This window comes from Podarcis erhardii, assembly GCF_964252035.2.
Source record: "Podarcis erhardii genome assembly, chromosome: 2".
NCBI lineage: Eukaryota > Metazoa > Chordata > Lepidosauria > Squamata > Lacertidae > Podarcis > Podarcis erhardii.
In genome coordinates this window covers 125,615,812-125,895,710 of record NC_138498.1, presented here as the reverse complement: position 1 = coordinate 125,895,710, position 279,899 = coordinate 125,615,812, and the positions used below count along the sequence as shown (strand labels likewise).

General features: G+C 48.6%; 10 protein-coding genes and 2 long non-coding RNA genes across 26 annotated transcripts in view; 5 read left to right on the top strand and 7 right to left on the bottom strand.

The window, feature by feature from the left end:
- Window positions 1-4,920, bottom strand: part of HSD17B8 (hydroxysteroid 17-beta dehydrogenase 8) — a 5,940-nt gene extending 1,020 nt beyond the window's left edge. The window contains exons 1-8 of the mRNA XM_081850163.1: window positions 4,852-4,920; window positions 4,143-4,333; window positions 3,685-3,801; window positions 3,444-3,539; window positions 2,183-2,268; window positions 1,826-1,910; window positions 1,698-1,740; window positions 496-570 (exon numbers count right to left, since the gene is read on the bottom strand). Of these exons, the coding sequence (XP_081706289.1) occupies window positions 496-570; window positions 1,698-1,740; window positions 1,826-1,910; window positions 2,183-2,268; window positions 3,444-3,539; window positions 3,685-3,801; window positions 4,143-4,333; window positions 4,852-4,897 (739 nt within the window). The 5' untranslated portion in view covers window positions 4,898-4,920. The remainder of the gene's footprint in view (window positions 1-495; window positions 571-1,697; window positions 1,741-1,825; window positions 1,911-2,182; window positions 2,269-3,443; window positions 3,540-3,684; window positions 3,802-4,142; window positions 4,334-4,851) is intronic.
- A 1,665-nt stretch (window positions 4,921-6,585) lies between these two features.
- Window positions 6,586-15,162, bottom strand: SLC39A7 (solute carrier family 39 member 7). Of its 2 annotated transcripts, XM_081849244.1 has the most exons (8): window positions 15,047-15,162; window positions 13,253-13,823; window positions 12,125-12,293; window positions 11,882-11,956; window positions 9,999-10,124; window positions 9,093-9,200; window positions 8,758-8,954; window positions 6,586-7,729 (listed from the first exon to the last, which is right to left on the bottom strand). In XM_081849244.1, the coding sequence occupies exons 2-8, from the start codon at window positions 13,811-13,813 to the stop codon at window positions 7,478-7,480; spliced, it is 1,488 nt and encodes a 495-aa protein (XP_081705370.1). In that variant the 5' UTR covers window positions 13,814-13,823; window positions 15,047-15,162; the 3' UTR covers window positions 6,586-7,477. The 2 variants fall into 2 exon arrangements, with proteins under 2 accessions (XP_081705370.1, XP_081705369.1); XM_081849243.1 differs by lacking the exon at window positions 15,047-15,162 and having other exon boundaries at window positions 13,253-13,987.
- An 873-nt stretch (window positions 15,163-16,035) lies between these two features.
- RXRB (retinoid X receptor beta) lies at window positions 16,036-30,513 on the top strand. 2 transcript variants are annotated; one of them, XM_081849306.1, is made up of 10 exons: window positions 16,036-16,198; window positions 19,848-20,080; window positions 21,422-21,575; window positions 22,785-22,964; window positions 24,874-25,043; window positions 25,673-25,802; window positions 28,024-28,156; window positions 28,267-28,358; window positions 28,463-28,568; window positions 30,227-30,513. In XM_081849306.1, exons 1-10 carry the CDS (start codon window positions 16,171-16,173, stop codon window positions 30,372-30,374), a joined length of 1,374 nt encoding a protein of 457 aa, XP_081705432.1. In that variant the 5' UTR covers window positions 16,036-16,170; the 3' UTR covers window positions 30,375-30,513. The 2 variants fall into 2 exon arrangements, with proteins under 2 accessions (XP_081705432.1, XP_081705431.1); XM_081849305.1 differs by having other exon boundaries at window positions 24,874-25,106.
- An 11,757-nt stretch (window positions 30,514-42,270) lies between these two features.
- COL11A2 (collagen type XI alpha 2 chain) lies at window positions 42,271-141,593 on the top strand. The gene is made up of 67 exons (XM_081849104.1): window positions 42,271-42,378; window positions 63,516-63,683; window positions 64,667-64,877; window positions 69,788-69,950; window positions 70,046-70,186; window positions 73,241-73,498; window positions 74,414-74,560; window positions 75,031-75,195; window positions 77,145-77,204; window positions 79,071-79,112; window positions 79,234-79,296; window positions 81,251-81,325; window positions 81,683-81,769; window positions 83,037-83,093; window positions 84,954-85,007; window positions 85,874-85,927; window positions 87,478-87,531; window positions 87,724-87,777; window positions 93,645-93,698; window positions 95,366-95,410; window positions 96,093-96,146; window positions 96,244-96,288; window positions 97,999-98,052; window positions 99,054-99,098; window positions 99,284-99,337; window positions 101,022-101,066; window positions 101,995-102,048; window positions 103,174-103,218; window positions 104,225-104,278; window positions 104,373-104,480; window positions 104,780-104,833; window positions 105,566-105,619; window positions 106,372-106,416; window positions 107,088-107,141; window positions 107,450-107,494; window positions 108,419-108,472; window positions 108,570-108,623; window positions 110,429-110,482; window positions 111,525-111,632; window positions 114,051-114,140; window positions 116,450-116,503; window positions 117,112-117,219; window positions 117,623-117,730; window positions 117,824-117,877; window positions 117,994-118,047; window positions 118,433-118,540; window positions 118,818-118,871; window positions 120,214-120,267; window positions 120,388-120,441; window positions 121,111-121,164; window positions 123,460-123,567; window positions 124,264-124,317; window positions 124,413-124,466; window positions 124,707-124,760; window positions 124,916-124,969; window positions 129,105-129,212; window positions 130,617-130,670; window positions 130,838-130,891; window positions 131,950-132,057; window positions 132,780-132,833; window positions 133,631-133,666; window positions 133,779-133,832; window positions 135,544-135,811; window positions 136,662-136,774; window positions 137,038-137,106; window positions 139,567-139,809; window positions 141,037-141,593. Exons 1-67 carry the CDS (start codon window positions 42,324-42,326, stop codon window positions 141,181-141,183), a joined length of 5,511 nt encoding a protein of 1,836 aa, XP_081705230.1. The 5' UTR covers window positions 42,271-42,323; the 3' UTR covers window positions 141,184-141,593.
- A 3,231-nt stretch (window positions 141,594-144,824) lies between these two features.
- On the bottom strand, window positions 144,825-166,149 carry VPS52 (VPS52 subunit of GARP complex). Its single transcript, XM_081849175.1, has 20 exons — window positions 165,969-166,149; window positions 163,391-163,472; window positions 161,520-161,572; window positions 161,356-161,431; window positions 161,050-161,117; window positions 160,551-160,726; window positions 160,123-160,273; window positions 158,655-158,755; window positions 157,416-157,548; window positions 155,967-156,024; window positions 155,191-155,324; window positions 154,270-154,425; window positions 151,884-152,002; window positions 151,225-151,348; window positions 149,871-149,966; window positions 149,382-149,489; window positions 147,420-147,485; window positions 147,014-147,125; window positions 145,713-145,831; window positions 144,825-145,040 (listed from the first exon to the last, which is right to left on the bottom strand). The coding sequence occupies exons 1-20, from the start codon at window positions 166,092-166,094 to the stop codon at window positions 144,894-144,896; spliced, it is 2,205 nt and encodes a 734-aa protein (XP_081705301.1). The 5' UTR covers window positions 166,095-166,149; the 3' UTR covers window positions 144,825-144,893.
- Window positions 166,150-166,577: 428 nt separating this feature from the next.
- RPS18 (ribosomal protein S18) lies at window positions 166,578-170,746 on the top strand. Its single transcript, XM_081849354.1, has 6 exons — window positions 166,578-166,742; window positions 168,262-168,360; window positions 168,858-168,944; window positions 169,498-169,599; window positions 170,252-170,343; window positions 170,632-170,746. The coding sequence occupies exons 1-6, from the start codon at window positions 166,593-166,595 to the stop codon at window positions 170,705-170,707; spliced, it is 606 nt and encodes a 201-aa protein (XP_081705480.1). The 5' UTR covers window positions 166,578-166,592; the 3' UTR covers window positions 170,708-170,746.
- Window positions 170,747-177,495: 6,749 nt separating this feature from the next.
- LOC309334664 (uncharacterized protein) lies at window positions 177,496-215,735 on the bottom strand. 4 transcript variants are annotated; one of them, XM_081849179.1, is made up of 6 exons: window positions 215,371-215,735; window positions 184,422-184,927; window positions 184,145-184,244; window positions 183,027-183,109; window positions 182,626-182,752; window positions 177,496-180,079 (listed from the first exon to the last, which is right to left on the bottom strand). In XM_081849179.1, exons 2-6 carry the CDS (start codon window positions 184,581-184,583, stop codon window positions 178,674-178,676), a joined length of 1,878 nt encoding a protein of 625 aa, XP_081705305.1. In that variant the 5' UTR covers window positions 184,584-184,927; window positions 215,371-215,735; the 3' UTR covers window positions 177,496-178,673. The 4 variants fall into 4 exon arrangements, with proteins under 4 accessions (XP_081705305.1, XP_081705304.1, XP_081705303.1 ...); XM_081849178.1 differs by lacking the exon at window positions 215,371-215,735 and adding an exon at window positions 195,864-196,006; XM_081849177.1 differs by lacking the exons at window positions 182,626-182,752; window positions 183,027-183,109; window positions 184,145-184,244; window positions 184,422-184,927; window positions 215,371-215,735 and adding exons at window positions 192,867-192,993; window positions 193,276-193,355; window positions 193,824-193,905; window positions 194,101-194,602; window positions 195,864-196,009 and having other exon boundaries at window positions 177,497-180,079.
- Window positions 202,901-216,619, bottom strand: LOC309334688 (uncharacterized protein). Its single transcript, XM_081849245.1, has 6 exons — window positions 216,407-216,619; window positions 214,426-214,931; window positions 213,705-213,786; window positions 213,346-213,428; window positions 205,566-205,692; window positions 202,901-204,706 (listed from the first exon to the last, which is right to left on the bottom strand). The coding sequence occupies exons 2-6, from the start codon at window positions 214,837-214,839 to the stop codon at window positions 203,799-203,801; spliced, it is 1,614 nt and encodes a 537-aa protein (XP_081705371.1). The 5' UTR covers window positions 214,840-214,931; window positions 216,407-216,619; the 3' UTR covers window positions 202,901-203,798.
- A 1,312-nt stretch (window positions 216,620-217,931) lies between these two features.
- LOC309334652 (uncharacterized protein) lies at window positions 217,932-250,474 on the bottom strand. 5 transcript variants are annotated; one of them, XM_081849144.1, is made up of 9 exons: window positions 233,461-233,710; window positions 232,935-233,043; window positions 232,106-232,227; window positions 231,188-231,689; window positions 230,906-230,987; window positions 230,565-230,644; window positions 230,155-230,281; window positions 219,133-221,752; window positions 217,932-219,050 (listed from the first exon to the last, which is right to left on the bottom strand). In XM_081849144.1, the coding sequence occupies exons 4-8, from the start codon at window positions 231,596-231,598 to the stop codon at window positions 219,837-219,839; spliced, it is 2,616 nt and encodes an 871-aa protein (XP_081705270.1). In that variant the 5' UTR covers window positions 231,599-231,689; window positions 232,106-232,227; window positions 232,935-233,043; window positions 233,461-233,710; the 3' UTR covers window positions 217,932-219,050; window positions 219,133-219,836. The 5 variants fall into 5 exon arrangements, with proteins under 5 accessions (XP_081705270.1, XP_081705268.1, XP_081705269.1 ...); XM_081849142.1 differs by lacking the exons at window positions 232,106-232,227; window positions 232,935-233,043 and adding an exon at window positions 250,440-250,474 and having other exon boundaries at window positions 233,461-233,532; XM_081849143.1 differs by lacking the exon at window positions 232,106-232,227 and having other exon boundaries at window positions 233,461-233,709.
- LOC309334766 lies at window positions 237,172-263,200 on the top strand. Its single transcript, XR_014153260.1, has 2 exons — window positions 237,172-237,468; window positions 263,126-263,200. It is a non-coding gene; the product is annotated as an uncharacterized lncRNA (long non-coding RNA).
- On the bottom strand, window positions 242,420-270,824 carry LOC309334649 (uncharacterized protein; the record flags this gene model as incomplete). Of its 6 annotated transcripts, XR_014153223.1 has the most annotated exons (7): window positions 270,684-270,824; window positions 267,556-268,061; window positions 267,276-267,357; window positions 266,916-266,998; window positions 266,475-266,601; window positions 255,486-258,047; window positions 254,793-255,338 (listed from the first exon to the last, which is right to left on the bottom strand). XR_014153223.1 is itself a non-coding variant. In XM_081849132.1 (6 exons), exons 2-6 carry the CDS (start codon window positions 267,967-267,969, stop codon window positions 242,420-242,422), a joined length of 2,367 nt encoding a protein of 788 aa, XP_081705258.1. In that variant the 5' UTR covers window positions 267,970-268,061; window positions 270,684-270,803. The 6 variants fall into 6 exon arrangements, 5 of the variants coding, with proteins under 5 accessions (XP_081705258.1, XP_081705259.1, XP_081705257.1 ...); XM_081849132.1 differs by lacking the exons at window positions 254,793-255,338; window positions 255,486-258,047; window positions 266,475-266,601; window positions 266,916-266,998 and adding exons at window positions 242,420-244,080; window positions 244,924-245,050; window positions 247,236-247,318 and having other exon boundaries at window positions 270,684-270,803; XM_081849133.1 differs by lacking the exons at window positions 254,793-255,338; window positions 255,486-258,047; window positions 266,475-266,601; window positions 266,916-266,998 and adding exons at window positions 242,420-244,080; window positions 244,924-245,050; window positions 245,334-245,413 and having other exon boundaries at window positions 270,684-270,802.
- Window positions 243,758-257,138, top strand: LOC309334758. Its single transcript, XR_014153252.1, has 3 exons — window positions 243,758-243,824; window positions 256,529-256,612; window positions 257,033-257,138. It is a non-coding gene; the product is annotated as an uncharacterized lncRNA (long non-coding RNA).
- Window positions 270,825-279,899: the final 9,075 nt, after the last annotated feature.

Sequence of the window (279,899 nt, the reverse complement as noted above, 5' to 3'; positions counted from 1 at the left end):
AAAATAAAATAACAATAATAATTCACTTAATTTTGTTCCATAACCTTTATACACATTCCCAGAGGGGGGGGGAGCAATCAAACTTTCTGCAAAAATGTTCAGATGATTAAAAACCCTGAGCTATAAAGGGAGATCCAAACATGTACCAGCTATTCTACGTGTCTGACGGGAGAATTTATCTGTTTCGTAAAATTTATACAGAGTGGGAAACAGCTATGCAAACTCTTTAAAGAACAAACGTTCTGCGTTTTTTCTGGGTAGGCTTGTCTAAAATGGAAACGTTTTCTGCGGGCGCTGGGAGGAGTGCAGCGAAGGCGCCTGGCCGGTTTCAAGTGGCAGGGAGTTCCGAAGGCCACGTGGAAAGATCCGAGTTGTCACAAACACGGGAGACCTTTTGGGGTCCCTTCTCACTGCTCCCCACCACCAGCGCTGACATCCAAGGGGAGCCCCCCACCCCAAAGGGTCCCCAAATCAGCCCCCCATCGCCCCACTTACCGGTCACCTCCAGGCTGGCGCCAGTGATGTAGCGGCTGTCGTCGGAGGCCAGGAAAGCACAAACCTCGGCAACATCTGGCGGGAGACGGAGGAGACCGTGAAGCCCCCTCCTCCCAACGCCTGAAGCCCCCTCCCAGGAAAAGAAACCTGCCCCTTTCTCTTCCGCAGCCTCAGAGAGATTTAGGCCAGCGAAGCCAGTCTTGTCGGCACAGGCCGGAAGCAACGGCAGGTCTTTCCCCAGCTGCCGGTGGGGACGGAGCCAGGGACCTTCTCCTAGCATTATTATTATTATTATTATTTCCTGTACAATCTATGCAGCATTGTAGAGCTGGAAGGGTCCCCCTGAGGTCATCCAGCCCAACCCCCTGCAAGGCAGGGTTCTTATTAGCCTGAGTAGCACCGAGTTAGAAACAAAAGGGGAATGCAAACGGGTAAAATTGATGGTCATTGCAGCCAGACAGGTTATAGCGAGTAATTGGGGAAAAGCAGAAGAGCGAGGGGTGAACCAATGGAGGAAAAAAACTGAATAATATTATAATTTTAGAATATCTGACTGTGAAGATACATAAAATGAAAGGGTTTAAGGTCAGTGAGGAGGAGGAGGATTGGTTTGAGAAGGTATTGAATTATTTGGGTAGGTCTGAACAATTTGGGGCAATTAAAATGTTAAAAGATAAATAAACCTTGTGGAGGGAGGAGTACTGATGTATATAGAAGTGTACATATGGTTGATTTGAATATGTTATTACTGATTATGTATACCCAATTTATCAGCCACCTGGGGGGTTTCACTGTTTGGGTTGTTGGTAATAATAATAATAATAATAATAATAATAATAATAATTATTATTATTATACTTCACATTAGGGGGCAGGGCCATAGCTCAGGAAAAAAAATATTATTATTTATTAAATTTGCATCCTGTACTGCCCTTCATCCACAGATCTAAGAGCGGTTGACAACATAAAAACACAGTAAGAAATCCCTGACAGGCAGCAGCTGAGAGGCATCGCTAAAAATCCCCAGATATTTTTCGCATTTTTCGGTTGGGGTCCCTTCCAACGCCACGATTCCTCCGTTCTATGATGCCTGGGCACTCCCCGCCCAGGAGGAGGAGGGAGGGCACTCTGCAGGAGCTCAGAGGCACCCTCCCCACCCTTCAAAGGAAGCGCAAACATATCGCTGGACTGCGTCAACTGACCTTCGGGCTCCCCGAGGCGTCCCAGCGGCACCATGGCGGCAAACTGGGGAGAAGAAGGGACAGGGGTCAGGGAGGGATGGGTGCCGGCCGGGGTGGGGGCCTGACCTCAGCCCCCCCCAAACACCCACCTTCTCCAGCACTTTCTGGGGGACCTTGTCCGTCATGGGGGAGCGGACGAACCCAGGCAGAACCGTGTTGCAGCGGATCCCGTACCTGCAGAGTGGCAAGGAGAGGAAGGGTCGCCTAGTGGTTAGACCCGGGACAGGGCAGGGTTCGAATCCTCAACGCTCACTGGCTGCGGACTATTTGGCGCAGACGACCTCGCAGGGTCGTCATGGGGGTAGAATGAGGAGGGGCCACTCAGCCCCAGACCCTGCAATGCAGGAATCCCCAGAGGACGGCTGCCCAGGGAAGGCGGGCAGGCAAATGGGGGCTCCTTCCCACCCCACCCCCGATCTCTCCCTCTGCCCCCCAGCCTGGCTTACCTGGCCAGTTCCTTGGCTGCCGTCTTGGAGAGGGCCTCTACCCCAGCCTTGGAGGCTGAATAGTTCACCTGCCCCAGATTCCCCACCTGGACAGGAAGAGAGAAAAGGGCGGAGGCACAGAGACTGAATTATCAATCAATCAATCAATCAATCAATCAATCTTTATTACAGTCCAGAGACCCAACAAATCGCTACAAAGCAATGCACAATTCAGACAGCCTACCTCCAGGTTAAACAAGCGTTTTGGATTTTAGAAGTAATAGGTGTTTTTATTTTTATTTTTTATTTTAGTATTGTAATGTGTTTTGTTTTGTGTCTTTTATGTTATATTTGTTATAAATGTGGAAAATTAATTTTAAAAACTGGGGGGGGGGGGACCAAGCATTTCGTTCAGACTTAAAGATAGGGATCATTGGTTCTTGCAACCATCGATAAAAACTTTGCTGCTGCTAATGTTCTAGCATTTGTCCAGTCTTCCAATAGGAACCTGACATAGTGAGTCTCTGATTTTCCCGGGAAAGGGACCAGCAAGGGTAGTATCAGTTCATCCCCGGCCTGCTCATATTTTGCACAATGCAACAAAATATGTTTTATGAAATCGATGTCTTGAGCACACGAGCAAAGTCTGTCCTGGCAGGGAACTCCTCTCAACCTGCCATCCAGCACTGCAGAAGGAAATACGTTTAGTCTGGCTTTGGTGAAAAGCCTTCGATAATTTGGCACTTTCAGGTTTTTAATGTAAGCTGTTAACTTAAAGACATGCCCATATTGTACTCCTACTGCCAGCGGACTACAGACTGCGTGTGATCGAGATCGCAAGTCACTGTGTGCATTATCCCATAATCTTTGCTTTGCCTTTAGGGCGCCTTCATAACCCAGGTAATACAGTTGGGGGGGTGTGACAGACCAATAGAGGTGGCTTTTCTAGCCATGGTTTTCTGCCATTTGTTGACAAATTCCTCATTGGTCAGGTGTTGGTACAAACCCTTCCCTAGACCAAAGACCGAAATCCTGAGCCAATGTTTTAGGGCAGTTGAAATTGGGCATTCGCCAGCTTCTAACAGAAGTATGGAGTTGGGGACACAGCTGGGCACCTGCAGCAGAGATCGTAGAAATTTGGCCTGAAAGTCACCTAGCTCAGCCAGGTCCCCATTAGGCCAGAGACTTGCAGCGTACAGGAGTTGGGCAACGGATTTTGCGTTGAATTATTGGCGGTGGGGGGCAGAGGGCAAGGAGGTCTTTAGGGGGGGTGTGACTGCACCTTGCCCACGATGCTCCCCAGGTTGATGATGGAGCCCCCCGTAGCCCCGCTTGCCACCAGCGCCTTCGCCACGGCCTGCGTCACCAGGAAGGTCCCCTGCGGAGAAGGAAGAGATGGAACAGGACGGGGTTGGGATGGATGACCACTGGGTTCCTTTATGAGCCTATGAGCAAGGCGATGGAGGGCCTGGAAACCAAGGGAGGGGGGTCTCCCGGGGACGCCTCCCTTGCCGGCCGAGTACCTTGAGGTTGACTCTGAGGACGGCGTCAAAGGCCTCCTCCGTCTGCTTCAGCAGGAACTCGTCCATGGTGATCCCGGCGCAGTTGACGCAAACGTTGGCAGGGCGGGAGAAGCGGGCCTGGAGGCCAGAGGGAGGGAATCAGCACCGAAAACTCCGCCGCGACCCCAGGAGGTAAAAAGGATTCGGGCCTCAACATCGCAACGCAGGGGGTTGGGATGGATGACCCCTCGGGGTCCCTCATAACCCAACAATTCTAGCATTCCATGATAAGGTCCTTAGGCTGGCCTACCTTGCAGAGCCCTTGTGAGGATGGAACGGGAGCGGAGGAGAAGGAAGGCGGGATACGAAGGCAGCCAATAAACGCACAGGGTGCCGAGGCCGAATGCTGACTCAGGGCAAGGCTTGGCAGAGCAGGGACCCCCAGAGCTCATCTAGTCCAACCCCCCGCGGATGCCCACCTGGATCTGGGCCACGAGGTCGGCCACGCTCTTGGCGCACCCCACGTCGACGCGCAGGGCCTGGTGGTCCCCCGCCTGGAGCCCCCGAAGCGTCTGGGCTGCACCGGCCTCATCGCAGTCCGCTATGGCCACTTGGGCCCCTTCGCGGGCAAAGCGTGCGCAGATGGCACGGCCGATGCCGCTGCCGCCCCCTGAGGGAGAAGGAAGAGGAGCCTGGGTCACCCTCCCCGGACGGGCTTCTTCCCCAGCAACCCCTCTGCCTTCAACTGCTCCACGTCAGGCGGAAATGGAACGGGTGCAGTTTCTCTAAATGAAAAAGTTACATTCAGGGCTTGTCACCGCCAAGCGGCTTGAGCCGACGGCTGAAAGGTCAGGGCTCCTGGGAGGACCCGAGAGGCGGAAACCCAACAGGTAGAGCCACCCCCTTTGCTCTCCGTCATCAACTGTGCTTGTGGGGCTGGGGCCTGCGTTCAAGTCCAGAGTTTGGCCTTTGGCAGGTCACTCCTGACAGGTTGTTGTGGTTAGATGGGGGGGGTGGAGAGAAAGGTGGGGAGCAGAAAGGCAGGCAAGGCGTGAGCTCGACCTGTTGAACTGATGCCTGAAATATGCTGCCTTTCCCCATTGGCAGACCCCACCCCCAAATACCCCCCTCCCGCTGCCCCTGTTGAACTCCTGCCTGCCTCCTCCCCCCCCCCCAAGGAGAAGGGACCTGTCACCAGGGCCAGGGTCCCTCGCAGCCGCAGGTGGGCGGCCATCGCTCTGTGGGGGGAAGGACCGGAAGTGAAGAAGCTCCGCCCCCGCGCCGGAAGTTCAGGCGCGGAGGCCCTTCTGGGCCGCTGTCTCTATGGCCGCAGTCCTCCAGGGTGGGGGAGGAGCCAGGACTCCTGGGTCCTTGGGGAGGGACAGCGGATGTGCGTGTTTCCCCTCCCCCGCTCCATCCTTTGCAGCAGCAGGAGAGGAAGGGATCCAACAGGTGCTGCTCGTGCAGGGCTGCACCTGTTGAATTTCCACCCAAGCGCTTATTTTTTTAAGAGACATATTTAATAATACGTTTTGTATGTATACCGTAAGAGGCCCACAGTGGCCGGGGAAAGCCAGTCTGATGGGCAGGATATAAATAGTAAAAATTATTATTATTATTAGTAGTAGTAGTTATTTACTGCATGTCTATCCCACTGGCTAATGTGGGGCGCATGCTTCTCCTTGAACCCCCACAACCGCCCTGTGAAGGAGAGAGGCAGAGACTTGCCCAATATGGGATTCGAACCCTGGTCTCCAAAGTCCTGGTCCGGCACTCTAACCACTGCACCCCACTGCCTCTCAAGTGCTCAAGTTGCAGGAGACTCAGCCAGCGTCTTTTGCAAGCTTTACCAGGAACATAGGTGTCCCTTCCTCCACCTTTTAACAGGCATTCAGCATTTGAACCTTCCCCTGTTGAATTTCTGCCTTCTGGGTGGGCATCTCAAGCCCACCCCAGCGCCAGAGGCTTCCTCTCTCATCAGACAGGGATGCAATCAGGCTGGGTTTTCAGATCTAAGCTTTTGGGCGGTTTGAGCGACAACAGAAACGCCTGCGATATGCACGCCTGAGACAGGCCGTTGCTCCACCCATTGCTGCAGCAGTGGCTCTGCACCGCAAGGACTAGCGGCCTGAGATCTCTGCCCAGCCCTGCCATTGGGGATTGAACCTGGGCCCTTCTGCACGCCAGGCGGCTGCTCCCCCAGCGCTGCGGCAATGAGAGACGCTTGCAAAGCTAAGCAGGGACTGGGATGGTTTCAAACTGGACGGGGGCAGAGGGAAAAGGGGGTCAGGCTAGATGACTCTCGGGACCCTGAGGTGTCGGACTTGCAGTTCCTACCTGGAAATGCCGGCAGAAATCGAGCCTGGGCCCTGGCAAAGCAGGTGATGGACTGCCAATTGATGACCGCTCCAGTCTCCTGTGTCTTTCCTGGGCATGCAAGACGCCCTACCTGCTTAATGGTCAGCCAGCCCCCAACTTTTGGGAAAAGGGTCATCTTGCTCAGTGGTTAGAGCCCAGTGGTTAGGTGCTTGGCATCATTCCTTGCTTCCCTCCCCCCAAAATATTCCTTTACCTCTGTGTTTACTCCGCTGCCAAGGTGGGATCCTGCTCCCCCCCCTAAAAAGGGCATTTCGATTTCTTAAAATAAAATCCCAGCTCGATGGCTCCCTGGTCGAGATGTTCAGGGGCTGGTGAGGAATGACAGGGTGGTAGGAATGGGAGGGACCCTGTGGGTCATCTAGCCCAACCCGCTGCAAAGCAGGAAAGCAATTGTGTTCTGTCGGCCTGAGCAAGATTAGCCCAGAGCAGGATGATGGGAGTTGTAGTTCACAGTGCCTGGGCTTCCCAGTGGCCTTGGGGAACCTCCACCTCCATCACCCCCTGATGACCAAGTCCAGGAACTATACACAACGCCTTTCCCCCTTTTTCCAGGGCAGAAGTCAGTTTTAATTGCAGGCGCCACTATTCCTGTCCTTTACACATTTCTCCCTGGCACAACCGTCGCCCCAAAGTAAGACCCCTCCACCCTACAAAAGAAATTGCAAAAAGAAAGAGACAAAAAGAAATATATATAAATGACGTGTACACGGAAAGTCCGTTCCTAAACCCCCACACCGTTTCCTTGGAGTATAAATCAGGATTTCTGCCCCGGCTTCGGCCGCGAGAACAGACTTCCAGGAGTCGTATTTTACAGTAGCAGAAACGCTTTTCTAAAGATCCCCTTGGAAAATTCTCCTATGGGGCGCAGTTTGGTTCCCTTTTGGGAGGCAGAGGGGGGGTCACACCCTCAGCTCCCCCCTTCAGAGCTGCGCCAAATTATTCCATTATTGGCTGCCAGCAACTGTGCTCCTCCAGCAAAAAAAGCATGATTTCTCCTGACCCACAACCTCCCCAAATCATGGCTCCCCCATATCCCACACACCCTGGTCCCCCAGGTTCCTGGTCCTTGCTTCCGAGCCCCCAACCCCAACAATTCGGGGCCAAGAGGACGGGCACGCAAACACACACACGAGAACCCTAAAATTCTCTTCCTACCCCCCACCCCATGCCCTATAAAAAAGGGCATTTTGCTATCTCCAAGCGGAGCAGAAGAGCTGGCCTCCCGGGAAGTCCCAGACTGGTCGTTTTTTCTCCACTTCCTCTTCCTGCAGCACCAACACAGCGCCCCCTGGAGGAAGGGACGTGTGCTGCATCAACTGAAATGTCTGGACCCCAGATGGAGCTGGAGAGGGAGTGGGGGGCCGGGCTGTCCGTTTCTCCTTGGTCCCGCCTCCGCTGCCCCAAACGGGCGCCTGGCCCCCTCCCCCTCCCCGCTCTACTCGTACTGGGCGATGAAGACCATCATGGCGACTCCGCCGACCAGTCCCAGCACCTCCAGGAGCGACTGCACCGGCCCCGAGTCCTGCAGCAGCTCGGGGATGACCGAGACGGTGGCCACGTAGATGAAGCCGCCGGCCGTGAAGGGCAGGATCCAGGCCGTGGCCGCCTCGCCCACGCCTTCCGCCAGCAGCGAGCAGACGGTGCCCGCCAGGGCGCCCAGCGCCGTCACCAGCTGAAGCTTCATCGCCTGGCGGAGGGGAAAAGAGGAGGACAGTCTCACCCAAGGCTCTTCTTGCCCAGGATCTCGTGCTCAGAGGTAGACTGCCCCTCTCTAAGGAGGCTCAACCTCTCTACCTCTCTTTCAAATCAGAACCGGTGAAGGTGGTGAAAGTCCTGTGTGAGTGTCTGGAGGCCGTTGGAGGATGGATGGCGGCTAACAGATTGAGGTTGAATCCTGACAAGACAGAAGGACTGTTTTTGGGGGGGACAGGGAGCGGGCGGGTGTGGGGAGCTCTCTGGTCCTGAATGGGGTAACTGTGCCCCTGAAGGACCAGGTGCGCGGCCTGGGAGTCATTTTGGATTCACAGCTGTCCATGGAGGCACAGGTCAATTATGTGTCCAGGGCAGCTGTTTACCGGCTCCATCTGGTACGCAGGATGAGACCCTATCTACGCACAGACTGTCTGGCCAGTGTGGTGCATACTCTAGTTATCTCCCGCTTGGACTACTGCAATATGCTCTACGTGGAGCTACCTTTGAAGTTGACCCGGAAACCACAACTAATCCAGAATGCAGCAGCTGGACTGGTGACTGGGAGTGATCATTTTGGACTCACAGCTGTCCATGGAGGTGCAGGTCAATTCTGTGTCCAAGGCAGATGTCTACCAGCTCCATAGGGTCTCGGCCTGCATACCAGCTCCATCTGGTATGCAGGCTGAGACCCTATCTGCCCAGCGCTGAGGGATTTCTGGCGGTTCCCTCCCTGCGAGAAGCCAAGTTACAGGGAACCAGGTAGAGGGCCTTCTCGGTGGTGGCTCCCGCCCTGTGGAACGCCTTCCCACCAGATGTCAAAGAGAACAACAACTACCAGACTTTTAGAAGACATCTGAAGGCAGCCCTGTTTAGGCAAGCTTTTAATGTTTGTATTTTAATATTTTGTTGGAAGCCACCCAGAGTGGCTGGGGAAGCCCAGCCAGGTGGGTGGGGTATAAATAATAAATTATTATTATTGTTATATAAGTATATCAACCCTTCCCCGCCAGGGAGATCCGTTACCTTCTTCTTGCTGCAGCCGGACTGGACAAGGATTGCGAAGTCGCCCACCTCGTGGGGCACCTCGTGGAGCAGGACCGTCAGGGTGGTGACGGCCCCGACCGTGCCCCCCGCCAGGAAGGACGCCCCCAGCGCCAGCCCGTCCGTAAAGTTGTGGGCGAAGTCGGCGGCCAGGTTCAGGTAGCCAGACACACGCATGGCTGGGGGGGGGGGGAGACAAGAAGAGGAGAGAGAAGAGAAAGTCAGTTGGGGGGCTGTGTCCCTGGACCCCACATTTTAGAAAAGCCCAATCGCTCCCCCCAAAAAAATCCATGGCTCGCCCAAATGCACCACCTCACCAGAGTCGGGGGGCTTCTGCTTCCCCTGGGAGGGGGCTGTGGTTTTCTCCGTCTTTCCCCGCAAAGGCTCTTTCTCTGCCTCGTCGTCGCTGCTCTTGGCTTTGGGAACTGGGGAGGAAGAAAGGAAAGTTTTAGGGGGGCCAGGAAGACACCCCCTGCCCACCAACAGATGAAGCCACGGCAACAAGTTTATCTCCCCCCACCTCAATTAATCTTTATTAATTTCATGCAATGAATCACAGCTGCAACTCTCCGTTGATAATGTAGATAAACAAAGTAGAACAGAAAAGCTGGAAATATGGTAAATTGTTCCCATATTGTAACTTCCCTCCTCCTCAACCTGTTTCTATACTGACTGCATATTAAACATAATCTATTTTACAATTATCCAACGCATCCAAGGATTAGGACATGTTGCAGGAATCATTCAAAGCCTGCCAATGATTTTACATGTTTACCGTGATCTTTTAGATATTTACAGTGATCTTTTAGATATAATTGTCCCATTCTCTGTTGAATTTTTGATCTACATGGTTCCATCTCGGCATATTCTAACAGTATTGCCTGCCCCTCCAATTTTGTCGGTATGTTCTCTCCTTTCCCACACAGGGCTAACAACATTCTCGCTGCCATACTTAAATAATCTCCTTAAATCTTTCGGTATTTCCACACCCATAATCCCCACGAGAAAGGCTGCCGGGTTTTGGGGAAAGGTTAATTAAAATGTTTTTTTTTTCGCTCGTTGTAGATCATTTCCCCAAATTCCTTCATCCTTTTGCAAGTTTATCTTGCCCGTCGCCCCGAGATCCTTGGACAAAGGGCGGTGTATACATCGAACAAGGAACCGAATAAACGAGGAACTTGCGCAGGGGGCAGATTTGGCCCTGGGGCTTTGGCCGCACCCACCGTGGCTGTGTCCGTGGTGTCCGTGGCCTCCTTTGACGTGCCGAACAAACTTCTCCACCACCAGGAAGGCCACGATGCCCCCCAGGACCCAGAGGCCCACCGACATCATGTGCTGGTGCTCAGAACCTGGAAGGAGGCCGGGGGGGGGGGGGGATGAGCAGAAGATGATGAGAAAAAAGAGACTGCAGAAGGATCAGGCCCTTGCCCCTGGTTTCTATTTTAATAATAATGACAATAATTGTATTACTTATATCCCACCCATCTGAATGGGCTGCCCCAGCTGCTCTGGGCAGCTTACAGCAAAATTTTATAAAAACACCATGAAACCTCAGAGCTTAAAAACCTCCATAAATAGCGCTGCCTTCAAACGTCTTTGAAAAGTATTTTTTTCATTCCTTTTTTACTTTTCTCTTGGTTTGTTTCTGATCTCTCTTCTCCAGTTTTTATTGTGTATTTTAGAAGACATCCATAGGCAGCCCTGGATAGGGAAGTTTTTAATGCTTATATGTAATAGAAGCCACTCAGAGTGGTTAGGGAAACCAGGTCAGATGGACGGGGTATAAATAATTATTTAATAATAATTAGAAAGTTGCTGTTGTTGTTACTGAAACATCGCAATAAAAATACAGTTGAAAAGGAAAGTTGATTTCATGGATATCTGGTGGGAGGGCGTTCCACAGGGCGGGCACCACCACCGAGAAGGCCCTCTGCCTGGTTCCCTGTAACTTGGCTTCTCGCAGGGAGGGAACCGCCAGAAGGCCCTCGGAGCTGGACATCTCAGTGTCCAGGCTGAATGATGGAGGTGGCCGTTTAGGGCTTTAAAGGTCAGCACCAACACTTTGAATTGTGCTCGGAAACGTACTGGGAGCCAATGCAGATCTCTCAGGACCGGTGTTATGTGGTCTCGGCAGCCGCTCCTATTCCGGATTCTTTGTAGTTTCTGGGTCACCTTCAAAGGTAGCCACATGTAGAGCACATTGCAGTAGTCCAAGCGGGAGATAACCAGAGCATGCACCACTCTGGCCAGACAGTCTGCGGGCAGGGAGGGTCTCATCCTGCGTACCAGGTGGAGCTGGTAGACAGCAGCCCTGGACACAGAATTGACCTGCGCCTCCATGGACAGCTGTGAGTCCAAAATGACTCCCAGACTGTGCACCTAGTCCTTCAGGGGCACGGTTGCCCCATTCAGGACCAGGGAGTCCTCCACCCCCACCCGCCCTGTCCCCCCAAAACAGTACATCTGTCTTGTCAGGATTCAACCTCAATCTATTGACCACCATCCATCCTTTAAACTGCAAGACTGTCTTGTTTCAATTGAGCTCAGGTGTGGCACGTATTCGCCCAAGAGTGGAGTGCAAATTGTCCAGGCAAACTACTAAACTACCTGCAGAGATAGCGCAGGATAGTGCACACCCCGGAAACTATCTCTTTCAGCTTCTGCCTTCTGGAAGAAGGTCCAGGGTTATAAAGACTGGGACTAGCCGCCTGAGAAACAGTTTCTACCTAAATGCAATTCTGGTTTTAAACGCAGTGTAAGTTAGTCTTTGTGGGAGAATATTGTATTTAATTATGGGGTATCAGAGTTTTTAGGGGGTCAACCAGGCTGGGATAGCAGGCTTGTCGGTTTTTGAATGTCCAATATAGATTTTTTCAGTTTCGTTGTTCTGTATGGGACAATGACAATGAAGATTATTGAATCATACTGTATCACAAATGAATAAATGTTTGCCCTCTCCTGCGATGACTCAGCCTTTCTCCACCTGAGCTCCCCAGATGTCACTGGGCTACAACACCCATCATCCATGGATGCTGCTTTGGGCTCCCTAGGGCTGCTGGGAATTGTAGTGCAAAAAGCTCCCCCCCCCCCAGCGCCGAGTTCTTACCCTGGTGAGAATGCCCGTGGGATTCCGGCTTCACGTGGCTGTGTCCTGCGCCTTCCGCGTGGTGGGAGTGCGGCTCTGGAGGGGAGAAGGAACAGGTGAGTAAAAGGGACCTCTGAGGGCCATGTAGTCCAACCCACCGGAATCGCAGCTCACTCGGATGAGAGGAGGGAAGGGAAGAGGCTATCCAGCCCAAACAAGAGGCAGGGTGGAGGGACAGGTCCAGGGGGCTGCCCTTCAACTCACCCAGCGCGTGAGGGATGAGGTGGAGGAAGGCGTCTCCCAGAAGCCCCCCCGAGGCGAAGCTGAGCAGCAGTTTGAGGAGGGCTTGGTGCTGGGAGGTGTTGGACTCCACCGGGATGAGGAAGAGGATGAAGTACGGGGCAGCGCTGATGAGGAGAGTGGCGCCAATGGCCTACGGGTGGGGGGAGAGAAAGAGAGGGTCACCCCCACAGCCAGCAGGGGCCCCTTGGCCCAGCCCCAGAGTTGTTGAGCCAGCCAGCCCAAGCCGCTGCAATACAGGACTCGCAAGGGCCCCCTGCCAAGGCTGGGGGTCTCTTTTGCAGACTGAAAAAAGAAAATAATAATATTATATTTTATTTATACCCCGCCCTCCCCAGCCAAGACTGGGCTCAGGAAGACTAAAACCCTATATATATTTTAAAAAATTGATTATAATACAACATCAAAACATTAAAATGCAGCCTCATTTCAGTGGAAACTCAAAAACTTTTTGGGGGATGAAAACATCAGGTCTTCACCAAGGCTAACTATCCAGACTGGTCCTACATGGGCCAGAAAAAAGCCAGGGAAGTCCCCAAATAGGAGTTCCATCATGGAAGGAGAAAGGAAAAAGGAAAGAGGGGAAGGGAATCAAATTGACTCCAAGCCAAAGGCCAGGTGGAACAGCTCTGTCTTACAGGCCCTGCGGAAAGAAATCAGATCCTGCAGGGCCCAGGTCTCATGAGGCAGAGCATTCCACCAGGCCGGGGCCAGTGCTGAAAAGGCCATGTCTCTGGTTGAGGCTAATCTGACTTCCTTAGGGCCCGGGACCTCTAGGGTGTTGCTATTTATGGACCTTGAGGTCCTCCGTGGGGCATACAGGGAGATAATGTTGGATAATAAAAAATGGGCAAAAGGGATGGCACAGAATTCACCATCCACACGATGGAGGCTCTCTGTACCTGCTAAAGGCACTTATGAGGAAAGAAACCCCACTGGATATGTGGAACTTGCTTCCAAGACAACGCAGAGGGGAAAGCGCTGCTGGTGTCTCCTGTCCCTAGAAAGAGCAAAAGACCCCCGTCCCACCCAGAGCCCGGGGAAAGGGATCCAGGAAGACCCTGGGTTGTCTTGATGCTCGAAGCCACTCACGTAAGTCCACAACTGCAGCGGCTCCAATTTCTCCCTCCTTGGCAGAGGCTTCTCGTTCCCAGGGAAGGACTGGGCCTTGCTGGGGCCGCCAGCAGGAGACTCGTGCGAGTTGCTGTGGTGGTGAGGACCGTCGTGGAGATGGCCATGACCATGGTGGTGGCCCTCATGCCCATGGCTGTGTCCGTGGTGAAAATCCTCGTGCGAGTGCCCATGGTGCAAGCCGTCATGCGAGTGGCCCCCGTGCGAGTGGCTGTGTCCGTGGTGGTCCTCGTGAGCGTGGCCGTGCCAGATACCCTCGTGAGTGTGCCCGTGGCCGTCATCGTGGCCGTGCCAGATATGCTCGTGCGTGTGGCCGTCGTCATGTGCGTGGCCATGCCAGATATCCTCGTGCGTGTGGCCATGGCCGTGAGCGTGGCTGTGGCCGTGGTGGAAGTCCTCGTGAGCGTGGCCGTGAAAGCCCTCGTGCTGCGCGGAGGCGCCCCACAGCAGCGCCAAGCAGAGCACCACGGCAGTGGCCACGTCTGTGGGCTGGGGGCTCGCGAACAACCTGCTAGCAGCCATGGCGCCGGATCTGTGGGGAGAAGGAAGGTCAAGGGTTGCATAACCACACCAGCCTTCGAAATTAGCCAGGTGCCAGGTGCATTTTGCCCCTGGCTTTCGGCCGCCGGCAACCATGTGAAGATGCCCGGGTGCCAGGATGCTACCTAACATATCCAGCATTTGGGGATTCTTGGATCTGGTCTGTTTTCATGCACTCAGACCTCATCCTGTAGAATTCTATCCATTATACTTTAACTGCACAATCAGAATGGATTTCTGGAACCAAATGGCTTTTTCTGTGCACCCCGAGTGGGAGGAGCGAAGGACGTCATAGCTAATTGTGGTCGCTCGTCTTCTCTTACCATCCTCCCCCCCCCCCGCTCATTGCTGGGAATAATATTCCTATGTTGTGAATGATTCGTGTAACCATTAAGAAAAAGAGGACAAAATTGACTGTTCCTGGATTGAGCGACTTTCCTCCTCTTAAGTTCTCAAAGATCTTCAGGTTGTCGTCTAAACCAGCCAGATACTTAACGGAGATTCAATCACAGTTCGTCATTTGAAAAACAAGAGTTTAGAGCCCCCTTGCCCCCAAAAGGGCAACTAGACTTTCTGTTTGGGCAGCTTGTTTTAAGGAACGACACTGACCCACACGGGGGGGGGGGGGCTCAAGCAGCCGGTCTACTCGCATCTCTCTGCCCCCCCCCATGTCAAAAACTCAGATCTTTTCAAGATGCTTTGCAGGATGAGACCCAGGCGCAGGAGAGCCTGCGAAGGATGCTTGTCCCGCAGCCATGCCCTGGCTTGGGACCCTCAGCCCAGCCCCTCTTTCCTGCCCCCCAGGGAGGGGGCGGCTGCGTTTTCCGCCCCAGGGCTGGCTTTTCAGGGAGGAAGGAGAGGGGGAAACACGTGACGGGGGGCAGGAGAGGGAGGGGGCAGCAAAGAAAAGGGACCCCCAAGCGCAGGGAGACTGGGGGAGGGGGGGTCCTCGTTCAGGGAGGGGAGGGAAAGACTGCGAGGGGGGAGGGACCCCAGGGGGCATCTAGTCCACCCCCTCGCGAGGAAGGGAGGGAGGGGGTCCATGGAGGGGGGGTCCCTCTGCAGACACGGAAGCTGGCCCTCCCGCCCCCCAAACGGGGGGGGGAGCTTCCCAAAGGGACCCCCACCCACCCCAGGCCCCCCACCCCCTATGGGCCACGAGGAAAACCCCCCCCCCGGTAATCCCTCCCGCCCCCCCGCGAGCAGGATTCTCACCCGGCTCTCTCCGGATCCGCTATCTCCTGCCTGAAGCCTGACGTGGCAGCAGAGCCCCGCCCACCAAGCCCCAAACATCGCGGGAACTCCACCCTCCCTCCATTCAAAAAAAGTGGTAATAATACCCCCCTTTGCCCATCCCTGTGATGGCGCCCACGGAGCGTTTCTGCCCGCGACAAAAATGGCGGCCGCGCACCTCCTTTCTTTCCTCCCTCCCGCGATAACTGGAGGGACGGGGGGGGGGAAATGGCGGCCGCCGGTGGCGACGGACCCTGCCCTCAACAAAGATGGCGACCGCTTGGGGTTTAACGGCCGTTTCGGCGGACCAGGGGCGCCATGATTGTTAAGGGCAGAGTGAGGCGTCGCCGTTCTGAGAAACCGGCTTCAAATAGGTTATTATATACGTATTATATTACACTTCTGCATGCACATATATTATATATCTATATATCTATATATCTATAGATATATCTATAGATATATGAGTGCGTTATATAATATGCATACATGTGCGTATAAAATAATATGATATAATTCAAATGTTTCTATAGGATATATGATGAGATTGTATTATAATGCGAGAGGCCCCGCCCCTTCTCCCCTCCCGCCCCGCCCCCTTTCTGGGGCCGCGGCGCCTGCCGGGAAACGCCTCGCATCCGGGAGGCCCCCGGTGCATTGTGGGAGGCTGGCCCGGCGCCTGTCGGGCGAGCGGAGCGCGGCCCCCCCCTCTCTCTTCCGCCTCTCGCGCGGTGCCTGCCGGGTAACCCCCTCTCCTGGCCTCGCGCGGTGCCTGCTGGGAGTCTGGCCCTGTCCCCGAGGCCCCTTCGCCCGGGAGGAGGAGGAGGAGGAGGAGGAAGAGGCGGCGGCGGCGGCGGCGGCCCCGCGGTGCATGGTGGGTGCGAGGGCGGCTGCGGGGCGGGCAGCGCCCGGCGGAGAGGCCCAGCGGAGGCCGAGGCAGGGGCGGCGGGGGCGCCTGGGCCTGCGCGCCAGGGGCATTGTGGGTAGGCCCAGGGAGGAGGGGGGGGGAGGCGGCGTCGGGACGAGGCCCGGAGCCCCTGGCGGCGGCGGCGGCGGCGGCGGGGTCGGGGTGGCGGCCTCCCTCGGGATCCGCCCGCGGAGCAGCCATGGCAGACCCGGGACGGGCCGGAGCAGGTAAAGGGGGGCCCCCGCCCCTCCCCTCCCCTCCCCCCACGGGCACGTGATTAGCCTCACAAAAACAGAAGGGGGGGGAGTCTTCTCAGGAGATTAGGGGGGGGCGGCATCTGCTGTGATTTGGGGCGCCGCGTTCGCGTGTGCAGAGAATAATAAGGCTTTGCTTTGATTCTGTTTTCCCCTTCTGTATTATTGTGCATTTTGCCTTTCCGTTGTTTGCCTGTGATCTCCGGGTGAAGCGCGAGATGTAATTAATAACGACAATAATAGTAATGATTTGGGAAGTCCTGCTGCTGCTGCTGCTGCTTCTGGCAATAATAATAATAATAATAATAATGATGATGATGATGATGATGATGATTTATTTATACCCCACCCATCTGGCTGGGTTTGCCCAGCCACTCTGGGCAGCTTCCAACAGAATATTAAAATGCAATAACCTATTAAACGTTAAAAGCTTCCCTAAACAGGGCTGCCTTCAGATATCTTCTAAGACTCCCGCCCTGTCTGCACAAGGGTTGCAACTAAGAGAAGCAGCAGCAGCAGCATTAGGCAGAGACCCAAGCGGTGCAGTTTTCCTCCTCCTCCTCCTCCTCACTTCCCTGGCTTAAAAACAAGAATCCTAGAATTGCAGCCTTGGAAGGGACCCAGAGGATCATCTAGCCCAACCCCCTTTCGAGTGGGATTAGGGAAGCTCTCTCCCTCGCCTTGCCCCTCCTTTTGGGCTGCAGAAGATGCTGGAGGAGCAGGATCTGGCCATGGTGGGCCTCTGCTCCCCACCCCTTGAGCTCTCCCAGGCAGTTTGATGTTGCACCAACATCCCAGGGTCCCTGAGGCAAGATTTAACTGCAGCCCACGGTCCTTTCTGCCACCAGAGAAGCAACAAAACCCAAACTGAGATTGTGTGGGGAGGTGTGCGTACGTAGAAGGTGGGGGGAGAGTTCAGTCACCCTAACACCAGTGTTAGAAGCTCAGGTGTATAAGCTGATCGCCAAAATGGCACCTTTAAACTTAGGTTTTGGTTGCCACACAAGCGATTGTCTAGGCGCTATTTTCCCCCTTCAATTCATTTCTATATCAGTTTATATTTCAAAGTATTCTTGGAAGACAGTGGGGTGTAGTTACTACATTTATATCCCACTCTCTTCTCCACGGAGTACATGGTACACCCTTATTCCCTACAACGACCCTGCGAGGTGGGGAAAGAGGTTGTGACTGGCCCAAGTTCACCCCACAAGCCAGGCCCTCACCTGACACTCACCGTTTCCCCCCACTGGCTTCCTAGAGTCCTTCTGCTGTGGGGCAGCTATGTAAATTAAGTAGATAAATAAATATGAAGAAAGCCAATTGTCACTTAGAGAAGGATCTGAAACATTTCCTTTGGAAGATTGAATTAGTTTTATCCTGGATGGTTTTTGTCTGATGTGTGAACGTGCTGCAAGCCACCTTTGAGATTTGTTCTTTTGAATGTAAATGCAGTGGTACCTCGGGTTACATACGCTTCAGGTTACAGACTCCGCTAACCCAGAAATAGTGCTTCAGGTTAAGAACTTTGATTCAGGATAAGAACAGAAATCGGGCTACGGCGGCAGCGGGAGACTCCCATTAGCTAAAGTGGTGCTTCAGGTTAAGAACAGTTTCAGGTTAAGAACGGACTTCCGGGACGAATTAAGTACTTAACCCGAGGTACCACTGTAAATGAAATGAATAATAAAAACAACAAACCTCGTTGGGGAAAAATAAAAGGTGCCTGGACATTCCATTGTGGCAACCTAGATTTAAGGTGCCATTTGGCAATTATCTGTGAGTTGTGAACATTGTGATCCAATACTGATTGCTGGAACCCTCAGGAGGGGAGAGGCGCTGGCTGGTTCCCCATTGGGGCGTCTGATCAGCCATTGTGAGAACAGGAGGCTGGGCAAGATAGATGGGCCGGCCTGGTCTAGCGGCCAGCCTCTGCTGATGTCCTTCTGGTCTGAGTGGCCTCCAGAGAAGCTCCCGATGGCTGCTCTGCCCGGCCAGACCCCAGTTCCCCGTCTCAGGACCTGGGCTGCCTCAAAGCAGCCCAACCCCATTTCCTTCCGCCCATGCTCCCCAAAGCAGGGAGGGCTTTCAAAAGAGGAACACACACCTTGCTCTGAACAACTTTGTGCCGATCCCTGTGAGGGGCAGGAGATCCTGGGCCCCCTGGAACTCACCACCACAGGACACTTGGAGACTGTCTGCTGCGCAGGTGGCTCCTGGCAGAAGGGCTGGGGTTCGTGTGCTCTCCTGCCAGGAACAAGAAGGGTTTTGCAGCTGTTTCGTCCTGGCAGTCCAAGTAATCAAAAGGCTGCTGTTCACCCCCGATGGGGCCCTTTAACTGGGGCTTGCAGGTAGCACACTCCCAAGATAGTTTTCCGGGCTTCTTCAGTGGTCTAATCTCAAAGTCTTGATACGTATATTGATATTCACTGATAATAATTCAAACCAAATCTTATTAGAAATAGCTTAATGCACTTCTAAATGATCAAATAAATCAAAAATACATATTCATTATACATAAAATCAAAATTTTGTAGTACAGAACAGCGGCCTGTCTCTATTTACAACTCTACTAGCATCTCTCGGTATTGTGGATATCACCAAATTTACCTTTTGTTGGTATCTTCATGAACTTATCTAAAAAACCGAGTTAAGCATTTGAAAAATCTATTGAAACCTGACATTACAAGTTCATTTTAGGCTGGGTAGTTCGCAAGTCTTTGTGGCTTTGTGTAATGTTATTTTTGTATTTTTCTCAGAAGGTTGATAAAGTATGTATAATTATTGTTCTGTGTATATTAATCGCCAACGTGTTGCGTGAGTCGCACTACTAGGAACAAGAAGAGGGCAGAGTCCGGGGCAGACGGGCCCTGCCGTGGGGAGGAAGCTGCGTGGGGGTGCGCAAGTTGTGTGGGAATGATCCTGAAGTGGCAGCTTGTTTTGAAGGAAGGAGGAAGTGGCCGTTGCTCAATCCACCAGCTCCCTCTCCCACCGAGCTTCTGCGGTTACTCAGAGCAGGCCATGTGAAGAAGCATAGAACAATAGAATGGTGGAGCGGGAAGGGACCCTGGGGTGTCATTTAGTCCAACCTGCTGCAATGCAGGAGTCTTGTGCCCAACGTGGGGGCTTTTATCCCCGCAGGATTTGCTCACCTCTCGCTTGATGGTTGGGAAGCTGTTTGTGAAGAGAGTAGAACATAAGAATGTAAGAGGAGTCTGCTGCAGGATCAGGCCAAGGGGGGCGTTGAGAAGCTAGGAATCAAGATAGGCTGCCTCTGGGACTGGAGGTTCCATAAAAAGAATCAATCTGTTCTAAACTTCCCAACGTTTGGGTTCCTTGGCTCTCTCTGAGCGCCAGCTTCTGACTGTGCACAGGAGGGAGGGAAGGCGCCTGGGTGCCGGTCTCCTGGGTTCCTTCCCCACCAGAGGCGGGCGGCCAGGAAGCCCTTGAGTCTCGTGGCGCCTCTTGCAGGGTTGCAAAATATCCGGAGTGAGCAGTTCTGGGGAAACGGCGGAAGGGGTGGAGGCTGCGGGGGCTCATTTCAGACTTGGGTCTCTCTCCGGTGTGTGTCTTCACGAGCACAGAGGGGTGAGAGTCACCTTTAACGCTCTCTCTCCCCTTCCAGGCTGCCGGAGTCCGGATAGCTCTTCTCTCAGTTCTTCCCCACCGCTGCGAGGCACCGGAGCGTCCCCTCTGCCAGAGCCCTCGGCTCCCCTGCACCCTTCCATGATTGGCTCCGCCATGACCACCTCCATCAGCGGTCTGGGCTCTCCCTTCCCTGTCATCAGCTCCTCCATGGGGTCCCCGGGACTCCCGGCGACACCCTCCATCGGCTACGGACCTGTTAGCAGCCCCCAGGTAAGACTGCTCACCGCCGCCCCCCTCTGGGAGCTGGGTGAAGGGGAGCAAACGGGCTGGGAGCCAAGATCTATGCCTTCTGCGCCATGATTGGCTCCCAGTACATTTCTGAGCACAATTCAAAGTGTTGGTGCTGACTTTTAGGACCCTAAAGAGCCTCGGTCCTGTATATCTGAAGGAGCCTCTCCACCCCTATCATTGTTTTTATTATTATTTGTGTGTGTTTTAAATTACAATTGTATGCTGTGGGCTTCCCTGAGAGCTACAGATGGAGCGCAGTATACAAATTCTAATGAAAAATAAATAAACAGAAGAACAAGTAAATAAACTTGGTGACCACTTAGTTCCTGGGCCCAAGTCAAAGTGCTGTTTTTGACCTACAAAGCATGGCTGTTGTTGTTATAATATTTATTTATACCCTGCCTTTTTCCCTGATGGGAATCAAGGCAGCTTACGGATGAAGTAGGAGCAGCTAACAGCCTAGGAAAAAGGAAAACTGTCATTAAAAACAACGTTAATAGAATTAAATGGAGGCAGATGGATAGGCAGGAGGGTGGTAGTGTGAGAACGGGGCCTTTTCAGTGGTGGCTTCCCATTGCAGAACACTCTTCCCAGGGAGGCTCACCTGGCAGTTTCGTTACACGTTTTCAGGCTCCCGAGGGGACAGACATTCCTCTCCAACCAGGCCTTTGACTTTTATTTTTCACTTTTATTTTACTATGGGGTTGTAAGTTGCTTTGGAGTGCCATGGCAGAAAATGCAAACAAGGAATTCAATATGTCAGTAATAAAACGAAAAATTATTTCATTTCCTCTCGTTCACATATCCTGCTTGATTGTAAAAAAACAAAAAACCCAATCAAGCCTCAAAGCGACTTACAAGAAAGAAGTAACAACAAAATTCTCGCCAAAGGAAATTGACAGCAATACTTTCAGACTGTCAATAAACTAGAATAACAAGTTACAGGGAACCAGGCAGAGGGCCTTCTCGGTGGTGGCACCCGCCCTGTGGAACGCTCTCCCAGCAGATGTCAAAGACAAGAACAACTACCAGACTTTCAGAAGACATCTGAAGGCAGCCCTCTTTAGGGAAGCCTTTAATGTTTAATATTTTAGTGTTCTGTTGGAAGCTGCCCAGAGTGGCTGGGTATAAATAATAAACTATTATTATTATTATAAATTATTATAGACTAAGAACTAAGGTGCATTGGGGGGAGTCGATTCGGCGGGTTGTGAGACCTAAGTTGTTCAGCACTTTACATCCCGATTGCTGCTCCTTGAGTGAACGGTCAGGCCAGTCTTCAGGCCGTGCGACTGAGCGCCCTCTCTGGCCCTTCCGCAGATCAACTCCACGGTCAACCTGTCGGGACTCCACTCGGTCAGCAGCTCAGACGACGTGAAGCCCCCGCTGGGCATGCGGGTGGTGGCCGGCCACCCCCACGGAGCCATCATGCCCGGGAAGAGGCTCTGCGCCATCTGCGGTGACCGGTCGTCAGGTGTGCGTGCGGACCTCACAGGAGCCCCAGTCGGCGGAGTTGGTGTCTCGGGGGGGGGGGCGCTTGGGGCAGGGCGGTCAGTTCTGGCTTGGGTGGGGTCAGGGCTCGAGGCAGCGGGGAGCGGGGGAGAAGTCTCTGGCTTGTTTGGACGGGGAAGATGGGGAGTTGAGAGAGAGGGCAGGAGCAGCCCCTGCATTTCCACTTGAGGGCTAGCAAAAGAATAATAATAATTATAATGCAAAGACTCCTTAGTGTTTGGGGTGGCAAGGAAGGGGCTGGTCTCTCTCTGTGTCCCCACAGTCATGGAGGGAGATATTTTGTCACTCTGGGCTCTGCACAGAGACTGGATCCAGGTGAGGTCCCGCCAGATGAAAACAAGGAGGGTTGGGTGTATTCTAACCCTGCTGCCTCCCAGTCTCCAAATTAGGCAAAGCTGGTTGGGGGATGCAATACAGTCTTAGGGACGCGGGTGGCGCTGTGGGTTAAACCACAGAGCCTAGGACTCGCCGATCAGAAGGTCAGCAGTTCGAATCCTGACGATGGGGTGAGCTCCCGTTGTTCGGTCCCTGCTCCTGCCAACCTAGCAGTTAAAAAGCATGTCAAAGTGCAAGTAGATAAATAGGTCCTTCTCCGGCGGGAAGGTAAATGGCGTTTCCATGCGCTGCTCTGGTTTGCCAGAAGAGGCTTAGTCCTGCTGGCCACATGACCCGGAAGCTGTACGCCGGCTCCCTTGGCTAATAAAGTGAGATGAGCACTGCAACCCCAGAGTCGGCTGCGACTGGACCTAACGGTCAGGGGGCCCTTTACCTTTACCTTTACCTTTACCTTTACCTTTACCTTTACCTTTAATACAGTCTTGGATTTGCGGCATATTTAAGGAAGAAGGAATGGTTGGCCAAGGGCTGCTTTTGGGTTGATGCTTTAGGGAACGGGGGGCGGGGAGAGATAAGGTGGGGGAGATTTTGAAACCAAGGAAATTCCTGCATTTTAGGGCGAGGACCTGGGTGCCTCCCCCCCGTATACAGTTCTGTGACCCTGCAATATGGGCTGAGCCTGGGTTCTGGCTTGGGTGGGGAGGCCAAGGGCGTTGGAGGTGTCCTGGGGGTGGGGAGGGTGGGTGTGTGGGTGAGGAGCTGGCCCTTCCTCCTCCTCCTCTTCCACCCCCTTGCTGCCCCCGCTCACCCCGTCCGTCCGGCGCCCTCCCTCCAGGGAAGCACTACGGGGTCTACAGCTGCGAGGGCTGCAAAGGTTTCTTCAAGCGGACCATCCGGAAGGACCTCAGCTACACCTGCCGCGACAACAAGGACTGCATCGTGGACAAGCGCCAGCGCAACCGCTGCCAGTACTGCCGCTACCAGAAATGCCTGGCCACCGGCATGAAGCGCGAAGGTAGCGGGAGGGAGGGAGGGGGCGGCAGGGGGGCTGCAGCAGGGGGAGGGGCCTCCCAGGGGCAGGCAGGCAGGCAGGGGGGCTGCAGGGCCGCAGGGAGGGAACCGGCTTCCTCGTCGATTCATGGAGCGGGAAAGGGATCCCAGGGGATCATCTAGACCAACCCGCCACCTTGCCGGAATCGCAGCTTGAAAGATGGCCACCCAGCCTCTCCTTAAGAACCTCCCATCTCCCGAGGGAGGCCGTCCCGCAGTACAACAGCTCCTTCTCTCAGAATATTCTTCCTGACGTTTAGTCAGAATCTCCTTGAAGCCACGGGTTCAAGTCCTCCCTTCCAGAGCAGGAGGAAACAAGCACGCTCCCTCCTTCATGTGACAGCCCTTAAGAAAATTGAAGAAGGCTCTCATGTCTTCTCTCAGTCTCCTCTTCTCCAGGCTGAACATACTCAGCTTCTTCAACCCTTCCTCATAAGGCTTAGTTTTTAGATCCTTGATCCTCTTGGTCTCCCTTCTTGAATTGTGGTGCCCAGAACTGGACACTGTATGCCAAGTGTGGTCTGAGTAAGGCAGAATAGAGTGATACTATCACTTGCCTTGATCTGGACACGAGACTTGATGCAGCCTAGAATCGCATTAGCTTTTTTTGCTGCTGCATCACCCTGTGGACTCAAGTTCAGCTTGTGGTCCACCAAGACCCCTAGATCCTCCTGACGTGTACTGCTAGTCAGCCAGGTGTCCCCCATCCTCTATTTGTGGGTCTGCTTCCCCCTTCCTAAGTGCACAGCCTGACGTTTGTCCCTGTTGAAATGCATTCTGTTAGCTTGGGCCCAATTCTCCAATCTGTTAAGGTCATTTTGAATCCCAATTCTGTCCTCTGCGGCTTTAGCTGCCCCCTCACTTCTTTAACTGGGATGCCCAGATCTGGACACGGGACTGACCAAAAGTGCTGTGCCCATTCCTGGGCGGCTCAGCGCCACCTTCTCATGAGTTGACTCTTCTGCCGTGTTGTTTTAGCTGCGATTCTGGCATTGCGGAGGGTTGGGCTCGATGGCCCCCGGGGTCCCTTCCTGTTCTACGATCGACGCCTGCCAGATCATAGCGCTTGCTGGTGCCTCTTAGCCAGAGGGTGGCTTCCTTGAGTGAGGGCTTGTGCAGTGAACCAGTTGCCCACCCTCCTTTCTCTCACTGCTCCTACTCCTGTCTTGCGCTAGCGGGCGGCTGCTTTGACTGCAGAAGGTCAAGGAGAAGGAGGGCAGATGTGGGAGCCCCCAGGCAGCTGCAGCCCACCATCTGAGGCAGCGCTGGGCTCCAGGGCATAGAGGAACAGCATAGGTCCCTGAGGTAGCTGGGGAGAGAGCCGTCCGTCCCTCAAATCACCATCATCCAGATTTGGTTGGATTCGAACTCTGGCCAGCGCAACCCAGAGGTTGACGGGAGCCGTGAAACCAAACCCCCGCAGGGTACCGGGTTGGGGGGGGAACGGGGGGGGGGGAGCGGTCCAGGCAGCCCAGGGGTAGCAGTTCCAACAGCCCAGTGGCGGCAGCGGTTGATCTCTGTGTTCGTCCTCTACCCCTTCCCCCTCGGCAGGGACCCCCGCCCGTGCTCCCTTTGGGTTCGGGGGGAGCAGTGGCGGGGGTCGCGTTGCCTCGCCCCACCGGGCCTCCTTGGTGTTGGCGCCTCCCGTCCCGCCTACCCAGAATCCCCTTCTCTCTCTCAGCCGACGGGTTTGACCCAGAGGCAGAGAGAGAGAGAGGGATGAAGTCTGTGCTTGGGGTGATTCCTCGACTTTCCCCTCTCCCTTCTCTTTCTGCTTTCCTGGGGGGGGGGATTGGGACCTGCCCTCGTCTCGTCCCTCACCCCCGCCTCTCTCTCTCTCTCTCTCCCCCCCGCTCTCCCGGGGTCCCCCACAGCGGTGCAGGAGGAGCGACAGCGCGGCAAGGACAAGGACGGGGAGGGGGACCTGGCCGGGGGCGGGGCCAACGAGGACATGCCGGTGGAGAAGATCCTGGAGGCGGAGCTGGCCGTGGAGCAGAAATCCGACCAGGGGGTCGAGGGAAGCGGCGCCACGGGGGGCAGCTCGGTGAGTTGGGGTGGTGGTGCTGCGGGATCAGAACGCTCGCCCCGGACGTTTGACGTCAACGAGGTAAATACCCGCTGGGGGGAGAGGGAAATGAGGCGCGGTGGGGGGCAGGGGGGGGCTTGCTGCCTCTGCTGTGTCGGTTGTGGGCGGGGGGGGGCAGCTGGTCCCCCGGGAATACTTTGGCAGTGCGTTGTTCAGCTGCGGAACTCATTGCTGCAGCGGGAGAGGGTTGCCTGCCGCCAGATTTGGGTTGACTTTGGAGGGGGCCCCAAAGGCCGTGCTCGGCCTCCACCGTCGGCGGCAGCAAACACGCCTGGAACCCATCTGCTGGAAGCCACAGGAGGACGCTGGTCTTGGGTTCAAGTGCTGCTTTCAGGCTGGCCTCTGAGCTCTTGTGGTGAAGGGCCGTGTTTAAACCTAATGAATAGGGTGCAGGACTGGGGGGCTGGAAGGGCATGGAGTGGTGTCCAGCTGGGTCGAGGAGTGGGTGTGAGGGGCCGAGCAAGGGTGGGTCGGGGGTCCCAGTCTCTTGCACAGCAGGGGTGTCTTTTTTTGGGGGGGTGGCGTTTATCCTGACAGAAACCTGCCCGCCCACCGTCCCGGCCTCCTCCCTCTCTCTGCCCCTGCAGCCCAACGACCCCGTCACCAACATCTGCCAGGCGGCCGACAAGCAGCTCTTCACCCTGGTGGAGTGGGCCAAGCGAATCCCCCACTTCTCGGAGCTGCCCCTCGACGACCAGGTCATCCTGCTGCGGGCGGGTGAGTGGGGAGTCGCCAGGAACCCTCTGTGGGCAACCATGCCAAATGCCACTGCATTTTATCCAAATAGAGTCTGCCTCCATAAGCTGCCATGCCCTGGGTGAAGGCGAATTGCACTCCTATTCTTCCCCTTCATCCTTTTCAGTCTCTCTTGCCACCGTTAGGGCAGTGTTTCTCAACCTTTTTCTGGCCTTGTTTCCTTCCTGTTGCCCCACCCCCATCCTACCATATAATAAAAACCTTCCGATTGGCAAGCCCTAGGCTCTGTGGTTAAGAGTTACATGGTGCCCCGCAAGACGAATGCCTCACAAGACGGAAAACCCGCTAGACGAAAGAGTTTTCCGTTTTGGAGGTGCTTCGCAAAACGAATTTCTTATGGGCTTGCTTCGCAAGACGAAAATGTCTTGCGAGTTCCTGTGGGGTTTTTTTCCTCCCCCCCCCCTTTTTCTAAGCCGATAAGCCGCTAAACCGCTAATAGCGCTAATCCGCTAAGCCGTCAATAGGCTTGCTTCTCAAGACGAAAAAACCGCTAGACAAAGAGACTCGCAGAATGGATTCTTTTCATCTTGCGAGGCACCACTGTATTATAATTTATTATTCATACCCCGCCCATCTGGCTGGGCTTCCCCAGCCACTCTGGGCAGCTTCCAACAAAGATTAAAAATACATTAAAATGTCACACGTCAAAAACTTCCCTGAACAGGGCTGCCTTCAGATGTAAAATGTCAAGTAATAATAATAATAAATTTTATTTATACCCCGCCCTCCCCAGCCAAGACCCGGCTCAGGGCGGCTGATAACCAATAATAAAAACATTTTGATTGAAATGCAACTTTAAAAACAAGATTAAAATACAGCATTAAAGCACAGGGGAAAGGAAAAAAGATAGTTGTTTGACACCTGGTGGGAGGGCGTTCCACAGGGCAAGCGCCACTACCCAGAAGGCCCTGTAGCTTGGCTTCTCGCAGGGAGGGAACCGCCAGAAGGCAGGAGCTATTCTCTTTGTAAACAGAACATGTTTTATTTTTAATTTTTATTATTGCATAATTTATATAATTTCACGTGTGGCCCCTTTGGAATATACTGGGAGGCCCTATGGTTGATAAATGCTGCATATTAGGGAACAGAGAATCCCTTTTTTCTGTCCCACGTTGTCAGTTTCCATACAGTGGAACCTCGGTTGTCGAACACTTTGGAAGTCAAACTTTTTGACTTTCAAACGCCAACATCCCCAAAGTGAATGCTTCCATTTTCCAAGCATGCCTCAGAAGTCGAACGGCTTCCAAGGCGCGTTTCTCCATTTTTTTTCAATGGATTTTGCTGACCAGCAATTGCGCCTCAGTTATCGGACATTTTGGTAGTCGAACGGTCTTCCAGTCAATCGAGGTTCCACTGTGTAGTTGGAAAGAATACTGAAAATCTTTTTCCGTCTTGTTGATATATTCCAGCACTTTCTCCCCAAACTTACTAAGTGTGTGGTACAGTAAAAGCATCTTATATCCCCAGGGATGATCCAAGAGACTGCGATCTACTCCCAGAAAAAGAAGGCAGTGATCTACCCATTATTTTGGGGGGAGTTCAGAGTTGTCAAGCTTCTTTTAGGGGAGCAGGTCAGAGTTGTTGACCTTGTCTTAGGGGGCGGCTTCCCAAAGTTATTGACTTTTTGGGGGGGGGGTCCCAAAGTTGTTGGGTTTTTTTAAAAAACAGTAAGTGTGAAGAATTGCAGTAAATTGCCACAAACAGGCGAACACAATGCTACAGAAGAGAAGAAAGGAACGCCCACTAAACGCGACTCTGGGAAAGAGTGAGGGGGCAGAGACATGATTCTAAACAATGTGAGCGATAAGGATCCCACGATCAACCACGGGGTCACCTGGGGATCGACCTGCTGGTCGCAGTCAACCGGTTGGACACCCCTGAATTAGGCGAATCCCCCGCCATTTCCTGGCTTTTTTTCTGGCCCACGTAGGACCACTCTGGATAGTTGGCCTTGGTGAAGACTTGACATTTCCATCCCCCAAAAAACGATTTTGGCTTGATTTTCCCTTGAAGCGAGGCTGCGTTTTAATGCATTTCAATGTTTTTAATGTTTTAATGCTGTATTTGAATCTTGTTTTTATGGGTTGTTAGCTGCCCTGAGGAGCAGGGTATAAATAAAAATTATGATTATTATCATTATTGTTAGTAGTATTATTAACGCCCCCTTCCTTTCTCTCTCCAGGCTGGAACGAGCTGCTCATTGCCTCCTTCTCCCACCGCTCAATTTCCGTGAAAGACGGCATCCTTCTGGCCACCGGCCTCCACGTGCATCGCAACAGCGCCCACAGCGCCGGCGTGGGGGCCATCTTTGACAGGTGCCCGCCCGGGCGGGAGGGGGGCGACGGCCGCCCTCAATTGGGGTGGGTAGGTGGGGCTTTTCTCTCCTGCTGCTGACCCCCCCCCCGCCCTCCCTCCGTCCCACCAGGGTGCTGACAGAGCTGGTGTCTAAGATGCGAGACATGCGCATGGACAAGACAGAGCTGGGCTGCCTGAGGGCCATCATCCTCTTCAATCCAGGTGAGCGGCAGAGGAGGGGCCTGGGGCAGCAGGGGAGGCCCGCACCCGGGGAGGGTCTTGATTCCCTCTCCTTTCCTGAGCGCCTCCCTCTCCCTCTCCGGCAGATGCGAAGGGTCTCTCCAACCCCGGAGAGGTGGAGCTGTTGCGGGAGAAGGTCTACGCCTCCCTCGAGTCCTACTGCAAACAGAAGTATCCTGAGCAACAGGGCAGGTACGGGCAGGCGGGGATTTGGGGTGGGGGGCTGCGCTGGGAAGGCCCCGCAGACAGCGACTGTGGCAAAGCCCCCTGGGGTATTTATTATTCGGTTTTCACATCAAATTTTACAATCACATACCCAATACATAGAGACATGGGTGGCACTGTGGGTTAAACCACAGAGCCTAGGACTTGCTGATCAGAAGGTCGGCGGTTCGAATCCCCACGACGGGGTGAGCTCTCATTGCTTGGTCCCTGCTTCTGCCAATCTAGCAGTTCAAAAGCACGTCAGAGTGCAAGTAGATAAATAGGTACTGCTCTGGCGGGAAGGTAAACGGCGTTTCCGTGTGCTGCTCTGGTTCGCCAGAAGCGGCTTAGTCCTGCTGGCCACATGACCCGGAAGCTGTACGCTGGCTCCCTCAGCCAATAAAGCGAGATGAGCGCCGCAGCCCCAGAGTCGGCCATGACTGGACCTAATGGTCAGGGGTCCCTTTACCTTAACCCAATACAAAAAAACAAAATTCCAGGGAATCTCCTGGACTTCCCTCCTCCCTTAGTGGGTCCTATTGTTAATAATTCCCTCTTGTATTTTTTATTATAATCCAAATATTCTGGCGTGCTCTAGTCCATGGGGTCATAAAGAGTCGGACACGACTAAACAACAAATATTTTACATCTCCATTATGTCCAAAGTTCACCATTATGCCGCAAGTGTTATTCCAGTCCTGCTAACAGTGTTGATTACAATGGTTTTTGAGATAAATTATAAATTTCCTCCCATTCCTTGTTTGAAATTTTGGCCTTCCTGATTTCTTATTCTTCCGGTCATTTTTTGCCAATTTGGCATAATCCATCAACTTTACCTGCCATTCTTCTCTGGTAGCAACTTTATCTTCTTCCCATCTCGGCCAGTAACATCCGTGCAGCTGTGGTCACATACATAAATAGTCTTTTATGCTCATTTGTCATTTCAGCACCTAGGATTCCTAAAAGAAAAGCTTCGGGGGGTTTTAGAAAAAGTTAAAATTCATTATATATCATTTCCCAAAATTATTTTACTACCTTACATGTCCACCACATGTGATAAAAGTTGCCTTCTTTTTCCTTACATTTCCAACATACATTTGACCCCGTTTTAAGCATTTTTGCTAATTTAAAGGCTAAGTAAAGGTACCCCTGACCGTTAAGTCCAGTTGCGGACGACTCTGGAGTTGCGGCGCTCATCTTGCTCCATAGGCCAAGGGAGCTGGTGTTGTCCACAGTTTTCTGGGTCATGTGGCCAGCATGACAAAGCCGCTTCTGGCGAACCAGAGCAGCGCACGGAAACGCCATTTACCTTCCTGCTGGAGTGGTACCTATTTATCTACTTGCACTTTGACGTGCTTTTGAACTGCTAGGTGGGCAGGTATTTACTGGGAGTTAAATACCAACGGTACATCATTTTCACATAGTTTTCTTTCAGCGTGTAACATGCTGGTAAATTTTAAATCCCAGTTCCATAACATCTCTCCCCCCCCCCCGGGATATTCTCGCTCCCCTCCCGTGGAAAGGTCCAGAAAGTGGCCTTTGCGGAGGGCAGGGTGGCTGCCGAGGGAGGCTCCCCTTGCGTCCTGTGGCAGGGAGTTCTGCCGTTGCCAGCCGGGGACTTTGACGCCTCTCCCCGCTTCTTCCAGGTTTGCCAAGCTGCTCCTGCGTCTTCCTGCGCTGCGATCCATCGGGCTGAAGTGCCTGGAGCACCTCTTCTTCTTCAAGCTGATTGGGGACACCCCCATCGACACCTTCCTCATGGAGATGCTGGAAGCCCCCCACCAGATGTCCTGACCGCCCTCTTCCTCCTCCTCCGCCCAAGTCACTCCTGCCGACAGAAAGAAAGGGGGCGCTTTTGTGGGGATCGCGGCAGGGGCTGGACTGGGTGCCCCTCACTCGCCTCTCTCTTCGCCACGACAACGGCCATCCCATCAGCTGCCTCTCTTCCCCCCCCTGACACGCCTGCCCCCCCACACCCCCACCGCCTCCAGAAGAGCCCCCCAAGTGAGGTGACGTTGGCTTCCTCCACGGATGGATTTTTAGTGGTTCAGGACATGGGAGGGGTCGCTTTCTGGCCAGATCTCCCAGACACACTCCAGGGCTGTTGGGGGGCAGTTTACCTTTGGGGGAGCACCTCCTTGCCCCTCCCTCGACGGGGGGAAGGGATGCGGTTTTTAAAGGCATGGTACTGTGTTTGGGGGGCAGCCCTCTCTGCTGTGGGTCTCCTGCGCAGCCCCCCCTGCCCACCTCTGAGCTTTGCAGGCTTTTGGGGAGAGGTCTTCCCTCAGGCCCACGGAGACAAACAGTGCTTGTGAGGGGCCAGGCGGGGGGCTTTTGGGGCGCAGCTCCCGACCCCAAAGAGGATTCCTGCAACAGACTTAATTTTAGAGAATGTGGGGAGGGGCACTGTAACCTCCCACCGACAGCCCCCTCACCCCCAAAGTAGGGGCGCTTTTTTAAAAAAAAAGAAAAAATGGTTTCTAAGGTATTTGGGGAATGCTAAGCTTGTAGGGGGAAGGGGCCGAGTTTTTACCTCAATATTGGTTATCAGAAAATACGGTTTCCTAGATTCTTGTCCCTCTCACCCCCCAGGTAGAGGCCTAAGCAAACCCCTTTCCCGCTCCTCTCTTTCTCCCCTCACCCCCCAAAAAATTTCTGGTTTAGCACTTTCGACGTGGCCCTGTTCCTCATCTATGCAAGGAGGTGTGGAGTTTGGGGAGAGAGGGTGGGACAATAGAGAGCCCCCCCCCCATGCATGTGTTTCTCTCTACACCAGGAAACCCCCCCCAAAAAAACCCAAGGCTGAGGATGTTCCCATTTTTTTGCCTCCTCGATTCCCTATGAATGTCATGGACAACCTAATCAGATGGACGGCATATAAATAATAAAATTATGATTATTTTGGGGGGGGCAGAGCTGGGTTGATGCAGTTCATATCCCCCCCCCCACCTAGGCGTCTGTGACCTTATCAAGGTCGGTGGGGAGGAATCCAGTGCTCCCCCCCCATATCCCTTTGGTTCTTTACTCCTCCATTCTCCTTGGGGTGTCCTGGTCAGGGGGGGCTGGCGGTGACCCACATGCATGGCTCTGCTCTCTATTTGGCCTCCCCCCTCCCTCCCTCAGCATGCCCATATTCATTCGCTGCTTCTCTCCCCCCCCCCCATTAATTTTATTTCTGTTATTAAACTCACACCCCAAATTGAATCTCTGCTTCTGGAACATGTTGATTTTAATAAAAGCTGCTCTTTCCAGAGGGGGGGTTCCCTCTCCCCCCTCTCCATGTGTGTGTGTGTGTGCTCTCCACTAATTTATCAGTCTCTTCCCCCCCCCCCGACTCTGGCGTAGGAGCAACAAAACTGCTCCCCAGACCCTTTCTATGGGATTGCATGCCAATGAGCAGCAGAGCCTCTGAGCGCGCACAGAGGGCCTGCGAACATGCATGAAAGAGGCAGGGGGCTTGGGAACGGGGGGGGGCTGTCCCCCTCTGTATCATGGGCTTGCCAGAAACATCCTGGGGGTGGGGCTGAGTGTGGCCCACAGGCCAGAGGGTTGAAGAAAGGAGGCAGAGTTTCTAGTTTAGCAAAAAGGCTAGAGCTGACCTGGATTGGCATCTGTCTCTCAACGGAGGGCGTCTTCGTGGGTGAAGTCAAATGATTGGCAGGCTGCATTCCCTGCTGCTGTCGCTGCTGTAGTAGACCAAGAAAAAAGCACACCAAGAACTCTGGCCAATATAAATTTCAGTAGTGGCAGTGGTCCCTACTCGCACATCTACCCACACTTATATTACCCCTTAAAAACTTACATGACCCCTTAAAAATTAGCTGATGAAGGTGAATACATTGAAACAGGGCCCTGTCCTGGTTTCTGATCCATAATTGACTTCTGACTTCTGCTCAATGATTGAAACTAAGACCTTCATGTCAAATCTGACTATGGACTAACATTAACTTATCTCTACTCATAAACTCTTATCTCTGATTCTGTAGCGAATTATTGTGTTATACATATCCTTATGAGTTTGAGTTTGTAATCTCTGTTTGAGTTTATAATCTCTATTTGAGTTTGTAATCCTTGTCAGAATACAGTGGTACCTCGGGTTTAGTGCTTAATTCGTCCCAGAGGTCCGTTCTTAACCTGAAACTGTTCTTAACCTGAAGCACCACTTTAGCTAATGGGGCCTCCTGCTGCTGCTGCTGCGCCGCCGGAGCACGATTTCTGTTCTCATCCTGAAGTAAAGTTCTTAACCTGAAGCACTATTTCTGGGTTAGCAGAGTCTGTAACCTGAAGCGTATGTGTAACCTGAAGCGTATGTAACCCGAGGTACATACTTTTGAATGGATTAGTTTTTGTTACAATTGACTATTGCTGTAGGGACCACTCCCACTACTGAAATTTATATTGGCCAGAGAGCTTGGTGTGCTTTTTTCTTTTTCAAGAGCTGCTGTAGTAGAGGCAGAGATGGGAGAGACATGTTTTGTTGCAGCTGGGGCAGACGAAGGCGTCTGGCCGCGCAGAAGCAACCAGGGCATTCCTTGTAATTTTAGGTTGTAAACCGCCCTCAGATCTATGGGCACATGGTGGTAAACAAATTCAATTAATATTCATCATCAACTCTGCTCCTCCCAGCGGCCATTCCTCCTCTGGTCACTCCTACGGACGCACAACCTGACCGGGGTGGTCTGCAAGGGATTGCCAACCTTCACATCCCTTTTGCAGACCTCTTTGTAAGGCGGAGTGGCAGTATAAGAGGGCAGCCCCTGTGCTGGAGATCATTAGGAAAGAGATTGCAGAGCACGGGACTCTTAATCCCAGGGTTGCGGGTTTGAATCCCATGTTGGTGAGGGGAATTGCAGGCGGCTGGACTAACTTGCCCTCGTGGTCCCGACTCTAATTCCAAATCTGCCAATATCCTAATGCTGTTCTATAAACCTGCAGTGCAGTTGCCATTGGAGTCCTGTGTCCTCTTCTGGTCTCCTTGCCTAAAAAGGATGTTGTAGAGCTGGGAAAAGTTCAGGAAAGGGCTGCCCTGGGGTGAAGGAGTGGCTCCTCTTGGAAGGAAGGCTGCAGGGCTGGGGGCTTTCAAGGAAGAAGAATGCTGGGAGATTCAGATGAAATAAAGCCCTTCATGCAGCACATGGAACTCCCTGCCACAGGAGACAAGGATTGCCACCAATAGGAACTGCTTTGATAGAGATTAGGGCAAATTCGGTTTCTGGAAGTCGCAGGAGGGGAGAAGCGTCTTGTGCCTGAATCCTCCTTGGGGGGGCTTCACCTGAAAGCATCTGCTCAGCCCCTCCCAGAGTCCCTTTGGCCTGAGCCCCTTCCCGTCTTAAGGCGAGTCCAGCACATCCTGGCTTTCTCAGTGCAGTTTCCGCCACTAGGGGGCAGCCGTGCCCCATGAGCCGAGCTGTATATGAGGGTTCTTGGGGTGGGGGGCGGCGTTGTCTGATCTCCCACCCGCCACCCTCATTTCCTCTCCCCACCCTGCAAAGGAGGGTATTCCAGGTGACGCCGCCTCCGTGTTACCAGATCGCCTCCCCCCGCAAGTGCCCTGCCCAATTCCTGGCTCCTAAACACCTGGAGTTTCTCTTGGGGGGGGGCGCTTGCTTCTCTCCCCTCCTGTCCTTTATTTGGCTCCCCCCGCCGCCGCCGGAAAAAAAAAGTGATGGGAAACTGGTTACTTTTTATTCATGCGTTGCAGGGGTTTGGGCTAGTTCCTCCTCCATCATCATCATCATCGCCCTCCTTCAGTCTATGGGGCACGCTCCCTGCCCCACTACTCTATAACTTTTTCCTGTGTGCCCCACAGCTCCCCACAACCTTTAACTGGGGCGCAACAGGTTCGAAAGAAAGTTTGGCTCGTCTGCGCGGAGCAGCACCCAGACTGCTTCCTCTGAGCGCACGCAGAGCGCCGCAGCATTTTGCTGCCCAATTCACCGTACCATTTCCAGGGACAGGCACCTCTTTCCCAACCCCAAAATTTCGTCTCCCAGTTGGAAGGGAAAGTTGCTTTTTCTTTTGCAGAACAACCTTTCTCCCTCCCTCGAAATTCCTGACATATTTCTAAACCTCCCAAGGATGGAGACGGCTCCTCCCGCCTCGCCAAAACAGACCTCGACAGGAAGCATCCCGCCTAAATCCGCAGGACCCCCACCTTTAAAAAAAATAAAATGCAAAATGCTCTTTTGGTGGCTTCCCTTGGCGCAATTCCTCTCCCTCCCCGCAGCTTGGAATCGTGGCCTGGACTGACCCCCAGCCCCCCCCCCTCGCTGCTGCCTCACCGCCCCCCCCCCGGGCTCCATCCTGGCTCATGAATGGCGCTCAGTCCCTCCCCGAGCTGCTGTTTTCACAGGCCGGCCTGCAAACCGCCGCCCGCCAGGAGGCGGCACAAAGCCGGGCTTGTTCCGCCCCATCAATGGGGACCTTGTCCTGCCCCCTCTCACCTGGCGGGCCCGGCAGGCCACGCAGACCCTGGCAGGAGGGGTGCGAGACGGGGAGAAGAGCGAGGGGGCGCCGGTGGGTGCAGAGTGACCCCCACCTTCCTTTGAAATCCCCCCACCCAGGAAAAAAATATAGGAATATATTTCTCTCCCAAGGGGAAAAGCCAAGGAAACACCGTTCAAAGCGCAACCACGCAGCATCAGCTGTTCAGTGGGGGGGCAAGAAAGGGAAGCCCCCCCCCATATCCTTATCTCCCCCCCCCCACTCACCATTCCCAAATGACGTTCGGGGGCGCAGCAAAAGCCTTGCGCCCCTTCTGAAATGGGAGCTTCCATCCAAAATATACACGCGCCCCTCTGAACGTGTGCAGAGCGTGTTCCTGCATTTGCTGGGCCGCTGGCTGGCTTTTGGGATGGAAATTAAAAGGCGCCTGCTTCGTGGGAGAAAAGCAATGACAAACCTAGACAGCATCTTAAAAAGCAGAGACATCACCTTGCCAACAAAGGTCCGTATAGTTCAAGCTCTGGTTTTCCCAGTAGTGATGTATGGAAGTGAGAGCTGGACCAGAAAGAAGGCTGATCGCCGAAGAATGGATGCTTTTGAATTCTGGTGCTGGAGGAGACTCTTGAGAGTCCCATGGACTGCAAGAAGATCAAACCTCTCCATTCTGAAGGAAATCAGCCCTGAGTGCTCACTGGAAGGACAGATCCTGAAGCTGAGGCTCCAAGACTTTGGCCGCCTCATGAGAAGAGAAGACTCCCTGGAAAAGACCCTGATGTTGGGAAAGATGGAGGGCCCAAGGAGAAGGGGACGACAGAGGACGAGATGGTGGGACAGTGTTCTCGAAGCTACCAGCATGAGTTTGACCAAAGTGCGGGAGGCAGTGGAAGACAGGAGGGCCTGGCGTGCTCTGGTCCAGGGGGTCACGAAGAGTCGGACACGACTAAACAACAACAACTAGGATGGATAATATATATACGCGCGCAAGCAACCGGGCTTAGCCTCTGCCCTCTGAGCATGTGCAGAGCGTGTCCACGCATTTAGGAGACCCGGGTCCCATTTAAGATCGAGTTTCCAGCCCTGATATATATATGCGCGCGCGCGCAATCTGCCTCTGAACATGTGCAGAGCGTGTTGACACAACCGGGGGGCGGGGGGGAGAACCGGCTGGCTTGGACAGAGTTTTGCTGTTTAAAAATGTAGATATCAGACCCTCATCCCGTCTGCGGGGGGGGGGGGAGTGTCGGCGGCTCTCCTGGACATCGCCTCCGTAAGCCAAAAAATTCTTTTTCAGGCGCTCCTCCGCTGAGTCCCACTTGGCTCCGGGCGGCTCTGCGGCCTCTCGCTCCCACCCCGCCCGCTGCCAGGAATAGCCCGGGCGCTTGGCCGCCTCCCGAGAGGACATTCCTGGCCTCGCCATCCTGGGGGACTCCACCCCAGAGACATAAAATGGGAGGGGGGCAGGGATACCGAAGTATCCTGGCTCTTGCAGATGCGCCGAAGGCTCCTCTTCCAGCCAGCCACCTTCGTTGCCCTCTCTGCCTCTTGTGGCGGGGAGTTCCGCAGTCTCTATGTGCCAAGGCTCAAGTTCCTTCCCACGGTCGTATTACGCGTTTGTATTACGCTTTCATGTCCCGCCGCCCTCGTTCAAGCCCCACAGCGACCCTGAGAAGTTGGGCAGTTCGCATGGTCACCCAGGGGGGTTCCTGGTCTCCAAGTGCAAACTGGAACCCCTGGCCTCTAACCAATGCACCACACTGCCTCTCGAGGTGGCAGAGGAGGAGGCAGAGGAGGAAGTTGCCTAGGATAGCTCTCCTGGACGCTCAGTGCTTCTGAATCTCGGCGGGGCTCTTGGGTTCGAATCCTCCTCGAGGGTTTCGCTTGGGGGGCATCTAGTTGGCCACTGTAAGAACAGGAGGCCAGCAACCTTCTTCAGCCGTGGGCCGGTCCACCATCCCTCAGGCCATGTGGGGGGCCGGATTATATTGTGTGGGGGGGGGATGAATGAATTCCTAGGCCCCACAAATGCATTTTAAATAAAAGGACACCTTCTACTCCTGGAAAAACACACTGATTCCCGGACCGTACGGGGGCCGGATTGAGAAGGCGATGGGGTTGCCTACCCCTGACATAGATCGTCAGGGTGGAGTGGGAATTCGAACCCTGCTCTCCCGAAGCACTCTAACCATTGTGCCACACTGCCTCTCAAATAATAATAATAATAATAATAATAATAATAATAATAATAATTTATTATTTATACCCTGCCCATCTGGCTGGGTTTCCCCAGCCACTCTGGGCAGCTTCCAACTGAATATTAAAACAATACAGCATCAGACATTAAAAACTTCCCTAAGTGCTGGAAATGTGGGCTTGGGAGAGCACAGCTGGCGAGGTCCTGCTGCTGATAATGCCAAGGTTATGGGTTCAATTCCTGCCTTTCAGGGGTTGGACTAGATGACCCTCGGGGTCCCTTCCAACTCTATTAATTTATTGAATTTATATACCGCCCTATACCCGCAGGTCTCGGGGCAGTTTACAGAATAAAATCAAAATATAAAAACCACAAAATCCATAATCAAAATAAAAAAAAACTCCACATTTTAATAAGGCACTGCAATTCTGTGTGAACAGAAGTCTCAAAGAATTGAAGCTGGAACTCCGGCTGACTTTAGCACTGGGCAGACGGGGCGCTGCTATTCTCTGGCCCGTTCCCTCCGTCTGGGCGGCTGTGGGGTGGGTGGGGTGCCTGCCCTCTGCCCCTCTCCACCACAGCCCCACCCCAAGCTGTCCGGCCCCACAACCAGGCCTTGGGCTGCTTTGAGCAGTGATCGGGTGCCCCTCCCCTTTGCATCTCCAGCTCAGAGAGCTACCCAGGGAGAGAAAATAGGTGGGCCCATAGAATAGATATAGATAGACGTCTTTTGGCCGGATCCAGGCACCTCTGGAGGCTACAATTAGGGCCAGGCCAGGGTGGAAATTGCAGGCTGGCTGGCCAGGAGGGAAGGAGCGAAGGGGCCGCGAAATGGCAAAGGCGAGTCACTGTCTGCAAGTGCGCAGAGATGCGCTTCGGAATTGAGGCTGAATCCTGACAAGACAGAAGTACTGTTTTTGGGGGACAGGAGGCGGGCTGGTGTGCAGGACTCCCTGGTCCTGAATGGGGTAACTGTGCCCCTGAAGGACCAGGTGCGCAGCCTGGGAGTCATTTTGGACTCACAGCTGTCCACGGAGGTGCAGGTCAATTCTGTGTCCAGTCATACAGTCATACTTCATGTTACGTTTGCTCCAGGTTGAGCGTTTTCAAGTTGCGTCCTGGGGCAACCCGGAAGTACCAGAAAGGGTTACTTCCAGGTTTCACCGCTCACTCATGCACAGACGCACAAAATGACACCATGCACATGTGCAGAAGTGGCGAATCGTGACCCGCGCACGTGCAGACACGAGTTGCGTTCTGCTCATGTTGCGAATGGGCCTCCGGAACGGATCCCATTCGCAACCAGAGGTACCACTGTATATTGGATATGTGATTGTGAAACATTGATTTGAAAACCAAATAAGCAAATCGTGTGTGTGTGTGTGTGTGTGTGTGTGTGCGCGCGCGTGTGTAAAGGGACCCCGACCATTAGGTCCAGTCATGGCTGGCTCTGGGGTTGTGGCGCTCATCTCGCTTTATTGGCTGAGGGAGCCGGCGTACAGCTTCCAGGTCATGTGGCCAGCAGGACTAAGCCGCTTCTGGCGAACCAGAGCAGCACACGGAAACGCTGTTTACCTTCCCGCCGGAGTGGTACCTATTTATCTACTTGCACTTTGACGTGCTTTTGAACTGCTAGGTTGGCAGGAGCAGGGACCGAGCAACGGGAGCTCACCCCGTCACGGGGATTCGAACCGCCGACCTTCTGATTGGCAAGTCCTAGGCTCTGTGGTTTAACCCACAGCGCCACCCACGTCCCTTGTATATATCTATACACACACATGCAAATATATATATACATAAAGGGTGTTATATAAATTCAGTCAGTGAAACAAAATACCCCTGGGCCTCTCTTGCACGCGGGTCAGAGATGGGCTCCGAGGCCCGATATGCAGAACCAGATTGACTTGCCACCATGCCAGTGGTGTAGCGTGGGGGGTGCAGGGGGGGCTGGCCGCACCAGGTGCAACATCTGGGGGTTAGGGGTAGGGGTAGGGTTAGGGGGCGCAAATTACTTGCCTTGCCCCGGGTGCTGACAACCCACGCTACGCCACTGCACCATGCAGAGTCCTCAGGGCCCAACCTCCCCCAAATGTGCCCCATTGGCACCTCCATTCCGTTCTTCTCATCCCACACGCTGCCCCCCTCCCAGCTGAGCTGCTCCTGGCGCTTCCCGCAGAGAGAGGAGGCCGAGAGGCTAATTACAGGGACCCTGATTATAGTGCCATTTTTAGGAGCTGGCCAGGGAAGCCACCAAGAGGGAGCCACGCCCAGCCTGCCCAGAGATGGCTTCCCTGGGCAAAAGCGGTGGTCAAGGGCAGGGCAGGGCTCCTGTGCCAGGCAGCACCGTGCAACCCGGGCGCTCCTGCCTAGCAGATGTGGCGGTGTGACTGAGTTGGGCAAGGAGAAGACCCTGGGAGACCACCCGCCCCACATTCCCTGAGACCCACAGGCTCACCTAGGGGAATACGGCCCCTGGCACTGCGTGGAGCGGTGGTTCCCAAACGGGCACCTCCTGCTCTGTGGCAGGCCCTTCGTGAAGAAGAATCATATGATGGTTGGAGTTGGGACCCCCCAAAGGTCATCTAGTCAAACCCCTTGCGACGCAGGAATCGCCACTAAAGTACCCACGACAGATTTAGGAAAGATTTGAAAACTTATCAATTAGAGTATTTGTGTGACGTTGCACGGGAAAAATACAGAATTACAGATACAACCTTGCTTAAAATGTATATAGGAAGTGCAGTGTAAGCGATGGAAGTCAATCAGTGAAGTTTTATTATTATTGTTGTATTGAGATATTTGTAGAATAAACTTGGAAGAAATTCTTCCAACTTTTCTTCTTCTTTTCTCTTTATTCCCCCCCCCTTTTCTTCTTCTTTTCTCTTTTGTCCCTTTTTTCATACATATGTGCTCATTTGAAATATGTGTGTATTTGCAATATTTTGCTTATATTTTGTAACAATTATGTTAAAAAAATAAAAAATAAAATAAAGTATCCATGACAGATGGCTGCCCAAAGTCTGCTTAAGAACCTCCAAGGATGGTAGAGCTCTTGCAGAGTGGAACAGCTCTTGCCACCAGAAAGTTCGTCCTGAAGTTCAGTCAGATATATCTATATCTCTATATCTCTATATCTCTATCATCTACATCTCTATCATCTATATATCTCTATCTCTATCTCTATCTCTATCTCTATCTCTAGATATCTCTATCTATATCTCTATATCTCTATATCTCTATATCTCTATATCTCTATATCTCTATCTCTATCTATCTATCTCTATCTCTCTATCTCTATCTCTATCTCTATCTCTATCTCTATCTCTATCTCTATCTCTATCTCTCTATCTCTATCTCTCTATCTCTCTATCTCTCTATCTCTCTATCTATATATCATCTATATATCTATATATCTATATTTATATCATCTATATCTATCTATATCTATCTCTATATATCTCCAGCTGAGAGGAGATAGAAAAGCCATCTTCCTATCTCTGGAGGGCTGCCCCAGGGAAGACGGAGGAAGCTGGTTTTCTCCTGCTCCAGAGGGTGGGACTCGAACCCATGGCTTCAAGGGCCAAGAAAGGAGATTGCGACTCAACATCAGGAAGGACTTTCTGCCAGGAAGAGCTTTTGGATGGTGGGACAGTCTCCCTCCTTCCTTGGAGACTTTTAAGTAGAGGTTGGGTGGATTTCTGTCAGAGATCTTTTGCTGAGATTCCTGCATCCCATGGGGTTGGACTAGATGACCCTGGGTCCCCTTCCGATTCTACGATTCCATTTTGTGTTTTTACACTGTCCTTTTGTCTTGTGAACCATCACCCTGGGATCTTGAGATTATTACAAATCTAATAAATAGCAAATAAAATAAAAGCCCATCCCAGACTCTCGAGGGAGCCTAAATGAGGCCGGAGGGAAAAAGCAGAGACTTGTCAAGTTGGGAGGGACCCCCAGGGCCATCTAGACCAACCCCCCTGCAATGCAGGAACCACTGCTAACAGCTCAGAGTCCGAGAGCCTGGAGGTTGCCCAACTCCAGCTCTTTTGGACTACAACTCCCATCAGGCTCTGCCATTCTGGGGGCTGATGGGAGTTGTAGTCCAAAAAACGCCTGGAAGGGGCTGTCCGGTCGACAGTCCTGCCTGGACACCCGGGCCGGCTTGGTGCATTCCCAGGCCAGCTGCAAGTGAGAGTCCAGAGGCTGCACCTCTGGAACCAGCTGTGCCCACAAGGGAGGAGGTCCTGTGTTCGAATCCTAGAAGCTCCAGGAAAAGGATCTCAGGAGGTTGGGGCTGGGAGGCGACCACTCTGCCCAGGGCCCCGAGGGAATGCTGCTGGTCTGTAGCGGGTGTGGGGCATGAGCAATAAGGAAAGGGCACCCCGGGGCATGTGCAGAGTGCTTTCTCCAAAGCAATGACACACACACACATAAGCAGGCATATGAAAATATCAAGTCTGTTCACAATAAAGGCAAAAGAATGACGTGCAAAGTTATTTTAAACCATGTTTAATGATAAACCCAGCCGACCAGAGAAGCTTTCCTAACAGAGGAGGCGTTTGAAGCTGGCAAGATAGACGGGGAGGGGAGGGGGCGTCACGACAGAGATTTATAAACTGATGCAGAGGACTTTGGAGGGGGGGCGACCCCTGGAAAACCAGGGGGTCCCAGAGGGGAGGGGACAGGACTGGTGGGGGTTCCTGCTGCTGGCCAACACTGCTTGCCTTTGATATCCGCAGGCCGGGGAGAAATCCAACCGGTGCAGCTTCATGGAACACCTGGCCGGCTCCGAGCGGTCTGTGGCGGGAGGGAGTGGCCGCGCCGTCCGGGGCTGGCGGCCGGGGCGTGTCGGGGGCCGTCCAGGCGGCCCGGAGGCAGGGCTGGAGGGGGAGCCAGGCTGCCTGGGGCTGCGGCGGGGTCGGGGCTGGAGCGAGAGAGCGGCCGCGCCTCCCTTTCCCTCAGCCAGACGGCGCAGAGGACCGACGGAGCGAGCCGCCCGCCGCCGGCCTTGCCTGCCTGCCTGCCTGCCTTCCTCCCGCGCCCGCCCCGTCCGCATGGGCCGCCGCTGACCGTCGCCCCTCGCCCGCCCGCCCGCCCGCCCGCCCGCCATGGAGGTGGCCCGGCTGCTCCTGCTGATGCTGCCCTGTCTGGCCGCCCGAGCAGGTAAGAGCGCGCCGGACGCACCGTCCGACTGGCACTGCGGAGTGGCGGGTGCGGCGCGCTTTCCAGCCCGCGCCGAAGGTCTCCTGCGCCGGCTGGGGGGGCCTGGCTTGTGCGCCCCGTCGAGGAAGAAGGAGTCAGTTTTCTTCTTCCAGAATTGGGGGCGCCCTCTTCTTTGGGCGGAGTGGTGGGGTCGGTGCTTAGAGTCCAGGGGGTTGCAATATGGATGGATGTGAATTGGGGAGACCGCGCCGTCTAGGACGGAGGTCCGGATTTTGGCACAGCAGGAGACCCCGGCTGGGGGGACTTGGCGCTGGCGGTTCTTCTGGAGGCCCCTCTTGGAATTAGGGTGTGTGTATTGGGGTCCCCCATGGGAAGAAGGGCGATGGCGCGCAGGTGAGAAGAGCAGTCAGGACGGAGGCCAGGGTGATGGGCGCACGGAGACCTCCTGTTGGAAACGGTGGCCGGCGACTTTGTGGCGGTGAAAAGGGGCGATATGTTGGGGTCCCCGCGCCAAGGAGGGCAGGTGAGGCGCCGCAGCAGGACCAAACTCCCCACTGCCGGATTCAAGGGAGTTTTTGCGCTCGGGGCTCCGGCGCCAAGGGCGTTTGCAGGTGTCGCTGCAGCCGCGCACAAGAGAGGCTCTTGCGGGGTTGGAAGTTTAACAGGCTGCCAGGACGTGGAAGGGGCAGTGGGGGGGGGCCTTTAACTGCAGAGGAGGTTGCCCAAGTTTTGGGGAGCTGCAAGATGTTCCTGGGGGGCTCAAGAGGTCTCTTTACCTGGCCTACAGCCAGCCTGCTCGAGGAAGCGCTGGTGTGACTTGGGGGGACACGCTCCGCGTCTGTCACTCATCCCATCTCTGCCCCCCCTAATCTACGCAGCTCGCCCCGCGCCCACCAGGTGGCAGTACCCCCCCCCAGCGCCACGTGGTGATCTGGCTCCGCTGCTCCGTCTATCTCCCCCCCCCCAAAAAAAGGTGGCCCTAGAGGTATGGGTTGTCGTCGGGTGTACATTTCACGAACCCCCATCTCGCCATAAACAATAACCTTTTGGGAACGGGGGTGACGGGGTGACCTGCGCCATTTTCATTCGCCCCCCCCCAAAAAAAAACCCCGTGGAGCCTATTTACTACGTTTATTTCTCCCCTTCCCAAAAAACCCTGCCGGGAAAGAGATTAGGGGAGGGTCGCCTCCGAAGTGCATATCCGAAATCTCAGCGCTGGAGAAGCCCCCAGGGATAGCCCTTAAGCCTTCGGGTTTTTTCTGGGGGGGCTGTCAGTTCCTTTCCCCCCCTAATGCAGCTCTCCCCTTTCCCCCCTTGTTTTTTTTTGGGGGGGGTCAGTCCCCTTTCCCTTTTGCAGGGGGCTCCCTTCAGTCTTGAGTTCTGGGAAGCAGTCACCTTTTGCTGTTGTGGGTGGGGGGGCGGGTGTCCTCCAGCGTTGGCTTGGGGGGAGCAGTCTCCTTTGGCTACTGCGCAGGATCTCCCTTCAGCCATGGGGATTTTATTTGGGGGGGGGTCTCCCAAGACCAGTTTGGAGAAGAGGCGAGGGGGTGTTTATGCAGCGGGAGGGGGGTCTTTACGGACGCCGCTGCCTCGCTGCTGCTGCTGCTCCTCCTCCGCTGCCCGGTCTACCTCGCCCCCCCCCCCCGTTCTGCCCAGACAGGGCGGCCTTTGTGCGCCCGAACAGTAAGCGAGTGTGCGCGGCCGCCCGCCCGGGCGGAGGTTGTTTGCCTTTGGGCGGCGGCCCCCGAAGCAGCTCCTTGGCCGCCGAGACCCCCCCCCCGCCGCTCCCCACACCCCCGCAGGGCGAGGAGGCACTTGCAGGGGCACCCCTGTCCCCCCTAAATCGATGGAGTTATCCCCCGCCTTCTGCACATTCTGCCGGGCCCTGGGAACAGGCAGGCAGGAGACCAACCGGTGCAGCCGTCCCGCAAAACGGACGGACAGGGGTTGCCGTACGGCATCGGGCGGGTTTCCGCCTGCTTCCTAGGCGTCAGAGCTGCCTTTGAAAGGCACCAGGAGAAGAAGGAGAAGGCAAGAGGGGAGGGTCTGGACGCTTGTCCCCCCCCAAAAAAACCCCATAAGTGAGTTCTCAACACTTTACGAGGAATTTCTCCCTCTTCTGCACGTTCGTCCCGCCCCGGTTGCAGGGAACAGACAGGCGGGAGATCAACCGGTGCAGTCCCAGGTGTGGGGATGCCCGCAGCACCTGCCGGACTTATGTCTGTTATGTCTAATGCAGAAGAGCTGCCTTTTAAAGCGACCCCCCCTGCACTAAAGCAGCGACTTTTCCTGCTTTCCCCCACTTAAATTGGGGGCGGGCTGCAGTGGGGCTGTGCGAGACACCCCCTTTCCTTCTCCTCCTACGGTTTGCCCCGGACCTCCTTCTGAGGGCGGGGGGCAAGGGGGTGTAGTTGCCATCAGGCTTGGTCCCTGGGAGCAAAGGAGAGCTGGGGTGCTGGGTCCCCCTTGCGGGAGGCGGCCCCAGAGAGAGGCTGGACAGCTCCTTCTTGGAGGAGGGTCTTGCCGGCCGCTTGACCTCAGAGGAGCCAAGGATGCACTGGAGGTCTCCTGCAGGGGGCGCACTAGCGCTGGCTTTCCTGCAACCGGAAGGGGGCGCGCGCGGGAGCAGCTGGCCGGCAAGGCCCTCCTTGCTCCTGGGATGCCACCAGCAACCTTTGGAACTCATTGGCGCATGGTTTCATTACTGTCACCCGTCATCACGTAGGAGCTGCTCAACGGTGGCTTTTCATTTTAAACGGGGGTTGGGCTGGATGACCCCTGGTGGTCTTGCGTCGTCTTGAACGTATGTGCTGCAACGGGGCTTTCAGGAAATAATAGATCATGATCTGTCCAGGTTAGGGGCTCTCAGAGCCACTCCCCCCGCCTACAGGAACCCAGAATGCTGAGTATAAGCATGATTATTGGGGGGGGGGGGTTTGAGGGCCACAGATCCCCTTTTTGTTGGGGAAGGGGGAAGGGGAAAGGTTTGGACAGCTGGCAAAGAGAACAGCCTAAGCTGGGTTGTTGATGCCAAAATGCAAATTTGCCCCCAACGCTTAGCAAAGGATGCATGGAAGAGACAGGCAGGAAAATATGCCCCCCCCCCTTAGTTGGACCCCCTCCAGGGTCCGACTCCAAAAAGAGCTCGGGATGAGCTGTGTCAAGAGTGGGTTGGGTTACCATGTTTTCTTCTGGGCAGAGCTCCTGTGCATTTAATAGCTGTCACGGCGGAACTTTTCCTCCTGGCCAAGGGGGTGGGTGGGTGGGAACTGTGCCTGTTGGTCTCCTGCCTGTCACAAGTGATACAATCAGAGTGTAAGGGAGACTTCACCTGTTGGGTTTATGCCTGGCAGGCAACTCCAGAAATAGGTGGCTCGTCTTTCTGCCAAGCCTGTTTGCAGGCAGAAGACCCACTGAAAACTCTGCCATACCCATTTGATGGAATGGCACCATTGAGGCCCTAGGTGTCCTGTGCTGAAATCTGGACTGAGATTCCCCACAAGAGGCCTGAAAATCCACCATTTTGGCCCTCTGATGGGGGGGGCAAAGCAGCTCTGAGCCCCCACTCCACCCAAACACCCTTGGGATCCCTTAACCTCTCCCTCATGCGATGGAGGAGGAGCTAAATGGGAGGCAAAACTCTGAAAGGCTTTCCTGGTTGAATGCCTGCCTGTAATGGGGAGACTGGCAGGGAAATCTCCATGCATGCCTGTGGTTGGACATTAGCATGTCCATACTCCCAGGAAGCTTGCAGCCCAGGCGTCACCAGAGAGTTTAAAAATAGCTAATTGAAAACTAGACAAATATACAAATAACACCAGGTCAACCATCTCTCAGTGGGGACATGCAGACTTTGGAGTTGACACAGAGCTCTTTGTCAGGAAAGATGGGGGAGGCCTTTCCCTTCAGACCCAGAGCCAAGCTGCTTGCAAGAGGAAATGCGCGCAGATGGAGACAATGACATCAGGGAGAAAAACACATTTCCACCTCACTGAGTTGCCTTCTGCTGGCTCTAGGTCCCAGCCATGTCCCTGACAAAGAGATCTGTGTGACTCCACAAACTTTTGCTTGTGAGTCTTAAAGGATGCAACGCCCAGCCAGAGCAATCCAGGCCCATTCAGATCATAGAACTGCAGATTGGGGATGGGTGCCAAGGGTCATCTAGTCTAACCCGCATCCAATCTGTGTCCGAGGCCAGCTGGACACAGCGGAAGGGTGTTTATAAGTAGGCATGCTTGCTTTGGCTGCATAACCTAATTTATGTCAGGTCTAGGTTGAGGCAAACGCTGAACTCCTCTTCCACACAAAGAAACCTTACTCTGATCCTTAACGTTTGCCAGAATTGAAAACTCACACAACAATACGTCACGGAGAACTGTAGGATAATAAATAGCCAGTGCTCTTGGTTTGAAAAGATCTATCCATATTCTGAAAATTAAACAACAACAATATGATATGATTCAGTTGAAATGTTGAAATGTTTCTTCGATTGCCTTTGCCACACTTGCCATCGTCTCTTGCCACACCCTAGCGCAGCGGTCAGCAAACTTTTTCAGCAGGGGGACAGTCCACTGTCCCTCGGACCTTGTGAGGGGGCTGGACTATATATATTTTTTTGGGGGGGGGGGAATGAACGAATTCCTGTGCCCCACAAATAACCCAGAGATGCATGTTAAATAAAAGGACACATTCTACTCATGTAAAAACACGCTGATTCCCGGACCATCCACAGGCCGGATTGAGAAGGTGATTGGGCCGGATCCGGCCCCTGGGGCCTTAGTTTGCCTACCCATGCACCTAGCAGAACCACCGGCCTCACCTGTTCAGAAAGCCAGGCCAAAGGTCTTTCCAAGGTTGCCTTAGCCCAGCAGGCTGGCCAGGAAGAGCGGTCCTGCAGGCCATTTCTATCCAAAGGTGTTGGCTGCATCCCTCCTGGCCGCCATTTCTGACCCTCCTTTTTGTGGTTCATAAAAGGAGGGCCTCGGATGGTGCCCTAGAAGTGCGCAGAGAGAAATTCACTCCCCTTTCCTCATATTGCAACTTGGAGGGGAGGGAAGGAGGAGGACATCAAATAATAATAATAATAATAATAATAATAATAATAATAATAATTTATTTATAGCCCGCCCTCTCCCTGGCCAGGGCCAGGCTCAGGACAGCTAACACCAAATATGAATTACAATAAAATGTAATAGAAAAACAACAACAAGTTAATTAAAATACTGCTTAAAATGCAGCCTCATTTAGTAGTAGCCCATAAATCAAGACCATAAAGGGAGGAAACATCAGATACTCACCCGAGGCAGCTATCCATGCTGGTCCTTCATGGGCCAGCAAAAAAGCCAAGGGGAAATTTATATACCAAATCCCATATAAGGGGCCAGTCTAAGCCAAAGGCCAGTCGTGCAGGGACAGGTTATTATTATTATTATTAATTGAGTTTATATACCACTCTGTACCCGGAGGTCTCCTTGTGGTTCACAGGAAAGATCACAACGTATATAATCAGAATAAAAACAACAGCCCAGTAACACGCCCCCCCCCCAAAAAAGAGCCACATTTTAAAAGGGTGTGGGGTGTTGCATCAGGTCAACCAAAGGCCTGGTTAAAAAGGAACGTTTTTTGCCTGGTGCCTAAAGGTGTGTAATGAAGGCGCCAGGCAAACTTTCCTGGGGAGAGTATTCCACAGATGGGGAGCCACTGCAGAGAAGGCCCCGTTCTTGGGTTGCCACCCTCTGGACCTCTAGAGGAGGAGGCACATGAAGAAGGACCTCGAATGATGATCTCAGGGTCCGGGTAGGTTCGTGTGGGAAGTGGCAGTCCTTGAGGTGTTGTGGTCCTGAGCCGTTTAAGGTTCAGAAGTGCAGCAGGGTCCCTTCTGGAGAGTCGCAGCCCGCCTCCCTCACAGCCTTTTAACCCTTTTAACATTATGCAACCTTCTAAGAGCACAACAAACACCTTACAATAATGTACTAATATTAATATTAGGCATTGCAACATTGTACATGGGCAAATGGTTTGCTCCAATCAAGGCCCGCTTGAAGAGTGACTTGAGCTGTGCTTTCCTTTAAGTTATTTGAAATTGCTGGTTCCAGCCAATGGCCCGTGGAGTCCAGCATCCTGTTCTCACAGAGGCCGCTCAGATGCCTATTATGGGAAACCTTCAAGTGGGATCCCAGCGCAAGAGCAACTCTCCATAGCCCCCCCTCCTCCATGAATCTGTCTGATCCTTTTTTAAAAACCGTCCAAGTTGGTGGCCCTTGTGGCAGGGAGTTCCACACTTTAAATCTGCACTGCATGAAGAAGTCCTTTCTTCTATCTGTCTTGAATCTTCCAACATTCAGCTTCCTTGAATGCCACCAGTTCCAGTATTATGAATTATTATTATTATTATTATTATTATTATTATTATTATTATTATTTATAGCCCGCCCTCCCCAGCCAAGGCTGGACTCAGGGCGGCTAACAACCAATAATAAAAACAAGTTGATTGAAATACAACTTAAAAAACAAAGTTAAATACAACATTAAAACATCAAAACATTAAAACATGTAGCCTCATCACAGGAGGAGAAAGGAAAAAAGAAAGAGGGGGAGGAAATCAAATTGACTCCAAGCCAAAGGCCAGGCAGAACAACTCTGTCTTACAGGCCCTGTGGAAAGAAATCAGATCCTGCAGGGCCCGGGTCTCATGAGACAGAGCTTTCCACCAGGCCAGAGCCAGTGTTGAAAAGGCCCTGGCTCTGGTTGAGACTAATCTGACTTCTAGGGTGTTGCTATTTGTGGACCTTGAGGCTCTCCGTGGGGCATACCGGGAGAGGCGGTCCCGTAGGTACAAGGGTCCTAGGCCGTGAAGGACTTTAAAGGTCAAAACCAGCACCTTAAATCTGACCCTGTATGTACTCCACCGGGAGCCAGTGCATCTTGAAAAGCACTGGGTGAATATGCTCCCATGGCAGGGACCCCGTGAGGAGCCTCGCTGCAGCATTCTGCACCCGTTGGAGTTTCTGGGTCAGCTTCAAGGGCAGCCCCGCGTAGAGCGAATTACAGTAGTCAAGCCTGGAGGTGACCATCGCATGGATCATTGTGGCCAGGTCGGGGCGGGAAAGGTAAGGGACCAACTGCTTGATGCGGCGAAGGTGGAAAAATGTCGCCTTGGCTGTTGCTGTAACCTGCGCCTCCATGGAAAGGGAGGCGTCAAGGATTACACCCAAACTCTTAACGGAAGGCAATGGCACTAATTGGGCCCCCGCAAGAGAAGGGAGTTGGTCCCTCATCCCCATGCCATCCCGACCCAGCCATGCCGACCTCTGTCTTCGAAGGATTTAGTTTCAATCGGCTCCCACGAAACCATCTAGCCACAGCTTCCAAGCATCTGCTCAGCGTGTCCGGGGCCTAGTTGGTGTGGAAGGGAGAAAAACTTCTCTCTCTCTCTCTCTCTCTCTCTCCAGGCCAGACATAGTTTTATTAATTTCTCTCAAATCCTCGCTTGCTCACCATTTTTCTAAACTAAAAAGTCCCTTTCTGCACAGGGGAGTCGCTCCACATAGTTTGGCTGCCTCTTTTCCGAACTTTCCCCAACTCTAAATCCCAAACCTCTCTACTCCTCACCTGGACGTGGGTTCCTCGGGGAAGGGGGGCCCCTGCCTCTTCCCCACCCCCAGGCTGGAAAGGGGCCGCGCGCCGCCAGGGCGCCCTATAAATAGTCTGGGATATATATATATATATAATAGGAAGGAATGCCGCCGAGGCGCGCGTCAAAGGCGGTGGCGCGCCTGGCCACCCACGCGCGTGTCCCCTGCCGGCACACACGCGCGCCACGGTTCACACGTCCCATCGCAGCGCACTGCGGGCGAGGCGGCGTCTCCCCTCCACGTTCATGCAGTTTGTGGGGCCGAAGCCGAGGCTGGTCTTTCTGCTAAACTCATCTCTGCCTGTTGCCTGGAGAAGGCGGCTCTGATGTGTGTGTGTATATATATATATATATATATATATATATATATATATATATATATATATATATATATATTTTTAATAATTTGGGTTTAGGACTCGAACTTGGATGGTCGCCTCTTTGGAATTCCAGCCCGGGCACGCGGAGCCTTGGCTGGCTGAGGATGCGTCTCCCACCCCAGCCTTGCCTGATTTTGCTCCCACTGCCCCACAATACAACAAAGCTTGAGATCAATTTTTTCCTGGGAAGGAATGTGCAAATATTCTCTGGACCGCAGAATTAATTCCCCCCAAATGACTCCACCAGGCCTCGGCACCCTGAAAAAGGGGGCGCCCCTCCCCGCCGGCCTTGTCTGCTTTTAGAATCATAGAACTGTTGGAAGGGACCCAAGGGTCATCTAGTCCGAACCCCCTGTAGTGCAAGACTCATAGCTTAAAAAATGAATTATGAAATGCACCCCTTCTTTGCTTCCCACATCAAAGCTGCACCCCCGATTTTTCCCCCCTGGGAATGAATCTTGAAGCAGATTCTAGACCCCAGATTCCCACCCCACACTCGCTCCTTGCAAATGACTCCGCCAGGCCTTGGAGTCCTAAGAAAGGGGGCGGCGCCTCCCCTCAAAACAACCCCCCCCCCTTCCTCAGCAGGTCGCGCCTGGAAAAAGTCGTTTTTTTCCGGCTGCAAATTCCAGCCGGCGAAATTGCGAACAGCTGGCCGTCCGACGCAGCTGGCGGGAGGGGGGGCGTGTTGTTGAGCAGGACACCTGGGTTCTGGCCGGTGGGAGGAGTATGCAAAATGAGCAGTGCATTTTAATTGATTCATAAAATTGTAGATTTGGAAGGGACCCACAAGGATCATCTAGCCCAACCCCAACCCCTGCAGCGCAGGAATCTCAGCTAAACATAAAAGGAAATTTTGTGGGCCAGGTTTCTTTTTTCGGGAAATTGCTATCCATAACAGAATCACGATCCTCGCTCAGGACTTAACAAAAATAAGAAAGAGAGTCTCTTGGCTTGATCCCAAATCCTTTTATTACCCAAAATTTCTGGCTGCTGCTTCTTGGAGACGGAGCAGGGAATTCTCCCCCCACTCAAATTCTTTTCTCTGAGAGCTCCTTCGAAGCTTAAAATCCAAGGCCTGCTAAGTTGGATCGGACCCCCCCCCCAAGAAGACCTTCTCTGCCCTTTCGCGGGGGGGTTGGACTAGATGACCCTTGGCTCCCAACTTGACGGGTCCATGAGTCTATGAATCGGGCAGTTGCCTCCACACCAGAAGAGGTTGGCTTCACACCGGCGCAGTCTCACATGGACTAGGGACCTTTAGTTCTGGCACTCCTGTGCGGGGAGGCGTTTGCTGTGGTCCCAGACAGGAGGCTGCGGCGGCGGCGGCGGAGGAGGAGGAGGAGGAGGAAGAGGAGGAGGAGGACAGGTGCCCCGCCGCTTGACACTTCCAAGTTTTTCCAGGCTTTGAGAAAGGAGCCAGCGGAATCCAGTGGGGGCGTCTTGCTGGAAAAACGCGCCTCCTTCGCCAGCCAAGCGCCTCCCCGGCTCGCTGTTGGGGTCGCCAGGCAGCCCTAGTAAGAAGACGTTCCCCAAATCCCCGACGTTCCCAAGAGAGCGTGGATCGGGCTTGGGGAGGCGGCTGGTTTCTCCGTGAGCGCGTTGCGCGCGTCTTTGCGCTCCATCACAGCTGTCAACTTCCCCCTTTTCTTGCGAGGAATCCTATTCGGAATAAGGGGGGAAAGGGAAACGTTGACAGCTATGCGCTCCCTGCGGGAATGTGGGTCATTTCTGGGAGTGGAATTTTGGCTGGCGGGAGAAAGTCGCGTCGCGTCGCGTCTCTCCGGCGTTCCTCTCCCCGCGCCTCTTTCCTAAGTTTTGCAAAATGGGAGCTGCGGTTCCTGATTCGCAAGGGCGGCGGGGGGGGCGGGGTCAGGCTACATGACCCCTGGGGGTCCCTTCCAACTCCTGCGTTTCTAGGATTCTCCCTGGAAAGATCCCAGTAGCTCTTTCTTTCTCTCCCCGCGCAGCCCAATGATATTTAATGGGACTTCCTCCGCTTCCCGTTTTGGCAGCCAAATTATTTTTTAAAAAATAAAATGGTAGTGTAGTCGGGGGAGAGAAGTTTGGGAAACTGCTTGTCGCCCTTCCCAGGGCCGGAAGGGGAGAGCTGCGCAGAGACACCGGGGGAGAATCACAGAAACGTAGGATTGTGGAGCTGGAAGGGACCCTGAGGGTCATCTAGCCCAACCCCGTGCAGTGCAGGAATCACATTGATGGGGAAATCGTGGAAAGTATGACCACCCTGCGTTTCCCCCCAATATATGGTTACCAGATTGAATCCGGGGTCACTTCTTCTTTTTTGGAAGCTGAGTAGCAACAGGGAGTCAGTAGTGGGGATGGAGAGGCAAAAGACCCTGGGCCCAAGCACACATGCATATCCCGAGCCTTCCCCGATGATCTGCCCCTCCCCCCTTTGTTTTGACAGATCGGGGGAAGCTCAGGAGTCACAGGTGGGCAGGCGTTGCCCAGGAGGGGCGCCGAGGCGCATGGTTTCTCTGCCAGGCAAGCTGCAAAGCCTTTCTTTCGCACCCTGTGAAACATAAATGCGCAGAGTTTTTTTAAAAACTGGGCAACGGAGGAAGGGGGCAGGAGATCTGTACCACCAGCCCCCCCGTTCCCCTTCGGCAGTGTTGGCCTGGTAGCGCAGTTGGCTCTGGCTGGATTCAGGAGCTGTTCGCTGTTGTGGTGCCCACCATTTTTCCGCGCCGGAAGTCCCCTTATGATGTGTTGTGCACAAGACACATCATATGGGGACTTCTGGCGAGGAAAAATGGCAGTCGCCACGGCAGCGGGCAGCTCCTGAAACCAGCCAGAGCCAACTGCGCTGCCGCTGTCAACGTTTCCCAGGGACAGATTAGCAAGTCTGGGGACGTTCCGGGGACAGAATTTGTCCGGGGACAGATTTGCAAATCCGGGGACTGTCCCCAGGAACCGGGGACGTCTGGTAACTCTACCCAAAGATGGCTAAGCATTTGCTGACTGGCTGCTCAGGAGGGGGCCAGGGACCTGGAAGGAAAACCAGGGGACCGGGTGTCATCAAATGCACCGCCTGAGGACTCTGTGCTGCAACATTATGCTGCAGAACACCCCTTTCAATATGTGTGCACGTTCACACACACGCACCGACTGAAGCTCCATAGCTCTTCCTTCGTGTGGCCACACTGAGGCCTGCAGGGGTCACTTTTTTACATCCTATGGTGGAGCACTGAGGTGATGAGGTCACCTCAAGCTCTATTCAAAGCTACTCCATGTTTGTGTTCCTGCATTGCAGGGCGTCGGACTAGATGACCCCTTATGTCCACCCCCAACAATTCATTGTTGTTGTTGTTTAGTCGTTTAGTCGTGTCCGCCTCTTCGTGACCCCCTGGACCAGAGTACGCCAGGCACTCCTGTCTTCCACTGCCTCCCGCAGTTTGGTCAAACTCATGCTGCAATAATTGATGCTTTTGAACTGTGGTGCTGGAGGAGACTCTTGAGAGTCCCATGGACTGCAAGAAGATCAAACCTCTCCATTCTGAAGGAAATCTGCCCTGAGTGCTCACTGGAAGGACAGGTCCTGAAGCTGAGGCTCCAAGACTTTGGCCACCTCATGAGAAGAGAAGACTCCCTGGAAAAGACCCTGATGTTGGGAAAGATGGAGGGCCCAAGGAGAAGGGGGCGACAGAGGATGAGATGGTGGGACAGTGTCCTCGAAGCTACCAGCATGAGTTTGACCAAACTGCGGGAGGCAGTGGAAGACAGAAGTGCCTGGCGTGCTCTGGTCCATGGGGTCATGAAGAGTCGGACACGACTAAAGGACTCAACAACAACAACAAATGATCTGCCTGTGGGTGTAGGGTGGTACAATTAATTAATTAAGGTAATCATCACCGTCATCACCATCATCATCTTATATTCCACTCAGACCTTCCATGTGTACTCAATTTCCAGGAACAGCCCTGGAGTTACAGACGCCATCCTGGTTTCTGATCTGATCCTGGAATGTCCCCCTTTGGACATCCCTAAAGAAGAAGTGTGCATGCACACGAAAGCTCATACCTAGAACTGACTTAGTTGGTCTTTAAGGTGCTACTGGAAGGATTTTTTTTATTTTGTTTAGGCAGTGCTTGGACACAGAGGAATGGCTGGGGGCACCAGCTGGGGAACCCCAAAGGGGAAGAAGACTCAGAGCCCAGAGATTGGTGGTGGGATGAGGAGGGATGAGGGAGAAGAGGGAGAAGACTGGGAAGAGAAGATGTTAGAAGTGGAAGAGGCGACAGGGCTTAGTGAGAGGGGAGAGTTGGTGGCAGAGAGAAGTCCAGTCTCAGAGGCAGAAGCTGAAGATGGAGAGGAGGGAGGGAGACCAAGAGGCAGAGAGGAGTCAGGCTGGGGAAGAGGCACGGGGGGGGGTCTCCCTCTCCCACTGCAACAAGCTCCCCTAACCCCAAGGGTGCCATCAAGGGGTTCCCCCCCCAAATATTTCAAGGAGGGGTTGGCCTGCCTCAATATTCTCCATTATCATTGTAGCTCTTGTTATTGTTTTTATTAAGGATTTTCTTGGGTCACAATAGTACAAGCATCGCCCCACCACATGCAGGTGCCGGACCTCCCCCCCCCCCAAAAAAAAAAGTTGGGCAGAACCTGGCGTCCCAGGAGAGGCGTGAAGAGAGCGGAGCTGTGGCAAGTTTTATGCAACCTAGTCAGATGGGCTGTGTACAAATAATAAATTTATTTATTTATTTATTTATTTATTTATTTATTTATTTATTATTAGTGGGTGGACTTCCTGTCCTTCTCAGCCTCTCGCCCGCCTCACAGGGATGTTGTGTTGATGAAATGGCTGGGGACAAACGTGCAGGCAACCCACAACTCCTGGGCAGGGAAATTGATCCTAGAAACAGAGAGGTTGGAAAGATGCCTCTTGAGGATTTCTTACCTGTGGTTCTGGGGGCTGGGCTAGATGACCACTGGTGTGTCCAATTCCAGGATTCTGTGTAGGGATAAGGATCATCCAGTCCGACTCCTGGATGCAAGGGGTTTGAATAAGAATGGAAGAATAACGAAAAACAGCAAAATAGCTCAGTTGGTGGACCGCGAGACTCTCAATTTTGGGTTCGAGACCCACCTTGAGCAAAAGATCCCTGCATTGCAGGGGGGTTGGACTAGATGACCCCTCGTGGTCCCTTCCAACTCTACCATTCTGTGATTCTAACTGCTACTGAGGGAGCTGTGTGCAGTGCGGGAGGGGAAGTTTGGCGAAAGTTTCCTGAGGCTGTAAAAAAATGGACGGTACATATAACCTGCAGGCCCCGCCCCCCGGACTGAGAGGTGTGGGGGCTCAAACAGGCGACGAGCAGAGAGGGATGGGAGGCGCCTCCTGTATGTCCTCCTCTCACCCCCCCCCCGTAGCAGCAGCAGCAGCAGCAGCAGCAGGACGACCCCCACCCCGGGACAGGGATGCCAACTTGAATAAAATATGGGGGACGGGACAGGGAAGCCCCGCTCCCTTCATCGATCACACGACGTGATGCCTGCACACCTTTTAAACGGCCCCCCTCCCGCCCCCTAAAATATTTTATTGGGAGTTGCCTCCTGCGCCAAGACGAGTTGGTGTGTGTCCCTCGCCACCCGAGCCCCCTCGCCCTCTGCTGCACCCCCCCGTCTCTCTCTGCGGTCAGCTTCGCGCCCAGCCGCTCCCCCCAGTCACCCCCGCCCTCCCGTCCAGTTGGCACCCAAAGGCGTCGGCTCGGATTTCCCTCGGAACAATAACAAGTCTGGGGAAGCCATCAGGAGCTGGTGGGGGGAGTCGAGGGGAGGCACACGCCGGGGGATGATGGCTTGGCCAGATGCGGGACGGGGAGCGCGCGCTGGGGGGGGGGGGCACAAAACCGACGGCGGGCCAGTGCAGAGCCAGAGGCCCCCGGATCGCGCGCTGCGTCTTTGCGCGCAGATTTGCCGGCTGGACTCTGCTGCGGACGCCGCCCCCCACCCCGCACCCGGCTGAAAGAACAGCCTCTGCCAAGCCGGCGCCCCCCAGAAAGCTGGGGCTGTCGGAGGCAGTGGTGTTAGTGGGGAAAGTTCAGGATAGGGGTCACAGAAGAGGCGAAATATATTTCCAGGAAAGAAAAATAACCGCGGGTGGGAATGGCAACAGTCGGCGGGGTCAAGTTCTGGGCGGGGAGGGGGCACGTATCCATTTTATGTAACGTTGGAAGGGACCCCAAGAGTCATCTATCTAACCCCTTTCAATGCAGGGATCCCAGAGAGGTTTATTAATTTATTGCGCTCACATCCCACCCTTTCGCAAGGAGCTTTAAGCAGCTTCCATGCTTTTCTCTCCCCCAGCGTTTATTCCCCACAACAACAGCCCAGGGAGGCAGCTGAGGCGGAGAGGCAGGGAGCTGCGTGGCCCCGTAGAGATTTGAACCCGGGTCTCCTGGGTCCTAGTCCAGCACTCTAACCACTAGGCCCGCAGCGGCTTTGCCCCCCCCCCACTTATCCTGTGTTGGGAATTGTAGTCCTCCGTCAGGTGGGCGGAGGCTGCCTTAGAGCAGGTTTATACGCTGCGATTACAGTCTAGTAATCGACTTTGCGATTACAAAATACGCTGCGATTACAGTCTAGTGTAGCAATAATAATTATTTATTATTTATTATTTATTATTTATTATTTATTATTTATTATTTATTATTTATTATTTATTATTTATTATTTATTATTTATTATTTATTATTTATTATTTATTATTTATTATTTATTATTTATTATAATGTTTACTGTTTATTTATTATAATAAATAATAAATAACACCTGTCACACAAGCAGGGCATAATCTAATGAAAGAATTTTATGCTCATTAGCTCACATCAGTTTAAGAACTGCTTACATGCCGGCCCCACTAGATCCCAGAACATCTGTGCTGGGATCCAGGCACACGGATCTGGGATCTTGGAGGAGATCCCATTTAGACCTGGATTCAGCACTGGGATGATTGCACCCACCCTGCATATTATTATTATTATTATTATCTCTCAGCGACTTTCCATGCCATCAGCCAAGGTGCCCTTCTGGAATCTGGAGCCTCTGTCTGGGTTAGGAGTGAGGGGGTGTGTCTCTTTTTGCAATCAGCCCCAGAAGGTGGCGTTTTAAGGATGTTTTGATATTAGGATCCTGTGGACTGGAGTTCCGCAGGATTGTACCTTCTCTACACAGCTCCCCCGCCCTTCTGTTGGGCATCTATGTGAAACCACTGGGCAGGGGTCTTCTGCAGTTTGCGGGTGCACTGTCATCCACACACAGATGGATGGACCCTGCCAGGGATGCTTCCGTTGCGACAGTTGAGGGCTGGACTAGATGACCCCTCTGGGTCCCTTCCAATGCTCCCATTCTGCGATTCTGCATTGCCCACACAAGCAGGGGAGACAGAGGATAAGCTGAACTGGTTCCTGACCTTGGCAAGGGACTGGATGAGGGCCAGGAAACGGGAGATCCATCCAAACCGGAGACAAGACAGAGGCGACGTTGGCGGGGGGTTCATCTCTGTTGCTCAGCCAGCTCCAAAGGGAGGAAGGAGCCGGCTAGTGATCTAGGAGTGAGCCTGGGGCTCTTGGGGGCTCAGCCCCTGTCTGGATGTACTGGAAGAAGCAACGGTCACTACCAACCTTTCTATATGCTTGTGAAACATGGACCATTTATAAACGCCATCTCCAACTCCTTGAAAGATTCCATCAACGGTGTCTCTGGAAAATCTTACACATCACTTACAAGACAGGCGAACTAAAATCAGTGTCCTGGATGAAGCAAAGATCACCAGTGTTGAAGCAATGATTCTTCAACATCAACTTCTTTGGACTGGTCATGTTGTGTGGATGCCTGACGATCGTCTTCCAAAGCAACTACAGTGGGACCTCGGGTTACAGATGCTTCAGGTTACAGACTCCGCTAACCCAGAAATAGTACCTTGCTTCAGGATAGAACAGAACTTTGCTTCAGGATGAGAACAGAAATCGTGTGGCTGCAGCAGGAGGCCCCCATTAGCTAAAGTGGTGCTTCAGGTTAAGAAGAGTTTCAGGTTAAGAACGGACCTCTAGAACAAATTAAGTTCTTAATCTGAGGTACCACTGTACTGTATTCCGAACTTAGAAATGGAAAGTGTAATGCGGTGGTGGTCAACAAAAGAGGTTTAAAGACTGTCTCAAGGCAACTCTTTAAAAGTGTAGTATAACACCGACAACTGGGAAACACTGGCCTGCGAGCGCTCCAGTTGGAGAACAGCCTTTCCCAAAGGTGTCCTGGGCTTTGAAGACACTTGAACTCAGGATGAAAGGGAGAAACAAGAGGAAGGCACGCCTGGCAAATCCACACCATGATCAACTCCCGCCCGGGAACCAATGTCCCCACTGTGGAAGGACGTGTGGATCCAGAATTGGCCTCCACAGTCACTCCTTGTTAAGGCTGCGTTTATGGAAGACAATCTCACTCGCCAGAGATAAAGAGAGGGACGTGGGTGACCTGCCTTCCACCTTCACGGTTAGACTGCTGCAATATTTGGAGATTCTTCCTGCTCCAGGGCATCCCTGGGTTCTGCTTTGGCTTCTCCATTGAGAAAAAGGAAGCTTTTTGTTTCCAGAGAGCAGCCAGGAGTTCAGAGGCTGCCTCCCAGTAAATAAATACGGGCCATGCCAGGGCTTTTGGCAGCTGGCAGATTTCTCCTCAGGCCAGGTACCTTCAAAGCACGTCCAGAGCTCATGAAACCTTGCCTGGCTCTCGTGATGCTGAAACTCACCCACACCCCGTGAAGCTGAAAGGCCTTGTTCACGCAGCACAGCGTTAGCCTCTGGAACCTGCTGCCACTAGAGAAGACTATGGATGGCTGCTAATCAAGGGGGCTGTGCTCTGGCTCCACAGTCCAGGGTAGCAATGCTTCTGAATCCCAGAAACCGCAGCAGGGGAGAGGGTGCATTGGGTTCGAATCCTGCTTGTGGGTTTCTCTCGCTCTCTGTTTTAAAAAATAATCTTTATTCATTTAAATTACACACATATACAAAGAATTTACAATCTCATACTACAAAAAGAAAATTAAAGAAAAAAGAATCAAGAAAAAAGAAAAGAAGAAAATACAGAAAAAAGAAAGAGGAAAAAGCAGATTTACATGCATAAAAAACCTTAATCTTTCTAACTAATAAACACGTAAATAAAAAAGACTTCTGACAAAAATATTAAAGAATATAGAACTGTGCGGGGGGAAACGACGACAGTATAAACAGTACAATGAGAATGATTGGAAGACTCGTTTTTGTGGGTTTCTCATTGGGGGGGGCATGTGGTCGGCCGCTGTGAGAACCAGATGGATGGGTCACGGGCTTAATCCGGCAGAAATTTCTTGTGTTCTTATGTTGTGCACTAAGTATCTTCCTTGACTGGGTGAAAGACAGAGAGAGAGAATGCAGAAAACGAACTTACTGTACAAAGGGCCACATGTACAGCTGTTGCTCCGCCCACTTTTGCCTCTGGCCCCGCCCACCACCACCACTGGCCCTTGAAAGGTTGCCTCGAAAGGACGGCGGACCTCAAGTGGAAAACAGCTTCTTACTGGACTCAGGCTACAAGGCCAACCCCACTTACCTGGGAGTAAGCCCCATTGCACTCCGAAGGACACCTGCAGGGCCAGAGATTCTCAAAGGACTGGAATAAATATTTGAACTATTTGAAAAGCAATTGTTACGCTAGTAGGACTGCAAGATGTTTTGTAAGGAGGTACTATGTGGAATATTGCAGAGAAGATTAGGAAGAGAATTGTTAGTTAAGGATAATTGAAAGTAATAAGGAAATTAAGGAATGTAGATTAAAGTGATAAAAGACTGGAAAATCTTCAGATGTGGTTGATGGACGTCCAGAATGTTGTATAAGAGAAGAAGAAATTATGTTATATGATTGTTGGGAATGATATGTAAAAAATAATATATATATATATATATATATATATAAACAACAACAAAAGGACCCGCTTCTAAGTAGGCATGGCTTGGATGGTGACCAAAGGCTTATACTGTTATCGATTCAGGTCCCAAATACCTGAGAGGCCTTCTCCTTCCTCCCTGAAGACATCCTTGGGTACCGAGATGGGCAGAGCTGGGGTGGTGGTCCAGGGGGGAGGGCCTTCTCAGTGGTGGCACCTGAGCGGTGTCTCTCCCTGCCCATGGAGGTCCCTAGAATCGTAGATTATAGAATTGTGGAGTTGGGAGGGATCCCCGAGGGTCATCTAGACCAACCCTCTGCCATCTCAGCCAAAGCCTCCATGACAGATGACCATCCAACCTCCGCTGAAACACCTCCTAGGAAGGAGAATCCATTCAATGGTCGGACAGCTCTTACTGTCAGAATGTTCTTCCTGATGTTTAGTCGGAATCTCCTTGAAGCCATGGGTTCGAGTCCTACCTTCCGGAGCAGGAGAAAACAGCACGCTCCCTCTTCCATGGGACAGCCTTTAAGATATTTGAAGATGGCTGAGAGCCAGTGTGGTGTAGTGGTTAAGAGCGGTAGTCTCGTAATCTGGGGAACCGGGTTCGCGTCTCCGGTCCTCCACATGCAGCTGCTGGGTGACCTTGGGCCAGTCACACTTCTCTGAAGTCTCTCAGCCCCACTCACCTCACAGAGTGTTTGTTGTGGGGGAGGAAGGGAAAGGAGAATGTTAGCCGCTTTGAGACTCCTTAAAGGGAGTGAAAAGGCGGGATATCAAATCCAAACTCCTCCTCTTCTTCTCTTCTTCTCCTCTCAGTCTCCTCTTTCCCAAGCTAAACATCCATAGCTCCTTCAACCGTTCCTCATAAGGCTTAGTTTTCAGACCCTTGACCATCTTGGTCGTACTCCTCTGCACACCTTCCAGCTTGTCAACGTCCTTCTTAAATTGTGGTGCCCAGAACTGGACACTGTACGCCAAGTGTGGTCTGAGTAAGGCAGAATAGAGTGGGACTATCACTAGACTTGATTCAGCCTAGAATCACATTAGCTTTTTTTGCTGCTGCATCACCCTGTGGACTCATGTTCAGCTTGTGGTCCACCAAGACCCCTAGATCCTCCTCACGTGTACTGCTAGGCAGCCAGGTGTCCCTGCATTTGTGCATCTGGCTATTCCTGCCTAAGTGCAGAATCTCACATTTGTTCCTGTTGAAATTCATTTCCTTAGCCTGGGCCCGGTACTCCAATCTGTTACGGTCATTTTGGATTACAGAGGTGCATCCTGGCACCTTAATTGTATAGCTTCCAGAAGATACGATGAAGACTGTGCCTCTTTGGCCTGGCTGCTTTTGATTTCTGCAGTGTGTGTTTTGAAAACTCACCTTGTTTTTACAATGGTGAATTGTTTCAAACTGTTTTAATTGTTGTGACCTGCCCTGGCACCAAAGGGTGAAGGGCAGGGAATGAATGAATGAATGAATGAATGAGTGAATGAATGAGTATTTGTCTATTCTGGGGTTTGACTAGATGATCCTTTGGGTCCCCGGAAGCTCTAGAATTCTATGATTCCGTTTCATAAAATTTATACTCACTGCTTGATTATAAATGAGAAAACAAACAACCCTAAAAGCGGTTTATGGAAGAGAGAAAAGCAGTAAGCTTATCCGCTTGGGAAAATTAACAGCAACCATCCCTTAATTATTAAAATGGCAATTTTAAAACACGTTTTTCGTGGCCCTTTCCCTAAAACTACGTGGCCACAACGGAGAAGGAGGTTTGTGTCCAGTGGCTGGTTCTGTAAGCTCACTTACAGCAGGAAGGATAAAATGGCAAGATAATAATAATAATCCTAATAATCGTAGAAAGCTTGAAAAGAATCATAGAGTTGGAGGGGACCACAGTGGTCATTTAGTCCAACCCCCTGCAGTGGAGGAATCTTGCACCCCAAGTAGGACTCGAACCCACCACCCTGAGATTGAGAGAGCTGTGCTCTACCGGCTGAGCTATACTGATTTGTGAAAGGTATTCCACAGTGGTATTCACGCCAGCTCTCTAAATCACCCATTCAGCCTTGTCCAAGAAAAATAATATTTTAAGCGGGTGCCAAAAAGAGCTCAGGTAGGCGCCTGCCTGCCGGCTGTCAAGTGGCAAGGAGTTCCAAAGTGCGTTTGTGCTGCCACAGTGAAATAAAGACCCGGTTCTCACAAATACGGAACGGGTCTTGCCTTGAAGGCCCCGCTCCGCCTTCATGTAGGTGGATTTCGCGCAGGCAGCGCTTTTGCGGGGGCGGCGTGTGGACCTCTGCCCCCAAATTCTGGGATGGCAGTGCCTCTACCTGGCAGCTCTGTCTGGGGAGGGCAGGCGTGACTCTTCCTGGAGGTTTTTAAGCAGAGGTTGGACGCTTTAGCTGAGATTACAAGGCGCACACCCTGCGGCGTCTCGCGCGGCGCGTGCAGCTGCCTGTCCGCTGCGCTTCCTCCTCCCTCCTCCTCCCTCTTTCCTCGCTGGCGGGGCGCACAGGCGTGTGCCCGGCGTCCGCCTGGCCGGGATCCACCTCCCAGCGCCAAACAAAGACCCCTTTTTCACGGCCCGGAGAGAGGAGATCGGAATGCGGATTGCTTTGGGCACACCTGAGATGCCAGCCCCCTTCCGTTCCCATGCAGCCTCGTGGAGGGCCCCACATTTAGAGGAGGGGGAGAGGGTGTTGTTCCATGGGGACCCCCTTTGTGGCACGCAGAGGGGGCAGCGAGACTGGGAGGGTCGATGACCGGACCGTGCGGGTTTGAGAGGTAGCGTGGTTCAGTGGTTAGAGCGCGTCAGGTCAGGCACAACCGTGTGGATGAGGAGGAGGCGGCTGCGCGGAGCCTGTGAAAACTTTGTCCTTGGATGTTAAATCAGATTCGCTTCCCCTTTCCCCCGACCCTCCCCGATTGACGGAGCCGCACAAGGTTGCCACCTTTCCCGACCGGCTCTGCTCCTGTGCCAGTTTGGCCAAAAGCAGGAAGATGAACGGGAGCAGGATATTTGGGCCGGGCCAGCAGGCTCTCCTGAAAGCAGAGGAGCAGGGCCAGGGGGGAAAGTTGGCAACGTTAGAGCAGCGGGAAGGGTCTGCGTGGGGTGAGGTGGGGGCGGCAGGCAGGCCAGATTTGTAACCCCCCACATTTCCCGTCTCTTCCCTCCTGCAGCCGAACCGGTGGACGTCTTGAAAGTGTTGCAGCTGCAGAACCAGCCGGAGGGCGTCCGCAAGACCACGGGCTTCTGCCCCAAGAGGCGCTCAGGATCGGGGCCCGATGTGGCCTACCGGATATCAAGGCAGGCGCAAATCAGCGCCCCCACCCGGCAGCTTTTCCCAGGTACGCAAGCGAAGTGTGTGTGTGTTGTGGGGGGCGAGTTCCCATCACTCCCCCTCAGTTTAGCCCAGGAGGCAACACTTACTTTTGGTTCGCAGTGTTTGGATTCCAAGTTGTTTGAGTATCAAGGCGTTTGAGAACCAAGGGACCGCTGTACTTTAAATGTGCCAATGCTTCTCATAGCTTAGAACCAGCCAGGTGGGCAGAGTATAAATAATAAAAGTTATTATTATTATTGTAATAAACAAAATCTGCCCTTATTCCCTTATGGGGGACACAAGAGCCCTTATAGAGTCCTTTGTAGGTTCTCCATCGGTCGGAGAAAATAACAGAAGCCAACCAGAGAATATTGAGAAGCAAAGCAGCTCGTAAGCCTGATCTTTATTGATCTGTTGCAACAGGGTGCTCCCCTCACATGCAGGAAAGGAGGAGGACCCCAGGAGACATTTTGAAATTCCCTGCCCTGGAGCTCCAGACCACCCCTCCATACATCATACCTACATCACAGAAGGGGTGTAACCCAAGACCACCCCCCACAAACATAATACCTACATCACAGAAAAGGCGGTCTACAACAGAAATCTGAGTGTGTTGTTGATCTCCTTTCTGGCAGGTTATCTGATAATGCCTTATCTGATTGCCTTTCCTTTGAAATGGTGATTACTCAGTTCTTGTAACAAGGAATGGTTTTTTTTCACCCCCTCCTTGCAAGGAAAACATTTGGTCAGTTTGGGAGTCAAAAAATGGTTTCAGGGCGGTCTTCCTGGGCTGCTCCAGACATGTGGTCCACACATCTATGTACGTGCTTGATTGGTACATTTATAAAAATTTAGTATATATAAGACCTTGACTTTTTTATTTCATTATTATTATTATTATTCATTCTTATTATGTGGGGAGACTCCAAAACCATCCCCTTTGTGGCGTTTGGTGGGTGCTGTGGAGCCCTCCTTAAACCCTCCCCTCTCTCCTCTCCCCCCCCCCAGGTAAATTCCCAGAGGATTTCTCCATCATGGCCCTGGTGAAGCCCAAATCCGGACTCCAGGCGTTCCTGCTCTCCATCTACAACCAGCATGGCACCCAGCAGCTGGGCGTGGAGCTGGGCCGCTCCCCTGTCTTCCTCTATGAGGACCAGAGCGGACGCCCAGCCCCAGAGGACTACCCCATCTTTCGAGGGGTCAACCTGGCCGACGGCAAGTGAGTGCCCTCCCCTCCCGGCTTCCTTCTCTGCCCCCTCCATCGCCCCACTGCAGGGGGAAGGCCTGTGCTTTGTCACGATCCCCGGTGCGATTCCCGCATGGCCTGGGGTTGGGCTGGATGACCCTTAGGGGCCCCTCTCCAACTCTTCCATTCCGCGATCCTTTGATATTATGATTAACACATACAATGCACGATAATTACAGAATATAAAAATCAAAAATGAAACAAACACTCAGAGGATCGTGTCTAAATACACCAACAGAATTCGCCAAAGTGTGTATGAGAAAAGCACCACAATTTTAACAAACACCAAATATAATGCGTAGTAACATCCATTGCCTAGGTTGTTGGCCATAATATATATATATGTTGTTGTCTAGTCGTTTAGTCGTGTCTGACTCTTTGTGACCCCCTGGACCAGAGCACGCCAGGCACTCCTGTCTTCCACTGCCTCCCGCAGTTTGGTCAAACTCATGCTGGTAGCTTCGAGAACACTGTCCCACCATCTTGTCCTCTGTCGTCCCCTTCTCCTTGGGCCCTCCATCTTTCCCAACATCAGGGTCTTTTCCAGGGAGTCTTCTCTTCTCATGAGGTGGCCAAAGTATTGGAGCCTCAGCTTCAGGATCTGTCCTTCCAGTGAGCACTCAGGGCTGATTTCCTTCAGAATGGAGAGGTTTGGTCTTCTTGCAGTCCATGGGACTCTCAAGAGTCTCCTCCAGCACCATAATTCAAAAGCATCAATTCTTCGGCGATCAGCCTTCTTTATGGTCCAACTCTCACTTCCATACATCACTACTGGGAAAACCATAGCTTTTACTATACGAACCTTTGTTAGCAAGGTGATGTCTCTACTTTTTAAGATGCTGTCAAGGTTTGTCATTGCTTTCCTCCCAAGAAGCAGGTGTCTCTTAATTTCGTGGCTGCTGTCACCATCTGCAGTGATCATGGAGCCCAAGAAAGTAAAATCTCTCACTGCCTCCATTTCTTCCCCTTCTATTTGCCAGGAGGTGATGGGACCAGTGGCCATGATCTTCGTTTTTTTGATGTTGAGCTTCAGACCATATTTTGTGCTCTCCTCTTTCACCCTCAATAAAAGGTTCTTTAATTCCTCCTCACTTTCTGCCATCAAGGTTGTGTCATCTGCATATCTGAGGTTGTTGATATTTCTTCCAGCAATCTTAATTCCGGCTAGGGATTCATTCAGCCCAGCCTTTCGCATGATGAATTCTGCATATAAGTTAAATAAGCAGGGAGACAAAATACAGCCTTGTTGTACTCCTTTCCCAATTTTGAACCAATCAGTTGTTCCATATCCAGTTCTAACTGTAGCTTCTTGTCCCACATAGAGATTTCTCAGGAGACAGATGAGGTGATCAGGCACTCCCATTTCTTTAAGAACTTGCCATAGTTTGCTGTGGTCGACACAGTCAGAAGTAGATGTCTTTCTGGAACTCTCTAGCTTTCTCCATAATCCAGCGCATGTTTGCAATTTGGCCTCTGGTTCCTCTGCCTCTTCTAAATCCAGCTTGCACTTCTGGGAGTTCTCGGTCCACATACTGCTTGAGCCTTCCTTGTAGAATTTTAAGCATAACCTTGCTAGCGTGTGAAATGAGTGCAATTGTGCGGTAGTTGGAGCATTCTTTGGCACTGCCCTTCTTTGGGATTGGGATATAGACTGATCTTCTCCAATCCTCTGGCCACTGCTGAATTTCCCAAATCTGCTGGCATATTGAGTGTAGCACCTTAACAGCATCATCTTTTAAAATTTTAAACAGTTCAGCTGGAATACCATCACTTCCACTGGCCTTGTTATTTGCAGTGCTTTCTAAGGCCCATTTGACTTCACTCTCCAGGATGTCTGGCTCAAGGTCAGCAACCACACTACCTGGGGTGTACGAGACATCCATATCTTTCTGGTATAATTCCTCTGTGTATTCTTGCCTCCTCTTCTTGATGTCTTCTGCTTCCGTTAGGTCCTTTCCACTTTTGTCCTTTATTATGGTATATATATATATCTATCTATATCTATATCTATATCTATATCTATATCTATATCTATATCTATATCTATATCTATATATATACACACACACACTGTATCAGCATCAACTATGGTCTACAGGAGTTTATACAAAAGCAAGAGGAGGGGGTAAGAAAAATAATAATTAAAATATGTTCTTTATACAAACCTTTGGCCTCTTGCTCAACCTGTAATTTCTGTGTCAGTTTTCCCAACCATCTTTTCTGCCAGATTGCCCTATGCCTCTGGTCTGGAGTCAGTCATTGGAATGATTTCATTGTCCTGGCAATGGTCGTTCTTGCCCCCCGTGGTTATCGGGTGTGTTACGAGTTCTTTATTTCTAATTCACAAAATATCCTGACGCCTTTGCAAGAAACCGATCTTTGGAGACCTACATGTTGCGACTCTCTGCCCGTCGACATTGAGCAGGTGCCTTCGCTGGACTCTTTTCGGCCCCTGCTGAAAACGGTTTTGTTTGTGGGGAATCGTAGTGTAGGAAAGAACCTCAAGGGTCATTTAGTCTAACCCTCCCTGAAAGAGCTGCTGCCAGTCTGTGTAAACAATACTGATCCAGAGGAGCTCACAGTCTGACTCCACGGGAAGCGTCTTCCTGTGTTTCTACGTAGACCAATGTTGGCAGGTGTTCTAATCTGGTTTTTAGTTTATCAGTAGACTCAAATTATTTTTTGAAGGTTCAGTATAGTTGTTCATTCTTAGCTGTGTTTTCCTGATAGCTCCATCGCTTTGTTCTTCATGTAAACAGTTTTTTTATCTTCTCTTTACCACCAAGCGGTATATACCGTATTTTTCGCTCCATAAGATGCACCTGACCATAAGACGCACCTAGTTTTTAGAGCAGGAAAACAAGAAAAAATATATTCTGAATGAAACTGGATGTATGATTTGTGTGGTTCATGCTGTGGCCACAGACATGATGGTGAGTTTGGGGTAGCCCAATGCAAAAATCCTGAGGAGCCATGTGGATCTGTGCTTTGTAACCACATTTTTGCACCATTGCGGCCCCACGCAACAGTGGGTGTGTGATTTTTTTGGTGCAGGCTGTAGCCATGAACATGCTATGTGATCTGATGGTGAATTTGGGGTGACCCAATGTAAAAATCCTGAGGATCCATGGGCTTTTACCTCCCCCCTCCCAGGCAGCCTCCTTTATCGCTAGCCTCCCTTATCTCCCTCCCAATCCCTTACCGATCAGCTGTTTCCTTTCAACACCCCCTTCCCTCTTGTTTGCCTTAGTGTCTTTTCCTCAGCTGGAGCAGTTTTTTGCTCCTCCTTTTCTTCTAATTTCTCTCCTTATTGCTTTAGTCTTCCTGTTTCCCCCCCTTTGCAAGTTTGCTGTCTTTACCTCCCCCCTCCCAGGCAGCCTCCCAGGCAGCCTCTAGCGTCCCTTATCTCTCTCCCGGATCCGCAAATGATCAGTGGCTTTGTTTCAACACCCCCATCCCTCTTTCAAAAAAGAAGCAGCATGATCTGCTTTTTGCCCCTGGGCAATTCGGCTCCAGGGACCACTCATTCGCTCCATAAGATGCACAGACATTTCCCCTTACTTTTTAGGAAGAAAAAAGTGCGTCTTATGCAGCGAAAAATACAGTAAATTCTGAGAAATACAAGGTAAAATAAATTTGCAGGCTCCACTTGGAACCTTCGAACAGTGGCCCAGGCAGGAGATTCACCCTGGGAGTTGTAGTATGGAGGCTCACGTCTAATTCTCTGTCGGTTAGACTTTATTCCATGATGCGTGGTTGGCATCTGTCTCGAGAGGCAATGGCGTGCGCCTCCATACGCCAGGCTACGGGACACTCCACACTGGAATTGTGTAGTGTTTGCTCCCGAGCCTTGTTTTCTCCCGAAAATATCCCGCAAGGCAGCGGAGATTTAGGACCAGAGTTTTCCTTCTCCTAGATGGACTCCTTTCCTCTACAACCTGTGCAGAAACCGCCGTTGGACCTGCTCATGGCCTCGCCATAATTTAATAATAATTTTATTATTTGTACCCCGTCCCATTGGACTGGGTTTCTCCAGCCACTTTGGGCAGATTCCAGCACACACAAAAACATAATAAAACACCTAATGTTTCTTATTGCCATGAGTATCACCGAGTTAAAAAACAAAAGAGGAATGAATGCAAATGGGTAAAATTGATGGTAATTGCAGCCAGACGGGTTATAGCGAGTAATTGGAAAAATGCAGAGCTAGGGAAAAAACTGAAAAATATTATAATTTTAGAATACCTAACTGTGAAGATACATAGAATGAAAGGGTTTAAGGTCAGTGAGAAAGAGGAGGATTGGTTTGAGAAGATATTGAACTATTTGAGTAGGTTTGAAGAATTATGGGCAATTAAAATGTTAAAAGTTAAATAAACCTTGTGAAAGGCGGAGTGTTAAGGTATATAGAAGTGTACATATAATTAATCTGAATATGTTATTATTGAATATGTATATTATTGAATATTGTATACTCAATATATCAGCCGCCTGGGGGGTTTCACTGTTTGTGTTTGGGTGGTTGGTAAAAAATAAAATATTTTTTAAAAACCATAATAAAACACCAGACATTAAAATCTCCCCTGTACAGGGCTGCCTAAGTTCAGGTGTCTCCTAAAGGTGTGTACTGTAGTTACTTATCTCGTTGACATCTGACGGAGGGTTTCCAATAAATAATATTAATATTAATAATAGTAATACTTTTTAAAAAATTTTCACCCTCCCATTCTGCCAGCGGTGCATTTCAATAAAGTCGAGGGAGTTCCAAACTGTAGGTGCCCCCACGCTGAATATCGGGCCTTCTTATCCACGTAGAACTGGCATTATTACTCCGACTTTATGCAGTTCCGTGACTCTGCCATTCCCCCCCCCCCTTTATCCAGGTGGCACCGGGTGGCTCTGAGCATCAGCAAGAAGCAGGTGACCATGATCTTGGACTGCAAGAAGAAAGTGACCCGCCCTTTGCCCCGGGGCAACCAGCCGGCCATCGACACGCGCGGCATCACCGTCTTTGGAACCCGCATACTGGACGAGGAGGTCTTCGAGGTGGGCGGCCTTCTCCGCTCTCTCCCGCTGCTACTTCGGCCTGCGGGTGCCGGGCCTGGCTCTTCCAACCTCTTCCTCTGGCTTCCTCCCCGCAGGGAGACATCCAGCAGCTGCTCATCTCCTCCAGCCCCCAGGCAGCCTACGACTTCTGCGAACACTTCAGCCCCGACTGCGATGTGAAGGCCGCCCAGAAGCCCCAAGCCCAGGAGGCCCAGAGGAACCCCAGCAGACCTGAGGTGAGGTGAGGGGCAAGGAGGAGCTGGGTTTCAGGAAAGGGGTCCACGTCCCCCCACCCTTCCACCTCCTCAGCATCCTTGCTGGGCAGCGGGAGTCGGGGAAAGCTTGTTTCCTTCTGGGAGGAGGAACCCAGGAGGCGGTTCTGTGTTCGAAACACAGCATGAACCCTCGCCTGCCCTCCTGGGTTGGGGGTTGTTGTTGAGGGCAGACAGGTGGGGAAGTGGCGACGTGCTTCTAACCAATCCCAAAGGCATAGCTGTCAACTTTTTCCCTTTTCTTGTGAGGAATCCTATTCAGAATGAGGGAATTTCCCTTAAAAAAAGGGAAACGTTGACAGCTATGCCCAAAGGCTCCTGGTTCAAGGTTGGGCCTTCGGAGAGACCCCCGCCTGACCTCTGGGAGAGACGGATCTTTGCGGACGAGGGTCCAACTCTGTACAGAACAGCTTCCTAGGACACTAAATCTGCCTGGACTGTGCCAGGAGAGGGAAAGGAAAGTATTTTGCAGGCTGTGATGACACAAAGGAAAGACCTTTTCCACGTGCCAGATTCTTAAGGTCAACCAGAGCGAAAATCCGCCTCACATCTTCCTTCTACGGGGAATTTTCCACCTTCGTTCTGACTCAGGCCGTTTCGTTGGTTCCTTGTGTTTCGGAGCAAGGCCAGTCTCCCCTTTCGGCCAGCCCAAAGATGGAATTGCGGAGTCGGAAGGGACCCTCTGCGGTCATCTAGCCCAACCCCCTGCCATGCAGGAAGCACAGCTGAAGGCTCTGGGGTGTTTAACTGTCCTCGCTGACACTGCGATTTCGCCTCCTGGCAGCTCCTAACGCCCCCTTTTGCCGGTGGATCTGGAGTGCAGGATTGTGTCCATATTGCACCTGAAGGGGAAGCAGGTTGCTAACTTGGGGCGATTATTGAGAACGTTTTTACATACAGTATTGGTAAAATATGGACTAGCAATGAGCCCCCCTCCTCGTAATGGTGAAAGGGCAAAAACTCTCTCTCACACCAATTTGAGCACATTGTTGTCCGTTGACAACTTGAGCTGTGATCCCTTCATTGCAGGGGGCCGGACTCTTAGGGTCCCCTTCCAACACTGCAATTCTATGAACTTTTTGGAACATTTCAGGTGGTGCGGCTGCCAGTTGATCAAAGAAACCTTATTCCATTAGCCACCTGCTGCATTTTAACCGATTGATTAAATCTGCATTCGTTTTCATATGCAGAGTGAAAAATAATCCCTCGCCCCCCCTTGGTGAAAGAGGCTCCAGTTTCTACCACCTGCATTTTTAAGCAGCTTGGCTAATCCAGCCAAAGGTTTTTAAGTTGATCAATTTAACCAACTAATTGACAGATCAGCTTTGCAGTCCTGGTGAATTATCAGCCGGTAAGCGGGCAAAAACTGGATTCCCTCTCAAATCGTTTTTTTTTTTCTTTTCCTTTTTGCGGTTTCTTAGAATTAACTTTCCCTCCCTTGTTTGCTTTTCGGGGGTGGGGATGATCAGTGCCACTGAATCTGCAGGAAAAAGCGCCCCCCCCTTGCTGGTGTTTCAAAAGGCTGGGGCGCAGGAACCCCCTTGCCACTTCCCCAATCCAGTATTTTTTGGAGTTAAAAAAGAGAGGAGAGTGTCTTCAGGGGGTTCAAAGCCCCCCAATATTGCACCCCTCATTTTTAGGAGCACCCTGCACCTATCTGCGGAAATGGTTCTCAACCGCTGGGGGGTTGGCCTTCTGCCCCCCCCCCCCGGGACTGGCGAATCTCTGCAGCCGTTTATGGTTTTTTGTTCTGTTTTTGAAGAAACCACTTCTCTTGCTCTCCCTCAGTACTTTGGTGAGGACCTGCAGGACTATGACACCTACCCCTACTATTACGGGCCTAGCGAGGGCGGATTGGGCCCTCTCTCCTCCGCGCCTCTGGGGGGAGCCAGTGAGCAGGTAAAGGGAGCGGCGCTGCGGTGCTCCTCCCCAGAAACGTCCCTCCGTCCGTCCGTCTGTCCTCGTACCTGAGTCTTGTCCTTGTCATGTGGTTGTGGAAGAGTCCACCTGTCTGTCTTGTCCACCTGTCCATCAGTCCATCCATCCATCCATTTATCAATGTCTATGCATTACCTTGCCTTTAATTTAGCAGCTTGGGGGGCAAACCTCTCCTCCTGCTAGTTTTGTCCAGAGATGAACAGCCATGGAGAGAGTAGAGTCTGGGGAGTCATCCAGGCAGATTGGGGGAGTGTGGGTTGGGAAATAGCCATTGCTGGAGAGGCAGGATCATGACCATCCTTGGGTAGATAATAGCCGAGTTGCAGGCAAACATTATTATTATTATTATTTTAAATGCCGCAATGAATGGTGGAGTTCACTCGCGGTTGCGCTGCATCATATCCCACGTGGTCCATTGGAAATGGCGGAGCCCATGGTGCAGCGCGGCCGTGGCTGAAACCCAAACATGCAGGAGTATCTGGGGCAATGCAGAAACGGTGGACTAGTTGCAATGAGGAAAACCACAATCTTACAGGCGGGTTTTCTGCAGAAATCTGTGGAGCTCTAGGCTGTGGACTGAATTCATTCCGAACCAAAAAAATTAAATAAACCATCATAATAAGAAATATCCTTCTGTGGTTCCTTTACTAGTGGAAGGCTGTGAGTATTTACTTGGAAGTGGGTTTTAGTGGGCTGGTTCAGGAGAAACGCTAAGCCATAGTTTAGTGTTTGGAGAGCATGCTCTGCCCCAATTTGGCCACCAGAAGCAGCTCAGAAGTTTTTTCTCCTGTGTTTGGTTAAGCCATGCTGCTGTGTTTTCCAAACCCGGGGGGGGGGGGGGAATCCCGCTTCTGCCACCTTGGAGGCAACTATGTTTAGTGCAGAGAAGGCAGCTTCAAACCACAGTTTACAAAGCTCTTCCGCTGATGGTGGTTGGGATTAACCACAGTTTAGGGTTTGGCCACCATGTTTCTCATTTGCTTTTGCTTCCTGATCCTCCCCTCTTCCTCCTCCATCGCCATCTTCATCACCCCGCCCTCTGTTGTCGTTTGTCCTCGCCGTCCTCCTCGCCGCTGCCAGAAACCGGCCAAGGGGAAGCCCCCCGCCAAGCCCAAACCGAAGCCGAAGCAGCCCCAGAAACGCCAGCTCGCCAGCACGGCGCCCGCCTACGCCGCCAAGACCGGCCCCAAAAATGGCTCCAAGTACCCCGGCAACGGGAAGTCCGGCGGGAAGGCCGGCAGCACCAAGGCGACTACGAAAAAACCCCCGGGCAAATTGGGGGGCCAGGCCCACGCTGGCGCCGTCGGAGCCCGGAAGCCGGGGAACGGCTACCAGCAGGTAGAGGCACAGGGGAGGGGGTGCAGGGTGCGGCCTGGCCCCCCACCCCTGGGATCCGGGCAAAGCTGGCTGCTCTGGCCCCCCTAAAACCACCCCACTGCCCTCTCGTCTGCCTGTGTGTCTGTCTGCGTCTCCCCACCTCCACGTGTCTCTGTGTTAACTGTACCACGTCCTGCATGCTGGGCTGTTGGGGGGGCTGCAAGAGAAAGGGCCCCCGAAACTTTGGAAGGGCTCCCCACCCGCTCTTGGGAAGGGTGGCTGGATTGAGATTTGACTTTCCCTCAACCTCCTGGGAAACGAGAACCCACATCCGTGCCAGGGGGCCCTATCCTAAGCTCGAACTTCTCTTGCACTTTTCCTTTCCCCCAAATGGACACCTGCCCCCCCCCAAATTGCTGGCATCCTTGTCCGGCTTGCAGGTGTGGGGGGGTGAGATTCTGCTCCCCGAGATCCATTTGTCTCCCCGAGGGAAAATGATCTGGGATAAGGAGAAACGCTCCTTGCAGAATTGCTGAGTTTGGGACGGGACCCCACAGGGTCATCCAGACCAACCAACGGCCATCTCCTCCTTCTCCTTCCTCCCGGGACTCGAGAGGAGAAGTTTGGATGAACTAACCATGTCTGCATATTTTTTCTCTCTCCCACCTTTCCCCTGTCTGGCCTGTTTCCTTTTTCGATCCATCCTCTCCCACTCGTCCGTTCGCCCCACAATGTGACGGCCGTGTCCCCCCCTCTCGTGGGCATCTTCTCTGCACCTCCATCAACACATCCTTCCTTTCCTTCCTCAACACGCCAACTCTGCCCCTCCTCTTTCCGTACATACCCAACCCCACACACTGCGTTGCTTTCCTCTTCCCCTCCCCGGCTCGTGACTCTTTCCTCCGCTGCCACCACTCTCCTGCACCCGCTCTCAAGGACGTGGGCCTGCTCCCCACAGAGGAGCCCTGGGGGGCCCACGAGTACCTTGACTACACCTTGCCTCCTGAGGCGGAAGAGACCTATTGGGAAGAGGGCCCCACACAGGAGGCGTCCCTACCTGTTGCCTCGTCGCCACGGGGAGAGGTAAATGTGCCTCTGGCACCCGCGTCCTGGTGGGCCAACCTGAGACAGAAGGGCGTTCACTCCCTGGCTGGGTGGGCCGTGCAGGGTCCGCAAGAGAGGAGCCAGGACTCCTGGGTTCTGTGGGAAGGAGAGACCCAATGGGCTTGAGGCCCCAGACTCCTGGGTTCTCAGGAAGAGCAGCGCGGATTGACAGGCGAGGGGAGGAGCCCTCTGAGCTCAGGGGCTTTGAGTGCAGGTAGGGCCAGGGAAGACCCCCTGGGCCTGAAATTCTGGAAAGTCAGAAGGCATGATGGGAGATGTAGTCCCAAGGCAATGGGTGGACCCCGCCGCAGCTTCCTCTGCCCCCTTGCTGCTCTCTGGCAGGCTGGTGGGGCAGGAGATCCCCCCAAGAATGACACCTGGGTGGGTGGGCACCAGCCCCGTTTGCCCCCCTAACGTATCCATGGGTTCCCACCCTGCCCGGGGGCCAGGAGGAAGCGCCCAGCCCACGTCCCGCCGAGGAAGAAGTTTTCACCGAAGAGGAGGTCCCCGGCGTGGGGCTGGAGTACGAGTACGCCTATAGGAGCTATGGCGAGGGGGCCGAGCCGTCGGAGCTGGGGCCTGTGCTCTCGGCCGAGACCCCCCACAGCGGAGGCGTAAGTGGGGTGCTGCCCCCTCCCTGGAGGCCCTCTGGCGTTCTTTGCCGCGCCTTCCTGTCCTCTTGGGTCTACTTCCTGTTGGTCGCGCTTGTCTGTGATGTCACTTCCTCTCGCCCGGGGTTTGCTTACGGAATGGTTTCGGCCTTGGCCTCTTGCTCTTGTTTTGGTGTTTTATCTGCAACCCGTTTCTGTTTCCTCCTCTTTCGGTTCTCCGCCACGACACTCCTTTTTTCCCAACAACTTTGGTTTGCGGTTCCTGGTGGGCATGTGGCTGTGGATTCGGTTTGCTGATGTCACTTCCTGTTTGAGGATGCCCATTTCCTGCTGCCTGCACACCCCTTCCTGTTTCGAAGTCGCCACTTCCTCCTGCCCTTGCCCCTGTTCACCACTGGGTGGCGGTAGCACTTCCTGTTCCGTGTGCAACCCTTCTCACTTCCTATGACCCTCCTCTTTGTCTGATGACATCATTTCCTGCTATTGGCAGATGCTGGATGTTTTGTCATGTTGCCTGTTTGAGTTGTTTGCCATTTTCTGCTGCACTCTTTTCTGAAGTTCCTCTTTAGTTATTTATTTCAACTCACTTCCTGTGATGCCATTTCTCTGTGTGGCGATGTCATTTCCTGTGATGTCATTTCCTTCCTTGTTGACGTGTCCTGCAACACAGTCTACATAGAAATGGGCTGCCATCCTTTCCTTGGTCGCGGCTGCGGCAATGGCAGGAGGGAAGCTTCCTCCCTGTTCTGTGATGTCATCACATGCCCTATGATGTCATCACACTGCAGGGCCATTTCTGCAGACAGCCTCCCCTTTCCTGGCATGGTGCAATTGCTGGAACTCAGTTACCAGTTTGGGGGGAGGGCCAAAAGCCCCCAAACAGGACATGGTAACTGTCAGTCCACGCTGCCATCTTGGAAAGCAGCCCCTTCCCCTTCTTCCCCACACCTTGGCTCCAAACCTCACACCCCTTTCAACCTCCGAATCTTCATGTGTAGAATTTTGCGGGAAGAGCTGTGGGATTCAGAGGCTCACTGGTCACAAGCGGTTTATAAATTTTATGAAATAAAAAACAACAACCCAGGATACATAAGAGTCTAAATTTAGAAGGAATAGGGGCAACCCCCCCACTTTTATTTTTATTTTTAAAAATAATGAACACATAGGCTTTTAGCCAGCTAAATTCTACTCCATTGAAGGGAGTCACATCCATCTATTCCAGTGGGTTTACTCTGAGTAGGATGAACCTTGTCTACTACTTAGGTGCCTGAAAAATGTTCTCCGCCAGAGCTCGTGTAATTCCCCCTTTTCCACTTTTACTCAAAGCCCTACTCAAACCTTACTACAGGTTTACTCCGAGTTTCCTCCAGCTGGTTTATTTACGTGCCACCCCCCCCCTTCATTCTCAGTCCATTTTGACAACAGATCCCTTTTTGTTCGCCTGCGGCTCCGGCCCTCGCTGTTTGCTTCCATGAAAAACAAACGGCAGCTTGACTCCCCCTCCTGCCCCACCTTTCAGCGGCAAGCCAGCCATTCCCCCTTTTTAGATGAGCATAGAATCATGAAATCGGAATCGGGACCCCCCGGGGTCATCTAGTCCAACCCTCTGCAATGTGGGAATCTCCGTCCTTTCCGGCCCTTTTAGCAGCTGCTCACCAACATATGCTTGGCTTTAAGTCCACGTCGCCAAGCTGCCCACTTCGCAGGGACGGCATGGCAGAGGGTTGGGCTGGATGGCCTTTGGAGGGCCCTTCCCAGTCGATTGCAGGCTGTTCCTTTTCCCCAGAGAGCCCCTCCTCTCCCCGCCCGCACTGAACTGCGTCTGTGAACCCCCTCAGGTGTGGACCCCCCCCACTTTTTGCACCCAGGGCCTGGGGTTGGGGGGGTTTGAGCCCGTGGCGCCATTCTGTTGACTGGCCTCCTCTGTGCGGCTACATGTCTGCTTCCCCCAGGCCGTCCGAGGAGCCAGAGGCTATAAAGGAGAGAAGGGAGAGCCGGCCGTCTTCGAACCCGTAAGTTCCTGGAGGGGAAGGGGGTCCTGGCCTGGCTTGGATGGGGGTGGGGTGTGTGTCATTTCGGACTGTGTGTGTGTGAGAGAGAAAATTCAGCATTATGGATGCCATCTTTCCAAAGGTGAACACTCCCCCACACAAAAGTTGCTCAGCCTTTTTTGGGCAAAGTTGCCGAACCTTTTTAGCAAAGACATTTTTTCCGATTTTTGAAAATCCCACCGTTTCCGAGGGGCGAATCCCGGCTACGTCCGGGGTATTCCAGATGTGGGGCAGCCCCTCCAAACATCGGGCAGTCTAGGCAGGCTGCAACGGACTGCCTGTCTCCTTGAGGTCTCCTCCATCTCCACAATTCCACGACGGATGCAAATACAGTGGTACCTTGGTTCACAACCGTAATCCGTTTCGGAGGTCCGTTTGCAAACCAAAACAGGTTGCGACCCAAGGTGCGCTTTCACCAATGGGGCCTCCAAAAAGAAATTGGTTGTAATCCAAAAAAATTAATGGGTTGTAATCCAAAAAAAAGTTTGTAAACCGGGACACGGGTTTGATGTGTAATCCAAAACGTATGCAAACCAGACTGTTCACAAACCGAGGTCTCCCAAATCCTGCAATATCTCTCCGCTTCTAATCTGCACGACCTTCTTCCTCATTTTGCACAAGTCAGTCTGTTGTGCGCAAGGCCTGGTTTTCGCAGGCACGTTCAGCCAACTCCGGCACCGTAGGTTTGAAGAATTGTTGAGTTGGAGGGGGACTGCCAAAGGTCATCTAGCCCAACCCCCCGCTGTGCTGCCCTGACGCTTCGCCTCCATGAGGTCTAGCGGCTTGCTTCTGCCCCACCCAGGTCTCAAAATTTTGAGATTGTGGCAAAGGCCGGCCAGACTCCTCAAAGGGAAACCAGCGGGATCTGAGCCTCAAGACTCTCTCCCCAGTTTCCAGCAATTATTCCAGAGATGATTTCTGGAAAACACAACCCACGGTAGCTATTGATAAGCTTATTTTCCTCCACGAATCGGATGGATCCAGTAATACATCTTTCATGTCCCTGTAGGTTTTAATTTAATTAGTAATGTTGGGAAGGTAGCCTATCTAGGGGACGGAAAACTCTGACCCTAAACCTCCACTGTCCTGCGGAGAAGAAAAGGCTCAGGAGTAAACCCGACACAAATCGGAGTCCCTAAGACGGTTGTGGAGTTGGATGGGACCCCCAAAGATCATCCAGTCCAACCCCCTGCAAGGCAGGGTTCCCATTGGTTCTGGTTGTTTCCATTCATTTCACAGGCTGCGTTGAGTGCATCCCAGAGTGCACCAAACCAGGATGCAAACGGCTCAGTTTGGAATTGAAAATAAATATCGGCAAGCGTGGGGGGGGGGCTTCCATTTTGCTCCCCCTGCCCAGTAACTGCAGGACTGGGAGCCCTTTTTGCACCAGCAGTTGCCCCGGAATAACATCTCCCCAAAGACCACCCCTTCCCAGTTCCAGCTTCCTTGCAAGCTCCCAAGGCAGGAGGGGAATCTGAGGCCTCACCAGCAGATCTCGGCAGGATCGGGGCCTCTTGGCTCCTTTTGGGCGGCCTTCAGAATTCCCCAGAGAACGGGGTTGACCTCTGAGAGACCGTGCAAGGCAGCCATCCAACCGGCGGAGCTGCGATGCCCCAGAGTTCTCGGGTTTTTGTGTAGCGTTATCGTCTCAGCATAGCACACTGGGTGTGTGTTGGTGGGGAGGGGGGAGAATAGCCGGTGGGGGTGTAAACAATGAGCTCTTTCACGGGCGAGAGCAGAGGGACGGGGCCTGTCCCTCTGCCAAGGCAGGTCTGCGGCTGCTTCCTAACTCCTTCTTTTTGCATGCCTGTGTTTGTGCCTCTGCAGGGGATGCTTGTCGAAGGTCCCCCAGGCCCCGAAGGAGCTCCGGTAAGAGGCATGCAAAACCCCAGGGTGGGGGGTTTAAGGGGGTGAACCAGGCCTCCATCCCATCTCATGCCCCCTGTCTGGTGGGCAAGGGTCATGGTCTTCTGTTCCTCCTTCCCCACAGGGTATCAGCGGACCACCAGGGACCACGGGACCCCCAGGACCCCCTGGCGACTCTGGGGAGAGGGTAAGGCTGCGATCCGGCGAAGGAGAGCGGAGAGAGAAGGGCATGTGGTGAAGGAGGCGTCGAAGGGCAGCTCTTGCCCCTTTGCAGACAAACTTCAGCGTCACAGATTGGATGCAAAATTCAGCATCACAGATTGAAAGGGATGCAAAATTCAGCACCACAGATTGGTTGGATGCAGAGGAAGGGTGGGAGGAACTAGCGGGGGCACCCCAAAGGGAAGAAGGCTCAGAGCCCAGATATCTGGGGTGGGACAATGATGAGCCGTCAGAGGGAGAAACCTGGAAGAGGAGATGTAGGAAGCTGAAGAGGCGACAGGGCTTAGTGAGCAGGGGGAGTCTGTGGCAGAGCAAAGTCCAGACTCAGAGGCAGAAGCTGAAGCTGGAGAGAAGGGAGGGAGGCCAAGAGGCAGAGAGGAGCCAGGCAGGGGAAGAGGCACGGGGGTCTCCCCCTCCTGCTGCGACAAGCTCTCCTCCCCTCTGGTTTCCCAGGACCAGGAGAGGCATGAAGTGTGAAGAGCAGAGGCAGATGTGAGGGTCAGGTCTCTGTTTGCTTGCGGAATCCCTAGAGAGGCGGAGACATAGACGGCTGGGGGGAGGTGGGGACCTCAGCAACTGATCCGTGGGGCAAGAGCTGACTGAGCCACTCTGCTCATTGGGCCTGGCGCTCCTGTTTTTGCTCACAAGGAGTTCACTCCCAGCTGGCTGGGGTGATGCAGTGCTGGCTGGCTCCTGTCGTTTGGTACCCTGAAGGACGCCTCGTTCTCCTTTACGGATGTCCTTTGCGGAAGGGCGCCTGCAAATAATAATAATAATAATAATAATAATAATAATAATAATAATAATAATAATAATAATATATTTATTTATACCCTGCCCATCTGGCTGGGTTTCCCCAGCCACTCTGGGCAGCTTCCTACAGGATATTAAAAACACAGTAAAAAATCAAACATTAAAAGCTTCCCTAAACAGGGCTGCCTTTAGATGTCTTCTAAAAGTCAGATACAGTGGTACCTCGCAAGACGAATGCCTCGTAAGACGAAAAACTCGCAAGACGAAAGAGTTTTTCCTTTTTGGAGTTGCTTCGCAAGACGAATTTCCCTATGGGCTTGCTTCGCAAGACAAAAACGTCTTGCAAGTTTGTTTCCTTTGTCTTGCAAGTTTGTTTCCTTTTTCTTAAAACGGTGCATTCAGGGTGTGCAGTTGCGACTTGACTTCGAGGAGCAACTCATAGCACGCGGTGTGGTAGCCTTTTTTGAGGTTTTAGAAGACTTTGGTGATTTTTGAAGCTTTTCCAAAATCCGTGCTTCGCAAGACGAAAAAATTGCAAGACGAAAAAACTTGCAGAACGAATTAATTTTGTCTTGCGAGGTACCACTGTAGTTGTTTATTTTCTTGACATCTGATGGGAGGACGTTCCACAGGGAGGGCGCCACTACCAAGAAGGCCCTCTGCCTGGTTCCCTGTAACTTGGCTTCTCTCAGGGACGGAACCGCCAGAAGGCCCTCAGAGCTGGACCTCAGTGTCCGGGCAGAATGATGGGGGTGGAGACGCTCCTTCAGGTATACAGGACTGAGGCCGTTTAGGGCTTTAAAGGTCAGCACCAACACCAACACTGAATTGTCTCGGAAACGTACTGGGAGCCAATGCAAAGGAGAGTAAGGTACTCTTTGGGGCAAGGGATCGACCTCCCCTCCCCTGCGTGCTGGCATCTCAGCAATCGTCAAGTGCCAGGCTCAGACGGTGCCCTCTGCTCATGCAAAAGCCCAGATCAAGGCAGCCGGACCCGTTGAAGAGGCACCTGGGAGAAGAGGATGCTGGACTAGGTTGGACTGGTTAAACTGGGCTTGGGTGGCCGTGAGCCCTTGGCCGATTGTTGACAGTGCGCTTCGTCGTTCACAGACACATTCAAACGTGCGAGCCGCCCCAACTCTGCTCTCCCTCCTTCTCCCCAACAGGGCCCCCCAGGACGCCCCGGCATCCCTGGCTCAGATGGATCTCCCGGACCCCCTGGCACGTCCATGATGCTTCCGGTGAGTTGGGATGGCAGAGAGAGGCCGGCCGGTAACAAGGTCCTAAGCCAGAGGCTGACATCTAGGATCTTCAGGGATTAAATGCAGGGTAGTTCTGGAGGATGCTGTGAGCGGCTGACCAGTGCCAGTTTCTTCAGGGATTGGGGTGAGGGTTTTTGACGCCATGAACACTAGCCAATCAGAGCTGTGCACAGCCCAATTCTGCTGCAGACGGATGGCTCTCCCCTAGAAATCAGCCCTGAAAGGAGTCTGAGGGAAACATCTCCCTCCAACTGGGGTTGGGGGGCAAATGTGTGGATTTGGGGGTGTTTGGGTGTCTCTCGGTGGAACCTCAAATCTGCCTCTTCCCTCCCTCAGTTCCGATTTGGGAGCAGCGGAGGTGGAAAGGGGCCAGTCGTGGCGGCCCAGGAAGCCCAAGCCCAGGCCATCTTGCAACAAGCTCGGGTGAGTCCGGTTTCGGGGGGGATGAAGATGGTGATGAAGACCCCCCCCCATTTACTTCCCCTATTAAAGTCCAGGGAAAGGTGGTCTTTGCTTCCTGGTGGCCCACCCAGATTTCTCTGCCTGCGTTTCTGGGGCGGGTCCTTGTCTGACCTGACACTGGTCTTCCAGGACCCTGAAAGAGGGGCTTTTTTGGGGGGTGCAATGAGGGACCCTGTGAAGAGAGGCAGCAGTCTTTGGGGCATCTCAGTTTTAGAGGAAAAAAACGAGGAAGAGCCCACAGGGCAGAAGTTTATGAAATATAATATGCCTGGCGTAGAGAATAAGGAGAGAGAGAAAAAGGTTTTCTCCCTTTCTCATAACACTGAATGATAGAAGGTTCAGGGCAGATGAGAGGAAGTCCATCTTCACAGAGTTCAGCTGTGGAACTCCCTGCCACCGGAGTCAGGGAGGGGGGTCACCAACCTGAATAGCTTTAAAAGGGGTTAGGGTCAGGGAGGAGGAGAGGGCTTCTGAATCCCACTGACTGGAAAGCCCAGGAGGGGAGGGGGCTGTTATTGTGCTCAAATCCTGCCTTCGGGTTTCATATTGGGGCATCTGCTTGGCCACTGCGAGCAGGATGCTGGCCTAAGTGAGAAGGCCCTTTCCTATGTTCGCGTGGAGCCTCCAGGCCCAAAGCCAGTCTATCTGGAGCCCTAGTTTCTTAGGGGCATTGGGCCACTGTGAGAATACGGGGTGCTGGACGAGAGGGGGTTCCCGGCCTGATCCGGCAAGGCTCTTTCCCTGCTCTTAAGAGTCCTCTCTGAAGGAATGACCGCCGGATGTGGAGCATGCTTCCACCCGCAGACAAGCCACAGCTGTCTGAACATCATGCCCTCTATCTAACCTTTGGCTTTCTCAGTGGTCTGCCGTGCCCTGTCTGTGACCTCTGTCTCCTCCATCATACATTGTGCAAGGAGGAAATGACGCGGTGGAGACAGGTGCCAAAATAACTTTGTACCACCCCATGATCTTGGGACTGGAAGATGTGTAAAGGGCATAGTCTGCAAAATGTATCTGACTGGTGTTGCATATTGTGCTAATAAAAAGAGCCTCCACAGAGCTAGCTGGCAGCTTGCTTAGGCACAGCTCACCTGCATTACCAACTCCTGCCTCCTGCCTTCACTTCACCTCTCCCTTCCCAGGAGCACTCGCGTCCAAATGCTCTTCCAGTAATGGTCTGATACGAACACCTTAACCTCTCCTCCCTCCCCTTTTCTTTCCTCCGCAGCTGGCCTTGCGTGGCCCCCCAGGACCCATGGGCTATACGGGTCGTCCTGGACCCCTGGTGAGTATTTTGCTGGGGGGGGGTGCTTGGGTTTGTTTCCTGGGGCTCAGAGTAGAAGGACTTGGGTGCGTTTGGAAGAGCCATCCTCACCCACATTCCCAGGTCGGTAAATCCAGAATCCAACAGTGCTGTGGTGGTTTGAGTTTTTTCGGACGAAGACCTGGAAGGAACCAGAGTTCGAATCCCCCCTCAGTCGTGAGGTGTGGCAATGCAGTCGGAGCAAAAAGCAATTCAGCACCATGAATCGGGCCCGGAAATGAAGCTGCCGACCAGAGCGTTTGTTTCTGGAATGGGGGGTTTCTGCCACTGCATTTTGGAGCAAGTGAAGTTTCTGAGTTGTCTTCAAGGGCAGCCCCAGACAGAGCGGATTGCAGTAGCTGAGTCAACAGCTAATGCTATTCTGGACTGCTTCAACAGAGGCCTAGTGTCCAGGTCAAGAGAAGTCATAAGGTAAAGGGTAAAGGGACCCCTGACCGTTAGGTCCAGTCGTGGCCGACTCTGGGGTTGCAGCGCTCATCTCGCTTTATTGGCTGAGGGAGCCAGCATACAGCTTCCGGGTCATGTGGCCAGCATGACTGAGCCGCTTCTGGCGAACCAGAGCAGCGCATGGAAACGCTGTTTACCTTCCCGCCAGAGAAGGTACCTATTTATCTACTTGCACTTCGTGCTTTTGAACTGCTAGGTTGGCAGGAGCAGGGACCGAGCAACGGGAGCTCACCCCGTCATGGGGATTCGAACCGCCAACCTTCTGATTGGCAAGCCCTAGACTCTGTGGTTTAAAACACAGTGCCACCCGCGGAAGTCATAGTCTCACTCTATTCTGCCTTGGTCAGGCCCCACCTGGACTATTGTGTCCAGTTCTGGGCACCACAATTTAAGAAGGATGTTGACAAGCTAGAACATGTGCAGAGGAGTGCGACCAAGATGATCAAGGGTCTGGAAAGTGAGCCTGATGAGGAATGGTTGCAGGAGCTGGGTATGTTTAGCCTGGGAAAGAGGAGACTGAGAGGAGATAGGAGAGCCATCTTCAAATATCTCAAGGGCTGTCACATGGAAGAGGGAGCAGGCTTGTTTTCTCTTGCTGCAGAGGGTAGGACTCGAACCCAGGGCTTCAAGCTACCAGAAAGGAGATTCTGACTAGACACCAGGAAGAACTTCCTGACAGGAAGAGCTGTGTGACAGCGGAAGGGTCTCTCTCAGGAGGTGGTGGACTCTCCTTCCTTGGAGGCTTTTAAGCAGAAGTTAATGGCCATCTGTCATGGATGCTCTAGTTGAGTTTCCTGCTTTGGAGGGGGTTGAGGTAGATGACCCTTGGGCGTACCTTCAAAGTCTACAATCCTAGGGTTCTATACCTCCAGTCTGGAAGTTACTAGACAATGGGCTACACAGAGCAGAGCTTTCCAAACTTCATGTTGGTGACATGCATCATTTCGTGACACAGTAATTCAGTTTTGCATCATTTCGCAGCACAGTGATTCAGTTTCGCATCATTTCGTGGCACAATAATTCGGTTTTGTGTCATTTCACGACACAGTAATTCAGTTTTGCATCATTTCACAACACAGTAATTCAGTTTTACTAGCAAACCGGAGGTTAAACTAACCCCTTTCCAACCCTGGGACTCGCCAACACACTGCAGCCGAAACACTAGTGTGTTTGATAACCTCTGACGCAGAGTCCGCCACCTTCATCTCTTCGGAGGAAAAGCTGGGACACAAACACAGCCAATTTGAATTTGTTAGATGCTTCATCTCCCCAAGGGCAGCCCAAATGGATAAATAATCGCCGTACCAAACCAGATGAAATGTGCAGCCCTTCAGAACTAAAAATGTCTTTCCACTTTTCTTTCCTGTCTTCCAGGGTCAACCTGGCAGCAACGGCGTGAAGGGAGAGCACGGAGACTTTGGTCCCCAGGTAAGCTGGCTTCGCAGCCTGAGCTGGGAGCCCCCTGCCAGCACCCCAGTCTCTCCCCCTGTGCCCCCAAACCTCCCTTTAGCACAACCTGCGTCTCTGACCTCCTTCTGTTCAAAGCGGCTGGCAAATGAGACAGAACAGCCGTGCATCAGAACATCGCAAGCTCCACGTGAATCGTACGAAATGGCGAGGAAATCGTCAGTAAAACAATTGCAAAAGCATTTAGAAAACAACTAAAACATGAGCTGAACATCACAGTACGATATAAGTTGTGTTTTATTGGACCTGCTTGAGCTGAGATTCCTGCATTGCAAGACGTCAGACTAAATGATCCTTGGGGAGGCCAATTCTGATTTTCTGGCTCACACAGACCCATTGCACACCACCCCAAGTACGAGCGTACGAGCTGGTCTTTTGCTGATTTGTTCCCGGTTCCAAACCGCGTCCTTGCAGCCAGGCATATCGGACCCTCCAAATGTCCCTATTTCCCAGGGACAATCCCGATTTCTGATTTGACCCCAGAATATTCCACTTTTCCTTAGGATGCCCCTGTTTCCATGGGATAAATGTTGAAGGGGGTGGGATATTCCCCAAACCAGCAGAAAACAGCAAACTGCCGCCATCTCCATGTTCTTGCAGTAATTTGGCTGCTGCCCCCCCAGCTCAGATTCCTCCCCCCCAAAAAAAATCTAGTGGCTGCTACAGACCTCAAATGCAACAGACAGCTGGCGGGGGTGGGGTGGGACCCCTACCCAATTCCCCACCCCTCTTTCCTGAAGTCTGAGTCTTTCCTCTCTCGTCTCCCCCCCCAAATGTTTGGGGACAAGACGGGACACCCTAATACGACTCCCTCTTTCTCCACTTAGGGTCCTCGAGGTCCACAGGGGCTGACTGGACCCCCAGGGAAGCCCGGACGCCGAGTAAGTTTCTGTTTCTGATGTTTATTTTTTATTTTTTTAAAAAAAAACAACGGAGGCAGGTTGCCATTTTTCGCCTCCTCTGCGACCCCTGCGTTGTGGTGGGGTTGGTCTAGATGAGCCCCGGGGTCCCATTCCCTCATGATGATCCTACGGTCCCGGGAGTCCTGAAAAGTCGCGGAATAAAACTAAAAAATAACGGTAGTGATTTGCTTGAAAGTTAGGCGGGGCGAGCCTTTGAGGGGGAGACGTTTTGGAAGATTTGCAGCGGATTAAACGGAAGGACTCCTTCGTGCAGTAGAAACTGTGGAACTCTCTGCCACAAAGGGCATTGACGGCGGCCACCAGATGGATTTAAAAGAGGGTTAGGCAAATTAATGAAGGACCGAGCCGCCATTGCTGTGCTTTGCCATCGCAGTTGGAGGCAGCTGATTGCTTCTGAATCCCCAGTTTCTGGAAAAGGGCAGGAGGGGAGAGGGCTCCTGGTTCGAATCCTGATTGCGGGTTTCCACAGGAGTCTAGTTGGCCGCTGTGAGAACAGGATACCGGACTAGACGGGCCCTTGGCCTTCTCATGTTCTGATGGAGCCTCCAGCGCCAGAGATAGTCTATTAGTGCCAGTGCCTTCCGTTAAGAGTTTGGGTGTAATCCTTGACACCTCCCTTTCCATGGAGGTGCAGGTTACAGCAACAGCCAAGGCGACATTTTTCCACCTTCGCCGCATCAAGCAGTTGGTCCCTTACCTTTCCCGCCCTGACTTGGCCACAGTGATCCCTGCGATGGTCACCTCCAGGCTTGACTACTGTAATTCGCTCTACGCGGGGCTGCCCTTGAAGCTGTCCCAGAAACTCCAGCGGGTGCAGAATGCTGCAGCGAGGCTCTTCACAGGGTCTCTGCCATGGGAGCATATTCACCCAGTGCTTTTCAAGCTGCACTGGCTCCCGGTGGAGTACAGGGTCAGATTTAAGGTGCTGCTTTTGACCTTTAAAGCCCTTCACGGCCTAGGACCCTCGTACCTACGGGACCGCCTCTCCCGGTATGCCCCGCAGAGGACCTTAAGGTCCTTGAATAATTAGCTTAGAGGTCCCAGGCCCTAAGGAAGTCAGACTCTCCTCCACCAGGGCCAGGGCCTTCTCAGTGATGGCTCCGACCTGGTGGAATGCTCTGTCCCACGAGACCAGGGCCCTGCAGGATTTAACCTCCTTCCGTCGGGCCTGTAAGACAGAGCTATTCCGCCTGGCTTTCAATTTGTACCTGGCCTGATCTTTTGTTCCCCTTCCTTCCCTCCCCCTCCCCTTTTTGTGAAGATTTCCCACTCTGGGATCCCACAGCTCATTCTCCCCTGGTCTCCTCGCTGGCCCAAATAGGACTAATTTAGTCAGCTAGCCCTGGTAGTGGATGGATTTCCCCACCAAATTGATTTTTTTATTTTATTCTTATTTACGCTTTCTGAACCAGAATAAATAAATTATTATTATTATTATTATTATTATTATTATTATTATTATTATTATTATCCCTCCATCAACCTGCCTCTCTCCCTCCCTCCCACAGGGTCGTGCTGGAGCGGACGGTGCCCGGGGGATGCCCGGGGAAACGGGCATCAAGGTAAGGCGACCCTCTGGGCGTTGCAGGGGGTTGGGCTAGATGACCGCTGGGGTGTCCCTTCCAAGTTCTGCCGTTCTAGACAAAGGGCCTGTAGGGAATGTGCTTTCATGAGGACTAGCGCCGTCCCCTCGGGATTTGCCATCCTGACCTTGTGAGAAGGGGGGGTCACCTTTCCCTTCTCTCTCCCCGCAGGGCGATCGTGGGTTTGATGGGCTTCCAGGCCTCCCGGGGGAGAAAGGACATCGGGTAAGTGAAACGGGGGAGCCTGCAAGTTGGGGGTCGGCAGCCCCTCCCGAATTGCTCACTGCAGGAGGGTGGGCTCAATGACCTCTGGGGGGTCCCTTGCAACGCCACCATGCTGTGATTCTAACTCATATATATCTGTGTGTGTATGTGTGTGTGTGTATATATATATATATATATATACACACACACACACACACACACACACCATTTTCAAGAGTAATTAAACATATTTTTATATCTTCTTCAATTTTTTTTGACTTCCACCAGTCCTGTCTGAAAATTTTCCAATCTAATCTCTTAGTATACGGTTCTTATTTTCCCTTTTACATTTAAAACTCATAACCAATATCTCTATCTTTTTCTACTTTGTAACACTTCGTATATTTTTCCCTGCAAAACTTCTTGTACTCCTACTAGCGTAATTTGTTGATTACAATTGCTCTCCAATAGTTCATATACTTCTTCCAATCTTCTTTAAATCTCTGGTCCCGCAGGTTTCGAATCCTTCCTATCATTTTGTCCAATTCTGCACCGTCCATTATTTTCGTCTGCTGTTCTTCTTTCGTCGGAATTTCTTCTTGCTTCCATTTCTGGGCTAACAATACTCTTGCCGCTGTGATTCTAACTCTTGGAATACCCCTTTTGCATCTGCGGTGGCTTTGCTCCAAGGGAGTCCTGTGGAACTCCCTGCCACTTTCTATTCCATCAATTCTGTGCAGGCATTCGATAATACGCAGAATCCTCCTTCCAGAGGGATTATTTATTTATTTTAGGCTGGCGTTTATCATACAGTTTTATGTTTTCATTGCTGTAAACTGCCTTGGTTTTTTTAAATTAAAAATGCTACATAAACTAATTCATTTTTTGATTTTTTAAAAAAAATTATGTATTAAATTTTATAATAATTAATGATACAAATCTCATTCATCATGTTATTTATTATTATTGTACCTCTGGACTTCCCTCAACTCCCCTTTTGCTGAGTTATTTAGTTTTATCGTATTCTGCTTTTTCTGCACAAAAATAAAATCCCTTATTATTATTTCTCTAAAATATCTGCTACTCAAATGAAGTTGTGGAAGTTTATTCAAATCCTGCCAGTGAATCCAGTCCATTCTGTTGTTTCTGCAACTAAACTGTAAATGGTTCCCAGACTCTTTTGAAGTCTTTTTTGTCCTTCTCTCGTAGTTTGTCTGTTTATCTGTTAGCTGAGCCAATTCTGCAGAGTTCATCAGCTTTTCTTGCCATTGTTCCTTTGATAGTATTTCTTCCATCTTCCAATATTGTGCAATCAAGATTATTGCCGCTGTTGTAGCATACGTAAATAATGTCCATTTTTCTTTTGGTAGCTCTTGATTTGAAATACCTAACAAAAAAGCTTAAGGGTGTTTGGCAAAATTCATTTTAAACATTTTTTTCAATTCATTGTATATCATTTCCCAATATTTTTTAATGCATCTGCATTCCCACCACATATGACAAAATGTTCCTTCCTTTTCCTTACATCTCCAACATCTGTGATTTTCTTTCCTAAACATCTTTGCCATTTTCACTGGTGTGATTACCATCTATACATAATTTTCATGTAATTCTCTCTTAATAGTATGCAATCTGTGAATTTTATATCAACTTTCCATAATTTTTCCCAACTTTCAAGTTGGATGTTGTGTCCCACATCCTGAGCCCATTTAATCATAACTGATTTTACCTCTTCATCTTTGGCTTCCCACTCTAATAAAATACTCAAAACAAAACAAATTCCTTCCAGTAGCACCTTAAAGACCAACTAAGTCAGTTCTTGGTATGAGCTTTCGTGTGCATGCACACTTCTTCACACGAAAGCTCATACCAAGAACTGACTTAGTTGGTCTTTAAGGTGCTACTGGAAGGAATTTGTTTTGTTTTGACTATGGCAGACCAACACGGCTACCTATCTGTAATAAAATACTATTATGCTTTAACATTCTCTTCCACTATTTCTTTTTGAAATCTGGAGATTGTATAACTAAACCCCTTTTTATTGTCTTCCTTAAAAAATTCATTTAATTGCCTATGGTGTAACCAACTTTGTAAATAGTCTTCCACTCATCATACTCTCTTAATTTGAGTTTACCTTCTTCTTCTGTTAATATGTCAACCAGCTTACTTTTTTGGCCGACTTAAGTGAAAATGCTTCCGTGGGTGACAGCCACCATGGTGTTTTCTGCTCTAACAGATCTTTATATTTTCCCAGACTCTTGTTAATGACTTTCTTATTATATGACTTGAAAAACCTTTAAGTATTTTTCCCTTTCCCATACCATAGATATGAGTGCCAGCCAAATCTATTGTCGTGTCCTTCTGATTCTAACGCTTCTTCTTTTTCTAATTTTATCCAATCCTTTATCCAAATAAGACATGCTGCGTCAAAATACAATTTCAAATCTGGAAGGGAAAAGCCTCCTCTGTTTCTTAAGTCTCTGTGGGCACCACAGTTCAAGAAGGACACTGACAAACTGGAACGTGTCCAGAGGAGGGCAACCAAAATGGTCAAAGGCCTGGAAACAATGCCTTATGAGGAACGGCTAAGGGAGCTGGGCATGCTTAGCCTGGAGAAGAGGAGGTTAAGGGGTGATATGATAGCCATGTTCAAATATCTAAAAGGATGTCACATAGAGGAGGGAGAAAGGTTGTTTTCTGCTGCTCCAGAGAAGCGGACACGGAGCAATGGATCCAAACTACAAGAAAAAAGATTCCACCTAAACATTAGGAAGAACTTCCTGACAGTAAGAGCTGTTCGACAGTGGAATTTGCTGCCAAGGAGTGTGGTGGAGTCTCCTTCTTTGGAGGTCTTTAAGCAGAGGCTTGACAACCATATGGTGTTTCCTGCTTGGCAGGGGGTTGGACTCAATGGGCCTTGTGGTCTCTTCCAACTCTATGATTCTATGATTCTAGTATCTTTAGCAATTTTCCCTAACATGGAAATATTCAACCTTCCCCAGATTTCTAGATTTCATTGCATATTTTCTCATAATTATCTTTATATATATTTATGTTTCTTGTTGTTAACCATATTCCTAGGAATTGAATTTCAATTCTTAACTCTTGGGATAGTTCTTTATTTTCTTCTTCTTTTTGATTTTTAAGAAGTAGCCTAGTTTTCTTCTTGCTATGTTTAAATCCTGCCACTTGACCAAACTCATGTATTTTTTCTATTACATTTGGGAGAGATGTCTTTGGTTCTTCTACAGTGATTACTAAATCATCCGCAAAAGCTTTTAATTTGTATTCATATTTACCTGTCCTAATACCTACTATTTCTTTATCCTCTCTAATATTCCTTGCTAAAAATTCCAGGACCATAATAAATAAAAGTGGTGAGAATGGGCATCCTTGTCTTGTTCTTTTCTGAATCTCACACTGTTTTGTCATTGCTTGATTTACAATTAGTTTTGCTCTTTGTTCTGAGTAAATAGCTTGGACTATATTTCCTATATTTTTCCTATATTCCTATATTTTTCTCTAAATTCCATCTCTTCTAGGTCTTTTTTCATAAAGTCCCAAGAGATATTATCAAAGGCTTTCTCTGCGTCTATAAACATTAGGACCGCTTGTTTTTCATTTCTAACTTCCAGGTATTCTACTATATTCAAAATATTTCTTATATTATCTTTCATTTGTCTACCTGGTAGAAACCCCTCTTGGTCTCTGTGAATATATTCCTCTAAAGCCTTTTTTAATCTGTTTGCTAAGATGTACACAAACAGTTTGTAATCATTGTTTAATAGAGAAATAGGTCTATAATTTTTAACTGACATCAAATCTGATGCCTGTTTTGGAATTAGTGTTATATATGCTTCTTTCCATGTCTCTGGAACCTTCCCTATTTTTAGAATTTCATTCATCACATCTTTTAGAGGGTTCACAAGCTGTTCACTCAGTTTCTTGTAATACTTGCTGATAGCCTATCCGGTCCAAGTGATTTCCCAACTTTTGCTTGACTTACTGAATTTAAGATTAATTGCCCTGTTATTTCTTCATTTAATACTGCTAACTTATTTGTTTTTATTTTTGGTAAATTACTCTTTTTAAGATACAGATAGGTAGCCGTGCTTTAAGGTGCTACTGGAAGGAATTTTTTTATCTTTTTAAGATATTCCTCTATCTTTGATATCTTTTCTGTTCCCTTTTTATATAACTCAGCAAAGTGCTTGACAAAGGCTTCCCTAATTTCTTTTGGTTTTTCTGTTATCTTGCCATTTGCCTTTATTTTGTTGATATAATTTTTTGACTCATTTTTCCTTATTTGCCACGCCAATATTTTTCCTGACTTATTAGCATGCTCGAAATATTTTTGTATGCATCTTTTAATTTTCCATCCTATTTCTTCATTAATAACCATTGAATTTTGCAACAATTGAATTTGCAACAACCAAATTGCCTGTTTTACTGTTTCATTGTTAGGTTTTTTTGCTAATTCTTTCTCTTTTTCTAGAATTGCATCTAAAATTTCTCTTTTATTTTTTTCCTTTTCTTTCTTTTTTGTTGAGTTTTGTTGGACAAACAGCCCTCTCATAACCACCTTGAATAATATTTGAATAATATTTTATAGTTTACCACGTTCACTAATAGATGCCTCTTTTTTTTACAAACATTCTTATACCCTCTAGTATGTGCATTTTTGTATGTATCATCTGGGTGGAGAATTGCATCGAGAATTTTGGAAAAGTGCAAATTTCGAAGGAGTAATTCCGTTTTGGTTTGGGCATCATTCCAAGGAGTGCAAATTAGGCAGCTTCCCATTAAATTGCAAACAAAATCAAATTCATTCCCCCGCCCCTGGGGGCATTAATTTAAATTAATTCAACTTTTTAATAAACAAACAAACAAACAAACAACTTTTGGTTCCCAGCTTATTATTTGTTGGATTAAAATAATAATAATAATAATGGCTACTATCCACAATGGCTGCTTCCCTTCCTAATGCCTCTGGATATCATGGCTGGGAATCGCAGGTGGGGAGAATGGCTGCATCCCATAATAGGCACCTGGTTGACCACTGTGAGGACAAGATCCTAGACCAGATGCACCCTCCCTGCTTGGGCGTTATCCTGCTGCCACGGGGCTCTTAACAACAACAACAAATTATTTAGGCTTTCTTTGGTGCTTTCTGACCACTCCCTGGCAGGTGGAAGTTCAACAGGTGAATCCTTCCACCCTCACTGAATGCACCTGTTGAACTTCTGCATCTCATCCCTCTGGTGGCCCAGACAGAGCCCAAAGGAGCTCGGGTTTCCTGACCCCATTGGAAGTGTCCTGGGCCCATAACCTATTGGCAAAACCTATTGGTGTTTCGCAACTTTCTGACTAGTTGCAGCGCCTTAGCCAGACCTAGCAGAGTAAACGCAGAGTTCACAAAAGCAATTGACAACTTGGCTGCAGACAGGATGGATGAAGCAGGAGCCAGGAACTTGTAGTTAGGTGTTTATTATATACAGTGGGCTATTTACAGGAACCGAACAGAACACGGATCTTTAGCTAGCTCTCTCATACACGACTCTCAGCTCTCAACCTCCAACTCCTACTATCAAACTCGTACTAGCACACATTCCAGTTAACAGGCCATTAATCATTATTCCCGTGAGAGAGCTTGACCAATCATGGAGCTGTCTCCATGCCTCTCTATCACCAGGCAGACTTACTCCTTCACATTGCCTTGGCTGTCGGCCAAACCCTAATTGACTCTGTGTGAGTACCTGCATGTACTCAGATTCCCAACAAACTACGGTTCCCAGAATCCCTTGGGTGACGGAGGCGGGGCCTCATGCAGGGGGTCTGCTCTTCTGTCTCTCTTCTGATCAGTGTCTCTCTCTCTCACCCCACACTAGGGTGACTCCGGATCTCAGGGTGTTCCTGGCCCCCCCGGGGAAGATGGCGAGAGGGTGAGTACCGGCTGCGGGTGCAAAGAGAGGGGGATTTGGGGTGCAGGGAGCATACAGTGGAGTTTGATCCTCCAGAGGTCCGTCCATCAAGAGGGCGTAGAAAAAGGCAGAAATATTCTAGGGGGTGGGGAGCGAGACCCCTGCGAGGTTGCCAAGTTTGGAGCTTCTCATCTTGGAGAAAAAGCCCGGAAGAGGAGGTTGAGGCATGGTAGAAATTAACGAAATTGTGCACGGAAGGGAGGAAGTTCTCTCCATCTCTCATAACATTCGAACTGGTGGACGTCCGGGGAAGCGGAATGTCAGAAGATTCAGCATGGATTTCATTACAGTGGTGCCTCGCAAGAATCCGTTCCGCGATTCTCTTCGTCTAGCGTTTTTTTCGTCTTGCGAAGCAAGCCCATTGACAGCTTAGCGGATTAGCGCTATTAGCGGTTTAGCGGCTTTTAGCGGCTTTTAGCGGCTTATCAGCTTAGCGGATCAGCTGATAAGCGGCTTAGCGGCTTAGGAAAAGGGGGGGAAAGGGGGGGGGACCCGCAGGAACTCGCAAGACATTTCGTCTTGCGAAGCAAGCCCATAGGGAAATTTGTTTTGCGAAGTGCCTCCAAAACGGAAAACCCTTTCGTCTAGCGGGTTTTCCGTCTTGCGAGGCGTTCGTCTTGCGGGGCACCACTGTATTTTTTAAAAAATCATTTTTGTTGATTTTCCAATAAAAAACATCCAATTAATATATCCAATCATAATACTCCAATTAAAATAATAATAATAAAAAAAATCAAATTATAGTCCAAATTGTTGTTTAGTCGTTTAGTCGTGTCCGACTCTTCTAGAACAAATTATAATTATTAATTTTTCGGATCTCCCCACGGTCTGGATCTCTGAAGCATATCTCAACATCTTAGTTCTGCTTCTCCTCATTGTTGAGGATGGATTTCAAAAGTCCATATTCATGCAGGTTAACCTACGGAACTCCCTCCCCCATGATGGCCGCCAAAGTTGGATGGCTTTACAAGGGGATGAGAGAAATTCCTGGAGGGGGAAAGGGCTGTTCATGGCTGGAGGCAGCGAGGCTTCTGAATCCCAGCTGCTCGCAACCACAGGAAGGGAGAGGGGTTCGAATCCTGTTTCCCAATTTCCCACTGTGAGGCCAAGACGCTGACTTACGCAGGCCCTTTGACCTTATATCTTTGCATTTATATATATATATATATATATAAAGCCCTTTTATAACGTATATGTAACAGAGAGAACCCTTGTAACCGCAGGCAAAGACCAACAGGTGAGAAAGAAAACCAGAACGAGTCCAGTTGTACCTGGGTTAAAATGAAAAAGTCCAAGTAAATACTATTGGTGTTATCAGTTTCTCAAGGATAGACTCTTACCATGTTCCAAGATGATGATGATGATGATGATGATTGTGGTTTCCAACAAATAGGAAAGCATCAAAAACATCAGACGTTAAAAACCAAGTATATGCATTATTTTTCAACCTTGAGGACTAGCGACCTGCCCGTTAAAAAAAGCAGGAGCCTTTACGCATACACAGGGATCTTTTTTGGTGGAGGGGCGGAGGCAGCGTTTCCTGAGATGAATTCTGCACACGCACAGAGACCCTGTTGTTCCCCGAGCTCCTTTGTGACTCTGTCTCCCTCCCCCCCCCCCCAATGCAGGGAGACGACGGAGAGGTCGGCCAACGCGGTCTTCCTGGAGAACCGGTGCGTATGGTCCCATTTCCACAAGGGATCTTAGGGTCTGGTCAAGTCTGGGGCCCCTATTGGCGTATCCCAATGGCGGGGGCCTCGTCACCCCAAGCAACGGACAAGGGTGACGAGGGGGCAGGGAAAGCAGGTGGCGAGTCCTCACCTCCTGTCCGAAGTGGTACAGTCCTCCTGACAGCTGGATCGTAGCCACATTGGCTTCTTGCCAACAAGGCCTTAAGCCCCTCCCTCTTCCCCGGAAGCCCCACCCACCCTTAAAATAAAGTTGGCTATTATTATTATTATTATTATAATTTCAAGTACAGTCATACCTCGGTTACAGATGCTTCAGGTTGCGTTTTTTCAGGTTACAGACCGCCGAAACCTGGAAGTACCGGAACGGGTTACTTCCAGGTTCCGGCGGTCGCGCATGCACAGAGGCGCTGAATCGCAATCCGCGTGTGCACAGACACACTGCTGCGGGTTGTGAACGTGCATCCCGCACGGATCACGTTCACAACCCAAGCATCCACTGTAAAACACTGAGCATTGAAAACATGGGCCAGCAGTGTGATGCAGCAGATTCTTGCCAAGCAGAGGGTTGGACTAGATGACTCTAGGGGTCCCTTCCAACTTGACAGTTCTGTGATCCAGCCCCCTGAAGGTGAGTGCCTGACCTTTTCTCTCTCCTTTTCTTCAGGGACCCCGAGGTCTTCTTGGCCCCAAAGGACCCCCAGGGATCCCAGGCCCTCCAGTAAGTGCTGGGGAGGGGGTTTTCCTGCCCCACTGAGCTGCACCCCCAGCCCACCAGCCCTAACCACCTCTTGTGTCTCTGCCTGTTCTCCTGACAGGGTGTGCGTGGCATGGATGGACCCCACGGGCCCAAGGGGAACCTGGTGAGTAATAGTAATAATAATAATAATAATAATAATAATAATAATAATAATAATAATTTATTTATACCCTGCCCATCTGGCTGGGTTCCTCCAGCGACTCTGGGCAGCTTCCAACAAAATATTAAAATACAATAACCTATTAAACATTAAAAGCTTCCCTAAACAGGGCTGCCTTCAGATGTCGTCTAAAAGTCTGGTAGTTGTTGTTCTCTTTGCCATCTGGTGGGAGGGTGTTCCACAGGGCGGGTGCCACTACCGAGAAGGCCCTCTGCCTGGTTCCCTGTAGCTTTGCTTCTCGCAGGGAGGGAACCGCCAGAAGGGTCTGGGCAGAACGATGGGGGTGGAGACACTCCTTCAGGGATACTGGACTGAGGCCATTTAGGGCTTTCAAGGTCAGCACCAACACTTTGAATTGTGCTACTTTGAGTCGCCCTGGGGTGCCTTGTGGTGGGTGCTGGGCGGGCTGCTGTCCCAAACTTCCCTGGGAATACAGGACTCAAAATGCCACTCAGACGAGGAGCTTCTCTGTGTGACCTCGGGCCATTCACAGTCTCTCATCCCAAGGCTGTTGTGAGGACAAAATGGGGAGCGGGTGATCCCACGAGATCGCCTTTCCCCCCACTGGACCACTTCGATTGACTACAAAGTGCCGCACAAGACACTTTCCACGTTTGTAAGAATTTAATATATGACTTTGGTGGCATCTACACTTCAGAACTCCCTGCCTCTTGATCCCAAGAGGGTGTCTGCTTTTGAGGGCCTGCCGAAAACATCCCTGTTTTGATAGTTGCTAAAAAAAAAAATTGGATGTGAATTTTCCCCTGCTTTAGTATTTTAACTTTTTGTATGTTTTAAAGCAGGGTTGTAGATTTCTCTTGATTGTGTGGTTTGAAATCTGCTTTGGATGGTTGTTCGTTTTTTTTAATACAGTCAAGCGGTCTATAAGTTTAAGGAAATGAAGAGAGCGTTAAGAAAACACTGTGTATTCTTCCATGGAGGAAAGTGGCTGGGGATATCGGGGTCACAAATGAGTAAATTGCTCTCTCGCCCCTTTTGAAGCTGTTCTGCAGGGAAGATGGAGATGCTGCGATTTCTGCATTGCCTCTTCTGTACATTGAGGGGGCTCAATGAGGGGCTCCATGCCTGCCTCCCACCCCATAATAACAAACAAACAAACAAATAATAATATTTTATTTATATCCCGTCCTCCCCAGCCGAAGCCGGGCTCAGAGCGGCTAACAACAAAAAAAGTAACATCGTTTCCATAAAAACACAATCAATGAATTAAAATACATTCTAAAATCAATTCATTCTAAAATTAATTCAGACTCAAAGTAATGGCAACCATTGGACTAGAGTTCTGTGAGGATTACAGAAGGAGAGAGGGGGTCAGGCTGTGCCTTGGCCAAAGGCCTGGTGGAACAGCTCTGTCTTGCAGGCCCTGTGGAAAGATGTCAAGTCCCGCAGGGCCCTAGTCTCTTGTGACAGAGCGTTCCACTAGATCGGGGCCATGGCCGAAAAGGCCCTGTCTCTGGTTGAGGCCAGCCTGGCCTCCTTGTGGTCCGGGACCTCCAATATGTTTTTGTTTGAAGACCGTAAGATCTTCTGTGGGACATACCAGGAGAGACGGTCCCGTAGGTACGAGGGTCCTGGGACATGATGCTCCCCAGTTTCGGACTGTGACAATCTGAATCTCTTGTTTTTGACCAGGGACCTCAAGGGGAGCCGGGACCCCCTGGCCAGCAGGGGACACCAGGGACGCAGGTGAGTGAACCCCGCTGGATCAGACCCCAACATCCTCCTTCCCACTCACCTCCACGGCATGAAGTCCGCAGGCTGGCTGGCACGGGGAGATAGACTGCCCCTGAATGGGGAGGTTCCGTACGGCGGCCATCAGGACTGGCTCACAGGCCCCTTTCCTCTCCAGATGCATCGCTTTAAGGAGAAGCTCCAGCTGCCATTCCTCAACCTGGTGCCCTCCAGACGTTTCAGACTACGATTCCCACCAGCCCCACAGGGTGTAGGGAATGGTGGGAGTTGCAGTCCAGGGCCTCAGGTTGGGAGAAGCCAACGCCAAACGCTGCTAGATAGATTTCTGCGTTTTAGGGGGTTGGACTAGATGACCCTGGGGTCCCTTCCAATGCTATGATTCCTGTGTTTGGATCAGCCTTTTGGCTAAGATCTGCTCTTGTCCGTTTAATATCAGATATGTCCTCTACTAAGTGGATTTTTGGAGCTGGGAGATGGCAGAGGGACTGGCTCCGTCTACTCCCCATCTGTGGAGTGTCTTGTGGGTTCAAAAAGTAGAGGGAAGCAACATTTGCAAGCTTATCTCTTTATTCAAGAACGGACAACTTCCAAGAAGTGCTCCTTCGAAGCTGCAGCTTGCCTGCTTCTCTGAAAATGGGCAAATTCTCTTTGCTTCAGGTGGAAAGGGGATACAAAAATGCATCAAACTGGGAGAATTTGCCCAGGAAATAAATTCTTCCCGGGTTTGGTGTGGGGCCTTTTTGACCCTCTCCGGAAATGTCTCTAGAGGAGGCCTCCGGCCGACAACTGTGAGAGCACGATGAGACCCCTTGGGCCCGATCCCACAGGCTCTCCTGACCTTCTGGCCCCAAAGGAACGACCCCAAGCGAGGAAGGATTCGAGGGGCCACCAGAGAGAACTGGGAGGGTGAACGTTTTTGTCCTCGTGTGGGGGGCTCAGGAGAGCGTCTCCAGGAACTCTTCACCCAACCTTCTCCTCTTTCTCCTTCTTCTCAGGGATTGCCGGGACCTCAAGGTGCAATGGGACCTCACGGGGAGAAGGTGAGTTGGGAGGGACCCCGGCTTGCTGACCAAGAGGGGCAGCCGTGCCGAACCCCAAAGCAGAGAGGCGGCCGCTGGGTTAGGTTGGGTGGGGTTGGGTTTTAGGGTTGGTTTGGGTTTTAGGGTTGGGTTGGGTTTTAGGGTTGGGGTGACCATTCTTGGGCTAACGGGATTTTCTCCTTCAGGGCCCCAGAGGGAAACCTGGACTTCCGGGGATGCCTGGTTCTGACGGCCCGCCTGTAAGTACCTGCCCCTCACCTCTGCCTCAGGCCTCCCGTGGCTCAGTGCCCCCCCCCCCAACAAAAACGGGATCCACGTTTAACAGGAAGTAGCTGGTGGCCTTGTCCTCTGCCCTTCTTGGAGTCCCCACTGAAGAGAGAACGCTGAGAAGCCACTGTTTCTGTCAAGGGGAGGGCAATGTTAACATGATTATGGTGGGGTTTTCCTAGTCGCCATGCCAGACGCCAGACCCCGCACCAAGACCTCCACCCACCTGTTATGTACTGAGTTGAATAGGATCCAAAAGGCAGCAGTCTGATTGGTCCTAGAACAATAGGATCCAAAAGGCAGCAGTCTGATTGGTCCTAGAACAATAGGATTCAGAATGCAGCAGTCTGATTGGTCCTAGAACAATGCAGCAGGAACCACCCAATCATGCTCCAGATTGAAGTGAATCCACAACCTGATTGGCTTACAGTAGAATTCCGGAATTAGTCAATCATGTGCAGCCCATTGTGTAAATAATGTATATAAAGCAGATACTTTGAGGGGACTTTCATTCATTCCTCCTCACCACTATGAGCTGAATAAAGAGCATGAAATCACTTTGCGACTCTGAGTATATTTCACCACCCATGGTCACAACCATTCAACCATGTTGCAGCAGTTTCATGGTCAGCCTACCCAGCAACACAAGCGGGTTGGGGCCCTTACGAAAAAGAGCAGGCGTCCATAGGGCCCCTGAGATCCCCCCAAAGGGTGGCCCTTCTGTCCTGGTCATGTCGGCACCACAAAGTGTCACAGATCAGCCTCCCACAGGTAAAACTGTGAAATGTTGGCATGACGGACACTTTCGGGGCCCACAGGGTGCAGTTTCGAACAGGAAGTGCGCTTTTTGCATTCCCTGGTAGCCATGTTAAACAGGAAGGCAGCCATATTAGACAGGAAGTGAGTTGATGTGGCAGCCTTGTTAAACAGGAAGTGAGTTGATGTGGCAGCCATATTAGACAGGAAGTGAGTTGATGTGGCAGCCTTCTTAAACAGGAAATGAGTTGATGTGGCAGGCGTATTAGACAGGAAGTGAGTTGATGTGGCAGCCATGTTAAACAGGAAGTGAATTGATGTGGTGGCCTTGTTAAACAGGAAGTGAGTTGATGTGGCAGCCATATTAGACAGGAAGTGAGTTGATGTGGCAGCCATATTAGACAGGAAGTGAGTTGATGTGGTGGGCATATTAGACAGGAAGTGAACTACGGTCAGTAGTAGTAGTAGTAGTAATATTAATTAATTTCAATTTATATACGGTAGCACCCTTTATCCCAGGGTGGTGTACAACATTAAGGACATAATTCATGTAGTATAATAATAAAAACACAATACAGAGCATAATAATACAGAGCATAATGATAAAATAATCATAATCATCCCACCCCCCACATTTGACATAGCCTGCTAGTCGTATTAGACAGGAAGTGAGCTGCTGCCCCATCCTTTGTGCCTTCTCCTGGCATTTTCCAGCTGAACTCCCATGTCCCCAAACGTCTTTCCCCTGGCAAAGAAGGCCCTGGCAGACTGGCATGGAGATTTGCCCTCTCCCCAAATAGTGGGATTCGAAAAGGAGGCAGCGATCCAAGTCCCATGGATTATTAACTCAACTCCTTCTTGCTCGCTCTCTCTCTCCTTCCTTTCATCCCTTTCTCTTAGGGCCACCCTGGCAAAGAGGGGCACCCAGGCACCAAAGGAAACCAGGTGAGAAGGGGCAGCCCCACGCCCAGCACGTGGCAGCAGTCTAACCAGCGGGGTGATGGAAGTATGAAGTAGCGTCATGAGGCTCTCCCCGCCCACAAACGGCCGTAGGTGGCAGGTCACCAGGCGTGGGAAACGGTTTCTCTGAGCCACTGACACCGTGTGGGTCTCTTCTGACAGTGATGGGTCTTCAAGAGGGAGAACAAGCCTTTCCAGGGTGGGGAGGCAGCTCAGTTTCCAGACCAGAAGTGAAAAAATATCCCAGGAAGAACAAAGTATATCGAAAAAAGGATGCTTTTATTTTTGCACTCCTGCTATGCCCTTTCCAGACAGTAGGTGGCAGGAGGAATCGACACAGAGAGCAGGCGCCTCCTTTTCCATCCAGAAGGAGTCAGTGCAGTTTCATGCATACAAAGCGCACCGTTAACCTGTGGAACTCCCTCCCACTGGAGGCGGTGATTGACAGCTGCCAACCTAGAGGGCCTCAAAACAGGGTTAGGCAAATTCACGGAGGAGGAGAGGGCTCTCGATGGCTACTAGCTGGAATGCCAGTTGCTTGACTCCAGAATCGCGTTCAAATCCTGCTTGCCATTTCCCCACAGGCATCTGGTTATGCCGGAAAAACGGGGGCGTTGAGGGGTGGAGGGCAGCAGGGTCGGTCATTTCCCCATCCTACCCCTTAGCAAACGCAGGCAGAAATCCAGCTTTGACTGGCATGCAGAAGGGGAGCAGCCAGCACCTGTTGAATTTCAGCCTGCCCTGCAGCTCTTAAAAGTCGTGCTGGAGGAGCGGAATGAAATTTGCTGGGAGCCCCTGATCCCTGAGGGTCTTCCGGTGGGCATGGGGGGGGGTGTCCCTCCTTGTGATTCTGAACAACCCTCCTTTCTCCTCTGACCGGCTCCTCCTCTCTCTCTGTGTCTTCCCCTTCCAGGGCCCGTCTGGTCCTCAGGGGCCAGTTGGCTACCCAGGGCCTCGTGGGGCGAAGGTAAGCAAGTGGCTGATTGGCTCGCGGGACTTGGCAGGGCCGGATTTCCCACTGTCTTTGCTTCCGAGGCGCAGGGCTGCCCTTGGGGAGCCTTAGAGAAGTTGGAAGGGGCCCCTGGAGGTCATCTAGCTCAACCCCCTGAAGCCATCCTTGCGGCCTAGGACCCACGTACCTACGTTACCGCCTCTCCTGGCATGCCCCGCGGAGGACCTTAAGGTCCACAAATGACAACATTTTGGAGGTCCCAGGTCGCAAACTGGTTAGGTTGGTCTCAACTAGGGCCAGGGCCTTTTCAGTACTGGCCCCAATGTGGTGGACCGCTCTGTCCCAAGAGACTAGGGCCCTGCGGGACTTGACATCTTTCTGCAGGGCCTGCAAGACAGAGATGTTCCACCAGGCCTTTGGTTTGGACTCAGTCTGACCCTCATGTTTCCCTCCCCTTACGGTTTTGATCTATCGGCTACATTTAAAATGAGGCTGCATTTTAAATTGAATTTTAACCTGTATTTTAAATTGGGTTTCTTTTTCCTATTATGTTTTTACTGTAATTTTACTGCTGTTAGCTACCCTGAGCCCGGCTCTGGCCGGGGCGGACAGGGTATAAATTAAATTTATTATATTATTATTATTATATAAGGCGGCATATGCAGTCAGAATGAAATAAATCGAGAGAACCCTTCCCTCGCTCCTGCGCCACAATTTGTATTTTTCTGCAAATATTTCCCCTGCGATCTTCAGATGGTGGGTGGTATTACAAATCTAATAAATAATAGTAATAAGAAGGGTTGCACACCTTGTAACCACCCTGGGGAAACGGGGCGGTGGGGATTTTTTTTTTTTTTTTTTGCATGAGAGAATGGTGGTCATTTTGGGTGCTGTGATCTCGCACCACAATCTTACCCCCCAAAAGTGCTTTTGGTGGTGATGGGGGGGACATGATTGCACACAAATCACACAAGTTAATTTGGGTGCGTGGCCCGGAAGACATGTGTCTCGGTTTTGGGCCTGGACCTGTTGGGGAGGAGAGACAGGACGGGTATGGCTGGGGGGGGGGGAGGTGGGAGCCTGGAATATAAGACACACCACGGATAATGTCTCCCCCCAAACCCCTCTCTCTCCTCGTAGGGAATGGACGGCATTCGAGGCTTCAACGGCCACAAAGGCGAAAAGGTCGGTTGTTGGGAAGGGAAGTGGCAGTTCAGAAAACAGCAGTGACAACCCCCCAAATCCACATTTCTGTTCAGCTATGGAGAAAGCGTGGAATCCCATAACTGTAGGGTTTGGAGGGACCACCAGGGGTCATCTAGTCCAACCCCACACAATTGCAGCAAAGGAATCGCTGGTTGCCATTCTTGTAAACAAATAAATCTGCCCTTTTCCCCTTATGGGGTACCCAAGAGCCCTTATAGAGTCCTATGTAGGTTCTCCATCGGTCGGAGAAAATAACAGAGGCCAACCAGAGAATATTGAGAAGCAAAGCAGCTTGTAAGCCTGATCTTTATTGATCTGCTGCAACAGGGTGCTCCCCTCACACGCAGGAAAGGAGGAGGACCCAGAACCAAGGTGTGGCTGCCCTTATATAGACATTTTAAATTCCCTGCCCTGAAGCTCAAGACCACGCCTCCTTACATCATACCTACATCACAGAAGGGGTGTAACCCAAGACCACCCCCCACAAACATAATACCTACATCACAGAAAAGGCGGTCTACAGCAGAAATCTGAGTGCATTGTTTATCTTGTATGACAGGTCACCTATTAACGCTCACTTGACTGGATACCCTGGGCAGCCTGGCCAGTCTTTTGCAATGATAAATACTTAGTTCCTAAGCCAGGTCACAGGCTCACACCCTATTCATACACAGACAGACATACCCTTAAGACAGGATTTGTGAAGGAAAAGACAGTGGGGAGGCTTTTCCATTTTCCTTTGACTTTGCAGAGAAAACATTTGGTCAGTTTGGGAATAAAAAATGGTTCCAGGTCGGTCTTCCTGTGCTGATCTATGTACGTGCTTGGTTGGTACACTTATGAACATTTAACATATATCTAAGACCTCGAAATTCCTATCACACCATCCAACTCGGGGGGGGGAGGGGAGCCTGGTGTTCCTTTGGGGTTCTGAGTCTGTGGGGTCCTGAATCCCTCTTAACGCCCCCCCTTCTTTTCACTGCAGGGGGAAGAAGGATTTCCTGGTTTCAAGGGCGACATGGGCGTGAAAGGGGACCGGGTAAGTAGGACAAGCCTCCTCCCCCCTTGTACCCGCAGCCCCCTCCCCTGTTCCTTGTTCCTGCCTCATTCTCTCTCTCTCCCCCCACGATCAGGGCGAAGTCGGCGTCCCAGGATCCCGAGGCGAAGACGGCCCTGAAGGCCCTAAGGGCCGCACCGGGCCCCACGGGGACCCAGGTCCCATTGGGCTCGTCGGAGAGAAGGTGCGGATTCTGGGTGGGGGGGGTGGAGATAAAACTGTAGGGTCCTGCAGCGGTCATCTAGTCCAGCCGCAGGTGGAGATGGACTGGTCCCCCTGTGGTTTTATAATTCGTTGGGAGCCGTCCGGCAGGGAAACCCAGTCAGATGGGTGGGGTACTATTATTATTATTATTATTATTATTATTATTATTATTATTATTATTTCATCTGGTTTTACTCCTTTTTGGGGTTTCAGGGCCTCCTCCCTGGGGGTATAAAGTCTCCTTGCTCACTTTATTTTTTACGTCTCTCTTTCTTGCAGGGGAAACTGGGTGTTCCGGGTCTCCCTGGGTATCCCGGCCGACAAGGACCCAAGGTCAGTATTCCTCCAAATTGGGGACTTGACCTGCCTTACTGTTCAGGGAAGTTTTTAATGTGTGACATTTTAGTGTATTTTTAATCTTTGTTGGAAGCCGCCCAGAGTGGCTGGGGCAACCCAGCCAGATGGGCGGAGTACAAATAAATTATTATTATTATTATTATTATTATTATTATTATTATTATTATTACTGACTCTAGTTACTTTTGCTCTTGCAACCCCCCCCCCAAAAAAAGATATCTTCTCACCAGTGTGTTTCCTTCAGCAAATAACGGCCATAAATCAATTGTGAACACGGAAAACCCCAAATATTTGCAATATTCGGCCATATTCCCTGGATTCTCTGTAAAAGCGGAGCAATCGAAGGATGATGATTTGGGGGTCGTGGGAGCCATTTCCTTCCCCTGCAAAGAAGGGGGGTGAAGTTTCCCTGTGTGGATCTGTACCGGCCCCCTTGTGGCATCACCGGTACCCAACGCTGTGCCCCCCTAATAATGGGGGTGGGCGGAATCGTCCCATCTCCTTGCAGGGAGAGAAGTTGCGCCCGCCCTTCTCCCGCCTCCTTCGTGGCCCCTGCACTCTCTGGGCCCCCCACTCCAATTTCCATAGAATTGTTGTGTTGGAAAAAGCCCCCTGATGCCATCTAGTCCAACCCTTTGCGATGTCCTGGCTGCTCCATGCCAAAAGTCCTCTTCCACCTTGTCTTAACCGCCTCTTCCTCCTCTTCAGGGCTCTCAAGGCTTTCCTGGGTTCCCCGGGACGAACGGCGAAAAGGGGGGACGGGTAAGTGGCCCCCTCCTCCTCGGGGACCTCCTTCTCTCCCAGCCCCCCCCCAAGCAACTTCTCTTTTGGGTCGGCGGTTTCGGAAAGATGTCAAATTTGTTAAACTAAATAGTTTCGAATGGATTGCTGCTGTTCTGATTTTTTTTTAAAAAAAATTAAAAACAAAATTATTAGATGATACCCCCCCAAAAAGAAAAAAAGAAATAGAAGCAATACATAACCATACATAAAACCTACGCAATTTTCCAGAACGCAGATTAGAAAAGAAGAAAGACGAAAAATAAAAGAAAGAAACAAAAACGAAAAAGACCGAAGAGAAAAAATGCTTTTCATAATCAATGATTCCAAATTCACACTTCAGACATTACGATATATAAATCCTAGTTGAAATATTCTAAAAGACTTCCACCACTGTTCTGAATTTTATGGCAGCGGAGTCTTCCTTGGGGGGTCGTGCAGATGTCTGTTCCAAACAGTGCTTTTTCTAGGGTTAGGGGGAGCTGGGGGTGAGTCTATGGAACATAGGGCCCCCCAAAAGTGAATGACTGTTGTAAAGGAAGCCCGAGTTCCGATCCTGCCAAAAGGTGTTGGAGCAGCTGGGGGGAAAAACTAAGCCCCTTTCACAGGCTAAAGCCAAACTGTGTTGATTCGTCGCACAGCTAGAAGGAGGGTGAGGGAAACTGGGGGCCCGAGGGGAGGTAAATGTTTGTGGGGTCCTGCTGTGGATCATCTGCCTTTGTTTCTCCTTGCAGGGGATCTCTGGGAAATTGGGACCCCGAGGCGAGAGAGGCCCCACGGTGAGTAACCAAGGAGGAAGGTGGGGTGGGTCAAATCGGGTGGGGGGCAGTCTTTGCCTTCCTATTCACCACCCCCATTTCCCTCCCCACATCTTAATGGATGCTGGCTTCCTGGTAACCCAGTTGTGGGGGGGAGGTGGGACCCCCACACACTGTCTTTCCCACCCACCTGGAAAGGAATAATGTCATGGGAAGGTTTGCCATGTCAGGATCACCCTAGACCCAAAAATTCCAGAGCCCAAGCCTGAGATGTGGGGGCAGGCCCTGGTGATATCCTGGGGGGCGGATGATGGACCCTAGTAGTTCTTCTCCTGTGTGCTCCCTCCTACTGGTGAGGCCTGGAGACGGAGGTTAATTGGGAGAGGGGAGGGGGGAGCGGAGGAGGGCAGACTCCCCTGAGGGTCTCTGCAATAATTTTCAGAGACGGATGTTAATTGCGAGAGTGGGGAGGGGAGGGGAGGACCCCCCACCCAAGAGGATCTGCAATACCGGCAACCCCCGTATTAGGCGCCACTGATACATGCGCGATCATGCGCTGAACCCGGAAATGACCGTAAGGAGGGCGGGACTGGATCCCCTCAGATGGGAGGGAGGCTGCGCTGGGATGAGTTGCCCCCGGCTCTCCGGATCACTTACTTCTCTCTCTCTCTCTCTGCCCCCTGTTCTTCTAGGGGCCACGAGGCCAGCGGGGGCCACGAGGGGCCACAGGGAAGTCTGGAGCAAAGGTTGGTTTATGGGATATGGGGTTGGGGCTCCTCTCTCTTTGTCTCTGGACTCAGCTATACAGCTGCAAATATAACGTTTCAAGTGTGTTTTAAGTGCGTTATACAAACGTGACAGTGGATGGCGATGTTGAGCTAACCACAAGTTCAATATATATCTTAAAACGTTTTTTAGAATAGCATTTCCACAGCGTGTTTTATATATGTTTAGATTCAGCCTCCCTTTCAAGGGGCCTCGTGGGTTCCCTCAGGGCTGGAAGGGGCGATTCTGTGTTTCTAAATAGCTTCCTTTTCATCTCATCCTCATGCAGGGCACCTCGGGCAGCGAAGGACCAGCCGGGCCCCCCGGGGAAAGGGTGAGTAAACAGGAAGGAAAATGGGGGGGTTAAGGAAAGATGGAGGAGGAGGAGGAAGGAGCCCCCAGTGAGAATCTCAGGGAATTAAGAGAGAACCGAGGCTCGAATTTAAAAGTGCACACCATGTGAACGTCCAGTAGCAGGGAGTTCCAAAGGTCACAGCTGCCTTTCCTCAGGCATTGCTGCTCTGGAATCTGGGTGGTGATGGCGCATCTGGATCCAGCACAACGTTTATTCATTTTATGTATTTGTTTTGTGACATTTATTTACTGCTTGACTGTAAACAAACAAACAGCCTCCACATGGTTTGCAAAAAAGAAAGAACAATAAAATTGTCAATGAGAAAAATTAACAGCAATAATTGAGGACTTTGAGAAAGTTAAACAAGCAGATTAAAACTCACACCGCCTTCTAAGCCTCTGGGTATAAGGTTTTGAGCACGGCGAAGGCAGCTGCCTGCTATCAAGTGTCAGGGAGTTCCCAAGGGCAGGCCCTGCCCAACTAAAATTTCTAACTTTTATCAATGCAGTTGTTATGTGTTGCAGGTCGCTCTCTGGGTGCTGCTGCTACTTAGGGGTCGGTTTGCCCTGCGTCACTGTCTGCTTAGTCGGTAGAGCATGGGACTCTTAATCTCAGGGCTGTGGGTTTGAGAGCCACGTTGGGCAAAAAGGATTCCTGCTTTTAAAATTATTCTTATTTATCGCATTTGTATACCGCCCTGTGCCCACGGGCCTCAGGGCGGTGACAACATAAAATCACAAAATCTAAAAATGCATAATATAAAAAACCCAGTAACACCCCCCCCCCCTTACAGGGGGTTTGTCCAGATGACCCTTTGGGGTCCCAATGGTTTTAGGAAGCCTTCCGTTTCCCCCTCCACCAGCTGCTTCTCAATGTTTCCTTCTCCTTCTGCATCTTCCTCAGGGTCAACCGGGACCACAAGGACCAAACGGATTCCCTGGGCCAAAAGGACCTCCGGTGAGTTCCCGGTTATCTGCCGCCCCACTCTGCCCACCCCCACCGGTCACTCCCTCCTCTGGCCACCCACTGACCCTCTTGTCTTCTTTGCCCACAGGGCCCCTCGGGGAAGGATGGTCTGCCCGGACACCCTGGCCAGCGGGGAGAAGTCGTAAGTTACTCTTTGCTTACTCTTTGCTTATTACTCCTAGTACTCCTACTCCTAGTACTCCTACTCCTACTCCCTCTCCTCTCCCCTGGTGGCTTCCACTCAGCACCCCATAATAATCTTTGGGAGAAGCTGGCAAAGTGCAGGCTAGACGACGTCGCTGCAAGGCGGATCTGTTGGCTAACCGAACTCCAAAGAGCAACATTCGTTTCCTTATGAAAGTTCAGTGGTACCTCTGTTTTCGAGCGTCTGGGAAGCCGAACATTTCGGTTTCTCAATGCCGAAAACCTGGAAGCAGCTGCTCTTGTTTTTGAACACGCCTTGGAAGTCGAACGGCTTCCGCTGTGTGTTTTTCAGTTTTCACCATTGAAATTGACACTCTCCCTTTGTGCCTCGGTTGTCGAACGTTTTGGAATTTGAACAGTCTTCTGGAACGTTTGACAACTGAGATAACCACTGTATTTCTACCATAGAAGTAGATCACAGCAGTTTGCGATTATATAAAGGTAAAAACTATTAAAAAAAGTAAAAGCAAGCCAAAGAATTAAAAACAAACACTAGTAAAACATCGCAGAAGGACCAATTCGTAATCACCTGGTGGAATCAAAAGGTTTCCAGCAGGTGTTGAAAAGCTGGTAGGTCTCCAGTGGCAGAGAGTTCCACAGGGATGCTCCGATGACACCAAATCCTTGGATTCTCATTGTGGTCAAATGAGCCTCACCAACTTGGGGAATGACCAATGGCACTCAGGAATTGAGCTGAGCTATAAAGGTTCAGGCGATCCCTTAGGTGACCTGGAAAGATTTGCTTCCTCAGGATCCCCCCAAAGTTAATACACTCAGAGTTGAGTCACTCTGAGTGTGCTTCCCCCCCCCTTTTTTTTGCCTTTGCGCTCTGCACAAACTCGGGGGTTTTCACGCACTTGACGGCTGGCCCTTGGTGCGTCGAAAACTCTGCTTTCAACGGATCTCCCTCACTCCTCCATCACATCTCATCCCACTTCTGACACCATTGTGGACATCAGGTCAGGCAGGAGGAATCCCACCAAGAGAGAGTAGTGTTGTAAACAAAATCTGCCCCATTCCCCTTATGGGGTATCCAAGAGCCCATATAGAGTCCTTATGTAGGTTCCCTATCGGTAGGAGAAAATAACAGAGGCCAACCAGAGAATATTGAGAAGCAAAGCAGCTAGCAAGCCTGATCTTTATTGATCTGTTGCAACAGGGTCCTCACTCACCACAGACAGGAGGGAGAAGGAACCCAGAACAATGGCGCACAAGGCCTTATATAGAAATTTTAAATTCCCTGCCCTGGAGCTCTAGACCACCCCTCCATACATCATACATACATCACAGAAGGGGTGTAACCCAAGAACACCCCCCAGATACATCATACCCACATCACAGAAAAGGCGGTCTACAGCAGAAATATGAGTGCTTTGTTTATCTCCTGTCTGGCAGGTTACCTGTTAATGCTTACTTGATTGGATACCCTGGGGAGCCTGGCCAGTCTTTTGTAATGATAAATACTTAGTTCCTGAGCTAGGTCACAGGCTCACCCTATTCAAACGCAGACAGACATACCCTTAAGACAGGATTTGTGAAGGAAAAGACAATGGGGAGGCTTTTCCATTTTCCTTTGACCTTGCAGAGAAAACATTTGTCAGTTTGGGAATCAAAAATGGTTTCAGGTCAGTCTTCCTGTGCTGATCTATATATGTGCTTGGTTGGTACATTTATTATATATCTGAGACTTTAAAATTCTTATCACAGTTGTAACCTTCCCCCCCTTCTTTCTCCCCCTCATAGGGATTCCAAGGCAAGACCGGACCCCCTGGAGGACCGGGGGTTGTGGGCCCTCAGGTAAGGAGACGGGGGTCACTCTTCCCCTCTCCAGCACCAGCAGAGCAGCCAAAAAACTGACCCTGGGAGGGGATGGTCAGAAGATGGCAAGGGCGGGGCCTGTTCTGTTTTAATCACCTGTATTTTAACAGATTTTAGTTTTTTATATTGTTTTAGTTCTGTTTAGAGTTTGATGACTTTAAAACAATTACATTGAATACATTTCTAGTTTAGTTTGATGTCTTTTTTATAGAACTTTTTATTAGTTTTTTAACATACCATTTTCAACAATAATTGAATGTACTTTTACACTTATTCAGTTTTTTTGACTTCCATCAGTCCTGTCTGAAAATTTTCCAATCTAATCTCTCAGTATGCATTTCTTATTTTTCCTATTACATTTCAAACTCATAACCAATATCTCCATCTTTTTCTACTTGGTAACACTTTGTATATTTCTCCTTACAAAACTTCTTGTAGTCCTACTGGCATGATTTGTTGATTACAGTTGCTCTTCAAATAATTCATATACTTCTTCCAATCTTCTGTAAATCTCTGGTCCTGCAGGTTTCGAATCCTCCCTGTAATTTTGTCCAATTCTGCGTCGTCCATTAACTTCGTCTGCCATTCTTCTTTTGTTGGAATTTCTTCTTGCTTCCATTTCTGGGCTAACAAAACTCTTGCCAGTTTAATTTGATGTCTTAATCGATTGGAAGCCACGCAGAGGGGCAACCCAGTCAGATGGACAGAATATTATTATTAATATTAATGTTATTTTATCTGTGCAAGTTACATTGAGTCCTGCCTTGGGGAAAAGTCGGGATATAAATGCAGCAGCAGCAATAACAACAACAACAAACTGTGAATAAATAAATCACTAATAATATAAATAATAATAAAATCTCTCCTTGCTCAGGGGATTCGATCCTTGGAGGTTTTTAAGCAGAGGTTGTCTGGCCGCCCGTCATGGACACTTTAGCTGAGATTCCTGCATTGCTGGGGGTTGGTCTAGATGAGTCTTGGGGTTCCCTCCATACCCTACAACTCTCTGATTCCTTGGCAGGGCCCCGCAGGAGAAACAGGCCAGATGGGGGAGAGGGGCCACCCCGGCCCTCCTGGGCCTCCCGGAGAGCAAGGCCTGCCTGGACCCTCTGGGAAAGAAGGCACAAAGGTAAGTCCTGGGCGGGGGGAGCGGGGTCTGGGTGCGAGGGCAAGGGCAAGGGCTCATGGGCAGCCCAGCAGGGGGAGGCGGGGGTGGGGTTACGGGAAAAATCTAGGTGCGAGGCTGCTCAGTCACCCAGCTCATTGGGCAGAGCCTGTGGGTCCCTGTGGAATAATAATAATAATAATAATAATAATAATAATAATAATAATAAATAGTAATAATTTTTATTTATACCCCGCCCTCCCCAGCCAAGACGGGGCTCAGGGCGGCTAACACCAGATATAAAAACAACTGATTGAAATACAACTTAAAAACAAGATTAAGCACAACATTGAAATGCAGCCTCATTTCAGTAGAAACTCAAATCAGAAACTTTTTGAGGAGGAAAACGTCAAGTCTTCACCAAGGCCAGCTATCCAGACTGGTCCTACATAGGCCAGAAAAAATGCCAGGAATAAAGGAAGGAGTCCAGCCACCAAAGTTTATTGCGCAACAGGTTCAAAGAGGAATTTTGAACCCTGAGGATGGGGTGACAAAGACTTTTAAAACTTTCCCACCATATCCCAGAATACAGTTCGTACAGCATCATCGATACATCATTGCTACATCACTGACATGTCGCAAAAGGGGAGGGGTAGACAGGGGTTAAAGGGACGTGGGTGGCGCTGCGGGTTACTAGGACTTGCCGATCAGAAGGTCGGCGGTTCAAATCCCCATGACGGGATGAGCTCCCGTTGTTCAATCCCAGCTCCTGCCAACCTAGCAGTTCGAAAGCACGTCAAAGCGCAAGTAGATCAATAGGTACCACTCCGGCGGGAAGGTAAACAGTGTTTCCGTGCGCTGCTCTGGTTCGCCAGAAGCGGCTTAGTCATGCTGGCCACATGACCTGGAAGCCGTACGCCGGCTCCCACGGCCAATAAAGCGAGATGAGCGCTGCAACTCCAGAGTCAGCCATGACTGGACCTAATGGTCAGGGCTCCCTTTAGCTTTTAGACAGTGGTTACACTAGTTCAACCTTGCCAAACATTTCCAGACAAGTCCTTGGTACAAGATTAGCATAAGCAGACATGTCAGGGCAAGACCCAGGTTTAAGATGAGCACAGGCAAACACCTCTGAAGTCCCACCACCCAAAGTACAATAGAACTTCCTTTGCATGTCTGGCCCCTTGGCAAGTTTGGTGATGGGATTAGGCTTTCCTTGCCCAACAATCAGCTCAGCAATTGTCACCTCTGGGCACTTCCTGGGGTAGGAGGTGTGCTTGGGGAGGTGGTGGGGAAAAGAGGTTTTTTGAAGGGCAAAATAGTGTTGAAATGGAGAAAACTGGCAAAGGAGTTGATTTTATATTACTGTATTTTTCACTCCATAAGACGCGCCTGACCATACGATGCACCTAGCTTTTAGAGGGGGAAAGCAAGGAAAAAAATATTCTGCGCAGAGCATGTAAGCGGCTCTCGCTTTTCTTGCTTTAAACCCTTCCGTCCCTCATCCCGCTTCACTGAGAAGCCAGCAGAGCAAGAGCAAGAGCTGCGCGGCGCCTCTTCTTCTGGCTTCCCAGCAAAGCGGGATGAGGGACGGAAGGGAGCCCTTACAAGGGAGCGCTGAGCAGAGCCTGGCAGCGGCTCTTTCTGGCTTTTCCAGGAGGTGGGGGAAGGGACAGAGGGCAGCCCGTCAGTCCCTTCTCCCTCCTCAGGGAAAAGCCCCCAAGAGCTGCGCTCCCTTTAAAGAGCCGCGTGAAGCGTGTGTGTGGCTCTTGGGGGCTTTTCCGCGAGGAGGGAGAAGGGACTGACGGGCTGCCCTCCCGCCTGCATTTGCTCCATAAGACGCACACACATTTCCCCTTACTTTTTAGGAGGGGAAACGTGCGTCTTATGGAGTGAAATGCGGTATTTTTAAAGCCACGTAACTTCCCTGAGCTGTCAAGTCGAAAGGATACATTTATGCATAATATCTGTAACATTTAACAACTTTAAAGATGTGGGGCCCCCCCCTGTAATTTCCATAATAGGGGCGTAACAGGCTCCCAAGCTCTCTAAGGGACCCCTCTACCTTTCCCGGGGACCCACGGGGTGAAAACATCCAAAGCGGAACCCCTTTTTGGGGTTCCAAGTTCTGCGCTAGTTAGGCTCAAAAGAGGAGGTTGGAAGCTCAAACTGTGCTTTCAAAGGACTAGAAAACTTCCTTGGAAATCCCCTTTACCCTCTAAGCCCCGCCCCTGGTATCACAGGCTCCTCCCCTTAGCACCCAGGCCCCACCCAGTGCGCCCCAGAAATCTGAGCCTCGGGATACCTGCCTCTCTTCTCCCTTTGAGGATCCTGCCATGATAGATTCAGGCCCCTCAACCTAGAAGAGGGGGTCCGGGGTCTGGGGGGCTCTGACCAGGATTTGGGGGGTCAACGTGTCCTTTGCCCCCTTCTGCGTTTCAGGGCGACCCCGGCACCCCCGGAGGACCCGGCAAGGACGGCCCGGCTGGGCTGCGAGGCTTCCCCGGAGAGCGCGGCCTGCCTGGAACTGCCGTACGTACTTGGGGGGGGGGGCTCCTTCCATGGGGATGGCCTGGGAAAACGTAGCCTGGGTGCAGGGGGGGCACAGCGTTTTGCGTTGCAACCGTCCTGCCTGCTCTGGGGGCTGAGATTAAACTGCCAGGAACTAAATGTCTGTAGAAAAATACTCAAATCCTGCATTACAGGGTGTAGCCAGGATTTTTTTGGGGTTTTTTGGTGGGGGGGAAGAACCTCAGTTAGTTAAGGATTTTTATTGATTGGGGGGGGCAGTTGCTCCTCTCTCCCCCCTCTTGGCTACACCCACGGTGCAACAATATAAATCTAGTCAGTAAGAGCATAATAAGTTAAAAGTTAAAAACAAACTTGGGGTGGGGGTGGGGGGGGTCCTCTTCATTTGCCTGCGTGGGCCAGGCAGAATAGAAAGAATTTCAGCAAGTCTGTGAAAGTTGGCACGGAAAGGGCCCCCTGATTCTCCAGTGGCAGAGAGTTCCGCAGGTTAAGCACTGTCTGTGGGAGGAGATGCCAGGAAACAGGGACTTCTCTTCATATGTGGTGGGGATGCAAATATGTACAATTTTTTATTTTTATTTTTTTGTGAAAGGGTGTTTAAGGAGATGACAGAAATCACTGGGTTAAAGCTGACCAAAAGTCCAGAGGTAGTGTTATTATCAATTTACGATGGGACAGAAGGTTCACAGGCTAGGATTTATTGACAGCTGCAAAAATTATTATAGCCAGGAAGTGGAAGGGGCAAGGTGAATATAAAATGGAAGAATGGTATAAAGAGGTCTGGGATATAGCTATTAATGATAAATTAACATGTGCCATTAAGGTAAGATGGGGAATACACAGGAGGAATGGTTTTGAGGAGATACGGAAGGTGTTTGCAAAATTTGTACTGTTAAGATGGAAAGTTCCGGATGCTACAATGACTTAGGGCCAGGCTGTCTGAAAAACCGTATTCCTTCTTATTAGGCTGCCCAGGTTTTGAGATCTTTTTTTGGGGGGGGGGCTTTTCTTGGTCCCACCACCCTCCCAGGAATACTTGGGCAGGACAGGGCCTTCTTGGTGGTGGCTCTTCCCAAGCAACTTTGGAACTCCCTGCCTGGAGAACCCAGACTGGCTCCTGCCTTGTTGTTCTTCTGCTGGCAGCTGAAGGCTTTTTTATTCCCACACTTAAGGTGTGTTATTTTAGGCGGCCCCCAAAGCTTAAGTTTTGCAAATTTCTTCAGTGAGGGGTCTTAAAAATATGTTTTGGTGTGTAAGGCATTCAAATCTGCTATTATTTTTGCAACTGGGGAACATTAGATGAAGAAGCCCATAAACTGCTTTCGGGAAACCAAAGAATTTTACCTTCTGAAAATGTCAGGTGATGCTAAATAATAATTATTTATATTATATATTATTAAATAAAAAACCAATATTAATATATAATATAACTGCAAGTGCCTGGCAATAATTTTTAATGATTTTTATACAATTTTATACACGTTTTGCTTACCAAGCAAAACTGAGTAGCATTAACTTCACCAAAATACCTTTCGAATTCCCAAATTATGTTGCAACTTTTTAGCACCCCTCATTTTTTGAATGTGAGCATTGAAAAATTCACCACAGGCCTCTGGGATCTGGCCGGGTTTGTTTTCTGCTGTTTTTTAGGAAAGTGTATTTCAACAATGCTGTGCTGTTTATTTTTTTAGCAGGTTTGCTTTAATTCTATTAGAGTTTAATTAAACAATTACCTTTTGTATGCTTTTAGCTTTTTGTATTTTACCTGCCTTGAGTCCCAAATAGTATTATTTTGGTTTATTTGGTTTATGATTATTGCCATTATTCATTAAATTGCTTATACCCTTTTTAGATCCTTTTAGCTTCTTTACTGAAAAATAGAATTATATGGTTGCGTCTTGGGGTTGCGGTTCATAGCAAAAAAAGGCAAAATAAAACTCCACGTCGCCCTCTTCGTCAGCAACTTTAGAACAGAGGGACTCCCTGCCACTTGACCTGCACCTCCCGCACCACCTTGGCCCTGCTGCCAGCGCTGATCCTTCGTTTGCTCACCTGGCTGTTTATATTTTACTTAGCTGTGATTCCTGCTTCACAAGGGGGGGCGGGTTGGACTAGATGACCGCTAGGGTCCCTTCTAATTCTGCTTTTCTCTTATTCTGGCTTATTGGTGAGGTTGTGTAGCCCTTAGAAGTCTCTGCAACACTTCAAATGAATAAAAGGGGGATGGAAGAAGGACTGGACAAGGGGTGGGTGTTTTGTGCTTGTGTGTCTACTTGTCGGCCTGCCTCAAACTCTTCCCTCCAACCTTGCAGGGTGGGCCTGGACTGAAAGGCAACGAGGGACCCGCTGGACCCCCAGGACCCGCCGTGAGTGTTTCCTCCCCCCCCCCCCGGCCCTGACACACCGACCCAATGGACGCCCTGCAGCCACAATGCTGCCCTTCTCCTGGCACCTCCTGACGTGCCAATGGAGCTCTGCACATGCCCAAGAAACCATATTCACACCCATATCTATTAAGAATTTCAGTTCTTCCCCAGTTTCTCATCGCCCCCCCCCAGCTCTCCACATTCAGCTCTCCACATTTTGCAGCGATTTGTGTGCTTTTTTTAAAAAAAAAAGGTTATCATCACAAAAGGTTATCATCAGAGGAATTTTTGTCGCCGGCCTTTTCCCCCCAGCCTACAGAAGAGCACCTGCAATTAAAATAGAGAATAAGGAAGCCCACCGAAACATTTCAATAGTGGAGAGTCAAAGCAGGAGGGGAGGGGAATTTCTGTCTAAATGGGTCTGTCGTCGTCTCCATGTTGGATCTCGCGTTTGGCGAGAGCCTGCGTCAGCTTTGAGCATCCCACTGTGCTGGGGTAGTGCATTGTGGCTCCAGCAGAGGGTGCTCTGGGTACAAGCCCCTTTTCTCCTGCACTCAGCCTCCCTTCAGGATCAGGCCTAAGCACCCTCTTTTCATCTTGCCTTCCAGGGATCCCCAGGGGAAAGGGGGGGCCCAGGGCCAGGTGGCCCCATCGGACCCCCAGGAAGACCAGGCCCTCAAGGACCCGCTGGCTCGGCTGGGGAGAAAGGCGTGCCTGTGAGTAGGGCTGAAGGGGCAGGACTTATGGGTCTTCTCGGGAGGAAGGGAGGGTAGAGAAAAAGGCAAGCAGAGCGGGGAGAGGGGCAGGTGGTGGGGTACGGCAGAGGGGGCCCCCAAGTTTTTCTGGAGGGAGAGGGAGTGTAATAAGGACCCCTCAACACTCTCTGGATTCCTGGGTCACGTTGATTAGAATCCTAGAATTGTAGACTTGGAAGGGACCCCGAGGGGTCATCCAGCCCAACCCCCTTCAAGGCAAGAATTTGGTGGAAGAGACGCAGAAGCTGCAAGTGGCGCTTGGGGTCAAGAACTCTGAAGCACCCCTGGGAAAGGGGGGTGGGTGGTTGAGATTCCGGGGTGAGTCTTGGGGGCCCTCTCCCTCACTTTCTCTTTTCTTCCCCAGGGCGAGAAAGGTCCCATTGGCCCCGCAGGCCGCGATGGCGTCCAGGGCCCCGTCGGGCTGCCTGGCCCCGCAGGACCTCCGGGGGGCCCAGGTGAGGATGGGGACAAGGTAAGAGTCTGGAACGCGGCGTCTCCCCTGCCCATTGCCCCGGCCTCTGGGCTGGGCCTCCCCGGCTCACTCTCTCGTTCTCTCTCTCCTCAGGGCGAAGTGGGCGATCCTGGCCAGAAGGGCGGCAAAGGGGCAAAAGGAGAGCACGTAAGTTGGGGTCATCTTGAGACCTGTGGGGCAGGGCCACGAAATGCGTTGGGTGGGGCTCTTCCTCCCCTGCCTCTCCATCCATGCCATTCGCCTCTTTCTCTTCCTCTCTGCAGGGGCCACCGGGACCCCCTGGCCCACTGGGTCCTCTCGGGCAACCAGGAGCCGCAGTAAGTCCTCAAGTTCATTTTACCACCTTGTGTCTGGTGTCATTCAGGAATTTTAAGAATGCCCCCCCCCCAAAATCAGCACAGTTATGAAATGTTCAGTTGACCATATTGATTCGATATAGCGGCCAGTTTTATCTGAACAGAGGGTTGCCTCCAGCTAAATCTCCAAACTTTTGGAGGCAGCCACACTAGTTCAATAAGCTTCCCACCATACCCTGTCAAAAGCATTTTTCAGAAGAGCGGTTTTTTGAAACCGCCATGGGTATCTTTCAGAAGAAAAGGAAACTGGTTTAGTTGTGATTCCTGCATTATGTGTGTGGGGGGGGGTTCCAGCTTGGGTGACCCTTGGGTGCCCTTTCTATGATTCTTGTCTTTCACCCTTCAGGGCGCAGACGGAGAGCCTGGAGCGAGGGGCCCCCAAGGCCACTTTGGCGCAAAGGGGGATGAGGGAACCCGAGGGTTTAATGGCCCCCCAGGGCCCATCGGCCTGCAGGTATGCCCAGGGACACCCTGAAGGGAGGGTCACACCTCTGCCCCTCCCCCCGTCCAACCCTCCAACCTGCACCCAGTTCCCCACTTGGTCATTCAGCCCCCTGGGTGGCCTTAGACCAGTCACTCTCTCCCCACCTAACCCACCTCACAGGGCTGTTGTGGGGGTGAAACGGCGGGGGGGCGGACCATGTACTACCCCACCTCAAGCTCTGCAGAGGAATGAAGGCGGGAGAGAGATGTCATGATAAATAACCATGATTGATCCTGCCTCTTGACAGGGTCTGCCGGGACCATCTGGGGAAAAGGGGGAGACGGGCGATGTGGGGCCCATGGTAAGTGCTGCCTCCCTGCCCCTTCTCTCCCTCTCTCTCTCTGTTCCAAGGCACCCCAGTTTTGCTGTTTTTTCTCTATATTTTTATTTATACTTTTCAGATATATACATTTCACTGATTTTGCAATCATTTTGACATTTTAAAACTTGGCTTCCTTCCCCCTCTTCCTGCAGTTCCTTAAATTCATTTTTAATATCTTCTGCATGTCCAAATTCACTTAATTTACTAATTTATTTATCTTATTTAAATATATACTCTTATGTTACTGCAGGTTATTACAATAACCCTGTTTTTATCTGTTTACAAATAATCTGTAAATGTTCAATAAACCATTTCCGCTCTTTTATATAAAAAAAGTTTGTTATCTTGATTTCTTATTCTTCCGGTAAGTTTCGCCATTTCTTCATATCCCGTAAGTTTTTGTATCCTGGGACTTCTTCTTCTTTCCATTTCTGGGCAAGTAACATTCTTGCCACTGTAGTTGCACACATAAATAAGTTTCTCCACAATTTAGGTAGTTCTGTCCCTATACAGGCACCCCTAATTGTGGTGTTTTGGGGTTCCTGTTTCTAACTGCATTGCAGGTTTCCCACTGGGGTACTTGGTTGGCTCTTTGGCAACTAACCCAGCTGCCAAGCCCTTCTCGTCTTCCTGTGGAACCTCCAGGCCCAGAACCAGTCTATCTCGACTCCTAGGTTCTTTATAGCATTTGACCACTGTGAGGACAGGAAGGGGGCCTTGATGTTTTCTGTTGGGCCTGACCCAGCTGATTTGGAGCTCTTCGGCTATTTTTACGTACATAGCTGCCGGACGGCTGGGTAACTGCCTTGACCAGACGTGACTGACCTGTGGCCTGCAGGCCAGTGCTGCCCCATGGAAAGTGGCTTCTCAGCCGCTACAGCTTTACCCCTGATCAGATGCGGACATAAAAGATCCCCCTGCCTGCTCTTGACCGATGCCCATGGGCATCAGTCAGGGATGCTCCTGCCTTGTGGGGGTGGACTAGATGACCCTCGGGTCCCTTTATCATGCTGTGGTTCTATGATCTTATTGTGAAGACTAGAAGGGTGAGATTGGGGACTAAGCCCTCTGCCTACTCTTTAAGAGGTGAAACTGTGTGTCGCCCCTTTGAGTTTGGGAGCCTAAGAATAAGAAGAGGGCATCTTTTTCTGAATATTATGGAAATGAAAGCAAAGGGGCTCTCTTGCTCCCCTCCCTTTTCTGCCTGTCAAAAGCAGAGTGTTTGCTAAGAGCAGCACATTGGTCCTTGAGTCGGACCTGAGCATCAATGACCCACATAGTGGGGCTCGGGTGCTAATAATAAATACACTTCTCCATGCAGGGACCCCCAGGACCCCCCGGACCACGTGGCCCAGCCGGACCCTCTGGAGCAAATGTGAGTGTATTTCTCCTTCCACAACCCCCCACAACCGCTACACCACCACCGCCCATTAACTGATATTCAGTATGGGCTTCTAGTCTAACAATTTGGGGTCTCTTTTTCCTTCCCACACAGGGTCCCCAAGGCCCGCCAGGGGGCGTAGGAAACCTTGGTCCCCCAGGACAGAAGGTAAGTGGCTGGGAGACAGGACCCCTGGGTCCTCTGGGGAGGTGAGTTGGGAGTGGGGCCTGGGAGCCAGTATCCCTGTGTGTTCTGAAAAGCGAATCTGGCTTCCCTGGAGCAAGAAGGGAACGAGGAGGAAGCAGCTGGAGGGAATGACTCCTGGTTTCGGTTGTCTCTATACTAATGCGCAGAGCACGGGAAATGAACAAGATGAACATCCAACTGTACGATCCTATGATGCAATGAGTAGGGTCTCTGTGTGTTTTGGGGGATCTGGGGATGAGTTGGGTATTGATCTCCTCTTCCTGGTTCTTGGTTCTCTGGATGGCAGATGAGCTGTGAGTCTCTCAAACAGACTCTCCCCCCCCCCTTAGGGATCTCTCTCCCCAGATATTCACAATCCCCTTCGAATCCCCCCAATTGCCCCCGCTGCCTAATGAAAGCTCTCTTGAGCCTATTATGTTATATTCACTGTTCCCAAGTCTATTTGCAGTGAGGGGTGTGTCCTGGAGAGAACCTCAGGGGCCAGGTTGAGAGGTCTGGAGGGCCTGAGATTCAGAATGAGTATAAACACACACACTGGCTTGGAATATATGAAGAATGGAGGATGGGAAGAGCTTTGGATAGGACCAGACCCACACTGACACAGCCCTCAATATCCTTCTGTCGTTTCAGGGTGAGGCAGGAGAGCCAGGAGGTCCTGGAGTCCCTGGAGAACCTGGTGGCAAGGTAAGAGACCCCTCTCCCTCCCTCCTTACCTGCCCCATCCACCACCTCTGCCACCACCATTGCGACACCTGGCCTGCCCAGCACCCCTGATGGGATTGATTGACAGGAGTGAAACCCGCGTCCCGGTGAGGGACAGGGGAGAAGAGTTGGATTCTCTCCCCATTTGAAGGCAAACCACCTCACTTCCAACTGGAAGGGGGAGAAAATACCATCATTATTATTCAAATGGCAAAGCAAGCTCTGTGAGTTTGTGGAAATGGCAAAATTGACGGCAATCGTTAGAGGCCATTCAAATCAGAGAATAATTAAAGAGTAGAATGGAGTGAAGGAATACATGGAAAAATATGGTTCTGGAACTGGAATATTAATAGATAATGTGTAAAACGTGCAGGGGTAAGCAAGGAAATACAGTGGTGCCTCGCAAGACGAAAATAATCCGTTCCGCGAGTCTCTTTGTCTAGCGGTTTTTTCGTCTTGCGAAGCAACCCTATTAGCAGCTTAGCGGATTAGCACTATTAGCGGCTTAGCGGCTTAGAAAAAGGGGGGAAAGTGAAAAAAATCGCAAGACGTTTTCGTCTTGCAAAGCAAGCCCATAGGGAAATTCGTCTTGCGAAGCGCATCAAAAAACGGAAAACCCTTTCATCTAGCGGGTTTTTCGTCTTGCGAGGCATTCGTCTTGCGGGGCACCACTGTAATAAAAGAATCAATTGAATAATTATTAAACTACAACAACACAACAAGATGGAAGAAGTTTTAAAAATATTGAGATCACACATGGGTGAAGGGGAGTGGGGAATTTATAAAAATATCTAATAGTTCTAATTGTGTTGGATCTATATATAGCAAAGGGAAGTCTCTAGCAATTAGGTATAGTTTAATCTAGTCAGCTATGTAATAGGCTTATGCTACAAAACGAATATGGATTTTGAATTTGATGTTTGTAATTCCTTTTCGGTTTTGGAATAAAGTTAAAAAAAGTAAAAAAGTAAAAAATGAAATGTTGCGTTGCAACAAGGTGCCCCAACTAACACATCTACACGAGGGGGCAAAGATCAGTGCAAAACAACAGACAAAAACAGGCAATATTTAACTAAATAAAAAAATTGTCCAGTAGCCCCTTAGAGACCAACTAGGTATGTTCTGGGTAAAAGCTTTCGTGTGCAGGCACACTTCTTCAGATACCATCTTCTTCAGATACCAGCTGTGCATGCACACGAAAGCTTATACCCAGAACATACTTAGTTGGTCTCTAAGGGGCTACTTAGAGGGACATGGGTGGCCCTGTGGGTTAAACCACAGAGCCTAGGGCTTGCTGATCAGAAGGTCAGTGGTTTGAATCCCTGCGACGGGGTGAGCTCCCGTTGATTGGTCCCTGCTCCTGCCAACCTAGCAGTTCGAAAGCACGTCAAAGTGCAAGTAGATAAATAGGTACCACTCCAGCGGGAAGGTAAACGGCGTTTCTGTGCGCTGCTCTGGTTCGCCAGAAGCGGCTTAGTCCTGCTGGCCACATGACCTGGAAGCTGTACGCTGGCTCCGTCAGCCAATAAAGTGAGACGAGCGCCACAACCCCAGAGTCAGCCACGACTGGACCTAATGGTCAGGGCTCCCTTTACCTTTACCTTTAAGGGGCTACTGGACAATTTTTTTACTTATTTCAACTGCATCAGACCAACATGGCTACCTATCTGAATGGGCAATATTGTTATCAATTTGTTTAATTTGTGTCCTTCCCTTCCTCGCTTTGTGCCGGAGGAAGTCGCTTTGCCAAAATTTGCGGGTTAGGCACAAACGGCTTGCAAAAATGCCCGTGGGGGGAGAAATTTGTACTAAAATGCTGATGGGAAGGACTTTGAAAAAAAATGATAAATGTGGGGAAACGTGGGGAAGCAGGCTAAAGATTGGAGAAACGGGAAAACAAGAACTTGTACACTTGCCAGGCCCTGATCCAGGTTCACCATACAGAACTTTAATGTCTGACATTTTCCCTCCCGGCCCCCAAAATCCTTCATGGCCCTCCATAGACGCTCCCTTCCCACAGATGCAAACGACCCACTGCCTAACCTCAGTGCGACCACCTTTTCTCTCTGCCCCTATTCAAGACCCAAATTTAAGGGCTTGGTCGCTGGACCAGGCAAAAAAAATCCTTCTGGTGTCTCCTGCACTGGCCAATCCAGCCCCCCTGCCCTCCCCATGGACTGGAGTCCCCCTCCCTCCACACAGCCCCTGGCATTGGGAGGGTAGACTGCCCCTGGAGCTGGAAGCCATTTTGTCTCACCGCCATTCTTCTCCCTTCAGGGCCCACGGGGAGAAAGAGGAGAGAAAGGCGAGGCTGGAGCTGCTGGCGTCGCCGGGCCCCCTGGCGGGAAGGGCCCCCCTGGAGATGATGGCCCCAAAGGGAACCCTGTAAGTGGTACTGCAGAGAGAGAGTGGGGCGAGTCCTGCCTTGTCGGGGTTGGGCTAGATGACCCTCAGGGTCCCTTCCGACTCTACAATTCTGTGATTCTCTGTTTCTATCTCCACTTGATTCCATTCCATTCTTGGGGGGAAGTTCCTTAAAATCGGAAAGGGGGCTGTCGTCGAATGGGATGGAAAAGGTAAAACGAAGCCATGTGTCTGTTGGGAAGGAACAACTGGGCAACTGGGAGGGGGGCTTAATCTCTTTTTTTATTAAATCTATATTTATTAATTTAAAATAAATACATTTATGAGGAAACAGACGTACATACAAGTAAACAAACATACAATCAAACAAACAAATAACATGAAAAATCAAACAAACCACCACCCTATAAGATACAAGAAGATTAATATAATTATCATCCTATATACTCCTGATACTGAACGCAATTATAAAACTTACAGAGAATAAATTTAAAACTGACTTCCAATTAATCTCACTGTACTTTATCTATCCATTACTTTATACGGCACAGTTACATATTTCTTATATCGTTTCTTTTTACCTCCCTACAAACTTATATTTATACAATACAGGGATTAGCCTAATTCCATAGGTTTCCAAAGATTCTTTAAAGATTTTCCCAATCCTTATAGACTTTTTGTTTTGGTTGGCCTAATCTCTGTCTCTCACTTTTTTAGGGTCCAGTCGGTTTCCCTGGAGATCCAGGACCCCCTGGTGAAATGGGACCTCGGGTGAGTCATGAGACCCCTTTCCCTAGGAGCCCCCACGGAAGGGCCAGGATCTGACCCGGGGGCTGACCGTGACTTTGTTCCTCTCTTGCCAACAGGGCCAAGACGGGGCCAAAGGCGACCGGGGAGAAGATGGAGAGCCGGGAGAGGCGGTAAGCGCTCTAGGTCTGGCCGGAAAGAGGTTCCGGGTCATCTTCTGCTGGGTTTGGTTCCAGACATGATGCCTCCTGGGAGTCCACCCTCCTCTTTCCCCAACGGCGAAGGGTCTCCATCACCTTCTTGGCTTCCCAAGATGCCCTTCTTCCAGAGTCGTCTTCCCCTTCTTTGTCTTCTTCCCAATTCCACTACTCCTCCCCGCCCAGCGTGACCCCTTCTCTTTCTCCCCCTTCCAGGGCTCTCCAGGACCCACTGGTGAGAACGGACCCCCTGGCCCGCTTGGCAAGAGGGTGAGTGGAAAGGGAGGGGCCTGGTTGACCCACAAGCCTGTTCTCAAGAGGGTCCAGGCCCTTGGGCTTCGGGGGCCAGAGAGTGGGGTGCCCCTGTGCCTGGGGGCCAGCTTGGCATCTCTCTGAGCCCAGTGCCTCCCCTTCTCTCTCCACAGGGTCCAGCCGGTACCCCAGGCCCCGAAGGACGCCAAGGGGAGAAAGGTGCCAAGGTGAGTTACCTGGTCGCCAGGTAAATGGAAGGGGAAGCCGGACAGGCTTGGCTACCCTAAAGAAGAAACTATGGGATATCAGAGGGGTATCCAAGAGCCCACATAGAGTCTTTATGTAGGTTCCCTATTGTTAGGAGAAAATAACAGAGGCCAACCAGAGAATATTGAGAAGCAAAGCAGCTAGTAAGCCTGATCTTCATTGAACTGTTGCAACAGGGTGCTCCCCTCACACGCAGGAGAGGAGGAAGACACAGAACAAAGGTGCTCCTGCCCTTATATAGACATGTTAAATTCCCTACCCTGGAGCTCAAGACCACCCCTCCATACATCATACATACATCACAGAAAGGGCGGTCTACAGCAGAAATCTGAGTGTGTTGTTTATCTCCTGTTGTTGTTTATTTCCTGTTTAGCAGGTTACCTGTTCATGCTTACTTGATTGGATTTCCTGGGGAGCCTGGCCAGTCTTTTGTAATGTCAAATACTCAGTTCCTGAGCCAGGTCACAGGCTCACCCTATTCATACACAGACATACCCTTAAGACAGGATTGTGAAGGAAAAGACAATGGGGAGGCTTTCCCCTTTTCCTTGCAGAGAGAACATTTGGTCAGTTTGGGAATCAAAAATGGTTTCAGGTCGGTCTTCCTGTACTGATCTATGTACGTGCTTGGTCGGTACATTTATGAACATTTATTATATATCTATGACTTTAAAATTATTATCATAGAGCAGATTTTTGTTTACAACAGTGTGTGTGTGTGTGTGTGTGTGTGTGTGTGTGTGTGTTGGGGGCTTATACCTTTCTGTTTTCCATGAGCTCCTTTAATATTTGAATTTATTTGCCCTGCACTCTAAGGTCGCAGGGCAGGGGTTAGAACAACTGAAATATATTTTTACTGCTCTTTCATTTTTTAAAAAATAGATTTTGATTCCTGCATTGCATGACCCCTGGGGTTCCCCTCCAACTCCGCAGTTCCATGATTCTTAACCTCCCTCCCTCCAGGCTAATCCTACTCCCAAAACCCCTTCAAGGACTTGAATTTCCCCAGCCCCCTCCACGTCCTGGTCGCTTCTCTTTGGCACTCTGCAGGGCAGCACAATCCCAGTGCGCGTCTACTCAGGAGTAAGCCCCGGAGAGGCCCACGCAGAAGTAATTGCTAGGTGGCAGGATTGTGGCCTGAGGCTGGTCCTCCGCTTCCTCCTGGCCGCTGAGGGATTTGTAGCTGGTTTAGGATGGATCTCCCAGCGGCAATTAAAAAACAGAAAACAAAACCCTGAGCTGTAATTTCAAAAGATTACCGGGGCGATGGCTGCAAACCGCTTGGGGCTGCGAAAGAACAGAAATAAAATCCCCTGCCGAGATGAAGTTGGAGCCCTCCCTCGCTTGGGCCACCTTGATTATATATTTCATGGAAATGCAGGCTATAAATTCTCAAAACGGATAAACAGCAAAAGAGGGCTAGGAAACAGGGTGCTCTGTTTTTCTGAAACAGAACAACAAAGTTCTGGGATCTTTATCTAACTCTTAGGACAGCAACGCACCAACTCGCACACCTGACACCATCGCTAAACAGCTGTGGGAGACGGAGGTGTTTTGCTCTTCCCAGAAAGCACAACTCAAAAGCCCCACAAGGACCAGTTAGCTGTGACTGCACAGGGTTGGGATAGATGACTCTTGGGATTCCCTTCCAGCCCTACAATTCCGGATCTTCCCTCTCAGGACACAAAAATGTTTTTGTATATGTTGGAAGCTGCCCAGAGTGGCTGGGGTAAAATTATTATTATTATCATTGTCATCATCATCATCTCAATGTGCAAGAGTTGCGTTTGTTTACAAATCTGACAATCTGACGAGTTGCTTCAGGGACTTTGGTGCAGTTTCTTAAAAAACAATTATCATTTTGTTTTACGAATTTGTTCACATTCAAAATCACAAATAATAAAAAATTACACAAGATTCTTCTGAATCTCTGGACTTCCCTCCACGGGTTCTGTAATTAACCTTTCCAACTGCATATTGTAAATCACTCTAATTTGTCAGTTGTCCAAAGTCTATGTAACATTGCAAGAGTTATTTAAGACCTGCTATAGAGTCCAAATAAAAGGGATGGAGATGGCACTGTGGGTTAAACCACAGTGCCTAAGACTTGCCGATCAGAAGATTGGCGGTTCGAATCCCTGTGATGGGAGCTCGTTCCACCTTAAAAGGGAGCAGGCTTTGCGAGTCACAGTTCATTTAACATAAATGAAGTTTATGTTTTGTTATTGCTTTCGTTTCTCTCTCTGTGCCTGAACACGCAAGCAGGCAGTCATGTTTTTTCCTTTGTTCTGACCAACGCTGAATAAACTTCTAAATAATGCTCTCCTGTGTGCATCTTTCGCTGGGGGCCATGATGGGCTATATCTCCCTGGCAGTATCCCAACAGCTCCTGCCAACCTAGCAGTTCGAAAGCACATCAAAGTGCTCTGGCGGGAAGGTAAACGGCGTTTCCGTGCGCTGCTCTGGTTCTCCAGAAGCGGCTTAGTCCTGCTGGCCACATGACCCGGAAGCTGTGCGCCGGCTCCCTCGGCCATTAAAGCGAGATGGTCAGGGGTCCCTTTACCTTTACCTTTATAGAGTCCAGATGCTTACAGTGGTCTCTCAAATATAATATAGATTTCCCCCATTCTTCATTGAAGTTTTGATCCTCCTAGTTTCTGATGTCCCCGGTCATTTTTGCCATCTCTGCATAGTCCAACAGCTTGGTCTGCCATTCCACGCTGGTGAGGACCGACTTGGGTGCAGCTTCAAGAGGCTGGGACAGACCCCCCTCCCACCATAATTTCATTATTTCTAGATGAAACACAACCTGGGGAGTTTGTGGCTTTGGAGGGAAGGAGTGTGTGTGTGTGTGTGTGTGTGTGCGCCTAATTTTCTCCCTGCTGGCTTTCCCCCATGCAAAACCCTACCCCACCCCACCCAAAATCCCTGGCTGGGGAAACTCAGCCAGATGGGTGGAGTGTAAATAATAAATTATTATTTTTATTTCACTGTTGGGGCTCATGCAGAACTGGCAGCCCCAAAACTCCACCCAGTCCTTTATTCCCTTTCCCACTTACAATAAAGTTCACCCATCCACATTTTAATTCAAGGCCTGTTGGGTGGGGTGGGTTTTTGTTTTTTTTATCGGTAAAGATTTTCATTTCCTTTTATACGTCGTATACGAACGGGTGAAAATCTGAAGATGGAAAATCTGAACTGTGAAATTGGGGGTTGGACTAGATGACCCTCAGGGTCCCTTCCGATGGCACAATTCTATGATTCTTTGATACTGCTGTTCAGTGAATGTATTATTTAGTTGTGAACGACTCTATTTATTTATTTATTTACTTACTTACTTACTTACTTACTTACTTACTTACTTACAGTTAATAATAACAATTGGTATGCCGCCCTTCCTCCACAGATCTAAAGACGGTTCACAACATAAAAATGCAATATAAAAACCACAAAATACAGAATGAATCCTGCTTGCTGGTTTTCCATTTGGAGGATCTGTTCAGCCTCTGTAAGAATAGGCTGCCAGACTGTGTGAATGAATGAATTTTATTCTCACGGTCACAGACCCGGTCACAGTTCCGGTTCACTTACAATATCAGGAAAATCATAAAACACAACAGGAATACATTGAATTGCAATTGGGTATAACAGAGGCAATTCAGATACAGCGGCAGTTTAAAATATATATTAAATCTTGTTCACTAAAATATAACCTAAAATTGTCATTTAAAGCCTTAGTCATTTTGGTAGCACAGCTACCCTGAGTTTATGGCAGTCGCACAGAATTTGGCCACCCTGAGCGTGATCTCTAGGTCCTTGTCCTCTACCAGGAGTTTTAGACATTGAAGTTCGGAGCCATTTGGAGATTTTGGTATAACAGGAGTGATAAATACCGAGCGTAGATCCCCGTAGAAAAAGCAACGTGGAAGAGCAAGAAGGAAAGCAACTGGGTTGTGCATCTGGGCAAATGCAAAAATATTCTGAAACAGAAGTGAGGGGGTGGGGATTGGCTGCTTTGTGGACTTGTCGAGTCAGAAGGGACCCTGGGGGTCATCCAGCTCAACCCCGTGACATTTCTTCCCCTTCCCTCTCTAGGGAGAGCCAGGAGCGCTGGGAGCCCCAGGGAAGACGGGGCCCGTGGGCCCTCAGGGACCCCCAGGGAAGCCAGGGACGGACGGACTGAGGGGCCTCCCCGGATCAGTGGTAAGGAGACCGACCCGGACGCCTGGGTTCTCTGGGAGGGGCCGGGTGCGCATGTGTGTGTCCACTGAAGTCGGGCTCCGTTGGGGGCCCCTCGTGTGGCACCAGGGGAGCCTCAAAGACCCCCTCCAGGGGGCAGGATTGGTGACTTGTGGTCCTCCAACCAAGTCCTGTTGCAGGACCCTGGAGAGTTTGTGGGGGGCCTATGGGGTGTCGGGGGAGGGGTGGTGCCTCTGGTGGGGACATGTCTTCTCCTTCTGGGGTGGTTTGTCAACCTTTGGCCTCCACCTTGCACTCCGGGGAGTTGTCAGCCTGGGGCAGGGGTCCCGATCCCGGGAAACGGTGAGGGGAGCTGAGGGGTCTCAGACCCTCGGAGTTAGGGGCTTCGGCTGCGTGCGAAGACAGGCTCTGGCAGGACCAAGTCTTCAAGAAGACAGTGGAGGAAGGAAAACAACATGGCGGCAGGTTGGGAGGAGGTTTTTGAGGTTATCAGGAAAGCCGATCCGAGAACCATCTCGTTTTTGTTTTTAATAATGCTGTGTTGTTTTTAATATTCGGTTGGAAGCCGCCCAGAGTGGCTTGGGAAACCCAGCCAGATGGGCAGGGTATAAATATATTATTATTATTATTATTATTATTAATGTTTAATAGGTTGTTGTATTTTAATATTCTGTTGGAAGCTGCCCAGAGTGGCTGGAGAAACCTAGCCAGATGGGCGGGGTATAAAGAATAAATTATTATTATTATTAGTATTATTATTATTATTATTATTATTATTATTATTATTACGGAGGTGCCAAAATTATGGCTGAAGGTGGTCTCCGTAGAGACTGTTACTTAGTCCGCGGGGTATTTTTATGTTCAGTAGATAATCTGTTGCTTGTTGGATCAATTCTAATTTTCCTGAAATAAAGCAAAGACCATAATGGAAGGTGGTTGAAATCTGTGCGCTTCACATGGTTGCTTCTAAAGGCCATAAATAAAGTATGTTCAATCAGGATAAAAAAGAGAAGGCAGCACAGTGGACGCTGGCGCTGTGAACATGATCCGTGCAGGATGCACATTTGCAACCCGCAGTGGCAGATCTGCGCATGCGCGGGTTGCGATTTAGTGCTTCTGCGCATGCGCAACCTCCGAAACCCAGAAGTAACCTGTTCCGGTAGCCTGCTGCAGCGGCCGTTGTGATTCTCCGGCAGTTGAAGTAGATGGGTGGGGGTATGCATTGCAGCGGGGGGGGGGGCTGCTGGGCGGGGCCAGAGCAAAAGTGGGTGGAGCACTGGGCGCTTTGAAGGGTGGGGCTGTGTGAGGCCACCGAGGGCCACCTAGAGAGGCTGGGAACGGCTGCCTTTGGGCACTGAATTTCCCACCCCGACTGAACGCTTTTGCCCCCCTCCCCGTCTCTTCCAGGGGGCACAGGGCAAGCCAGGAGCGACCGGCCAGGCTGGGCCCCCGGGGCCAGTGGTGAGTGTCTGGGGTCTTCTCCATGGCTGGGGGGGGGGATGGTGGGTGGTGTGACAGTCTATGGGGAGAGAGCTGAGGGTCCCAACCGTTGGGCCTCTTGCAGGGGGTTGAGCTGGATGACCTTTGGGTTCTTTTCTGACTCTACTATTCTGCGGTTCTTCCTGCAGGGCCCCCCCGGCTTGCCTGGACTGAAAGGCGACTCTGGACCCAAAGGAGAGAAGGTAAGGCGTGGGTTCCCTCCTTGCATAGGGGGCAGTTGCTTCTCTGTTTGCCCCCAAGATGTCCGTGCCACATCATCACTTTGGTCTCTTAAGTGGTGAACGTCAAACTCAGCCAGTAGAAAAGGGACTGTTGGTCAGGGAGACCTCTGGCTAGGAAGCTTCCCCTCGGTGTTCGATGGGCAAAAATGGACAAATGCAGGCCCAGTTTAATCTGCGGGGAAATGTAGCTTGAGATGGGTGCTTTCCAGGTTTCTCTTGGGGGAGTGAAATTGACTAGACCACAAGTGGCTTGGGATCTGGAAAGTAACTAGATCGCAGGTCGGTTGCAAACTGGAAACGAATGAAGTCATAAATCGCTTGCAAGCCAGAAACTGACTACACCATAATACGATTGCAAGCTGGAAATTAACTAGACCATAAGTTGCTTGTGATGCGGAAATTGGCTGGACCGTAAGTCGCTTGGGATCCTCAAAAATGGACCAGGCTGCAGGTTGCATGCTATCTGGAAATGGAGTAGACTCTAAGTGACTTGGGATCTAGAGATTGACTAGACCCTCAGTGGCTTGGGATCTAGAGATTGACTGGACCATAAGTGACTTGAGATCTAGAGATTGACTAGACCCTCAGTGACTTGAGATCTAGAGATTGACTAGACCCTCAGTGACTTGGGATCTAGAAATTGACTAGACCGTAAGTGACTTGGGATCTAGAAATTGACTAGATCGTAAGTGACTTGGGATCTAGAGATTGACTGGACCGTAAGTGACTTGGGATCTAGAAATTGACTAGACCGTAAGTGACTTGGGATCTAGAAATTGACTAGACCGTAAGTGACTTGGGATCTAGAAATTGACTAGACAGTAAGTGACTTGAGATCTAGAGATTGACTAGACCCTAAGTGACTTGGGATCTAGAAACTGACTAGACAGTAAGTGACTTGAGATCTAGAGATTGACTAGACCCTAAGTGACTTGGGATCTAGAAATTGACTAGACCCTCAGTGGTTTGTGAAGTGGTCCATTCCCCTCCCCTCCAGTAAGTGCCTCCTCTCCTCGCAGGGACACCCCGGTCTCATCGGCCTGATCGGACCCCCAGGAGAGCAAGGGGAGAAGGGAGACCGAGGCCTGCCTGGCCCACAAGGCACCGCGGGGCAGAAAGGAGAAACGGTGAGTGTTTGGGGGCAGAGATGTGGGGCGGGCGCGATCCAAATAAAACCAGAACAAAAAAAATGGAGGACCCTAACCCCTGAGCCATCAGGGAAACGCCAAGAGGAAACACAGGATGAAGGAGAATTTGTGGCCGGGCCTCTATTCCGGGGACGTTGTCTGCCTGCCTGTCAAGGATTCCTTTGCTGGAATTTCTGCTCTGCGGGGGTTGGACTAGATGACCCTCGGAGGCCCCTTCCAAATCTAGGATTACACAGAGAAACAACCCTCCGTCCTACGAGATGTTGACACCCAACTGAGTCTTCTTCCGAACACACTTTTGCACCACCACTTGTTTAATTTGATTTATTTTTTAATTCTGTATCCTTAGGGTGAGTGAAGGGTGTGCAATGAATAAACAAATAGGAATAAAAATGCAGATGATTTGTCGTTGTTACCTGTCTGCGGGTTTTGTTGCCTTTAAAGGTTTCTCAACGAATAAACAAGACCAAAATCTTCCAGTGAAGCCGATTCTGGTCGCCGCAAAGAGGGAGAGAAGCGAAGTGCGGGGGAGGGGACATTGGGGGGGTGGGGGGAGAAGCTGGGTGGGGGTCTTCTGTGCCTATAGCATGGGGGGAAGGTTTCAGGGACCGGCGGAGGGGGGGGCAGCTAGGACTCCTGGGTCCTCTGAGATGGCATTGCCTTGCCCGACTGACCCTTTCTCCCTCTGTTTCCCCCCACAGGGAATCCCTGGTCCGACCGGCCCCCTGGGACCCGCAGGACCCCCTGGTCTCCCCGTAAGTGAGCCCCCCCTTTGCCCTCCCCACACCCCCTCCGTGTGTAGCACCTTCTAACACATTTTTTTTAAACTTATGCTTTTCAGATTTATACTTTTCACTAATTTTTCAATCATTTTGACGTTTCAAAACTTGACTTCCTTCCCCCTTTTTCTACGGTTCCTTAAATTTATTTCTAATACCTTCTGCCTATCCAAATTAACCGAATTTGCTCGTTTAGTCGTCTACTTTGAATATATAACCCTTATAAAACCGCAGGTTATGACAATAATCCTGGCAATGGATTTATCTGTAAATATTCAATAAAACATTTCCACTCTTTTATGAAAAGTTTGCTGTCTCGGTTTCTTATTTTTCCGGTAAGTTCTGCCACTTCCACATATTCTGTAAGTTTTTGTACATATTCTTCCTTTGCTGGGACTTCTTTCCGTTTTGAGGGCAAGTAACATATCTAATTGATTTTTGAATTTTATTGTTAATCATGTTTTTCTATTGTATTTTATGCTGCTTTTATAATTAAGTGTTTTAAATTTGTTGTTAGCCGCCCTGAGCCCGGTTTTTGAACTGGGAATGGTGGGGTATAAATAAAAAATTATTATTATTATTATTATTATTATTATTATTATTATTATTATTATTATTGCCGCCATAGTCACGTACATGAATACGTTCCTATACAGTTTAGGTAGTTCTGTCCCTATAATTCCCAAAAGGAAAGTTTCTAGTATTTTTTTACAATGGTTATTTTGAACATCCTTTTCGTTTCATTATATATCATTTCCTCCTCCCTTCCCCAGGGTCCAGGCGGCCCCCCAGGTCCTAAAGGAGCCACGGTAAGAGCCTCCCTACACATTGAGCCCCCTACCCACTTGGGGGGAGAGGCGGGGGGAGGGCTTGCCCCTCTTTCCCTCGCATGCCACTCACATTACCAACTTCCTTTTCTAGGGTCAAGCGGGACCCAAAGGTCAGCGCGGAGTCCCTGGTCCCCCTGGACGGCCGGTAAGAAAGCCCCACATATTCCCCATTTCCTCCCCACACCCCACTGCTCCTCCAGCTGGGAAGGCGAAACCCTCCTGACTTGAAAGGCCTGGAAAACTGTGTTGTTGTTGTCTTTAAAAAAATTATATTCATGGTAAATATTCAGTCGGTAGCTCTCGATACTCTTAATCCCAGGGTTGTGGGTTCGAGCTCCACGTTGGGCAGAAGATGGGTTGGACTAGATGACCCTGGGGGTCCCTTCCAACCCTGTGTTTCTGTGGTAATAATAAGAGCAGTGGACCTGTTGGGTTGGGTTCTTGTAACTGGGATTTCCCCACTGAGCCACCCTTCCTCAGGGCAGCCAAAAGGAAGCCCCTCTCCAGAGTTAGACTGTGGAACTCCTTGCCACCAGGGAAGTTTTTAATGTGTGACATTTTAATGTATTTTTAATCTTTGTTGGAAGCAGCCCAGAGTAGCTGGGGAAACCCAGCCAGATGGGCGGGGTACAAAAAATAAATTATTATTATTATTATTATTATTATTATTATTATTATTATTATTATTACTGAGTGTGGGAATGTTCAGGGATGCAGAAGAGGATATATTGTTCGATTATAGCCTTTTCAACTTGTGTTAACAAGTTCACAATTTTTGCAGAGTAACATTCCCCTTTTTAAACTCGCTGCGGATGCGTTTGCTCAGGCTCGCTAAAGGCTCTAGAATAACTGTTCTGGTAAAGGTAAAGGCAAAGGGACCCCTGACCATTAGGTCCAGTCGCGGACGACTCGGGTTGTGGTGCTCATCTCGCTTTACTGGCCGAGGGAGCCGGCGTAGAGCTTCCGGGTCATGTGGCCAGCAGGACTAAGCCGCTCCGGGCGAACCAGAGTAGCACACGGAAACGCCGTTTACTTTTCCGCCAGAGCGGTACCTATTTATCTACTTGGACTTTGACGTGCTTTCGAGCTGCTAGGTGGGCAGGAGCAGGGACCAAGCAACGGGAGCTCACCCCGTCGTGGGGATTCGAACCACCAACCTTCTGATTGGCAAGTCCTAGGCTCTGTGGTTTAACCCACAGTGCCACCCGTGCTACCAGAAAATACTGTTCTGGTATTTCCCCCTTATTCCCTCATAAAAGATAAGACACAACACAGTCTTCTATAAAAGTATAAAAAGGTTTACTCACACATCTTTCTGTTCACAATCAGATCCCAGAAGGCAGACTTTGCTTAGAAAAGTAATATACACCTGGAAACTATCTCATAAGGAGACAGTCCCTTTGTCCTCTCTTAGCTGGAGGCCAAGAGAGCATCTTTGGCTAAGCAGATGTTGCTTCTTCGATGCATGTAGTCAAAAAGAGAGAGATGGTTTTGTACTTTTGTCGTTACCTGCACAGGTGAGGCCACGCCCACCTCTAGTCACATGCAGAGGAAGTCTGTCCCAGCCCAGGAGGAAACAGGAAGTTGACCTTCTGGCTGGACAAACATTCCTCCCCATGTGTAAACATGTTCACTCTAGGAAGGTTGTACTTGACTGCTCTTGTGTTTCACATCCCACACTGAGAGGACTGGGCAAGTTCATGGCTGTGCTCTTGACTTGAAGGGGAACGTGGCCTGAATGGCGGCTGCCAGAAACCAACCGCAGGAGGGGAGAGAGGGCTCTCGAGTTCGAATTCTGACGGGTGGGAGGGTAGGTAGGTTCTGTGGTTCTCATGTTCTCCCGCCCTCCTGGCCAGGGACCCCCCGGAGAGGTGATCCAGCCGCTGCCCATCCAGAGGCCCAAGAAGAACAAGCGTTCGGTGGACGGCAGCCAGCTGGTGGCCGAGGAGCAGCCGCCGTCGGACGGGGCAGGCCAGGCACCCTCGGAGGGCATGGAGGAGATCTACGGTTCCCTCAACTCCCTGCGGCAGGAGATTGAGCAGATGAGGAAGCCCCTGGGCACCCAGGAAAGCCCCGGCCGAACCTGCCAGGACCTTCTGCTCTGCCACCCGGACCTGCCTGATGGTGGGTTGGGGGGCTCAGGGTCCCCTGGAAGACAGGAGTAGTAATAATAATAATAGTAATTTTATTCTTCACACCCCGCCCATCTGGCTGGGTCAGGGTGGTGCCTGTCCAGCTGCACTTGAGTTGTTCTGAAACTCCCATGAGCTCCCAGGAAGCGCAAGGGATGATGGGAGTTGTAGTCCAATGTCTACAGGTGGGCAAGGCCGTTGCAGGGAGTCACAGAAGCTGCTGGGTGAGGCTTCCCGGCCCATCCTGCCCGAACCACCAAAGCAGGAGGTGGGAGGTGCGATTCCTGCCTCGCAAGGAGGCAGGACAAAGAGCCTCTTGGGTAACTCACGTAAGTGAGCCCAGCTGCATCCTTTGGGATGAAAGCAGCCCAGGATTCCTAGCCTGCTTTGTTGATGCAAGGTGGGCGGCAAAGATAGAAAAGGGGAATTCCTGGAGGCAAAGATGATGAGAAAACCCCAGCATGGATTTAAAATCTCAAAACGTGCAGCGGTTCAGTGTGGGAATACAGGCCCTTCCAAGTTCCTTTCACAGTTCCCCTCTTCCCTAAGTGTAGAGAGAGACCATAAATTGAGTAACCGAAAAATTGGATTACTTACAAACTCTCCAAAGGTCAGGTTCTTGTGCTTTTCCGTGCAGCATTCAGAAAAAGTTGCGCAGCTGAGAGGAATCCTTTGCTTTAAGGGAACCTCCAGACCCAGAAGTAGTCTATCTCCATTCCTTTTTCTTTGGCCACTGTCAGAATTAGATGGGGGCCCCCTATGGCCTCACCCAACTGCTGCTGCAAGGTTTTCTGATGTTCCTTTCTCTTTTTCTTCCCACCCCGCAAAATAATAATATCCAGGTGAATACTGGATCGACCCCAACCAGGGCTGCTCACGAGATTCCTTCAAGGTCTACTGTAATTTCACGGCCGGCGGAGAGACCTGCGTCTTCCCCAGCCAGGAGATTCGAGAGGTAAGAGAAATGGGATTAGATCTGCCGGGGGGGGGGACGGATGGACTCAATGACCTCTGGGGGTCCCTTCCCATTCTGCGATTCTTTGAATCTCTGCCCTCCAGATGTTGATTTAATTGATGCGCAACTGGACCGACTGTGATGTTCACGTGACGGAAACCCTGTTCTGAAATGATGGCTGCTGCCGTTCTTATTCTTTTTCTTTACAAATGAAGGTTGCTTTCCAGTATATTTCTCTCTCTCTCTCTCTCTCCTTTTCCCAGGTGAAAATGTCGACGTGGGAGAAAGAGAAACCTCAAAGCTGGTTCAGCCAATTCCAGAAAGGCAAGAAGGTGAGAGAATTGTGATCCAGGGGGTTATTTACATGCTGTATAGTAACCCCCTCAGCGCCTCTGGGGCTCTGCAGACCAAGAGGAATAATAATCATAATAATAATCATAATAATAATCATAATAATCATAATAATCATAATAATCATAATAATCATAATAATCATAATACAGTGGTACCTCGGGATGCGAACAGGATCCGTTCTGGAGCCCCGTTTGCACCCAGAAGCAAACGTAACTAACGATGGCACATCTGCGCATGCACGTCTTGCTTTTCACCGCTTCTGCGCATGTCATCATTTTGAGTGTCTGCACATGCGCAAGCGCGAAACCGGAAGTAATGCGCTCCGTTACTTCTGGGTTGCCGCGGAGTGCAGCTCGAACACGCTCAACATGAGGTATGACTGTAATAAGAGGTATGACTGTAATAATAATAATAAGATAACAAGAAAGGATTTAGTTACACTACTTCTAGATTTCAAAAGGAAGTCATAGAAGGGAAAGTGAAGTTGCTGAAAGGTGCGTATAGTATTCTGCTAGGATGGGAAACAAAAGATGAGGAGGTGAAATAATGATAAAATGGGCACAAGATATAGGTCATAACATATTATTTGAAGATTGGGAAAAATTGTGGAAAACAAATTTAAAATTTACAGATTGCTCTCTTTTGAAAGGAAATTATATGAAAATGATGTATAGATGGTATATAACACCAGTACAGAGGTAGGCTAGGCTGAGAGACGAGGCACTCGCTGAGGGACTTGCTTCTGTGGCGCTGGAAATCGTGTCTGCGCAGACACAGGCACCGGAAATCGCGGGCATGCGCGCTCACGCATGCGCATGATTCGGCCCACGGCGGGATCTCTGCTGGAGTGAACCAGCCCAGGCGAGGTCAACCTTGCTGACCCCTGTCCCAGCCTGTCTGCAACATCCCCACCAGCTCTCCTCCAAACCTCCGCCCAGCAGAGACTGGGTAAAATAACAACAAACCTCTGGTTACCTGAAACATGTTCAATAAACACAGAAGACGTAACCGGCTGTACGTTTGAAAAAAATAATATATGCTAGTCATTGTATTGAATTGTAGGTTTCAACAAAAGCAGCTCATCAAGTTCAACGCAAAAAGAAGAAGACCCAGTGGATCAGTTCATTCTCTAATCAGTTTATGCATAAGGTCCTTATATGTGAAAGTGTCTATTCCACAGGAAAGGTTGTTGCAGAATCCTTTCACAGAGTCTAAGACGAGGATTTCCGGAATATTAGCCTTGTTTCGCCGTCTTGGGCTTCATCAGTAGTAGTAGACTGTGAAAGGATTCTGTGAAACTGCAACAACCTTTCGTGTGGAGTAGACGCTTTCACATATTTCACATAACTTATGCATAAACTGATTAGAGAACGAACTGATCCACTGGGTCTTCTTCTTTTTGCGTTGAACTTGATGAGCTGCTTTTGTTGAAATCTACAATTCAATACAATGAATAGCATACATTGTTTTTTCAAACGTACAGCCGGTTACGTCTTGTGTGTTTATTGAATACAGCAGAGATGGGGCACAAAAGGGCAGCCCCAGGCAGAGTATGTTGCAGCAGTCTAGCCCTGACTCCTTTTTGTTGGGATTCTGCCGGGGAGACGGGGGCATTAGGCAGACCCCCAGCTGGCTCCAGCCACCGGCCGGCAGCCAGGCGACCACCTTGGAACAGCGTCAATCAGCGACATAAGCCTCAGATACGTTTAGAGACCTGTGCACGCTCTATCAGCAGAGTGAATAAATCTTCTCACAGCAGCAGAGGAGGACAGAGATATGTGTTAGCATAATGTACAGCATTTTATTCAGCATAGTTCAGGAACAGAGGAAAACATGTCGGCTTCCCTTCGTCTCCAGCAAAACAGCAAAAAGCAAAAGCAATATACAAACGGAAGTTCCCAGCAAACTGTGCTGGAAATGTAAACAGGCATGTGATACACAACACTCATGCCTGTTCCCTGTTAAGGTGGAACGGAACCACCGTATTTTTCGCTCTATAGGACGCACATTTCCCCCTCCAAAAATGAAGGGGAAATGTGTGTGCGTCCTATGGAGCGAATGCAGGCTTTCGCTGAAGCCTGGAGAGCGAGAGGGGTCGGTGCGCACCGACCCCTCTCACTCTCCAGGCTTCAGGAAACTATCCACAAGCCTTCGGAGCGCGGCGGGAGTTCCCACTGGGCTCCGAAGGCTTGCAGATAGCTGCCTGTTCTGGGGCCTGGGGTCGGGGGAAGCTCAGGCTTCCCCGCCCCCAGCCCCGCAAGCTCCGGGAGCGGCAGCGAGGTTGCGCGCAAACTTGCCGTTGCTCCTGGACCGGGGGGGGGATTTTTTTCCCCTTTATTCCCCCCCCCCAAAAAAAAAACTAGGTGCGCCCTATGGTCCGGTGCACCCTATGGAGCGAAAAATACAGTATATCCTAAGACTTTTCTCCCCCTCGCCAGTTCTCCTACTCGGACGCCGACGGCAACCCCCTGGGCATCGTGCAGCTCACCTTCCTGCGCCTTCTGAGCGTCTCGGCCCGCCAGAACTTCACCTACCACTGCCAGCGTTCGGCCGCCTGGCACAGCCGCGGGGAGCCGGCCCCCGGGGGCTACCAGCGCGCCCTCCGCTTCCAGGGCGCCAATGAGGACGAGCTGAGCTACGACAGCAGCCCCTACATCAAGGCCCTGCGGGACGGCTGCGCGGTGAGTCCTCCCAGCAGGGGTGGCGTCGGGCGGGGGCACCCGGGGGCCACGCTGTGAGGACAGGAGGCCAGGTCAGACGGGCCCCTTTGGGCAGCTGAGCCGGGAAGGCTCTTTGTATGCCCTGATGGAGCCTCCAGGGACAGAGGCAGTCTACCCAGATTCTTTGGGGGCATTTGAGAAGGGGATGGTGGTCTAGGTGGGCCATTGGCCTGATCCAGTAGTCCTTATGACAGAGTGCGCTGGTGGGGGGGTCACTTTATGAGAATTTGAGGGGAATTTGAAGCTTTCGCAGAGCTGAATCGATGCCCGGCTTTTACTGAGCATTCTTGCAGGGAGGCTATCCGACAGCAGGGATCTCCAAACCACAAAAAGTCCAGCTCCTTTTTTTAAAAAAAAAGAGTCATTTGTCATGGATGCTGTAGTAGAAATTCCGGTCATGGTACAGCGTTGGGCTGGATGACCCCTGGGACCCACACAAATCTGTGATTCTAAAGCAGGTTTTTGGGTTGTTGTTTTTTAAATAATTCTATTTCTATGCCACTTTGTATTCAAATAAATCCCTAAGCAGCTTACAAGCAAAAGATAAAAATGACATAATGGAACGTCACGGATACAGCATAAATCGTATAGAATACTTAACAAATCATCAGTATAGCAATCACAAACAAAACAATGACTGCTCTGCTAGATCAGTGGTTTCCCAACTTTACTGCCCCCCCCTGGTTCAATGAACTTACACTCCACCCAAAACAACATAATTCAGAAAAGCAGTTTGCATGAACCTCTAAGATAATAACGCAACAAAATTCAAAGCAGTAGCAAGAAATTGTACATTTGTTCAAAAGTCAATTAAAACTACTAAGTTTAACTGTGTAAAGAAAATGGATAGATTTGATCTTGGTCAAAGACTTTGCCATTAGAAAAAGGAGGCCCCCCCCCCTTCAAATATATACAAAGTGGAAGTAGACAATAAGACTGTAGGTTTCGTTTCGTTCCCCGAAATATAATTTTCTGTTACGGTTTACCGTTGTTTATATTTTGAATTGCATATATACGGGGCACCAAAACCTTTTAGGCGCGTAGGGCCTCTAAAGGTCTTCGTCTCACAGCAATGTTTCTGAACGCCAGAGGAAAAGTTCTTCTCGCACTCAGATCCCGCTTGCAGGTTTCCCACCACGTTGGCCAGGTTTGCCCTCACATTCTCACGCCGTCTCCTCTCCCTCGCAGACACGGAAAGGATCGGACAAGACTGTCCTGGAGGTCCACACCCCCCAGGTGGAGCAGCTGCCTTTGACGGACGTTCGCGTGGCGGACTTTGGGGAGCCCGGCCAGAGGTTTGGGTTCGAGGTGGGGCCAGTCTGCTTCCGAGGCTAAGGCGGCGGGAACACCCTGCGCACTTCGCTGAGCCCACCCCCCGACCCCGTTTGCCCTTGGTCTCCGGAGGAACCCCCCACCCCACAAGCAGTGACGGAACAGGATCCGGCCTCTCTCCACGCCCCCCCTCAAGACACAGCGGATCCGCCGCCAACCAACGGGAGACCAAGGAGCATCGGGGGTCCGGGGCACCAATGCAAACCAAAGAGAAGTGGACCGTTTGGGACAAGCCAGACGATATTTTATCGCCATTCCTCCTCCCCACCTCTCCTCCACGAGTAGCGGGTTACAAAACAAAGCCCCCTCCCCAAACACACAGGGATGCCTCCCCACTGTAGCTTTTTTCCGCTGAACCCACTACTCTAATCCCACCCCGTGCCTGATCTTGCGGCTGTCTGTCCCCCTTCTCCCCGAAAGCATCCCTTTCCCTATTCCTTCAGGGGTTCTTGGGAAGGAAGCAATTGGGGTGGGGGGTATAATCAACAATAATCTGCAGAATTTTCCAGTTGTAACTCCCCAATCCCAAATCCAGTTGTTGCATTTCCCCCGTGACCTTGCCCACCCCAGAACAGGGACCCTTTGCCCCCACCCCTAATGGCCACTCCCACTCCCTGCTGGCCCTTGCACCCGTTTTAAGGCCTCACCCACCACCCCTGTCCCAGCTGCCCAACAGGTGCAAAAGGGAAGCCACAAGCCTTTTCCGGGCTCTCTAGGGCAATCCCTTCACCCCCTAACAGGCATCACCAATTAAGCCCCAAATTTACAGAAGGAAATTGGGGGGGGGGGAGATACTACAGGAACCTGCCTGTGGGCTGGAAAGAGGCAGCTGGAGTGAACAACTTTGCTTGTCTCTACCCTAATGCACAGAGCACAGGAACCAAGCAAGATGAACTCAAGCTCCCATTACAAGGTGGCAAATGCGATTGAATAGGCACTGCTGAAACCAGAAGGGCTAAATGACACTCAGTGGGGGCAAACTTGGTACAAAAGCCCCCACCCAGTTCAGAGACCAAGAGCAGAGAGGGGTCCTTTGACTTCCCAATGGAGTCTCCCCCAAACCCTGGTTATCTCCACCCTAGCCACCTCAATATTTGCCCCAAACATATCTTAACTTTATTTTTTTTTTAATGGTTCTAAAACTAGACACTGCCCCTGGGAGGTTCCCCCCTTTTGCACAAATGATAGTGTCCCGCCAGGAATTCAGCCCCCCTCCCCTCCCCCTTGCTAAACTTTCAAGCCCCTCCCCAATGTTCTGCGTGCTTCTAAGAAGCGTCTTCTGCCTCCCCAACTTCCCTTCACCCCCAGAGCAGCTCCAAAGACCAGAAAGGAAAACTGTGTGTTTTTGTTTTTTGTTTTTTTTATAAAGAGAAAAAAATAAAAATAAATTAATTATATTATTTAAAGGAGTGGATATAAGAAAAAGAGACTATTTTCATCTCCTGCTGCCTTTTTATTTTTATGGAAGATGGAAAAAGGCGAGTTTCACACCCAGTTTTTGGTGCTCGGGAAGTTTTTAAAAATAAATTTATTTTCTCTCGGCCGCCTGCAAAGTTTTTTCCCCACCCATTCTCTCTTGAAAGGGGTTCCCCCCCCCCCCACAAAAGCTCCTCCTTGGCTTTTTTGTTTTCTTAAAAAGCAAGTGAGGGGCTGCCCCCTGGTGCTGGAAGCAGGCGACCCAACCATGTAATGTTTTGTAATTAATTGTGGAAATTGTATGGTGCCTAATAGATCATCTATAATTTTGCTGCTTTCTTTGGCTCCATTATTATTTCCTCGCCTTTGCCTGTCCGTTGGAGTTTCGCTTTCCTACCCACCAGTGTGCAAATAAGAGGGTCAACTAAAGCCTTCTGCAGGGAGTTCGAGGGAGGCGCCCCCCCAGGGGTCTCTGTGGGGCGGGGGGGACTTGATTCTTAACGCTCCACAACAACCATCCTCTGGATCCAGCGAACCAGTGGGCAAGCAAGGAAGCTGAAGGCTGGGAGATTCAGGACAGATAAAAAGGACTTAGGCACTGTTAGCCTGCGGAACCTCTAGCCACAAGATGAAGTGACCAACTTGGGTGGCTAAGAGTCCCAGCAGAGGCAGCAAATGCTTCTGAATATCAGTTGATGGAAACCACAGCAGGGGGAGAGAGGTCTTGTTTTCGAATCCTGCTCGCTGGCTTCCCACGATAGGAATTTATTTTATCACACGATCTCAGGGCAGATCGCAGGGGTCTGGTTGGCCACTGTGAGAGCAGGAGTGGCACAAAACAGATGAGATACCGTGAAAATCCCTGAAACAAGAAGTAATCGACTAGAAACATTTCTTGTGGAAATAAACTAAATAATAAAAATCAAAAAGATCAGTCTTTAACATCAGAAGTAACATCTAGACCATGGGAGCCTTTCAGCCCTGTTGTTGAGTTTGTTTAAAATCTAAAACAGCTTGTCTTGTATTCCTTTCTTTGAATTTGTGCCATTTAGGTTTTTAAACCTTTTTGTAAAAGCAGCACTAGAATTTTCACACTTGAGTCCTCAACCCTTTATTACTGCGCTTTGCTTTCTTCAAGCTGGGCTTTGTCTAAAACTTGCCATTTAGGTTTTCAAACCCCTTTTTTATAAATTCAGTATTAGAAACTGTACTTTTGAGTCCTTAATCCTTTATTACTGCGTTTTGCTTTACCTCGGTCGAGCTAGGATTATAACACTTCGGAATTTTGGGGGTTTCTACCCCTCTTTTTGAATTTTGGTCATTTAAAGTTTGTGATTTTTCTATTTCCTTCTGAGGAAACCGAATAGTTCAGTGAAACGAAGTTTGCAGCCAGCATCACGCTAAGGCTTTGTTCAATTCTTAGGTTTTTCTTATTTTTTGCTTAAGCTTTTTGATTTTTATTACTTAGTTTATTTCCACAAGATAATATTTCTAGTCGATTACTTCTCGTTTCAGGGATTTTCACAGTTTTTTCTATTGGTTACTGTGAGAGCACAAGGGACACGGGTGGCGCTGTGGGTTAAACCACAGAGTCTAGGACTTGCCGATCAGAAGGTCGGCAGTTCGAATCCCCGTGACGGGGTGAGCTCCCGTTGCTCGGTCCCTGCTCCTGCCAACCTAGTAGTTCGAAAGCGCGTCAAAGTGCAAGTAGATAAATAGGTACCGCTCCGGCAGGAAGGTAAACGGCGTTTCCGTGCGCTGCTCTGGTTCGCCAGAAGCGGCTTAGTCATGCTGGCCACATGATCCGGAAGCTGTACGCTGGCTCCCTCGGCCAGTAAAGCGAGATGAGCGCCGCAACCCCAGAATCAGCCACAACTGGGCCTAACGGTCAGGGGTCCCTTTACCTTTACCTTACTGTGAGAGCAGGAGTCTGAACTGCATGGGCCTGATCCAGGAGCCTATCCTGTCCTCATCCTCCTCACACAAACACACCTCCCCTCTCTCGTTCTCTCGGGGCTGGGCTAGATGCCCCCTTCCAGGCCGCTGTGATTCTCTTGCACAGAAATAAACTTTTTTTCCTCCTGGCAATGAAACGATGGATCCCAGGCGTCAGTTGCTAGAGAATTTATTTCCACTGTACAAAGCAAGACAGAGAGACAAACGGGAGACGCGGTCCCAAAACAGGGCTGCCCCCCCCACCCTATGGAGATCACTGAGCGATGGGGGGGGGAGCAGTGATAGGGCCTCCCCCCCCAAAAAAACACAACCCGCCATGCACAAACCGCCCCGCCCCCAGCTCAGAAGTTGGGCTTGTGCTTCTTGACTTCGACCATCAGGTGGTGGATGTTGATGAGCTCGGAGCGTACGGGGAGGGCTTTGAGGGGGGGCAGCGCCATGACCTTGTGGAAGCGGTGGTAATACTGGATCAGCTGCGTCAGGGCCCCCTGTGCGGAGAGAGAGGGGGGGTCATGGGGGTGAGATAAGAGACACAGGGGGGGGATGGGGAGAAGGTCACAGGTACCCCCCAGACAACACACAAGGGCACAGCCGAGAGCCCCCCCACCAGCAACAAATAGACACCCCGTGCTACGTGCTGCAGGGGGGTTGGGCTGGATGACCTTTGGGGGTCCCTTGAGATTCTACAAGCAGGAAGCAGCTGGGGTTTTTTGGAGAGGGGTGTTTGAAAGAACCATTTGAAATTGGGTAGGGAGAGAGCCTGGGGGGTTTTAAAGATGATTTTTGGGATCTGCGACTGGGGGACCTCAGTCAAATCCTGCCCTGTTCCCTTGTGGGGGGGGGATTAAGGGGAAAACCTGGATGGTGCAATAATACACACAATAATAATAATAAATTTTAATTATACCCTGCCCTCCGCAGCCTAGACCGGGCTCAGGGCGGCTAACACCCGATATAAAAACAAATGGATTGAAACTTAAAAACAAGATCAAAATACAACATTAAAACACAGCCTCATTTCAACGGAAACTCAAATTGGGGATGGAGACGTCAAGTCACACCAGGCTCTTCCTGAATTTGCTCAGGGTGGGGCTTTCACAAGCCAAGGGGCTACCCCCCCCCACGGCACCCATTAACCCTTCTGTGCCCACGGGGCCCACCTGGATGATGGTGGTGCCGTTCTTGAAGTTGGTGAAGGAGCGCATGACGTCCTGGCTGAGAGACTCCACTGCCGCCTTCCAGGTCCCCGCGAAGCCGCGCACCAGCTGCGTCACCCGGGCTGAGAGGGGAAGGGGCGAGATTTGGGTGGGGGGCATTGAAGAGGGACTTTCCTCCTCCAGGAGGTTTTTTAAGCAGAGGTCAGACGGATGCCAACTCCTGCATTGCACGGGGGAGGCAGGGTTGGGCCAGATGATCCTCAGGGGACCCGTTTCCATCCCTACAGCTCCATAAATCGCTCCGTCAGTAGCAAATGAGACTCTTAGCCTCAGGGCCGTGGGCAGGGTGGATATGATCGAAATCGGGGGTCAGTGAAGTTTTTCAGCAGGGGGCCAGTCCACTGTCCCTCAGACCTTGTGGGGGGCCAGACTATGTATTTTTTGAGGGGTGTGTGTGGAAATGAATGAATTCCTATGCCCCACAAATAACCCAGAGATGCATTTTAAATAAAAGCACACATTCTACTCATTCAAAAACACACTGATTTCTGGAACGTCTGCGGGCTGGATTCATCCGGCCCACAGGCCTTAGTTTGCCTACCCATGAGCTAAATCAAATGAATCACTAAACTTGAAATCTTTTTTTTACAGAAAGACTCATTCTTGCTGGTATAATCTTAATATTTACAACCAGATGAAGGTTTCCTTTTTGGAAGTCATTTTTACAGTCATATAAAAAATTACTGATTTGGTTATACTATTAGAAATACACAGACCGATAATAATGACATCCTTGTGAGGTTTAGTAAGTTAACTGTTTATATACAGGAAATTTTTCTGCTGTACTTTGTTGGAAGGAGAAAACTAATCATTTCCTTAATAACAATTTATTTAATTAAAGCAATAACATAGCATTATTGTTTGTTAACTTACATGGTTAAACTTTTTTTTTTTTTAACCCTTAGGTTGAGTTTTAGCACACATGAAAAACTTAAAACAAATCCTTGTTTCCTTTGGACTATAATGCAACTTAAATAGAAAACTATATTTAGAAATTTTTTTCCTCCGAAAGCATTTTATTTCAAAAATCCAATTTAAATGATGATAAAAAAATGTTTTGAACTTTAAAAAATCCGATTTTTAATTTATTTGTAAATTGTTTTTTATCCACCCTGGCCATAGGTTCAAGTCCCACATTGGGCAAAATATTCCCTGCACTGCAGGGGGTTGGGCTGGATGACCCTCGGGGTCCCAACTCTTGGTTTCCTGCCTCCTTGCTTCTCCGCTCCTGCCAGGCCCCTCACCTTCCTCCCCGCGCAGCCTCTCCATCTGGCCTCGTTCTGCCAGCGCCTCCGCCTCCTTCACGAAGGCAATCATCCCCCCAAAGCCGGGCGCCAGGAGCTCCTCGATGAACTCCTGGAAAGGAGAAAGAGTGGGGGGAGAGAGGGAGAAGGAAGAGACCCCCCCCCCGAGGAGCCGCCCTCCGTTAGCTAGACTCCATCTCCCAGAAGCCCCGGAAAACGAGGGTGTGCAACCCAGGGGAGAGGAAACTGCGGCCTGGCTCCACAGCTGAAGCCAGCAGCACAGGGCCTTCCTGGAGCCTGCCTCAAACTTGTCTCCCACCCCCAGCACCCAGGAGAGGGGGCACAGGTATGGGTGCAACTGCGCCCTCCTTAGGCGCAGCTCCCTCCGCCCACTCCGTTTGCTTACCTGCGTCCGAGCGTTCAGGAGCTGCTGGAATCCCTCCACCTCCTTGCTCTCCTCCACTGCTCGCTCCTGGGAAGGTGGGAAGAGGGGCGTCACGGAGTGGGGTAGGGGGAAAGGGGCCTTTGCTACCCCTGCCCCCTCCCCTCGCAGGCAGAGCCAGGCCTTCCTCTCTCCGCCAGATATATACACACACACACCATATATACACACACACCCCCGTATTTTTCGCTCCATAAGATGCACTTTTTTCTTCCTAAAAGTAAGGGGAAATGTCTGTGTGTCTTATGGGGCGAATGCGTGGTCCCTGGAGCCGAATTGCCCAGGGACAAAAAGCAGATCATGCTTTTTTCTTTTTTCTTTTTTTTTTGAAAAAGGGAAGTAGGTGTTGAAACAAAGCCGCTGATCGTTTGTGGATCGGGGAGCGAGATAAGGGACGCTAGAGATAAATGAGGCTGCCTAGGAGCGGGGAGGCAAAGACAGCAAACTTGCAAAGGGGGGAAACAGGAAGACTAAAGCAATAAGGAGAGAAATTAGAAGAAAAGGAGGAGCAAAAAACTGCTCCAGCTAAGGAAAAGACACTAAGGCAAACAAGAGGGAAGGGAGTGTTGAAAGGAAGCAGCTGATTGGTGGGATCGGGAGAGAGATAAGGGACTGGGAGGGGGGGGGTAAAAGCCCATGGATCCTCAGGATTTTTGCATTGGGTCACCCCAAATTCACCATCAGATCACATAGTATGACCATGGCTACAGCCTGCACCAAAAAAAATCACACACCCACTGTTTCCTGGGACTGCAATGGTGCAAAAATGTGGTTACAAAGCACATGGATCCACATGGATCCACATGGATCACATGTCTGTGGCCAAAGCATGAACCACAAAAATCATACATACACTGTTTCGTTCAGAATATTTTTTTTCTTGTTTTCCTCCTCTAAAAACTAGGTGTGTCTTCTGGACCGAAAAATACAGTGTGTGTGTGTGTGTGTGTGTGTGTGTGTGTGTGTTCAATGACACTGATTGGCATCTGTCTGTCTTGGGAGACCATGGAGGAGAGCACCTTTGTTTAGTTTGTTTGTATAATGCCCAATGCCCATAGATCTCACAACATAAGATCACAATGTAAAAAACACAAAATGCATACCGTATTTTTCGCCCTATAGGACACACTTTTTCCCCTCCAAAAATGAAGGGGAAATGTGTGTGCGTCCTATGGGGCGAATGCAGGCTTCCGCTGAAGCCTGGAGAGCGAGAGGGGTCGGTGTGCACCGACCCCTCTCGCTCTCCAGGCTGCAGGAAGCTATCTGCAAGCCCCCACAAGCTTGGGGGACAGCGGGGAGGCGGAGTGCGCCTTCCCACTGTTCCCCGACCTGGTTTGGAGGCTGGGGGGGGGGGAATAATTTTTTTTCTTTATTCCCCCCCCCAAAAAAAAAACTAGGTGCGCCCTATGGGCCAAAAATACAGTAATTTATCTGTAAGCCACCTTGAATCCCTGTCAGGGGGGAAAAGCGGGGTATAAATAAATAATAATTATAAATATCAACCGAACAATACCCCTTTGGAGATGAGGTCAATTATAAAAAAGGACGTCAGGGCGGTTCATATGTATACATGGCCTACGTATTTTGTGTTCTATGCTGCAAACCGTACCGCGGTCCCTGGATAAAGGGCGGTACGTAAATTTAATAAATCACCGACTAGATGGCCACTGGGGGTCCCTTTCCAGCCCTGGGAGTCTGTGGCTCCATGTTCTCAAGCTCTCTTGGTTTCAACAGCCTAATTCAGGACAGGAGGAAAAGAGGAACCAAGTCTTCTCATCGTCCAGCCGCCGGGAGCAGGAAATGAAACCCTGGCTGCCCGGCTGCCCGTCAACCAGAGACCCACCAGGGCTGGAAGATCTCGGCCTCCGCCCCCCCCCCCCAAGTGCAGGGGGCTCAGGAGCCCAGCTCCCCGGGACCACTCCTTACCATGAGGACGCCCAGCATCATGTCGTAGTTGTTGATGAGAAAGATGAGCTGCTCTTTGCGCGAGGAAAACTCAGCCGCCACCCGCAGGACGAAATTCTCCACCTCCGTCTGGAAGAGGGAGAAAGAGGGAGAGAGAGGGAGAGGGAGAGAAGGGGTGGGTGCTTCAAATGATCCCCCCTCCCAAAAAAGAAGCAACAGCATCACAGGGTGGGACGGGGGTGGGGGCCTGGCCCTCTGAAGACCCCCCATTTGCCAGGGAGCCATAAGCCAGCGTACGCCAACAGGGACACCTATTTACATGCTACTGCCTGAGTTTTAGTTTTTCCTCTTCCCTCCCTGTACCTTTTCCCTTGCATGCTGTTGCTGTTTTTCTTTTCTTTTTTTTTAAGACTGAGAGCCTACGTGTCTCGTTCTGATTGAACCCAAGTCCCTTTCTGGTGCAAATGCTCTAAATACAAGTAATGGTGACTAAATTAGCCTCCACCTTACCTGCAACTGCCCCAGCAGAGTCAGCGTCCGGTCGTGGGGGAATGTCTGATTGATGCTGACAATGGCCGAGGAGAACTCTGCATACCGCCGGGTGATCTGGGGGTGGAGGGAGAGGGTTAGGAGCTGAGCACGCTTGGGGGGTGGGGAACGTGCACCCCAGAGCGGCTCTGTCAGGCTCTTCCCTCAGCTCCCACCCAGAGATGGATGCCTTTTCCAGTTGCATGAAAGGGAGAGAGAGAGGACCAGGGATGCCAACTTGAATAAAATATTGGGGGGGGGGTGTTTTGCAGGTAAGCTCGTGGGGAAGGGGCAATGGCAAGGCCCACCACCTTTGAGGGGGCTGCAAGTTGGCGTCTGAGCTTTCTTTCCCCCTCATCCCCCCGCAGCCCTTTTTCCTTTTGTGTCATGCACTGGAGATGTGAGCCTGAGTTTTGTGTGTTTGTGCAGGGGCTGCCTTCACCACCCCTAAGGAGTTTTGAAGCCACGCTGCAGGAGCCTCTTTTGAGCTGGCCAAAATGCTCTCGACAAACAAAATCAGTACTTTTAAGGAAGATAAAACCAAACCGCCCAGCATCCTCCGGGTTCGCTCTTCCCATGGCCAGGCTCTGAAGAGTCAGGAGGGAAGCTTCAAATGGCATTATTGTTATTGCTATTATTGTTATTAATTATTACATTGGTATACCACCCCCTTCATCTGAAATTCTCAGGGCAGCACGCAGCATAAAAACACAATGTCAGGAATGTGGCCCCCCCCAGAGCGCAGCGGAAGAGTCGGCCTCAGAAATTGAGTGAGCAAGGGGCTGACTCTGCAGATGAGAACTGGCTGTCAGAGTCTGGAAAGGACAGCCCGGCCCCCCTCCTTCCCAAGGAAGACGCTGTTAGCTCTCAAGGAGAGGGAGAGTTGGAAGGTGGCTAGAGTGTTGCCAGGCAGCCAGCAGATAAGCCAGAGTCCAAGACTGTGTCTTCTGGGAGTGGGGAGGAGGCAGACTAGCCCATCAGTCCCAATACTAGGAGGTGGGAGAAGCTCAGAGAGCAACAGAAGGGAAGTGGAAGAAAAGCCGGATTGTGACATTCTTCCTGTTGGGGGAGGGACCATGATTCAGACTAATCAACTGTCGTTAATGAGAGAAGGCAGAAAGCCGTGCTCTGGATGTGGTTTTCTTGCAAATAAACGTACATAAAACTGGCGGAGAGTTGTTACTGCTGATCAGGCTGCTTGCCTGCCAGAGACGCAAAACACATACTAAAAGCAAGCACAAGAACAAACCTAAACCTAAGCTATATCCCTCGTTAAACTGTTCCCGATTCCCTTGGAAGGGATTCGAATGGTGTGGCGCCCCCTCCCCAGACTTACGTAGTGGGGCCGGGTGTCAAGGAAGCCCAGCTTCTGGGGGTCGGTGTTCTGGATGCTCTGAATGTTCAGCTCCAGGATGTGCTCAAAGCGCGGCCACAGCATCTCCAGGAGCGTGTCCCAGTACCTGCATGTCCGGGTGGGGAGCAGGGGAGAGCAGGCGGACAGGATTCCTCGCTTAATATTTATATTTAATGGAGATATCCTGAGATCCAGCACCTATGGGGACCCCCCCCCCAAAGCTGGAGATCAGAAGTGTCCAGCTGGCCAGGGGGAAGATTGCCCTCAACCCGGCAGGAGAGCAAGGCTGGGAGAAAGACTTCCATTGTCAGGCGGGTTCAGGGGGAATCCTGCTCTGCTGGGAGAGCAGTCGAACAGGAGGGGATGGAGAGGAGGTGCTCAGCCGTCTGCCAGGGATCTTTTGAGCTGAGATTCCTGAACTGGATTGGACTAGATGACCCCCCCCCAATAGCTGTCAACCTTCCCTTTTTTTTGCGGGAAATTCCCTTATTCCTGCGCTGCTTCCGCTGCTATCCAAGATTGTTAGATATCCCGTATAGTGTCCCCGGGACAGGTGAGGCTGCTGATCCCTTATTTTCAAATCTGAAAGTTGACAGCTATGACACCCCCCCCCCCTGGGAAGGGGCCCCTTCCCCACTCACTTGTCGATGGCGGGGACGTTTCGCTTGGCCGTGATGGCTTTGAAGCGGAGGACGATATGGATGCTGAGGAAGATGGCGATGCTGTCGTAGCAGTCGCTCACATAAGCGTTCATGTGCTTCTGCCGTCGTTGGAGGGTTTTTTTGGGGGGGGGAGGGAGAGACAAACCCAAAGGGCAAACCCACAATTTAGTCATTTGTTTCAACAAATTTATACGCCGCCTGATGGTCTGTGTGTGTGTGTGTTTTTTTAAAAAACCCACTATAAAGCAGTTCACAAAAAAGATTAATTAACTTCAATTATAAGATTAATTAACTTCAATTATAAGATTAAAGGTAAAGGGTAAAGGGACCCCTGACCGTTAGGTCCAGTTGTGGCCGACTCTGAGGTTGCGGCGCTCATCTCGCTCTATAGGCCGAGGGAGCCGGCATACAGCTTCCGGGTCATGTGGCCAGCATGACTAAGCCGCTTCTGGCGAACCAGAGCACCGCACGGAAATTCCGTTTACCTTCACGCCAGAACAGTACCTACTTATCTACTTGCACTGTGTGCTTTCAAACTGCTAGGTTGGCAGGAGCAGGGACCGAAGAACGGGAGCTCACCCCGTTGCGAGGATTCAAACTGCCAACCTTCTGATCGACAAGTCCTAGGCTCTGTGGTTTAACCCACAGCACCACCCGCGTCCCAATTATAAGATTAATTCACTTCAATTATAAGATTAATTCACTTCAATTATAAGATATCAATCAAATCAGAAGTTAAGAATGGAGTGGAAGTATTTCAAAGATTATATGTCAAAATATTGTTCTAAAAATGACATGCTAACAGGCTTAGAATAAAAAATGTAAGCAGTAACAAAACCAATAAAGAAAGAAGGAAAAATCAGGATTTAACAAAAATAATTTATTATAGAATGCAAGGGGGAAAAGGTAGAAAGAAATATAAAGAAGTCGAATTGCTGTGGGGGAAAGTAGAGGGTGGGGGTGGGTTTTATAATTAAGTGTATAATTATGCAGCTGTTGGAATTTAGATATTATATGTTATGTGAAGGAATCATTGGGAATTTTGGTTATTGTGTATATACGTTAAGTTTCAATAAAGGTATTTGAAAATTAAAAGAAAAAATATTAAACGGTAATATGGTAAAAAAAAAATAGACAACAGTTGAGAAACCAAAACAGGCTGCAATTCACATCCAGTTTCTAAGCATCCGGGTTGCCTAAACCCAAATTTTTATTTTTATCACTAATTTTCTAACAACCCTTAAAATAAACATGAGAAAGTCAAAATAAGAAAGGGATACTCCATTACTAAAAGAATAAGCAAATCTAAAACTGTCGTATCTTGATTGTTGAATGCCTTGCGACTCGAACGTTTTGGCTCCTGAACGCCACAACCCTGGAAGTGAGTGTTCTGGTTTGCGAACGTTCTTTGGAAGGAATGTGAAGGAATCACATTCGTCCAACACGGCTTCCGTGATTGGCTGGAGTTTCCTGCAGCCAATCAGAAACCGTGCTTTGGTTTTCAAATGTTTTAGAAGTCTAACAGACTCCCGGAATAGATTCTGTTCGACTTCTGAGGTACAACTGTATATGGACATTATTATTTTCATTATCCAAGTCCATATATATTTATTTTGAATCAGCTATAGTTTGTTTAAATGGGTTCCACGTGCTGCTATATTCCATGCAAAGTGTATGTATCCTTTATAATAATATTATTATTTATTCTGACCCCCTTCTCTTCCCACACCCCCCCAGTACCCCTTTGAGTTATCAAGTTAGCACAGATGCTTAGAGACTAGATGTGAATTGTAACCTGTTTTGGTTTCTCAGCTGTTGTCTATTTTTTTTTTTTACCATTTTACTATTTCATATTTTTTTTTGGTAAACTGCTTTAAAGTGGTTTTATTAAAAAAAAAAAAACACCACACACAGAAGTTATTGAGTTATCTTGATTTATTAGCTACTTTAAAATGAGGCTGCATTTTAAATTGCATTTTAACCTGTATTTTAAATTGTGTTTTTCCCCCTTTTCCTCCCCCCCTCCCCCTATTATGTTTTTACTGTGATTTTATTGGTGTTAGCCGCCCTGAGCCCGGCTCTGGCCGGGGTATAAATAAAATTTATTTTTATTTATTATTATTTATACCCCGCCCATCTGGCTGGGTTCCCGCAGCCACTCTTTGTGCGGACAAACCCAAATGTTTTCAGCCAGCACCGAATAGCGTGCAGGGACGTCGCCTGCCGTGTATCAAGAGGCAGGGAGTTCCAAAGTCACGCTCCTTTGGATATGCTTCGGGGAGGTGGGGAAAGGGAACGTGAAGGAGGGTGCCCCTTTCCCTCCTCTGTCCCTGGCAGTTCCCCCGCCCCGGCCACCCCTACTCACGAGGAACATGGTGAGCGTCTTCCCCATGACGGCGTTGAAGAGGTCCAGGGCGGGGGTCCCCGTCACCAGGAAGAAGTCGCAGAGGAAGAGGTACTCGCGGCAGCTGTTGTCCAGGAGGGCGAAGTGCTGGCTGCGGAAGAGGGACTCAAAGGGGTACTGGGGGGGGGTCGGGAAGAGAAGGGGGCCCAGGATCAGGACCAGGAGAGCAGCAGGCAGAGCTTCTCTGCACCCCGAGGGGGGAGACGCCTGGCACCCCAATCTATTCCTTCTCCAAGGAGACAGCTAGCTCAGGCCAGCGGCCTCTTCTCGCAAGGGCCAAATGAACCTGGGAATCCAGGTAGACTGGCTCTGGGCGGAAGGCTCCATAAGAACCCAAGGAGACCCCAGCTGCTGGATCAGGCCTGTCCACAACCGATGTCCCCGAATGGGAAGAAGCCCACGAAAAGGGACATTGTAGGGTTGGGGAAAGGCAACACAATCGGAGTCTGTAAAATCCTGCCCAGCTTGGAGGAGAGCGGAGAGAGGAAGCTTTTTATCCCTCTTGCCTAACACTAGAATTGGCGGAATCGGGACTGATTAAAGGACATAACCTGTGGAACTGCCTCCCACTGGAGGGCTTCAGAGCATTTATGTTGTAAACCGCCCTGAGATCTATGGGTAAAGGAAAGTATACAAATTTACTTAATAATAGTGATGATCATGGTAAGCCTCAAAAGCATAGCTGTCAACTTTTCCCTTTTCTTGTGAGGAATCCTATTCGGAATAAAGGAATTTCCCTTAAAAAAAAGGGAAACGTTGACAGCTACGCTCAAAAGTGGTGCAAACAGCTGCTCCAAGAGTCCCTAGTATTTAGATGTTTTTCATAGGGCCCAGTCCCAAAGGGGGAGCCAGAAAGGAGGGGGTTAAAAGAGGGGGACTCACCCGGACGTCGCTCTTCTGGGCAGAGTGGGGGACGATGATGGGGCCCTCCAGCTCGGCCCCCCCAATGACGCTGCCCCGGTTCCCCAGCGTGAAAATGGTGTTGCGGTTCCGGAGGGGCGGCTTTGAGAAAAAGCGTGGCGGCAGCGAGGAGAGTCAAGGGAGAAACGTGCCCAGGGAGGCAGACCCCCACGCAGACCTTGTGGGTACCCCCCCAAAGGAGCACGGGAACGGGGCCTTCTTGGTGGCGGCTCCCCACTAGCGGAAATCTCTCCCTGGGAGGCTCACCTGGTGCCATCACTACATCTCCTCAAGCTGCCCAGAGTGGCTGGGCCAACCTAGTCAGATGGGTGGTGCATATAATTAATTTACTATTATTATTATTATTATTATTATTATTATTATTATTATTATTATTTCATTCCTAGCCAGGTCTTTGGCTGCCAATGGTGGCCTTTGGGAGCAGGTGGGCTGTTTCAAATGCAGTCCCTGCCCAGTTTTAATGTGGCTTTTTCTGAGTTGCAATGGCAAAAAAATTGTGACTGATAAATTTAATAGACGATAATGAGAGTTATGCTCAGGATCCAAGCCCCTCACAAGAGGGAATTGTTGAAGGCAGCTCTTGAAGCTCCCGTTTGGCAGCCAGCCCAACTGGAGGGGGACCCCAGAGGTCATCTATTCCAACCCCGTTATCAGGGGCCAGGCTGGGAAAGGGGCAGGGCTGATCCGGCCTTTCTGCCCCTTCAGTGCGAGTGTCGTCCCCCCCGCAAAAAGGATATCCTTCTTGGCCGTGTCCTCTACCCCCATGAGGTCGTCCTTCTCGGCCACTTCTTCATACTGCGGGCAGGGAGAAAGGGAGAGAGAGAGGAGTTTGAAGGAATGGACGGACGGCTGTCACCCAAAATTAACACAGAATACTTCTGATGATACCAGCATAGATATATTGAGCAATCTTGCCAGCTCAAATATTAATTGCAATTCGATGGGAAGCACCTCGAAATCTTACGCCACTCACTCGGGAATACTGAAACAACGGAGGAAATGATGCGTAATTTGAGATTTCCATGAGGATTAGCACCTCCAAGCACATTTTACGTGATCTGGCATTCCTTTACGGCAGTGTTTCCCAACCTTGGGCCTCTAGCTGTTTTTGGACTACAACTCCCATCATCCCTAGCTAGCAAGACCAGTGGTCAGGGATGATGGGAATTGTAGTTCAAAAACAGCTGGAGGCCCAAGGTTGGGAAACACTGCTTTACGGCATGCACGTTTTCCAGATGAGCCTGGCAAACCTGGAACTAGACTCGATCATCAGGTAACGCTGATATTATCCCTTTTTGTGAACACAACATTTATTCCCACTTTTTAACTTGGACTTTTGTTATTCTAGCCCTTGGGCAACCGTACTTAAAATCATGGAATTGCAGGGTTGGACAGGATCCCCCAGCATAGCTGTCAACGTTTCCCATTTTTTAAGGGAAATTCCCATTTTCCGAACAGGATTCCTCGCAAGAAAAGGGAAAAGCTATGTCCCCAAGGCTCAGCGAGCGCAACCCACATTTCACAGTTTATTTATCTGACATTTGGTTTTCCTGTTTACTACCGCTGCTCTTAACCAAAGGGACACGGGTGGTGCTGTGGGTAAAACCTCAGCGCCTAGGGCTTGCCGATCGCATGGTCAGCGGTTCGAATCCCCGCGGCGGGGTGAGCTCCCATCTTTCGGTCCCAGCTCCTGCCCACCTAGCAGTTTGAAAGCACCCTTAAGTGCAAGTAGATAAATAAGTACCGCTTTATAGCGGGAAGGTAAACGGCGTTTCCGTGTGCGGCGCTGGCTCGCCAGAGCAGCGATGTCACGCTGGCCACGTGACCCAGAAGTGTCTCCGGACAGCGCTGGCTCCCGGCCTCTTGAGCGAGATGAGCGCAAAACCCCAGAGTCGGACACAACTGGCCTTCGGGCAGGAGTACCTTTTCACCGCTGCTCTTAAGACGCGTCACGGAACCTTTACCAAAGCGCTTTTAAAATATTATTTAGCATTCGTTTATGACAAAAACAAGAGCAGGTAGCTCTGTGGGTAGAGCACGAGGCTCTTAATCTCTGGGTTGTGGGTTTGAGCCCCACAAATATTCCCACATGGCAGGGGGGCTGGACTAGATGACCTTGGGGTGCTTTCCTACTCTTCGGTGGTGCGAATCATTCCTACTCTTCGAGTTATCAAAAGGAGACTCACCTGCACTTTCATGAGGCGGCTGGTGTAGGACTTGAAGTAGCTGAGGTAGATTTTGCTCATGGTCTCAACATACTCGTCCCGGACCTCTTTGGCCACTGAGCGCTCGTGGCCCAGCAGGAACTGGTAGAAGAACCTGCAGAGAGAAGTGGGGGGAGAGAGAGAGAGAGAGACTGGGGGACATGGCGAGTGGGGAGACTTCGCTTCCAGACCTGGCCCTGAGTTTCTGGTTTCTCTTCAGATCGTATAAATCTTTCGCCTTTTACATCCAAGACCCTTCTCTGTGTCCCCCCCCCCCCATGAGGTCCAGAGGGGGACTTTTCTGTGGTGGAACCATCATTGCATGTCTCTAGGGGCCAGACGAAAACATTCCCAGGTCTTTGGGCATTGAATAATAACAATAATCTATTATTTATACCCCGTCCATATGGCTGGGCTTCCCCAGCCACTCTGGGCGGCTTCCAACTAAATATTAATCTGGTGGGAGGTTGTTCCACAGGGCGGGAGCCACTACCGAGAAGGCCCTCTGCCTGGTTCCCTGTAACCTCACTTCTCGCAGTGAGGGAACCGCCAGAAGGCCCTTGGAGCTGGACCTCAGTGCCAGGGCAGAACAATGGGGGTGGAGACGCTCCTTCAGGTATACTGGACTGAGGCCGTTTGGGGCTTTAAAGGTCAGCACCAACACTTTGAGCAAGGCAGGGGGGACTACTACTGTGCTGATCTTATTATTATGCTGTGTAAAATAAACAACAACAACAACTGCCCACCCAACAACAGCAGCAGCAGCAGCAGCAGCCCATCCATCTGATTGGGTTGCCGCAGGCACTCTGGGTAGCTTCCAACAAAGATTAAAATACAGTAATACATCAAACATTAAAAACATTAAAACAAAAAAGCATTTTTTATTTATCAGACATTTAAAAATTTCCCTATACAGGGCTGCCTTCAGGTGTTTTCTAAAAGTGACGCTCTGAAAGTTGCACACTGCCCTGGGATCTTTGGAGAAAGGGCGCTGTGCAAATGGAATAAATAAGATAATCAAACAAGTGTTCATAATGCAGGGCGCACAAACACACACAGGCGCCTGATGTTTCCGATCGGGAGCAAGGGCTGCTGGGAGTTGCAGTCCACAGCGGGTGGCCAGAAAACGAAACTAAGCAGGGGATTGTGGGATTGTGCTCTCTTATTGGCCCAGCCAGCAGCAGGGAATGCTGGGAGACTCATGAAGGGGCATTTTCCTACCTGTACTTGAGCAGGGCATTCTGGGGGATCTGGTAGTTGGTCATGGGCTTGCGGAAGGAGTAGATCTTTTGTAGGATGAATTCCCGGATCTTGGCCACCGCCTGGCAGGAGGGGGAGAGAGGGGGGCAGGTCAGGGAAGAGGACTGGGGGGCGGGGGCTCAGCCTTTCTTCCATGGCAATGCAGAGTGAGGAAGGAACAGTTCCCTGTCCAAAAACCCCCTCCCCCAAATCACTCCAGAACTGACAAATCTCTCCACTGGCTGCCAAGTAGTTTCTGGGTCCAATTCATAGGGCGGGTTTTGACCCATAAAGCCCTAAAAAGCTCAGGACTGTGAGGACTGCCTCTCCCCATATGAGGTCAATCACAAAGGGCACGGTAGAAAGTTAATAACTACCGTATTTTTCGCTCCATAAGACGCGCCCTTTTCCTCCTAAAAAGTAAGGAGAAATGTCTGTGTGTCTTATGGAGTGGATGTGTGGTCGATCGCTGGTTCCCTTTCCAGCCCCTTGCCCAGGCCTCCATTGTTGAATGTTCTGCAGATGGAGGCTGTTTGTTTCCCCAGCGACATGTGACTGGCTGATTAGAATATCTGTCTGGAAACTGTAGAAACAGCTCCCTTTCCTTTCCTAAAGAAGCTGCAGAATTGAACAGAACAGAGTTGAATCCATAAAAACAGGATTTTTTTTCCCCCTTTGCAAAGTAAGCTCAACAACTTTGAGCTGATCCTCAAAAAAAGGGGGCTTTTCCCCTTTGCAAAAGAAGCTGCACAACTGTGAGCTGATCCCCCCAAAATGGGGCTTTCCCCTTTTCCTCCTCTAAAAACTAGGTGTGTCTTATGGTCAGGTGCGTCTTATGGGGCAAAAAAATACGGCAATAGCAACAGAGGTTTTAACCGGAGGGAGACATGTGGGCATAGAATGCACATAGAAACAGGAACTTGGCCTCTATGACAACGAAACGATGACTTTGGGAAGGACAAAAGAAACTGCTGCCCTTGTGACAGCACTTCTTTAAAAAAAGACGTTCGTTCAATGTCCCACGTTGGTAAATTTTTGGGAGAGGGTGACAGAAATGATTAACTGGACGGGAAAAATGTTATGTTTGCAGAGGAAAAAATCCTTTTGAATTGTATCCCCATCTAGCTAAGGGACGGCATGGGCGATTGAATTGAATTTTTATTATTACGGTCACAGACCAGTTCCGGCTTACTTACAATATCAGAAAAATCTTAAAACAGAACAGGAATATATTGGACAGCATGAATGGACTTTCCATGCCCTTTTGACGGAACAAATAGACTGGCGTTCATGAACCGGAAGAACAAAAATCCATCCTTCAAGGAATGGACAGAAGAAACCTGCCAGGGGCTGCGTTTGGTGAGACAACTCACCAAGGTGCCAACCCTGAATGGGCGGTTATGTGGGGAGGGGGGAGGGTCTCAGCTGGGGGGGTCCCCTCACTCCTCACCTTGGCTTTCAGCTTCTCCAGGATGTCGGTCACGTCCGTACAGGCCATGGTCTCACGGAAAGCCTGCTCCTTGACAGCGTTGATCTTATTGTTCAGCTCGTGAAGTTGCTCCAGAAAGGCCTGGTCCGTCACGGGCGACTCCAGGATGGTGCTGGGAAGACAACGCAGGGGGAGGGGGGTGTCACACCCTCACCCCTAGGACTTCCCGTCTCCCAACCCACCCACCCCCCAAAAAATTGAAAATAAAATTTAAAAAGAGATTGAAACTCAAGTGGCAGGGAGTTCCAGAGGGCATCGTTGCTGCCACACCGAAAGACTGACTAGCAGCGAATATTGCTTGGATCTGAACTTATGCACTTTTCAGTCTTTGTTTCGGAGGGAGACATTTTCGCCTGACGCTTCTCCCGCCCTCCACCTGCGCCACTGACCTGATCATGATGTTGGGGACCACCAGCTCGTCCACCAGCTGGGAGAGGCGGCCCCGGACGGCCTGGCGGTTGCGCAGCCGGACGTTCATGGCCACCGACTGCTCCTGCAGGGTCTGGATCTCACAGCTGATGCTGCTCAGGTCAGACTGGAAGGAGCTCAGCATGGCCTCCATGCGCTGCAACATGTGGGGAGGAAGGAAAGGCGGGGTCATGCTTAGGGAGAAATGGCTATTCCGCCTGGCTTTCCATTTGAACTTAGCCTGATCTTTTCTTCCCCTTCCTTCCCTCCCCCTCCCCTTTTTATGAAGATTCCCCGCACTGGGATCCCACAGCTCATTCTCCCCTGGTCTCCTCGCCGGCCCAAATAGGACTAATTCAGCCAGCTAGCCCTAATGTTTATTGGATGGATTTTCCACCTATTTTATGCTGTTTTTTGTAGCACCAATTAAGTGTTATTATTACTATGATTACTATGATTACAGAGAGGGGCCCTCCTCACCTCCAGGACAGCGTCGCAGGCCGTGATCTGCGTGTGGAGCGACGCAATGTTCTTGCTCTCCTTGATGTCTGGATGAGGCCACTAAGGAGAAATGCCTGCTGGGAGGAGACAGCCGACGAAAGCTCCCCCTCCAAACATTTGGGTACACGCCCAAAACTCCACAGACCCCACAGACCCCACCCCCCGTGCAGAAAGCCAGGCCAAGCCAGCTCTTTTCCTGGGCTCTGGTGAGCCTTTTCCACCTTGCATGGGTTCAGCTAGAGGACCTCTGGGTGCCCCGTTCAACCCTTCTGCTTCTGAGGATACAGTCCTTGATGGAGGCGTTCTCGATGTGCTGCAGCTCCAGCTCCACTTGCTTGGAGTAGTGCCTCAGGTCCACCCCCTGCGGGACAGAATAGGGAGGGGTCACCACCCGGGGGGGCGCTCTCCCTTCCCCACCTCCCAGCCCCGGCAGACCTCCCCCCTCTCACCGTCTTCAGCGCCTCCTGCACCAGAGCATCTTCTAAGTTGGCCTGGATGTGAACTGGGGGGGGGAGAGAAAGAACAAGGTCAAGACCGGGGGGGGGGGACACGGTTGCACTGCCTCCCCCCCAAAAAAAAAATCTATGGGGGCGTGACAGAGCAATCGTGCCAAGACAGAAAGGTTTTCCCACTGGTCATAACTCAGAGCAGGGCATGAGCAGGAGGGAAACCCACCCCCCTTGTTTTCAAGGCAGGTAGCCCCCCCCCCAAACCCTGCTGCCCCAAAAATGCTGCTTTATATTTTAAAGGGGAAAAAAATCTCAACACTGTTTACAACCCGTTAAAACATCAAATGAAACCACCCAGAATAAATTCAGGCTCCAAGGGAAACATTTCAGATCCTTCTCAAAGAGACATTTGCCTTTCCCCGTATTTATTGACCTGCTTAATTCCCACAGCGGAAGGACTCTAGGAAGCCAGTGGGGTGTAGTGGTTAGAGCAGGGGTCAGAGAAGTTTTTCAGCAGGGGGCCGGTCCACTGTCCCTCAGACCTTGTGGGGGGCCAGACTATATTTTGAAGGGGGGGGAATGAACAAATTCCTATGCCCCACAAATAACCCAGGGATGCATTTTAAATAAAAGGACACATTCTACTCATGTAAAAACATGCTGATAGAAGGTGATTGTGCCTGATCCAGCCCCCAGGCCTTAGTTTGTCTACCCACGGTTTAGAGTGTCAGTTTAGGATCTGGGAAATCAGGGTTCAAATCCCCGCTCAACATGATGAAGCTCACAGGGTGAGCTGGGAGCCAGTCGTGCAGTCTCTTCACCTACCTCACAGGAGGAGGGGAGTGAACCATGTAAGGCAAAGAATGTAAAGGAGCCCTGGACGGTTAAGTCAAAGGAGACTATGGGGTTGTGGCACTCATCTCGCTTTCAGGCTGAGGGAGCCGGCGTTTGTCCACAGACAGCTTTCCAGAATGTGTCCAGAATGACTAAACCGCTTCTGGCGCAACGGGACACCATGACGGAAACCAGAGTGCATAGAAACATGGTTTACTTTCCCGCTGGAGCGGTACCTATTTATCTACTTGCACTGGTGTGCTTTCCAACTGCTAGGTGGGCAGGAGCAGGGACCGAGCAACAGAAGCTCACCCCGTCACGGGGATTCAGACTGCCAACCTTCTGATCAGCAAGCCCAAGGGGATAAGTAGTTTAGAGCACAGCGCCACCATGTACTCCTTGGAGAAAAAGGTGGATCTGAAATGCAGTAAATCAGCTCTTCTTCGATACTAAACTCTTTATTGTCATTGTCCCATACAGAACAACGAAATTGAAAAACCTACATAAGACATTCAAAAACCAACAAGCCTGCTATCCCAGCCTGGTTAACTCCCTAAAAACTCTGAAACCCATAATTAAATACAGTATACTCCCACAGAGACTACCTTACACTGCGTTTAAAACCAAAATCGCATTTGGGTAGAAACTGTTTCTCAGGCGGCTAGTCCTGGTCTTTATAACCCTGGACCTTTTTCCAGAAGGCAGAAGCTGAAAGAGATCATTTCCGGGGTGTGCACTATCCTGCGCTATCTCAGCAGCTTTCTTATGGCACCTGGAAGCATAGATTTGATCCAAATCTGCTGACCTGCTCAAGGAAGGGCTCAGGCAGGTGGAGATGTCAGTCGCCAACCAGGAAGCCAGAGATCGTGATTGGACCCGCCCCAGTCACAAAACTCTGATTTTGAACCCTGCTTCCTCTCCAGGAGGAGGTGGAACAGTTTCCTGGCCCTCCCTTGAACAAAGGTCAGTCTGGATGACCCTTTGGGGCCCTTCCCAAAGCAAGTAGCTCTGAAGGAGAGGGAAGGAAGAGAACTTACTGTCCACTTCATCCAGGATGAACTCATCCGAGGTCAGGTCCAACTCACCCAGGTTCAGCTGCAAGGCCTCCTCGCTCGGACCCTAAAGGGCAGAGGAAGGAAGGTTAGGGACGCAAGAAAAGAGCCCATCGAGTCCAGACTTCTGTTCTCACAGTGGCCAACCAGGTGCCCATGATAACAATAATGATAAATTTTATTTATACCCCACCCTCCCCAGCCAAGACCAGGCTCAAGGCAGCTAACAACCAATATAAAAACAAATTGATTGAAATACAACTTAAAAACAAGATTAAAATTGTTACGGCTAAAATCTGGGTGCGGGGCTACACTGCCACCCAGCTCGTCAGACTAAGTGTCCGCAGGTCCCTGCGGAAGAAAATGAGCTCAGCCGGACAGGAGCAAAATGCGGAGATCCAAGGTTTATTGCGCAACAGGTTCAAGACCAGATTGAACAGCGAGAAAGGGGTGACATGAACTTTTGAAACTCCCTCCATGTCCCAGAATACAGTGCAAAATACATCCCAGTTACATCATGAATACATTAAGGAAAGGTTGGGTTACACAGATTACATCATGAATACATTAAGGAGAGGTTGGGTTACATCGGATTAACATAAAGAGGAGGGAGGGGGGAATATGCAGAGCTGGAGATATGCGCAGATAAGCGCTTCCTGAGTGTATGCATAGTCTGTCACCTGGCATTGCCCAGAGGAAGGTTTGGCAGAGTGATTTTGACAGGATTAGGGTCTTGACACCTTACTTGAGGGATTATGGATATGGATTTTATAGATTTTAGTTCCCTTTGACATTGACAATTGGGAATAAATGGATATATTGTAGTGAAGAAGGTGAAGAAGACATGCCCCCCACTTCCGTAACAAAATACAACATTAAAGCATTAAAATGTAACCTCATATCAATGGAAACTCAAATCAAACACTTTTGGGGGGATGAAAACATCAGGTCTTCACCAAGACTAACTATCCAGGCTGGTCCTACGTGGGCCAGAAAAAAGCCAGGGAAGTCCCCAAATAGGAGTTCCATCACAGGAGGAGAAAGGAAAAAGGGGAAGGGGATCAAGTTGATTCCAAGCCAAAGGCCAGGCGGAACAACTCTGTCTTACAGGCCCTGCGGAAAGAAATCAGATCCTGCAGGGCCCTGGTCTCATGAGACAGAGCGTTCCAACAAGCCGGGGCCAGTGTTGAGAAGGCCCGGGCTCTGGTTGGGGCTAATCTGACTTCCTTAGGGACCTCTAGGGTGTTGCTATTTATGGACCTTAAGGTTCTCCGTGGGGCAGACCAGGAAGCAGGATCTGAGCACAAGAGCCAGGATCTGAGCACAAGAGCCACTTTCCCCTCCAGGAACTGGCTACTGTTTTCTGCAAGAAGCTCAGAGGGGAGACACAAATGGTCCCACTCCGCACAATTTTAACCCCCAAGTCAAACTGAGAGGAAGCCATTAACTGGCAGACACACAGTCAGGGTCTGAGCCAAAACTTTGCTGCCCTTTTGAGTCTGGTGCTGTAACTCAACACGGGCAAGGGCTGCTTCTGCCAAAGGCCAGGTGAGCTGGTGGGGAGTCCAGAGCAACCGAATCAAAGACCCGGGTTCAAATCCCTTAACAGCCATGAGGCTCACTGCGCGACCTTGGGCAAGTTTCTACACCGCGGGGCTGTCCAGAGGAAAAAACGGTGTTCGTGTGTCAGGGCAGGGATCACAAGCTCACTGAAGGCAGAATATAAGTGCAATGAACAGAATATAAGCAATGTTTGTTTATTTTATGAAAGTTATATACCGCTTGATTGTAGGGGAAAACCTCCAAGTGGTTTAGAAAGAAAGACAAAAACAGTAAAGTCATTACTTTAAAAATTGCAACTGTGACTTTAAAACAAATGGAAAGTTAAAAGCAGAATAAACTAGAAACGCATACAGATTTTCTGAACACCTGGACAGGCTTGTTTAAACAAAGGCGACTTCAATTGGTGCCGGAAAAAACGCAGAGAAGGGGCCTGCCTGGTGTCAAGAGGCAGGGAGTTCCAAAGTGCAAAGGTTCTGCTTTCAAGAGGCAGATCAGAGGCACCTGAACGCAGCCCAGAAGAGGGAAGTTTGCAATGTCTGATGGTTCATTATGTTTCTGTATATGCTGGAAGCTCAGCCGGATGGGCAGGGTGCAAATAATATAAAATAGAATTATTATTACTATTATTATTATTATTATTATTATTACTATTATTATTCAGCCCGCCTTCCCCGTTATGGCTTGTCCAGCTGCGTTTCTGCCCTGCTTTCCCTCTTTGCAGCCCAAAGGGGCTCCGTCTGCTTAAAAGCGACAGGCAGGAGCCCAACAGGTGCAGAGGGGGAAGCCCCACCGCGCATGCGCACCGGCCAAAGACGTGAGACTGCGGGGGGGCGGGGTCAAAGGTCGCCAGAACATTCCCCACCCCCAGCCCAAATATTATTTTCGCGACTGAAGAGAAAAAGATAAAGAGGGGGAACGAGAGGAGGGTGTCCTTTATTTATGAGACACCGGAAGTCGGGGGCTCAGAGACCGGAAACGGGGGCAGGTCCGTGACCCTCACCGATCCGTCCCCCGCCTCTTCCTCGTCCATGTCTCCCGCCCGGAGCTGCGGCTGCTCCTGCTTCTGCTGCCGCCTCCGCCGCTGTTCTCCGGGCCCCGCTTCGCCCGGGGCCGCCGCCTTCCTCATCCGGGGCTTCCAGGGGAGCGGCTTCCGGTTTGTCGGCACGAAGAACCACAAGTCCCAGAATGCCCAGCGGCCGCTTTGCGGAAGTGGCCCGATAGGAGACCTCTTCGTCGGCTGCTGAGGCGGCGGAAGCTTCGAAGGGGTTGGGGGGCTCGAGCACCTCGCTTCCTCCTCCCCCTCCCCATGATACCCCCCAAAGGACGCCTTGTTTCCTCCGGCGAGGAGATATGCTCTCACGGAACCTTCCGCTCCACCTCCTTGTTTCCTACTCGGGCATTGCAAGGCGGAGCACAGCCAACTGGAGGAACTCCTCCCTGGACCATAGATATAGAAAACGTGTTAACACGTAATTGCATTCCCCAGCAGAAATGGGGCGGCACCCCATTTTACCCGCTTCACCCCTGACACATTTGTAAATGAGTGGGGTTATACAAGCGGGACGACCCGGTCCACGTCGCTGAGCAAAGGGCTTCCCTATGACAGCTCTACATTTCTATCTCTATGGTTCCGGAAGTGGGTCTGTCCTTAGGCCCCCACCTTCGCCGGAAGTTGTTTTCGCTTCGGTGGGAGGGTCTTATATGCAGGCCGTGGCGCCGGCTCTACTTCCTTTTCCGGCTACAGCAGGAGAGAGAGACAGGCGCTGCAGCCATGGTGGGTCCGAGGGGGGAAGCGGGAATCCGCCGCCATCTGCCGCGGGGGGAGCGCCGGGAGCGGGACTGTGGTGTTCCCCGAGGAGGGTGCCGCATGGGCTCTGCTTTCGGGGAGCTATTAGGGGCGCGGGGGGGCTCTTCCCGGTGGGCGAAGGAGGGAATTCCCCAGATTCTCTCCCAAGCGGGCGAAGCGCTGCACCTGGTGAACTCCTGCCTGCGTGGCCGCAGCTGGGAGCTCCGGTGAAGCTGCTCATAACTGCCGCGAGCCTCACCCCGAGCCTGCTAGGTAGGCCAGTCGTGTGATCACCCCCCTCCAATTGGGAAATGGGGGCGAATGGGCCGCTGAGCCTGAGAGTGGGCCTGGCCGAGTTCTTTTGGGGGGGGGCAGCCTCCTTGACCTTGGCAGGCAGTGCCCCTCGAGGAGCCTCAATCGCACAGTTCACTTCAGCTCCCTTCGCTAATAATAATAATAATAATAATAATAATAATAATAATAATCTATACCCCAGCCAGAGCCGGGCTCAGGGCAGCTAACACCAATAAAATCACAGTAAAAACATAATAGGGGGGACCAATTTAAAATACAGGTTAAAGCGCAATTTAAAATGCAGCCTCATTTTAAAATAGCCGATAAATCAAGACCATAAGGGGAGGGAAACAGAAGGGTCAGACCAAGTCTGTGGGCAAACGGGCTTGGCAGGTTCCTAGTCCTCAAGTCGCTCCAGATACTTTTGGCGACAGCCCTGCAAGGGAGGCGGGATCCTCCGTGCTTCGTCTTGACTTTGCAGAGAGGGAGATGGGGGGCATTTGTGGGCAGGGGCTTCATCTGGGGTCAAGCCCTCGTGGGGCTCTGGGGCTTACTGGTTGCAAGCTCATACTCTAATAATAACAACAGTAATGATACTTTTATTGTTTATACCCTGCCCATCTGGTTGGGTGGCTCCAGCAACTGTCAGGCTAGCCTTGCTCACAGGTGGTGGTGAGGCTGAAATAGCTGCTATTATCATTACAGTAAATTTATATACCACCCTAGACCCACAGGGTTCAGGGTGGTTCAAAGAAGTATGTTTTGTCTCTGCAGTCAGAGGCAGCAATGTTGTTTCTGGGAACTGCAGAAGAATTTACTATTATTATTACTATTACGTACTTCTAGGTTTCCCTTTCGGTCCGCTGGGAGAAGTGGGATTCTGGATTCTGAGGCTGGAAATGGGCAGCTTGTGGCTCATCTCAGCCTCAGTTTCTCCATCTGTGAAATGGAGGCCTGAAATCATTTACACCTGCAAACATCTATTTCCCTGACTTCACTTTCTACACACACTCAGGGCACAGGAAGCCTGGTTTCAAGTCATTCTTAGGGGTCTGGGCCCCCATCTCTGAGCCCTCCAAGCTTCCAGTGGCAGTGGAATGGGGAGACTTGTTTCTTTTGCAGTGGATGGGGAGACTTGTTTCTTTTGCAGAGCTGCCAGGATTTGCTGCCCTTTCCAGAGCCTCAATAAATCTTTGCTTCTCTCCTCCCCAAGTCGCTCGTCATCCCCGAGAAGTTCCAGCACATCCTGCGAGTTCTCAACACCAACATCGACGGGCGGCGGAAGATCGCCTTTGCCATCACCGCCATCAAGGTCCGTTTCCTTCAGTTAATCATGGAATTATAGAGTGGGAAGGGACCCCATTTAGTCATCTAGTCCAGCCCGCCCCCTGGAATGCCACTCTCACAGCGGTTGTGATGTTTGAGGTGGCGGCGGCCATTGGGGGACCTGCAGCGGTCAGTAAATGACATGGTGTCCCTTCGCCTTTACTTAACCCCTGTGTAGGAACCAAGTCGCATTCTCGGGGGGAAACAGGCCTCTGTGACCGGGGCTGGGTTTGTGATTCGGCAAAAGCAGAGGGCCTCCTTTCTCCCTCTTATCAAACTAGCTCAAGGCCGAGCTTTTCCTGCACAAACGTACTCTTTGCTTCTGCAAAAAAAAATTATTTGCGCAGTCATTCCTAGCACGGTCTTGAGTAAGCAGATTCGGTTAGCTACTTCCGTGCTCTCTGTCGCATCCCTTCATGTGGCCTTTTCTCTGAGTGCCACTTTGGTCCTGCTCCCCTGATCCTCCCCTCTCCTTGCTTGCAGGGGGTGGGCAGGCGTTACGCTCACGTGGTGCTGAGGAAGGCGGACATCGACCTGACCAAGAGGGCTGGAGAGCTCACCGAAGATGAGGTGAGTGTGTGTGTGTCCTATCTTCAGTGGGTCTTGGGTGTCCTTGCAGAAAGCCTAGAGGGTGAGCTGTGCATGTGGGCGGGTGGGGGCACCCTCTGCTGCACACCTTGTTCAGCTGGTTGTCCCGACTGGCATGGCTTCTGCGGTGGTTCAGGTGCAACAGGTGGCCACTGAAGAGGATGCTGGGCTAAATCCAACAGCCTCCTCTAATGCTCCCCTGCTTTCCTGAATGACTCCATCTGGGGAAACTCAGCTAGATGGGCGGAGTATAAATGAATTATTATTATTGTTATTAAACTTTTCATTGTTGTTGGGATAGCTCTTGGTGTCTTCTCTCTCTTTTTTGGTACTCCTGTTTCCCGAACCTGAAATAGAAAACAGGATTTTAAATATATATGTACCTTGATCTTTGTTTTACTTAACACAATATGATTATTATTGTTTACTTGGGTTTTTGTCTGTTGTAGTTATTATACAATCGATCTGATGTTTAGGATTGATTCAGACGCAACACAGAACGTATCTGTGACGCTCTTTGCGCTCTCCCTCGCAGGTGGAGCGTGTCATCACCATAATGCAGAACCCTCGCCAGTACAAGATCCCTGACTGGTTCCTGAACAGGCAGAAGGACGTCAAGGACGGGAAGTACAGCCAGGTGAGAGCCAGGAGGACGGCAAGAAGTGAAACGCCTGCCTCCTCTGAGGAGCAGCTGGTGGGCCGTCAATTTGAAACCTTGCCAAAGAGAATTCCCGGGATGGTGGTGACGGTTGGACTTGAAAAGCTGAGAGGGGAGGAGAGCCTGATCAGACAAAGAGTTTGACCCACAAACGTTGATAGCTTTGGCTACCAGAAGACTGGACAGATATGTAGTGAAGGCCGTTTCCGCACTTCCTCCCTGCTCAGAGGCAATGATACTGCATACTATCTGCTAGGAATCTCAGGAGCTACCCTTCAGCTTGGATCCTGCTTGCGAGATTCCCTTAACAGGGATCTGGTTAGTTGCTGAGAGTCCAGAAGGGTCCCTTCTGGCCTGGTTCAACCTCAGGGCTCTTCCTAGGTCCTTATGGTTTGTAAAATCTGCAAAAGGGACTCAAGAAGCAGGCGTGAAATTGTCTCACTTGAGTTCAGTGGGGGGCTAGGACCAGGCGCGGTTGCCCAGACCTCTTCCATGCGAGCCCCAAAGGCCATGCTAGGTGGACATCTGCCTCCAGGGCTGGCGGCTGTGTATCCTCTGCCCCATGGATGCAGGGGCTCTTTTCTGGGAAGGGAACTGCCCCATGGCCAACCCTTTTCTTCTGCCCCAACAGGTCTTGGCCAACGGGCTGGACAACAAGCTCCGAGAGGACCTGGAGCGGCTGAAGAAGATCCGGGCTCATCGGGGCCTGCGCCACTTCTGGGGGTGAGTAGCCGAGAGGGAGGGGGCTAAGAAAAGGGTGTCTGCGGGTTCAAACAGCAGCAAGCAGGTGTTGGGGGGCAGCGGGGCGACACTGAGAGGATAAGAAGTCTTGCTGGGTGGCAAATCCCTGGCAGTTGATATCTGGCAGGCCCCTCACTGTACCCATTACTAGGTTGAGAAATTGGGTCATGAGGGCTGAGCCGGGGGGGGGGGGCGGGAGTGGGGCATGCCTGTCATCTCCTCCCCCCCACCTTGCTGATACGCCACACTTTTGTTCTCTCCCCTCCCCAGCCTGCGTGTCCGTGGCCAGCACACCAAGACCACCGGCCGTCGTGGCAGAACCGTGGGCGTCTCAAAGAAGAAGTAAATCTTTTCCTGTGCAGATAATAAAAAAGGGTTTTCTCAATGCTCTTGTCTCCTCCTTTGTCTCTGGTGGGTGGGGGGCTTGGACAGTGGGTTTCCCATCTCTGCACATTTCCTGGCAAAGGAGGGAGGGGGGTCTTGGCCAGCCCGGGGGGCTCAGAGGGCCACAGCATCAATGCTCGGGGGCAACGGCAGAATGTACATGGGCAGGGAATCTCTCTTTGAGGGGGGGGAGATGTTCCAGTAAATAAAATAATTAAAAAACACCTGATTAAAAGCTGCACTGCCAGGGACTGAGAGAATCCCTTACAAGGAAAGTCTAAATAGCTTGGGGAATTTTTAGCCAGGAGACGGAAGGATAAAGGTTTATAAGGTCATGTGCACCCCATTTAAAGCACTTGTCTGTGCCCAAGGAATCCTGGGAACTGGTTTACCCCTTCCCAGTGTTGCAGTTCCCAGCACCTCAACAAACTATAGTTCCCAAGGTTCTTTGGAGAGAGGCTGTGTGCTCCAAAATGCATGGGGTGGGTCTGACTCCCAGCTGAAGGCAAGTTTGGCGCTTGCTTCTTTCCCCCCTCTAGGAAAACAGGGTCAAGAATAGAAACTAAAATGGTTTGCCCTTTAGCTGGCGCTGCAGGTTAAACCACAGAGCCTAGGATTTGCCGATCAGAAGGTTCATATCCGCGCGACGGGGTGAGCGCCCGTTACTCGGTCCCTGCTCCTGCCAACCTGGCAGTTCGAAAGCACGTCCAAGTGCAAGTAGATAAATAGGGGAAGGTAAACAGCGTTTCCATGCGCTGCTCTGGTTCGCCAGAAGCGGCTTAGTCATGCTGGCCACATGACCCGGAAGCTGTATGCCGGCTCCCTTGGCCAGTAAAGCGAGATGAGCGGTGCAACCCCAGAGTCAGCCATGACTGGACCTAATGGTCAGAGGTCCCTTTACCTTTTACACCAGTATATATAATTTTTATTAAATTTTCTAAACGACATTTAAACAACCTTAAATCAATGTCCTCCCTTCTCTTTCGGTGGTTTATTTTACATACCATATATCCCTGCGTATTTTACATGAACTAAACCATTCAGTATTCCATTATTTCATCCATCAAAACTTATTTACACTGTTGAATTTATCTTAATGCTACCAGCGTTTTTAAATGAACACAGTTTTTTACCCATTGTCAGGTGGCAGTGGTGGCTGCTTGTGAGTAACCAGGCAGGACTCTGACCTGTCTTTTACAGGTTTTATTTTGGTGCAAAACTATTTACAGTGCAGAACCCCAAAGTTCGTGCCTGCCTCAATCCAGGAGTGGCCCTCTCCGGTTTTTACCCCAACATAAGAACTTCGTCACCCCCAGCCGTTTTCTTCCTTCCTTGCGTTTTACCCCTCTGTGCAAGGTGGGCAACTGAAGATGCGTGTTTCCCTCCTGGCAAGGTGCGGTGCTGGGGCTCCCAGCAGCATCCCCCCCCCATCCCTCTTCCCCACTGGAGGCTTGGCTTTCCCCACCACACGCTTCGCAAGATCTTTGGAGGCTCCCTGTATCCCAACGGCCCCTCTACCTCCCTCCCCTGTTCCGATGACACTCCCCTGACACCCATATATTCAGTAAACGTTTTCCAGGCTTCTTTAAATGTGCATCCTTGCTCTCTATAAATTAAGTCTGCAAGCTGCACACATTTCATCAGTTTAAGTTTCCATTCTTCTTTGGTTGGGACCTCATTTTACTTCTTTGGGCTCACAAGACACAGGCCACGGCAGTGGCGTACATGAATAGCCTTTTTTGACACCTGGGAATTTCCCTCTGAATTATCTCCAACAAAATAAACAATGGGGTGGGGTTTTTTTGGAAATGTACTTTTAAACATTCCCCCCCCCCAATTCATGATACAGTGGTACATTGGCTGTCAAATGTTATCCGTTCTGGCAGTTCTGAAACGTTCGACAACCAGGGCGCAATGGGCAGTTGGCAAATTCTATTGAGAAAATTGAAAAATGCCTCGGAAGTTGTTCGATTTCTAAGGTGTTTGCAAATGGAAGCATTTACTTCCAGGTTTTTGGCATTAAAAAACCGAAATGTTCAACAACCAAGGCACCACTGTATATCATTTCCCAATACTCTCTTACCCTTTTACAAGTCCACATATGATAAAATGTACCCTCAACTTCATTACATCTCCAGCACTTATTTTAGCAAGTCTGCTCAGTGTTAAATACCATCAGGAAATCATTTTCAGCTAGTTCTCCTTCAAAGAATTACATGCTGTGTACTTCAAATCGCTCTTCCACAGATTTTCCCAGAGGCTCAGATTAATTGTGGTGATCACACAGGGTCCCCGGACGTTTGATGGTCTATTGACCCTGTGCCACCACTGTGATTGCTTTCTTCACTGCCACCAACCTGTTTCTCATGGGTACACACAGAGTCCAGACAGCTGTCAACATTAACAAATAATCAAGTTTATTTATAGACATGAACAAACTTATGGTTACAGTTAATTTTTCTTGGCAGTTTCTCAATTTTTGTTCCTTAACTGTCCTATGCGTTCCTAACAACTTCAAACTGAGCTTTCGTGTGCATGCACACTTCTTCAGATACACTGAAACAGAAGTCACCAGACCTTTCTATATAGTGAGAAGGTGGGGAGGGGTATTACTCAGAAGGGTGTTGGGAATGGGTGATTGGCAGATAGCTGTGATGAGCCTGTTGACGACTCTTAACGACTGAAATAGGTCTTACAGGAAAAAGCAAGGGGTGAGAAAGTGAAAAATGGCTTTGTCATGTATAATGAGATAGGAATCCAATGTCTTTGTTCAGACCAGGTCTCTCCATGGTTTTAAGTTTGGTAATAAGTTGCAATTCAGCAGCTTCTCTTTCCAGTCTATTTCTGAAATTCCTTTGTAGTAAAACAGCTACTTTGAGATCTTGTATAGAATGTCCTGGGAGATTGAAGTGTTCTCCTACTGGTTTCTCTGTCTTGTGATTCCTGATGTCCCCACCTTCTCACTATATAGAAGGGTCTGGTGACTTCTGTTTCAGTGTATCTGAAGAAGTGTGCATGCACACGAAAGCTCATACCTAGAACTAACTTAGTTGGTCTTTAAGGTGCTACTGGAAGGAATTTTTTTATTTTGTTTTGACTATGGCAGACCAACACGGCTACCTATCTGTAACTTCAAACTGATTATTCCAACTATCTATCAGACTCCACCTAACAATTCCTCTCACTCACTCACAACACAACTCGACCAACCCACAGACTTAACCTCCCTCTTCAACTCCCAACTCTCAACTGACTCTCAACTCTCTGGCCAATCACATCACACTCATTTAACCCTTTCCTTATGACCCACCTAGGAGGCAAACGCCACAATTATTATTATTATTATTATTATTATTATTATTATTATTTATCATTTATATCCTTTCTCTATTGCCAGTGTGTCATAGAAGCTTTAACAAGCTCATCTTTTGTTTCCCAATCTAACAACAGTTTGTACATTATAGATAATATTTTTCTTTGTTTTGTAAAAGGTCTTCTTCAAATGGTGAGCTTTGGTCCAAAAAATGTTTTCCTGTCTGTTTTAAACATTTCATATAGTTGATGATATTGTAGCCAAGTCAGAACTCTACTCTCAAACTGTTAAGTTATTAAGCTGAATCTCTATCAGGGCTCCGATAGATGCTTAATTTAAGTATGATTTGTAACCATTACGCTGAAGACAGACCATAGGGACTGGCTCTCCAGGGCCCTGGCAGCCCCCACATCCCCCCAATGGAGGGGCTGGGCACCCGAAACTTTTGTGCCAGGGCCATGCATGGCCCTGTGGGGGCATGACTGCCCAATATCACTGCCCGCTGATGTCAGACGCACATGCCCCGCAGCATGTACAACCCCAGAGAGAGCCCACAGAGAGAGGCTTTCTTCTGGGGAGGGTGGGACCCCCTTGGCAGGCAGAGAGGAGCAGCAGCTTGAACAGAGAGGAAGGGGGGAGGATGATCCCTGCCTTGGGGGTCCCCCCCCCTTGAGTATCCTCCCCCTGCAGCCCAGGGCCCTCCCCCTTCCCCCTTCCCTGAGACGAGACTCTCAGGAGGATCTCAGGAGGGGCCACCGAGGCAGCCTTGGCAGAGGACGGAGGAGGAGGGGCTTCCGCTCTGGAGGACCTGAGACCCATGCCCCCACTTCCTGGCCTCTCTAGGATTCCAGCTCTGCTCCTGTTAACCCTTGGCGAGCCGAGCGCACAGGGGGCACAGAGGAGCAGCGCATGCTCCATGCGGGCGACCCAGGGCCTTCTCTCGCGGACGCCTCAGAGCAGGAAGCGGGGAAAGGGGGAGGCGGAGGGAGGGCGGGGCAAGGGCGTGTGACGAAACAGACCTGGCCCCGCCCCTCCGCGGGGAAGGCGGTGGCTTCTCTGAGGGAAACGGCTTTTCCCGCCTTTTCCCAACTTCCCGCCTTTCGAAACTTTACCTTCCCCTCAGTTTTAGGCGCCAAGGAGGCCGATTCCTGGCAGACCAGGCGGCAGTTTTCCTGGGCTCCCTCGTTTATGGTGGGATTTATTTTCATTCTGCGTAATTTCTGTTCATATCTCTTGCTTTTGGAGCTTCTATCTGCTTCTTTAGAAAGGCATTTTGCTTTATTAAAAAGACCCTTTCACCACCGCTTTGCCTGCATTCCATCCAGTATTTAAATTCATTTATTCAAATGGATTCCAAAATAGTCCTTTATAGTGCCACCCTCTTCCTTCTCTCTCTCCTCCTCCGCTGCCACTGAGGAGAAATGAAGAGGCTCCTCCGCCTCAGGCATTGCATGTGTCTCTGTCCGTGTGGGAGAGAGAAACCGGGTGGAAGAAGGGCCCAAGGATCCTGTAGTGGCCCCAGCAGAAGCCATCCACCATGGGCTTGAAGCCCTGCAGGTAGTCCTTGTCCCACTTTTGGATGAGGGGCTCCTCCTCTGGGAACATGGCCATTTACTTCCCTTGGTCGATGGCGAAATGGAAGAGCTCTTGGCAGTCAAAGAAGTACCTGTACAGGTAGTGAACTCGCTGCATGCCGTTGCAAGAAGTGGCAATCCTGCTTCATCTGGTACAGGATGTGTTGTGCGGGGGGCAGGGCAACAAATCCAACTCAATGGTGTAATGTTGGAAAATGTCGACCACTTATAAACACCATTTCCAACTCCTCGAAAGATTCCAACGGTGTCTCCAAAAAATCTTACGCATCACTTGGGAAGACAGGTGAACTAAAATCAGTGTACTGGAAGAAGCAAAGATCACCAGTATTGAAGCAATGATGCTTAATTTATGTATGATTTGTAAACATTACGCTGAAGACAGACCATAGGCACTGGCTCTCCAGGGCCCTGACACCCCTACATCCCCCCAATGGAGGGGCTGGGCACCCACAACTTTTGCGCCAGGCTATGCATGGCCCAGTGGTGGCGTGACTGCCCGATGTCACTGCCCGCTGATGTCAGGCGCACATGCCCCGCAGCATACACAACCCCAGACACCTGGTCCCAGGGCCAAGCCAGCGGGCCTGAGACCAAGAGTAAAAGAATTCTGTCTGTACTTGGATGTTTCCTGTAATTTCCTTCCATTCTCTGGACCAGACTTCGGACTCCTGCGCACTTGGAAGCTGCGTGTTACTCTGCTGCAAAGGGGCCAAGTGCTATGGGTGCAGGCTGTTCCCACCTCATAACCACAACAGGTTTTGGTTATGGAGGTTTTCCCCATGGGTTGTGGGTGATTGAAGAGGTTCCCTTTAACCTTTTGATATGATTCCTGCAATGGTTGTTTAAGTCCTGTTTAGAAGCTGGGTGTCCCAGTCCAGGCACAGGAACCTGTTAGGATCGTCCTACTCTCGTGTAGGACCCTGGCAAAGACACATGTCCAACTGGCATGTTCTCTCCCTCCTGGTTGATCGGGAGCTTAAAAGCTTTCTCCAACCCAAACATCACAGCGACTGATGCCTTGGAGACATCAGCACACTCAGGGATCCACAGTCTTCGCAGTTTGCGTAACAGACCTCAGTAGCACAGCATTTTGGCTAATATACATTTATTTACATATAATACACTCAGAGCATTCTGCTTTAGCTCCTTCCTCTTTCTATCAGACAGCAAAAAGAGAAAGAACAAAGGACAATAGCCCTACATCACGGAACACAGTAATACCAAAACATCCTGTCTCTGCCACTTCCCACACTGTGGAATGAAAACATACACCATCATGTGATAGACAACAATCCCATGACTGCAGGCACAGGGAATGAATCTCCAACAGACCCGTGATCTGCCACTCATCTTTGGCAGCAGCAAAGCCCAGCGTCGTGGCCCCTGTCTTTGGACCAATGATCCATCCTTTCAGGAACTTCTGAAATGTTTTATTTTTATTTCATGTGGTTGTTTTGACGACTGTGCTATAAGCTTGGAATTGTTCACTTTGCAAGATAAACAATTGTGCATATTTATTAAATCATTTTAAAGATTACGGGATTGTGTGTCTTATTCAATGGCACATGACCTGGGAGATAAGGCAAAAACATAAAACTGAACAATAGCATCACAAGAAGTTAAAAACTAGTTAAAAGCCAACATTACAAACAAACAAAACAAAAACTAGCATTGAAAGACGCTTGTAGGGGTGTCCTCTAAATGGTCTGGCTGAATAGAGATGTTTCCTTCCATGTATCATATGTGTGCAGATGAGAACTGGATTTGGCTGAAGCAAACAAACTGCTTACTGCTGTTCAAAACATGTTATACACAGAGAACTCCTCGGTGTTTCCTTCCATGTATCAATACATGTGCAGATGAGAACTGGATTTGGCTGAAGCAAACAAACTGCTTACTGCTGTTCACAACAGACGACTCTTTCTCCCTCATGGATGCAATTCTTTGCTCCTGGCATGCGCTACGGACTTTGAGGGATCAAAGGAGAAAAGTAGCAAGAGATTCTTAGACCTAACCTTCCCACAGAGAAAAGTCTGAATTCAACACCTTGGCCATTGATTCCACCTTGCAGATCTGGATACATAGTGTGAATAATATGGGACACCAGGTTTGCACTCCATGGATTTGAGAGGCAAGGCTGAATTCTCTGCTGGGTTGAAGCAGCACAAGAACACTGTTGCGATACAAATTAAAGTCTCCTAAAATACAATCACAACACAGCAATTGCTATGCTTTCTCCGCACAGTGAGTTCTTTGATGGGAAGAGAGAGTGCAGCTGTGACGGAAGCACTTTCCACATTCCAAGCACTGATAGGGTGTCTCCCCTGTATGAATTATTTGATGGGAAATGAGAGTCTTGTCGGAGTGCAAATATCCAGAGATGTAGTGATCAGGTGGGATTGCTATGAGGAATTATAACAAATATAGAGTAAGCCAACTGTGTCAGCAATGAAAGCATTGCGTTGACTGGGTTTAAACTATTTTGACATGATTTTTGATCAATCTACACCTCTGCATCTCTGGCCATTTCCTCTACTGCCTATTTCACGTCACGTACACAGCAGTTGCTTCACCAGGCAGGCATCCTGTGCCATAAAGATAGTGGGCAAGTTTCTTTGATGCATTTTTCTTATATATTTATCTTAAGATGTTAATCTTGGAGCCAGGAAACAGATCTCACATGAAGGGGATAGTGATCTGGTCTTTCTGGCCATCCTTCTTATAATGTTTATTTCTCACCTCTGGGGTTGCCAGATGCTCCCCTTTGTAGTTCTCAACTTATTTACCCCCAAAGTATGCATGGATAACTAGTGTTTATAGGTTAACTTTCTCCCCACGTGGATTTGTGGAAATGCTCAGAAGAAATCTGATTGGTTCTTTTGAACGCTCTGTAAAAAGTTCTTTTGTGAATAAAACGGCCTGGGCCAGGGGCTGTGTGACGGACAAGCACAGAGAGAGAAGATTATACGCACCCTTCCCAGAGTCTTGCTGGTTCAAGCCTCTGTGTGTATTCTTATTAATCAGTTCAATCCTTCCTTTACTTTGTGAACGCAACAAGTCTTACTGTGACGGAAACTCTTTCCACATTCCAAGCACTGATAGGGTTTCTCTCCTGTATGAACTCTTTGATGATAAGAGAGAGGGCTACTGTGACTGAAGGTCTTTCCACATTGCAAGCACTGATAGGGTTTCTCCCCTGTATGAATTCTTTGATGGGAAGTGAGTTGACCATTCAGACAGAAACTCTTTCCACATTCCAAGCACTGATAGGGTTTCTCCCCTGTATGAATTCTTTTATGGGAAGTGAGATGTGAACTTTGACTAAAGCTCTTTCCACATTCCAAGCACTGATAGGGTTTCTCTCCTGTATGGATTCTGTGGTGAGAAGTGAGATCTGAGCTCTTTCTGAAAGTCTTCCCACACTGCAAGCACTGAAAAGGTTTCTCCCCTGCATGAATTCTTTGATGGGAAGGAAGACTGGCTTTGTGACTGAAGCTCTTTCCACATTCAAAGCACTGATAAGGTTTCTCCCCTGTATGATTTCTTTGATGGTAAGTGAGATGAATGCTCTGAGTGAAGTTTTTTCCACATTCCAAGCACTGGTAGGGTTTCTCCCCTGTATGAATTCTTTGATGGGAAGTGAGATGGCGACTCAGACGGAAACTCTTTCCACATTCTAAGCACTGATAGAGTTTCTCCCCTGTATGAATTCTTTGATGGTAAGAGAGAGAGGTGCTCCGACTGAAGCTCTTTCCACATTCCAAGCACTGATACGGTTTCTCCCCTGTATGAATTCTTTCATGGTAAGTGAGACCATTCCTCTGACTGAAGCTCTTTCCACATTCCAGGCACCAATAGGGTTTCTCCCCTGTATGAATTCTTTGATGGGAAGTGAGATGACTACTCAGACGGAAACTCTTTCCACATTCCAAGCACTGATAAGGTTTCTCCCCTGTATGTATTCTTTGATGGTAAGTGAGATGAATGCTCTGAATGAAGTTTTTTCCACATTCCAAGCACTGATAGGGTTTCTCCCCTGTATGAATTTTTTGATGGGAAGTGAGATGAATGCTCTGACTGAAGCTCTTTCCACATTCCAAGCACTGATAGGGTTTCTCCCCTGTATGAATTCTTTGATGGGAAGTGAGATGATTACTCAGACGGAAACTCTTTCCACATTCCAAGCACTGATAAGGTTTCTCCCCTGTATGTATTCTTTGATGGGAAGTGAGATGAATGCTCTTAATGAAGTTTTTTCCACATTCGAAGCACTGATAGGGTTTATTCGTAATGGGATTTATTTGATGAGAAGTGGTCTGGGAGCTCTGACTAAAGTTATCTTCACCACCTGAGTATTTATATGGCTTCTCTATGGTGTGGATTCTTTCTTGGTTCCCCTTGTTATTAATTTCCATTTCATCACCCCCTGCAATGAAAAAAAACAATTATTTTTTAAATATTAGTATGTTATTGAAAGATAATTCATTCATAAAGAAATTATATGGTAAGAGGACTTCCTGTTTCCGGCGGTTGAGAATGGCTGCCTCCCACAAGATCAGACCCCAGCCGTGCCAATAATTCAGGGTAATTAGCACTGGCAGCCTCCCCAGGGTAGGGGAGGACTGTCTCAAAGACCTGCGGATTTTCCGAGATTGCCAGCATGCACTAAGGTGCAGCTGGCAGGACACTGGGTCAAAGAGCACAGTCACGGCTGGCACTCTCCAATGTCATTCCTATAGACAGACACATCTGTTTGGGAATTAAAATAGATTTGAAAAACAAACAGACATGGTCTGAATCGAAGAAGCTGAACAAAAACCCCTGCAGAATGCAGTCTCTGGTGTACAAGCTCGGACTTCAAAAATATCCTCATTGTGGTGTGTGGATTGCGGAGGTGATTGATATGCTTTTCTTCTTCTCCTTTCTTAAGATCAATAGTTGGTTTTTCATGCCAAGCCTCATTGAGAACTTAAATTGCTTCTAAAAAAAATGAGTGCAGAAGGACTTCTATTTACAATTCGGACTCATGAGCAGCTTCTTTTTTTTAAGACTTGAAATGTTTGTTAAAGAGGAGAACAAAGGATTAAAATGGCGCTCCCCTATTACGCAGTTATACAAAATTTGAAATCCCTCCCTGACTAAGAGAAACAGGAATTAATTGTTGGCTGACTACAACGGTTTGAGGCAATATTTTGGATAATATATAGTGCTGCTGTTTGCAAAAGATTTTTTCCATTATGAACGAGAGAAAAGGCTAAATGGATGTCTATCAGGACCCTTCTAGGGCCCGGAGGGGGGACTGGGTGGCTTCCAGGAAGGCTGATCGATCACCAAATGACTGATATATTGCAATACAGCAAACAGTCTACATAAGAACAACTCAATAAGAGGCAAGATACTGCAATTCTAAATCTTAAAAGGTTTTGACAACAGCTGAATGGGAAAGATTAACGATTTGGGAGCTGCCAAGTTACTAAAACTTCAGCGAGCTGGACAAAAGCCCAGAATGGATGGAGCCAGATGAAGTGGCGTGAGTAAAAAAAAAAAACAGTTGAAAGGGTACATTACACAAACAAATCTGCACTCGACGGATAAAGGGTTATTTGTTTTCTGACATGATTGAGGATCGCAGAGACAAAGAAGGTTGGAGAGATAAAATCAAGATATGGAAATATCGATGAGATGCAGAACCAAGGTTCAGAATGGGATGTCATAAAATAAAAATTACAATTTGGAAGACAAATTGATCTTTTTTTTTTATTGCATTATGATTTGATATGTTAATTGGATGTTTTTTATTGGAAAATTAATAAATGCTCTAACCAAAAAAAAGAAATTATATGATAAGAGAAAGGAATAAAAAGAGAAAATAATATTTAAAGAGGGGGAAATGGTGCAAAAATGCAGTGTAATAGACTAAGTAGGTTATTATAAACACAAAATGCATACCGTATTTTTCACCCTATAGGACGCACTTTTTCCCCTCCAAAAATGAAGGGGAAATGTGTGTGCGTCCTATGGGGCGAATGCAGGCTTTCGCTGAAGCTTGGAAAGAGAGAGGGATCGGTGCGCACCGACCCCTCTCGCTCTCCAGGCTTCAGGAAGCTCGCCGCAAGCCTTGGGAGCCCGCGGGAGTTCCTGCAGGGCTCCCTAGGCTGCGGAAAGCAGCCTGCTGCATGGAGCACGGGGTGCGATGAAGCAGAGTGCCCTGCGCTTCGGGCAGATATCCGCAGCCTAGGTAGCTAGCAGATATCCGCAGCCTAGGTAGATAGCAGCCTGCTGCCCGGAGCGCAGGGCGCGCTGAATCCGCAGCTGGGGGGGATAATTTTTTTTCTTTATTCCCCCCCCCAAAAAAAAACTAGGTGCGTCCTATGGGCCGGTGCGTTCTATAGGGCAAAAAATACGGTAGGTTATTATATTCTATAGGCTATAATGTTATTATATAGGTATTGAGTAGTATTGTTACACTAATACAGTATATATAGATAGACTAATTAGAGCCTCAGAAAGAACAACCATTCACAACTGTTGATTCTTCAACATTGCTAATGAACAACTGTGAAAGAGGAAGAACTGAAGGGAATTACATGGGAGTTTTTACTATGGAGTTAACTGCCTTTGTTGCCTGGTGTTAGCTGAAATATTTACGGGAACCTGAGATTCAATTAATTTTGTTTGGCCCAATTACGAAATCTTCTCTGTCTCCATTGTCAGTTATCTCTTTAGTCAACCAAAATCAACAGAAGCACAAAAAACAATCTGGCAGAAGCTACTTCAACCTCCCTACCCACTCTGACGGATATTCACAGACAACACCGCCAATCACCCTTCATTCCAAGTGATTTATGGGGGCGTTAGATTTCCAGGTGGTGTAGGTGGCGCTACTGAGTTCCATCCAAACCTTGCAGATTCATCACAAGGAGAGAGATATGGAATTTCAAAACAGCTATGATGATCCTCAGAGAGCCTTACCCAGAGAATCCAGGAGTCCACGATTCTCCTCCATGACCTCCTCATGCAGAGCTCTCTGGTCAGGATCCAGCAACGCCAACTCCTTGTCCGTGAAATGAACAGCGACATCCTCAAAGCACACCAGACCCTTTAAAAAAAAGGAAAATGTCCTCCTGTTAGACAGCATAAAGATGATCTACAACACTGCTCTGTTTTCCCCCCACCTGTTAATTGCTGCGTTGATTTAATGGGATTGTTTTGCTCCACATGATATGCTTATTTTAACATCTCGCTGGAATTACTTTATTTTAATGATGGGTCCTAATCTTTGTGTGAATAGGTGGAACTCCACATTTTTTCTTCCAAGCATTCTGGCTGCCCCACCCCTCGGCCTCTCTCCCTACAAGTCTCATGCCCCCTACCTGATCTGCTTCTATGGCCGCTGCTTCTCCTTCGCTACCATGAAAAGCTGGATGAGGAGGTCTTCCTGGCATCATCCGGTCACCTGCCAGAGACAAAGGGAAGTGGGAAGCCATGAATGCCTGCTTCTCTCTGAGGTTCAGGACTGCATCTCTAATTACAGGTGGACCTTGGAAGAAGTCTACCCTACTGAGTGCCTTTTGACATTCGTACAGTGGTGTCCCGCAAGACGAACGCCTCGCAAGACGGAAAACCCGCTAGACGAAAGGGTTTTCCGTTTTGGAGGCGCTTCGCCCTGTGGAACGCCCTTCCAGCAGATGTCAAAGCAATAAACAACTACCTGACATTCAGAAGACATCTTAAGGCAGCCCTGTTCAGGGAAGTTTTTAACCTGTGATATTTTACTGTATTTTTGGTTTTTATGGAAGCCGCCCAGAGTGGCTGTGGAGGCCCAGCCAGATGGGCAGGGTATAAATAATAAATTATTATTATTATTATTATTATTCGCAAAACGAATTTCCCTATGGGCTTGCTTCGCAAGATGAAAATGTCTTGCGAGTTCCTGCGGGGTTTTTCCCCTTTTTTCCCCCTTTTCCTAAGCCATAAGCCGCTTATTAGCTGATCTGCTGATAAGCCGCTTATCAGCTGATCCGCTAAAAGCCGCTAAACCGCTAATAGCGCTAATCCGCTAAGCTGTCAATGGGCTTGCTTCGCAAGACGAAAAAACTGCTATACGAAGAGCCTCACGGAACGGATTAATTTCGTCTTGCGAGGCACCACTGTACACCTTTCATATTTTAGTTGAAACATCTCTGCTCCTTTGAGTTCTTGGCCACAACAGCCTCCACTGGTGGAGGACAAGAGGGGCAGGCAAGCGTACCGCCCCCCGCACCACCATGCCAGTGGGGTGCCATCGCGGCCACTTCCGGACGTGACCATACACCCCCCCCGTGCTGGACGCCCCGCCCGCAGGATGCGCACCAGCCATGCCCCCGCCTGCTCTCCACCCCCCCTTCCAGAGCCGGCAGCTCCTCCGCAGACAGCAGAAAAGAACTAACAGATTACAGTAGTTTATAAATCCCCACAATGTGACCAAAGAGAGAAATAACTCCCTCCTTACCTAGTGGTCTCTCCCTGGTGTCCATCGGAGTCCTCTCTGCCTCAGAGGAATCAGGACCCATTTCTGCCATCAGATTCTTTCCCTGAAAGAGCAACAAAGACTCAAATGAGAGAATGGAGAGAACGATTAGAAAAGGATTTTGCAGAGCCAGACACTTTACCAGATCTCATTCCTTGGATCCTATCCATGAAGAGATCGGACCTCGGTAATGCATTTTGGGATACTCTCCCTCTGGTTTGGAGCCCCTTGGGAAAACCCAGAGGAAAATATATCTCACCTGCTGCTCTGCCTCCTTCATCTCCTCTGCCTGACTCAGGAGGAAACCTTCAGCCAGGGCCACTGCCTGGGAACTGGTCTCCGCTCCACATTCCCTCACCCAGCTCTCTATCTCGGGTGGAAGGACAGCCAGGAACTGCTCCAAGATCACCAGGTCCAGCATCTCAGCTTTTGTGTTCTTTTCTGGCTTCAGCCACTGACAGTCAAGGTAGTAGAGTCGGCTGCAAACCTCTCAGGGTCCTTTGGCCTCCTGGCAGCAGAACTGCCTGAGCTGCTGGCTCTGGGCATCTGAATTATGGGTGTCCTTCTCACCCAGGATCTCCTGCACAGAGTTTTCCCAGAATCCCCCAGTGCTCCCATCTTCAATCGCATGGTCTCTTCCTGCTTTAGGTCCAGCCGAGTCTTGCTCATCCATCTATGTTTTCAGGAAGCTCCCAAGCGATCAGAAGGAGTCCTTTTTTTCTTCTGGAAAGTTCTTCCTGTCCGAATTAGAGATGCTGGCAACCCCTACAAAGCAAATGCATTGTTCTGTTATAAAATTGGCACTTTGTCAGGATCAGAAAAATGTCCCCAGACATATGTGGGTGACTTTAGCTAGCAATCAAGGCTGCACTACACTAACGCCCAGACTCTGAGCTTACTGGCATTGTAAATTGTTTAAAGCTGTTTTTAAACTTGATTACAGCTCCACAAGAGAAAAATAAAGACTCCAGAAAAACAACAACACACCGTCAGAATTTTTCTCAATCTGGCTGATCCAAATATAAATTTAAGTATAGCAATAGAAATATTATTACTAGTAATAGTACTACTACTACTACTACTATGCCGCCCATCTGACTGGGTTGCCTCAGTGGCTTCCAATAAGATGAACATCAAACACAGTAAGGCATCAAACATTAAAAATTTTCTTCATCAATAGAGCAATTATTCTTCTCCCTTTGAATCCCCCCTCCTCCGAATTCATCAATAGACCAAGACTTTATGTTGTTTCATTGGTAGCAGAAGAGGAAAAATGACTCTTACTCACACTTAATCTAAGCACAACCGCAAGGGCTCCTGAGGCGTCGTCTGAGTATGGAATGTGGATTCCTAATCTGTTAATTCTTCTCTCTCCTTTTTTGCCTTTTTCTCTTCCAGCCAATTCACGAAGCTGGAACTCACTACAGTGGCCACTAATAATGAAACATATGTCACAAATATCCCTGCACATTTATTACGATATTTTGTGATATACAAACGATGGGAGAGGATTTACAATCGGAGAACTATTGAATGGGAAGGGACCCTGAGGATCATATTGTCCAGTCCCCTGCGATGAAGAAATCTTCACCCACCTTGGGCACATACCCATGACCATGTAACACCTTCCCCTCTCAAGGAGGGGGGGGGGCTTTAGCTCTGGGGGTCCTGTCCCTCCCCCCTTCTGTCCTCCCTTCTCTAGGAATCCAGCTTAGTTCCTTTTAACCCTTGGCGAACGGAAGGCACCCAGCTCTCCCCTCTACGGAGAGCAGGAGCCTACAGAGAGGGGCTTTCTTCTGGGGAGGGTGGGACCCCCTTGGCAGACAGAGAGAGGAGCAGCAGCTTGAACAGAGAAGAAGGGGGGAGGATGCTCCCTGCCTTGGGGGTCTTCCCCCCCCTTGAGTATCCTCCCCCTGCAGCCCAGGGCCCTCCCCCTTCTCCCCCAGCCGCCCCAAGGGGGAAGAGAGAGGAGACTCTCAGGAGGATCTCAGGAGGGGCCACCGAGGCAGCCTTGGCAGAGGACGGAGGAGGAGGGGCTTCCGCTCTGGAGGACCTGGGACCCCCGCCCCCACTTCCTGGCCTCTCTAGGATTCCAGCTCGGCTCCAGTTAACCCTTGGCGAGCAGAGCGCACAGAGGGCAGAGGAAGCTCTGAGGAGCTGCGCATGCTCCTTGCGGGCGACCCAGGGCCTTCTCTTAAAGCAGGAAGCGGGGAAAGGGGGAGGCGGAGGGAGGGCGGGGCAAGGGCGTGTGACGAAACAGACCTGGCCCCGCCCCTCCGCCGGGAAGGCGACGGCTTCTCTGAGGGAAACGGCTTTTCCCGCCTTTTCCCAACTTCCCGCCCTTCAAAATCTGAGCCTCGCCTCAGTTTCAGGCGCCAAGGAGGCCGATTCCTGGCGGACCAGGCGGCGGTTTCCCTGGGCTCCCTCCTTTATCGGAGGATTTATTTTCATTCTGCGTGATTTCTGTTCATATCTCTTGCTTTTGGAGCTTCTGCTTCTTTATTAAGGCTTTTTGCTTTATTAAAAAAGACCCTTTCACCAAGTTTTGCCTGCATGCCATTAAGCATTTAAATCCATTTATTCAAATGGGATTCCAAAATAGGCCCTTATAATGCCACCCTCTTCCTTCTCTCTCTCCTCCTCTGCTGCCACTGAGGAGAAATGAAGAGGCTCCTCCGCCTCAGGCGTTGCACTTGTGTCTGTCCGTGTGGGAGAGAGAAACCGGGTGCAAGAAGGGCCCAAGGATCCTGTAGTGGCCCCAGCAGAAGCCATCCACCATGGACCTGAAGCCCTGCAGGTAGTCCTTGTCCCAGTTTTGGATGTGGGGCTCCTCCTCTGGGAACATGGCCATATACTTCCCTTGGTCGATGGCGAAATGGAAGAGCTCTTGGCAGTCAAAGAAGTACCTGTACAGGTAGTGAACTCGCTGCATGCCGTTGCAAGAAGTGGCAATCCTGCTTCATCTGGTACGGGATGTGTTGTGGGGGGGCAGGGCAACAAATCCAACGCAATGGTGTAACGATGGAAAATGTCGACCACTTATAAACACCATCTCCAACTCCTCGAAAGATGCCAATTAAAATCAGTGTACTGGATGAAGCAAAGATCAGCAGTGTTGAAGCAAAGATGCTTAATTTAAGTATGATTTGTAACCATTATGCTGAAAACAGACCATAGGCACTGGCTCTCCAGGGCCCTGACAGCCCCTACATCCCCCCAATGGAGGGGCTGGGCACCCACAACTTTTGCACCAGGGCCATGCATGGCCCAGTGGGGGCATAAGTGCCCAATGTCACTGCCCGCTGATGTCAGATGCACATGCCCCGCAGCATGCACAACCCCAGACACCTGGTGCCAGGGCTAAGCCAGCGGGCCTGAGACCAAGAGTAAAAGAATTCTGTCTGTACTTGGATGTTTCCTGTAATTTCTTTCCATTCTCTGGACCAGACCTGGGACTCCTGCGCACTTGGAAGCTGCGTGTTACTCTGCCACAAAGGGGCCAAGTGCTATGGGCGCAGGCTGGTCCCACCTCATAACCACAACAGGTTTTGGTTATGGGGATTTCCCCCATGGGTTGTGGGTGACGGAAGAGGCTCCCTTTAACCTTTTGATATGATTCCTGCAATGGTTGTTTAAGTCCAGTTTAGAAGCTGGGTGTCCCAGTCCAGGCACAGGAACCTGTTAGGATCGTCCTACTCTCGTGTAGGACCCTGGCAAAGACACATGTCCAACTGGCATGTTCTCTCCCTCCTGGTTGATCGGGAGCTTCAAAAGCTTTCTCCAACCCAAACATCACAGCAACTGATGCCTTGGAGACATCAGCATACTCAGGGATCCGCAAAGTCTTCGCAGTTTGCGTAACAAACTCAGAAGCACAGCATTTTGGCTAATCTACATTTATTTACATATAATACACTCAGAGCATTCTGCTTTAGCTCCTTCCTCTTTCTATCAGACAGCAAAAAGAGAAAGAACAAAGGACAATAGCCCTACATCACGGAACACAGTAATACCAAAACATCCTGTCTCCGCCACTTCCCACACTGTGGAATGAAAACATACACCATCATGTGATAGACAACAATCCCATGACTGCAGGCACAGGGAATGAATTTCCAACAGACCCGTGATCTGCCACTCATCTTTGGCAGCAGCAAAGCCCAGCGTCGTGGCCCCTGTCTTTGGACCAATGATCCATCCTCTCAGGAACTTCTGAAATGTTTTATTTTTATTTCACATGGTTGTTTTGACGACTGTGCTATATGCTTGAAATTTTTCACTTTGCAACATAAACAATTGTTCATATTTATTAATTCATTTTAAAGATTACGTGATTGTGTGTCTTATTTAATAGCGCAGGACCTGGGAGATAAGGCAAAAACATAAAACTGAACAATAGCATCACAAGAAGTTAAAAACTAGTTAAAAGCCAATATTACAAACAAACAAAACAAAAACTAGCATCAAAAGACGCTTGTAGGGGGTGTCCTCTAAATGATCTGGCTGAATAATAGTAATAATAATAATAATAATAATAATAATAATAATAATAATATATTTATACCCCACCCATCTGGCTGGGTTCCCCAGCCACTCTGGGCGGCTTCCAACTAAATATTAAAAACAATACAGCATCAGACATTTAAAACTTCCCTAAAGAGGGCTGCCTTCAGTTGTCTTTTAAAAGTAAAATAGTTGTTTATTGCCTTGACACCTGCTGGGAGCGCGTTCCACAGGAAAGGCGCCACTACCGAGAAGGCCCTCGGTGTTTCCTTCCATGTATCATACGTGTGCAGATGAGAACTCGATTTGGCTGAAGCAAACAAACTGCTTACTGCTGTTCACAACATGTAAAACACAGACGACTCTTTCTCCCTCATGGATGCAATTCTTTGCTCCTGGCATGCGCTAAGGACTTTGAGGGATCAAAGGAGAAAAGTAGCAAGAGATTCTTAGACCTAACCTTCCCACAGAGAAAAGTCTGAATTCAACACCTTGGCCATTGATTCCACCTTGCAGATCTGGATACATAGTATGAATAATATGGGACACCAGGTTTGCACTCCATGGATTTGAGAGGCAAGGCTGACTTCTCTGCTGGGTTGAAGAAGCACAAGAACATTGTTGCGATACAAATTAAAGTCTCCTAAAATACAATCACAACACAGCAATTGCTATGGTTTCTCCCCACAGTGAGTTCTTTGATGGGAAGAGAGAGTACAGCTGTGACGGAAACACTTTCCACATTCCAAGCACTGATAGGGTGTCTCCCCTGTATGAATTATTTGATGGGAAATAAGAGTCTTACTGTGACGGAAACTCTTTCCACATTCCAAGCACTGATACGGTTTCTCTCCTGTATGAACTCTTTGATGATAAGAGAGATGGCTACTGTGACTGAAGGTCTTTCCACATTCCAAGCACTGATAGGGTTTCTCCCCTGTATGACTTCTTTGATGGGAAGTGAGATGACCATTCAGACGGAAACTCTTTCCACATTCCAAGCATTGATACGGTTTCTCCCCTGTATGAATTCTTTGATGAGAAGTGAGATGTGAACTTTGACTAAAGCTCTTTCCACATTCCAAGCACTGATAAGGTTTCTCCCCTGTATGAATTCTTTGATGAGAAGTGAGATCTGAGCTCTTTCTAAACGTCTTCCCACATTGCAAGCACTGAAAAGGTTTATCCCCTGTATGAATTCTTTGATGGGAAGAAAGACTGGCTTTGTGACTGAAGCTCTTTCCACATTCGAAGCACTGATAAGGCTTCTCCCCTGTATGATTTCTTTGATGGTAAGTGAGATGAATGCTCTGAGTGAAGTTTTTTCCACATTCCAAGCACTGATAGAGTTTCCCCCCAGTATGACTTCTTTGATGGGAAGTGAGATGACGATTCAAACGGAAACTCTCTCCACATTCCAAGCACTGATAGGTTTTCTCCCCTGTATGAATTCTTTGATGGGAAGTGAGATGTGCACTTTGACTGAAGCTCTTTCCACATTCCAAGCACTGATAGGGTTTCTCCCCTGTATGAATTCTTTCATGAGACGTGAGAGAACTGCTCCGACTGAAGCTCTTTCCACATTCCAAGCACTGATAGGGTTTCTCCCCTGTATGAATTCTTTGATGGGAAGTGAGATGAATGCTCTGAATGAAGTTTTTTCCACATTCCAAGCACTGATAGGATTTATTCGTGATGGGATTTATTTGATGAGAAGTGGTCTGGGAGCTCTGAATAAAGTTATCTTCACAATCTGAGTATTTATATGGCTTCTCTACGGTGTGGATTCTTTCTTGTTCCCAGTTGTTATTAATTTCCATTTCATCACCCCCTGCAATGAAAAAAACCAATTATTTTTTAAATATTAGTATGTTATTGAAAGATAATTCATTCATAAGGAAATTATATGGTAAGAGGACTTCCTGTTTCCGGCGGTGGGAAATGGCAGCCTCCCACAAGATCGGACTCCAGCTGTGCCGATAATTCAGGGCTTATATGGGGGTAATTCGCCCTGGCAGCCTCCCCAGTGTACGGGAGGACTGTCTCAAAGACCTGCGAGTTGTCCGAGATTGCCAGCGTGCACTAAGGTGCAGCCGGCAGGACACGGGGTCAAAGAGCACGGTCACGGCTGGAACTCTCCGATCTCACTCCTATAGCCAGACACATCTGTTTGGGAATTAAAATAGATTTGAAAAACAAACAGACATGGTCTGAATGGAAAAAGCCGGGGGGGGGGACCTGCTGAATGTACAGTCTCTGGTGTATAAGCTCGGACTTCAAAGAGATCCTCATCATGGTGTGTGGATTGCCGAGGTGATTGATATGCTCTTATTCTCCTTTCTTAAGATCAAGAATTGGTTTTTCATGCTAAGCCTCATTTTGAACTTAAATTGCTTCTTAAAAAAAATGAGTGCAGAAGGACTTCTATTTACAATTCGGACTCATGAGCAGCTTCTTTTTTTTAAGACTTGAAATGTTTGTTAAAGAGGAGAACAAAGGATTAAAATGTCACTCCCCTATTACGCAGTTACGGAAAATTTGAAATCCCTCCCTGATTAAGAGAAACAGGAATTACCGTATTTTTTGCAGCATAACACTCACTTTTTTCCTCCTAAAAAGTAAGGGGAAATGTCTGTGCGTGTTATGGAGGGAATGCCTATGGGTGGCATGCCTACGGATTTTCCTCCTCTAAAAACTACGTGCGTGTTATGGTCGAGTGCACGTTATAGAGCGAAAAATACGGTAATTGTTGGCTGACTACAACGGTTTGAGACAATATTTTGGATAATATACAGTGCAGCTGTTTGCAAAAGATTTTTTCCATTATGAACGAGAGAAAAGGCTAAATGGCCTCTAGGGCCCGGAGGGGGGACTGGGTGGCTTCCAGGAAGGCTGATCGATCACCGAATGACTGATATATTGCAATACAGCAAACAGTCTGCTTAAGAACAACTCAATAAGGCGCAAGATACTGCATTTACAAATCTTAAAAGGAAGGTTTTGACAACAGCTGGATGGGAAAGATTAATGATTTGGGAGCTGCCAAGATAATAAACTTCAGAGAGCTGGACAAAAGCCCGGAATGGATGGGGGCAAGATGAAGTAAAAAAACAACAACAGTTGAAAGGGTACATTACACAAACAAAGGATCGCAGAGACAAAGAAGGTTGGAGAGATAAAATCGAGATATGGAAATATCGATGAGATGCAGGACTGAGGTTCAGAATGGGAAGTCGTAAAATAAAAATTACAATTCGGAAGACAAATTGATCTTTTTAATTTTTATTGGATTATGATTTAATATGTTGATTGGATGTTTTTTATTGGAAAATTAATAAATGCTCTAACAAAAAAAGAAATTATATGATAAGAGAAAGAAATAAAAAGAGAAAATAATTTTTAAAGAGGGAGAAATGGTGGGAAAATGCAGTGTAATAGACTAAGTACCGTATTTTTCACCCTATAGGATGCACTTTTTCCCCTCCAAAAATGAAGGGGAAATGTGTGTGCGTCCTATGGGGCGAATGCAGGCTTTCGCTGAAGCTTGGAAAGCGAGAGGGGTCGGTGCGCACCCGACCCCTCTCGCTCTCCAGGCTTCAGGAAGCTATAGGCAAGCCTGGGGAGCCCGCGGGAGTTCCTGCAGGGCTCCCTAGGCTGCGGAAAGCAGCCTGCTGCCCGGAGCGCAGGGCGCGCTGAATCCGCGGCTGGGGGGGGAATTATTTTTTCTTTACCCCCCCCCATGGGCCGGTGCATCCTATAGGGCGAAAAATACGGTAGGTTATTATATAGGTATTGAGTAGTATTGTTACACTGATACAGTATATATAGATAGACTAATTAGAGCCTCAGAAAGAACAACCATTCACAACTGTTGATTCTTCAACATTGCTAATGAACAGCTGTGAAAGAGGAAGAACTGAAGGGAATTACATGGGAGTTTTTACTATGGAGTTCACTGCCTTTGTTTGCTGGTATTAGCTGAAATACACAAAAAACAATCTGGCAGAAGCTACTTCAACCTCCCTACCCACTCTGACGGATATTCACAGACAACACCGCCATTCCAAGTGATTTCTGGGGGCGTTAGATTTCCAGGTGGTGTAGGTGGCGCTACTGAGTTCCAGCCAAACCTTGCAGATTCATCACAAGGAGAGAGATATGGAATTTCAAAAAAGGTATGATGATCCTCAGAGAGCCTTACCCAGAGAATCCAGGAGCCCACGATTCTCCTCCATGACCTCCTCATGCAGAGTTCTCTGGTCAGGATCCAGCAACGCCAACTCCTTGTCCGTGAAATGAACAGCGACATCCTCAAAGCACACCAGATACTAAAAGAAAAGGGAAATGTCCTTCTCTTAGACACCATAAAGATGATCTACCACACATTGCTCTGTTGTTTTCTACCTGTTAATTGTTGTGTTGTTTAAATGAGATTGTTTTGTTCCACATGGTATGAATGCTTATTTTAACATCTCGCTGGAATTACTTTATTATTTTAATGATGGGTCCTAATCTTTGTGTAAATGGGTGGAACTCCACAATTTTTTCTTCCAAGAATTCTGGCTGCCCCAGCCCTCGGCCTCTCTCCCTACAAGTCTCATGCCCCCTACCTGATCTGCTTCTCTGGCCGCTGCTTCTCCTTCTCCACCATGAAAAGACGCACGAGTTCTTGCTGGCATCATCCGGTCACCTGCCAGAGACAAAGGGAAGTGGGAAGCCATGAATGCCTGCTTTTCTCCGATGTTCAGGACTGCATCTCTAATTACAGGTGGACCTTGGAAGAAGTCTACCCTACTGAGTGCCTTTTGACATTCGTACACCTTTCATATTTTAGTTGAAACATCTCTGCTCCTTTGAGTTCTTGGCCACAACAGCCTCCACTGGTGGAGGATGAAAGGGGCAGGCGAGCGTACCGCCCCCCCGCACCACCATGCCAGTGGGGTGCCATCGCGGCCACTTCCGGACATGCGACCATGCACCCCCCCCCCGTGCCTGGCGACCTGCCCCCAGGATGCGCACCAGCCATGCCCCCGCCTGCTCTCCACCCCCCCTTCCAGAGCCGGCAGCTCCTCCGCAGACAGCAGAAAAGAACTAACAGATTACAGTAGTTTATAAATCCCCACATTGTGACCAAAGAGAGAAATAACTCCCTCCTTACCTAGTGGTCTCTCCCTGGTGTCCATCGGAGTCCTCTCTGCCTCAGAGGAATCAGGACCCATTTCTGCCATCAGATTCTTTCCCTGAAAGAGCAACAGAGATTCAAAATAGAGAATGGAGAGAAGGATTAGAAAAGGATTTTGTAGAGCTAAACACTTTACCAGATCTCATTCCTTGGATCCTATCCATAAAGGGATCGGACATCGGTAATGCATTTTGGGATACTCTCCCTCTGGTTTGGAGCCCCTTGGGAAAACCCAGAGGAAAATATATCTCACCTGCTGCTCTGCCTGCTTCATCTCCTCTGCCTGACTCAGGAGGAAACCTTCGGCCAGGGCCACTGCCTGGGAACTGGTCTCCGCTCCACATTCCCTCACCCAGCTCTCTATCTCTGGTGGAAGGACAGCCAGGAACTGCTCCAAGATCACCAGGTCCAGCATCTCAGCTTTCGTGTTCCTTTCTGGCTTCAGCCACTGACAGACAAGGTGGTAGAGTCGGCTGCAAACCTCTCGAGGTCCTTCAGCCTCCTGGCAGCAGAACTGCCTGAGCTGCTGGCTCTGCACATCTGAGTGGAGGGTGTCCTCCTCACCCAGGATCTTCCCCACAGAGTTTTCCCGGAATCCCCCACTGCTCCCATCTTCAATGGCATGGCTTCTTCCTGCTTTAGGTCCAGCCGAGTCTTGCTCATCCATCTGTGCTTTCAGGAAGCTTCCAAGAGATTAGAAGGAGTCCCTTTTTTCTTCTGCAAAGCTGTGTCTGAATTAGAGGTGCTGGCAAACCCTACAAAGCAAATGCATTGTTTTGTTATAAAATTGGCACTGTCAGGATCAGAAAAATGTCCCCAAACTTTTGGGTGTCTGGGGTGACTTTGGGTGACTTTTGCTAGCAATCACTGCACTGCACTAAAGCCCAGACTCTGAACTTACTGTGATTGTAAGTTGTTTTAATAAAGACTCCAGAAAAACAATAACACACCATCAGAATTTTTCTCAATCTGGCTGGTCTAAACATAAATATAAGCAAAAGTTATAATCTCCAAAAGGGGAAAACACACACCATCAGAATTTGGCTGAATCTGGCTGGTCTAAATATAATTTTAAGCATAGCAATAGTAATATTATTATTATTATTACTACTACTACCACTATTACTATGCTGCCCATCTGACTGGGTTGCCTTAGCGGCTTCCAATAACAACATCAAACACAGTAAGGCGTCAAACATTAAAAACTTTTCTTTATCAATAGAGCAATTATTCTCATTGCTTAAATCCCCCTCCTCCGAATTCATCAGTAGACCAACACTTTGTGCTGTTTCATTGGTAGCAGAAGAGGAAAAATGACTCTTACACTTAATCTAAGCACAACCTGAAGGGCTCCTGACAAGGCATCTGACTATGGGATGTGGATTCCTAATCTGTTAATTCTTCTCTCTCCTGTTTTGCCTTTTTCTTTTCCAGCCAATTCACGAACCTGGAACTCACTACAGTGGCCACTAATAATGAAACATATGTCACAAATATCCCTGCACATTTATTACGATATTTTGTGATATACAAACGATGGGAGAGGATTTACAATCGGAGAACTATTGAATGGGAAGGGACCCTGAGGACCATATTGTACAGTCCCCTGTGAGGAAGAAATCTTCACCCAACTTGGGCACATACCCATGACCATGTAACACCCTCCCCATTCAAGGACGGGGGGCTTTAGCTCTGGGGGTCCTCTCCCTCCCCCCCCTTTCTGTCCTCCCTTCCCTAGGAATCCAGCTTAGTTCCTTTTAACCCTTGGCGAACGGAAGGCACCCAGCTTTCCCTTCTATGGAGAGCAGGAGCCCACAGAGAGATGCTTTCTTCTGGGGAGGGTGGGACCCCCTTGGCAGGCAGAGAGGAGCAGCAGCTTGAACAGAGAAGAAGGGGGGAGGATGCTCCCTGCCTTGGGGGTCTTCTCCCCCCCCCCGTGAGTATCCTCCCCCTGCAGCCCAGGGCCCTCCCCCTTCTTCCCCAGCCGCCCCAAGGGGGAAGAGAGAGGAGACTCACTGGATCCCAGGAGGGGCCACCGAGGCAGCCTTGGCGGAGGGCGGAGGAGGAGGGGCTTCCGCTCTGGAGGACCTGGGACCCCCGCTCCCACTTTCTGGCCTCTCTAGGATTCCAGCTCGGCTCCTATTAACCCTTGGCGAGCCGAGCGCACATTAGGGCAGAGGAAGCTCTGAGGAGCTGCGCATGCTCCATGCGGGCGACCCGGACGCCTCAGAGAAGGAAGCGGGGCAAGGGGGAGGCGGAGGGAGGGCGGGGCAAGGGCGTGTGACGAAACAGACCTGGCCCCGCCCCTCCGTCGGGAAGGCGGCAGCGGCTTCTCTGAGGGAAACGGCTTTTCCCGCCTTTTCCCAACTTCCCGCCCTTCAAAATCTCAGCCTCGCCTCAGTTTCAAGCGCCAAGGAGGCCGATTCCTGGCAGACCAGGCGGCAGTTTCCCTGGGCTCCCTCGTCTATCGGGGGTTTTATTTTCACTTTGCGTAATTTTTGTTTATATCTCTTGCTTTTGGAGCTTCTGTCTGCTTCTTAGAAAGGCATTTTGCTTTATTAAAAAGACCCTTTCACCACCGCTTTGCCTGCATTCCATCCAGTATTTAAATTCCTTTATTCAAATGGATTTCAAAATAATCCTTTATAGTGCCACCCTCTTCCTTCTCTCTCTCCTCCTCGGGTGTCACTGAGGAGAAATGAAGAGGCTCCTCCGCCTCAGGCACTGCACTTGTGTCTGTCCGTGTGGGAGAGAGAAAACTGAGGTGGAAGAAGGGCCCAAGGATCCTGTAGTGGCCCCAGCAGAAGCCATCCACCATGGGCTTGGAGCCCTGCAGGTAGTCCTTGTCCCACTTTTGGATGTGGGGCTCCTCCTCTGGGAACATGGCCACAAACTTCCCTTGGTCGATGGATGAGCTCCTGCCAGTCAGAGAAGTACCTGTACAGGTAGTGAACTCGCTGCATGCCGTTGCGAGAAGTGGCAATCCTGCTTCATCTGGTGTGTTGTGCGGGGGGCAGGGCAACAAATCCAGCTCAATGGTGTAATGTTGGAAAATGTTGACCACTTATAAACACCATTTCCAACTACTCAAAAGATTCCAACAGTGTCTCCAAAAAATCTTACGCATCACTTGGGAAGACAGGTGAACTAAAATCAGTGTACTGGAAGAAGCAAAGATCACCAGTGTTGAAGCAATGATTCTTCAACATCAACTTCGTTGGACTGGTCATATTGTGCAGATGCCTGATTATTGTCTTCCAAAGCAACTACTCTATTCCGAACTTTAAAATGGAAAGTGTAATGCTGGTGGTCAACAGAAAAGGTTTAAGGACCATCTCAAGGCAAATCTAAAAAAAAAATGTAGTATAAACACCGACAACTGGGAAACACTGGCCTGCGAGCGCTCCTGTTGGAGAACAGCCTTTACCAAATGTGTCATGGGTTTTGAAGACACTCAAATTCAGGACACAAGGGAGAAACATGCTAAGAGGAAGGCACACTTGGCAAATCCACACCGTGATCATCTCTAGCCCGGGAACCAATGTCCCCACTGTTTTTAAAACTTGGCAAAGGAGATTCGGGAGTCTGAGAAGTAAGGAGGCATGAGTAGGGAACAGAGGCTATAATGCAGTCATTGGAGGTGAGGTTGGTGGAGATCCGATGGTGGGGCCTTATCATTGGTGACTCCTTATATTTGAAATGGTCTCCTGAGGTAGGTAAAAGGTAAAGGTACCCCTGCCCGTACGGGCCAGTCTTGACAGACTCTGGGGTTGTGCGCCCATCTCACTTAAGAGGCCAGGGGCCAGCGCTGTCCGGAGACACTTCCGGGTCACGTGGCCAGCGTGACATCGCTGCTCTGGCGAGCCAGAGCCGCACACGGAAACGCCGTTTACCTTCCCGCTGGTAAGCGGTCCCTATTTATCTACTTGCACCCGGAGGTGCTTTCGAACTGCTAGGTTGGCAGGCGCTGGGACCGAGCAGCGGGAGCGCACCCCGCTGCAGGGATTCGAACCGCGGACCTTTCAATCGGCAAGTCCTAGGCGCTGAGGCTTTAACCCACAGCGCCACCTGCGTCCCCCTGAGGTAGGTAGGCATGCCTGATTCTGCCTTATTTCAAGAGAGAAAAAAAGTTGCTTTATTTTGATACCAAAATAAGCGCAGTTGGTTGAAAAATAAGCATAACAAGAGCTTTTTTCTAAACTGATGCAGAAATTGCATTAGCCTAAATTGCATGAGGGGATGCGGGTGGCGCTGTGGTCTAAACCACTGAGGCTAGGGTTTCTTGATCAGAAGGTCGGAGGTTCAAATCCCCATGATGGGGTGTGCTCCCTTTGCTCAGTCCCAGCTCCTGCCAACCTAGAAGTTTGAAAGCACATCAAAAGTGCAAGTAGATAAATAGGTACCACTCCGGTGGGAAGGTAAACGGAGTTTCCGTGTGCTGCTCTGGTTCACCAGAAGCAGCTTATTCATGTTGACCACATGACCCAGAAAAACTGTCTGCAGACAAACGCCAGCTCCCTTGGCCAGTAAAGTGACATGAACGCCACAACCCAAATCGTCTGCAACTGGACTTAACCTTTTTTACCTATTGTAAATGGCATGAAAATAGGAATTTTCAAAAAATTATCTCGCACCGAATTTTGAACCAAAAAAATCTTAAAACATTAATTTGAGATTATCTGATAGGTATCTCATGGCACCATATGATTTGGCGTGGAATGACCCCAAACAGACTAGCCAAAATGTTTAGATATAAAAGTGAAACCATACTGGCCCGAATATAAGCCGCATCCGAATATAAACCACACCTTTAAAATAAGGGGGGGGGGGGGAGAAAAAATAGCAATACCCGAATGTAAGTTGCTTCCTTCAAATTCTGCATGCACTCACACCCATAAATGGCAAATATAGAAGACAAGCCTGTGGGTATCATTGCCTGCACTCCTGGGCTGCTTCCGGGGTGGGGCGTGCCACGTTGCCGGTAGCCCCCCCTTTCATTTTGATGGCTCAGGGGAGGCTTGGAAGGAGCGGGCGGGGTGCCTGCCATTGCCTCGCACTCCTGGGCTGTTTTCTGGAGGGGGGAGTCACACCCCTTTGACAGCAGCCTTTGCTCCTTCCCCCTTTGTTTCAGTGGTTCATGGGAGGGTTCGGAGAGGTGCCATTGTCATGCACCCCCAATGGCTCTCCTAGGCAGCTGTTTCAACAGTGTTACCTTAAGGCAGTGGTTCTCAAGCTTCCTAATGCCGCGACCCTTTAATACAGTTCCTCATGTTGTCACTCCCAACAATAAAATTATTTTCTTTGATACTTCATAACTGTAATTTTGCTACTGTTATGAATCGTAATGTAAATATCTGATATGCAGGATGTATTTTCATTATTACAAATTGAACATAATTAAAGCATAGTGATTAATCGCAAAAACAATATGTAATTATATACTGTGAAATATTTATTTCTAACGACAAATAAATGAAATTTTGTCTTGAAGCATGGTGTAGCATGGGTAACAGTCTTATTATAACAACAGTAAACTACATTGCTACATTTTGCAGCAGTATGTGTAAAAAGCCAACATCAGTGTGTAGGTTGAGATTGCTTCTTTATCACCAGATCAGAAATTCTCAGGGCCGTCTTTGCAAGAGCACAACGAAGAGCATCTTCCACAACAAGTCTACTTCTCTATTTAGACTTGATAACCAACAAGCTGGAAAACCCTGTTTCACAAAGATATGTTGTTGGAAATGGAAGAAGAAGGCGCAACACAGTCTCAGAACAGGATATGACTGCAAACACTTGATCCAGAATTTTGTAACTGGCATTGTAGAGAAATCAGTTCTCGCTGCATCACTGTTAATAAGTTCAATGAACTCCTCTTGTGCTGTCTCAGGGACATCTTCAACTTTGACTGTGAATGGGCTTCTGGCAAGTGCAAATGGGGTGTCAGGTAGATTTGGAAAGTACAATGAAATTTCATCTGCAAGCAAGTGCAAGTTTTCTTTCACAGAAATCCTTTTGTCTGGTTCAATGTCATGTTCCTCAAAGAAAGCAGATAAGGTGGGCAACATGTAAATTTTATTTTCATCCAATTTTTTTTGCCAAAGCTGAAGTTTCATTTGGAATGATCGGATCTTTTCAGACAAATCGAGGCATGTTGCATTTGGTCCTTGCAGTGATAAATTTAACTCATTGAAGATGGCAAAGATGGCAACCAAGTAAGCTATTTTCTGCAGTTCACTTTTATTGCTGAAAAGTGCTTTGAACGGCAGTCTTGCTTTCTGATTAAATAACATTTTGAGTTCATTACGAAGCTCAGAAACACATTTTCCTCTCGACAACCATCTCACTTCAGTGTGAAATAGCAGAGCATTGTTCGGCGCATCCAACTCGTTGCACAGTTGTGAAAACGTTGACTGTTTAAAGTGCTCGCCTTTACAAAATTGACAGAACTTGACGCTTTTCATTACTTCTTGTAACTCTTGTGGCAGCGTCTTCGTTGCTAATATTTGCTGATGAATCATACAGTGAGTTCCAATGACTTTTGGTGACTCATTCAGTACCAAACGTTGAAATCCAGATCGACATCCTAGCATAGCTGGAGCACCATCTGTGCAAACACCACAAACCTTTTCCCAAGACATCTTATCCTCTTTCAGAAATGAACCAAGTGTCAAATACATCACGTGCAGTAGTTGTCGTTTCAAGAGGTTTGCAAAAAAGAAACTCATCTTTAAAGTCACCATCATTATATCATTAATATACCTCATGTAAACCAGTAACTGTGAACAGTTTGCAATGTCTGTAGATTCATCAAGCTGGATACTAAATATTGGAAGTGGAGCAGATTCAATTTCCTGGATTACCTGATCAAGAATATCAGCAGACATGTCATCTATAATTCTGCGGACAGTGTCATTAGATAAGGAAATTGTACTCAATTTCATAACAAATTCATCTCCAGTCATAACTCGAACAATGTCTTTGGCCGCTGGCAACAGGAAATCCTCAGCAATGGTGTGAAGTTTCATAGCTCTAGCAATTCTAAGTGCCACCAAATATGAAGCTTCAACAGCTGCTACGTTTTGTTTTGTGGTACTTGCCACCAGTGGCAAGTCTGGACCATGGAACTGAAAAGCTGTAACATTGTGATGTCTAACGTGTTTTTCATTCCAGGTCGAGAAGCCGAGCTGATGCAACGTGGCTGTTATGTTTATGTCAACAAACAGCGTGCGACCATCCAGAAGAACGAAAGTGACATTATAAATGGCTTGTTCTTACTATGTTGTAATGTATTGGTCTTCCAGATTGCTGATGTCTGACACGAAGATGGTCAGGTTTACCAGTGCTCAAGACAAAGGAAAAGGGGGAGGCAATATGGGTATCTTACAAAGGCACCCTATTGGTAATGGAGTTTCTGATGTGTGGATTCAGAAGCAACAGAGCGATACACTCCGCAAACGTAGTTTGCAAGGTCTTTCCCTGGATTCAAACAAGGTTTCTGATAGGGATTGTGACAAGGTAAACCCAAGATGTGCAAAGGGACCAGCGGATGGGTCTGACATGTGGGTAGAGATGTCATAAGGTAGGAAGCATAGATTCTTCCTTGGGTATGGAGATGGCTTGTACAAAGTACGAAGGCCCCATACCAAGCTGATTTTACCCACTAGGGATGTTCAGTGCAGTGCAAAATCGGAAGGAAATGTGTGTATTTTCCATGGTACCCCACTTCTAAATGCTCAGATACTGAGCCTACTGCTGTTGCTGAAAGTGAGGTGAGTCCCACTGATACAGTGAAGGACGTGTGCCTGATGTGCAGATCTGAGACAGCTACCACCAGGTATGCTCAGGAGTATGCTAACACAGCTGTTGCAGATTTAACTGTGGCTAGTGGCTCGACACAGGTCTTGGAACCAGAAGTATTGAAAGGGGTACAGGGTTTGTCCTCAAAGGGTGGGAAACCACGCCCAAGGGCTGTAAGGGTGAAGTCTGATTCCTCAGAGAGGAACAAGGCTAGGCTTCGAGTCCCAGCAAAGCCATGTGTGAAACTTATTGATAGTCAGGAGAGCTATGACACCAAGACCAGTCAGAAGTGCAAGATGGTAAGGCCCAAGGCTTATCCAGTTGCAGGTAGTTCCAAGGGTGGAACGGGGGATACAGGGGAATACTGTGTGTATGGCATCTGTATGTTTGTTGCAGTTACACTGATGACTACAACACGGTTCATGAATCAGGGGGGGATGTTGGGGATTCCTGCTCCGTGTCTGCAGTCATGGGATGGTTGTCAATCACATGACAGCGCATGTTTTCATTCCACAGTGTGGGAAGTAGCAGAGACAGGATGTTTTGGTATTACTGTATTCTGTGAAGTGGGACTATTGTCCCTTGTTCTTTGTCTTTGCTGTCTGATGAGAAAGAAGAAGGAGCTAAAGCAGAATGCTCCAAGTGTATTATATGTAAATAAATGTAGATTAGCCAAAATGCTGTGCTACTGAGGTCTGTTATGCAAACTGCGAAGACTCTGCGGATCCCTGAGTGTGCTGATGTCTCCAAGGCATCAGTCGCTGTGATGTTCAGGTTGGAGAAAGCTTTTGAAGCTCCCAAACGATCGACCAGGAGGGAGAGAACATGCCAGTCGGGCATGTGTCTCTGCCAGGGTCCTACATGAGAGTAGGATGCTCCTAACATTCATAAGGGATTTTATTTAGTTTAAGCTTGAATTTTGCTATAAAAAGCTGATGATCTGAGCCACAGTCAGTTCCAGGTCTTGTTTTTGCTGACAGTATCTAGCTTCTCCATCTTTGGCTGCAGAGAATATAATCAATCTGATTTCAATGCTGCCCATCTGGTGATGTCCATGAGTAGAGCGGTCTCTTGTGTTGTCGGAAAAGTGTGTTTGTGATGACCAGCTTGTTCTCTTGACAGAACGCTATAGGCCTTTGTCCTGCTTCATTTTGAACTGCAAGACCAAACTTGCCAGTTATTCCTTTAATCTCTTGACTCCCTACTTTTATAGTTAACATATTTTCCAAGGTAACATTCAGGTGGTTACATAGTTATGAACATTGTATTTTTATTACACAATCATATAGTATACATTCTCATAGGACTTCAACAATGTTATACCATTGGAGAAGTGAATTATGGTGCCTTTATTTAACAATGTCACTGAAACCTCATCCGTAACCCATTTCATTTCATTTATATTAGACTTATATAGTGCCACCCCCTTCCCTCTCTCTCTCTCAGGCATTGCAAATGTGTCTGTCTGTGTGTGAGAGAAAAAAGTGGGGTGGATGAAGGGCCCAAGGCAGCTCGGTTCGGGGGCGGCTCATGGGCCACTTCCGGCTCATGGGCCTTAGCTTGCCAACCTCCGGATGAATCCATTTTGCATTACTTTCTATGGGAAAGCACACCTTGGTTTTAGAACGCTTTGGTTTTGTAACAGACTTACGGAACAGATTAAATTTGGGATCTAAGGTACTACTCTTCTAACCAATAACAACCACTACAACAATAAACAGTTTACACTTATACCCTAATTAAAGTAACCATCAACACCAACTAAAAACATTTAACCAACAGAAACCTGACAAAATCAAAACAGAGGAACCAAAATTAAAACCATGTAAAAAATTTCAGCCAGTTTCCCCAATCAAAGAGCTGTTCCAGCAATATCCCTCTGGCCTCCCACGAGTCCTTTAATTGTTTGGGGTGAGTGTGAGTGTGGGCTCAGACCTCAAAGTCAGGTGGAAATTGGTCTTGCAGCAGGAAGCGGTATTCGTTCCAGCACTCAGGGCAGCAGCAATGTTCTCCCATGTCTAGTTTCATATGAAAGGGGAACAAACCCAGAATAAAACATAAGATTGTTTTTGATATGAATGACAGAAGCACAATAACACTGCTGCATAACAAATTAAAATATCCGAAAATAAAATTACCACACAGCAATTGTTATTGTTCGTCTCCTCTGTGAGTTCTTTGATGGGAAGTGAGAGATGTGTTGTGACGGAAGCTCCTTCCACATTCCAAGCATTGATAGGGTTTTGCCCCTGTATGAATTCTTTCGTGGGAAGTGAGAGATGCGTTGTGACTGAAGCTCCTTCCACATTCCAAGCACTGATAGGGTTTCTCTCCTGTATGAAATCTTTGATGGGAAGTGAGACTACTCTTCTGAATGAAGCTCTTTCCACATTCCAAGCACTGATAGGGTTTCTCCCCTGTATGAATTCTTTGATGGGATGTGAGAGAGGCACTGTGACTGAAGCTCTTTCCACATTCCAGGCACTGATAGGGTTTCTCCCCTGTATGAATTCTTTGATGAGAAGTGAGAGATACGTTGTGACTGAACTTCTTTCTGCATTCCAAGCACTGATAGGGTTTCTCACCTTTATGAATTCTTTGATGAGAAGTGAGACTGCTCTTCTGATTGAAGGTCTTTCCGCATTCCAAGCACTGATAGGGTTTCTCTCCTGTATGAATTCGTTGATGGGAACTGAGATGGCTACTGTGTCTGAAGTTCTTTCCACATTCCAAGCACTGATAGGGTTTCTCCCCTGTATGAATTCTTTGATGGGAAGTGAGATCTGAGCTCTTTCTGAAAGTCTTTCCACACTGCAAGCACTGAAAAGGTTTCTCCCCTGTATGAATTCTTTGATGGGAAGAAAGACTGGCTTTGTGACTGAAGCTCTTTCCACATTCTAAGCACTGATAGGGTTTATTCCCAATTGGATTTCTTTGATGAGGAGTGATCTGGGAGCTCTCACTAAAGTTCTTTTCACACTCCGAGTATTTATATGGCTTCTCTACGGTGTGGATTCCTTCTTGGTCCCCCTTGTTATTAATTTCCAATTCATCACCAACTGCAATAAAAAAATGAATTATTTTTTAAATCTTAGTATTTTATTGAAATGAGTTTTGATACATAAAGAAATAATATAAGAGAAAGGAATAAAAAGAGAAAAGAGTTATACTAATACAATCATACCTCGGGTTAGCTTCAGGTTGAGTGTTTTCAGGTTGCGTTCCGCGGCGACCCGGAAGTCACGGAACGGGTTACTTCCGGGTTCTGCCACTCGTGCATGCGCAGACGCTCAAAATGAAGTCACGCGCATGTGCATAAGCAGTGAATGGCGACCTGCGCAGACACGCGTTGCGTTCTGTTCAGGATGCGAACGGGGCTCCGGAACGGATCCCGTTCGCATCCAGAGGTACCACTGTATATATAGAGAGAGAGAAATTAATTAGAGCCTCAGGAAGAACAACCCTTCACAACTGTTCATTGTTGAACAGTGCTAATGAACGGTTGTGAAAGAGGAAGAACTGAAGGGAATTAGATGGGAGTTCTTACTCTGGAGTTAACTGCCTTTGTTGGCTGGTATCATCTGACATTATTATGAGAACCTGAGATTCAATTAATTTTGTTTGGTGCAATCATGGAATCTTCTCTGTCTCCATTGTCAGTTATCTCTTTAGTCAACCAAAATCAACAGAAGCAAAAACAGAAATCTGGAAGAAGCTACTTCAACCTCCCTACCCACTCTGATGGATATTCACAGACAACACCGCCAATCGCCCTCCATTCCAAGTGATTTCTGGGGGCGTTAGATTTCCAGGTGGTGTAGGTGGCCCTATTGAGGTCCAGCCAAACCTTGCAGATTCATTGCAAGGAGAGAGAGATAGAATTTCAAAACAGATATGATGATCCTCAGAGAGCCTTACCCAGAGAATCCAGGAGTCCACGATTCTCCTCCATGACCTCCTCATGCAGAGCTCTCTGGTCAGGATCCAGCAACGCCCACTCCTTGTCCGTGAAATGAACAGCGACATCCTCAAAGCACACCAGACCCTTTAAAAAAAAGGGAAATGTCCTCCTCTTAGACAGCATAAAGATGATCTACCACACATTGCTCTGTTGTTTTGTACCTGTTAATTGTTGTGTTGTTTTAATGGAATTGTTTTCTCCACATGGTTTGTTGTTTAGTCGTGTCTGACTCTTCGTGACCCCATGGACCAGAGCACGCCAGGCACTTCTGTCCTCCACTGCCACCCGCAGTTTGATCAAACTCATGCTGGTAGCTTCGAGAACACCATCCAACCATGTCATCCTCTGTCGTCCCCTTCTCCTTGTGCCCTCCATCTTTCCCAACATCAGGGTCTTTTCCAGGAAGTCTTCTCTTCTCATGAGGTGGCCAAAGTATTGCTCCACATGGTATGAATGCTTATTTTAACATCTCACTGGAATTACTTTATTATTTTAATGATGAATTTTTGTGTAAATGGGTTCAACGCCACATTTTGTTCTTTCAAGAATTCTGGCTCCTTCACCCCTCAACCTCTCTCCCTATCTAATATATGAGAAAGTCAAAGTACATAAAGGCTTCCTAGGGCATATAGTCAGAAAGTCTATATCTAAAATATGGGAGAAAGACCTAGAACTGAAAACTCCTTGGTGGGAATAGCCGGCAGAAATTGTTGCAGTGAAAAAATTAAATATGAAAGAAAAATACTTATAAAACTGTATTAAAGGAAGAAAATGGAGAAGTGGAATTAAAGGATTATACAGAAATTAAAGCTCATATTAGTGATTGGTTCCAATATATTCAAATTAAGTATAGATTAGCAAAAGGCAAGAAGATAGGATTTGAAAAAGAAATATCAAAATTTGATAAATACTTAATACAAGAAAAAAAAATCTAAATTATATAATCTGATCTTAGAGTGGGAAACAAAGGATGAACTGGTTAAAGCATCCATGATTAAATGGGCGCAAGATATTGGGAAAAATATTATGCTCAAACAATGGGAAAAATTGTGGAAAGAAGATATGAAATTTACTATGTGTTATATATTGAAAGAAAATTACCTTAAAATACAACATAGATGGTATTTAACACCTGAAAGAATAGCAAAAATGAATAAAAATTGTAACGATGTCTGCTGTCAATGCAACACTGGAAAAGGTACTATGATGCATATATGGTGGAATTGTTTAAAAATCAAACAATTTTGGGAAACAATATACAATGAAATGAAAAAAAATGTTCAGATATTAATTTAGGAAAACATCAGAAGGTTTTCTATTGGGAATAGTACCAAGAAGTCTAAAGGAAGAAGACAAGACATTATATTTATATGCAACAGTAGCCGCAAGGCTATTGATTGCGAAAAATTGGAAAAGCGGTATTATACCAACAGAGTGGCTTGCCAAATTATTGGAGTATTACAATATATCCAAAACAATGGGAGAAATTGGAAGGATCTCAAAAGAGAAGATAGACAAGGACTGGAAAGTGCTTAAATGATACTTGCAAAACTACCGGTATATTGAAAAATCAGAACTCCTATTAGAATAAACAAGTTCCGTTATAAATACTGAAATAATAAGATAGATAACAATGCGTAACAGAAAAAGCAGAAAATTGGTTTAAAAGTGTGTGAAAGCCTTTGCGCCCCCCGGTATCGTGAAAGAGCCTTTTTAAAGGCTCCGGAGCGGCATCGGGTGTGAGCGCGGTGCTGAGGATCGCTTGCGGAGTGAAGCCGCGTCGCCATTGACGGAGAGCGCCGATTCCTTTCTGAAACTACCAATTGATAACAACACCCGTGAGTAAGAATTGGAAAATTTAAAGCTATAAAGCAACGGGACTAAAAGTTTCGAAAATTTGGCTGAAAACGGGAAGGTAAAAATTAAGGAAGTCAGCCTCCCGGAACTGCATGAATGACGGAGCATTAGAAAAGACTTTGCTGTAATTAAAGGAAAGCTATCATTTTTAAATCTTCAGAAACCAGACATTGAAAGGGCTTCCCCCCTCGGAGCAGGAGAGGGGGGAAGGAGAATAAAGTCAATTTAGCCTGCTAAAGAAAGGAAGGATACGAACGCCAAATTCCGCCGCCGAAACCTCTGGCTGAGCTGCCGGAGCAGCGAGCGCCTAGAGAAAGAGCTGTCAAATGAACTGTCAAATGAGCTGTCAAAAGATTTGGGCTACAAAATAGTTATATAGAGACATTGTAATGGACTTTGGTGGATATAAATCTAACATCTTAATGTTACAAAGTTGTGCTTTGGCTGGACTTTCGCTTTGGGGACTTTGTGTTTCTTTGTTTCTTCGCCATCTTTGCATGGATACAATCTCTCCCTCTAGAGGACTTAAGCTGCATCACGGTGGAAATACTGGGATTTTCCACTAGTAACTTTCTCTTGGGAACGACCTTGAGTTATGAGCAATCCTTCGGACGAGATATCAACAAGAAGCAAAACTAAGCAGGCTCAAAAGCAAGTACAGAAAAGGGGTTCTATTTCAGGAGCAGCAGCTGCACAAGATAAAGTAACAGCAGCATCAATGGAATCGATGACACAGGCTCTGCTCAGAATAAATCAGTCTTTAGAAGTACTCACGAAACAATCTACAGAGCTTACTAAACAATCCACAGAGAACTCTAAAAAATTAACAGAATTGACAACGAGATTGGATCTGAATACAACATTATCATCTTATACAGAATCTATCAACCGCTTAATTCAAGAATCTACCGAGACAAGGAGAATTGCTGAGAGCGCTAAAAGCACGGCCGAGGAAACTAGGGGAAAATTTGGACCTATTGCCAAGAAGGTACATGAACATGATGCAGCTTTGGCACTTTTGGAACTGGAGAGGAAAAATAAGAATTTGAAATTGAGATTGGTACCTGAGGAGGAGCAGGACAAACTTGGGGAATTTCTCACAGATAAATTCCAAGATTTCTGGAATGACGAACTAGAAGGAGAGGAGGATGAATTTGTGATAACTTCAGCCTTTCGAATTGGAAGGAAGCAAGGAAAAAAGCCAAGAGACTGTTTAATTACTCTGAGAACAAGAGAAGAAAGAGACAAAATATTGAATCTGCATTTCCAGAAGGCCCTGGTTATTAAGAATTCTCAGATACAGATCTTCAAGGATATTCCTAAACACTTTTTGACAATTAGAACTCAATTTAAAGATCTTGTGGACTTACTTAAACAGAACAACATTCCATTTAGGTGGGAGTTCCCACAAGGGTTGTCCTTTAACTTCAAAGGGAAGAAAATTAAAATCAAGACAGAACAAGATAAGGAGCAATTTTTGGAAAGAAACGCTGAGGATCTCCAGAAAGGTACCGTGAGTGAGAGGGAAATACCAGATATTGCAAATCTATCGTTTGGATTGAACCAACCACCTACTGACGAGGAACAACAACTGGGTGCAGTCGGTGGGAGAAACACCTAGCAACAAAAATGTCTCTGCAACTCTTGAGTTGGAACTGTCATGGCCTTAATCATCCCCGAAAAAGGAATCAAGTGTTTCATATACTAAAGAGAGAGCACTTAGATGTTATATGTTTACAAGAAACCCACATCACCAGGATACATCGGAAACTTCTGATAAATAAGAGACTAGGATCGGAATTCGTTTCATCAGACAAGGTTAAGAAAAGAGGGGTGGTGATTTACGTCAAAGAAAAATTAGATCCGAAGTTGATATTCAAAGATGAGCAAGGAAGATACCTGGCAGTAGAAATCCAAGCTCAAGGAGAAAAGATCTTGATTGTAGGAGTTTATGCACCGAATGAGGGGAAGGCTGAGTTTTTCAAGAAGTTGCATGAGACTTTGATGAACTTTTTGGACCTTAAAATTATATTGTTGGGTGATATGAATGGAGTTGTCTCCACGAACATGGATAAGGCCCAAAGTCAAGTAGTCTCCAAGAATGGAAGATTACCTAAGACTTTCTTTGAACTGACTGACACACTGGACTTGATTGACATTTGGAGAACTAGGAATCCTCTGGAGAAGGAGGGGACCTTTTTTTCTGAAGCAAAAAAGACATGGACGAGAATTGACCAAATATGGATATCTAGCAATCTGGCATCAAGAGTTAAAAAAGCAGAAATCTGCCCGAAAACTTGTTCTGACCATAATCCAGTAAAGATGGAAATGAGATTGACAACAGCTGGAACCTTTAGATGGAGGATGAATGACACCCTATTTGGAGATGAAGAAATTTATAAAAAGGCCCAAAAAACACTTAAAGACTACTTCGAGGTAAATCTAAGATCAGACGTAGAAAAAAGAGTAATTTGGGACGCAAGTAAAGCCGTGATGCGTGGTTTCCTGATACAACAGAACTCTATAAAGAAGAAAAAGCAGAATGAGAAAAAAGAAAAAATCTGGAACTTAATAAAAGAAGGGGAAAAGAAACTTAGATCTAAACCTAAGTCCCACGAGATACTAAGAGAAATAAAGTTTTACCAAACACAATACATGGAATTGGTGAACCAAGAAATAGAATGGAAAATAAAACAGATGAAGCAAAAGACTTTTGAATCAGCAGATAAATGTGGGAAGCTACTCGCATGGCAACTGAAAAAAAGACAAAAGTTGAACACAGTGATATCGCTCGAAGTTGATGGGAAGATTATAAATAAACCAAATGAGATAAGTAATTGTTTTCAAGGTTTTTTCAAGAAACTGTATAAACAAGGGCCAAAAAATGAACAAGAGATAGAAGAATTTATTGGAAAATATGGCCTACAAAAAATATCGGAAGAAAATAAAAGGATCCTGAATGAGAAAATTACGAATCAAGAAATAGAGGGTGCCATCCAGAACATGCAACTAGGAAAATCACCAGGGCCAGACGGCTTGACTGCGAAGTACTACAAAGCATTGAAGGAATGGTTAATACAACCATTGAAAGAAGTCTGCAACCAAATTTTGGAGGGGAAAAGGGCTCCAGAATCGTGGAAAGAGGCATTCATCTCACTTATACCGAAGTCAGAACTTGAAAAACAACAAGTTAGAAACTACCGCCCTATATCACTTTTGAATGTGGATTACAAAATTTTTGCAGACATTTTAGCAAAAAGATTTAAAAAAGTGTTGTTGGAGAAGATTCATAAAGACCAAACAGGCTTTCTCCCAGGGAGACATATGTCAGATAATGTGAGGAACATTATAGATATCTTAGAACTATTGGAAACTGACATAAATAGAAAAGCTGTGTTGATATTTGTCGACGCAGAGAAAGCCTTTGATAACATCTGTTGGAGTTTTATGAAGAAGAATCTTCAAGGGATGGGGGTAGGCCAAAACTTTGAAAACGGTATAGGTGCAATATATTCTGAACAAAAAGCCAAGTTAATTGTGAATGGTGTAGTTATGGACGAAATTCCCATTGAGAAAGGGACACGACAGGGATGCCCAATTTCCCCTCTACTATTTATATCAGTACTGGAGGTTTTGTTGAATATGATTAGAGGGGACCAGCTGGTTAAAGGATTACAGGTCGGATCTAAACATTATAAGCTAAGAGCTTTTGCGGATGACCTAGTTTTGACACTGCAACAACCAGAAGCCAGTGTAAAAAGAGTTTTAGAATTAATTGAAATATTTGGTCAGGTGGCAGGTTTTAAACTGAATAAACATAAGACAAAGGTGCTGGGAAAAAACTTAACGATAGAGGAAAAAAATAGCTTCCAAAGGGAAACTGGTTTAGAAATTGTAAGTAAGGTGAAATATCTGGGGGTAAACTTAACATCTAAAAACATTAATTTATTTAAAGATAACTATGAGAAATGCTGGCTTGAAGTGAAGAAAGATTTCGATATGTGGTCTAGACTGAGACTTTCCTTGTTAGGCCGAATTGCTGTTATCAAGATGAATGTGTTGCCTAGACTGTTGTTTTTATTCCAGACATTGCAAATTTTAGACAAGATGGATTGTTTCAAGAAGTGGCAAAAAGATATATCTAGGTTTGTCTGGCAGGGCAAAAAGCCCAGAATTAAGTTTAAGATTTTGACTGATGCAAAAGATAGAGGGGGTTTTGCCCTGCCGGACTTAAGACTCTACTATGAAGCAGCAGCTTTCTGCTGGTTGAAACAATGGCTACTTCTGAAAGATACAGATATTTTGGATCTGGAAGGGTATGATAATAGTTTTGGATGGCATGCATATTTATGGTATGACAAGGTAAAAGTTCATAGAAATTTTAAAAATCATATTGTCAGGAAAGCATTGTATAATGTATGGACTAGATATAAAGATTTGTTGGAAAGTAAAACCCCCAGGTGGTTGTCACCAATGGAAGCCAAGGCGGTTAAAAAGCTTAATATGGAGTCAGATTGGCCAAAATATTGTGAAATTATAGAGTATGATGGTGAAAAGTTGAAACTACAGAGTTTTGAGAAATTAAAGCCTAAAGTCCGTGACTGGTTACATTATTACCAGATCAACGAAACTTTCAAGCAGGACAAGAAACTAGGTTTCCAGAAGGAGAGGTCAAAATTAGAAACAGAATTGCTAGAGCCCAATACTAAGAACTTGTCTAGAATGTATAATTTGCTGCTAAAATGGAATACACAGGATGAAACGGTTAAATCAGCAATGATTAAGTGGGCACAAGACATTGGACATGATATTATGTTTGCTGATTGGGAGCAGTTATGGACCACAGGCATTAAGTTTACGGCATGTACTGCCCTAAAAGAGAATATAATGAAAATGATCTATAGGTGGTACATGACCCCAGTCAAGCTTGCAAAGATATATCATTTGCCCAACAACAAGTGCTGGAAATGTAATGAATGTGAAGGAACTTTTTATCATCTTTGGTGGACCTGCCCTAAGATTAAGGCTTACTGGGAAATGATCTATAATGAAATTAAGAAAATCCTTAAATGGACTTTTGTAAAGAAACCGGAGGCCTTTCTCTTGGGCATGGTTGGCCAAACAATTCCAAAGAAAGATAGAACCTTTTTTATGTATGCAACTACAGCAGCAAGAATCCTCCTGGCAAAGTATTGGAAGACGCAAGAACTACCTACTCTGGAAGAATGGCAGACCAAGGTGACTGAATTTATGGGGTTGGCGGAGATGACCGGCAGAATTCGAGACCAGAGGAGAAAGTCGGTGGAAGAGGACTGGGAAAAATTTAAAATTTATCTTAAGGACGTTTGTAATATTATGGAATGCTAAGATGTCAAGGGATTAGACACAAGGAATTACAGTTGTAAAATTTGAGTTTGATAAACTTTAATAAGAATTATATTTAAGAATTGGATGAAAGAATGCTAAAAAAATTGATAAAATAAGGATGCAGCGAAGGGGAGGTTTGGGGAAGTCAGGTTATATTTTTTGTTTGTATTTTTGTTTGTTGAAAATTAATAAAAATTATTTTTAAAAAAAAAAAAATAAAAGTGTGTGAAAGAAGCTAATAGAAGTGGAAAAAAATTGCAGCTGAGTAGATTGGAAGTTCAACACAAGAGTGGGGTGAGGCGTAAGGGATGGTGGTGGGAAAAAGAAGTATCTGTGGGATTGTGTGTGGGTATGTATGAATATTTTAAGGACTGTATGAATATTTTTAAGGATTGTATGAAATGTATGTTTGTATATTCATAACATGTGTGTATTAATGCTGAATTATTTTAACAATAAAATTTTATTTATTTATTTAAAAACCTCTCTCCCTACAAGTTTCCTGCCCCCTACCTGATCTGCTTCCATAGCCGCTGCTTCCCCTTCGCTACCATGAAAAGCTGGATGAGGAGGTCTTGCGGGCATCATCCTGTCACCTGCCAGAGACAAAGGGAAGTGGGAAGCCATGAATGCCTACTTTTCTCCGGCGTTCAGGAGTGCATCTCTAACTACAGATGGACCTGTGAAGAAGTCTACCCTACTGAGTGCATTTTGACATTCATACACCTTTCATCTGTTAGCTGCGTAAAAATACATCTCTCCTCCTCTGGGCTCTTGGCCCCAACAGCCTCCCCACAAAAGAGGAAAAGAACCCAAGATTAATTTCCGAATCTGCAGGATGTGACCAAGGAGAGAAATAACTCCCTCCTTACCTAGTGGTCTCTCCCTGGTGTCCATCGGAGTCCTCTTTGCCTCAGAGGAATCAGGACCCATTTCTGTCAACAGATCTTTAACCTGAAAGAGCAACAAAGGTTCAAACCAAAATGGGAAGGGGGATTAGAAAACAATGGCAGAGGCAAACACTTTAGAGCAGGTATAGGCAAACTCCGGCCCTCCAGATGTTTGGGACTACAACTCCCATCATCCCTAGCTAACAGGACCAATGGTCAGGGATGATGGGAATTGTAGTCCCAAACATCTGGAGGGCCGGAGTTTGCCTATGCCTGGTTAAACCACAGAGCCTAGGACTTGCTGATCAGAAGGTCGGCGGTTCGAATCCCCGCAATGGGGTGAGCTCCCGTTGCTCGGTCCCTGCTCCTGCCAACCTAGCAGTTCGAAAGCACTGCGAAAGTAGATAAATAGGTACCGCTCTGGCGGGAAGGTAAATGAGGTTTCCGTGCGCTGCTCTGGTTCGCCAGAAGTGGCTTAGTCATGCTGGCCACATGACCCGGAAGCTGTACGCCGGCACCCTCGGCCAATAAAGTTAGATGCGTGCTGCAACCCCAGAGTCGGCCACGACTGGACCTAATGGTCGGGGTCCCTTTACCTTTACTTATCCTATCCATAAAGCAGTGGGACATTAGTACCGCATTTTGAGATACTCTATCTCTTGTTCAGAGCCCTTGGGAGTTTCCAGAGGAAGGTCATACTCACCTGCTGCTCTGCCTGCTTCCTCTCCTCTGCCTGACTCAGGAGGAAACCTTCAGCCAAGGCCACTGCCTGGGAACTGGTCTCCGCTCTACATTCCCTCACCCAGCTCTCCATCTCTGGGGGAAGGACAGCCAGGAACTGCTCCAAGATCACCAGGTCCAGCATCTCAGCTTTCGTGTGCCTTTCTGGCTTCAGCCACTGACAGACAAGGTGGTAGAACCGGCTGCAAACTTCTCGGGGTCCTTCAGCCTCCTGGTAGCAGAACTGCCTGAGCTGCTGGCAATGCACATCTGAGTGGAGGGTGTCCTCCTCACCCAGGATCTTCCCCACAGAGTTTTCCCAGAATCCCCTACTGCTCCCATCTTCAATGGCATGGCCTCTTCTTGCTTTACGTCCAGCCAAGTCCTGCTCATCCATCTTTCCTCTCGGGAAGCTCCCAAGAGATTAGAAGGAGTCCCTTTTTTCTTCTGCAAAGTTCTGCTTGTCCAAATTAGAGGTGCTGGCAAACCCTACAAAGCAAATGCATTGTTCTGTTATAAAATTGGCACTCTGTCAGGATCATAAAAATGTCCTTTCAGTAAACGTCAATGAATGGTCTGGTCTGAATAGAGACATGGGATTCTTATCCCATTACACATGCTAAGCTATTTTTGGACATCTCACCCCTTGCTTTTTCCTGTAAGACCAATTGCAGTCATTAACAGTCGTCAACAGATTTACCACACCTATCAGCCAGTCACCCATTCCCACCACCCTTCTGAGAAATACCCCTCCCCTCCCTCTCACTATATATAAGCATCTGGCGACTTCTGTTTCAGTCTATCTGAAGAAGTGTGCATGCGCACAAAAACTCATACCAATAACAAGCTTAGTTGGTCTGTAAGGTGCTACTGGAAGGATTTTGTAAAAATGTTGTCTCGACTACGGCAGACCAACACGGCTTCCTACCTGTTGTTTCATTGGTCGCAGAAGAGGAAAAATCTAAGCACAACCACAAGGGTTCCTGACTAGGCTTTGACTATGGGATGTGGACTACTAATCTATTAATTCCTCTCTATCCCATTTCCCCTTTTTCTGTTTAAGCCAATTCATGAACAAACTGAGGCCCGGGGGTCGGATCAGACCCAATCACCTTCTATATCCAGCCTGTGGACGGTCCAGGAATCAGCGTATTTTTACATGAGTAGAATGTGTCCTTTTATTTAAACTGCATCTCTGGGTTATTTGTGGGGCATAGGAATTCGTTCATTTTCCCCCTCCAAAATATAGTCTAGCCCCCCACAACGTCTGAGGGACATTGGACCAGCCTCCTGCTGAAAAGGTTAGCTGACCCCTTCTCCAAAGAATCATGGGAATCATAGTTTGTTGAGAGTGCAGGGAAAGCTTCCTGATTTGGGGTTTTTTGCCCCCCTCATGCACCTTCATCCTACAGCCCTGAGACCCCCCTTCTCTCCAAGGCACCTCAAGAGGGAAGAGAGTGGAGACTGCAGATCCCAGAAGGGGCACATAGGCAGCTATGGGCAAAGGAGAGAGACGAAAGCAACCCCTCCCCTTTCAAGGGGGGGGGGCCTTTTGCTCTGGGGCACCCCTCCCCCCCTCCTGTCCTCCCTTCTCTAGGGATCCAGCTTAGTTCCTTTTAAACCTTGGGTGACAGAGCGCACCCAGTTCCTCCTTTTATGGAGAGCAGGAGCCCACAGAGAGAGGCTTTCTTGTGGGGAGGGTGGGACCCCCTTGGCAGAGGAGCAGCTTGTAGGGGGAAAGGCTGTGCCAGAAGCAAAAGACGGCCTGGAGGGGGCTATTCCTTCGGAAGGGGGGGGTTCCAATGGCATGCCACTTTTTCCCTCCCCAAAGGGGCAAAGGAAGGAGGGGGGAGGATGCTCCCTGCCTTGGGGGTCTTCCCCCCCCTTGAGTATCCTCTCCCTGCAGCCCTGAGACCCCCCCTTCCCCCCCGGGCGCCCTAAGGGGGAAGAGAGAGGAGACTCACTGGATCCCAGGAGGGGCCACCGAGGCAGCCTTGGCAGAGGACGAAGGAGGAGGGGCTTCCGCTCTGGAGGACCTGGGACCCCCGCCCCCACTTCCTGGCCTCTCTAGGATTCCAGCTCGGCTCCTGTTAACCCTTGGCGAGCCGAGCGCACAGAGGGCAGAGGAGGCTCTGAGGAGCTGCGCATGCTCCTTGCGGGCGACCCAGGGCCTTTTCTTAAAGAAGGAAGCGGGGAAACGGGGCGGTGGAAAGACCCGTGACGAAACAGCCCTGGCCCCGCCCCTCCGCCGGGAAGGCGGCAGTGGCTGCTCTGAGGGAAACGGCTTTTCCCGCCTTTTCCCACCTTTCGAAACCTGACCCTCCTCTCAGTTTTAGGCGCCAAGGAGGCCGATTCCTGGCAGACCAGGCGGCGGTTTCCCTGGGCTCCCTCCTTTATCGGAGGATTTATTTTCATTCTGCGTGATTTCTGTTCATATCTCTTGCTTTTGGAGCTTCTGCTTCTTTAGAAAGGCATTTTGCTTTATTAAAAAAGACCCTTTCACCAAGTTTTGCCTGCATGCCATTAAGCATTTAAATCCATTTATTCAAATGGGATTCCAAAATAGGCCCTTATAATGCCACCCTCTTCCTTCTCTCTCTCCTCCTCTGCTGCCACTGAGGAGAAATGAAGAGGCTCCTCCGCCTCAGGCGTTGGACTTGTGTCTGTCCGTGTGGGAGAGAGAAACTGGGTGGGAGAAGGGCCCAAGGATCCTGTAGTGGCCCCAGCAGAAGCCATCCACCATGGGCTTGGAGCCCTGCAGGTAGTCCTTGTCCCACTTTTGGATGTGGGGCTCCTCCTCTGGGAACATGGCCACAAACTTCCCTCGGTCGATGGCGAAATGGAAGAGCTCCTGCCAGTCAAAGAAGTACCTGTACAGGTAGCGAAGCCGCTGCATGCTGTTGGGAGAAGTGGCAAGCCTGTTTCATCCGGTATAGGATGTGTTGGGGGGCAGGAGGGGCGTAAAGGAAGGTCAGGTGTGGGAGGGGCACGGGAACAGGCTGATACCCTTGCTCCCTCCTGCCATCGTGGCCGGACCCCATCTGCCCCCCACCCCAGCTAAGGATCAACAGTCCCATCATGCAGGGTTGCCACTTGCCCTGTATAATACGTTGAATGGATCAGAGTCATTTATTCCTACAAACATCGTGTGAAGTTTCCAGAAGATGGGTTATTATAAAGGGTTATTGTAACAGGTACAAGGAAAATAGAGAAAAAAGTGAAATATTTAGGAGTATGATGTTGTTGTTTAGTCATTGAGTTGTGTCCAACTCTTCGTGACCCCCTGGACCAGAGCACACCAGGCACTCCCATCTTCCACTGCCTCCCGCAGTTTGGTCAAACTCATGCTGGTAGCTTAGAGAACACTGTCTAATCACCTCGTCCTCCAGCCAAGCAGAAGCCATGGAAGCTCCTGCAGCCAAGCAGAAGCCATGGAAGCAGCACCAAGCATTTGGCTTCCATAAACTGTTCAAAAACCGGAACAATTACTTCCGGTTTTCATTCATTTGGGAGCTGGAGCGTTCGGCTCCCAAGGCATACAGGAGCTGAGGTTCCACTGTATTTGTGAATTCCCTTTTTGGGTCTGACCTCTTCAACCCTTGACATACTAGTTTTAGCAAGAAAGCCACATCCTGGCTACTTTCAAGACATTAGCTCCCTAGTTCTGTTCTTCTTGCTAACATCTTAACCCCAATTTGTTCTAAAGATACAACTTCCCTGTAGGTAGCCTAGCCACAAGCTATATTAAAAATATGCTAACTGTTGCAACCTACGCCCTAGCTGTTGCAACCTTATGACCTTTATGAAAAAGCAATAAAAGCATCATTTATTCTGGAAAAGCAATCTGAATAGCTCCAATTATCATTCCTTACATGGGATACCTACAATGATCTGCTAAGACATTTGAGGGAGAAACAAAAATGTAAAAATTAAGAAATTTTTGTATTGGACTGGCCAAGCTATCATCAGATTTGTTTAATAATAATTTTTATTAGTTATCAATTACAGTACACTGTCGCTTAATCACCCTTTAAATAGGAGAAGATAAATAATTGTACTCTATAGAACAAAAAAGCCTGTCCTGTTTGTTTTTAGGTTTCGGTACCAACAAATCCTGCCTAGTTCTTTTAGCCCTTTCAAAGGCTGTTTGAATTAACTCCTGCAGATAGTCTCTATCTCTTAATGAAGAGGAATGACTATTGGAAGAACGCTATCTTGCAACTGCTCCTACGTTTATGGTTTTGTGATTCCAGTGAATGTCTATCTGCAGAACGATTTGTTTGCTCCAGCCGTGAGCAAACACGGCTTACCGCATACACAACCGATATAGTAAAGAGAGACATTAGTTCATTCTATGTTTATGAGTATCTCCAGGCTTGGTTATGCACATTGCACTTTAGTTTGCTTTTTGTTTAGTAGGTTTATGAGTTTATATACGTATTCTAGTAAAATTGTCCTTTATATTTGTATTCATAAGCCAGCTTTGGTGTTGTTGGCTTGTTGTATAATTGATGATTTTCTTTACTTCGGCATTCCAAAATCTTATAAATTTCAATTACATTACAGTCATAATAATAATCCCTTATACAACAACTGCAATATTAATAACTTCTGTTTGTGTTTCAGTTACAGATAGGTAGCCGTGTTGGTCTGCCATAGTCAAAACAAAACAAATTCCTTCCAGTAGCACCTTCTGTTTGTGTTGACACATTAAATGATTTATAAGACTACAAATGAAGGATTCAAACTACCTCCTTGTTCTGGCAATTATCCTGTCCGTAGTGTTCCTTCCTGTCCTTGTAAAATGTTATGTTTATCTTTTCCCGGTTGTTGCTGTTACCTAAAGTGGTTAGGGAAACCCAGCCAGATGGGCAGGATAAATCATCATTATCAAAAATACCTCATCTGTTGTGATGGACTGACACTCCATTAACACTGAGGAGGAAAGGGAACAGAGTCACCTGCTCAAGGAATATATGCCAGACACTGACAAAAATGTCTCCAGTCAAGATCTGGTGCTCACTCCACAAGCTTACTGCTGTTCCCAACAGCCTTTAATGTATAATACACATATAATTCTTTTCTTTCTCCCTTGGGGACGCAATTCTTTGCTCCTGGCATGCACTCAGGAAATGGTTTGAAGGATCGAAGGAGAAGAGTAGCAAGAGATTTCTAGACCTAGCCTTCCCACAAAGAAAAGCCTGAATTCAACATCTTGGCCATTGACTTCCACACTGCAGATCTGGATACGTATTAGAAGAATATTGGGCACCGAGTTAGCACTCGAGAGCTTTGAGAGGCAGGGCTGACTTCTCTGCTGAGCTGAAGAAGCACAAGAACACTGTTGGAATAGAAATTAAAGTTTCCGGAAATAAAATTACTACACAGCAATTGCTATTGTTTGTCTCCACTGTGAGTTCTTTGATGGGAAGTGAGAGATGTGTTGTGACGGAAGCTCTTTCCACATCCCAAGCACTGATAGGGTTTCTCTCCACTATGAATTCTTTGATGGGAAGTGAGAGAGTCGCTACGACTGAAGCTCTTTCCACATTCGAAGCACTGATAGGGTTTCTCCCCTGTATGAATTCTTTGATGGAAAGTGAGATGGGTGCTATGACTGAAGCTCTTTCCACATTCCTTGCACTGGTAGGGTTTCTCCCCTGTATGAATTCTTTGATGGTAAGTGAGAGAGGCGCTCTGGCTGAAGCTCTTTCCACATTCGAAGCACTGATAGGGTTTCTCCCCTGTATGAATTCTTTGATGGGAAGTGAGATTGGTGCTATAACTGAAGCTCTTTCCACATTCAAAGCACTGATAGCGCTTCTCCCCTATATGAATTATTTGATGGGAAGCAAGATTGCTACTCCGACTGAAGGTCTTTCCACATTCCAAGCACTGATAGGATTTCTCCCCTGTATGACTTCTTTCATGGGAAGTGAGAGAGTCGCTCCGACTAAAGGTCTTTCCACATTCTAAGCACTGATAGGGTTTCTCTCCACTATGAATTCTTTGATGGGAAGTGAGATTATTTTTCTGACTGAAGCTCTTTCCACATTCCAAGCATTGATAGGGTTTCTCCCCTGTATGAATTATTTGATGGGAAGTGAGATGGGTGCTCTGACTGAATCTCTTTCCACATTCCAAGCACTGATACGGTTTCTCCCCTGTATGAATTATTTGATGGGAAGTGAGAGAGTCGCTCCGACTAAAGGTCTTTCCACATTCCAAGCACTGATAGTGTTTCTCCCGATTATGGATTCTTTGATGGGAAGTGAGACTACTCTTCTGATTGAAGCTCTTTCCACATTCAAAGCACTGATAGGGTTTCTCCCCTATATGAATTCTTTGATGGGAAGTGAGAGAGCCGCTCTGAGTGAAGCTCTTTCCACATTCCAAGCACTGATAGGGTTTCTCCCCTGTATGAATTCTTTGATGGGAAGTGAGATTGGCGCTATGACTGAAGCTCTTCCCACATTCCAAGCACTGATAGGGTTTCTCCCCTGTATGACTTCTTTGATGGGAAGTGAGAGAGGCGCTCTGACTGAAGGTCTTTCCACATTCGAAGCACTGATAGGGATTCTCCCCTGTATGACTTCTTTGATGGGAAGTGAGATGGGTGCTCTGGCTGAAGCTCTTCCCACATTCCAAGCACTGATAGGGTTTCTCCCCTGTATGAATTCTTTGATGGGAAGTGAGAGAGGCGCTCTGACTGAAGGTCTTTCCACATTCGAAGCACTGATAGGGTTTCTCCCCTGTATGAATTCTTTGATGGGAAGTGAGAGAGTCACTCCGACTGAAGGTCTTTCCACATTTGAAGCACTGATAGGGTTTCTCCCCTGTATGAATTCTTTGATGGGAAGTGAGATTGCTGCTGTGACTGAAGCTCTTTCCACATTCCAAGCACTGATAGGGTTTCTCCCCTGTATGACTTCTTTGATGGGAAGTGAGATGGGTGCTCTGGCTGAAGCTCTTCCCACATTCCAAGCACTGATAGGGTTTCTCCCCTGTATGACTTCTTTGATGGGAAGTGAGATGGGCATTCTTACTGAAGCTCTTTCCACATTCCAAGCACTGATAGGGTTTCTCCCCTGTATGAATTCTTTGATGGGAAGTGAGAGAGGCGCTCTGACTGAAGCTCTTTCCACATTCGTAACATGGATAGGGTTTATTCCCAATGGGATTTCTTTGAGGAGAAGTGGACTGGGACCTCTGACTAAAGCTCTCTTCACACTTTGAGTATTTATATTGTTTCTCCACTGTGTGGATTCTGTATTGCTCCCACTTGTTATTAATTTCCATTTCATCACCACCTGCAATTATAAAACCAATTACAGTGGTACCTTGGTTCTCAAACTTAAGCTGTTCTTGAATTGTATCCCAAAACCAAAGCGAGCTTTCCCATAGAAAGTACAGTGGTACCTCGAGTTACAAATGCGTCAGGTTACAAATGCGTCAGGTAACAAACTCCGCTAACCTGGACGTAGTTACCTTGACTTTAGAACTTTGAACCAGGATGAGAATGGGAATTGTGTGCCAGCGGGGCTGCGGCAGTGGGAGGCCCCATTAGCGAAACCATGCCTCAGGTTAAGAACGGACCTCCGGAACAAATTTAGTTCGTAACTAGAGGTACCACTGTACAGTGGTGCCTCGCAAGACGAAAATAATCCGTTCCACGAGTCTCTTCGTCTATTAGCGGCTTAGCGCTATTAGCAGCTTAGCGGCTATTAAAGGCTTGGCGGCTAAGAGGCTATTAGAGGCTTAGAAAAAGGGGGGGAAGCGGAAAAAATCGCAAGACTCGCAAGACGTTTTCGTCTTGCGAAGCAAGCCCATAGGGAAATTCGTCTTGCGAAGTGCATCGGAAAACGGAAAACCCTTTCGTCTAGCGGGTTTTTCGTCTTGCGAGCCATTCGTCTTGCGGGGCACCACTGTAATGCGGAATGGATTAATCCGTTTCAGACAATTAAAAACAACCCATAAAACAGCAGTTTAACATGAATTTTACTCTCTAATGAGACCATTGGTCCATAAAATGAAAGCAATAAACCGGACTTCCGGTCGGCGCCAGCGTTTAATGGCCGTCTTTGCCTCGAGCTCCGAGGCAGGACTGCTCCGCGAGTTCGGGTCTGACCCGCTACGGCGAGCGGGGGACCCCTAAAATCACAGGCGCTAAGCCTGTGAACAAGGAGACTTGGTGGGCACCTTTTGCGCCCCCCGGTACTGTGAAGGAGCCTTTTTAAAGGCTCCGGAGCGGCATCGGGTGTGAGCGCGGTGCTGAGAGTCGTTACCCAGCCCGTGGAGTGAAGCCGCGTCGCCATGAACGGAGAGCGCCGATTCCTTCCTGAAACTGAAAATTGACTACAAGACCCGTGAGTAAGACTGAGAGATTGAACGGGACATTAAATTTTGAAATTTGGCTGAAAACGGGAAAGGCATAAACTAAGGAAGTCTGCCTCCCCAAACTGCATGATAAACAAAGCAACGAAAAGAGTAAGCTGCATTTGAAATGAAAATATCTTTTTAAGTTGTCAAACCTGACATCGGACTTAGACTTCCCCCCAATAGGCAGGAGAAGGGGGGAAGAAAAATTGGACACTGTTAACCTGCGTGAAAATAAGCGGAGAAAAAAGATCTTTCACTGCCAAATCCCCCAGGTCGGGCTGCCTGAGCAAGGCACCGGGAAAGTGAACTGTCAGTTCAAACTGGATACAAAGTGGGGTTTTGTCTGAAACAAAGTTACTGGACTTTAGTGGAAGTAGTTTGCTGAACTTTTGGTTACATTGAAAAAATTGTGGATTTACAGTGTGGACTTTGGAACTTTTTGTTTACTGTTTTACGCTTCCTTGCTCCTTTGTTTCTCCTTTCCATTCGGATACAATTGAATGCTCCCTCTAGAGGGTTTTAAGAGAAACTGTTACATTGAAAAAGAAACAGTGGGATTTTCCATTTGCAAGTCTTTCCTGTGAGAACGACCTTGAGGATATGAGTGGCCCAGCAGAAGAGATAGTAACTAGACTCAAAGCAAAGAAGGAACAAAAGGGGCTCAATATCAGGCACATTACCAGCTGCACAGGAAAAGGCAGCAACAGCATCTATGGATTCTATGACACAGGCACTGCTTAAAATAAATCAATCCTTAGAAGCATTGACAAAGTTGTCTACAGAAAATTCCAAAAAACTGACAGAACTGACAGCAAGATTAGATTTGAATACAGCAAGTGTAACATCCAATACAGATTCTATTAATAAATTAATTCAAGAAAGTTCTGAAACACGAAAGATTGCTGAAAGCGCAAAAAATACTGCAGAAGAGACAAGGGAAAAGTTTGGGCCGATCATAAAAAAAGTGAATGAACATGATGCAACCTTGTCCTTACTGGAACTTCAGAGGAAGGAGAAAAACCTGAAATTAAGATTGGTTCCTGAAAGTGAGAGGGACAGTCTTGTGGAATTCCTTACAGAGAACTTTGCGGAATTTTGGCAAGAGGAATGGGGGGAAGAAGATGAGTTTGAAATAACAACAGCTTTCCGGCTGGGCAGGAGACAGGGTAAGAAACCAAGGGACTGTCTAATTATACTAAGATCAAAGGAAGAAAGAGATAAAATATTGAACTTGCATTATCAAAAGGCACTGGTGATTCAGAATTGTCAAATACAGATTTTTAAAGACATTCCTAAATATATCTTGGAGGTGAGAACCTTCTATAAAGATTTGGTCGACCTGCTGAAGAAAAACACCATACCTTTTAGGTGGGAGTTTCCACAGGGACTATCTTTCAATTTCAAAGGAAGGAAGATTAAAATAAGAACAATTCAAGACAAAGAACAGTTTTTGGAGAGATACTCGGAAGACCTGCAGAAAGGAACCGTAGAGGAGAAAGAACCAACTGATATCGCAAATCTATCATTTGGACTTTTACCACCACCATCGGAGGAAGAACAAAAGCTCGGAGACGTCGGAGGAACAGGTACTTAAGAACAAAATGTCTCTGCAACTTCTTAGTTGGAACTGTAACGGTTTAAACCTTCCCCGAAAAAGACGTCAAGTTTTTCATATCCTGAAGAGAGAACAGTTAGACCTAATATGTTTGCAAGAAACTCATATTGCCAGGATACACAGGAAACTGTTGATAAACAAGAGACTTGGACAGGAATTTATTTCATCAGACAAAGTGAAGAAAAGAGGCGTGGTGATCTACGCAAAAGAAAAATTGGTTCCAAAAATGATATTTAAAGATGAACAAGGAAGATACCTGGCAATTGAAATACAAATTCAAGGAGAAAAAAATTTGATAGTTGGAGTTTATGCGCCAAATGAAGGGAAGGCCGAATTCTTTAAGAAGTTGCATGAGACTTTAATGGACTTTTTAGACTATAAAATCGTAATGATGGGAGATATGAATGGAGTTGTCTCCACAAACATGGATAAAGCACAGAGACAAGTGATTTCTAAGGAAGGGAGACTACCAAAGATCTTTTTTGAAATGACTGAAACTATGGACTTGATTGACATTTGGAGAACAAGAAACCCTCTCGAGAGAGAGGGAACCTTTTTCTCTGAAGCAAAAATGACATGGACAAGAATTGACCAAATTTGGGTTACTAGTAGCCTGGCGCCAAGAATAAAAAAAGTAGAAATCTGCCCAAAAACCTGCTCTGACCATAACGCTGTAAAGATGGAGATGAAATTAACAACAACTGGATCCTTTAGATGGAGAATGAATGACACCCTATTTAGAGATGAAGAGATTTACAAGAAGGCCCAAAAAACATTGAAAGATTACTTTGAGATAAATTTGAGAACAGAAGTGGAGAAAAGAACAGTTTGGGACGCTAGCAAAGCCGTGATGCGAGGTTTCCTAATCCAACAGAACTCTATAAAGAGGAAAAAACAAAATGAGAGGAAAGAAAATTTTTTAGAAAAAATGAGAGGAGAAAAGAAATTGAGGTCTAAACCAAAGTCGCATGAGATTCTGAGAGAAATAAAGAATTATCAGATGTAATATATGGAACTGATGAACCAAGAAATAGAATGGAAAATAAAGCAAATGAGACAAAAGACATTTGAATCAGCAGATAAATGTGGGAAACTTCTGTCATGGCAATTGAAAAAGAGGCAGAAATTGAACACTGTGACAAGCCTAGAAATCGACGGAAAGATCATCCACAAACCTAATGAGATAAGTAATTGTTTTCAAAGCTTTTTTAAGAAATTGTATGCACAAGGGCCAGTTAACGAACAAGAAATAGAAGAATTTATTTAAAAATATGGCCTACCAAAAATTCCAGAACAAAGTAAAATGATTTTGAATGAGAAAATAACAGAACAAGAAATAGAGGGTGCCATTCAGAATATGCAATTGGGAAAATCACCAGGACCAGATGGTTTGACGGCTAGATACTACAAAGCGCTGAAGGAATGGTTAATACAACCACTGAAGGAAGTCTGTAATGAAATTTTGGAGGGGAAAAAGGCACCTGAATCGTGGAAAGAGGCTTTCATCTCACTTATACCGAAAACAGAGACTGAAAAGAACCAGGTCAGAAACTACCGCCCTATATCTTTACTTAATGTGGATTACAAAATTTTTGCAGACATTTTGGCAAAAAGACTGAAGAGAGTGTTGTTAGGGGAGATTCATAAGGACCAAGCTGGCTTTCTCCCAGGGAGACATATGTCAGATAATGTGAGGAATATTATAGACATTTTGGAGCTGTTAGAAGTTGACATTAACAGGAAGGCTGTTTTGATTTTTGTGGACGCGGAGAAAGCCTTTGACAATATTTGTTGGAGTTTTATGAAGAAGAATCTCCAAGGGATGGGGGTAGGCCAAGGTTTTGAAAACGGTATAGGTGCAATATACTCTAAGCAAAAAGCAAAGCTAATTGTAAATAATGTGGTAACAGAAGAAATATCCATAGAAAAAGGTACACGGCAGGGATGCCCAATATCCCCTTTGCTTTTCATTTCAGTCCTGGAGGTTTTGTTAAACATGATTAGAAAGGACCAGTTGGTTAAAGGAGTTTAGGTCGGAGTCAGACACTACAAACTAAGAGCATTTGCAGATGACCTAGTATTGACCTTGCAACAGCCAGACACTAGTACCATAAGAGTATTAGAATTAATTGAGATATTTGGTCAAGTAGCAGGATTTAAATTGAACAAACAAAAAACGAAAGTGCTGGAAAAAAATTTAACAATGGAGGAAAGAGAGAAATTTCAGAACGAAACAGGTTTGGAAATAACGAAAAAAGTGAAATACCTGGGGATAAACTTAACATCTAAGAATGTGAATTTATTTAAGGATAATTATGAAAAATGTTGGTTAGAAGTAAAGAAAGATCTAGAAATTTGGTCAAGGTTGAGACTTTCCTTGTTAGGCCGAATTGCTACTATTAAGATGAATGTATTGCCTAGAATGTTATTTTTATTTCAGACGCTGCAGATCTTGGACAAGATGGACTGTTTCAAGAAGTGGCAGAAAGATATATCAAAATTTGTCTGGCAGGGCAAAAAGCCCAGAATAAAATTTAAGATCTTAACTGATGCAAAAGATAGAGGGGGGTTTGCCCTGCCGGACTTAAGACTTTATTATGAATCGGCAGCTTTCTGCTGGCTGAAACACTGGCTACTTCTTGAGAACACAGACATTTTGGATCTGGAAGGGTACGATAATAACTTTGGCTGGCATGCATACTTATGGTACGATAAGGCAAAGGTGTATAAAGGTTTCAAAAATCATATTGTTAGGAAAGCATTATACAATGTTTGGATCCGATATAAAGATCTGTTGGAAAGTAAAACTCCCAGGTGGCTGTCACCAATGGAAGCCAAGGAGGTGAAAAAACTTAATATGGATTCTAAATGGCCAAAATATTGTGAAATCTTAGAACATGATGGTGAAAGAGTTAAACTTCAGTGTTATGAGAAATTAAAGTCCAAAGTTCGAGATTGGTTGCACTATCATCAGATAAATGAGACATTTAAACAGGATAGGAAAATAGGATTTCAGAAAGAGAGGTCAAAATTAGAAACAGAACTGTTAGAACCCAATACTAAGAATTTGTCAAGAATGTATAATTTGCTGTTGAAATGGAATACACAGGATGAAACGGTGAAATCAGCTATGATTAAATGGGCACAAGACATCGGTCATGACATTATGTTTGCTGACTGGGAACAGTTATGGACCACTGGTGTTAGATTTAACCGCATGTAATGCTTTGAAAGAAAACATAATGAAAATGATCTATAGGTGGTACATGACCCCAGTCAAGCTTGCAAAAATCTATCATTTGCCCAATAATAAATGTTGGAAATGTAATGAGACTGAAGGTACTTTTTACCACCTTTGGTGGACCTGCCCGAAGATTAAAGCTTTTTGGGAAATGATCTATAATGAAATTAAGAAAGTCCTTAAGTGGACCTTTCCTAAGAAACCTGAGGCTTTTCTCTTGGGCATGGTTGGCCAATTGGTGTTAAAGAGGGACAGGACTTTTTTTATGTATGCTACCACAGCAGCAAGAATTCTTCTGGCAAAGTATTGGAAGATGCAAGAACTACCTACTCTGGAAGAATGGCAAACAAAGGTGACGGACTTTATGGGACTGGCTGAGATGACTGGCAGAATCCGCGACCAGGGGAAGGAGACAGTGGAAGAGGACTGGAAGAAATTTAAAATATATCTTTAAAACTGTTGTAAAATTGAGGAGTGTTAAGATGTCAAGGGGTAAGAAGCAGAGAATTACAGCTGTAATTAACAAATTAAAGAAAACTTAATGAAAGGGAATTATAGATAAATTGACTAAAGGGTTGCTAAAGAATCGTAAAACAAGGATGCAGTGATGGGGAGGTATGGGGAAGTCGAAGGAAAGAAGGTGCATGAAAATAAGATTATGAAGTTATACATGTTTAAATGTTTTGTATGTTTTTGTTTTGTGTTTCGCTTGTCTTTATTATGTGTTTGGAAAATGAATAAAAAATATTATATAAAAAAAAATGAAAGCAAGAAACCAGGGTGCCATCTACTACCCAGTATCAAAAATTGGCAGTGATCTACCCATTGCCATTGGAGGGACAGGGGTGAAAGAGGGGAGTTTAAGGGGGGGACACAAACTGGAGGGACAAGGGGTGCATGTGGGGAAGGAGGTGGCTAGCTGGATGCGGGAGGGGAGTTTAAGTGGGGGGAACGAAAAACACTCAAAGTGGAGGGAAGAGGAGTGCGCGTAGGATGTGTGTGGGGAAGGATGTGGCTAACTGGATGCGGGAGGGGGAGTTTAAGTGGGAGGAAGGAAAGGGAGGCAAAATTTCTCTCTCCCCAAAGCAGCTCTCTCGCTTGCTTGCTCTCCCCTCTGCATGTTTTCCAGCATCTGCCCATCCTCCCCATTCACCTGGGCGAGTCCCAGGGCTTCTGCCTCCACTTGGGGCAGCATGTCAAAGCGGCAGCCTTGGGCCAGCCAGGGCGGTACTGCCTGCACATCCCTGGTGTGATGGAACAGGAATGCAGCAGCAGCAGCAGCAGCAGCACCAGAGCGCAGAGAGGAGGCGGCAGCTGCTGCTCTCCTAGCTGCCAGATGCTGAGTCAGGTGGGCTGGAGCCTGCGCACCGTGCGAGCGCCCCATCTCCTGCTCGGGAATGTGGCACCCACGCTGCTTCGCCTGGATTTTGCTTGGGGTCGGGCTTGGGGAGGGAGGGAGGGAGGGAAGGCAAAGGGATGGGAAGGTCAACCTGCCCAGCATAGTTCCCCCACCGCTGGGGGAGAGTCGCCAACTTCCAAGTCTCCCTACTCCGGAGTCACTTACATTCTGAGGAGCCACCCAACTCCACTTTGTAGCAAGGAAAGAGGCGCTTCCCATCAGAGGGGAGGGGAGGGAAGGGAAGGGAAGGGAAGGGAAGGGAGTGGTGGCAGTCACTGCTGGGACAAGCTGCTCGTTCAAAACAGAAGTGTGCACTCAAATTGGAGCACGTTCGGCTTCCGAAAAGGGTTCAAAAACTGGAACACTCATTTCTGGGTTTGAAGTGTTCGGGTTCCAAGTAGTTTGAGAACTAAGCTGTTTGAAAACCGAGGTACCACTGCATTTTAAAATATTAATATCTTATTGAAATATATTTTGTTCATAAAGATGTAATACAAGAGAAAGGAATACAAAAGGGAAAGAGTGTGTGGAAGAACGATTTTTAAAAGAGGAAAAAAATTGTGGAACAAATGCAGTGTAATAAAAATAAATTTCCCTTTTATATCATATAGATGTTAAGTGGTATTGTTACACTAATATCCAGTTGTCCCTTGGTTCTCGAGCGGTTCTGTTCGACTCCCAGAACTGATGAAAAACCAAGGTGCTGCTTCCAATTGACTTAGCTTCCTGTACTCAATTGGAAGCTGCGCTGACCATTCGACTTCCGAAAATCGTTCAAAAACCAGAACACTCATTTTGAATTTTCAATCATTCGGGAGCCAAAGCATACACGTACCAAGGCATTCAAGTTCCAAGGTATGACTGTATATATAGAGAAAAACTAATTAGAGCCTCAGGAAGAACGACCGTTCACAATTGTTGGTTATTGAACATCGCTAATGAACAGTTGTGAAATAAGAAGAAATGAAGGGGATTAGATGGGAATTCTTACTGAGTTCCAGCCAATCCTTGGAGATTCATCGCAAGGAGAGATTTATGGAATTTCAAAACAGATATGATGATCCTCAGAGAATCTTACCCAGAGAATCCAGGAGCCCACGATTCTCCTCCATGACCTCCTTATACAGAGCTCTCTGGTCAGGATCCAGCAACGCCAACTCCTTGTCCGTGAAATGAACAGCGACATCCTCAAAGCACACCGGACCCTAAAAGAAAAAGGGAAATGTCCTCCTCTTAGACAGCATAAAGATGATCTACCACACATTGCTCCGTTGTTTTCTGCCTGTTAATTGCTGTGTTGTTTAAATGGGATTGTTTTGCTCCACATGGTATGAATGCTTATTTTAACATCTCGCTGGAATTACTTTATTATTTTAATGATGGGTCCTAATCTTTGTGTAAATGGGTGGAACTCCACATTTTTTTCTTCCAAGCATTCTGGCTGCCCCACCCCTCGGCCTCTCTCCCTACAAGTCTCATGCCCCCTACCTGATCTGCTTCTCTGGCCGCTGCTTCTCCTTCTCCACCATGAAAAGACGCATGAGGTCTGGCTGGCATCATCCGGTCACCTGCCAGAGACAAAGGGAAGTGGGAAGCCATGAATGCCTGCTTTTCTCCAATGTTCAGGACTGCATCTCTAATTTCAGGTGGACTTTTGAAGTAGTCTATCCTACTGAGACATTTGTACACCTTCCTATTTTAGTTGTGCAAAAATACATCTCTGCTCCTTTGGGCTCTTGGGCCCAACCACATCCCCATGAAAAAGGAAAAGAACCCACAGAATCGAATCCCTAGGATGTGACCAAAGAGAGAAATAACATTCTCCTTACCCAGTGGTCTCTCTCTGGTTTCCATCGGAGTCCTCCTTGCCTCTGAGGAATCGGGACCCATTTCTGCCATCAGATCCTTTCCCTGAAAGAGCAACAAAGATTCAAAAGAGATAATTGGGAGGAGGATTAGAAAAGTAACGGAAGAGGCAAACACTCTAGGGGTACCAGATCGCATTCCTAGGATCCGATCCATAAAGGGATGGGACATTAGTACCACATTTTGGGATACTCTCGCTCTGGTTTGGAGCCCCTTGGGAAAACCCAGAGGAAAATATATCTCACCTGATGCTCTGCCTGCTTCCTCTCCTCTGCCTGACTCAGGAGGAAACCTTCGGCCAGGGCCACTCCCTGGGAACTGGTCTCCGCTCCACATTCCCTCATCCAGCTCTCTATCTCGGGTGGAAGGACAGCCAGGAACTGCTCCAAGATCACCAGGTCCAGCATCTCAGCTTTCGTGTTCCTTTCTGGCTTCAGCCACTGACAGACAAGGTGGTAGAACCGGCTGCAAACTTCTCGGGGTCCTTTGGCCTCCTGGTAGAACTGCTTGAGCTGCTGGCTCTGAACATCTGAGCGGAGGGTGTCCTCCTCACCCAGGACCTTCCGCATAGGGTTTTCCCAGAATCCTTCAGTGCTCCCATCTTCAGTGGCCGGGCCTATTCCTGCTTTAGGTCCAGCCGAGTCTTGCTCATCCATCTGTGCTCTCAGGAAGCTTCCAAGAGATGAGAAGGATTCCCTTTTTTCTTCTGCAAAGTTCTTCCCGTCAAATTAGAGGTGCTGGCAAACCCTACAAAACAAATGCATTGTTCTGTTATAAAATTGGCACTCTGTCAGGATCAGAAAAATGTCCCCAGACAAACGTGGATGGCTTTTGCTAGCAATCAAGGCTGCACTTCAGACTCTGAACATATTGTGGTTGTAAGTTGTTTTAAGCTGTTTTTAAACTCCACAAGAGAAAAATAAAGTTTTTTTGGGGGGGCAGACACCATCAGAATTTGTCTTAATCTGGCTGGTCTAAATTTAAATATAAGCAGAAGTTACTATCTCTTGGGTAGTGGGGGGGGGGGCACACACCATCAGAATTTGGCTCAGTCTGGCTGGTCTAAATTTAAATTTCAGCGCAGTACTGTGGGACCTCGACTTACAAACACGTCAGGTTACAAACGATTCAGGTTACAAACTCTGCTAACCTGGAAGAATTACCTTGAGTTGAGAACTCTGCCCCAAGTTGAGAACGGAAATCGTGTGCCGGTAGCGAAAGCATGTCTCAGGTTAATAACAGCTTCAGGCTAAGAATGGACCTCCGGAACGAATTACAGTGGTACCTCGGGTTACATACGCTTCAAGTTACAGACTCCGCTAACCCAGAAATAGTAATTTGGGTTAAGAACTTTGCTTCACCATGAGAACAGAAATCGTGCTCTGGCGGCGCAGCGTCAGCAGGAGGCCCCATTAGCTAAAGTGGTGCTTCAGGTTAAGAACAATTTCAGGTTAAGAACAGACCTCCAGAACGAATTAAGTTCTTAACCCAAAGTACCACTGTAATAGTATTACATAATTATTATTACTACTACTACTTCTGTTATGCTGCCCATCTGACTGGGTTGCCCCAGCTACTCTGAGCAGCTTCCAATAAGATGAACATCAAACTCAGTAAGGCATCAAAGAGTAAAAACTTTTCTTCATCAATAAACAATTATTCTCCTTGCTTTGAACCTCACCCCCACCCCCGAATTCATCAACAGACCAAGACTTTACGCTGTTTCATTGGTAGCAGAAGAGGAAAAATAACGCTTACTTACACTTAAGCACAACCACAAGGCCTCTTGACTAGGTGTTTGGCTATACCATGTGAACTGCTAATCTGTTAATTATTCTCTATCCTGTTTCCCTTTCTTCTGTTTAAGACAATTCACGAACCCAGAACTCAATACAATGACCACTAATAACAGAACATGTCACATATATCCCTGCACATTTACAGAGGACCCTCTGGATACGAATGTAATTTGTTCCGGGGGTCTGTACATACCCCAAAAACTCTGCAAGTAGAGGCACCGCTTCTGTGCATGTACATAAAGCGCTTTGCGCATGCCGCAAAACCCAGGAGAATACACTTCCGGAGTTGCCATGTTCGCAACCTGAAAAAAGGAAACGTAGCCCAAGAGTCCACTGTATTACGATATTTTGCAACATCGATGAAGAAATCTTCACCCAACTTGGGCACATACCCATGACCAAGCAACCCCCTCCCCTTTCATGGCCTTTGCTCTGGGGGACCTTCCTCCCCAAGTCTTTCTTTCCTCTCATCTCTAGGAATCCAGCTGAGTTCCTTTTAACTCTATGGAGAGCAGGAGCCCACAGAGAGAGGCTTTCTTCTGGGGAGGGTGGGACCCCCTTGGCAGACAGAGAGAGGAGCAGCAGCTTGAACAGAGAGGAAGGGGGGAGGATGCTCCCTGCCTTGGGGGTCTTCCCCCCCCTTGGGTATCCTCCCCCTGCAGCCCTGGGACCCCCCTTCCCCCCCGGGCGCCCCAAGGGGGAAGAGAGAGGAGACTCACTGGATCCCAGGAGGGGCCACCGAGGCAGCCGAGGCAGAGGACGAAGGAGGAGGGGCTTCCGCTCTGGAGGACCTGAGACCCCCGCCCCCAGTTTCTGGCCTCTCTAGGATTCCAGCTCGGCTCCGGTTAACCCTTGGCGAGCCGAGCGCACAGAGAGGCGAGGAGAATCTGAGGAGCTGCGCATGCTCCTTGCGGGGGACCCAGGGCCTTCTCTCGCGGACGCCTCAGAGCGAGAAGCGGGGAAAGGGGGAGGCGGAGGGAGGGCGGGGCAAGGACCCGTGACGAAACAGCCCTGGCCCCGCCCCTCCGCCGGGAAGGCGGCGGCGGCGGCTCTGAGGGAAACGGCTTTTCCCGCCTTTTCCCACCTTCCCGCCTTTCGAAACCTGACCCTCCCCTCAGTTTCAGGCGCCAAGGAGGCCGATTCCTGGCAGACCAGGCGACAGTTTCCCTGGGCTCCCTCATTTATCGGGGGATTTCTTTTCATTCTGCGTCATTTCTGTTCATCTCTCTTGCTTTGGGAGTTTCTATCTGCTTCTTTAGAGAGGCATTTTCCTTTATTAAAAAAGTCCCTTTCGCCAAGCTTTGCCTGCATGCCATTAAGCATTTAAATCCATTTATTCAAATGAATTTCGAAATATACTGCCACCCTCTTCCTTCTCTCTCTCCTCCTCCGCTGCCACTGAGGAGAAACGAAGAGGCTCCTCCCCCTCAGGCGTTGGACTTGTGTCTCTGTCCGTGTGGGAGAGAGAAAACGGGGGTGCAAGAAGCGCCCATGGATCCTGTAGTGGCCCCAGCAGAAGCCATCCACCATGGAGCTGAAGCCCTGCAGGTAGTCCTTGTCCCAGTTTTGGATGTGGGGCTCCTCCACTGCGAACATGGCTACAATCTTCCCTCGGCATCAGCGAAATGGAAGAGCTCCTGCCAGCAGTGGCGTAGCGTAGGTTGTCAGCACCCGGGGCAAGGCAAGTAATTTGCACCCCCTAACCCATGGTTTGCGCCCCTAACCCGTGGATTTGCGCCCCTAATCCTATCCCCCATATGTTGCGCCCGGTGCGGCCGGGCCCCCTGCACCCCCCACGCTACGCCACTGCCTGCCAGTCAAAGAAGTACCTGTACAGGTAGCGAACCTTCTGCATCCCGTTGTAGAAGTGGCAATCCTGCTTCATCTGGTACACGACATGTTATTGCAAGGGGCAGGGTGCCATCAAGGAAGGTCAGGTGGGGGAAGGGAATTCCGGAGGGGGGGACAGGCACCCCTGCTCCTTCATGCCAAAGGAGACCCCCCCACACACACTATTGTGGCAGGACCCCATCTGCCCCCCACCCCAGCTAAGCAAGAGTCACATCATGCAGGGTTGCCACCTGCCCTGTTTAATGTGCTGGATTAGATTCATTGATTCACAGAAACAACACTCTGTGAAGTTTCCAGAAGATGGGTTCCAGAACAGGTGCAAGATCACTCCAAAGAATGTTCTACACATGCGTTGCTTCTGGGCTGACCAGAGAGATGCTTAGTCTGAACTCTACTTTTGTAGCGTGAAGATGTAAAGATTGGGTCTGGCAGCTTTTTGGTGAGCATTATGTGCTCACCTAGGTTTAGCATTATGTGAATATTTGGGGTGGGGGAATTCAAAGATTTAGAAATATTGAAAAGAATGAAACTATCATTGATGGGGAGAATCTCGGTGATAAAAATGAATATAATGATAATAAATAATAATTTTTTAATTTACATCCCTCCCATCTGGCTGGGTTTCCACAGCCACTCTCTTTGGCTTAAAACACAGCACAACAACAAACATTTAAAATATAAAAACACAGCACAACAACAAACATTTAAAATATAAAAACACAGCACAACAGCAATATAAAAAGAATATAAAAATATAAAAACACAGCACAACAAACAATAAAAAAATCCTATAGAAGCAACAAAGTAACCGATAAATCAATGGAAAACAGTAACAACAACAACCAGCTTACATTTATACACTAATTAAAGTAACCATCAACCCCAAATAACATTTATCCAACACCAACCCGACAAAATCAAAACAGGGGAACCAAAATTAGAACCATTTAAAACATTTTAGCAAGTTGCCTCAATCAGCTGTTCCGGCAATGTCCCCTTGGTCTCTCAGGAGCCTTTTACGCCACATGGAAATGGGCCTTGCAGCAGGGAGCAGTCTTCCTTCCAGCACTCAGGGCAGCAGCAATGCCCCTCTGGCCTCCCAGGAGCCTTTTAGTTGTTCAGGGTGAGTGTGGGCTCCACAGTTCCAGATTTAGAATCGTCTTCTGAAGCGTTCTATCTGTGTTGGATAAAAGGCTAGATACTGCTGGAAAACACATAGCTGTTAAGAGCTAGAGGGACATGGTTGGCACTCATGTATCTGGTATGGTAAAGCTGGAATACATAAAAGCTTCTCTAATCACCCCTGAGTGCTGCCTGGAAGGACAGATCCTGAAGCTGAGGCTCCAAGACTTTGGCCACCTCAGGAGAAGAGTAGACTCCCTGGAAAAGACCCTGATGATGGGAAAGATGGAGGGCACAAGGAGAAGGGGACGATAGAGGACGAGATGGTTGGATAGTGTTCTTGAAGCTACCAGCATGAGTTTGACCAAACTGCGGGAGGCAGTGGAAGACAGGAGTGCCTGGCATGTTCTGGTCCATGGGGTCACAAAGAGTCGGACACGACTGAATGACTAAACAACAAAATCATGTTACCAGGACAAAATAATTAGGGTTTGGGGAAAACATAGAAACTTACTGGAAAACAAAACACCAAGGTGGGTATCTTTAATAGAAGCAAAGACAAGGAAAAAATCAATATGGGTTACAAATGGGGTAGCTACATCTGTTAGACTTGAGGGAGAAACAAAAATGAAATTAGGAAAAAAATGTGTCGGACTGGCTAAACTATAATCAAATTATCTCAAGATTTAAGGCAGACAAAAAACAGATTTACAGAACAATAATCACAATTTGAAAAAGATATTAAGATGTACGGTTAAAGACCTCTGTAAAATGTATAAAATATTGTTCGAGTGGGAAACGAAAGAAGAGCTGGTGAAATCATCTTTGATAAGTTGGGGTGGGATGTGGGTCACAATAGTGATTTAAATTTATGGGTGCAATTGTAGAAAACAAATCAAATTCATTGTCAGCTATGCTCTAAAGAAGTATTTAAAAATGATCCACAGGTGGTATTTGACACCAAACAGACTAGCCAAAATGTTTAGATCTAAAAGTATAATTGGAAATGTAATTGGAAATGTAAGGGAACAGTTGGTACATTGGATCACTTATGGTGTTCATGTTGTAGGGTAACAAAAATTTTGGGGAGATGGTGTACAATGAGCTTAAGAAAAGGTTTTTTTAGAAACAGTACCCAATAATCCACAAGCTTTTCTTCTGGGAATAATGACAGAAATCTAAAAAGTACAATAAAAATTAAGTTACAGATAGGTAGCCGTGTTGGTCTGCCATAGTCAAAACAAAACAAATTCCTTCCAGTAGCACCTTAAAGACCAACTAAGTCAGTTCTTGGTATGAGCTTTCGTGTGCATGCACACTTCTTCAGATACCTTCTTCAGGTATCTGAAGAAGTGTGCATGCACACGAAAGCTCATACCAAGAACTGACTTAGTTGGTCTTTAAGGTGCTACTGGAAGGAATTTGTTTTGTTTTGAATAAAAATTAACTTATGGATGTACGTGAGGACATTCACTCGGATTCTAATTACAGAAAAATGTCCCATCAAAAGAAGAATGGCATCTCAAAATACTAGATATATATATCAAAGTAGCCAATATGACAAACAGGTTAAGAAAGAAATATGATAAAAGACTTGAAAGGTGACTGGATATCATATACAGATTATATAGAAACATTTTACACCAAGAATCATAACAGGTGCAGACAGGAAACCATGGAAAGAGTGGAAGGGTAGTAAAAGTAAAGATATACGGTATAGGATTTAAATAATTTAGAATAATATAGATATGCCTGTTGGAATTCATGCTCGGTCAGAGGTATGTGCCGATCTGCAGGCACCGGCTGAATTCCTTTTGACCTCCCTCCGGCGACTCCCGGCAGGATAAACACACGAGGTCCGTTCCGGCGATTTTCCTCAGGCTGTGAGAAAAACACACCAACTGCTTCTCCTCCTCCCTGCATATCCCCAGGGAGGGGAATCAGACTCAGACAGAAATGTAACTACATGCTTTATTCCTGTCTTTAGCAGTCATACAGTCAAAGATGTCTGCTCTCTTCAACAAACAGAGAGAAACTCCAAACTCCACCCATGTACATCCTGTACAGGTCATATGACACACACTGAGCTCATATCCTGTGCTCAATAAGGAGAATGGACTGCCCCTTTGTTTCCATGGCAGCAGTCACACACATCCTGTCTGGCTTTCGTGCCACTACCAGCTGTCTGAGCTGTTAGAGCCTTTGCTTGCTGCAGCATTGCTGCTTTAGAATAACATACTCCCCCTAAAGTATCAATGCGTGCTGCGAGCAAAGCGTCATCCAGAGAAGAAAACAAACAGTTGTTATACTTATAACACTCCCCTGTTGTCTCAGTTCCACCCTTGGAACTACCCGCCATTGGTTTTACCAATGTACCTCTCTGGTTGTGTGACTTCCAAGGAATGAGTGCATCTGCATTACCTTGGTTAACAACTCCCTGTTGTGCCTTTGTCTCTGACTCAGACACAACTTCAATCTCTCCTTTGTCGTTTACAACAGCAACAGCTAAGTTAGCAAACTCTTGTGAATACCTCTTGGGTGGTACACCCTTCGTTGCTCTCTCAGACCTACGTAAGAAGTGCTGCTCTTCTTTGCTTTCTGGTTCAGCCTTTGGACTCTCTGGAGAACCAGTACCAATTGTAAACAGTGGTTCGTCTTCCTCCTCTTCTGAGGGTCTAGTCATTACGTGAGATTTCCTCTCAATGACTGTGACAACTGAGCTGTCTGAGCTATCGCTGTCATCAGTACTACTGAACTCAACAAAATCAACATCATCATCATCATCAGAATCATCATCATCTCCTGTGGGAAATGTGTGAACAATCACTCGCTCCTGTTCAGGAGCACTCTCTAGGAATTTTGTGAGAATCACTTGACCAGATTCAGACAAAATTACTCTGTAGAGACCCTTCTCATAACCCACAAAAATGCCTCTGGCATTCTTTACTCCATCCGGAGCTTCTGTTCTCACATGAGACCCAAAAACCTTGAAATGGGCAACAGAAGGTTTTCTGTGGAACAGTTTCTCAAAAGGAGAACTTCCCAACTCTTTTGAAAACTTTCTCAACCACGTATAACAAAATGACGTTAGCGACTCAGCCCAGTACTCATGTGGCAGATGTGAACTAAGCAATTGCGCTTCCATTCCCTTTTGCAATTCTTTGTTCACCCTAACACAGACACATCTGTTCCAAGCTTCTTCTGAAGCTGCAATTTTGTGTCTTATCCCTTTCTTCTTCAGGAACCTCTGGAAATCCTGTAAAAGAAAAATTGGCTTCTCATCTGTGCAAAGACAATCTATGTCAGCATCATGCATATTTTTAACCTTGTCACAAAACTCTTTAAACCTTTCTAAGGCTTCTTTCGGTCTCTCCAAAAGATAAATCCAGACAAAACCTGTGAAAGAATCAACACATATTAGGTAATACTTTGCATTGCCTCTAGAAGGTGTTAGAGGACCAATCACATCAGCATACACCCGCTGAAATGCCTTGTCGACCCTCGAGGTGACCTGGTTGGTGTTCTTCTTGGCTACACCTGCAAAAGAAATCATGTTAGAATCACAAGAATTACATTTCATGTAATCACTTTGATCAAAAGTCAACAAATACAGTCCATCTTTCTCTTTGGCAGAAAGATACAACTCTCCATCTTTGTAGATCTCGCAGTGTTGATCATCATAGGACAGTTTTAGTCCCTTCTTGGCAATCTGCGAAACGCTGAGCAGATTGTACTTCAACTCTGGAACCAAATAAACATTGTTTATAGTCAAGTTCTGACTTTTAAGATACACAGTCCCAATTCCGGTGGCTTCCAGCTCTTGACCGTTGGCTTGTTGTACAACGAAGCTTTGCTTCTTAAACGACGAAAACAAATCCCTACGATGGGTCATGTGAAATGTGCACCCAGTGTCCAAAACGAAAGAATTCCCCACTTCTGGTGTGGCTCCTTTCGACATCAAAACCTTTGCAGGCTTCGTCTGTGACTTGGCATGACCTCTGCCTGACGCCTCAGACTTCGTGGAGCTTCCCTTGGCTCCCTTGTTCTGACGTGGCTTCTTGCAGTACCGCTGAAGATGCCCAGTCTGTCCACAATTGTAGCATCGGACAACGTTCAAAGCTACGGCATTTTCTCCAGTAGCTGTAGCAGTGGGGGTGTCAGAACTCCGTTCTTGTCTCCCCCCGTCCTTGACTTCCAGGGCGGCAAGTCTGTCATGTTCACAAAGAATCACGGCAAAGACCCTGTCCGACGTTAAATCTTGCGCTGGGAGGGACCCCAGCTGACTGGCAACCGTTTTGTAAGTCCGATTCAGACTGTTGATCACCATGAAGCAAAACACTTCCTCCTGCAGACAGAAATTACGTTCCACCATCTGTTGACGCAGATATTTCATTTCCGTCAGGTGCGCTTGAACATCTCCATCAGGCGCAAGCCTCAGGTTGGTCAGCTTCTCAAAATACAGCAACGCAGAAGAACCTGCATCTCTCTGATGTGTCCTTCTCAGCGTGTCCCAAACATCTCTCGCGTGCTGTAAATCTTGTATATGGATAAGCTGAGAGTCTGACACGCACAGAATTATGGCAGTTCTGGCCTTCACATCCTGTGACTCCCAAGCACGCGTTGGTGCTGCAGGGATGGGGTTCTCAATCACCCCAAACAGTCTCTGATTCTGCAGCAGGGCCTTCATCTTAATAGACCAAGATGCATAATTGTCACTGGTCAGGAGGGGCGGAGAAGGCAGGGCTCCCCCCTTCTTAGCATCCATTTTGAGTCCTTGCATTGACTCTCAAACACAAGCCTCTAAAATCCAATAGCTGGCTTGTTTACACTCTGTGCACCTGGCAGCTATAACACTGGCTGCTTGCAAAGTCCCTTTCAATAGTTCCTTTCTAAGGGCCTAGTCAAAACATGAACTGTTTTTGCCTCTCTGAGGCATAGCCTGACTTCCAGCCCTTATCTTGAAACTGGCCTGCGTTGCTAAGCAACTGCATTCTTTTCCTTGGACAGGAAAAACCACAGGAATGTTTGGAATGCAGAGTTCTCCTCTCTCGGAGCTGTTTTTCCCAAACGTTGCTCCCTCGAAGCAGAGAATGTATCAATCTGCATTCACACTTCTAAGCCCGAAAATCTCATACCTGGGCTCCGTAGCTTGGCTTTCAGCTTCCTCTGGTCAGCTTCTGGCTGCAGAGAATCAGCTTTCTCACCTCAGGCCTCCATGGAGCAATGGAAACAGCAGCTCTGCCACTCTTTCTGCAGAGGTCGATGGATCGAAACCATCAGCTCTGACTACCACTGTTGGAATTCATGCTCGGTCAGAGGTATGTGCCTATCTGCAGGCACCGGCTGAATTCTTTTTGACCTCCCTCCGGCGACTCCCGGCAGGATAAACACACGAGGTCCGTTCCGGCGATTTTCCTCAGGCTGTGAGAAAAACACACCAACTGCTTCTCCTCCTTCTCCTCCTCCCTGCATATCCCCAGGGAGGGGAATCAGACTCAGACAGAAATGTAACTACATGCTTTATTCCTGTCTTTAGCAGTCATACAGTCAAAGATGTCTGCTCTCTTCAACAAACAGAGAGAAACTCCAAACTCCACCCATGTACATCCTGTACAGGTCATATGACACACACTGAGCTCATATCCTGTGCTCAATAAGGAGAATGGACTGCCCCTTTGTTTCCATGGCAGCAGTCACACACATCCTGTCTGGCTTTGCAGCCACTAGCAGCTGTCTGAGCTGTTAGAGCCTTTGCTTGCTGCAGCATTGCTGCTTTAGAATAACAATGCCATTATTATTATTAGTAGTAGTAATAGTAGTAGTATTTGTCTATGACGTTAACATAGTATGTTTTGTTGGTGAGATATAAGAGATATAAGAGAAAAATAAATAAAAAATGGAAGAAAAGAGTAAAAACATTAATATTAAATGTATAATATTGAAACAAATCAATACCTCTATTTCTGGAAAGGTTTGTATAGCAAAATATTTTAAGCAAGGATCAAAAAGAGTACAGTCAAGGTTGCTGTCTGATCTCAACAGGCAGAGAGAAATTTCAATGAAGAAGTAACCCTAAAAATACTTCATCTGTTGTGACGGACTGACACTCCACTAACACTAAGGAGGAAGGGAAACGGTCGCCAGTTCAAGGAATTTATGCCACACAATGACAAAAATGTCCCCCGGTCAAGATCTGGTGCTCACTCAACAGGAATGGAAAAAGGTGTCAGACGTTGCCACTGGGGTGAATCACACTGCTCTGAATCTCTGTTCAGTCTAAGTCTCCTTCCATGTATCATATGTGTGCAGAGGAGAACTGGATTTGGCTGAAGCAAACAAACTGCTTACAGTACTGCTGTTCAGAACATGTAATACACAGAGAACTCCTCCTCCCTCATGGATGCAATTCTTGGCTCCTGGCATGCGCTAAGGAAATCGTTTGAAGGATCGAAGGAGAAGAGTAGCAAGACCTAGCCTTCCCACAAAGACCTAGCCTTCCCACAAAGAAAAGCCTGAATTCAACATCTTGGCCATTGACTTCCACACTGCAGATCTGGATACGTATTTGAAGAATATTGGGCACCGGGTTAGCACTCGATAGCTTTGGGAGGCAGGGCTGACTTCTCTGCTGAGCTGAAGAAGCACAAGAACACTGTTGGAATAGAAATTAAAGTTTCCTGAAATAAAATTACTACACAGCAATTGCTACTGTTTGTCTCCACTGTGAGTTCTTTGATGGGAAGTGAGAGATGTGTTGTGACGGAAGCTCCTTCCACATTCCAAGCACTGATAGGGTTTTGCCCCTGTATGAATTCTTTGATGGGAAGTGAGACTGTGGCTGTGGCTGAAGCTCTTTCCACATTCGAAGCACTGATAGGGTTTCTCCCCTGTATGAATTCTTTGATGGGAAGTGAGAGAGGCGCTCTGACTGAAGCTCTTTCCACATTCGAAGCACTGATAGGGTTTCTCCCCTGTATGACGTCTTTGATGGGAAGTGAGAGAGGCGCTCTGACTGAAGCTCTTTCCACATTCCAAGCACTGATAGGGTTTCTCCCCTGTATGACTTCTTTGATGGGAAGTGAGAGAGTCGCTCCGACTGAAGGTCTTTCCACATTCCAAGCACTGATAGCGTTTCTCCCCATTATGGATTCTTTGATGGTAAGTGAGATTGCTACTATGACTGAAGCTCTTTCCACATTCCAAGCACTGATAGTGCTTCTCCCCTGTATGACTTCTTTGATGGGAAGTGAGAGAGGCGCTCTGACTGAAGCTCTTTCCACATTCCAAGCACTGATAGGGTTTCTCCCCTGTATGACTTCTTTGATGGGAAGTGAGAGAGCCGCTCTGACTGAAGCTCTTTCCACATTCCAAGCACTGATAGGGTTTCTCCCCTGTATGACTTCTTTGATGGAAAGTGAGACTGCTATAATGACTGAAGCTCTTTCCACATTCAAAGCACTGATAGGGTTTCTCCCCTGTATGACTTCTTTGATGGAAAGTGAGACTGCTACTATGACTGAAGCTCTTTCCACATTCCAAGCACTGATAGGGTTTCTCCCCTGTATGACTTCTTTGATGGGAAGCGAGAGAGGCGCTCTGACTGAAGCTCTTTCCACATTCAAAGCACTGATAGGGTTTCTCCCCTGTATGAATTCTTTGATGGGAAGCGAGAGAGGCGCTCTGACTGAAGCTCTTTCCACATTCAAAGCACTGATAGGGTTTCTCCCCTGTATGACTTCTTTGATGGGAAGTGAGAGAGTCGCTACGACTGAAGTTTTTTCCACATTCCAAGCACTGATAGGGTTTCTCCCCTGTATGAATTCTTTGATGGGAAGTGAGAGAGTCGCTCTGACTGAAGGTCTTTCCACATTCCAAGCACTGATAGGGTTTCTCCCCTGTATGACTTCTTTGATGGGAAGTGAGATTGCTGCTCTTACTGAAGCTCTTTCCACATTCCAAGCATTGATAGGGTTTCTCCCCTGTATGACTTCTTTGATGGGAAGTGAGAGATGTGTTGTGACTGAAGCTCTTTCCACATTCCAAGCACTGATAGGGTTTCTCCCCTGTATGACTTCTTTGATGGGAAGTGAGAGAGCCGCTCTGACTGAAGGTCTTTCCACATTCCAAGGACTGATAGGGTTTCTCCCCTGTATGACCTCTTTGATGGGAAGTGAGATGGGTGCTCTGGCTGAAGCTCTTTCCACATTCGTAACATGGATAGGGTTTATTCCCAATGGGATTTCTTTGATGAGAAGTGGACTGGGACCTCTGACTAAAGCTCTCTTCACACTCTGAGTATTTATATTTCTCCACTGTGTGGATTCTGTATTGCGCCCACTTGTTATTAATTTCCATTTCATCACCACCTGCAATTATAAAACCAATTACAGTTGGACCTTGGGTTGTCAAACCTAAACTGTTCATGAATTGTATCTCAAAACCAAAGCAAGCTTTCCCATAGAAAGTACAGCGGTACCTCGAGTTACAAAGTTCGTAACTAGAGGTACCACTGTACAGTGGTGCCTCGCAAGATGAAAATAATCCGTTCCGCGAGTCTCTTCGTCTAGCGGTTTTTTCGTCTTGCGAAGCAACCCTATTAGCGGAGTAGCGGATTAGCGCTATTAGCGGCTTAGCGGCTATTAAAGGCTTAGCGGCTAAGAGGCTATTAGTGGCTTAGCGGCTTAGAAAAAGGGGGGGAAGCTAAAAAAAATCGCAAGACTCGCAAGATGTTTTCGTCTTGCGAAGCAAGCCCATAGGGAAATTCGTCTTGCGAAGCGCATCAAAAAACGGAAAACCCTTTCGTCTAGCGGGTTTTTCGTCTTGCGAGGCATTCGTCTTGCGGGGCACCACTGTAATGCGAAATGGATTAATCCGTTCCAGACAATTAAAAACAACCCATAAAACAGCAGTTTAACATGAATTTTACTCTCTAATGAGACAGTTGATCCATAAAATGAAAGCAATAAACCAGGGTGCCATCTACTACCCAGTATCAAAAACTGGCAGTGATCTACCCATTGCCATGGGAGGGACAGGGGTGAAAGAGTGGATTTTAAGGTGAGGACTCAAACTGGAGGGAGAAGGGGTGCATGTGGGGAAGGAGGTGGCTAGCTGGATGCTACTGAGGTCCAGCCAAACCTTGGAGATTCACCGCAAGGAGAGATTTATGGAATTTCATAACAGATATGATGATCCTGAGAGAATCTTACCCAGAGAATCCAGGAGTCCATGATTCTCCTCCATGACCTCCTTATACAGAGCTCTCTGGTCAGGATCCAGCAACGCCCACTCCTTGTCCGTGAAATTAACAGTGACATCCTCAAAGCACACCAGACCCTAAAAGAAAAAGGGAAATGTCCTCCTCTTAGACAGAATAAATACGATCTACCACACATTGCTCCGTTGTTTTCCACCTGTTAATTGTTGTGTTGTTTTAATGGGGTTGTTTTGCTCCACATGGTATGAATGCTTATTTTAACATCTCGCTGGAATTACTTTATTATTTTAATGATGGGTCCTAATCTTTGTGTAAATGGGTGGAACTCCACATTTTTTTCTTCCAAGCATTCTGGCTGCCCCACCCCTCGGCCTCTCTCCCTACAAGTCTCATGCCCCCTACCTGATCTGCTTCTCTGGCCGCTGCTTCTCCTTCTCCACCATGAAAAGACGCATGAGGTCTGGCTGGCATCATCCGGTCACCTGCCAGAGACAAAGGGAAGTGGGAAGCCATGAATGCCTGCTTTTCTCCAATGTTCAGGACTGCATCTCTAATTTCAGATGGACTTTTGAAGAAGTCTATCCTACTGAGACATTTGTACAACTTACTATTTTAGTTGTGCAAAAATACATCTCTGCTCCTTTGGGCTCTTGGGCCCAACCACATCCCCATGAAAAAGGAAAAGAACCCACAGAATCGAATCCCTAGGATGTGACCAAAGAGAGAAATAACACTCTCCTTACCCAGTGGTCTCTCCCTGGTGTCCATCGGAGTCCTCCTTGTCTCTGAGGAATCGGGACCCATTTCTGCGATCAGATCCTTTCCCTGAAAGAGCAACAAAGATTCAAAAGAGATAATTGGGAGGAAGATTAGAAAAGTAACGGAAGAGGCAAACACTCTAGGGGTACCAGATCGCATTCCTAGGATCCGATCCATAAAGGGATGGGACATTAGTACCACATTCCTAGGGCATATAGTCAGAAAGTCTATATCTAAAATACGGGAGAAAGACCTAGAACCGAAAACTCCTTGGTGGGAATAGCCGGCAGAAATTGTTGCAGTGAAAAAAATTAAATATGAAAGAAAAATACTTATAAAACTGTATTAAAGGAAGAAAATGGAGAATTGGAATTAAAGGATTATACAGAAATTAAAGCTCATATTAGTGATTGGTTCCAATATATTCAAATTAAGTATAGATTAGCAAAAGGCAAGAAGATAGGATTTGAAAAAGAAATATCAAAATTTGATAAATACTTAATACAAGAAAAAAATATCTAAATTATATAATCTGATCTTAGAGTGGGAAACAAAGGATGAACTGGTTAAAGCATCCATGATTAAATGGGCGCAAGATATTGGGAAAAATATTATGCTCAAACAATGGGAAAAATTGTGGAAAGAAGATATGAAATTTACTATGTGTTATATATTGAAAGAAAATTACCTTAAAATACAACATAGATGGAATTTAACACCTGAAAGAATAGCAAAAATGAATAAAAATTGTAACGATGTCTGCTGTCAATGCAACACTAGAAAAGGTACTATGATGCATATATGGTGGAATTGTTTAAACATCAAACAATTTTGGGAAACAATATACAATGAAATGAAAAAAAAAGTTCAGATATTAATTTAGGAAAACACCAGAAGGTTTTCTATTGGGAATAGTACCAGGAAGTCTAAAGGAAGACGACAAGACATTATATTTATATGCAACAGTAGCCGCAAGGCTATTGATTGCGAAACATTGGAAAAGCGGTATTATACCGACAGAGTGGCTTGCCAAATTATTGGAGTATTACAATATATCCAAAACAATGGGAGAAATTGGAAGGATCTCAAAAGAGAAGATAGACAAGGACTGGAAAGTGTTTAAAGGATACTTGCAAAACTATATTGAAAAATCAGAACTCCTATTAGAATAAACAAGTTCCGTTATAAATACTGAAATAATCAGATGGATAACAATGCGTAACAGAAAAAGAAGCAGAAAATTGGTTTAAAAGTGTGTGAAAGAAGCTAATAGAAGTGGAAAGAAATTGCAGCTGAGTAGATTGGAAGTTCAACACAAGAGTGGGGTGAGGCGTAAGGGGTGGGGTGGGAAAAAGAAGTATCTGTGGGATTGTGTGTGGGTATGTATGAATATTTTAAGGACTGTATGAATATTTTTAAGGATTGTATGAAATGTATGTTTGTATATTCATAACGTGTGTATTAATGCTGAATTATTTTAACAATAAAATTTTATTTATTTATTTATTTAAAAACCTCTCTCCCTACAAGTTTCCTGCCCCCTACCTGATCTGCTTCCATAGCCGCTGCTTCCCCTTCGCTACCATGAAAAGCTGGATGAGGAGGTCTTGTGGGCATCATCCTGTCACCTGCCAGAGACAAAGGGAAGTGGGAAGCCATGAATGCCTACTTTTCTCCGACGTTCAGGAGTGCATCTCTAACTACAGATGGACCTGTGAAGAAGTCTACCCTACTGAGTGCATTTTGACATTCATACACCTTTCATCTGTTAGCTGCGTAAAAATACATCTCTCCTCCTCTGGGCTCTTGGCCCCAACAGCCTCCCCACAAAAGAGGAAAAGAACCCAAGATTAATTTCCGAATCCGCAGGATGTGACCAAGGAGAGAAATAACTCCCTCCTTACCTAGTGGTCTCTCCCTGGTGTCCATCGGAGTCCTCTTTGCCTCAGAGGAATCAGGACCCGTTTCTGTCAACAGATCTTTAACCTGAAAGAGCAACAAAGGTTCAAACCAAAATGGGAAGGGGGATTAGAAAACAATGGCAGAGGCAAACACTTTAGGGCAGGTATAGGCAAACTCCGGCCCTCCAGATGTTTGGGACTACAATTCCCATCATCCCTAGCTAACAGGACCAATGGTCAGGGATGATGGGAATTGTAGTCCCAAACATCTGGAGGGCCGGAGTTTGCCTATGCCTGGTTAAACCACAGAGCCTAGGACTTGCCGATCAGAAGGTCGGCGGTTCAAATCCCCACGACGGGGTGAGCTCCTGTTGCTCGGTCCTTAGGACTTGCTGATCAGAAGGTCGGCGGTTCGAATCCCCACGACGGGGTGAGCTCCCGTTGCTCGGTCCCTGCTCCTGCCAACCTAGCAGTTCGAAAGCACTGCAAAAGCAGATAAATAGGTACCGCTCTGGCGGGAAGGTAAATGAGGTTTCCGTGCGCTGCTCTGGTTCACCAGAAGTGGCTTAGTCATGCTGGCCACATGACCCGGAAGCTGTACGCTGGCTCCCTCGGCCAATAAAGTGAGATGTGTGCTGCAACCCCAGAGTCGGCCACGACTGGACCTAACGGTCGGGGTCCCTTTACCTTTACTTATCCTATCCATAAAGCAGTGGGACATTAGTACCGCATTTTGAGATACTCTATCTCTTGTTCAGAGCCCTTGGGAGTTTCCAGAGGAAGGTCATACTCACCTGCTGCTCTGCCTGCTTCCTCTCCTCTGCCTGACTCAGGAGGAAACCTTCGGCCAGGGCCACTGCCTGGGAACTGGTCTCCGCTCCACATTCCCTCACCCAGCTCTCCATCTCTGGGGGAAGGACAGCCAGGAACTGCTCCAAGATCACCAGGTCCAGCACCTCTGCTTTCGTGTGCCTTTCTGGCTTCAGCCACTGACAGACAAGGTGGTAGAACCGGCTGCAAACTTCTCGGGGTCCTTCAGCCTCCTGGTAGCAGAACTGCCTGAGCTGCTGGCAATGCACATCTGAGTGGAGGGTGTCCTCCTCACCCAGGATCTTCCCCACAGAGTTTTCCCAGAATCCCCTACTGCTCCCATCTTCAATGGCATGGCCACTTCTTGCTTTAGGTCCAGCCAAGTCCTGCTCATCCATCTTTCCTCTCGGGAAGCTCCCAAGAGATTAGAAGGAGTCCCTTTTTTCTTCTGCAAAGTTCTGCTTGTTCAAATTAGAGGTGCTGGCAAACCCTACAAAGCAAATGCATTGTTCTGTTATAAAATTGGCACTCTGTCAGGATCATAAAAATGTCCTTTCAGTAAACGTCAATGAATGGTCTGGTCTGAATAGAGACATTGGATTCTTATCCCATTACACATGCTAAGCTATTTTTGGACATCTCACCCCTTGCTTTTTCCTGTAAGACCAATTGCAGTCATTAACAGTCATCAACAGATTTACCACACCTATCAGCCAGTCACCCATTCCCACCACCCTTCTGAGAAATACCCCTCCCCTCCCTCTCACTATATATAAGCATCTGGCGACTTCTGTTTCAGTCTATCTGAAGAAGTGTGTATGCGCACAAAAACTCATACCAATAACAAGCTTAGTTGGTCTGTAAGGTGCTACTGGAAGGATTTTGTAAAAATGTTGTCTCGACTACGGCAGACCAACACGGCTTCCTACCTGTTGTTTCATTGGTCGCAGAAGAGGAAAAATCTAAGCACAACCACAAGGGTTCCTGACTAGGCGTTTAACTATGGGATGTGGACTACTAATCTATTAATTCCTCTCTATCCCATTTCCCCTTTTTCTGTTTAAGCCAATTCATGAACAAACTGAGGCCTGGGGGTCGGATCAGACCCAATCACCTTCTATATCCAGCCTGTGGACGGTCCAGGAATCAGCGTATTTTTACATGAGTAGAATGTCTCCTTTTATTTAAACTGCATCTCTGGGTTATTTGTGGGGCATAGGAATTCGTTCATTTTTTCCCTCCAAAATATAGTCTGGCCCCCCACAAGGTCTGAGGGACAGTGGACCGGCCCCCTCCTGAAAAGGTTAGCTGACCCCTTCTCCAAAGAATCATGGGAATCATAGTTTGTTGAGAGTGCAGGGAAAGCTTCCTGATTTGGGGTTTTTTGCCCCCCTCATGCACCTTCATCCTACAGCCCTGGGACCCCCCTTCTCTCCAAGGCACCTCAAGAGGGAAGAGAGGGGAGACTGCAGATCCCAGAAGGGGCACATAGGCAGCTATGGGCAAAGGAGAGAGACGAAAGCAACCCCTCCCCTTTCAAGGGGGGGGCCTATTGCTCTGGGGGACCCCTCCCCCCTCCTGTCCTCCCTTCTCTAGGGATCCAGCTTAGTTCCTTTTAAACCTTGGGTGACAGAGCGCACCCAGTTCCTCCTTTTATGGAGAGCAGGAGCCCACAGAGAGAGGCTTTCTTGTGGGGAGGGTGGGACCCCCTTGGCAGAGGAGCAGCTTGTAGGGGGAAAGGCTGTGCCAGAAGCAAAGGACGGCCTGGAGGGGGATCTTCCTTCGGAAGCGGGGGGGGGGTCCAATGGCATGCCCCTTTTTCCCTCCCCAAAGGGGCAAAGGAAGGAGGGGGGGAGGATGCTCCCTGCCTTGGGGGTCTTCCCCCCCCTTGAGTATCCTCCCCCTGCAGCCCTGGGACCCCCCTTCCCCCCCGGGCGCCCCAAGGGGGAAGAGAGAGGAGACTCACAGGATGCCAGGAGGGGCCACCGAGGCAGCCTTGGCAGAGGACGAAGGAGGAGGGGCTTCCACTCTGGAGGACCTGGGACCCCCGCCCACACTTCCTGGCCTCTCTAGGATTCCAGCTCGGCTCCTCTTAACCCCTGGCGAGCCGAGCGCAGAGGAGGCTCTGAGCAGCTGCGCATGCTCCCTGCCGGCGACCCGGACGCCTCAGAGCACGAAGCGGGGAAAGGGGGAGGCGGAGGGAGGGCGGGGCAAGGACCCGTGACGAAACAGCCCTGGCCCCGCCCCTCCGCCGGGAAGGCGGCAGTGGCTGCTCTGAGGGAAACGGCTTTTCCCGCCTTTTCCCACCTTCCTGCCTTTCGAAACCTGACCTTCCCCTCAGTTTTAGGCGCCAAGGAGGCCGATTCCTGGCAGACCAGGCGACAGTTTCCCGGGGCTCCCTCGTTTATCGGGGGATTTCTTTTCATTCTGCGTAATTTCTGTTCATCTCTCTTGCTTTGGGAGTTTCTGCTTCTTTAGAAAGGCATTTTCCTTTATTTAAAAAGTCCCTTTCACCAAGCTTTGCCTGCATGCCATTAAGCATTTAAGTCCATTTATTTAAATGGATTCCAAAATAGTCCCTTATAATGCCACCCTCTTCCCTCTCTCTCCTCCTCCGCTGCCACTGAGGAGAAATGAAGAGGCTCCTCCGCCTCAGGCGTTGGACTTGTGTCTGTCCGTGTGGGAGAGAGAAACTGGGTGGGAGAAGGGCCCAAGGATCCTGTAGTGGCCCCAGCAGAAGCCATCCACCATGGACCTGAAGCCCTGCAGGTAGTCCTTGTCCCACTTTGGATGTGGGGCTCCTCCTCTGGGAACATGGCCACAAACTTCCCTTGGTCGATGGAAGAGCTCCTGCCAGTCAGAGAAGTACCTGTACAGGTAGCGAACCCGCTGCATGCTGTTGGGGGAAGTGGCAACCCTGCTTCATCCGGTATAGGATGTGTTGGGGGGCAGGAGGGGCGTAAAGGAAGGTCAGGTGTGGGAGGGGAGCGGGAACAGGCTGATACCCTTGCTCCCTCCTGCCATCGTGGCAGGACCCCATCTGCCCCCCACCCCAGCTAAGGATCAACAGTCCCATCATGCAGGGTTGCCACTTGCCCTGTATAATACGTTGAATGGATCAGAGTCATTTATTCCTACAAACATCGTGTGAAGTTTCCAGAAGATGGGTTATTATAAAGGGTTATTGTAACAGGTACAAGGAAAATAGAGAAAAAAGTGAAATATTTAGGAGTATGATGTTGCTGTTGTTTAGTCATTCAGTTGTGTCCGACTCTTTGTGACCCCATGGACCAGAGCACGCCAGGCACTCCTATCTTCCACTGCCTCCCGCAGTTTGGTCAAACTCCTGCTGGTAGCTTGGAGAACACTGTCTAATCACCTCGTCCTCCATCGTCCCCTTCTCCTTGTGCCCTCCAATTTTCCCAACATCAGGGTATTTTCGGCAAATAATCCTAATATCTAAAATGATAATGATGTGAAGATTTGGGAAGAAATAGAAAAAGAAATAGAAATAGTGATAAGAACGAAACTATTGTGGATGGTGAGAATCTTGGCGATAAAAATGAATGTAATAAATAATTTTGGGACCTGGACTTTTATATCTCACACTCATTTGTCCTCCATGTTGATTTCCCTTACTTGTCTTTGCTTCTATTGGGAAAAACCACCTTGGTGTTTTGTTTTCAGGATCACCCAGATTCAATGAAACACGGGCACCTAATTATGACCACCTAATTAAAATAGTAAATTCTCCACCACTGTTGACATTTCCCATTCCCATGAATTCATCGACCTTCTCTCATACAGTGTAACCTTGGTTTCCAAACTCATTCCATTCTGTGAGTCTGTTCGATTACTGAAACAGTTCAGGAACCAAGATGCGGCTTCTGATTGGTTACAGAAGCTTCCTGCAGCCAATCAGAAGATGCGGAAGCCACGCCGCGCATTCATGGCTTCTGATTGGAAGCTCCTGCAGCCAAGCAGAAGCCATGGAAGCAGCATGAAGCATTTGGCTTCCAGAAACTGTTCAAAAACCGGAACAATTACTTCCGGTTTTCATTCATTTGGGAGCTGGAGCATTCGGCTCCCAAGGCATACAGGAGCTGAGGTTCCACTGTATTTGTGAATTCCCTTTTTGGGTCTGACCTCTTCAACCCTTGACATACTAGTTTTAGCAAGAAAGCCACATCCTGGCTACTTTCAAGACATTAGCTCCCTAGTTCTGTTCTTCTTGCTAACATCTTAACCACAATTTGTTCTAAAGATACAACTTCCCTGTAGGTAGCCTAGCCACAAGCTATATTAAAAATATGCTAACTGTTGCAACCTACGCCCTAGCTGTTGCAACCTTATGACCTTTATGAAAAAGCAATAAAAGCATCATTTATTCTGGAAAAGCAATCTGAATAGCTCCAATTATCATTCCTTACATGGGATACCTACAATGATCTGCTAAGACATTTGAGGGAGAAACAAAAATGGGGGACTTCCGGGTTAGCGCGAACGGCTAATGGCGGATTCCCTCCGAGCTCCGGAGGGAATCGGCTCTACTGAAGACGGGTCTTGCCGTGCCGGCGACACGGGGACCCTCAGAAACCGCAGGCGCTGAAGCCTGCGGACTTGGTGTCTCGGTGGGCACCTTAAGCGCCCTCCCCGACCCACGAAGAGCCTTTTTAAAGGCTGCGGAGAGGGTACGGAGAGTGGCGTGGTGCTGAGAGTAGACCGCTACTTCAGTGGAGTGAAGCCGCAAGCCATGGCCGGAGAGCGCTGACTTTCTTCCCAAAATTTGGACTGGATAACAAAGGACCCGTGAGTAGTGGAATTTGGACTTTAAAAATTTTATCCTGTGAATTCGGCACGATCGGGGGATGTGTTAAAGGGAAGTCCGCACCCCCTCTACTTATAGACGATTTAAAGCAAGGAACGGAGAATTAAGGCGGAATGAATACTGTTTTGATGATTTAAAAGTTTTTCACAAATTTGATAGAAGAAGATTTTGTGCTGGAGAGAAAGGGAATTTTGGAACTTTGTGTGTAATCCCCCCCCAAAAACCCGGGAGTGTCCTATTTGGGTGCCGGAGGAAGAAGTGAAAGGAGTTTGACAGCTGTCAAAGAAGCTGTCAAACGGGCGGACAAAGTAAAGAATTTTGTTATTTAACAACTCTTGGAATTAAAGCTGATACATTTGGACTGAGGCGATTGGAAACAAAGTATTGATAATAACAAAGTAACAGATTATTGGAAAAGAACTACTAAATAACTGAAAGCCCCCTAGGGGGAATTAGTGACATCACAATGGCTGCAGAGGGAAAATTACTGGCGGAGATAGAAAAAATGTTCTTTCTCGTGGGAATCCTGCAGGAGCAGAGTATGGCTCTGAGTAAAGTTTTTATGACCTTGAATTCTGAAACAAACAACTCTGCTGAATGCACAAAGGAGACGCATGATAAAAACTCTGCAGCTGAGCAGGAAGAGATGCCTTTGGAATTGACAGAGAAGAAAGAAGGAGTTCAGACACTACAAGTGGAAAATATCAACCAGGAATCTGCATTGTTAGAGTATGAGCAAGAAGACCTTTGGATTACAAACCTGCGAAAGATGAGAAAGAAGAAGAGAGAAGTCCCTGGAGTACTTGGAATATTAAAACTAAAAAGAATAAAGCAACATGATTGGGACTTTCCTCTTGAGTATGGAAAACTAGATGGTCTTTCGCAGCAAACACTCTTTAACATTCTGGATGAAAGAAAATATGATGTGACTCTGACTGAACTCCTTCGGGGTCTTAGGACCAACAAAGAGGATTACCAACAAAGTTGGCAGAGAGGGACTGACAGAGAATCAGACGCCTCGGACGTGAGGAATCCGGGCTAAGAACTATTTTTTGTTTGTTTTTTGGACATTTGTCTGGGAAGGGACAGAAACCGGGGCGGGGGGGGGAGAGAATAGAACTATAAAATGTTATGTTTTGTTTTACTTGGTCAATGTGACCTATAATTAATATAATAAAGGGAAAATTTGTGGAGGGGAAGTTAGATCGACCTTAAAAAAAAAAAGAAATTAATGATTATAAGAGAATTGGATAAGTTGAATATAGATAAACAAAAAGAATTTAATTTTTAAAAACAATATGAATATCTTTAAGAGGTTAGGTAAGAACTTGCTGAATTAATTTTGGAACTGGGATGTAAGAGGAGGGGGTGGGGGGAAGTCAATGAAAGTGGGTAAAGAAAATTAGGGTATGTAATTGTATTTGTGTGTTTGTGTGTTTTTGTCTTTGTGTGTGTGTTTGTTGTTATAAAATGTAAAAACCCAATAAAAATTATTTTAAAAAAAACAACAAAAATGTAAAAATTAAGAAATTTTTGTATTGGACTGGCCAAGCTATCATCAGATTTGTTTAATAATAATTTTTATTAGTTATCAATTACAGTACACTGTCGCTTAATCACCCTTTAAATAGGAGAAGATAAATAATTGTACTCTATAGAACAAAAAAGCCTGTCCTGTTTGTTTTTAGGTTTCGGTACCAACAAATCCTGCCTAGTTCTTTTAGCCCTTTCAAAGGCTGTTTGAATTAACTCCTGCAGATAGTCTCTCTCTCTTAATGAAGAGGAATGACTATTGGAAGAACGGTATCTTGCAACTGCTCCTACGTTTATGGTTTTGTGCTTCCAGTGAATGACTATCTGCAGAACGATTTGTTTGCTCCAGCCGTGTAATGTAATACTTACCGCATACACAACCGATATAGTAAAGAGAGACATTAGTTCATTCTATGTTTGAGTATCTCCAGGCTTGGTTATGAACATTGCACTTTAGTTTGCTTTTTGTTTAGTAGGTTTATGAGTTTATATACGTATTCTAGTAAAATTGTCCTTTATATTTGTATTCATAAGCCAGCTTTGGTGTTGTTGGCTTGTTGTATAATTGATGATTTTCTTTACTTCGGCATTCCAAAATCTTATAAATTTCAATTACATTACAGTCATAATAATAATCCCTTATACAACAACTGCAATATTAATAACTTCTGTTTGTGTTGACACATTAAATGATTTATAAGACTACAAATGAAGGATTCAAACTACCTCCTTGTTCTGGCAATTATCCTGTCCGTAGTGTTCCTTCCTGTCCTTGTAAAATGTTATGTTTATCTTTTCCCGGTTGTTGCTGTTACCTAAAGTGGTTAGGGAAACCCAGCCAGATGGGCAGGATAAATCATCATCATCAAAAATACCTCATCTGTTGTGATGGACTGACACTCCATTAACACTGAGGAGGAAAGGGAACAGAGTCATCTGCTCAAGGAATATATGCCAGACACTGACAAAAATGTCTCCAGTCAAGATCTGGTGCTCACTCCGCAAGCTTACTTCTGTTCCCAACAGCCTTTGATGTATAATACACAGATAATTCTTTTCTTTCTCCCTTGGGGATGCAATTCTTTGCTCCTGGCATGCACTCAGGAAATGGTTTGAAGGATCGAAGGAGAAGAGTAGCAAGAGATTTCTAGACCTAGCCTTCCCACAAAGAAAAGCCTGAATTCAACATCTTGGCCATTGACTTCCACACTGCAGATCTGGATACGTATTAGAAGAATATTGGGCACCGGGTTAGCACTCGAGAGCTTTGAGAGGCAGGGCTGACTTCTCTGCTGAGCTGAAGAAGCACAAGAACACTGTTGGAATAGAAATTAAAGTTTCCGGAAATAAAATTACTACACAGCAATTGCTATTGTTTGTCTCCACTGTGAGTTCTTTGATGGGAAGTGAGAGATGTGTTGTGATGGAAGCTCTTTCCACATCCCAAGCACTGATAGGGTTTCTCTCCACTATGAATTCTTTGATGGGAAGTGAGAGAGTCGCTACGACTGAAGCTCTTTCCACATTCGAAGCACTGATAGGGTTTCTCCCCTGTATGAATTCTTTGATGGAAAGTGAGATGGGTGCTATGACTGAAGCTCTTTCCACATTCCTTGCACTGGTAGGGTTTCTCCCCTGTATGAATTCTTTGATGGTAAGTGAGAGAGGCGCTCTGGCTGAAGCTCTTTCCACATTCGAAGCACTGATAGGGTTTCTCCCCTGTATGAATTCTTTGATGGGAAGTGAGATTGGTGCTATGACTGAAGCTCTTTCCACATTCAAAGCACTGATAGCGCTTCTCCCCTATATGAATTATTTGATGGGAAGCAAGATTGCTACTCCGACTGAAGGTCTTTCCACATTCCAAGCACTGATAGGATTTCTCCCCTGTATGACTTCTTTCATGGGAAGTGAGAGAGTCGCTCCGACTAAAGGTCTTTCCACATTCTAAGCACTGATAGGGTTTCTCTCCACTATGAATTCTTTGATGGGAAGTGAGATTATTTTTCTGACTGAAGCTCTTTCCACATTCCAAGCATTGATAGGGTTTCTTCCCTGTATGAATTATTTGATGGGAAGTGAGATGGGTGCTCTGACTGAATCTCTTTCCACATTCCAAGCACTGATACGGTTTCTCCCCTGTATGAATTATTTGATGGGAAGTGAGAGAGTCGCTCCGACTAAAGGTCTTTCCACATTCCAAGCACTGATAGTGTTTCTCCCGATTATGGATTCTTTGATGGGAAGTGAGACTACTCTTCTGATTGAAGCTCTTTCCACATTCAAAGCACTGATAGGGTTTCTCCCCTATATGAATTCTTTGATGGGAAGTGAGAGAGCCGCTCTGAGTGAAGCTCTTTCCACATTCCAAGCACTGATAGGGTTTCTCCCCTGTATGACTTCTTTGATGGGAAGTGAGATTGGTGCTATGACTGAAGCTCTTCCCACATTCCAAGCACTGATAGGGTTTCTCCCCTGTATGACTTCTTTGATGGGAAGTGAGAGAGGTGCTCTGACTGAAGGTCTTTCCACATTCGAAGCACTGATAGGGATTCTCCCCTGTATGACTTCTTTGATGGGAAGTGAGATGGGTGCTCTGGCTGAAGCTCTTCCCACATTCCAAGCACTGATAGGGTTTCTCCCCTGTATGACTTCTTTGATGGGAAGTGAGAGAGGCGCTCTGACTGAAGGTCTTTCCACATTCGAAGCACTGATAGGGTTTCTCCCCTGTATGAATTCTTTGATGGGAAGTGAGAGAGTCACTCCGACTGAAGGTCTTTCCACATTCGAAGCACTGATAGGGTTTCTCCCCTGTATGAATTCTTTGATGGGAAGTGAGATTGCTGCTGTGACTGAAGCTCTTTCCACATTCGAAGCACTGATAGGGTTTCTCCCCTGTATGACTTCTTTGATGGGAAGTGAGATGGGTGCTCTGGCTGAAGCTCTTCCCACATTCCAAGCACTGATAGGGTTTCTCCCCCGTATGAGTTCTTTGATGGAAAGTGAGAGAGTCACTCCGACTGAAGGTCTTTCCACATTCCAAGCACTGATAGGGTTTCTCCCCTGTATGAATTCTTTGATGGGAAGTGAGAGAGGCGCTCTGACTGAAGCTCTTTCCACATTCGTAACATGGATAGTGTTTATTCCCAATGGGATTTCTTTGAGGAGAAGTGGACTGGGACCTCTGACTAAAGCTCTCTTCACACTTTGAGTATTTATATTGCTTCTCCACTGTGTGGATTCTGTATTGCTCCCACTTGTTATTAATTTCCATTTCATCACCACCTGCAATTATAAAACCAATTACAGTGGTACCTTGGTTCTCAAACTTAAGCTGTTCTTGAATTGTATCCCAAAACCAAAGCGAGCTTTCCCATAGAAAGTACAGTGGTACCTCAAGTTACAAATGTGTCAGGTTACAAATGCTTCAGGTAACAAACTCCGCTAACCTGGACGTAGTTACCTTGACTTTAGAACTTTGAACCAGGATGAGAATGGGAATTGTGTGCCAGCAGCGCGGCGGCAGTGGGAGGCCCTATTAGCGAAAGCATGCCTCAGGTTAAGAACGGACCTCCGGAACAAATTTAGTTCGTAACTAGAGGTACCACTGTACAGTGGTGCCTCGCAAGACGAAAATAATCCGTTCCACGAGTCTCTTCGTCTATTAGCGGCTTAGCGACTTAGCGCTATTAGCGGCTTAGCGGCTATTAAAGGCTTAGCGGCTAAGAGGCTATTAGCGGCTTAGTGGCTTAGAAAAAGGGGGGAAGCGAAAAAAATCGCAAGACTCGCAAGACGTTTTCGTCTTGCGAAGCAAGCCCATAGGGAAATTCGTCTTGCGAAGTGCATCAGAAAACGGAAAACCCTTTCGTCTAGCGGGTTTTTCGTCTTGCGAGCCATTCGTCTTGCGGGGCACCACTGTAATGCGGAATGGATTAATCCGTTCCAGACAATTAAAAACAACCCATAAAACAGCAGTTTATCATGAATTTTACTCTCTAATGAGACCATTGGTCCATAAAATGAAAGCAATAAACCAGGGTGCCATCTACTACCCAGTATCAAAAATTGGCAGTGATCTACCCATTGCCATTGGAGGGACAGGGGTGGAAGAGGGGAGTTTAAGGGGGGGGACACAAACTGGAGGAACAAGGGGTGCATGTGGGGAAGGAGGTGGCTAGCTGGATGCGGGAGGGGAGTTTAAGTTTAAGGGGCTTGGGGAGGGAGGGAGGGAGGGAAGGCAAAGGGATGGGAAGGTCAACCTGCCCAGCATAGTTCCCCCACCGCTGGGGGAGAGTCGCCAACTTCCAAGTCTCCCTACTCCAGAGTCACTTACATTCTGAGGAGCCACCCAACTCCACTTTGTAGCAAGGAAAGAGGCGCTTCCCATCAGAGGAGAGGGAAGGGAAGGGAAGGGAAGAAGGGAAGGGAAGGGAAGGGGAGTGGTGGCAGTCACTGCTGGGACAAGCTGCTCGTTCAAAACAGAAGTGTGCACTCAAATTGGAGAACGTTTGGCTTCCGAAAAGGGTTCAAAAACTGGAACACTCATTTCTGGGTTTGAAGTGTTTGGGTTCCAAGTAGTTTGAGAACTAAGCTGTTTGAAAACCGAGGTACCACTGCATTTAAAAATATTAATATCTTATTGAAATATATTTTGTTCATAAAGATGTAATACAAGAGAAAGGAATACAAAAGGGAAAGAGTGTGTGGAAGAACAATTTTTAAAAGAGGAAAAAAATTGTGGAACAAATGCAGTGTAATAAAAATAAATTTCCCTTTTATATCATATAGATGTTAAGTGTTACAGATAGGTAGCCGTGTTGGTCTGCCATGGTCAAAACAAAATAAAAAAATTCCTTCCAGTAGCACCTTAAAGACCAACTGAGTTAGTTCTAGGTATGAGCTTTCGTGTGCATGCACACTTCTTCAGATACCTTCCCCCCCCCTTGAGTATCCTCCCCCTGCAGCCCTGGGACCCCCCTTCCCCCCCGGGCGCCCCAAGGGGGAAGAGAGAGGAGACTCACTGGATCCCAGGAGAGGCCACCGAGGCAGCCTCGGCAGAGGACGAAGGAAGAGGGGCTTCCACTCTGGAGGACCTGGGACCCCCGCCCCCACTTTCTGGCCTCTCTAGGATTCCAGCTCGGCTCCGGTTAACCCTTGGCGAGCCGAGGCGGTTAACCCTTGGCGGTTAACCCTTGGCGAGCCGAGCGCACAGAGGGGCGAGGAGAATCTGAGGAGCTGCGCATGCTCCTTGCGGGGGACCCAGGGCCTTCTCTCGCGGACGCCTCAGAGCGAGAAGCGGGGAAAGGGGGAGGCGGAGGGAGGGCGGGGCAAGGACCCGTGACGAAACAGCCCTGGCCCCGCCCCTCCGCCGGGAAGGCGGCAGTGGCTGCTCTGAGGGAAACGGCTTTTCCCGCCTTTTCCCACCTTCCCGCCTTTCGAAACCTGACCTTCCCCTCAGTTTTAGGCGCCAAGGAGGCCGATTCATGGCAGACCAGGTGACAGTTTCCCTGGGCTCCCTCATTTATCGGGGGATTTCTTTTCATTCTGCGCGATTTCTGTTCATCTCTCTTGCTTTTGGAGCTTCTATCTGCTTCTTTAGAAAGGCATTTTCCTTTATTTAAAAAGTCCCTTTCGCCAAGCTTTGCCTGCATGCCATTAAGTATTGAAATCCATTTATTCAAATGGATTTCGAAATAGTCCTTTATAGTGCCATCCCTTCCCCCGACGACTCCTCCGCTCCTACTGAGGAGAAATGAAGAGGCTCCGCCCCCTCAGGCGTTGGACTTGTGTCTGTCCGTGTGTGAGAGAGAAAACTGGGGTGCAAGAAGCGCCCATGGATCCTGTAGTGGCCCCAGCAGAAGCCATCCACCATGGAGCTGAAGCCCTGCAGGTAGTCCTTGTCCCAGTTTTGGATGTGGGGCTCCTCCACTGCAAACATGGCTACAATTTTCCCTTGGTCATCAGCGAAATGGAAGAGCTCCTGCCAGTCAAAGAAGTACCTGTACAGGTAGCGAACCTTCTGCATCCCGTTGTAGAAGTGGCAATCCTGCTTCATCTGGTACAGGACATGTTATTGCAAGGGGCAGGGTGCCATCAAGGAAGGTCAGGTGGGGGAAGACAACTCCAGGGGGGAGAGGCACCCCCTGCTCCTTCATGCCAAAGGAGACCCCCCCACTATTGTGGCAGGACCCTATCTGCCCCCCAGCTAAGCAACAGTCACATCATGCAGGGTTGCCACCTGCCCTGTTTAATGTGCTGGATTAGATTCATTTATTCACTCTCTTTGGCTTAAAACACAGCACAACAACAAACATTTAAAATATAAAAACACAGCACAACAACAAACATTTAAAATATAAAAACACAGCACAACAGCAATAAAAAAAGAATATAAAAATATAAAAACACAGCACAACAAACAATAAAAAAAATCCTATAGAAGCAACAAAGTAACCAATAAATCAATGGAAAACAGTAACAACAACAACCAGCTTACATTTATACACTAATTAAAGTAACCATCAACCCCAAATAACATTTATCCAACACCAACCCGACAAAATCAAAACAGGGGAACCAAAATTAGAACCATTTAAAACATTTTAGCAAGTTGCCTCAATCAGCTGTTCCGGCAATGTCCCCTTGGTCTCTCAGGAGCCTTTTACGCCATATGGAAATGGGCCTTGCAGCAGGGAGCAGTCTTCCTTCCAGCACTCAGGGCAGCAGCAATGCCCCTCTGGCCTCCCAGGAGCCTTTTAGTTGTTCAGGGTGAGTGTGGGCTCCACAGTTCCAGATTTAGAATCGTCTTCTGAAGCGTTCTATCTGTGTTGGATAAAAGGCTAGATACTGCTGGAAAACACATAGCTGTTAAGAGCTACAGGGACATGGTTGGCACTCATGTATCTGGTATGGTAAAGCTGGAATACCTAAAAGCTTCTCTAATCACCCCTGAGTGCTCCCTGGAAGGACAGATCCTGAAGCTGAGGCTCCAGTACTTTGGCCACCTCAGGAGAAGAGAAGACTCCCTGGAAAAGACCCTGATGATGGGAAAGATGGAGGGCACAAGGAGAAGGGGACGATAGAGGACGAGATGGTTGGATAGTGTTCTTGAAGCTACCAGCGTGAGTTTGACCAAACTGCGGGAGGCAGTGGAAGACAGGAGTGCCTGGCATGTTCTGGTCCATGGGGTCACAAAGAGTCGGACACGACTAAATGACTAAACAACAAAATCATGTTACCAGGACAAAATAATTAGGGTTTGGGGAAAACATAGAAACTTACTGGAAAACAAAACACCAAGGTGGGTATCCTTAATAGAAGCAAAGACAAGGAAAAAATCAATATGAGTTACAAATGGGGTAGCTACATCTGTTAGACTTGAGGGAGAAACGAAAATGAAATTAGGAAAAAAATGTGTCAGACTGGCTAATTTAAATCTTAAAATCTTTAAAATGTGTCAGACTGGCTATTTTAAATCTTGAGTTAATTTGAGTTAATCAAATTAACTCAAGATTTAAGGCAGACAAAAAACACATTTACAGAACAATAATCACAATTTGAAAAAGATATTAAGATGTACGGTTAAAAACCTCTGTAAAATGTATAAAATATTGTTCAAGTGGGAAACGAAAGAAGAGCTAGTGAAATCATCTTTGATAAGTTGGGGTGGGATGTGGGTCACAATAGTGATTTAAATTTATGGGTGCAATTATAGAAAACAAATCAAATTCATTGTCAGCTATGCTCTAAAGAAGAAGTATTTAAAAATGATCCACAGGTGGTATTTGACACCAAACAGACTAGCCAAAATGTTTAGATCTAAAATTATAATTGGAAATGTAATTGGAAATGTAAGGGAACAGTTGGTACATTGGATCACTTATGGTGTTCATGTTGTAGGGTAAAAAAAAAATTGGGGAGATGGTGTACAATGAGCTTAAGAAAAGGTTTTTTTAGAAACAGTACCCAATAATCCACAAGCTTTTCTTCTGGGAATAATGACAGAAATCTAAAAAGTAAAATAAAAATTAACTTATGGATGTACGTGAGGACATTCACTCAAATTCTAACTACAGAAAAATGTCCCATCAAAAGAAGAATGGCATCTCAAAATACTAGATATATACATCAAAGTAGCCAATATGACAAACAGGTTAAGAAAGAAATATGATAAAAGTCTTGAAAGGTGACTGGATATCATATACAGATTATATAGAAACATTTTACACCAAGAGTCATAACAGGTGCAGACAGGAAACCATGGAAAGAGTGGAAGGGAAGTAAAAGTAAAGATATACGGTATAGGATTTAAATAATTTAGAATAATATAGATATGCCATTACTATTATTATTATTATTAGTAGTAGTAGTAGTAGTAGTAGTAGTAGTATTTGTCTATGACGTTAACATAGTATGTTTTGTTGGTGAGATATAAGAGATATAAGAGAAAAATAAATAAAAAATGGAAGAAAAGAGTAAAAACATTAATATTAAATGTATAATATTAAAACAAATCAATACCTCTATTTCTGGAAAGGTTTGTATAACAAAATATTTTAAGCAAGGATCAAAAAGAGTACAGTCAAGGTTGCTGCCTGACCTCAACAGGCAGAGAGAAATTTCAATGAAGAAGTAACCCTAAAAATACTTCATCTGTTGTGACGGACTGACACTCCACTAACACTAAGGAGGAAGGGAAACGGTCGCCAGTTCAAGGAATTTATGCCACACAATGACAAAACTGTCCCCCGGTCAAGATCTGGTGCTCACTCAACAGGAATGGAAAAAGGTGTCAGACGTTGCCACTGGGGTGAATCACACTGCTCTGAATCTCTGTTCAGTCTAAGTCTCCTTCCATGTATCATATGTGTGCAGAGGAGAACTGGATTTGGCTGAAGCAAACAAACTGCTTACAGTACTGCTGTTTAGAACATGTAATACACAGAGAACTCCTTTTCCCTCATGGATGCAATTCTTTGCTCCTAGCATGCGCTAAGGACTTTTAAGGATCAAGGAGAAGAGTAGCAAGAGATTTCTAGAGCTAACCTTCCCACAAAGAAAAGTCTGAAATCAACACCTTGACTTCCACCTTACAGATCTGGATACATAGTATGAATAATATGGGACACCAGGTTTGCACTCCATGGATTTGAGAGGCAAGGCTGACTTCTCTGCTGGGTTGAAGAAGCAGAAGAACACTGTTGCGATACAAATTATAGTCTACTAAAATACAATAACAACTTAGCAATTGCTATGCTTTCTCCCCAGAGTGAGTTCTTTGATGGGAAGAGAGAGTGGAGTTGTGACGGAAGGTCTTTCCACATTCCAAGCAATGGTAGGGTTTCTCCCCTGTATGAATTCTTTGATGGGAAATGAGACTATCCTTCCGACTGAACCACTTTCTACATTCCAAGCAATGATATGGTTTCTGCACCATATGAATCTTTTGATGGGATGTGAGACCTGTGCTCTGTGTGAATCTCTTTCCGCACTCTTGACATTTAAATGGTTTCTCCCCTGTATGAATTATTTGATGGGAAGTGAGTTTGTAGCTGTGGCTGAAGCACTTTCCACATTCGAAGCACTGAAAGGGTTTCTCTCCAGTATGAATTCTCTGATGGGAAGTGAGAGAGGAATTGTGACTGAAGCTCCTTCCACATTCCTGACACTGATAGGGTTTCTCCCCTGTATGAATTCTTTGATGGGAAGTAAGATTGCTGCTACTACTGAAGTTATATCCACATTCCAAGCACTGATATGGTTTCTCGCCTTTATGTATTCTTTGATGAGAAGTGAGACTACTCTTCTGAGTGAAGCTCTTTCCACATTCCAAACATTGATATGGTTTCTCCCCTGTATGAATTCTTTGATGAGAAGTGACATTGTAGCTGTGACGGAAGCTCTTTCCACATTCCAAACATTCATAGGGTTTCTCCCCTGTATGAAATCTTTGATGGGATGTCAGATGGCTACTCTGGCTGAAGCTCTTTCCACATTCCAAGCACTGATAAGGCTTCTCCCCTGTATGAATTCTTTGATGGGAAGTGAGAGAGCCATTGTGACTGAAGCTCTTTCCACATTCCAAGCACTGATAGGGTGTCTCCCCTGTATGGATTCTTTTATGAAAAATGAGACCACACTTCTGACTGAAGCTCTTTCCACATTCCAAGCACTGATAGGGTTTCTCCCCAGTATGAATTATTTGATGGGAAGTGAGATCTGAGCTCTTTCTGAAAGTTTTTCCACATTCAAAGCACTTATAGGGTTTTTCCCCTGTATGACTTCTTCGATGGGATGTCAGACTGTTTTTGTGACTAAAGCTCTTTCCACATTCAAAGCATTGATAAGGTTTCTCCCCTGTATGACTTCTTTGATGGGAAGTGAGATGGGCATTCTTACTGAAGCTCTTTCCACATTCCAAGCACTGATAGGGTTTCTCGCCTGTATGAATTCTTTGATGGGAAGTGAGGCTGTGGCTGTGGCTGAAGCTCTTTCCACATTCAAAGCACTGATAGGGTTTCTCCCCTGTATGAATTCTTTGGTGGGAAGTGAGATTGTTCTTCCAGGTGAAGCTCTTTCCACATTCTAAGCACTGATAGGGTTTCTCTCCAGTATGAGTTCTCTGATGGGAAGTGAGAGAGGCGCTCTGACTGAAGCTCTTTCCACATTCTTGGCACTGATAGGGTTTCTCCCCAGTATGAATTCTTTTATGGGAAGTGAGATGTGTGCTCTGACTGAAGCTTTTTCCACATTCCAAGCACTGATATGGATTCTCCCCTGTATGAATTCTCTGATGAGAAATGAAACTGACCTTCCATCTGAAGCTCTTTCCACATTCCGTGCACTGGTAGGGCTTCTCCCCAGTATGAATTCTTTTATGGGAAGTGAGATGTGTGCTCTGACTGAAGCTTTTTCCACATTCCAAGCACTGATATGGATTCACCCCTGTATGAATTCTGTGATGAGAAATGAAACTGATCTTCCATCTGAAGCTTTTTCCACATTCCTTGCACCGGTAGGGTTTCTCCCCAGTATGAATTCTTTGATGAGAAGTGAGATGGGTGCTCTGATTGAAGCTCTTTCCACATTCCAAGCACTGGTAGGGTTTCTTTCCAATGGGATTTCTTTGATGAGAAGTGGACTGGGAACTCTGACTAAAGTTCTCTTTACTCTCCAAGTATTTATATGGCTTCTTCACTGTGTGGATTCTGTCCTGGTCCCCCTTGTTACTAATTTCCAATTCATCACCCCCTGGAATGTAAAAAACAATAATTTTTAAACATTAACATTTTATTTAAATGTTTTACATTCATGAAAATATAATATGATAAGAGGAATGAATAAAAAGAGAAAAGTGTGGAAGAATCTGGTATTAGCTGATATATTTATGGGAACCTGAGATTCAATTAATTTTGTTTGGCCCAATCATGGAATCTGCTATGTATCCATTGTCAGTTATCTCTTTAGTCAACCAAAATCAACAGAAGCAAAAACACAAATCTGGCAGAAGCTACTTCAACCTCCATACCCATTCTGACGGATATTCACAGACAACACCGCCAATCGCCCTCCATTCCAAGTGATTTCTGGGGGCGTGAGATTTCCAGGTGGTGTAGGTAGCGCTACTGAGTTCCAGCCAAACCTTGGAGATTCATCGCAAGGAGAGAGATATGGAATTTCAAAACAGATATGATGATCCTCAGAGAGCCTTACCCAGAGAATCCAGGAGTCCACGATTCTCCTCCATGACCTCCTTATGCAGAGCTTTCTGGTCAGGATCCAGCAACGCCAACTCCTTGTCCGTGAAATGAACAGCGACATCCTCAAAGCATACCAAATCCTAAACAAATAAGGGTGATGGGGTTAGTTAGATAAATCCTGGCCCATTTTTATGGTTTGTCAACTGCTTAGAAACCTATTTAGTCTTCAATGTAAATATAGAAACAAAACAGCAACTGCTGATAAATAATATTGGCGACATTGAGAAGGCGATAAGGATGAGGTGGATGTTCCATATTCTCAGCACATAAACCATCTTGAATGGCATTTCCTCATTTTCTTCAGGGCACCGTTGACAGGAGCCAGGAGGTAGAGGGAGTCACCCTGCCAGCCCCACCCCTCAGCCTCTCTCCCTACATGTCTCCTGCCCCCTACCTGATCTGCTTCCATAGCTGCTGCTTCCCCTTCAGGCTCATGAAAAGACAGATGAGGAGGTCTTGTGGGTATCATCCTGTCACCTTCCAGAGACAAAGAGAAGTGGGAAGCCATGAATGCCTGCTTTTCTCCAATGTTCAGGAGTGTATCTCTAATTACAGGTGTACCTTTGAAGAAGTCTACCCTATTGAGTGCCTTTTGACATCCATACACCTTTCGTCTTTTAGTTATGTAAAAATTTATCCCACCTCCTTTGGGCTCTTGGCCCCAACTGCCTCCCCACAAAAGACGGAAAGAACTGACAGATTAATTTCCAAATCCCCAGGATGTGACCAAGGAGAGAAATAACTCGCTCCTTACCTAGTGGTCTCTCTCTGGTGTCCATCAGAGTCCTCTCTGCCTCAGAGGAATCAGGACCCATTTCTGTCAACAGATCCTGAACCTGAAAGAGCAACAAAGATTCAAAACAAAATGGCAAGGGGGATTAGAAAAGCAATGGTAGAGGCAAACACTTTAGGGGTAGCAGATCTCATTCCTTGGATCCGATCCATAAAGGGATGGGACATTAGTACCACATTTTGGGATACTCTCGCTCTGGTTTGGAGCCCCTTGGGAGTTTCCAGAGGAAAGTCTCTCTCACCTGATGCTCTGCCTGCTTCCTCTCCTCTGCCTGACTCAGGAGGAAACCTTCGGCCAGGGCCACTGCCTGGGAACTGGTCTCTGCTCCACATTCCCTCACCCAGCTCTCTATCTCGGGGGGAAGGACAGCCAGGAACTGCTCCAAGATCACCAGGTCCAGCATCTCAGCTTTCGTGTTCCTTTCTGGCTTCAGCCACTGACAGTCAAGGTGGTAGAGTCGGCTGCAAACCTCTCGAGGTCCTTCAGCCTCCTGGCAGCAGAATTGCTTGGGCTGCTGGCTCTGGACATCTGAGTGGAGGGTGTCCTTCTCACCCTGGATCACCGGCACAGAGTTTTCCCAGAATCCCCCAGTGCTCCCATATTCAATCGCATGGTCTCTTCCTGCTTTAGGGCCAGCCGAGTCTTGCTCATCCATCTATGTTTTCAGGAAGCTCCCAAGCTATCAGAAGGAGTCCCTCTTTTCTTCTGCAAAGTTCTTCCCGTCTGAATTAGAGGTGCTGGCAAACCCTACAAAGCAAATGCATTGTTCTGTTATAAAATTGGCACTGTGTCAGGATCAGAAAAATGTCCCCAGACAAATGTGGATGGTTTTTGCTAGTAATCAAGGCTGCGCTGCACTAAAGCCCAGGCTCTGAACATATTGTAGTTGTAAGTTGTTTTAAGCTGTTTTTAAACTTATTACAGCTCCGTGAGAGAAAAATAAAGACTCCAGAAAAAAAACACCACACCATCAGAATTTGTCTTAATCTGGCTGGTCTAAATTTAAGTTTAAGAAGTTATTATCTGCAGAAAACACACACACAAATCATCAGAATTTGGCTCAGTCTGGCTGGTCTAAATAAAAATTTAAGCATAGTAATAGTAATACATAATTACTACTACTACTACTATAACTACTACTACTATTATGCTGCCCATCTGCCTGGGTTATCTCAGCTACTCTGAGCGGCTTCCAATAAGATGAACATCAAACACAGTAAGGCATTAAAAATGTTTCTGCATCAGTAGAGCAATTATTCTCCTAGCTGGGTCTCAGCGGCTTTTGATAGCATCAACCACAACTTCCTTCTGGACCGTGAAGGTCCTGTGTGAGTGTCTGGAGGCGGCTGGAGGAGGGATGGTGGCTAACAGATTGAGGTTGAATCCTGACAAGACAGAAGTTCTGTTTTGGAGGGACAGGGGACAAGTGGGTGTGGGGGATTCCCTTGTCCTGAATGGGGTAACTGTGCCCCTGTAGAACCAGGTGTGCAGCCTGGGAGTCATTTTGGACTCACAGCTGTCCATGGAGATGCAGGTCAACTCTGTGTCCAGGGCAGCTGTTTATCAGCTCCATCTGGTATGAAGGCTGAGACCCTACCTGCCCACAGACTGTCTCGCCAGATTGGTGCATGCTCTAGTTTTATCTCCCGCTTGGACTACTGCAATGTGCTCTACATGGGGCTACCTTTGAAGGTGACTCGGAAACTGCAATTAATCCAGAATGCGACAGCTAGACTGGTGACTGGGAGTGGCAGTACGTTTCTGAGCACATTCAAAGTGTTGGTGCTGACCTTTAAAACCCTAAACGGCCTTGGTCCTGTATACCTGAAGGAGCGTCTTCACCCCCATTGTTCTGCCCAGACACTGAGGTCCAGCGCCAAGGGCTTTCTGGTGGTTCCCTCGCTGTGAGAAGTGAGGTTCCAGGGAACCAGGCAGAGGGCCTTCTTGGTGGTGGCGCCTGCCCTGTGGAACGTCCTTCTGTCAGATGTCAAGGAAATAAACAACTACCAGACTTTTAGAAGACATCTGAAAGCAGCCCTGTTTAGGGAAGTTTTTAATGTTTAATGCTGTATTGTGTTTATAATATTCAGTTGGGAGCTGCCCTGAGTGGCTGGGGAAACCAAGCCAGATGGGTGGGGAATGAATGAATGAATGAATGAACTCAGTATAGTGGTACCTCAGGTTACAGATGCTTCAGGTTACAGACTCCGCTAACCCAGAAATAGTACCTCAGGTTAAGAACAGAAATCGTGCTCCGGCGGCGCAGCAGCAGCAGGAGGCCTCATTAGCTAAAGTGATGCTTCAGTTTCAGCTTAAGAATGGACCTCCGGAACAAATTAAGTACTTAACCTGAGGTACCACTGTACAGTGACCACTAATAATGAAATATATGTTGCAGATATCCCTGCACATTTATTATGATATTTTGTGATATACAAATGAAGGGAGAGGATTTACAATCGGAAAACTATTGAATGGGAAGGTACCCTGAGGACCATCTAGTCCAGCCCCCTGTGATGCAGAAATATTCACCCAACTTGAGGCACAAACCCATGACTAGGGGTTTAAGAGTCTCATGCTTTACTGACTGCCTCAGTCTATTCATTTGTATCATTTACTGTTCCCATTATCCTTGTTTACATGACCCCATTAAGAGTTACTCCAAAAGAAAGGAAAAAGACAAACACAGCCCCCCATCTACAAAGCAGGATGAGGCCACTTTAAAGAGTACTGGCTTCCTCCAAAGAATCAGGGGAACTGTAGTTTGATGAGGGTGCAGGGAAAGCTCGTTGATTTGTGGGTCTCTGCCCCCCCCCCGTGCACTTTCATCCTACAGCCTGGGGACCCGCCTTCTATGCAAGGCACCCCAAGGGGGAAGAGAGGAGACTGCAGATCCCAGAAGGGGGACCCAGGCAGCTCTGGCAAAGGAGAGAGAGGAAAGCAACCCCCTCCCCTTTCAAGACGGGGGGGGGCTTTTGCTTTGAGGGACCCCGCCCCCTTGTCCTCCCTTCTCTAGGAATCCAGCTTAGTTCCCTTTAACCCTTCGTGAGCTGAACGCACCCAGTTCCCCCCCTCTATGGAGAGCAGGAGCCCACAGAGAGGGGCTTTCTTCTGGGGAGGGTGGGGACCCCTTGTAAGGCAGCAGCTTGTAGGGGGAAAGGCTGTTCCAGAAGCAAAGGACGGCCTGGTGGGGGCTCCTCCCTCAGAAGGGGGGGCATTGGCATGCCACTTTTTCCCTCCCCAAAGGGGCAAAGGAAGAAGAAAGAGGAAGGGGGAGGATGCTCCCCCCCCTTGGGCATCCTCCCCCTGCAGCCCTGGGACCCCCCTTCTCCCCCAGGCACCCCAAGGGGAAAGAGAGAGGAGACTCACTGGATCCCAGGAGGGGCCACCAGGCAGCCTTGGCAGAGGACGAAGGAGGGGCTTCCGCTCTGGAGGACCGGGGACCCCCGCCCCCACTTCCTGGCCTCTCTAGGATTCCAGCTCGCCTCCTTTTCTTCCATGTCGCCTGCGCCTGCGCCCTAACCCTCTCGGATGAGGGCGGTCTTGCACCGCTGAGGGTCGCCGTCTCTGACCCGCGAGGGCAGCAGGAAGCCGCGCCTCCTCCGCTCCCTCAATCTAACGGCTCGTGGGTGACGTCATGCCGCAAGGGGATCTCGAAATTCGCCTCGCCCGTGAGCTGAGGGGAACGGAAAAGGCGGGAAAGGGGAGAGGAGAAGGGAAGCGCAGCCTCGGGCCCAGTCCCCTTCACCTGCCCACCAGCAGCTTGAAAGGCCCGAGCAATATTGGGAGGGGACTTGAGGGTTGTGGGTTCGAGCCCCACCTCGGGCAAAAGATGGGAAGGGGTTGGGCTGGATGACCCTGGTGGTCCCTTCTGACTACAAAATACAGAAGAATCGATACATTTCCCAGTTGGGAGTCCTGGAGCGAGACATACTTCAACAGGGGCAAAATGTCTGGTTCTGCACTTAGGCAGGCAGAACCTGATCCACCAATATAGGAGGGGGGACTCCTGGCTTACTAGCAGTACATACGAAAAGGATCTAGGCGTCTTGGTAGATCACAAGCTGAGCATGAGTCAGCAGGGTGATGCAGAAGCAAAACAAGGTGGGATTATGTGTTATATTAACACAGAGCGTTGCCGCTCTGCCACCAAGCTCAGCGTGTGTCCTCGGGGAACACAGGATGGTTAGTCAAAATTTATAGACCGTGGTATCTTTAAAACATACTGTTGTGTATTGAGTCAAAGGATTTTATATCTGTATTATTATTGTCTGTATTTGCATTAGGGTAAAGTGACCCTGCCTTTTGGTTCCAGAGGGTACAGCTACTATTGGTTCATTTAAGCTGCTGTATTTGGATCCTCTGTCTTATTGGTTGCCTCCAAAAGGCAGGACTGTGATTGCCTGATATTGTTCCCTCCAAAATGTATCCTTTCCAGCTAGTTCCCTGTCCCTATAAATGTAGCTCTCCCCTCCTCAAGTCTCAGTCTTGTTTGCTTTAATAAAGAAGTGTTACTAGAGAACTGTCTCCAGCATATGATGTCAAGAGAGCTGAAATCACAAACCCCACGTCACAACAACTGGCGACGAAGGTGGGATCCGGAATGCTGAGGAGCGGTTAAACGCAGCCCTGCCTCAGAGTCCGGATTGTAGCTAAGAACAAGACTCACTGGCCAGCTGAGAAGACGACCCTGCCCACAGGACAATGGAGAGTCCAAGGGTATTGGAGCCCTTCCAGCCATCAGAGCCCCACACCTGGGAAGACTACGTCAAACGCTTCGAGTTCTTCGCAGTGGCTCAAGGGATCACCGATGCCAGCAAAAGAAGGGCCACATTCCTGAGCTACTGTGGGCCTGAGACCTTCAAGCTGGCCAAGGCATTGCTTGCCCCAGCGAAGCTAAGTGAGACATCTCTCAAAGATATTCTTGCCTGCCTAACAAGCCATTTAGCGCCTACTGAGACCAAGATGGCCCTGCGGATGGAGTTTCATAAGAGGCAGCAGCGTGCTGGGGAGTCTGTATCTGCATTTCTAGCTGAACTGCGGAAGCTCGCTCAGCACTGCGACTTCCAAGATCTGGAAGAGACTCTCCTGGATCGGTTTGTCGGTCTGAGCAGCAAGAAAGCCAGAAGACGCATCGTGGCTAAAGAAGAGGTTACCCTTGCTTCAGCCTTGAAGGAGGCCACCGCCACGGAGAATTATGAAAGAGAGGAGCTTGATGCCAGTCGCAGGGACCCTAAGCCACAGATAGAAGTTGCGCATGCCATAGACGAGCTAGAGGCTACTCCGAGCCAGAGCCCAGTCCGTGGGGTCGAGTCAGTGCGTCAGGCCTGCACAGTGCACAAGGATCACCGAGGCAGGTGCCCTGGTTGTGGCGGAAACCATGAGCGGAAGAGTTGTCGTTTCTGGGATGCTATGTGCCGGACGTGCGGAAAGACAGGTCACATCGCCAGGGTCTGTAGATCTGCGGCGTTGGGAGCGACAGGAGCACCTAGACTGGAGCATCGCAGATCGGCCACAGCGAACCATGTTCTAAAGGACTGCCACTACGTAATGGAGATCAACGGGAGGGTCGTGCAGTTTCCAGCGCAAGGCAAGGCACACATCAAGGTGAAGATTGAGGGTCAGCTGTGCGACATGGAGGTGGACTCCGGATCTGGATTCACTATCGTGTCGGACCAGACCGCGAGGACATTCTTCCCCAGGGGTAAGTTGCCCCCTCTGGAGCCCTTCCTGGCAACTTTGCAGTCATACTCAGTGGGCCGCATCCATGTCATGGGAATGTGTGCCGTGAGAGTACAGTTCCGGGACAAACAGGCGGTACTCAAACTGGTGATTGCGAAGGGCAGTCGCCCCAGTCTCCTGGGCACTGACTGGTTTCCCGCCCTGGGACTGAGTATATCAGGGCTTAATTCAATCCAAACCTGCCCTGAGATGAGCGAGGCATTATGCAAAGAATTTGCTGGTCTCTTTAATGGAAAACTGGGTTGTTATAAAGGGCCCCCAGTTGACTTCGAATTGGACCCTGGGGTGGCCCCAATCCGACTCAAACCAAGGCGAGTGCCATTTGCACTGCAACCCAAGATCGAAGCAGAGCTGGAGAAATTGGTCAAGCAGGGAGTTCTCTCACCCGTGGACTCTGCTAAGTGGGAGACTCCAATCATCACACCCCTTAAAGCAAATGGGGAAGTCAGGATCTGTGCTGATTACAAATGTACTATCAATAAGGCACTCAGGGGAAACTCATACCCCATTCCAGTCGTATCACATCTGTTGGCTAAACTGGCTGGGGGCAAGGTGTTCGCCAAACTTGACCTGGCACAAGCTTACCAACAGCTGCCAGTAACCCCACAGTCAGCGGAAGCACAGACTATTGTCACACATAAAGGGGCGTTCAGAGTTAACAGATTACAATTTGGAGTTTGTGTGGCCCCAGGGATTTTTCAAGGGCTCATGGAATGCCTGTTAAGAGGTCTGCCGGGGGTCTTGCCATTTTTTGATGACGTTTTGATTGCTGGAAAGGACCCACAGGAACTGGTTGCGTGTGTCCGTGCAGTGTTGCTCAAGTTCAAGGAGGTGGGGTTGCAACTAAAAAAGGAAAAATGCAGTTTTGGGGTGCCAACTGTGGAATTCTTGGGGTTTAAAATTGATGCATCAGGCATCCACCCCACAGATGCTAAGGTTAAGGTCATCATCGAGGCACCATGACCACAGAACAAGACGGAGTTGCAGTCATTCCTGGGACTTATTAACTTTTACCATTCGTTCTTACCCCAGAAAGCTTCGGTAGCTGAACCATTACATAGACTGTTGCAGAAAAAGAATGTGTGGCGATGGGGGCAGGAGCAGCAGAAGGCTTTTGATTCCTTGCGAGGAATGCTGAGTAGCAAGAGCGTCCTTGCTCATTATGATGAATCGAAGCCGCTGGTCCTGGCATGTGACGCCTCTCAATACGGCCTGGGGGCGGTGCTGAGTCATAGGGAACCGGATGGGTCGGAAAAGCCCATCTCTTTCTATTCCCGTACGTTGTCGCCCACGGAGCGCAACTATGCTCAAATTGACAAAGAGGCGCTTGCAATTGTAGCAGGAATCAAAAAGTTCCATGATTATGTGTACGGTCGTCATTTCTCCATTGAAACGGACCACAAACCACTGCTGGGGTTGTTCAACCTGAACAAACAAACGCCACAAATTCTCTCCCCCAGAATGTTGCGTTGGTCTATATTTCTGAACGGGTTCCAGTACACCTTGACCCATGTGCCGGGGAAACGGTTGTGCCACGCTGATGCACTGAGTCGATTGCCCCTTCCTGGCGGGAGCGATGAGGATCCTGCTCCAGCGGAGCACATAATGATGCTGGAAACACTTCCGGGGGCTCCTGTGATGGCTACTGATATTGCTGAGAAAATGAGGCAAGATGCTGTTCTCTCCCGTGTGCTCACTTGGGTGGGGAGGGGGTGGCCAGGTGGTCTGCATGAAGACAAATTCAGGCCTTATGCGACAAGGCAGCACGAGTTATCCATGCATAAGGGTTGTCTCCTGTGGGGAGATAGGGTGATCATCCCAGCACCACTGAGAAACAGGGTTCTTGAGACGCTTCACATGGGACACCCGGGAATGGTCAGGATGAAGTCGCTAGCCCGATGTTATGTGTGGTGGCCTGGAATGGACCAGAACATAGAACAATGGGTACGAACATGCAAGGCATGCCAAGAGGTGCGGCCAGAAGTGGCCAGAGCACCAGTTCACTGGTGGGAGCAGTCCAGATCTCCCTGGAGCCGGCTGCACTTAGATTTTGCTGGGCCATTCCGGGGGAAGGTCTTTTTGGTTATCGTCGATGCATATTCCAAATGGTTAGAAGTGGCGATGGTCCCTAGCATGGCATCAGCTGCCGTAATCAAGGTGTTGAGGCAGCTGTTTGCAACCCACGGGTTACCTGAGACCATTATATCAAATAATGGGGCAGCTTTTGTATCCCAAGAATTCAGGGCATTCTTGGCTGATAACTTCATAAGAGGGGTCACATCCGCGCCCTTTCACCCATCCTCCAATGGGCAGGTGGAGCGCATGGTAAGAACAGCCAAAGAATCCATTGCGCGCTTAATGGAGGGTAACTGGTCAGCTTGCATCGCGCGAATGTTATTTTTGCAGCATGCGACGCCGTGTACTGTGACGGGCAAGTCGCCAGCTGAGCTGCTCTTGGGTAGAAGATTGGTAACGGTGTTGGATTATGTCCACCCGGATAAAATGCCAAACCGTAATTCAAGAGCAAACCCCCAGGCTGAGACTGACACAACAAGGTATTTCGCCCCTGAAGATCTGGTCTGGGTGAGGAACTATTCACGAGGTTCGCGGTGGGTGGCTGGTGTGGTCACCCGGGCTAGTGGACCTGTGTCCTATTATGTGACCTTGGAAAATGGACAAGTTTGGAAGAGACATATAGATCAGCTGAGGCGCCGGGCGCTCAGCAGGGAGGAGTCTGATAATTCATCCCTGGCTAACGACGCAGAGCTGCAAGACCAGAGTGAAAATGGCCCAGAGGTGCAATCACCAGGGGCTTCAGCAAATGAACCAGGGTCTGCTAGTCCTCAGGATGACGAGGTACAGGTAGGGGACCCTGAGATGTCTGGGACTCCATCTGTTCTTGACGAAACCCCTATAGCAGCCCCCCTACCACAGGTGACACCCAATCCAGAACCGGCAACACCTGTTGTCAGGAGATCAAGTAGAAGTTGTAGGACCCCACAGTACCTGAGAGATTACGTCTGCTGTGCTCACTAGGGGGGGAGGGGTGTTGTGTATTGAGTCAAAGGATTTTATATCTGTATTATTATTGTCTGTATTTGCATTAGGGTAAAGTGACTGCCTTTTGGTTCCAGAGGGTACAGCTACTATTGGTTCATTTAAGCTGCTGTATTTGGATCCTCTGTCTTATTGGTTGCCTCCAAAAGGCAGGACTGTGATTGCCTGATATTGTTCCCTCCAAAATGTATCCTTTCCAGCTAGTTCCCTGTCCCTATAAATGTAGCTCTCCCCTCCTCAAGTCTCAGTCTTGTTTGCTTTAATAAAGAAGTGTTACTAGAGAACTGTCTCCAGCATATGATGTCAAGAGAGCTGAAATCACAAACCCCACATCACAACACATACCACAGTGGTTTACAGCTATAAAGCACATAGAACAATATCAGAAAAGTTTTAGAACTACAGTAGTACCTCGGGTTACGAACTTAATTCGTTCCGGAGGTCTGTTCTTAACCTGAAACTGTTCTTAACCTGAGGTGCGCTTTTGCTAATGGGGCCTCCCGCTGCTGCCACCACACAATTTCCGTTCTCATCCTGAGGTAAAGTTCTCAACCCGAGGTATTACTTCTGGGTTAGCAGAGTGTTTGTAACCCGAGGTACCACTGTACTTAAAAGTAAACACATTAACGAAGAGGAGGAAAAAGAAGAAGAAAGCATCCATAGACCCTTGTTCGGGAGGTCCTCCTCATGGCCTGCCTATTTGAAGGCACTTGAGTCTGAATCACTAGTCACTGGGCCCATGACCCTCAACACTGCAGATCAACAATGATAAAAAGAAAACCATAAAAACTTTCTTGAGCAGCTTGCGGGAAAAGTGTCAGACATTGACAAAAATGTCCCCCTGGTCAAGATCTGGTGCTCTTTCCACATGGCATGGAAAAAGGACTCAGACACTGCTACTGGGGTGACTCGTGTTGCTCTCAGTTCCATCCAAACCTCCTACCTTGTGTTGGATGTGTGCAGATGTGAACTGGATTTGGCTGAAGCAAACTCTTGCTGAAGAACAGCAGCCAGTGAATCCTAGATGTAACCTTGCCACAGAGAAAAGCCTGAATTCAACACCTTGGCCAATGACTTCCACCTCACAGATCCTGTGATTCCCTACAGACCTTCCTGGGTGTTCAGGAACCCTCTTGCGTGTTCAGGTTGGCAGAGGGGGCCCTCTTGGTAGTTTCCCCAATCTCAGAGTTTGGGGTGAAGTGAGGGCATCCTGGCGCCGGATCCTCCGCTGGGGAATTCCCTCTCCCCACAGAGATGAACCAGGCACTTTCCCCTCTACTCCAACGCCTTGGACACAGGAACACACCCACAAGGACTCCTGACTAGCCATTTGGCTATGCAATGTGGGCTGTTCTGTAAACTCTGTTCTGTCCTGTCTCCATTTTTTCTGCTTCTGTTTAATTCACCAACCAAGAACTCATACAGCGACCAGCAATAATGAACTATATGTCGTAGATCCTCCTGCTATTTTTGTGATACAAATGGCATGAAAAGACTCAAGTCTATTTATCTGTATCTTTCATTATTCCTACAATCCTTTTTAATAACCCCCCCCCAATGTTATTCCGAAAAGAAAGGAAAAAGACAACACATGCCCCAGACCACACCTGTGCTGCATATGCAAACAGGATCAGGCCACTTTAAGGAGTCCTGGCTTCCTCCAAAGAATCCTGGGAAGCATAGTTTGTTGAGGGTCCTGAGAGTTGCTAGGAGACGTCCCCACCTTGAGTGGTTTAGCAACCCCTCCTTCTTTACAGGGTGGAGGGGACTGGTGAGAAAGGGTCTCCCAGCAACTCTAAGCACTTGCGGTGGGGCTGTCCATAATGACCTTCTGAGGGAGACCATTCCACTGTCAAATATACCCAGCTCCTTCAACCGTTCCTCATCAGGCTTGGTTTCCAGACCAGTGATCGTCTTGGTAGCCCTCCTCTGCACACCTTCCAGCTTGTCAACATCCTTCTTAAATTGTGGTGCCCAGAATTGGACACAGTATTCCAAGTGTGGTCTGACCAAGGAAGAACAGAGCAGAACTATGACTTCCCTTGATCTGGGGAGTGTAATAAGAATTTTAAGGTCCTAAATATATAATAAATGTTCATAAATTGATACGGAAGGAGGGGGGGTACCTTTCCTCACTCCTCCTCCTAGTGAAAGGCCTGAGGCGATGACCTCCACGGTGCCCAACTCTGCCGTGAACCCTCAGCCCCCACACTGTTGCACAAGCACCACACTATACCCCTTGGCCTTATAAAATCATATCCTTCCCTTCTATATACGGGCGGAATAAGCCCTTCTTTCTTAAACCTTCCTTTCGCCCTATTTTAACATGGGTAGACCGTATCGAACTGCATTCTCCATTGACTATAATGGCCACGCCTCAGCCAATCAAGAGCATGCATTCCCCTGCAGGAGCTAGCTCAGGGAGCTCTTGCACGCCTCATTTAACCTCCTGACAAGCCGTTGACAGCTCCCCGCTGCGAGAACAATGGAACCGAAACCAGCGACCTTGTAAAACTGTCAAAGTCTTGTTACAATGTATCCATTTTGTTTCCGCTTTTGATACTCAATATACACTTGACCGGCAAAGTACCAAAACTTTGGAAAATAATATAAAATCAACCAAAGCTCCGATTTTCTCCATCTTGACGTCATTCTACTCGGCTCCCTCTGGACTCCATGATGCTGCCCTTGCCTCCATAATCTCCTGAGCAACAGGTCACGTACTCAGGAAGACCCTAATCCGGTCGGATCGCTCTGCCAAACCCTTTCCTCGGGCAATGCCAGGTGGCAGACGATGCATATCTGCGCCATTGTCTTGCCATCACCTGTACTCAGGAAACGTTTATCTATGTTTATCTGTGCATATCTCTTGCTCTGCATATCTCCCCCTCCCTTCCCAAAATGCTAATCCATGTAACCCCACCTTTCTGCAATGTATTCATGATGTAATCTGTGAAACCCAACCTTCCCATAATATATTCATGACGTTTTCTGCACTGTATTCTGGGACTTGGAGGGAACTTTTAAAAGCTTATGTCGCCCCATTCTCGGGGTTCAATCTCATCTTGAACCTGTTGCGCAATAAACTCGGATCTCCGCATCTTGCTCCGTCTCCGGCTGAACTCATTTCTTCCGCTAGGACCCGCGGACTCAGTCCGACGAGCTGGGTGGCAGGGCAACTCCGCACCCGGAATTTTACCGTAACATAAATGTACCAAGCAAATACGTACATAAATAAACCACATGTCTGAAGCAGCACAGGAAGATAGTCATGAAACCACCTTGACTCCCAAGCTGACCAAATGTTTTCTCTGCAAGGAAGGAGGGGGTGAAAAAAACCTTCCTTGTTACAGGAATTGAGTATTCACTATTTCAAAGGGTGACAGACTACCAGGAAAGGCAATCGGATAAGGCATTATCAGATAACCTGCCAGACAGGAGATAAACAAGGCACTCAGATTTCTATAGTAGACCTAGGGAACCTAGGATGCTATACAGGCTTTTGGATACCCCATAAGGGAAAAAGGGCAGGTTTTGTTTACAAGAGGTGTATACAGCTTTTTCTGCTGAAGAGCCCCCTTTTCCATAGGCCTGAGTGTGGACAGCTTCTGCTTGTGTTTACTCTAATGGTGACAAAGCAAGCTGGTCCGGGTGTAAACCGCCCTCCCCCATGTAAAGGTAAAGGGACCCCTGACCATTAGGTGTGCGCTCAGCTGCCGGTCCAGGTCATAGCTGAACCTTCCCTTTTTTTGCGGGAAATTCCCTTATTCCAGCGCCCTTTCCTGC

Excerpts from the sequence above, each read along its gene's own strand:
- SLC39A7 (XM_081849243.1), bottom strand. The coding sequence starts at position 13,972 with ATGCTGGATATGTTAGGTAGCATCCTGGCACCCGGGCATCTTCACATG. Across the intron at positions 11,957-12,124 it reads CCTCATCCCTCACGCGCTGG|AGCCGCACTCCCACCACGCG; the intron begins GTGAGTTGAAGG and ends TCTCCCCTCCAG. Across the intron at positions 9,201-9,998 it reads ACACCACGGACACAGCCACG|TTCCCAAAGCCAAGAGCAGC; the intron begins GTGGGTGCGGCC and ends CTTCCTCCCCAG.
- RXRB (XM_081849305.1), top strand. The coding sequence starts at position 16,171 with ATGGCAGACCCGGGACGGGCCGGAGCAG. Across the intron at positions 16,199-19,847 it reads CCCGGGACGGGCCGGAGCAG|GCTGCCGGAGTCCGGATAGC; the intron begins GTAAAGGGGGGC and ends CTCCCCTTCCAG. Across the intron at positions 28,157-28,266 it reads GTGGGGGCCATCTTTGACAG|GGTGCTGACAGAGCTGGTGT; the intron begins GTGCCCGCCCGG and ends CCGTCCCACCAG.
- COL11A2 (XM_081849104.1), top strand. The coding sequence starts at position 42,324 with ATGGAGGTGGCCCGGCTGCTCCTGCTGATGCTGCCCTGTCTGGCCGCC. Across the intron at positions 81,770-83,036 it reads CCATCTTGCAACAAGCTCGG|CTGGCCTTGCGTGGCCCCCC; the intron begins GTGAGTCCGGTT and ends TTTCCTCCGCAG. Across the intron at positions 96,289-97,998 it reads ACGGGCCCAAGGGGAACCTG|GGACCTCAAGGGGAGCCGGG; the intron begins GTGAGTAATAGT and ends GTTTTTGACCAG.
- VPS52 (XM_081849175.1), bottom strand. The coding sequence starts at position 166,094 with ATGAGGAAGGCGGCGGCCCCGGGCGAAGCGGGGCCCGGAGAACAGCGG. Across the intron at positions 160,274-160,550 it reads GTCCCCAACATCATGATCAG|CACCATCCTGGAGTCGCCCG; the intron begins GTCAGTGGCGCA and ends TTGTCTTCCCAG. Across the intron at positions 156,025-157,415 it reads GCCGCCTCATGAAAGTGCAG|TATGAAGAAGTGGCCGAGAA; the intron begins GTGAGTCTCCTT and ends CCCTGCCCGCAG.
- RPS18 (XM_081849354.1), top strand. The coding sequence starts at position 166,593 with ATGGTTCCGGAAGTGGGTCTGTCCTTAGGCCCCCACCTTCGCCGGAAG. Across the intron at positions 166,743-168,261 it reads AGACAGGCGCTGCAGCCATG|TCGCTCGTCATCCCCGAGAA; the intron begins GTGGGTCCGAGG and ends CTCCTCCCCAAG. Across the intron at positions 168,945-169,497 it reads GAGAGCTCACCGAAGATGAG|GTGGAGCGTGTCATCACCAT; the intron begins GTGAGTGTGTGT and ends TCTCCCTCGCAG.
- LOC309334664 (XM_081849177.1), bottom strand. The coding sequence starts at position 194,514 with ATGGATGAGCAAGACTCGGCTGGACCTAAAGCAGGAAGAAGCCATGCC. Across the intron at positions 193,906-194,100 it reads TGAAGCAGGCAGAGCAGCAG|GGAAAGAATCTGATGGCAGA; the intron begins GTGAGATATATT and ends TTGCTCTTTCAG. Across the intron at positions 180,080-192,866 it reads TGGGCTCCTGGATTCTCTGG|GGGGTGATGAAATGGAAATT; the intron begins GTAAGGCTCTCT and ends TTTTCATTGCAG.
- LOC309334688 (XM_081849245.1), bottom strand. The coding sequence starts at position 214,839 with ATGGATGAGCAGGACTTGGCTGGACGTAAAGCAAGAAGAGGCCATGCC. Across the intron at positions 213,787-214,425 it reads GGAAGCAGGCAGAGCAGCAG|GTTAAAGATCTGTTGACAGA; the intron begins GTGAGTATGACC and ends TTGCTCTTTCAG. Across the intron at positions 213,429-213,704 it reads CACCAGGGAGAGACCACTAG|GTGACAGGATGATGCCCGCA; the intron begins GTAAGGAGGGAG and ends TGTCTCTGGCAG.
- LOC309334652 (XM_081849142.1), bottom strand. The coding sequence starts at position 231,598 with ATGGATGAGCAAGACTCGGCTGGACCTAAAGCAGGAATAGGCCCGGCC. Across the intron at positions 230,988-231,187 it reads GGAAGCAGGCAGAGCATCAG|GGAAAGGATCTGATGGCAGA; the intron begins GTGAGATATATT and ends TTGCTCTTTCAG. Across the intron at positions 230,645-230,905 it reads AACCAGAGAGAGACCACTGG|GTGACCGGATGATGCCAGCC; the intron begins GTAAGGAGAATG and ends TGTCTCTGGCAG.